We start from the raw sequence: 278190 nt of genomic DNA on the forward strand, positions 1-278190 counted from the left end.
ATAAATGTTTGTCATTTTAACATAACAAAATTTCCACTTAACTTTATATTTTGGTCCATTTGATTGTGTAATTTTTAAATATGAAATGATTGATAATTTGATCAGTTGCTCAGTTTTTAAGTACGCTTTTTACCAAATACTTTTTTTTACTCTTCAATAATTTCTTGGATGGCTTCTTATGGTTGACTATTCTGACATTACAGCTTACGATTAAAATTAACGTGTCAATATAATGTAATTAATAAATTAAAATTAACACGTTAACGTTCCCGGCCTTGTTTGCACTTATACGGTGTCCAGACAATCGTGGTTATACATACACACGAGACAAACAGAATTTGTGGGAAGAAATAGTTTTGTAAGTTAATAAAGACAGTATTTTATGTGGCAAAACTAATTATTTTTATCACTGACTTTATTGTTTTTTTATTGTTTCATAAACGTGCTTCTCTGAGCCACAAATCGTAATTCAGGGTGATCACGAATTGTGGCGAAGTGCAAACCGAGCCACATACAGTGTAACTTTTGAATCGTACCACCTGTTGTCTTGTTCTCTAATATTTTAAGAGGTATTTGTAAAATACCTCTTAAAATTATATTTGTGGAATAGGTAACATTTAACAGCTTTAAATGTTTAGCTAGTTACAAGGATGAAACATTTCGTGGTCACAAAACATGCTCTTTAGTTCTCTTTAATTTATGTACTTATTTATTCTTTGGTCTTACTTGGTTTTTCTCCAACTTTGCCCAAAATATTTATCTTTAGATTTACTAAAACAAGGAATATTCGAAAAAAACATTTTGTGTGTTGAAACATAACATTTTGTTGTGACACTACTTATGTATATACATTTTGTTTTCTTTTTATACACGCCTTTGTCGTCGCCTTTATGTTTGTTGTCTTTGCTTCACTAATTGAGTAATTTATAGATCAATACTTGCCAGTCTGCAATATTAATTTTGTTGCACTAATTGGTGAATACACAATAAAAACCAAAATAAGAAACATCTCACCAGTCAGATATTTTTTCTTTGTGGTTTATTACAGGAGTACACATAGCAGTCTTGGTAACAAAAAAAGAAAATGGAAAAACTATTACGACACATTCATAATTAAACTAAATGAACATTTCTTCCTGTAAAAAGAATTGCAAATTATGTACAGAAGGACATAAGACAGACTCAGAAACCAACAGGTTGAAAGGAAGATTGAACTGTAGTCACATGGCACTTAAAAAATAAACATATCTGGCAAGTGCTTTCTGTTTCCATAATTAATGTAAAATAAAATGCAGTGATAATAAGTCTGGATAACAAAAATAATAATTATTACAGTAATCAAATCAACAATATCAACATTTTAAACACTGTTTACAATATAAACTGAAATTCATAACATTCTAAATACATCCAATATTTACCAAAGACATTCATGTAGGCTAAAAACTAAATCTGCAATAGAATAAAAAATAACATTTCAAATATCTTATACCAACAATATTATTCATACAATAACATTAATAATAGGTTATTAGTTGACGTAAATAGCTATTTCCCCATAGTCTGATAAAGAATAATGTACAAATTAATACACACCTATTAATAACCCTATTAATGCTCCTTATGCTTTAAATTTTTAATTTTTTTAAAAAGAATTGACATAACACAAATCTCACTCAGTACAAACTATTGCAATCTATAACTTTCAACTTGAAAACGTATACAAGAAAAAGCAGCAAAACAAACCTTTTCAGTTTTTATATTTCTCTGTTGTGAAAAATAAAAAATAAAAAAAATCAGTGGTGTGGTTGGGAGAAATGAAAAGGGCGTGGCATTGGCAGAGTCCATCACGACCGTCCAACAGGTGAAAGCCTTGTAGGCATAAGCCCCGCCCCCTGCCTGATATCTCATTGGTCCTTTTCTCTTTAGAACTCTCCGGAATGTCTGAAAGTTCCGCTAGCGAGATCCAGAATTCCATGGAGGAAGCCCCGCCCCCTGTCCGATACCCCATTGGTCCATTTCTCAGGCGCTTTAGAATGTCAAAATTCCGGAATTGTAGCAAGTTCCGGATCTCCGCTGCAGAAGCTCCGCCCCCCCAAAATCTATGGGGTAACCGAACACGCAAATTCCCAAAGTTCTGATTGTGCAATCACCTCAAGCCTTCTGGGACTGAATTTGCTTTGCAGTCTTATTGTTGAACGGAGGAGCAACGAGAGAGTAAACGCCGTTGGCCTCCATGATGGTGGAACAATAAAAGAAGTGCACAAAAAAAAAGACAAAGATAAGGCAGCACTTAAGCAGCATGTATGTAGGTCTCTTCCTATATATTTTCACCACATCCCCTGATCGTTTAACCCGGTTCCAGCCTAAGAAGGTGCACTGCTTTATGAGAACAAGCATACTATCAAATACGTTCATTATCCATGACGTTTTAATCTCATAATGTAAGTTGGTAGCTTTGTTAATTTAATAACTAGAAAAACTGAAAGTTGTGCCTTCTGAACTGTAAAAGATAAGATAGGAATACATTAGCTAAAAAATAAAATCTTAATTTGCCAGGTAGTTGTTTCACCTAAAAAATTAAAGCTATTAGTAAGAGATTTTATTTTGCAGTCAGAAAAATATCAACAAGCAGATAATCTAAGTTTTACATTGTCTTCTTTACACCTGAGTTTAACGTCAGCATCACTAGGTTAAGCAAAATTTAGGAAGCGTTCAAGTCTGTATTTTTTATTGTTAGGAATACTCAACCTGTGTTTTGTTGTTTTGTTTTGTTTTTCAAAAAGAGTTTTGTTTGTTTTTTGTTTTTTACTGGTTTTTAATACCATAACAGCCGTAGATTTTGTGGTGTTAGTTGTGTCATTGATGGTAAGCAGAACCTTTTTGGGAATAATTTCAGGTAAATTTGGTTCAAACCTTTTTTGACCAAAAAGGTTTGGAAACTTACTGAGTAAATTGGATATGAAAATAAAGTAAGTTTGGTCAACATTTAAGCTCAACTTCTAAAGCTAATTCTAATTTGTTCGGCTAAACATGACCAAGTCAGTTTGGTCCCGAAAGCTAACCAAGTAGGTTTTTCAACGCGACCAAGTGGGACTGACAACAAAGAAGGATTTCTTTCCAAAAATCCTATTGAGTATAATTGTTTCCTAAACCCAATGACGTATAATTTCTTCCTAAATTCAATCAAGTAGGGTTGGTTTCTAAACCTGGCCAAGAAAGACTGGTTCCTAAACCCAATGAAGTAGGACTACTCTCTAAACACAACCAAACAGAATTGGGAACCAAGTAGGACTGGTACATAAACCAATCCAACCAAGAAGGTCTGGTTCCTAAATCCAATCAAGTAGGGTTGGTTTCTAAAAACAACCAAGTAGGATTGACAACAAAGAAGGATTTCTTTCCAAAATCCGATCAAGTAGAATTGGTTCCTAAACACAATCAAGTAAGGTGGGTTCTTAAACCTGACCAAGTGGGAATGGTTTCTAAACCTAATCAAGTCAGTGTAGTCCCTAAACCAGTCAAGTAGGATTGGTCCTTAACCAAGTTTCTGTTTCAACATAAGTAAGTTGGTTTGTTTCCCGAATCTTATCATGTAGATCTGGTTCCTGAACCTAATCAAGTATGAAAAACTGGGTTTCCTAACCAAGCAGAATTAGTTCTTAAGCCAAACTAAGTAGGTTTGGTTCATTAACCCTATCCAGGTTCCTAAAGCTTAACAATTGTATTTCCAATAAAGAAGATTTTGTTATTAAGATTAATGAAGAAAGCTTTTCATAAACCTAACAATAGATTTGATGATCAAATAAAAGGCAAACCAAACAGGATATAAATAAAACAAACCAGTTTTTAAATCAAGCTGTTATTAGAATATCTGGTTATTCTTTAGACCTTCCTGTTTGCTTTTAAAGAACAAGTTACTTTTTTGTTTTTTTTAGGTAATTTTAAAAAAACTAAGTTGTTTCTATTTTAAAATGTATTGTATGCTTAACATATCCATTCAATAAAAGCAATTTTGTCCTTGATATTTTTTTTATTATTAACTTTTTAAATATTCATCCCTGTATCAGATATTACACATTTTAGCACATGGGTGCAAGGTTAAATATTTGCCAATAAGAAAAACTCTGTTTCCATATAATCCATCTCTTTTACCCTGCAAGTCAACTGAAAATGATTTATTGAATTTAAGCACAAGCAAAATGGTTGAAAATTATATTCCTTCTCTCTATACCCTGTTTTATCTCTCGCCTCTCTCTAAAACACCCTTACTGTTCTCATCTCAACTCTTCATTTCACCAAAAGTCTGTTGTGCACCACTCCCATTCAAATTATATTAGATAGCTTTTTGTACATATTTTCTAAGTATACTTCTTCAGAAAATACACAGAATAGAGCATATTTAAAAAGTTTTTGGCAGTTTCCTCCTTTCTTAAAGAAGAGTCCTGATAACCACTTGTTAGAAGAGTCTGAAAGAACGCTCCAATCTGGCAGAACAAAGGTGAAGAAGGAAAAATCTTTCTGAAATTATTGTTTCTTTCCATCAATCTTCTCCCTAAAGACTTAAATCTCTGAACTTCTCCACCCACCCCTCATGAGCAGCCGCCCTTACTACACCGTCGCTCCCAGCAGCTCGTCTGACTTCGCCAAGATCTCGTTCTGATTGGAGTCCAGGCCGTAGAACTTGACCTTTAGCCCGTCGACGGGGTGAACCACGGGGACCGTGACGACACGTGGGAACTGGCGAGTGGCCAGTTCAAAGCGGCTGGTGCTGGCCAACTCGATGGCTAGGATGCGGAGGAAAAGCGTGGCGAGTTGCTTTCCCAGACAGGAGCGAACGCCGCCGCCGAACGGCAGGTAGTGGAAGCGGCCCTCCTTGTCTTCGCTCCGCTCCTGACTGAAGCGGTCGGGGTCGAAGGCTTCTACGTCTTTGAAGACGGCAGCTGTGTCGTGAGTGTCCCGAATGCTGTACATCACGCTCCAGCCTTTGGGAATCTGAACTCCCTGTAGAGAAAAATACCAGAGAATAAGACGATTTGTAAGATTTATCTGATGCAATTGGTCCTAAAAATTAAAGCAGACTCTTCTACAATTTTTGGAAATAATTTCTAAGCTAACTATGAAAAGTATTCATGATTAGTTGTGACTATAAATTTGTGGCAGCGTGTCGTCAGATCCTGGCTCCAAGCTTCCTGTTGGAGGGGAAAAAACTTCTCGCCAACAATGACTGCCACTGGTTTTAGCTGTCTAGTTATCAACATAACTCGCTAAATATTAAATGTACACCATGATATATAAAAGAAAAATGTATGCAGTGCTTTTCTACTAATCGTCAACACTATGACAACTAGATAACAAGGTCAGGAAAAAGCTTTAATAGAAATATCCAACAACAATTTAATAGAAATTTAAAAGCAATAGCAAGGAAGAGGGAACTTGGTAAGTTATGCTAGCTTGACTTTGACAATTTAACAAGTAGATGTGCTGCAGAATTTGATGTGTTTTGGTCCAGTTAAAAATAAAAAAAGACGACCCACACATCAACTCAGTAGAAGATCTTTAAATTAGCTGATTATCCGCCGCCGTGTTCAAATGATCACTTATTAAACAAACATCAAGCCTGAAAACATGCAACTGAGACGGACTGAATGATCTGTTCTTTATGCGCAAAACGTCTGCGTGTTTCTTGGTGTTGAATCCTGATACACTAGTGGAGCTTTTGTCAGTCAGTCGCTATAGCAACGAGTCTGTGTGTAGCACAGCCGACACAGAGCTTGAGAAAAACAGAATGTGAGCGGTTATGAGCTGTTGCCAATGGTTTTTCTGCTGGCGCACAGCACTAAATTAATGGTGCCTACATCTCCAGGTTTCATTTTGATAATGGAGTTGTTCTAAAAGAATTGTCTTTTCCCCTCCAGCTTTGTGCCCATGCACAAAATTAAGACTTGATTTGAGAAACATTTATTTAAGATGTAGAAACGAGACATAAGATTACTGTCGGCTGTTTAATTTATAAATTCTGATAAGATGTCACCATATTATTTATGCACCAATGCCTCTTGTGTAGATGACGTATCCTGGGTGCTACGTACAGCCAGATTATTCATTTTTGGTAATTGTTTAGTAATTTCCGGTCGACTGTTCCGTAACAAAGCCTGATAGGAGCAGGATGAACCCACAACACAACTATCTTCTTGTTTATTGTTACAGTAAGACACTGATTTACTGCTAGGTTATCTTGGTGAGCTGGGAAAGACATATCTAAAAGTCACCAGGAAAACATTTAAAGGTAATACGATTTATTTTTTAATTGACCCCTAAGAACCTGAAGGGAATACGGCCTAACGCAGTGCCTTGAGGTACTCCACTAATAATAAAATGAACAGAATTGCACATAAAGACTTACATCTAGTTCGAAGGTCTGCATTGCTGTTCGGTAGGCCCCGGAGACCGGCGTGTACAGCCTCAGCACCTCCTTGATGACACAGTCCAGGTACTTGAGGCTGATGATGGTGTCCAGCCTCAGCTCTTGTTCAGGACAGAGGCAGCCGTTGTGGAGGAGGCCTCTGCCTCTCAGCTCCTCCCTGAGGCGCTCCAGAACCTGAGGGTGGCGGAGGAGCGCCATGATCAGGGAGGTGCTAGCACTGGCGGTGGTGGCGAAGGCGGCGAAGATCAGCTCAATGGTTGACTCCTATGGAAGTGTGAGAGAAGTTGATGCAGCTTTTATTTCAGCTTGCAGTCATCTTAACGATAAGAGAACTGTGATTGTTTAAAACAGCATTTTTAAAGAGTTTAAATATTGAATGTAAAAAATCTCTGGTGAACTCTTAAGGCGTTTTCACACCTGACAGTCCACAAGACTCGGTTTGATTGTGGACCAAAATTGTTACATTTTCAGCTGCTGCGGTTCTCTTTCACACGGCACTGAGTCAAATGAACCAAATCCTTTATAAAACAGGTTCCCCTCCTCGCCTGTGGTGGCGCTGCACTAAAAACTACTGACAGGAACGACACAAAAACCTGTGAAGGGTTAGCGTTAGACGCTGAACGCAACTTCCTTCTTCAGGAAATAGTGGAGAGGAGTCAAATGTTACCGGTTGTAGGATTTTCTTTTTGTCTTTGGTATAAAATAAAAAACACACTATTTCTCCCACTAGCATGTTTGTTTGGTTTTATTTACCCAGAATGCCCAGCGCTATAGTTGGACTCCTGCTTCTGGAACGCTCTCCGGTTCGCTTGGTGTTCACATATGAATTCGAACTGCACCAGAATTCACTTCAACCAAACATAGACCTTGGTTTGTAGGTGAACCAAAGTTTGATTAGGTATTTAAACAAACCGGACTTTCTCGACAAAACCTAGATTAAAGCGGACTAAACATGGCTGGTGTGAAAGCTCCCCTTACTCTTCCATAAGGCTCCACATGTTGGACACTAACTACCTTGCTCTAGCAACAAAATCTTTTAGCTTTGCTGGACAATTTATGATTAAAGAAAAGAAGTTTTCTCTCCTTGGATTCTTAGTTTTGCTTTGATTTATTATTTTGAAAATGCAGTTGGTAAAAATCTAAACCAAGTAAGGAAACTTGCTTTGGCGACAAATCCTCTGTTTACCTTCACTTTCTTATTGTTGGCAAAGTTGCCCCCCTCTCCAGAAAAAAACCCTGATGGAAATGTTTTTGATTCCTGAAAAGTGGCACATTTGAAAGAAAGTAAGAAGATGTTTTCCAATAATAAAGAATGTGCCACACTGGTTCTGGAATAAATAACAGAGACCGGGCCGTGTGCCTCAGATTGTAAACCTCTCTCCTCTGCCATCACCTGTGTCTGCGCTTTGCGCAGCACGTGTGTTTTAAATGCGTCACAGCAGCGAAGGGGAGCGCCGGGGCCTCCCCAGCTCACTTCTTGAGCACAGTTGAGTGTGTACGTACAGGAGGCCTCATTCAGACCCCTAGCGGGGGCAGTGTTGACTTATTTTTGGTTCTGGACTTCACCCAGAAACCACAAACAGTGAAGCAGAGAGAGAAAAAAGCCTCCACAGAATTCCTCAAATAGGTACATAGAGGCTGTGCCGATCCTTCACCATGTTTCTGTTGACATCAGCTCCGCATTTCAAGAGTTAATGCAGCTCATTCTTGCAATTCCTAATTTTATTCATTCCTTTCTATGGTTTTTAGTGACTTCCTGTATGTCTGGCTTTAGCGCAATTTGAGGGTGGAGTCAAACATTTGAGTCGGTGATGACTTGATGCTTATAGCAGGATATTTAGCCAAACTACATTTTCAAAATGAGGAATGAAAGTGAAAGTGATATCCAAAGAGACAAAATCTGTTAATAATGCTGTAATTTCTAGGTGTAGCAAGCTGCTGTATTTTAGGAATATTAGGGCCAGGCTAAGATATATAGATATTTTTTTAAATTATGAGAATACTCATTATAATACCAGATAAAAAAGTCTAAGTAATACAAGAAATCATTTTATTACCAGAGTAATAGCAATATTATGAGAACAGTCATAATAATATGAGAAAAAAGTGACAATAATACCAGGATAAAGTTGTAATATTAACAAAATAGTTGTAATATCAGAATAAAGTAGGAAGAAGTCATAATAATACAAGAAAAAAGTCTGAATAATACAGAATGTTATTTTATCAGAGTAGTTGTAATATTATGAGAACAGCAATAATAAAAGAATAAAGTCATTATATTACCAGAATAAAGTCGTAGCATTGCGAAAATAGTCGTGATATCTGAAAAATGTTGTGATAATAGCAGAGTAAAGTTGTATGGCAATAAAGTCAAAATAATACAGAAATAATATATTACCTGGATAAAACTGTAGAAATACAAAAATAGTTGTAATATGACAGATAAGTTGTAAAAATACCAGAATAGACGTAACAATAAGAGAAATAAGCCTAGACTAATGGTTGTATCAGAACGTTGCAAATATCGAACCTCTGCTCTCAATAAAACAGCTTTTCTTCTGGTAATTCTGACTTTTTTTCTGCTAATGTTATGACTTTTTCTCATTTTATTTTATTCATGTAACTAAAAAACAAAGTTTTATCATAAAAACTTGGCAAAAAAATCGTCATAATCATAAACGAATGGAGAAATATGTGCAAAATGTGCTTCTTTTTTGAAATTACACAATTAAAAAATGTCTTATTATTGTTCCATATTGTTAAAATACTATATCTTTTTTTCAATACGTGGTTTAAATGTGTTAGCCAAATTCTGCTAGCAGGACGAACGTTTCCCTGGTTCTGGGCCGAGTCCGGGGCGTTTCGTACCTTGAGCTCCTGCATGCTGAGCTCTGCGCCGTTCTCCTTGGCGCTCTCCATCAGGACGTCCAGCGCGTCGCTGTAATCCTTCCCCTGGGAACACAGAGGCTTTTCTCTGATGGCTTTCTCTATGCTTTTCTGAAGCGTGTCTCGTGCTCGGATTCCCTGCAGAAGAAACACATGAAATACATTCAGAAGCTGTTTCCATTACAAATGTAGGTAAATCTTTGTCTATGTTCTGCTAATGTCAACAAACTGAACTTCACAGTAACTGTGTTTCCATTGGGAAAGAAATGAAAATAAAATCACGCAATAAGATATTAAGACTTCTGGCAGCGATGGATGTAAACAGTTACATGAGATTTATTCATAATTTAGTAATCTGCTAGCTGTAGCTAGCGGCAACGTAGGCAGCATTTTGGGGAAATTGTTGGCGATTTTACAGAAAAGCGATTCTGGATTCAACACGTTTGAATGACACACAACTTTTTATGAACTGTGTGATGGAACAAAAACAAATCATTATCCTCCTACCACTTTCTGTCATTTTCACCAACACAACGTCAACTTGCTGTTGATCAAGTGTTTAACACAATACATCTATTTTGATATGGCTGAAAAAATCAGAAACGTGAGTTTTTTTTAAAATTGCCATGTTTCCATTAAGTGAATTTATTTTCGGAATTTCAATTTGTCCAATTTTATGGTCAATGGAAACACAGATAGAGCAGGTATGGCTAATTATCATATTGTTTATCATGATACATTTCTCATCATAAGATTTTTTGATTTATCACGATAAATTCCAGCTAATGTTGAAATCTGTAGGAACCGTCTTACCTTCCTGTAGCCGCTGAACGGCAGGTCGATTGGGAGGCTGAAGAGGTTGTTGACGAAGTCCTGAAAGGTGGAGAACTGGTGCCTCATTTCCTCCTCCGACACCCTGAATCCCAGCAGCACCCTGACCGCCATGGTGAACGACAGCCTCTGGCTCTCCCTGAGGAACCACACGGTTACGTCCAAACACGTGAAACACAGCCTGAGACATCTTCAGTTACAAATCAGAAAAGCTAAAGGAGAAAAATAGCATATTCTTCCACATATAATTCTCTCTTCATTAGCGCAACTTTCTATTTTTACAAAATGTAAACAAAAATAGAGGCGTCAGATATTAGCAGTTGCAGGATTTCTGTTTTGTAAAAGACAACAAACCATTTCTTTAGCATTTGTTTTGGTTTGCATTTACCCAGAATGCCCTGCTCTATAATCCACTTCCTGTTTTTAGAGCGCTTTGCGTTCACATATGCATTCAAACCGCACCAGACTTCGCTTTTTTGGTTTGCATCAGAGTTTGTTCACAGCTCCCCAAACGAACCAAACTCTCTAAACAAACTAGTTGGAACTGGAACTAAACAGAACGGCTGTGAATGAACTCGGTGTGACCGTCCTGGACTGCCGGCGCACCTGTAGACGTTGATGGGCTCGGGGTTGGAGCTCCACACTCGGAGGCTCTCTTGGATGACCTGCTGGATTTTTGGGAGGTAGGACTCCAACGCATCATGGCTGAACACTTTGGCGAACACCTGCAGACAGAAAATCAAAGGACCACTTCAATTAAATTGGACTTAAAACTACACAAAGCAGCTGCCTCCAGTCGCCAGTCAGGGAATAACACGCGCAATTAATGTGAAATTTAGTAGAAAGTTCAGCTGTGGATGAAGGGAGAGAGAGTTACTACTTTTCTTTAGAGAAACTTTTAGAGGTTTTTCCTCTGCAGTCAGCAAAGCGTTTAGTGACAGGCTGAAGAGGAAAAAGCGAGGAGGGGGGCCCACGTAAAGCCCGCTTCAAGCGTTTTTCTGGACGAATCAATCACCAGTCGTCAGCGCTGTTTGAACAAATAACATTCCATCAGATCTGACCTACAAAACTGCCCCTTAAAACTGTCCTGGCTGTGATTTAGAAGTAGAAGAATAAGAAAGAGGCCTTTATAACTATTTTTAAACCGTCTCTAAAACGTATCTTTATCTAAATAAATAATATTTTCATGCATCTGACAGTCAGAGCTGTTGGAGAACAGAACATAAAGGAGCTGCTTGTTGGGAAATCCTTTTCCACGACAAGGTTGGAGTGAATCGGGAATCGCGACGCGGCACATCCCTGAGCAAAACGCACATGGTTTGCATTTTCTGCTCGATGAAACGAGGCTGGAACATCTGAACAAGCTTCTGTGTAATGACTGGTGGCCCGTCATCGGGTTCACTCAAAAGTCACACACGGGTTTCTTTTCCTCGTGAATTAAAGGTTTTCTTTATATGTTGGAGATTACATCATAAGTAGTGATCGTCTCCATACCTCTGTGGTTAGCAGTTTTATTATTTTACAAGGGAAACATATTATGATAGTCACGCAACTCACTCACTCTTTGGTTACCTAGCAAGAACTTGCAGAGTAACTGGCACAGCAGCAGTTTAAGGTTTTGCCTCATAACTGCTAAAAAATAAAAAACAAGGGTGTGGAGAGAAATCTATGGATAAAAGAGGTCAGGCCACCATTTTGGCAATATATCATATAATTAAAACAATAACAGCAAAAAAAAACAAATCAATTATCTATCTAAATGATATGAAACGTTTACATCATAATAAGTTTTTCAGCCATATTGTCCAATCCTAAGATCTGGTAAAGAAGAAACATCGTCACAAAGAATTTGGTCTGTCAAAACAGCAAAGTTTGCTAACTCCAGACGTTATGGCTTTAAACAATAATGTTGTTGTTTTAAGACCATTTTTATGTAATATAATGGCAATGGCAAAACACACGTTTTAGAAATACGGACGCTGACAGGAGTGTTGGGGACGTCTGCGCTGCTGCAACATGTTTAGCAATAAAATGCTGGTTTAGCTTCGGCTAAATCCGTTTAGCATAATTTGAACATAATACTCTTTTCCAGCATCTAATCAGATCATTTTTAAGCAAAAATTAACCTGAAGTGAGTCAAAAGAAGCAACTTTGTCATCCATTGCTGCTGTTGGCTCTGAATGTGATGGACCCCTAGACTCGGTTTGATTGGGGACCAAAACTGAAATATTTGTTTCATTTTCAGCTGGTGTGGTTCACCTCAACAAACAAACCAAATCCTTAGAAAAACCTGTTCCCCTCCTCGCCTGTGGTGGCGCTACACCAAGACCCACTGAAGGAAACAACACAAAACCTCTGAAGCTCAACTTCCTTCTTCATGAAACACAAACAAAAATGGATCAGCATCAGATTTTAACGTTTTTTTTCTTTTGTCTTCGGTAAAAGACCATGAGCCATTTCTCCTGCCAGCGTTAGACTCACACGTTTATTTTTGTTGTATTTACCCAGAGTTCCCTGCTCATTTCCTGCTTTTGGAGCGATCTCCAGTCCACATAAGCATTCAAAACGCAGCAGAGTTCATTCCAACCGAACCAAGACGTAGCTTTTAGGTGGACCAGAGTTCAATTTTTGGTTCGCAACAGTTCATTCACACCTCCCCAATTAATTAATGGATTAAACAGTGTTAAAAAAAAATCAACCAAAGAAAATCTTCTAAACAGCAGCAAAAACCCTGAAGAACCTTTTCATATCGCACGTCCCGGTTATGTAAGGCTGTGAATTAACCTATTTAACCCGTCTGCGCTGAATTGTTTATAATTGCTCCATCTGACTGAACCCTTTGGCTGTTCACACACACTCTGACATAAATAGACCCGGAGCAGCAGGGCTGAGCTACCGTAGGACCGAGTCAGTCCGTCAGTGTGTTGCTCCCTGAAAGGTAACTACAGGTCACCCAAACACACACACACACACACACACCCACGCACACACACACACACACACAGCATCTCTCTGTGGATCCTGGCTGCCAATCAAACTCTGTTTTTATGCAGCGTCATTCTGGTTCCAGTCGGGACGAGGCGGTGTGTGTGTGTGTGTGTGTATGCGTGTGTGTGTGTGTGTGTGGGGGTGTGTATGTGTGTGTGGAAGCTGAAGGGGAATTGTTCTCTACAACAGTCATTCTCCTGCACCACAAAAACGTGACTGTCCTCTGTAGCCTGCAGTGCAAAGACAAAAACACACACTCACACACACAGTTGTCCTAATAACGTCCATATGTCTTAAATTATGTGAAAGTGCTGCGAGCTGCTGGTTCCACAGACATGTAAAGACTCCTTTATTCTTTTCTCTGCCCTCGCTGCTCCCTCCTCTTCCCGTCACTGCCTGCCCCTTCCATCCATCCTCTTTTTCAAAAATACTCCTTCGCTCTCTTTCCTCTCTTGCTCCACGTCAGAGGAGGGCAAGTTCCTGAAAACTTCAGGTACCGGCTCCCAACGTGGTTAAATCGGTTTGGTACGACAAAATATTAAGAAAAAATTAAATTACGAGAATAAAATCGTAATATTACGAGAATAAAGTTGTAATATTGCAAAAATAAAGTCTCAACATAAGAATAAAGTCATAATATTTCGAGAATAAATTATTACGAGAATAAAAACTATGACTTTATTCACATACAACTTTAGTCTTGTACTATTAGGACTTTATTGTCACAAGTTTATATTTTTTATTTTCTTGTTTGGTGAGTATGTGCTTTAAAGAAAAAAGTTGTAGAACTGGTAACTCTTGAGAAAACATCATGTTCTGCTTGAGGCCTCATGTTACTTTGGACCGGCCCTGGTCTGAACGTCCAACCAAAGTTACAATGAAATGGTTTGGATCAAGGTCCAGTTTATGTGTTAAAATGGCCCAGTCAAAGTCCAGACAGTAGCTCTGATATAATTTAAACATTTATCCTCACAGACTTATCCTTACAATGACATCAGAGTAAATAAAAAACAAAAATCATCTTCTTCACGTCACCGTTTTGTGCCACTGCTGGTGTTTGATCATAAAATACTAATAAGGTCATTTAAAGTATCTGACAGTAACATGACAACATGCTGCAAAATGTTGAGTTTAACTTTATATCCCAGTAAATTGACATTTCTACCAACTCCAGGATTTAAAACTGCAGTAATGCTGATTAATCTTTAAAATTGTCCTATTTATATATAATTTATTACTGTATAAATGTCTTAAATGTATGTACATTTTTTGCTTTACTTCTTATTTTACTCTAATTTCGTACAACAATTCAACAATGTGTTGTGTTGTAAATACTTTTGTTCTAATTTCTAATTTATTTCAGAGGCTATGACACCTAATATTTCAGAGATGTTCTCATTTTAAAGCGTAAATTTGTGCAAATACCCCTGATGTGTTATATTTAGGCGTAAAAAGAGGGCAGGCACAGTTAGAAATGGCAGTGCCCTCTACTGGTGATGAAGAAAACCTGAAAAAGATGCAACACCCCTCTGCTGTTTGTAGTATCTAATCACCATCTTTCTGCTTCACAGCTTCAACATTAAACAGACGAGGCTGAAGTTGTTTTAGATAAAAATAAGGCTGTTTGTCGTTTTTGTTGCCTGTCTTGGTGGAAAATGAGGGGAAAATTTGAAATGATAGACGCTCATTCTTTCTGACCTGTTCAGGTTTTTAGCAACAAAACTTCCAGTCAGTTCAGCTCTGATAATCAGGCTTCATATTGATTAGTGCAAACTCATTTGCATTGCTGTGTGTAACAGAAATATTCATGTTTCAGATTTGCTTCAGTTTATTCCTCCTGAATGCTCGGCCCAGGCCGGTCAGTGCTGGAAACCATCTGTGGTTCTCTGGGAGACATTTGGTTTCCCAGCTCAATACTGGGTTATATAGAAACTGGCTGGATCCACTAAAGGCTAATGTGCTGTGTGAAGATTGTTTTTCCGCGTGAAAACCGGAGGGAGGGCAGACGTACACGCTTTGGTCCAGAAGGTCAAGCACCGAGCCGGTTGCTCACTCTTTCTCTGGGTCGCTGTTGTCCGGTTTCAGTCGGCTGATTTGGTTTTATTATCCAGAAAACTGAACCCAACCCTGCCAACACACTGACACACAGAAGACATGGAAACCACCACACTGCACTCACACACTCCTTCTACAACCATTTTTCTGCTTGGTCAATGATGGGACATTGATTTTTAAATAATGCTGTTGTTGGGGACAGGGGGAGTAGTTCTGAGTAGTCAGTGTGTTATCTGAAATATACAGTAATGAAAGAATCAGTGAGAAATTTTCATCTAGAAATCTACTGCAAGTCAAGTTAACAATTCCTCAAACTAGAGCTAAGAGCTTTTCAAATAAGATGTTCTGTTTGTACACAGACGTTTGATTTTCAGAGTTCCTGGTCAGAAGAACAATCCAATATGGCTGCCACACATATTAACTGTTTTTCACCACTTCTCACTATTTGTGTTCAGTTAAAATAAAAACATGAACGATTATGAGCATGTTCCTTTAAAGTTTAACTGATTAAAGTCAGATAAATACATTGTTATTAGCTTATGTTGCTATCAGTAGTTAACATTAGGATATTGGCAAATCCCTTTGGTTTGGTTTTATGACTTGCTACTACAAACCACGTTCAGTGCAAAAAGTTCAGCAAACAGATACATAGAGTTAAGCTAGCAAGCTGACAGTTGCTCAAAGTCAAACTAAAAAGCTAACGGACACCAAAAGCCAAGCTAACTGCTACTCAAATCGAAGCCCACATTTACTCATACTTAGTTTTATTTTTGCAGACCCAAAGTTTATGTTTCAGTTTATGAAATTCAAGTTAATAAATACTAAAATCTACAGCTAACAGCTACTTAGTTGAAACCTAGAAACTAGACTCAAAGTCAAACGAGCATTTCCTGAAAGTTAAAGCTGAAAATCACTCAAAGCCAAGTTAACAAATACAGATATGTAAGTTAACACAACTACTAAAAGTACTAAAAGTAACTAAGAGTACAAACATACAAAAGAAAATCGCAAATAAAAAACAATATAAGTTAGCAAGAGAGTTAGCCAATGGCTAAGATAAACATCGTCCATCTTGGCCAAATAAGATGGACGATGTTTAAAGTGCGATAAAGTTAAAATGCAATAAATTTGCACTTTACCCATAATGGACATAAATAAGCTAGCTAGCTTTACTCTTGCAGGGCATATTAGCAGCTAAATACCGACTCAAAGTTTTGTGTAACAGTAAAGTCTCATGAGAAAAAAGGAAACTACATAGAATACATTAGATGAAACATGTGATTTACATATTTAAGGCCAACTTCTAATTTTTTAATGAATTCAAGACTTTTTATGGATATGGACAGTCTGGATTACAATTTCTCTCATATTCCCCAAAATAAAAAGACTTTGCTGCCTACTGCAGGTAAGAAAGTGAGTTTAAAAATATCCAAACAGAACAAAAATCCCAGCCTACAAACAGATGAGCTAAAAACACAAAGACCCACAAAGTTTGTAGTTTGTGTTCATATTATATCACTGTAGAGAAAGTATAACTTTGTTGTAAACAAAAGGTTATTTCCTGACAGGGATTTTATCTCTTCATCTGTGGATTTGTTTATCTTGTTATCCAGGTGTTACAGACATAGTAGAAGAAGCAGGTGTGGAAAACTGGCTGTCATATCGTTTTGCTTAACAAGACAAGACACGAACTTATCTCTAAAATCAACTTTCCTGACCTCACATCCTTTTTCTCTGCGTGTTTCATTGTGTTAAGAGCCGGGCGATGTTCAGGTGTGTGCGCACACATTGCGGCATGTGTTTGTGTGTCGGGCCCCCACACAGAAAGCCCCTCTTTGTGCCATGTCGGAGGCAGCCTTCCTAATCAGGGGTCATTACATGAGGTTAGTCCCGGGGTCTCCGGGGAGAGGAGAAGGGATCAGAGCTCAGATTAGACCCAGCCGACCCCTCGCCGTCCCCAGGCACCGAAACTGAAGCCTCTCCCTCCCTCCCCCGCAAAATGAGAGAAAATGCGAGACTGATTTACAGGAAAACGCACTTCTTCGAGCTTCTTTGTTGTGAGTTTGTGCGTCAGGTGAGCAGGAGAGGAAAGGCGATTACCGGTAATGATCTGCGTACAGACAGCAGAGAGGAAGGGACGGCAGCGACGGAAAACAGATAATCGAAGACGGTCTCCTGATGGAGGCGTCGTTCTCACGCTTCAGCGGCCAGAACGCCTCAGATAACGCCCAGACAGAGGGATTGATTTACAACAAGAATCGTTCTGAGGCGTCTGAATCCGACGACGTAGGACAAGGGCCAGGCTAAGAAAGAACCGTTCAGTTTAAAAATGCAATAATATAAAAATAACGTCAAAAATCTGAAAAATAAAGTCAATATTTGGAGAATAATGTGGTAATAATCAGAGAATAAAGTCGTACAAGAATAAAGTCTAAATAATATGAATAAAGTCAATATTTCAACAATAAAATCCTAATATTATGAAAATAAAACCGCAGTATTACCAGAATCCAGTCATAATATAACGAGAAACGTGATTTTATACTTCTATCATTTTCAAAATAAAGAGAGCAAAAAAAGAATAAACTAGTATGAGAATGAAATCAAAATAAAATTAATCAATTTATAATACTGTGAGAATAAATTCACAATATTACCAGAATAAAGTAGAACGAATACAAAGTCAAAATTTCAAATTAATATTATGATATTATGATACCATAATGAAATCATAAAACTATGAATAAAATCAATATTTCAACAATAAATTGAGAAATAATGCAAGAATAAAGTCATAAAAATATGAGAATAAAGTTGCAATATTTTGATAATACAGTCATAATACTGCCAGAATAACGTCGCATTATTTCGACTTTATTTTCGTACGACTATTCTCACATTATTGCTTTTTTTTTTTTACAAGGAAGCTGCAGTAAAATGACAATAAAGTCGTAAAATTTCAATAATCATCACTAGAATACAGTCGACCTGTTGAGTAACTTTCACCATCGCCTCATAACTGTTTAAAAATAAAAATATGACTTTCCTGAAAACTATGGATAAAACTGAAAAGGTCACAGTTTGGCAGTATTTCAAATATTTAAAACAAAAACAAACGAGTGGATAATTATCGATATTGACTGATATAATATGCTCACATTGTAATACGTTTTCCAGCCATATTGTCCAGTAATAGTAGAAAACTTGTGATAATGTGATTCGACCCGGATCTGAAAATGTGTCTTTCTTAACAGCCACATTCTGCGTCAATGTCGACATATTTTCCCACCTTTTTGTAAAAATTATTTATAAGACATCTAATATTGTAAGTTTCGCCTCCTTCAATTCACAAGTAAACCACATCTTCGTACTATTTCATTCATTCACGTGAATTGTCATCTGTGAACGAAGAGCTTTGAGCAACGTTTACTGCCAACGTCGTTGAGTTAAATTTCCGTGAAGGTGTTTCTTTCCGTGTCCTGACCTTCCTCCTCTTGCGGTGGATGTCTCCGATGCTGTTGGCCAGAGAGTTGGGTCCCAGCAGCGTTGACGTGCTCTGCGGCCAGTCCACCGTCACCAGCGTGTGCTCGCCCATCAGAACCTTCCGGACGTTTTCGGCCCCCGTCACTCGGATCAGAGGTCGGCCGAGCAGGTGGGTCTTGAACACGTTGCCGTATTTCTGCCTTCTCGATGCGTGGAAGCCTGAACCCTGGGAGAGCAGAAGAACAGACGCCAAAAATGTTTATATTTTATTAGGAGAACATAAGAAACTAAAAGAAATTTAACAATCCAACGTTTAATTGGATTGAAAAATTTTTTTTAACAAAATCTCTGGTGTTACTTTCTATCATATTTAATAGTAAAGGTTTTCAGCTTAAAACCCCCTGAAATAACTTTTAGATAATAATCCGTAAATTTTCTGAGCCACTCTTCAAAATGGGAAAGATGAGCACACTTCAGGAAAGCAGCTGGACATCAGACGTTTTGCTGGATGATAAATTGCCCCAGAAGTTATCGCGATAAACAATAATATTGTTGATTTGAGACTATTTTCATAAAATATGCTGCTGATTGGTATAATAATAATAATAATAAGGCAAGAACACATTTTCAAAGATCAATAAACTTTAAATCTAATGAACATTCAACACTGGAGCTGGAGGACATTTTAATTATCCAAGATAAATAAAACAACAAAAACAGCAAATAAAATGAATTAGTGCCTCTGTTCATTCGTGTAATTTATTTTAAGAAGTGGTTCTATAGAAATGATGACGCTGACATTAGCGTTAGTGTTGTCTGTGCTGCTGCAACATGTTTAGCATTGAGATGCTAGTTTAGCTTTGTTGAGATGCTAACTACTTTTAGCACAACTTGAACACAGTAACAGGCTTCCCCACCATCCAATCAGATCCCATTTTGAAGCAGAAATTAACCCAGTTTGGACCAAGAAAAGTGAATTTGTTGTTGTTTGAGGATGTCGCTTGTGCATCAGATTTACTGCCGTACGGGAAACAAGTTAATACAAACGTTCCACTAAGAAGTTTTGTACGTAAAACTAATTTTATAAATGTAACGTGGTGCCATTAATTAATCAAAAATAAATATAATACCTTTGCCCCCTTTTCTTATTTTATTTTGTTTTACCCTCATTGCGTTTCATCGGAGCGTCTTGGTTAATGGTAAAACCCGCTCAGTCAGTTTTGGGGCTGACCCGACTGCATGTTGACCTCCAAATGGTTGGGGTCGTGGCAGAGCGAGTGGGCGCCGACCCCAGAGCTGTAAACGGACTGTTTGAGCGAGAAGGACATACATCCGCCTGAGAGCAGCCCAACGTGGTGCGCAGGACGCTCGCAGCGTAGCTAACATTCACGTGCAAGTATTCACACGTACCGTAAACGCACACGCTTCCAGCGCTCGCGTGTTCGGTTCCACGAACACACTCTGAATTCATGAATTAACAAAAAAGAAAAACATGCAGAGAAAACAAACATACACAAGCTGTGCTGCAAATCGCAGTGACAACACTAACTAGTTTTTAACCTACTGCTTTCTCAAGGGGATAAAGATAAATGCAACCATAAGAGAGTCAGACTATTCATGTTTAGGTAAGCTTAAAGTTTACCTAAAAATGAATGTTATTTTCTGTAGATTTTTAATGTATCTTCAAACCTAGCAGAAGCTCTGTGTTTAATCTACATTTATATTCTCTGCAACATGAAAATGAACGCAGAAATCAGAGTCTAACTTTAGCTGAGAGTTTATTTGCCTCTGGCAGCAGCAGCAGCAGCGCCTTCAGTTTGTTTTTAAACGCGTGCGCCCGTGCAGCTTCGCCTCAAAGCGATGACTCAGCTTTCTGAACTGGAGCTCAGTTTTGCAGTAGAAGCTACGTGGATCATGATTTTCTGTTTTAAAAATGTAACATGTCAAAAATCAGAAACATTTCATCCTGTACCTGCAGTTTAAACTGGTTGTAGAGCCAAATTAAGACTTTCATAAGGTTTATGGAACATAGTATGTGTATTATCTTAATGTTTCAAGAGATTTCTTTGATATAAATGCTAGTTTGTGTCGTGTGTGAAAGTAATGAGGGTCAGAAAATGTACATGTGTTTGTTACTTAAAGCTTAATAAAGGACTAAGAACTGATCCCTGAGGTTCACCACATACAATTAGCCAATCTGTCACAATTAACTACAGAACCAAACGTGAATATTTTGGATAGAATAAAACTGCTAAATTATTCATGTTAATGCTCTTTAATGTTGAAACAGCCAAGGAGGACGGTATCCAAATATTTATTCATATTTGTGACGTTTTGTTGATATTTCAAGAGCAAAATATTATAGTTTTTATTGGATTACAGCTACAACTTTAGAGAGTTAGTTCAACAACACGTTGTAAAATCAACAAATAAAGACGAACGGTTGTTGCTGTCCCCACTGGGAAATGAACGCTCTTTGGTTTTTGTTTGTTGTTCTTTGTGAAGCTGAGGTTAATGACGGGATAACGATGAATGGGCTTTGATTACACCCAGATAAACATCACCTTTTACACCTTTAGGCCTTTTCAGCTGGGAGAACATAAAACTGATGCCACTGGCTGTCGCCTGAGGACGATTGAGCAACTCCTTCTGGAGACGACACCGGATTTATGGCTTGACGTTTGAAGTTGTTGCGTAGAGTTCGTGTTACGACAAGTGAACGGTTGTGGTTTTACAAAAACCCTGTAAAGCACTGATATGTCTAGGAAATGCTCAGAAATCATAATATTAAATGTTTTGGTGGTAGTATATACATTTTTAAATACATGTAGTATTGATATTCTTTAACACAAAAAAAAATCCAATCTCTTTCTTTACATTTTTTAGTCTAAGTCATCTGAAGAAATTTCTACATGATATCATGAGACATAATTTTCCTCACCTGATGTAAGAGCTGACAACTACAGTCCAATATTTACAATAATCTAATATTTATTTCCTCTGACCAGATTTATTGCCATCTTATCTTTAAGTATTTCCAGTATTTCAATTACCTTTCATCAAAGCTTTTATGCCCATTTTCAAGAAAGGGCTGGACAATAAATCAATAACAATATACATTGCGATAAACATGTGATCAATATCAATAGATTATACATCTGATGGGATAATCAATATGTAGAGTATTCACTGAACTCCAATCCGGAACCACACGGCATTTTCTCATGGCTAGCTAAGCAAGATTGGTGGCATCAACCCATTCATTCTTTGGTTACCTAGCAACTCATTCATTCTTTGGTTACCTAGCAACAACCTGTTGAGTAACTGGCGCAGCAGCAGTTTCAGGTTCCACCACTTTCCTTCATAACTGCTAAAGAATGAAAAACAACGGCGTGGAGTGAAAACTGTGGATAAAACAAGCTGGCAATATAACTGATATTTAAAACAAAAAAACTAATCAATAATATTGATATCGACTGATATGAAACGTTTATATTGTGATGTTTTTCAGCCATGTCGTCAATGGCCAACAAGTAGCGGAAACAGAGAGTTGTAGACTAGAAATTTGAGTTTTCTGGCCTCATTTTTGTCAGTTAAATACTAAACACTTTATGAAACTTTGTTCCCAATATGCCATCCGTCCATTTTCTTACACCCTTGTCCCTTAGAGGGGTCGGGAGGTGCTAGTTAGCATCTCCAGCTAACGTCCCGGGCGAGAGGCGGGTTCACGCTGGACGGGTCGCCAGTCCGTCGCAGGGCTTCCCAATATACAGTTATTCCTGTAAGATATCTTTAATTCCTGTTTTTTGGTAAAAATTAAGATTATTAGATGACAGTATGTAAGTTCATGGTTTGAACGTGGTTTTATGCATCTGATTGGGTTTTTGAGGTTTTACCGTATTTACAGTAAAACGTTTGGTGGCTCAGTTTTGCTTTAAGTGTCAGTGAAAACGCAGAAGCACTGATCAGCCTTCCTGCCCTCCAGCTCTTTCTCACCTTCCTGCGACGCACCTCACATCTTTCTCCACGTTGAGCTAAATTGAGCACAGATGCCTCTCCGTTTCATGTTGCTTAAAAAAAAAAAACTCTGAACACCAGACCTGCTTTTATAGAAGAAAAATGCTGCTAATTAGCTTACCCCCCAGCCCAGCATAATGTCTGCGGGTGCGTTTGTTGTAATTGCGCTTAAGCTTCTTCAGATGTTAAGACCTCATTGTGAGGTGATGACAAAATGTTATTTACGCTGCGTGTTTACGCCAGGGTTTTTCTATAAAACTGTCTTGGATCTGACTTTTACGTCAAACGGCAAATTTGTAAATTTTACGGCCCTTCATTTGTCGTAGATTTATGCTTTGAGTTTGATTTCCCTCCATCTTTCAGGGTACAAACTGTTGACCTGAGCTGTTTTCCCAGCTCCTGTACACTTCCTCCTTCTGTGGCAAACACACACACACACACACACACACATTTTGAGTAACGCAGACACACACCAGGTTGCCGGCTGGCCTCTGGAGCCCTCGGGGGGTGTGTGTGTGTTGGAGTGGGGTTGTTTTCCAAGCTACATTTTGCTGCCACATGGATGTAGAGTGGTTTAGTATGTCTGCCTGGCAGACCGGCCGACACACACACACACACACACACACACACACACACACACACACACACACACACACACACACACACACACACGGTTTAATTCAAAGGGAGTTCCTCAGGCAGCCAGACAAGGCTCCCTTTCACACTCTCAGATACAACGTTAGATTGGAGCGATTGTGGGTGTGCGTATTATGTGCGTTTCTCCGCTCGGTTTGTCTTTCCACCGCCCTCTACCCACATATTTTTGAAACCGAAGGTTTTCATCTGTCATATTCTGCGCTGGGAAGTGGAAAAAAAGCACCAAAAAGTTGCCCTGAAATAATCCGTGCCAGGGGTGTGGTCTGGATGACATTTAGCTCGAAGGTGAGACGTGTCACTTTGCCAAATTTTGGTAAAAAAAATCCCCAAAAAAACACACAACGCTTACATGTTCACACAAATAGAGAAACTCATGGAAAGTCATGACATAACGACTCACAAAACGCGGAAACGTCCAGCGTTTTTTTTTTAAATTTTTTACGCTGATTGCGAAGGCAGCGACACGGTTTCCCTCCAAACGTCAGTGAAGCGAGGGAAGCTCTCCACTGTAAACACTCGATCCGTTTTCATAAAATAAACCTCCAAGAAACCAAAATTGCCGCCGCAACATTACGGCTGATTTTAACCGGCGAGGTCAGAGGCAGAAAACTCTGATGTGAGCTGAAAACCATAAAGAGGTTTTTCCTAATGATGGCAGGCAAAGAAGTGTCAAAGCTTTTTTTTTTTTTTTTGTGGCTTTCTTTGTCGACATGTTGCTTAGCAACGAAGAGAAGTACAGGCCGACGGTGGAGACACAAAACAGGATTTATACAACCTTATGGGGTTTTTTAGCTCCGTAATTTTAAAATATTTCTCCAACTTTTTTGTTCTCTTTTCTTTGCTGTTCTGCCTTTTCAACAATATAAAACAATAAAAGTAGTTTCTCCGTTACGATCGTCTACCAGAGCGAAAACCAGCTGCAATCTCAACAGAACGCCAGCAAATATTATTTAAAACACATTGTTGTATTTCAATTATGTTTATGTAAACATTGCTTTTTTTGTCTTTTTTAAAACATAAATTTAAAGGAGTAGGCTGCATTTTTCTTAGACAAAAGCAAAAACTGAGATTTTAGTTATTTATTGCAATTTTAAAAACATATAATAGATTACAAATAAATAAACATCTATGTAATAACAATACAACGTTGTATGGTTTTAATTATTTAAGTTGGAGTGTATATATGCATATGGTAAAAAGTAGATATGAATTGTCTTTGTATAATTCACTTAAAATTCTTTGGTCAAACATTTTTAATTGTTGCATTTCTTCCCTCCTATTTTATTATCGCCAAAATATTATTAAAAAAAAATAAAACTATATTATTGGGACTGGCAGCCTTTTTGTGTTTTTTATCTATAAAAGTTTTTTATTTTACTATTAAAATAAATTATGTAACTTTAAATAACATTTATTTCACTTCCATTAACAGAAAATGCGGCGAATAAGTTTGATGAATTCACCGTAAAGATTCACAGTTTTAGAAAAAACGCTGCTAAAATAAATTAACTTCAGATTAAAATCAGCATTGTGAACATGTTTCATAAAAAAATTAATGTATTAATTATTGTAGCTTTATGGATACAATGTTTAATGGATATTCCAAAGTTTACCATACGACTAACTTGAAATATTTTGGTAAACGACAATAATTTCCCAACTACATTTACCTTTGATGTAACAATAAACTGAAAAAAACAAAATATTTCCGGAGAAAATGTTTCACGCTTTTCCTCAGGTTCTGATCTCTTCTTTGAATATTCGAACGTCTGCTACCTGAAGTATTTTGACAGAAAAACTCCAATATAATTGATAAATGAATTAAAAGAAAGCGCATATGGTGTTGCACTTCTGTATGAAAAAAAATCAAATATGGGCGCCACTAATTGTGTTTTTAAAGACTGCAAAATACATGCATGTCCTCCTTTGACATATTTTCCTCACAGCAGTGTGCAATAAAAAGAAAGGAATTCCAAATCCAGTTTTTCTTTGTAAAATGAAACACTTTCCCTCCATTTCCCTTGAGCTCCCAGCTAACTTTAAAGTGAGAATAAATCCGGCGCCGGTGGAGTGAAACTGCACCCCAAGGCGTGGTTAAAGCCTGGTTACATCAGGTTTCTGTCCAGGTTAAAGCTTTCGTACTCTCACTAAAAGCCTTTTTTGTTTTTTATCTCTAAAGGCTGTTCTTGCAACCTGTGGCGTCCACCTTCACTGACTTCCTTTGATTTTTTAAAATCTGATTTATTAGGGTGTTTTATAAAACCCTCAACAAACACGAGACAAAGAAATGTCTCTCTGATGAGTCTTTCCGGAGAAATAAAACCGCTTTGTTCCATGTTGGGGTTCTGAAATCAACAGAAACTTCCTGACCAGCTCCATCCCAGATATTCCCATCAAATATCCGAGTTTTCCTTGTTGCACACCAACAGACTCGCTCACGCCGTCCCGGCTCGCTAACCCGCCGGCTGAGCTAAAAATACCCCCGTCTGTACTGTTGGGCTTGGCCTGGGGGCGAACCTGGGCCGGGGCTTATAAATGTGCTCTTTGTAGCGCAGTGGAAATGTCCAACAAATGACTCTTTTATTAGGCCAAGACAAAAAAACACAGCTAATTATGTTTACTCAGATCACACACACACTCGTGTGCGAGGAGAGAGGGAGGAAAAGTTCAAATTTAAGGTACTAGAGAGACTCAGGCTGATAAGAAAACAGCAAAACAGAGTTAAAAACCTTCTGCTGTTTTTATTATATATGCGACTTACATTCGCTGAAATCATAGAGTTAAAAAATTACAACAATGTTAAATCCTAATCTTAAAGTTTCACAGAATCAACTGGTTCTTGCTTACTGTTTAGGATAATGAACTTCCTGGGATCCATCATCCATAAAAATCAACGGATGACAGATTTAACACACATAGCAATAAAAATTAATTATGTTTCATACAAAAAGCTGATAAATCCATAAAATATACAATAATGAAATGTTTCTGGGACTTTTGTTCTGCTTTAATTAGAGTTAACTTTCATGTTCCATGTTTTTATAGTGATATTATTTAAAATAAATGAATCAAATTGTTTTTTTGCAACCTCATCCTCTGTCGTCCTTCTGATTGGTCGTCCTTCATCGCCTGTTAAATCTGCGGTTAGCTGGTTGGCTAGCCAGTTGACGTTGGATTAAAAACGTCCAATCTAAGCCAATCAAAGGGGATGAAGGGCGAACGCCTGCGAGTTACGGTCTCTTCTCAAAATAATCCCACCGCAGGGTCGCTCCGCTCACCTTTTGCTGAAAATATTTGATTTTGACCACAAAAGAAATCGACATTTCTTTAAGTTTAAGGTTTTGAATTTCTTGGTCTCCTTCAAAGAACAAAAAAAAAGTTTATTTATCGAGACGCCTTGCCAGGAACATGTTCACCAGGGTGAAGACCTGCCAAGGAGGCTCTTAAAAAATAAAATAAATAACATCTAAACAACTTCATGACTCAATACCTGGGACACGCATCAACAAAAAACATCTGAAAATGTTCAAATATTCAGCATATATTCTGTCAAATTCAGCAAATAAAATATCAATGTTAACTTGCTTTCTGTTCCAATTTACTGTTTACTGATATTTGCTGAAATACAACTCTACATGTTCTCTTGCCTCACATTCAGATCAACCATATTTTCACTAAACAGTAACGACAATTAAATGCTATTTCACAAATCAAACTGATGGAAACTGATGTTATGAGTTTCAGCTGAACGACGGGTCACCAAACATCACATTTCCCCCAAACCTTGGCAAACAAAATTGACAATAATTGGGTTTTAAAAAAAGCACAACTTATAACGGGAAAAACGTCGTGTTCTGAGTAAAAGAATCTCATTTTTATTTACGTAAAACAAGCTTATATATCTCAATAAAAAGCTACTTTCGCGTTAGTTTTGTCAAATTTCAAGTGTACTAAGATAGAAATTAGACAAAGATACTTGATAAAATTTGGTGTTTTCTAACCGTTTCTAATAATTACTGTGTTGGTGTGAAATTCTACCTGAAAAAATAAAATAAGATCTAACTTTATTTTATGTTTTGTTTGAGAGAACTATTGGAAGAAAACTACCCTTAAATTTAATTTTAATTAATTTGCTGTATAGCTTTTGAAGCTGTCATGTTTGCAATAATTGTAAACGCAAAAAGCCAAAACCAACTTAATACAGGAAATAGTAGCAGCTTCTTAATCTACATTTAAGAATTTACTTAAGATAAGTTGCAATATCTTGCTGAAAATATAATTTTAAGTTCATTTCGCCTAATTTCAAGTGTAGTAAAATAGAAACTAAACAAATATACTTGGTAAAATTTTGTGTTTCTACAATATGTTACTAATCTAGTGTGAAACTCCATCTGAAAGTGAACAAAACCAAGACGGGACTAAACCAGATTTGATTTGATTTTTGTTTGATTTTATGTTTTTGCAGTTTATTTCTCTTTTGGTATGAAAATCCACCTGAAAGTCACAAAAAACACTCATTTAGAAGTCAGACTGCGGCACATTTATTTATTCTTTTGCTATAAAAATCAGATTGTTCTCAAAGATTTGGCGTCAGGTGAACTATTGAGATCGAGATGTTTGTCGGCGACCGAACAGGTGAGTGAAAGTCGAAAAACGTTTTCACAGAAATCGCAGGAACCAAACTCCTCCGAAAGCCACGAGGCTTAACTGGCAGGTAGATCCAAAGCCGGCGATCTCCACGGTAACATCTAAAATAAAGGTTAAAAATGAAAAAGTGAAACGGCAGCGAGAGCGGAGGAGAACAAGAGGGAGGAAACGAGGTCAAAGGCACCGAGGGAATTCCTCGTCTCCTTTCAGCCGTCAATCATTCAGCCGGTGCCAGAGATACCGAGGATCCAGTGTGAGGGCTTTTATGTGTGAGTGATTGTGTGTTTGAATGGTGCGATAGGTCCTCGACTTGACAATGAACCCCGTCCCTTTGCGGTCACGCCACCGCATCAGGGAGACCGGAGGGAGGAAGAGGAGGAGGAACAAGATGAGAGAAAGCGAAGAGGGAAGGAAACCGAAGAGAGGTAGAGGAGGGGGGGAGCGAAGAGCCAAAAACGGAGGCAGAGAAAGCAGGCGCAGAGCGTGGCACTGCAGGCAGAGGAGGGATGGGTTCTCGTTTTTTTCAACAGGACGGATTAAACGGGGGGAGCGGGAGGTTTTAGATGGTTCAGCCAGAAAACACGAAGAATGGCGAAGGAGCGGGAGAGACACGGAGGGGGAGGCAGGGTGGCCCCTGACCCGGGGACATTATAGAAAGGGAGATTATGGTTGTTCAAAACTCTCTAAGCGCTAACCCCAGGACCCCAGCTAATACCCCGACACACACACACACACACACACACACACACACACACAGAGGTATCCCTGCCTCAATACAAACAGAGCGGATCTCAGATATATACACACTGAAAAAACACAACATCTTGTCCCTTTTTGATCCGATTTTTTTTAATATCTTAGTAAGTTTGAAATAAGACAAAACTACTAGATGACCTTTAATCAGTGTTCTAACAAAATGTTTTAAATCGGAAAAATGTCTTGTTATAAGTGAACATAATCTGCCAATGGAACTGGAACTTTTTCACCAATATTAAGGAATAATTATTGATCTACAATAAGCTCCTATTTATTGGAGGAAAGTTACTTGTAAGTTAGTTTTGTCTCATTTCAATTGTACCCAAATATTTGCACTAGAAACTAGACCAGAATACTTGGTAATATTTTGTTTTTTTTACAGTGCAGTAGCTTTATGGTTTTGTTGCACATCCAACTAAAACCAGCTGTCATTAATCTTGTTTTGTTCCTCTCTATCTTTTTCTCACAAGGGCCAATTAAAAAAATAACAATTTTAGGAATTAAAATGTTATTTGTTATGTGTTTTCCAGACATATAGCGCTATTTTATAGCACAAAAACTTGGGCCGCCTTCAGGAAGTCGTCACAAAATCGCTCATCTATTAACACTTTATCAACGTTTTTACCAATGTTTCACTGAGAAGTAGCTGCTACAACGAGCTCAGCAGATGCGTAGTTCAACCAGGTGTTTGCTAATTGCTGCTGGCTAGTCTGAAGGAGCAGCTCTGTGAGGGAGAAGCTTAGAAACTGCAGCTCTGAGGAGGAGCTGTGCCTTGAAGGAGGGGCTACGTCCACCTGCGTTTTGCACAGCTGAATGGTTGCCATGGAGATTAAAAATTTCACAAAGGTGCATGGAAGAACCAAGGGAACAGTCCAGGTACATTATTGATGTAACATTATAACGTGACGTAAAACCAATTTTATCAATTAATTGTATTGAATCAATTATTGAAATATTCTTCAACTAATTTAGTTGTCGATTAATCGTTAACTGGCACATACAGACTCAAAAAGGCCATTTATTTAAAAAAAACATATTGAGAGCAGTAATGAATGGCTGAAGACACAAAACGCCGGGAAGACACTTTGACTTTTGTCTTTCATCTACATTTGTCCACTCATAAAGACACCATCAGATATAGAACCGGTCCTGTTTGGGCCACTTTAATCCAACTCTAGTTTGAGATGCGAACCAAACATGTGAACTCTGGTCCGCCTACAAACCTCGGTCTTGGTTCAGTTGAAATTAACTCTGGTGCGGTTCATATGTATATGTGAACACCAACCGGACTGTAGAATGCTCCAAAACCAGATATTGGACTACAGTGCAATGCATTCTGGGTAAATACAACCAACACAAACGTGAGAATCTTGTGCTAGTGGGATAAATAGTTTGTAGACTTTCTGTTTTTTAACAAAATCAGCTAAAATCTGACGTTTTTGTTCACATTTTGTGAAGAAGAAAATTGCGCTCATGTCTTCTTCAGAGGTTTTTGTGTTGTTTCCTAGAGTGGTTCTTATTGCAGCGCCACCACAGGCGAGGAGGGGAACTGTTTTTTTCACCACATCAGCTAAAAATGTAACAAGCGTTGCAATTTCAGTCCCCAATCGAACCAAGTCTATTGGACTATCGGGCGTGAGAAAACCTTTAGACCAATTATCTACATTTCAGAAACAACTAAATATCTAATTTAATAGCATAAACCCCAGGTAGCTAAAGTCAAAGTGATGGGAAAATTTCAGCATGAGTCTTTTTTTAGGCGTATTTGTGGTCGTTTTGTTGACCGAAGGACCGAAAGACACCCGCTTTATCCTTTAAGCTTTTCACACGCAAAGTTTGTAAGCGATAAAAGTGCAGCCACCTCTCTTTCACACACCTACACACTCACTCGATGAGGGGAGGGGGATTAACACTGGCCTCTATAGCCGGCCAGGACAAGAGTGTTGAAGGAGGGAGCAGTGTGTTCTCGGGGTGAAAGAAGGGGCAGAGGAGACCGCTGCCAGAACCTCACGCTAATCTACTAGAGGAGGACAGCGAGGTCGCATGGACCTAGAGACGGACAGAAGTGGCTTAAACGTATAGATTTAACACTTTCTGTCACAAACCAGCGATCCAGTGGACAAGTTTGGCATTAGGATAACTGATAACGTGGGAAAATGAGGATAAAAACATAGACGGCCGGGGTAAAAAGTCACATTTAGAGAATCGGATTGTGAGGCAACAGGAAAATCTTTTAAAAACACTCACATGTTGGAGAGACTGACAAATTCGTAACGAAAGATCGGAAACAACGCAAAACCAATCGAGCGACGGAAGTAACGGTAAAGCATTGAGAATACGACAGAATTTCAACGTTTACACACGAATGTTGTCTTTTGGATGTGTGTTTTGACAAAAACTACAAAAAAAGTTGGATAGGACGCTTGGGAAGTTTACGTGACGGCTGAAGAAGAGTCCCTGGAGGTTTGGGGATCCTGCCCTGAATGTTAACGCGCGAAGGGACGGCCCTCGATGCCCGTTTCATGAGCTACGTACCTCTACACTAGAAAAACACAAACTAACCAGTTCCCTGATCCGCTCAGATTTAAAACTGTCGTATATTTCCAGACCCAAATGTTTTTAAAATCTTTTAATTAGTCGATTTTTGGTCCAGTTTTGAATAAATATGTAAAAAAATTTACAGCAGATATTTGTGAAATGTCAGACTTTTAATTATTCAGTTCCAAAAAGAACCCAAAGCTAAAGGAAAATGTATAAAATGTGCTGTTCCACCGAGTCAGTGGTTTACAAATTACCTGATTACTCTAAGAAACACTGGAAGTTTAGGCTTCAGATGATGAACTCTGAACCCAAAGCAGTCTTCGTTTTACATAAAAACTGCATAAAACGTAAACTTTTGGGAGCTAATTCAGATGTTTAGCACATCAGCAACAGGACAAGAAATAACGTCTGGGAGTAACTTTTTTTTTAACATTATTATCAAAATGATAAAAACCTTGAATAAAAAAAACCCAGTTTCACTGTATTTACTTTAAAATTTCTAACAGAAATATACATTAATCTTTCTTTGAAACAGAAATGTAGCTGTAAAATAATAAATGTTGATTACTAGTTGTTTTTACTGTACTTATACTTTATTTTTATACATAAAATATAGAACAAATCTCCACTAAAGTAAGCTTCTTCAGGTATTTATTAGGCGTAATATTTTATCTTTTTGTTCTTTGTTTCATAGAGTAACATAATTATAATATTTATATTGGCTGGTTACTTAGTCAGGCTACCTGCTCTGGTAGCTTTACTAACGTTATGTTTTGAATTGTAATAAATAGTTTGTTGTTTTTTTCAGGTGAAATATTTCCAAACAGCCAAGGAATAAGTTTATTTTAGTCAGTTTGGTCTCTAATTAAAATGATTCTAAAGGTTTTATGTACATTTTTTTTTTACTTTTTTGTTTGTTTTGAACAGCAGCTCTGCTAAACATCGGTGCCCTTTAACACCAGTAGATGCTTCAGATTACAAACATATTTCCAAGCTCCATTTTCTCTGTAAATAACGTTCCAGGCCTGGAAGACAAAAACAAATTCTAACTTTTCCAGCCTGTAGAAGTAAATGTGGATTCTGCATCATCATGCATTATGTTTTGTGGATGTTTTATGACTTCATGTGATTCCTGCCTTGGGTTTTTGTGTGCATAACCGCAGTCATACAGCACACAGCGAGCTGCACCGCAGTAATGGAAAATACTATAGATGAAGCCACCGGGCCTCACAATGCTCGCTCTGTCTGAGCCGCTTAAAGGCACAACCCTCTGAAAACCTCTGAACAAGTCAACGCTGGATGGATTTTTGGGGGTTTTGTCATGACTGTCGGTACAGTAGAGACTTTGTGGTTTTTCTGAAGAACAGAAAATATGTTTTAACAGTTTGTTATTTCATGTATTCACTGTCGAACCAAGCTGATTTTCATTTCCACCAGATGAGAGTCAGTATTTGGGTTCAAATATCTAAAAATCCTATAAAAATGCTTTAATGTTAATCTGGTGTTACGTTTTTAATACAATGAGACCTTATAGTGCTATATTACTTCAAATAGGTTCAACAATAATAATTTGAACTGAAATTAAACTTCATTTTGGGACTGAAAAACTCTTTTAATCCTTTTCTGTTTATGTGTTTACATGACTGTAACTCCTGAATGTAGGATAAATATTAATCTGTTCATCAGGAGTTTTAAAATACAATCTAGAGATCAGGAAAACCTTCATGATTTATCTCAGAAAATAAATAAAACGTCTGACATCCACTACTGGTGGAACATTTACTAATAAGTCAAATATGAAGAACTCTAGTTGTCAATATTTTGTCATTTCTTTTAATATTCATGGCATATTTTAATTTGTTGGCCATTTCTGTTTCTTCATAAACTTTTAAATCCCCTGTTAGTTTAGTCCTGGCGTCAGCCAGAGCTGTTTATCCGACCTGTTTATGCAAAAAATCAACAACAACAGATAAAAAAATGGTCTGGGCCGCCCCCGGACTTTAAGCCACCCTGGGCAGTGATCCATATCAGCCATAACTAAAACCACAAAGGGTTATTTAATACATTTTAGCATATGACGTATTTAAAATTTGAATTAAACTTTCAGCTTAGTGACATTTTTTCAATGTTTTTATAATTTATCCTAGAACCAAAATAGTTTCTGATTCTTTATCACTGATCAGCTCAATAATTTAACTTGAAGTGAAATAAAAATTTGACTCCAAACGTATGATTAGGATCATGATTACAATCTTATTTTTACAAGCATTTAGAAAAAGCTTTAAAAAATAACCATGTAAACACAAAAGATGTTTAGATATGACTTTGAACTGTAGCTTGGACTCAATTGATCTTTAAGAAGATTTAAATAGCAAGAAAACATAAAAAAATAAATAAATCAAAAGTGTCTAAAAATAATCCAAGATGCTTGATTTTTAAAAATGATTCCCTGACGTTTGGTGTAGAAATGATGGAGCAGGTGCAGGATACGTTTGGTTTATCCTGCACACTATAATTTACTCTTCATCGCCGTAAATCAGACGGGATTAGAGGCTGGCAGAAAGATGGATGATGGATTAAAAGCTGTCGCTGTTGCAGTTTATGCATAAACATGAGCTATGCGAAAATATTGTGTCTAATGTTGTTCAAAAACATAAACCTGGAATAAACACGTAGTTAATCACGTGTTTCAAAATATATAAATATGTGAGATTTTGTAAAACAAACAAAAGACTAAACAAGAAGTGTTCTTGATTCGCCAAGAACTTTTTTTTAAACTTAGTATAGCGTTTTGTTTTTTTTTAAATGGTAAAAAATACATATCTTTAAAAAATATGGAGCGTTTTTGCACATTAGTGACACCTTGTGGAAGCAGAAAGTATTTACTGTAAAGTTACTTTGAACTGATTAATCAGAAACTGTTTCAGGAAATGATTATACCCTTTAAATGTTTTTATATTGCCATTAGATTCCTAAGTGCGCCCCCTGTTGGTGGGAAAAATTAATTAATGATCAAAATCAGGCATTTTCAAAATCAAAAACAGTTTTTGATTAACGAAACATGAATTTTGAACTTTAATAAATAGGTTTTAATGGGAGCGTGTTTGATATTTATTTATTGAAATACCAGAACAACTAAAAGACATTTTGTCCAAATTAAAGATGGCGATATTAAAGTTTTATCATGATATTTTGCACTATTATTGTGATAACGATAAAAGTGACAATAAGAACGTTTTACTACTTCTCTTCAGAAACATGGCCACTGTAATACTTTTTTCTGACACCAGTCACTAAATAGTCAGATTTGTATCATTAAACTGCAAACACTAACTACATTTAATCATATTTTCAAATCAATCAATATTTGTTGATACTTTCATTAAACAAACAGTAGAAAAATACAGTAAAACTAACAATACGGATATTTGGGGGGTGAGGGTTAAACATTATTAATTGAAATTTACAATAAATCAGAAATTTACAATAAATCAGAAATTTACAATAAATCAATTCTTTTCATGATAAGAAATGTATCACAATACGATAAAAACCCGCCTCTAGTCCTAATGCACTTGTATTATTTTCTTTTTATCTATAATTACAAAAACTGTTGTATTGTTATCTGCTTTATAATCTAAACACACATTATTTTATTTTTCCAGGTTTATTAAATGCCAACAATGCCTGTTAGTAAAATCCGCCGGATGCTTTGGGTCCCTGTTATAAATAAAATAAATTCAATTAAAAGAAAAATCTAGATGAATAGTTTGTGTTGCACCTTACATTTTCCATTTTTGAAAGGAAAAGTAGAAATTTCCGCCTAACATTGTTTGTAAATCTCGATCTGCATGCTAGCCAAACTTAGGCTAGTCTTGGCCGCCCAGAATCATTCCGAGGGCCGAAAATGGCCCCCGGACCGCACTTTGTATTTGATGTAATCACATCTGGAGTGGTCTAAACAGTTATTTCTTCTTGCTGTTTTGTGTGCATAAATCTGCCGGTGTAGGTAAGTGATTCCCTGCTCTGTGTGTGTCCTCCCTCAGTAGCTCTCCTAGCTTGGCACCGTCCATTCAGAAAGCTCCGGCTCCTAATGAGAGCAGACAGATCCTTGGCAGAGCGGCCGCGCCGCTATTTCTAACTGCAGATCGCTTTAAAATGGATCAGCCACAGAAATATGTAGCTGTGTGTGTGTCGGGGCAAAAATATATACACTGTACACACACGTTTAGACACTTAAGTGTTTATGTTGGAGTCCTGAATGAGGTGCCAGGGGACGCCAGGCGAGAGCGCGGCAGAACAAAAGAGGATGTGAGTTGAGAAAAGAAAATAATCTCGAACCGGTCGATTTGTATCGAGAGAAATTTAAAGCCCCCGCTGTTACCTCGGGACGCGCGGCTACAGAGCCGCCACTTGTTCATTGATGTAAACAAACACCCCGCTGTAATTCTTCATAGCGAGTTTCAGCTCAATGTTTTGCCGCCCGGTGCACAAATGGGCTATTTTGGTTCTCCGTTAACCCGCTAGCAGAGCTGGTTTTGGCTGAAAAGCTCAGCAGAAACCAAACAAATGCGGATAGAAAATAACTGCTGGGACATAAGAGTTCGCAAAGAGCAAGAACGGGACCAAAACATGGGAAATCCGGGGCTAAAATGACCCGGTTGGGTCAAAGAATATCACTAAACTCTAACGCAAAAATATGTAATTACTACTTTAAAAACTTGTATCTGCTGCCCCCGTGTGGCCGAAATTAATAGTAGTAACAAAAAAACTCTGTCATTGCTAAAATCAGACATTTATACGTTTTATTCTTAAAAATACATTTGTAATCTTGAGAGAATCACTTATTGTGAACTTAATGGGAGTCTAGCGCCCCCTGCAGGGAGAAACATAGCGAACAACTTAACTGTAGAAAGTATAAAAGCCTTTGTTTTAACAGCACAACCTTGGGACGAACTAGAATCACTGCACTTCCTGTTTTAAACAGTAGGTGTCAGTACTGAGTTACTACCACTTTTAGATACCTTTTCAAATCTTTAAAGATTCTTCAGTTTTGTTCTCATTTTTTGGCTAATCTTGTTCATACTAATGTTTGTAAGCTGCTGCAGTCGAGTTCTACAATCTTACAAACAAAAAATCCACATTTTATACATTATAAATAGATTAAAAGCTGCTGAGTTATATTCACTTTTGAGTATTTCTTACTCTGATTGTATTTCTGCTCTGACTTGGTTAATTGTTTCTACAGCAACACCTGCTGCCCAAGAAGGAAACTGCAGCAACTGTTGCATCTAAATTTTACGATTTACACCAGGATCCAATGTAGCAAAACTACCTCCTGGGACCAAATTTTAGTATTTTCCCAAAGCAAAATCGAAACTTTCAACAATAATTCAAAAACAACCATGTCCAGCAGTTGGACTCCCACAAATGAGCAAACAGACTCTGGTCCATCCACAGTCACAGTCTTTGTTTGTTTTGTCTAACGTTAACGACTAGAGCAGGTTTCTAACAACTCCAAACTCAAAGGACAGCACAGCTGTTTAATAAAACTTTATTTCAAGAACCTTTAACAAAGCTAATTGTTAAATTAGCTTTGGTCGGTTGTTTATATAAAAGTTGCTGATTATTCACACAGGAAATGAAGGTTGGAGGCGGTGCGACACCATTTGTGTTCTTGTGTGAAACAAGTAGTTATATTTTGCATTTTTACACAATTTAACTTTTTTTTTTTTTTAAATAATCTGTTCTCAGTTGCCGTTTCAAACCAGAGACATCGTCTCCTACCTGAATGAGTTGTTATCAGTTTCTGTGTAAATAACGACTGAAAGGTTCCCACAAACCACTTTTACATTTTTGATCTTAGAGTTTTAATACGTTTGGTTTCAGCCTCCAGCTCCATCTAATCTGGATTTATACTAAATAAAGACCCAAAGAAATTAATCGGCTGCAGGTGCTAATAATCTCACTTTACAAAATCCTGACCTTCCGCTGTTGGAGGAAAGCCTCTGAGCTTCACAACAACAACGCGCCACGGAACCGCTCTAAAAAAAAACCCATTTTGAAACAGAATACACTCTTCCAACCATCTTTAGTTGAAAACAAAAATCGGTATTTTGCAGGAACTCAAGGCTGATCGGTGCATCTCTTATTTCACCTCAAGAAAAAAAAAGAAAGAAAAGTCTCCTGCAGAACCAGCGCCGCAGCCAACAATCTGGACTTTTCCACACTTTTCCAGCGCGTTTCGGAGACATTTGGACCTCATAAGCGCAGACACTCTCAGCCTCCTCCATCAGACTGACATACAAGCCCCCCTCTCCCTCCCGTCGCCGCTCCATAAACTTGGCCGTGGTCCTCGGCTGCATTCCGGGAACGCGTCTCCCCTCTCTCTCCCTCTCTCTCTCTTCACTCTCTTTCGGTGTCAGATGTTGCACCGACGGGAGCACCGCGAGTTCAAACCCCGCACGCTGCCGACGTGCCTCCGCGCGTCCCGGCGAACTTCGCTCATCATTATGTCTCCGACTGCTATTATTATAAATGCCCCCCTCCTCCTCCATCTCTCTTTCTGTTCGCTCTGATCGGCTTTGCGGCTGGAGGCAAAGGATGCTCCAGCTCTGTAAAGTTGGGATTTTGGAGGATGGAGCTGCAGAAACTCACCACCTCCATTTAAACACATTCCTGCCCTTTGAATCTGATGCATCTTTTAACATGACTCCAGCTACAAACTTGACAAATTGGAGAAAACTCCAACAACAACAAAAATCCACTTTTTAAGTCAAACTTCGCAACTGATGTGATTATTGCGTTTATCAGCATGAATCCAGCTACAAACTTCAAAACTGGCGGAATCTCCAACAAATATCAACCTTTTAAACCAAACTCGGGATAATTTCAAACTTTAAGAGTAGTTTGAACTTTTCTGACTCGGAAAAACTTAGGGGGGGAAATCAGACTAACTCATCAGTAACTGGATAACTTCACTAATTCTGACCAAATGGAAAAGTGTAAAACGCAAAGTTCCCTCTGACCGGGTCGGATAGTGAATGAAATGATCCCATCCGGGTCCAGGCTTACCTGCAGCAGCCAGTGGCAGGTCTCTCCGATGAAGGGGAAGCCCATGGAGCCTTTGGGCATCGGCAGCTTGCAGTTCTTGTCCCGGGTGGCCGTCCACCGGAGCTGCCAGAGCTGCTGGGAGACGGCGACCAGCAGCGCCATGGACACCAGGCAGGCGGCCAGCGTGGCCAGAGCCGAGATCAAGTCGAAGCTGTCGAACAGCATGATGAGGAGGATGACGAAGATGTTCAAAAAAAAAAAAGTCTGGGTCACAAGTTTTTGTTGATTATTTCCTTGTGCGTAAAAAGCGCAGCGCCGATTTACGCACTCCAAACGCTCCTGGCGCGGGTTGGTTTTCTTTTTTTTTTTTTTTTGCTTTGGGAATGAATGAACTGCGGAGGTGTGATATGGATTATGTTCTCTTTTTCTGTTTGTTTTCTGGCGTCTCCAGAGCGCAAATCGCGGTTGGCTGAGTGGAGGAGACGCAGCAACAGGTGACGCTTTAATCTCAAACCTTCAGAGGAAAAAAAAATGAAATCACCGAAAGTCAGTTTGCTTTAATGATTTAAACATGTGGGGCTGGACGCGCACCTGGCTGGGGACGCTGCTGGTGTTTGAAAGTTCATTTTTGTGAGTTTCTGGGTTAAAAAATTGGAGGTACCAAAAAAATTTTTTTTTTTATGTCTGGAAATTTGAGACAAATATTAATAATGATATTAAAAAACAAGTGGAAAAAGTGAAGCCAAGCCTGGAGCCAAGAAAAATGTAAACTTTTTTCTTTTTAAAACTGCTGGACTGGGATGGAAAAAGTTGCTTTAAATGCGGGGAAACTCTTCCAGGAACCGCGTGATTCAGATCCAAAACTCTCTTTTTGAAAAAAGAAAAATCTGTATATTTTAAAAAGTTTACGCGCCTCAGTGAGTTGCAGTTGGAGATGTTTAAGATCCTTGAAGCTGCAGTGACGCGCAGGAGATGCTCCGTCCTGCTGCTGCTCTCTGTCTGCCGTCCTCTCTCCTTTCTGCGCACCTTTCCGTCTCTCCGAGCGCGTCTCTCTCTCTCTGCTGGCTGCACACACAAGTCACCCTCAGTGCGTGAGTGTGTGTGCGCAAAGAGTGTGTGTGCGTCCAGCCAGAGGCACCAATGAGTGTTTATATAGTGTGGAGGCAACTGGAAGGCGAATAGGCGGCCAAGGGCTCCCGTCGCCCCCCTCCAGCCCCAGACTCCCCTCCCATCTTCCCTCCTCCACCTCTGCTCCACCTCTCTCAGCTCCCGGAGAACCCCCACCCCTCCCCTCAGAAACAGGAGGAGGAGGGGGGCGCTGTAAAGTGAGCAGCAAGCGGCGTAAGAGGAGAGGAGGAGAGGCTCGTGCTGGAGCTGGCGCAGCGCCAGCGGCTGAGGCGGGAGGAGAAGCTGGGCTCCGTGCGGGACGTGCGCTCTCCTCATCCTTCTTGTGCTCCACAGACGGTCACCTGCGGCCGAAAACACGCAGCGCAGACTGGCGCAGAAAGTGGGTTTGCGCTGCTAGAGGGGGCGCCACAAGTTGGTGTGCTAAATCAATTAATCACATGATCAATTAAAATGAACTCAATAATTTATTGTTTTCTTTTTCCTGCTGAAAACTGGATGACAAACGTCTTCAGTCTGGTGTTTTGTCTCTGATCTGTTTTTGAAGCACAATTTGGTTTAAAAAACTTTATTTCTGTTGTTTTGTTTATTTATTTTATATATTTAAAATGTCTTCCAGTTCTGGTGCTAAATGTTCAGTAGACATTAAAGCTTCTTAATATGAGAATGTGTTCATAAATTATTATGCCACTGTTACTAATATATTACTTTAAAATGGTGTAAAACCAATATTATCGTTTATTTAAATCATTTCTGGGACAATTTATCATCCAGCAAAATTCATTATCATGACAGGCTACAGGGGGCGCCAAAACGATGGTGGAGTAACTATTTCTAGTCGTCATTTTCTGTATTTGACAGATGTTTGTGCATCGAAAACCCCCGTTTATGATCTGATTGCATAAACCTAAGAAAGTATTTAGCTGCATGGAGGCGCTACTTATTTTTCTTTTTGCCATGGAGTCGGTCTGAGTGAAACTTTCCTCCTTCAGTAAGTCGCATCCAGTGAACATATTAGGCTACATGGTTTAATAAACAGCTCAATACAGAATAAAGTGGAGCCGTTTATCACTCAGTAATCAGAGATAATTAAAAATAGAGTTTAATTTAGTTCATTTAAAATAGATACAGTCTTATTATTCAGGTGGAACAGCAGCATCGGGTATAAAAAAGTTCTTAGTGTTAGAAATAATACATTAAAAAAGAAAATTAACAATAACAAAAAGGCTTAATTTAGTTTATTTAAAACATATTCACTAGTCAAACAGCATGATATATATCTATAAAACTATTTGAAAAGAAGGTGGGTAAAACTATACATTTATTTATAAACTTTTGTCTTAGTTTGGAGTTAGCATAACTTAAACTCAATGTTTTGACCACTTTTTGCATAAATTTCCATGGGGGAACTGTGACAAACGGAGGGATTGACTGATGTAATTTGGCATCTGGAGTCTAGAGGGCCGCATAAAAAGCTTTGGTGTGCCGGATTTGGCCCCCGGGCCTCCAGTTTGACATGCGCGGCTTTAAAAAATACCTAATAATTACATTTTGTTATTTCCTTAAGGAAATGATTAAATAACTTGGGCTCAAAGCGCCACTCTAGCAAGAACCGCCAACGTCGACCCACACGGCTTTCCAGTGTCAAACTTGAGGTCCACGGGCCAAATTCAGCCCGTCATAGCAAGTTATGTGGTCACAGAAATAGAACTTCAAGATAACAGTTGTATACTTAATTATTATTTTATCAGAATATTGAACATAAGTAAGAACTGCCTGATAGCTACACATTAAGTTTAAGGAGTTAAAAGATGCCTCAGAGAAACTAATTAACCGAACTGTCAGGTTTGTGGACTGTTTGTAGGAGGAAGCTGGAGAACCCAGAGAGAACCCACATATGCACAGGAGACCATGCAGGGAAAAAACAGGCTGGGATTCAAACCCAAAACCTTCTTAGTGCAAAGAAATGGTGCTAAAACTGCTCCAATGTGCAAAATCAAACAATTAAATCCAATGTTTTGCATCGTTACCAATATATATTTGGTGTTTATCTGCTATATTTCCACAACCAAATGGTTTGGATGCCTTAGAAAAAAAAACTCCACCAATAATAAACTGAATCTTAATCCATGACTCCTAATTGATACATTTTCACCTCAAATCTTTCTAGAGAACATTACAATTTAAGGTGAGTGTTTTGGTAAGCTGTCTATGATTGTAACTTTATTAAAGGAATATGTTGGGACTTTGCTAAAATAAATAAATAAAAGTCTGTCCCAGTTGGGTCACTGGGAGCCTTGGGATGGCACACCAAAACCAAAACCAATAAAATAACTTCTACTTTTCTTTGAATATACTGCAAAGGTTAAATATAAAATTTAGATCAAAATTAAAGAAAAAAATATGATTTTTAACAGTAAATTCACATTTCCAAATGTCAAGAATCAGTCGATATATATTAAAATAAAAACCGTGGCTGTTAATTTTTGACCTATAATACTTGAGCTACGTATCTTTTGAGGATAGCAACATAAATAAATAACTAAATAGATAAATAACTAATTAACTTTTCTTGAATTTATGCAGAAAATATTTTGTGGTTATTATAAAAGTTCCAGAAAATGTATAGGATTTATAGGGGTGGGTGATGGGCCCCAGGTTCCCCCCACTTGGAGACAGCACTGAACTTTGGTCAAATTGTTATTAATAAATTCTTATAATTAACAGTTAAACACTGACAGTAGTTAGTTTTAAACACTTCGAACATCTCAGGTTGCTCTTTTCTTTCTCTTCTTCACTTCATCACATCTCAAATCTGTCTGAATGATTTATACCTGCATTATTTCTGCTAAATAAAACGATTTTTACTCTTTTTAATTTTTTTTCCACAAAAAGCTTAATATATCACCAGAAACTTGAACCTGGGTGTTTTGTCTTCCTTTCTGTGAATCTGCTGATGAAGCAGATCTCTGCATCTCTTTTTCCAACAGCCGCTCAGATGATTCGTTTTAAGATTATTTCTTATAAATTAACTTATAACTTGTGTAGAATTGTTTTTTCCCTGCTTTATTCTTCCTGCTTCATTTTTTCCTCCCCAGAAGAAAGGAAGAACCTCACCGGGGTTTCCTCCTTTTCCTCCTTTGCCTCAAGTCTTTTCTTCATTTCGGCGCTCAGTCAGCAGCTCAGCGCTGCCGCCTAGCGGACATTAAGCTCACTGCAGTCACTCTGAAGAGTCATTTTTATCTTATGGAGAGATTATTTAAAGTTTTCCATCAGCTTTATAGTTTATTCTCATTCGTCTCTCTGAGCCTTCAAACAGCTTCTTCTGCATTTTGGTCCCTTAATGAGATCAAATTCTCTTATTTCTGACGTCTGGTTTAAATAAATGAATGAAAGTAGGTCATAGACTCTGCTTTTATTGTGACAAGACACAACAAAGAGGAAGTACAACTTATGTCAGGGGTCACAGAAATGTCTGGTATTGTGCAAAAGTCCAGGGTCTTCCCTTATTTACGTTTAATTTCCACCCAGACGCCATTATGTTTTAAATATATCGTTATCAGTAATTCTCTTTCCGTGGTTTTCTATTATATTTTATATAACACACATGTTATGATACGTGATATAAAAGTATATATGATATATTTGTATAACTGTGTCTATTAAAAGTATTCACCTCCTTGAATGTTTATCGCTTTTAAAAAGCCATAATGATCAACAAAATGTGGCTTTTTTGACAAGAAAATAATAAAAAGAAACATTTTAAAGTCAAAGTGAAAACTGATTTCTACAAAATAATGACAAATAAAACTCTGCCACCTAAATAATTACATAAATATTCATCCCTTTGATCATGTTTCTGACTAAACTGTTATATTTCTGTCAGGTTCAGGTGTGAACAGCCATTTTCTAGTCCTGCCAAGAGTTCACCATCAGATTGAGGTTTGGGCTTTGACTGGGCCACTCCAGAACTGTCTACAAATGCTGCAAAAAACACAAAATCTTAACTTTTCCTCAAGATATGGAACTTGTTTAAGCCAATAATGCCTTAATATTGATTATAGCGAATCGATATTAAGGACTTATTGACTTATAACAAGCTCCTATTGTTCACAGTGTCAGATTTTCTCAAAGTTTCCACAGCAGGGGTCCAAACTTTTTGCCCTTGAGGCCAAACTGGCAAATTTAAACTACTAATGGGCTACAAAATTAATTAAATTAGAAATGCAAAAATTAATTTATTGTAATTTTCTTGTACATTTTCATGAAATCCGTCTGTTATTAAAAATCTAAAACACAAAAATGGCTTTGTATTGTTGCATTAATTCAAGAAAAACAAACAATTCCCAATTTTTTGGGCTCATGAATTGTTTTCTATTTTGGGCAAATTATTTTTCTCTCTCTTGAACCAGGGGCCAAACAAAATCATTTCAAGGTCCACAAATGACCCGCGGGCCACACTTTCACCACCCCAGGTCTACTGTATTTGTAAAAATCAATGCACTAAATACGTTGTTTGCTTGTTTTAGTTTTATGAGTCTTTAAAACTCCATATTTGCCTTTTTTGAGTTAAATTTTATCTAAAGACACAAAGGACGTTCAGAGAAAGTTTAGGAAAAGAACCAAATCTTTTTAGCCATTTCTGTAAAAGAGGTCAGACTTTCTTCTGGATTCTTGAGATTTTCCAAATGCATTTAAAAAATAATTTTCTGCTTTCCTGCTCATTTTCCACCCATTTAACTATTAAAAGTAACGTGTTTATGTTTGTCAGACTTAAACTAGTAATGATTCACATAAACAAAAGAATCTTAAAAACTCAAACATTAAACCAGAAGTTTGTAAACACATACTGGACAAGACGGCAAAGATCCAGTTTTAGATCTTTAGATATGGCTTGTCCTAATTTATTTTATTGACTCTAGAAAAATACGAAACACATCGGATGGACTGGAAATATGATTCCAACTCTTCTTTCGTCGACTTTACTTCTTTTTTAGTTTAATGTATAAAGAAATAAAGTGAAAAAGGAGGCAAAGTCCAAAGAAAACTGCAAACGACCATGAAAGCTTTTCACCAAGATCACAAAAAGATTAGGTTTAATGAGACAGTTAGCATTTTAAATGTGTTGACCTGATGAGTCGAACAGGTCAGCTGTTTTTAAATCCAGTTTACTTCATACAGATTTTATAAATCTGTATGATTCATAAATACTTATATTATGTCAACTGGAATCAATGCTATGACCAACGACACGCCTAGAAATCTGAGTTTCATCTGTTTTAACATCTGACTCAACATCTGTCATCTTTCTACAGAAGTTTAGCTCAAGTTTAAGTTTCAGTATTTAGTCACACCCGACATATTTAGTACGTTTTAAACCGACCAGGGTTTGTTTTTTGGACTTCATGAGCCACCGTTGCTATGCTATTGCTAATACTGCATTTATTGATTGTAAAAAATCATCAGTTTTCTCTTTTCTTTTCTCTCTACTAATGAATAAAATCAACTTTAGCAAAAATAAATAAATACTGGATTTCAATAATTTAGCTTTCCTAGTTACTAAATAAATATATTTAAGGGATTCAACCCAAGAAAAAATACATGCAAACTTTGTGTTTTCAGTAAGTTTACATATGATGTACTGGGGCTGGACAATAACTCAACAAGATTATATGTCCTGATAGACACGTGATCAATATCTATAGATAATGTGTCTCATAGAATTTTCAATATTCAGTATGAAGAATATTTACTGAACCCAGACCCAGAACCGCACAGCATTCTGGGATATGTAGGCAGAGGAATGACTTTAGCCGCTCAACCTCTCACAGATAGCTAAGCTGGGTTGGTGGAATCAACTCACTCACTAATTCTGCGGTTACCTAGCAACTCACTAATTCTGCGGTTACCTAGCAACAACCTGTTGAGTAACTGGCACAGCAGCAGTTTCAGGTTTTGCCTCATAACTGCTAATGAATAAAAAACAACAGCGGATTGAAAACTGTGGATAAAACAGGAAAGGCCACGCCACCAGTTTGATAATATTTCAGATATTTAAATAAAAAAAATAATCAATAATTATTGATACCAACTGATATGAAATGTTTTTATTGTGACATGTTTTTCAGCCATCTTGTCCAGTAATATGCTGCACCATCAAAAGTCACTCATTACAACACTGACGTAATTTAAAACCTAAAAATGCTTCAATAGGCTTCAATAAAAAGAAACTCCATCGCTCACTTTTTCCAGAATGTGTAAATATTTTAAGGTCTACAGTACTGTGTCAGTGTTTAAAAGAAATGAATATTAAAATATATTTGACCTCCAGTTTGGTAGATCTGTCTTGAAAACAGAGTATAAGCAGGTTTATTTTTTTGATCCACAATGTGGGGTTCCTCAAGGCGATGTTTTTGGGACGCTTCTTTTGTTGCAGTATAAAAGTATACGCCAATGGAAAGATCATTAATAAACTTCACTTTTATGCAGATGACATTCACCTGTACTGGTGCGTTGTTATTTTTTTAAACAACGTGGCGGGGACATTTCTTTTCATACAACGCCTGAGTCTAAGGGAATAAACTGAAGAATTATGACGAGTCAAACGCAGCTCTGATTCAAAGCTGATTCACGGCCTGCTGCCGGTTTGAGGATGAGATAATGGCAGCTGGTGCCAAACATCTGATTTAAACAGTTCCTGTAAAATCACACGACCAAACAATCCCTGCTCCTGCTCAGAGGTCGTGACCTGTAGCAGCCTGTTAACACGGTTATGTGTGTAACTTAGATAATTACTGCTTTGTGTCGCCATGTAAGCTACAGGCTTATCTTTACATTCCACATCTATGTCCATCTAAGCTTTTAACACCTGCAGCGCATTCGCTCCACTTGGTGGACTGACTGGAGGAGGTGTGCATGTGAAAGATGATGTGGCGCTGCTGCTGCTGCTGAACACATTTTCAATTTCCTCTGACCCGGGAGCAACCTTTCACAGCCAGGGTGTTTAGTTTGGGCTTTAGAGGGCTTAGGGGGACACAGGAAGTGAACAGGGGGCACATCAACAGCGAGGAGGAAGTTGAATGAGGTACAACCCGGTTCGTTTCATCGCTTCAACATGATTCATTTAAATTTTTAGCATTTTTCATAAATATTTTTACATAAAGGGACAGTGAATGTATCTTTAATTATTTAATTTATTGTTTATTTAATATAATTTACATTTATTAACATTTTATTTAGCTTAATTCATTTTAATTTATTGAAGCCTTCGTGTTAAAATACCTTAGAGAAGGACTAACTACTAGTTCAAATTCAATTAAAAAATACTTTACTGATCCCAGAGGGAAATTAAATGTTGTAACTCATTAATTTAAAGTTTTAAAAGATTAATAAAGTGACATCTGAGGGCAAATAATTTATTCTGATACTTTTCAGATTTTTGCTCGTAGTAAAAAAAAAGTGAAGTTTATGCAGGTTTTGGTTAGGGCTGGATGATATAAGCGTTTCACATCAGTATTATTATTATTATTATTATATTATTGGTTAGATTTTTGTTTTAAATATCTGAAATATTGCCAAACCGGTGGCGTGGCCTCTTCTGTTTCATCCACAGTTTTCAGTCCACTGCATTGTTTTTTATTCATTAGCCGTTTTGAGCCAAAACCTGAAACTGCTGCTGCGCCAGTTACTCCACAGGTTGTTCCCAGGTGACCAAAGAGTGAGAGAGTCAGTTGACCTAGGGCAGGGGTGTCAAACTCCAGTCCTCAAGGGCCGGTGTCCTCCAACTTTTAGATGTGCCTCTGCTGCACCACACCTGAATAGAATAATTAGGTCATTAGCAAGGCTGGGAGAACTGATCTACACAAGGAGGAGGTAATTAAGCCATTTCATTCCAGTGTTTTGTACCTGTGGCACATCTAAAAGCTGTAGGACAGCGGCCCTCGAGGACTGGAGTTTGACACCTGTGACCTAGGGTTTTGTTTTTTTGGTTGTTTTTGTTTTTAAGCTTTTCAAACTTCAGTTTTTACCATGACAACACCGGCTTTGTTTTGTTTTGAAAATAAATAAAGTGTTAAACAAACAACAACAAAAACATAAAGGATATAATTCAGTCTGATCTCCAAGATCTACATATTTTCTGAAGGTCGAGAAGATATACCACACATGCAGTTTTACATAAAAATTTTACTCAAATGTTGCAGCAATATTTACTCTCCTGTTATGCTATGCAGACACTCTGTTTGCACTGATGAAAATTTACTCACCTTTGAAAGCTCTAACATATGGCAGCCTAACGTACTTTCAAATTTAAATTCAAATTTAATTTGAATTTTAAATTCAAACTTTAACCAAAAATACTTGATTGATCCCAAAGGAAAAATTAAACACTCCTTTCCAACTCCTCTGGGATTTGGCTTCAGTTGTGGTATTATTTCAGCTTTCCCAATGTTAATCAGCTGTTCCCTGTTGTAAACTACCCCGTTGCTATGGTTACGCACTATAACAAAGTATGAAAAATATTGCCAAAAAATCACAGTATCCAAAACAAGAAGGAACGGTTGTCCAAAAAGAAAAACATATCCATGAAAAATAGAGATAAATAAACATTCTTTAGTTGTGCAAAAACTTAAAACAAGATTGTGATGTCATAGAAAACAATTCACTTTCCCCAAATAAAGAAAATTTGCTTTCGTTCCTCACATTTAGACTTTTACAACACATTTCTGAGCTGCCAAAATACATGGGGGAGATAAGAAAAACCACAAAGTTGGTGTTTTAAACAGTCAGATTTAATAGCTAAACTATTCCAAACAGGTTCTGACTGAGTAAAATATAGATAATAAAAATGTAATGTAACCTCTATTAACAAAATTGTAGCTGCACGGCCCAGCAGGGCGGCTGGGTAAACTGTCAGGATGGAGAAGAGCAGCAAGAAAACAACAGGAAAGCCACCGTGACGAGGAAACAGCTGTTACAGATGTGGCTGATGGCTCATTTTTAACTGCAAGACGAAGGTTTTCAAAGTTGTTTTGGATCTTTTATGATTTCATCTGGTTACGATCTGCGTCCTGCGTTGTTCTCAACAACAGAAAAGGTTTAAAAAGCAGAATATCGAGCGCTGGTGGGTTCAGCTAACCAAAACGTTCACACGAGGTCAAGCAGCAGTCTGGTTTTGATTATCACCATTAATTAAATTGATCTCTAAATTGATGTAATTTATGAAGTCCTTTTCATCTGTGGAAGGTGGAGGCCGAACTCGGGACACATTTCGGGGTTAAATTTGGTGAGAAGAGGAAAACAGTGTGTGGTGTGTGTCGTGTCCTCAGGGCTGCGGGTCAGTGACTAAATGTGGTTAAACAGCTCAAGATTTCATGCAGATTCCTTGAACTAATTAAGAACAAAGCTGCCCAGCTCTCTGCCAAATTTTCTGGATAGGGACTTGTGGGAAGACTTCCGAATGAAACAAGGATGTGGGTTTTTTATCCAATTCCTCAAGGTTACTGTGTGACAATTTAGCTGGTCCTCATCAGACTTTGTATGGTTTTATTTATGGAAGAGTCAGCATTACTTACATCTAAAACAGTTTGCTAGTGTAACTCTTTATTTTTACTACGAGCTGTATAATCTTCAACAGCTGCTCTGCTTCCTCGGTGTTTGTGGTTCAAACTGTAATCCTCATAACTTTGAGGTAAAATGATACTTTCACAGGATATTTGGCTAAACAACAGAAAAATGTAGAAACTGATCAAACTGCTTTTATTTCAAAACAAAATCAACAATCATCTATTCTGTCTAAAGACTCTGACTGTATGTTTCATAGTGCCATCTAAACAACATTGAAATTTATCTACAGAGTAATGCTAACGTTTAGCCTAGCCATCACCTCCCTACACAATCCTGCTTGATTCTCATCGGCCTCTCTTCTCCGGCTGGGATTTCTCCCATTGAGCTTGATTTCTAAAGAACGATGGCTTCGATTTTCTGCTGTTTTAGGTGGTGGAGGAAGTGAACCAAGATATTGCTGTTCAGTTTTAAGAAATAAAATGTTTATTTTCTTATTTTAAAAATTTTTATTAAATTATTAGTTTATTTGCATTTTTTCTGTATTTTTAATATTGTGTAAAATTTAACCATTTAAATGGTTAAATAAAAATCTGACAATTTTTCAAATCTGATTAATCGTCAGAATAATTGATTACTAAAATAAATGTTCGTTTCAGCTACAACAGAGTTTTAGGGCCAGGCTAAAAAATTTATAAAAAAATACAATCCTGAGAATAAAGACTTTCAAGAATAAAATGGAAATTATATGTGAAAAATGTAGAATTTATGAGAATAAAGTCATAATATTACAACCTAATCTGGTGAAATTACAACTTTATTCTTGTGAAATTGACTTTGTTCTTGTAATAATATGACTTTCGTTTCATACTATTTTGACTTTAATCTCATACAACTTTATTCTTGTAATCTTATTTATTTATTTGTTCATATTAATCATATTAATAATTGTTCTCATTGTGTAATCTAAGGGTTTTTAAATATCTGGGTAAGAAAGTGATTTAATTGCATTCAAACAATTAATCCTGTTCTATTCACTAATCAGAATAAATAAAGGGAAATGTGTATTTTTGAGAAGGTTGTGAAACCTTAAACCTTAACAGCTTATATAAACTGTTTTAATATTACAGCTTAAAAACACCTGTCACTTAAATTTGAAATAATTTTCCCATTAATCATTAAACAACACAGCCAATGAAACCAGAACTTGAATCAAACTGAGAGACCAATAAAGAAAACTTTATTTTCAAATTAATTTGTTTTTGCAGAGTTTTGAGCCAACTCATTCATATCAGTGCAGCAAATGTTTTCGGGAAACTTTTATTTTTTTGATTTAAAATAGGGACAACTCGATGCAGCCCAAAGCTAAATACTCATTATTTGTGAGCAACCACTGGCTCCATCTGATTTCTGACTCATTTAACTATTTTCCCCTCGTTTTGGACGGCGTGTGTCACTAAAAACTTCACAGCGAAGCATCATGCTACTGCTGGAACGAAGGATGGTTCAGATTAGGAAAACATCTTTTTGGTAGACGGACTTAATCCCGACTGTCACACGTCTGATGACGCAGCAAAACGGAGGGATTAAAGCAGCGCCTGACAAATAAGGCCTCACACGGAAAAGGAGCCGAGGGAGAAGGGAAGTAAAGGAGACAAAGAGCGCAAAATAAATGATGAGCGACAAAAACGAATGTGGAGGAAACTGTGACGCCATGGACAAGACAGAAACACACCAGGCGTCTCTAACGTTAACTATATGAAAAACAAGACAAAAATGAGGCTAAATAAGTAAAAGTTTTGTCTGTTTTCCTTTAAAAGCATAAATTGTTCCACTTAAACGTTATATTCTCTGTATTTTTTCACTTTTGTGCCACTTTTATTTAAAAAACCAAAAATGTTATTCAAGTCTAATCAGGTACTGAGAAACTGATCAAATTAATCATTTAATATTTAAAAATGACATCACAAGATGAACCAAAATATTAAGTTAGGTGGAAATTTTTGATAAAGATCAAAATGATAATAATTCATATGAGAAACAAAACATAACAAAATAGGGCAAAAGAAAAATTTTCCAAATCAGTTTATTTCAATAAAAAACTTAAACTTTAAACAAAACCTGCAGGTGTGTTTCTGTGTCTGGTGAGTTTTTGGTTAAAACATGTTTGTTTTTAATTCAGTGGGTAGAAAATCTAGAAATTTTACTCAAGTAAAAGTAGAAATACTTTATAATAAAATTATTCAAGTAAAAGTAAAAAGTACAGTATAGTAAAAATACTTCTAAAAGTCAATTTTCCCAAAATATTTACTCAAGTAAATGTAATTGAGTAAATGTAACTAGTTACTTTCCAACTCTGCTTCCATGGTGTTTTATTTTATTCATTAATTATACCTAAGTATTTATAATATTTCATATCTAATAATTTGTCATTATCAATTCAAACAAAAATCCCCAAAGTTTAACACTTTGAATGAAAGACAATATTTTTAAGAGTAAAAAACAAAACATCATATAAAACATCTGGATAACATTTTAAAATGTATACATTTAAAATGTTTTGCTTTAAACTCAACACCGTTTTGCTGACAGCCACAATAATTAAAACTAACAACAGAGTAAGGCATTGAAATATTTTTTTTTCTTTTTCTTACTGAAATAAAAACTATATTTTTGTTTTAAAAACATTACTTTATTAGGTTATATGTCTGGGAACATTTTTTGCATCCCAGCTGACAGAAACTGACTCAATAAAAATTATTTACAGCCACAGAGAGAAGACTCCGACTAGCTAACAGTTAGCTGCTAACATTAGCAACATCTACAGCTTCCTATTCTCAGTAAACAAAACAGAAAATATACTTTTTGGCGTTTTTCAAAATTCTGAACTAAATTTCTAGCTAAAATATTATAAATATAAATTATGTTTGGAGGCATTTTTTGCTTCCTAGATGTCAGAGACTGAAGAAATTGAGCCACTGAGCGAACAGTGCAATTAGCTAACAGTTAGCCGCTAACAGTTAGCCGCTAACAATGCTAACGTTCGCATCCAGTTGGAGCTTCCTGTCTTCACAAAAATAAATGACCTTGTGTATTTAAGAATGCTGGACTGCGTTTGATCCTCTCTAGTTCAAATATGATCATATATATTCTACCTATATGCTGAACAAATAACCAAACAAAACAACTTTGGATGCATTAAACATTTTTTGTAATATTATTAAACATACAGTGCTGTCCCAGTGTCAAAAATTCTTAAAGAAACATCTGTTGTACAAGAGGTGTAGAAAAGACAGTTTTTAGTTCAGCATGTTCCTTTTTGTCTATATTTACTTTTGGTCTTATTTTGTGACTTTGCGGATTTTGGGGGCTTGTTTTGAATTACAAACAACTGCTGGAGCTCTGCTTGATCACCGTCCCAATCAGGTGGCAAACCTGCTGCTAATCAGTGACATATCGTTTAAAAAATCCCAGTTTTCGAGGCGTCCGCTCTCCCGCTGACGTTCACACAGCCCGGTGCCGACGAGACGAAACGCACATCACAAAGCTATTAGTCTGCGCTGCAGGAGAGAGACGGGAGGGGGGCTGCAGCGTAAGTGTGTCTGTTTGTCAAACAACGCGTTTCTCACAACCATCATGAGTTACACATGTACTGCGCTCCTCTGCACAGAGACACACTGTTGTTAATCAGGGCTTTATAGCTAACACATGTAGCACCAGTTGGCCATGATGACATACAGCCTCTGGCTTGAAAACATGGTTCATTAGGTCAGGGTGTGTGTGTGTGTGTGTGTGTGTGTGTTCACACCGTTCATGCTAAAGTGTTTGTGTTTATCTGAATGAATCATTTGTGAGCACCGAGGATATAATAGAGAGTTTGTATGTAACTTTACCATGATTACCTTTGTGAGTAGAGAAACGAACCGGGTTACTAATCTGCGTGAGCGTTTGTTTTTCCCCGCATGTTGTAAGTCATCACCGCGTCCGTCTCTTTTTTTATCGTTTGTTTCCTGAGTCTCGTCATCAGTGGTGGGAAAAGTTCAAGTTCAGAGCTTTAGAGCTGTTGTTCTGACTAAGACAAGATGCTATTCTAGTATAAACTGGGATTAATCTGACTTTTTTTTTTTTTTTTTTAAAGCGATGTTTACAGCAAAAATTCAAATCAGTTTTATTGTGAAAATCCAACCTCCACGGAGCCGTAGATCAGAAATTGTCTGAGTGGTTTTGGTTTGCAGCCAGATGAGACGTTTGAGGTGGAGAATGGGAATAAATCTGTCTGGGGTTTTACTCTAGCATAGATCTGAAGCTACCATGACAACAAGCAGTTGTTATGCTGTCCAAAGTGCGGCGCGGGGGCCGTTTGTGGCACCAGAACTGATTTTCCTTTTGTGGCCCCTAAAACAGAAATCAAATAGGGTTCATATCATTGTTTTAATGGAAAATGTTACAAAGTGTTTATCCTTTAATAACAGTATATATTTTTTCTTTTTAAAAATTTTAATAACTAAATATAAACTATATTTGTTTCTTTTAATAAAACGAGTAAACAACTGTTTTTAAATGTTGGTTCTACATTAATTTACAGATTATTTTGCCACAGAATAATTATTTAATTTACCTAAAATGTTACATGTGTTTATTGTTTATCAGGTAAAAAAAAATGCACACAGTATTTCAGGCTTTTTTATTTTATAAAAATACTAGTGACTCATATTTTTATAATTTTATTGTATTTTGACATTATTCTCATATTATTTGGACCTTTTCTTTTTATTTTCTAACTTTATTTTGTACAATTTCAAATATATTCCAGTATTATTTCTACTTCATTCTGATGTTATTTTGAATTCATTCTCATAATTAAATGTTTTGATTTTCTTAGCGCGGCCCTGGTTGTAATTTTTAACTTTATGAAAACAAAAAGCAAGAGAAAATAATTAAAATCACCTTTAAAACAACTGGAAAATAAAAATACCTGCAAGTTTTATCCTTTACATTCTGCACAAGTCAAAGACTTTGAACTTTTAAAATGTCCCATTAAATCCTAATGCCGGGAACTTTTAAAGTTACAAGACAATAACTGCAGAGGAATTCACCCACTGAGACATAATGGGTTTTACATTCGACGCTCCGCTGAGATATTTCTAAACACAGCTGCTCTACGAACAGAAACGAGCATCGGCGCCGGTTCGCCGCTAAAACAACCAGCAAAATAACGACAGAAAAAAAAAAGAAATTCATTGTGTACACCATCGCTGCTCATTTCCCAGAAGTCATAGCAGTGATCTGTTAGTCAGTTTCCCTGCTGGACGTCTCGTACGTACACACACATTCACAAAAAGAAATTCCCAGAGGTCTGCGTTGAATCAGATCAGAAAACGGGAATTACAGCAACGCCAGCCGACACTTTAATGTTTTTTCTGCTCACCGTGGAGAACTGTGACATAACGCATTCCTCAGCCTTTATCCTAAACCAAATCCCGACCGCACAGTCCAGCCAAAACGGTCCAAAAAAATGTCCTCAAAGACGGACTAACGAGCAAAACGTCGCTAAAACCCGGAGAGATCGGACTCAAACGTGGTCCAAATAAAGAAAAAAAGGAACGAACAGCTGGCAGAGCTTCACACAGAAATAAACGCACAGTAGTCGTCTTTGCTTTACGAATAAAAAAAGCAACAAATTTCTGGTCAGGCCGCAGATCTTTTGGGGGGAGTATTAGTAAAACACATTTTGGATGAAAAGTGAAAGAGATGAACAGAAAAGTCCAGATGATTGGAACCACAGGCATCCAGAGGGAAACAGATGGATAAATTATCCAGTCAAACATGATACGCATGGGACGGGTCCAGCTTTAAATCAACTTACTTTAATAAATATTTTCTGGTGGGTTTGTTTACTGGTTAGCCACAATCCAAGTTGGAGAGAAAAGCGTCTCTCAGTAGCTCAGGATGTAATCTTAATTTACTGTAAACTGCTGGAATAAGTGCTGACCCAGATCATGTCCATTAGGTCAACATGTCCAGAATGGTGATTTTGAAGACATGTTTTTATTTTGTTTATTTTGGAGACATGTTCTTAAGAAAAGTTGTGCTAATATGTTTGAGTTTTAAGTGAAGTTCTTCTTTGTGTTGGTTTATAACAAAAAGGCTTCAGAAAAATTACAGGGAAGGAAACTCAAGCAAAGAGGTGAGTTTGTGTTTATTTAACCTTTGACCCCCTGAGGTTCATCAGTAACCAGGAGACTGGGGAAAGTGTGTGTGCTGTCTCATCTGTCTTCATTAGACTACTGTGTGTGTTATAAAGCGTTTTGTTCTGGAACCCACCTTTCTACCAAAGGTCCACCAAGTCGGGTCTCCTCCTCTGGTGCTGCTGGTCGCACCGAAAGAACATGGCCGCCCTTAAAGAAACAAACACAAAACATTTATTTACTTTAATTAATCTGCGCAACAATCTCAGGCAAAATAATCTGCCTGAGATTATTTTGCCGGGATTTGAACTGGCCCGGTTCAAATCCAGCTGCATTTGCTTCAGTCCCAGTCAGGCTCATGTCCCGTCCCAGGAGATCACTGGGATCCAAACTTCAGAAACTATTAGACTTTAGAAACAGTTTAGAAATCAACCAGAATCCAAACGGAGATCAACTGGAAACAAACTGGTAACCAGTCAGACACCAACTGGTAACCCACTGGTAACCAGTCAGACACCAACTGGAAACCCACTGGTAACCAGTCAGACACCAACTGGAAACCCACTGGTAACCCACTGGTAACCAATAAAACACCAACTGGTAACCAGTCAGAAACCATCCAGTTTGACTGCTGATCCAAATATATTCAGTTTGTTGCTGATTTCATCTGAAACATCAGCAACATCCTTAGTAACCTTAGAAACAAGACAATTTTCATCCATCCATCAGTTTTTGCCTCAAACCTCCTGAGATGAACCTGATCTAGTTGTTGTACATCTATCCACCTGCTCCTCTCTGTTTGAATGAAGCAAAGATAACAGCCTGATATCTGATTGTTTCAGCCTCTCAGCCTGACGGTATGCAAAGGAGAATCAAACCAGGAAGTGATGGAGATGCTTTGAGTTTTGTTGACATGAACAGGTGCAGGATGAGCTGGATGCAGAACAAAGCTTATCTTCTGTTTTGGTACAAAGCTCTGATGTGAAACACCTGAAGTAAAACAGCAGCAAACACCAGGCAACAAACGCTCAGGTCACAGGAGACCAAGATTAAACTTTATCAACAACTTTCAAAACACAATATGGAGCCAAACACCTCTACAAATCACCTGTTCAGAAACCAACCAGAAACCAACTGAACTCTAATCAGGAAACTACCGGAATCCAACCAGAATCCAACCGGAATCCAACCAGAATCCAACCGGAAACCAACCAGAATCCAACCGGAAACCAATACAGAATCCAACCGGAATCCAACCAGAATCCAACCGGAAACCAACCAGAATCCAACCGGAAACCAACCAGAATCCAACCGGAATCCAACCTGAATCCAACCGGAATCCAACCGGAATCCAACCGGAAACCAACCAGAATCCAACCGAAAACCAACCAGAATCCAACCGGAAACCAACCAGAATCCAACCGGAAACCAACCAGAATCCAACCGAAAACCAACCAGAATCCAACCGGAAACCAACCGAAAACCAACCAGAAACCAACCGGAAACCAACCAGAATCCAACCGGAAACCAACCAGAATCCAACCGGAAACCAACCAGAATCCAACCGGAAACCAACCAGAATCCAATCCTGAAACCTACTAAACCACATGATTTAGTTGATGGAACATGGCGGTGGCAGCATCATCCACAGGATGACAGGTAAACAGAACCAGGGACAATTAGCTCAAAGCATTGTGTATTAAAATGGCCTAGTCAAAATCCAAACCCAAATCCAATAGAAAGTCTTGAGAACAGACTGAGCTTGAGGTAGAAAGTTGTGCAAAACATTCAGTCTAGACTCAGATGGTATATTTAATGTACTTCATGATTTTATTCCACTTCACCATCATAGACGACTTCATGTTGGTCTGGCACATAAAATCCCAATAAAACCAGTTAAATTTGTGGTTTAAATGTATAAACTGGATAAGCAGGTCAATGGGTGCAAATACTTCTGCAGGACACAAGAGTTTTTTGGGTTTTTTTGTGGTTGCGTACCAACTTCTTCCCCTTTTGGCCGCAGGATCCAGGTTCACTGGTTCGTGCAGGAAGTCGTCGTCGTTTATCGCGCATCTCTTCCCGTTTCTATATTTAGCTTTCATATCTTCCTGTTTGAATGGCCAATCGAATCGGAGTGCCACATGAAAACAAAGAGATCCGATTAGACAAATCCATAAAGATGAACAGATATGAGTGAGAGAAACACAAGAAGGGTCTGAACTGACTGACCTGGAAGATCAGCATGCATCGGTAAAAGATAACAAAATGGTTCAGCAAGTAAAAATAGACAGAAGATAAAATGTTTTCATCTTTATTCTTAATCTTATCTAGGTTTATTATATATGTTGAAGTGAAACTATCCCTTTAAAAGCTACCAATCCTTCACAGCCTGGTCTTGGTTCTGCTCAGTTCTGAAGGCTCTAACTGAGCAGCAGATGAAACATGAAGATGGCTTTGACATTTGATGGATCTGCTTCAGCCCACATTACTGAGACCCCCGGGTTGTCAGCGCATAAATAACGAGATAACTCACACATGCTGCGGCGCCGTCGTTCTGTTGGACACCTTGGAAAATATGCAGAGGGAAGGTTCACATCAGAGGAGAGCAGGAAAACGCTGTAGGATTGGAGTTGGACACGCTGGATTTACCTGCTTTTATTTCTCTAGACGCCGTCCTTCCTTGGTTTTAGCAAGTGAAACTTACGGAAGCACTTAACTGCCAAATCTTTTAAAAACAAGAAAACTCGTTTTATTGAGATTTAAAAACCTTGCAAAACGAGACACTTGTCCTATTTTCATAACATAAACATTTTCTTAAAACAAGAAAACTTTGTTTTAACAAAATTTATATTTCCTAAAAATCAAAATATCTTTCAAATAATAATGTCATAACGCTAAAACTAGGATTTTTAAATGTGGTTTAGAAAAAATGGGGTGAGAAGAAGGAAACTCAGGATAGTGTATTTTTAAATCTCGTTATAATGTGAAAGTTTCTAATTCTAACAAGATACTGTTCCTGAATTTATTTTGAATTTTGGCAGCTATATGCTTCCATAGAAACTAACCTGCAATGTGAACGTAACGAACATATATATATATATATATTCCTGTCAATCTCTACAAAGTAATTTTGATCCAGTTTCTACTGCAAATATCTTAGTACACTTGGAATAAGACAAAACTAACTTACAAGCATGTTTTCAAATTTTAGCTAGTTTTCAATCAATAATTATTGTGTATTGATTTTTTTTTCACCTATATTTTTCATGTTATAAGTGAAATAATCTGGCTGTGGAACAAGTCCTTCAAAACTGTGAACTGTTGATGCTAACATGTTTAGCAACGAAATGCTAGTTAGCAAATATGCTAACTCCTTTTAGCACAACAATAGTCTTTTCCAACGTCCAATCAGGTCGTTTTTTGAAGCAACAATTGACCTAAAAGCCAAGAGAAGAGGCTTTGATGTTTGTCGATGTTTGCGGATGTCACTTGTGCATCAGATTTATGGTTGTACCAGAAATGTGCGAATACAAAGGTTCCAGTCCCTGAAAAGTCAGGAGCACCTAAAAGTTTGACCTTTTGGTGCCTCTTGTGATTTTTTATTTTATTTTTTAGAGCACGTCAACAAAGCTTTGGAGAAGGAACTAAAAGAAGGAACTAAAATCTGAAGAGTCAGCAGGTTTTCAGAGTGATCATAATGTGACAACGGGCCGACTCACCCTTCTAGAAATCTTTAGCACATGAATGTTTTAAGAAAATTGAACAAAGGTGGTTCAACAAAAGGCCAGTTTACTGGAAACGTCTTGGAGCTTTTGTTTGTTTTGGATTCAGATAAATTCCTAGAAGAAATTCACTTTGTCTCATCACTACTGTCATTTCCTTCAGGTGGTGAATCGTAAAACTGTTCCTAGGAGCCAAAAACAAAGATATTTATGTCTTCAACGCGTTTCCATGTAGGTTTCTTCAGTGAAATTAAGCGCCTCATTTTAAGGGATCTGTATTGAAAATTAAATGCCTGAAATCATTTTTGTAATTTATCACTTTTTCAGTTAGAAAATTCAAAATTTTTCCCAGTAAATGTTATTTTACGAAACATTTTGGTTGTGAAGTTAAGCGGTCTGCCACTGGACATTTTGCATCAAAGTTTTTCCGACAATAAAACTTTGACCATTTGCTTTTACGTAATTTACTTCAATTTTGTTTGAAATTGAGCCAGAAATTAGATTAAATTTCAAAAATATCTTCATATAAACAAAACTCGAAGAAAATATTCAACAGTTTGCACTTTTCTTCCATTTTTAATCTGTTGGCATATCTCATTTATTTGTATTTTCATTAATTAGTGGTTCACTACATCAGAGTGTACAGTGTTTTTAATGTCAACAGTTTTTGCTCCGCACAAACAAACAAAGTAACAACATCTGCAGACAGAAGACTGGAAAAACCAATAGAAAAAGGACCAAATATTATTTTTTAACGCAAAAAATATCCAAAAACCCTCCAAGATGCACTAATGCTGTTAGTCAGAAACAAGTGAAACCAGTTATAAGCTTTACATGTGGGAAAATGTTTTTTTAAATGTAAAACATCAGTAAACTGTCCAAACATGCAGTATTGCTGCTTCATTGACTGAACAACAACGTACAGCAAAGGCACATTCAACACCCCGTTCCCTTTTGGAAAAGTAAAAAAACAAACCCCAAAAAGAAGACAAAATATAACTAAACCTCTCGTAGAAATCCACAAAATGAGCCGCCGCTCAGCAAAATCAGACAGAAAGCAGAACAAAATGTTCTTCATGAAACAGAAAAACTTACATTTAGGTCTGAATCCCTTTAAAAAGCACACACTGTTCGTTAATTCATTAAACGCGCTGCTGCATTTTCCAATAATATTGCACCCAAGTTCAACAACAACAACAAAATTGAAACAAAGAAAAAAAAGATTCTTATTAGTTTGAGAAACAATCTAGTGTGAAACTAAGTAGATGTTGTGCTTTAATTAGTGATTTTGGCGTTATGGAAGACAGGACTGAGTGTGCTTGGCATTAGTTTAATGGTTCTACACAAACAATGTAAAGCGGTTGCCAGATTGGAGCATTAATAAGACCCAGTCATTTATAATCATTTATAAACAAACCCCCTTCTGTTCTGATCAAGTTTCACTGAAAGGATTGGGAGGAAAAAAGTTGCCATGTTTGGACAACATCCCCCATTTTCTTTAGTTTTACATCTCTCACTCTCTGTGTGGAGGTGTAAAGTTCTGGCACCGGTTCAAGTATTTGCAGGTTGTATGTTAGACGGTTTTCTGTTAAGTGGGGTTGTTTGAGAGCCTTTTTTTTAAATAAATATCATCAGTCAAAGCAACCAAACTCTACAAAATCCACCAAATTTAGCAGCAATAAACAGAAACATCTGTGTTTACAGAGAAAGTATTCCTTCATAGAGAGCAAAACATTTATATTTTGTTGTTTCACTGCTGTTCTGTAAAAGGTAAGTTATCTAAAAGTAGTTTTGAACATTTTTTCAGCTTGAGATAAAATTTTTTCAGTCCTCCCCGCAAAAAAAAGGAAGAAGAAATTTTTTGGCTCTAATTGTGTTCCGTAGTTTTGCAGATGGTTTCCCAAATCTATGCTTCCTTCCTGTTGTTCTAAAAAAAAAATCAAAAAACTTTTGCAATTGACATTTTTTAAAACTGAATCTGAATAATAGTTTTGAACTTTTTTCAGCTTTATGTCATTTTTAGTTACAAAGATTTTTATAACTAAAATTATTTTTTTAGCTCCATAAATTTGGTTTCCCATATCCATAAACCAACTCCAGTATTTATACTGAAAACCTAACAAGATAATGAGCCAATCTTCAATTTTAGCTTTTTTTATTTTATTTTTACCTTTAGTTGATATGTAATTGACCTGTTAATGCTAAAGTGACAACAGTGTAAAGATTTTTAATTTTTATTTTAAAATGGTCGAATTCTACTTTGGTATGATACTGACAGCTCGTGACTGCTCCACAGAACCCCGCTTTTGAATAAATCGCCAATATCTCCAAAATAGGATTGTTCTTCAGTCAAGATGAGATGTTGACTGCTTATAACTGCTCCACAGGATCCACACATTTGCTAATATTCCATAAGCTAGAAACTGTTTTCCAAACAACGATAACTGAGACTGAAGCCTGGTAAGATAGTGACTGCTCATACTTAGTCCACAGTACCCAAATATTCCTTAAATTTAGATTTTTTTTCTCTAAACTAATGTTTCTAGGCTTTTCATTCAACCCCACTTTGCAGAATCCAAACTACAGTCATGTTAAAAAGAAAACACACCCAAAGGTGTACTTAGTTTCACAAAACGTTTCCATTTTGGTTCCATTTGTGTGTTTTTTAAACTGATGTTTGTATTTGAATGTTAGACTATTTGTACATTTTGATCCAACAACCAGTGGGTGTCTATCTTTTTAATATGACTGTATCCCTTTAAGAAAATATTGCAGTAACATTCTGTATTTACTTAGTTTTTTTTAGACTTTATTTCAGTGCTTTTCTAAGTTTTCAGCAACCTAACATGACATCACAAACTGCAGAATAATCTCTCAGACATACATTCAGCGTGCTTCATCGTTGTGCTACAAGAAACGAAGACGAGCGAAGTGGAAGACGATAAAAGTCGCTTCTTAAACCAACCTGTTTGGTTGGGAAAAATGGAAGAGTCTCAGGCTAAATTTGGCGTTCATGGATTCCTTATAAACTGTTTCCATGGAAACGTTTTACATCTCAGCGAGCTCATATGGAAGTCCTGAAAGGCCAAATGAGAATTGTTTTTTAAAAAGTTTGACCAAATCTTTGTTTTTTATTGACCTTAAAAGTTGTGAAAGTGCAACCAACCATCTAGAATGAAATTTTGTCAATTAAAAAAACAACAACTTATACTCCAATTTCACAAAAAAAAAAATCCATGATGAAAAAAAAAATCTTTGTTTTACTTTTCTCTTGACTTCCGAAGTTGAGAGAAGTCAAAAATTTGGTCAGACTTTGAAAATGTTTTACTTTCTCATTTGGCCTTTCAGGACTTCCGTACTTCTGGCACCATATAGAGGAATAAGTCAAACCTGACAGCATGGATGAAGTTCAGGAGCAGCACCTTTAGACTCGGCTCATAAATCTGCTGCTTCTCGACCAAAATAAAGGCTCTGTAGCTTCTATGAGGATTTGCTAACTGACGGAAGCTTGGTTAGCAACTAAAGAGCAGGAGATTGGATGGAAACGAAAACCAAAACACGGTGCTAGTTCTGATTTTTGGCTGAAGGAAGGCGCTCCTGACCAATCAGAAGGCTCCGTTTAGGCGTGATGCTGCGCGATGAGGTTGCGTAGCTGCTTGATGACGGCGTCGATGAGCTTCTGTCGGTCTCTGTCTGCCTTCTTGAACTGGGCGAGGACGACATTCTTCCTGCTCGTCTCCTTCATCCTGGAGGCAGAAAAACGAGGACAGGAGATGGTTTGGGGGTGAAAGGTCAAAACGGGGTTAGAGGAGTGTTAGAAATTGCAACTGTAACAACTGTTCAACAGTCTGTAAAAAACTATTTACCTTTTGGGTTCCTAAACACTTTTTTTGTTCAAATTATGGGAACATGATCACGGACAAATTAATATCTTCTTGCAATAGAACCAGGTTTTATGGTTTCTCCTGCAAGGTTTGCATCTTTCCTGTGACTTTACCTCAAAAGCAGCAGCATCCAAATCTGCTTGTGATTAATTTACTAAAATAAAATAAATACAAAAATTAAAAAAAGGAGTGACTTAAACTGTGTTTTTATTGCTGAGAATAGATTAAATCGAGCCTAAATTAAATTTGTAAAGTGTTTAAATAAAGGAGCAATTTAGACATTTTGGAACTTCAATTTAAATCAAAATTTAAATTTTGATTTACAAACAAAATTTAAATGGCTATTTTATTTGTTTAATTGAAATATTTAATGCTTAGTTCATTGCAGAGGTGGTAAAAAAATCTTAATAAAATGTTGTGATTTTAGTCTAAAAAAAAAAAAAAAGAAGCATTTTACCAGTGTGTACTCTGGAGTCCTATTATGCAAAATTCACTTTTTGCATAAATGTTATTCTTCCATTTGGGTTTCTGCTGCTTCTAGAAGCAGCCCAACCGTTTAAAAAACACCCAGAAACATTTTTGGCAATAAGTTAATATTTTAGGTGTCTAGAAACTGAGCTTTTTCAAAGATCTATCAAATGTAATGTTACATTTGAAAGGGATTCCACCATTACCTAGCAACCTCAGCCATGCCCAGCCCTGTTACCTAGCAACCCTGGCTGAGTTCCAGCACGTTTGGTCAGCTGTTTTTTCCGTTGCATGTGCTGTACTTTGGCTGCTGAAAAAAACAAGTGTTTTGTTGTTGACTTACCATCCAGAAACCACTTGCTGCATTCTTATTATGTTTTGCAGGAGGCTCCACTTCTGCTTTTCAATGATGTATGATTGTATAATTGCAAATTTAAGAATAAGTTTGTGCAAAAGAATGTAATTAACATGTTTTGTATCGCCTATACAGGTGCCCTAATCTGTTCAAGGAAGCATAATGGGTCACCTTTAAATTGATACAAAAGGTTTTGACACCCCTGGCGAAGGGGAAATACTTTCTGACAGTACTGTAAACAAATTAAAAACATACACAGATATGCAGTTGCATACTGGATCTCCAGGAGGTTTAGTCATTCCTCGTCTCTTTTTGGGGCTTGTTCATTACGTATTCGTGTTCTTGAGCACATTATTGGTGTAAAAACTTTCACAAACCATTAATCCACAAACTGATTAAAACGGTTTGTTTTCATGCAGGCTGAGTGTGAGAGAGGATGTGATTCAGATCGGTGTTACCACACAAGCTCAGATCTCTGCATCGCCAGCGATGGTTCAGATACAGACCGATGTGGGCGGCGTTTTTGGAGAGATAAACCTCAGTATCATCAACATATCGGCTGATTTTCCATTAACACAGAGAGTCCCTCAGGTGAGATTTCACACTCACGCTATTAAAACTGGTTAGGAGAGGTTCAAAGCCACATGCCTGCACTCAACATGACACACACAACCGTACAGATGATACTCACGGCTTAAACAACCTGTCCGAACAGGAGGAGAAGGAACGACAGGAAACAGGAGTTCAGATGAAGATGATAAGCTGGGAATCATTTCCACATCATTTTTTTTTTTTTTTTTACATATACGTGGGACAGATCTCACATTCCACCCTAAAACCACATTTTCTGGTTCTGGCCTGATTTCTGAATCTGAATCCACAGCATTTAATACATTTGTTTTCTTTGGATTTCAGCCAATTGATTATTGGGATCAGAGGTGATGTCACACTGTGTGTGAAAGACAAACTGCTGTAAAGCAGGGTTGAATGTGGAGTTAAATTATTTTTAAGGTTTTATAGATTAATATGGTTATAGACGTCATAGATAACATCTACAAATGTTTTAGATGTTATCTATGACGTCTAACGTTTTAGGGTCCGGGTGGGCTAATTCTAAAAAGCTAATCATAAACATCAGCTCTGGTATTGCTAAAGCGCTAAATTCAATCACAGTACATTGCCTTCAACAGGCTCACGTCTGTCATTACACTTCTACCTGTATGGTTTGCGCTTCAGGAAGTGATTCTTTGGACCCGACCTTTCACTTGTGATTTCAGTTTTGAAGTTGTTGAGAATTGCCGCAACAGCTATGCTAATCCTCTGCAGTAAACACAAACAGTCTGTGAAACCCAAAGTGACACTAAAACCATTACTCACTTCTCCAGCAGGGCCAGCGCAGTGTGTGGGTTGACTCTCAGGTATTTGCAGGTGGATTTCCCATAGTCGGCCAGGTAAGTGGACCAGTCCCACTGGGTGAAAAGGTCCAGTAACTGAACCAAAACATTGAGAAGAGGAAGAGAGATTTAGAGAGAATGACTCACAAATTCAAAGATCAGCTGAAGCCTGAGAACGTTAACACCAACATCAACAACGTCCGCATGCGAAGGGCGATATGCTAACCAGCTTCAGGAGCAGGGAGTTATCTCACTGCAGCTTTGACTAAGTTCAAAGCTGCAAAAATATAACCAGAAATATGGAAAGATTTATGGAGATTATTGAAATTAAGAGTTGTTGTTTTTTTTTTTTTTATGAGAAGCTTTTTAGGCTCAAAGGAAATTCAGATTTTTAAAAATAATTCCTTAAACTTTTAATATATTTTTTAATCTTTGCTAGTTTTTCACTCCAAGTAAGCAATAAAAAAGATAATTTATTAGTACATTTCCATGAAGGCATGACAGAAAACTAATTCTGTGTATTCTTAATAGCATCATTTAGAAACAAAAGCTTGGATCCAAACCTAATCCAACTGCTTGTTTAAAACGTCTGAGTGAGGAAGAGACGGCGTGGTCTCTGACTGACCTTCCTGTTATGAGTTAACTGTGCTGCGTTTTCTCAGTGCTAAATGAGCAAAGCGCAAACAAAGCAGTCATAATCTCCCTAAGAACTTAGAGGGGACTACACAAACTGAATTAGCATTGGATTTACAAACACTGGAGCTGGATGGTTTCTTTTTCTCCAACATGACAAATACCTGACCTCCATTAAAAGCTCTGTTTTTATGACATCTCAGAGCTAAATGTCACTTTAAAAAAACTAAAGAAAGAGAAAATAAAGAGGCTATGAGTAACAGTGTCATCTTCGTCTAACTGACCCACTATTCAAAGTGTTGCATAACCAGCTGCTGCCCTGCTGAACCCGGCGTAAAACACACATGCAGAAACAGGCAGGCTAACCCGTAAGCCACCTCCGTCTGTGTGTGAGCAGGGAGCCCCAGTGAACTCCACGTAACACCAAACACACACAGATCCAGAGAGAGAAACCATATGTGAGCGAGGGATGAGAGAGGAGGAGGTGGAGCAGAGAGATGGAGAGCAAAACCACATGTGGGGAAGATGGAGGGCACAAACGAAAGAGCAGAGATGGAAACAGACACCGAACAGCGAACGCGACAAATGGGAGGAGAGGCAGGGTGAGGAGAAAAGAGTGGAATGACAGGCTGCCATGGAAAGGAAGTGCTCATATTCAGCCTTTTTGAATGACACCAATTTCTTTTGAACTATTTTAAAAAGGGGATCATGTGGGAAAACTATAAGCATTCAGTATCCTATCTGCAATAGACAGATTTCTGTGTGATTTCAGTTTGAGAAATCAAAGAAATGTTCAAATTAACGGCTTCTCAGACTTAAGATAACAGCTTTTCAAAGTTGAACTAACAGGAACTCAATCTCAAGCTAAAGCTTCACAGAGTCCAGCTAACGACTTCTCAGAATTAAGATATTAAAGTCAAGCTAACAGGCACTCAAACTCAAGCTAATGTCTTCTAAGAGAAGAGCTGAAAGCTTTTCATTTGCTAAAAGGCACTCAGCTTCAAGAAAACTTCAGGCTAACAGCTTCTCAGTGTTGAGAAAATGGCTTTTCACAGTGGAACTAGCAGGCACACACTCAAGATAACAGCTTCTTGGATTCAAGCTAAGAGCTTTTCAGAGTCAATCTAATGGCTTGACATAGTTGCGCTAACAGGCAATCAAATTCAAGCTAGCGGCTTCTAAGAGTCCAGAATAATGGCTGTTGACAGTCTAACAGAGCTAACAGGCACTCAAACTCAAGTTAAAGGTTTCTCTGAGTCAAGCTAACAGGTACTCAAACTCAAGATAATGGCTTCCAAAGGTCAAGCTAACAGGTACTTATAACTGAGCTAGCAGCTTCTAAAAGAAGAGTCAACTGCTTTTGAGAGCTGAGCTAACACTGTAGTTCAAGCTAATGGCTTTTCAGAGTCAAGCTAACAGCTACTAGCCAAACACGGTGGTGGTAGGGGGATGATCAGGATCAGAATGACATTAGTGATGGAACCATGAATTCTGCTCCCTAACACAACATTCTGAAAGAAAATGTTGATTCAAAACATGCTAGCAAATTAGAGTCTGAAACAAAGCAAAACTAAAACACTAAACATATTGCTGAAATAAATCAATGTTGCAAAGAAAAGTGGGTGAATGTCTCATGAGTGATGTAAGAGTTAGTAGCACTGATCACCAGTTGATGATGATGCAGGGTGCAATAAGTTTTTCACATTGGCCCATAGGTTAGTTTTGACAGCTTTTCTTAGCTAATAAATGACATTACAATTTGTTTACTCGGGTTATTGTCCGGTATCACTTGAGTTAAGAGTTTTCTTAAACGTAAACTTGAATCATTTCCTCCATTTTTATGACCGCTGTAAATCTAAGTGAGGAGGTCAAGGCTGCTACCCGAGTTATTCCCTAAAACAGGAAGTTTCCTGAATATTTGCTCTGTTCGGTTCAATCAGCCATCACAGGGAAGACGAATGCCTCTTTGTACTTCCTCCCCTTTCTCCTCGTTTTCCTCCCACCTTCGTCCAACTCCCACTATCTGCTATCTGTTTTCTTCTCCTTCCCCGGTCCTCCCACTGCCGTGTTCCCCTCTCCTTGTCCTCAAGTTCACCCCGTTGTGGCCGAGGTTTGACCCGCTAATCCTCTCGTATAAACAAGTACAAACAGGCGTGCTGCGTGTGCACTCAGGAACAGGTACATGGCAGAAGACAAAAAAAGAAAAAAGATCGGTGTTAATCAGATACAGGAAGCTGAGCAGGACTTTTATGGCTGTGTGGATGCAGCTTCACAACAAAAAAAGGATACATTTGTATTTATTTATTTCTAATTCATATCAATCATCCCACTGCTGCTAAATATAAAGAACAAACTGTCAGTTCATCTTATTTTAATGGCGTTTCAGACATCTTTTACTGAGAAATGTCTCCTCAACAATATTTCACGACTGGCAACCTTCCCGACTGAGGCTGTTTGTCCAACCAGATTTTGGAGGACATTGGCCGGTTCCCAACAGTCCAACTTTTCCCTCTTCACTCCAATGCTTGGTTTTTACTGTTGCCAATGTTGTCACTGTAAACCTTTTTAAATGTTTCCATTCTGTTAATTTGACTTTAGTCTGTGCAATACAGTAAAATTTTATGGCATTAAATTAACACAGAAAGAAATTATTTATTCTGCCGGATGAACTTGTGGATCATTTGGTAAATTTGATTGGATTCGGGACCAAATTTGCAATATTTGTTACATTTTGTGGTCCTCTTTCACACTGCACTGAGACCAACAAACCAAACTCTTTTAAAAACCTGTTCCCCTCCTCGCCTGCGGTGGCGCTGCACCAAGAACCATTGAAGGAAACGACACAAAAACCTCTGAAGGAAACAGTGAGCGCAACTTCCTTATCCACAGAATGCCACTGATCCAGTTTACTCCCATATTAATACAAAACTTTCTTTGTGATGAAAACCAAATCATTAAACACTTTAGATAAATAGTTTGAGATTTTGCTTGTGGTGTCATCCAGTGATTCCCAGTTTGTCTCAAAAACTACTAGTAACCATTGAAGCTTTTTTTTTTATACCAGTGTGACACTACTGATGATTTAATTTAGTAATAAATTTTTGCTGCAGTTTACAGTGTGGTAAATCAACTCTCTTCAGATTCGTTGTATTTTAAACTAACAGTGCCATTTAATACGTAGCTAACTGAATAAGTCAGCTTATCCTGACAATTACAGATGGTTTTTGGGATTTACACAAGGTGAAGGGAGGACAGATAAAAGGCATCCTGCAGTTGTTGCTTTACGGGAAGCAACCCTGAAATGTCGTGTTAACACTCACCAGGAAAGAAGACCAACACCAAACCGCAGACTGATAAGCTGGCAGCACAGTTATAATATTTACATTTTATCTTAACATGGACTGCTGCCTAAACTCTGGGACACCAAATCGGTTCATCTCTTTTTTTAAAACATGTGGCGTGTTTGAGCTATTAGCGTGCTGAGCTCAAGCTAACAGGTTACAAATGGCTCATAAAACATGCAAAAGAAACAGGAAACTTAATACGTGTCTGCAGGAGAAAGAAAACACACAGCAAAGACAGAGAAAATTAATAATTTACAGGCAGTTAAAAGTGTAACATGGTGTAGCATTCATCACTATTAAACTATACTAGTTCACAGTAAAATGCTAGCACTTTGCAACCATTTCCAAGGAAAGTTTTCAAACTTTTCCAGCACCATACTTTGGAGATAGAAACACAAATTAAGACAATTACAGTTCACTATTAAATGTGGGGCTGGAAAATAAATCAATAACAACACATATTTCAACAGACACATGATTAATATCAATAGAATATTCAACATTCAACATAGACAATATTCACTGAGCTCCGATCCACAGGAAAGACTTTAGCCGCTCAAACTTTCATGGAAGGTTGGAGGAATTTACTAACTCACTCTTTGGTTACCTAGCAACTCGCTCATTCTGTGGTTACCTAGCAACGGCCTGCTGAGTAACTGGCACAGCAGCAGTTTAAGGTTTTAACATTCTATACCAGGAACAAGGTAAATTAAAATATAACAAAATGATATGTTTTGAATAGACTCTGTTCCAAAAAAAAAAAAAGTGAGGCACACACAATCCAGCAGGTCCAAATTAATCATGTAAAATAAGACTAAAACTAACTTAGAAGTAACTTTTTAGCAACATATAGGAGCTTGTTTTAAATTAATACTTTCTTAATATAAAAAAGTAAAAGTTCCACTGGCAGATTATTTCACGTAAACTATAGGAAAAATTGTCTTGTAAGTAAAATATTTTGCCAGTGGAACAAGAAATTATTTTTTTATTTTAATCACAGTAAAAAATATTGTATTGAAATAAGAAAACTAACTTAGAAGTAAATTTTCAGCAAGAAATAGGAACTTGTTTTCAGTTAATACTTCTCCAATATTGATTAAAAAAGTACTAGTCATTACTTCACTTATAATGACATTTTTCCCTTGTTATAAATGAACTCATACTTTCTTTAAAGTCAATATTAAGGAGTTATTGACTTAAAACAAATTCCTATCTCTTGTCAAAAATTTGCTTGTAAGTTAGTTTTAGGTATAAAACTGGTACAAATGTTTACTTCATTTGAAATAAGACAAAACTAACTTTTCAGCAAGAAATAGCAGCTGGTTTTACATCAGTAAATTCTTAATATTAATAAAAAAAGATGTATTGTTTCCACTGGCAGATTATTTCACTTATGGAAAAAATATATTGTTAAAAGTGAAATAATCTGCTAGTGGAAACAATAAGTTTGTTTAATCAATATTAAAGAAGCACTGACTTGAAGAAAGCTCCTATATCTTGCTGAAAAGTTATTTTAAAGTAATTTTTTGGGTAAAAAATGAATGAAGGGAAAAATGTAGGATGAGACGACGCAGACAGGACTCCTGAAAATGAAAAACAGAGAAGAAGAAAAAACACAAAAAACTGCGTGGGCTTTTCCGAAGATAAAAAAAAAAAACGAGGCACACGCGATCCAGCAGGTCCTGCTGGCGAACCCGCTCCCACACACACACACACACACACACCTGACCCTGGATTCACCCGCAGCACACACACTCGGAGAAACCGGCAGGTCCCTTTCTTCACCTCTAGCTGAACTTTTCTCTCCGTCTCGCTCCCCCTCTCTCACCTCGCCGTGACCTCCCCCCTGCACTATCGCTCCACACACACACACACACACACACACATTATTGCTTCCTCTTATTCTTCCAGGAGGGACGAGCACAAAAACAAAGTGATGTGTTACCCTCACTTTTCTTGTTTTCTCCCCCTCCATCTCTCGTTTCACTCCTATTATTACTCTCCATCACCATATTCTCCTCCTCAGCCTCATCTATCGTCCTCCTTCCACCTTTATTTACCTTCCTCTCTCTCTCCAGAAGCTTTTTCCTTCCTCTCCTTTCACTTTTCAGAGATGTTGATGCTAACTCCGGCTGTTTATTTTCCTTGTTTACACTCTGCAAATCCAAACTCTTCCGCCTATATGAAAACTCAATAAATGCTGGGAACTTCTCCATTTTTCCCCTCTCCAAGCTGTCAGTCTCCCTGAACGTTTGACATGCAGAGAGGTCAGAGGTCACTAAAAGCAGTGAAAGTGGATGGGACTTTTATCAAACACAGCAGCCATTTTGGCAGCCGTCCATCTCAGCCGTCTGGCTCCAGACTGCAGCTGTCCTCCATCAATCATCCATCAAGTCTCACGGCTCTCTTCATCCATAAAACTCCTCAAAAAACGGCAAAAGGAAATTATGACAGCCAGACTGAGAGGTTGCTTTTTTTAAATTACGGGAATAAAGTCATAAAGACGTAGTGTTACCAGAAGAAAGCTGTAAAACTACCAGAAAAAAGTTGTTTTATTGAGCAAAGTGACTCGTCAAGTTTGTGATTCTTGTTTGTTTAAATCGTTTCAAAGTCATGAAACGGATAATAATGTGAAGCTGATGTGTTAACAGATGAGTCCTTATTTATGCAACGAATACCAAACTATAACTTCACAAGACGCTCAAATCTACTCATTTATTTTTTTGTTATTTTTAGTGAAGGAGTGATTCTAAAATTATTGCCTCGTTCTCCAAAAATTATGACTCTATTCTGGTAATGAGTTTATTCTGGGATGATTTTGACTTTATTGTCACGTGACTTTTGGTCAAACAATTTTATTCTCGTTACACAACTTGTTTTTATTATTACAACTATTCTTGTAATATTATGAGTTTATTCTCATTATTACGACATGAACTTTTTTCTCATAACTCCATTTTCAAAATATGACTGTCATACAACTATTCTTGTATTTTTATTGCAATATTCCACGTTAGTCGTAATATGACGTAATTCTGGTACAACCTTTTCTCACGTTACAATTTTCCTTGCATTGTTAAAACTTTATTCTCATCAGAAATTAATTCTCGTACGACTTTATTCTCATATTGTTTCGATGTAATGTACGACAAAATTGGCAACATAGAGATTATGCAATATGCTAAATATTGCATCCAAAATTAACAATTTTACCAACTTATTTGATTTAAGGCGTGATATAAAAGATAAATATATTTGATTTTCAATAGTATTATTTTAATGATTACCATTTTCTATTTCCTATCTTATTTTATTAATTAATTTACATTTTTTCCAGGTTTTTTCTCTCATTTTTCTTATGTGTTTATTTAATACATTGTTTTTATTTAACTCTACATTTTGACAGGAAAGGCCCTCCATATTTATGGAGCAACTACTTTTAAAGGCAAAATTAAGCTGCTGCCAACATCAACTACAGGTAAGGAAATGTATTTATTATTTACAGACTGGGTTCCTTCTTATTTAGGGGTGTCAGAGTAGAGGGGGGAGGTATCCCAAAAACAAAAATCCGTTTAGGATAAGCTGAAGTCGTTGGACATAACGCCTCACGTTGAGCAGAGTTCAAAGTTCACCAAAAGCAGTGAAAGTGGTTCCAACCGTCTCCAGCCCTGAACGCCCGTCTGTCATCAGCCGTCTCCTCAACCTTTCCTCAACTTTATCTTTCAAACTTTGGAGGGCAGAGGTCACCATCAGCACACACGCCGACACCCGTCATCTGAGATTAAAAAGCCGAGGAGACGTCCAGGCTGGACGTGGAGATTTTTGGCGCTTGTCCATCACACGGATGGTTTGCGTCCTGCCGGTCCTTCATCCAGGAATTCAACTCAACTCAAAGGAAAAGTGCTTTTCAACTTTATCAGGAAGACAACAGCCGCCATCGTCCATCTTTAAGCTCATCTATAAGACGTGGAGAAGCAGATTTTTTGGTTCTCTTTGGTCTTTTTCCCCTTTACTATGTTTAAGATAAAGTCCTAGCGCTAAACAGAGGCTTGATTGCTGTGTCAACTCACTGTTTACTACCATTTTCTAAACTGATTATTGATTTATTGGTCTGTCGTGGTGAACGGAGAGCTGAGCCAAAAAGCGAAGCTCTCGATTTACTGGTCGATCTACGTTCCCACCCTCATCTATGGTCATGAACTTTGGGTCATGACCGAAAGAACGAGATCGCGGATACAAGCGGCCGAAATGGGTTTTCTCCGTAGGGTGTCTGGGCTCTCCCTTAGAGATAGGGTGAGAAGCTCAGTCATCCGGGAGGGACTCAGAGTAGAGCCGCTGCTCCTTCACATCGAGAGGAGCCAGTTGAGGCTCGGGCATCAGGTCAGGATGCCTCCTGGACGCCTCCCTGGTGAGGTGTTCTGGGCACGTCCCACCGGGAGGAGGCCCCGGGGAAGACCCAGGACACGCTGGAGGGACTATGTCTCTCGGCTGGGAACGCCTCGGGATTCCCCCAGAAGAGCTGCAAAAAGTGGCTGGGGAGAGGGAAGTCTGGGCCTCCCTTCTGAAGCTGCTACCCTGCGACCGGACCCCGGATAAGCGGAAGAAAATGGATGTACTGAAATTTGTGTATTTCACAAAGCCGCTATGGAAACCCTTTAGTCTCATCACACGAGTCACATGAACAACAACAGGATGTTACTACTGGCGGAGACAACGAAGAAGACAACAGGAAGTGGTTGGAGGATGATGGTGCTGCATGGTTTTTTAATGACTTACTGCTCGAACAAACTTATTCATGTGGGATTTTAATTGCATTTCTAATTTAAACACCAAAATTGTGCTTTTCTTACATTGGCGGAATATTGACAAATTTGTAATAGAAACAACTGATGTTGGGTAAAATAAAAATTGTCTGATGAATATAAATTGAGTCCAAACTAAAATTCCTTGTGATTTCTAAAAACGTAGCATCCAAACTTTCATCATTTTTTTCCTTTTCAATCACATCAACTTGAGTTTATTTTCGGGTAAAATCTCAGAGGTTTGATCATTTTGGAGCCACTAATCCTAGACGTTCCCTCCACTGTGACGCATCCCAGCATTGACTGACACGCCGCAGGAAGAGACTTCACACTTAACCCCAGAGCTGGGAGGTCAACGGTCACACTGGGAGGTTATCAGGGGACACTGGGGCAGCTACTGGTTCTCTGTCTCTGAGAGGATCCTTCTCCAGTTTAAACAAACACGCCCAGCTGTCCTAGTTTCCCCAACCAGGCTGAATTTCAGGAAGACGGCTTTTGAAATTTCCCCTGTTGCAGATGAAAGAGTCTTTACAAGCCTGCAGCTCGGGCCGTATCGCTCCATCATGAGCTATGACTGGAATGAGGTAAGCTTGGATGTTTATCGCTCTGCAGCAGGGAACTAATTTTACATTCTCACAGCAAGGCCAAGAGCTAAATTAAAACCAAAAGCGTGTATCTTTGTACATCTGCCACCACTGCAGAGCAGCGCGCCGCTGCCAGCGACCACAACACAGCGACCACAACACAGCGAAGCTTCAGCGCTCAAGTTGAACTCGACAGCTCGTCATGTACGAGCCGAACGCGGGGAAGCTAACCTCTGTTCTCGTTCACAGAGAAGCCAGAGGTCAGCTGCGGATCACAAACGTTTCAGAGGCTCAGACCTCATGAATGCATCGTAGAGAAGGTAAATCACTCCAAGTAGTCGAGTTTTTGGATTGGAGACCATTTTCTCATTGACTGAACGAAGAAAGAGAAGCAATGTCTAAACATGGAAACGTATTTCTACCCTGACAGACGCACGTTTCATCGTTAAATATTTTCAGTTTCAGCTCCTTAAAAGCAACTGAAAGACGTCAAACTCATCAGATTTAAAGGGGGAGTACTATATAAAATCAACTTTTTTTAGCTTTACATCACATAATGGTATTCCCTGGAGTGTTGACTTCACTCTTTTATGCATGTTTGATAAATCCTTTAATCGTCATGGCAACCATTCAGCTGTGCAAAAAGCCTGGTTGGACCAAGTCCTACCCACAAAACGCAGCTCCTCCTCTGACTTGCCAAACTCCTGCATCACAGAACAGCCCTGCATCACGATTCCCCAATCAGCTCCTTCAGACTAGCCAGCAGCAATAAGCAAACACCTGTTTAAAGTTTTAATATATTAAAGGGTCATTTTGTTTACAAAGATGTCAACCCATTTTATTTTAGATCTTGGTTGTGTTTGGTTTTTATCAAACACAACCAAGTTGTTTTATTTTGGATAATATGTTCCAGTTCCAGTGTTCTTTACAAAATTAAGTTTATTATTCTTTATTAAAGAGTGAACATGCTTTATTATGTCATTATCAACATATTATTTGAAAATGGTTTCAAAACAACAAATTTATCGCAATAATTGAGTAGTAGTAATAGTTTTGGGTTTTCCAATATAGTTGGGTTTTATTTTGTTGTGACTTTTTGTCTAATTCAGTTAGTTTGAATTAGTTTTTGAGTGTGTTTACTAACTTTTATTAGTTAAGCATTTAGTTTAAATTTTTTATAACAGTTACTCTTAGATATAGTTTTACCCCATTAATTAGCATTTTTGTTTATTTCAGCCAATCAGAGCCAGGAGTGTTGTCAATCAACTGCCCCCCATCTTGCTGTCTGCTACGCTGCAGCTAGCATAGCCTATCATGAATGCCTATGCTAGTTAGCATAGCTACCAATGATGGCAGATAAATGGTTTTCCTGTTACGCTATGTCGTTTCTCCACCATTAGCACATTTAGAAGCGAGTACATGAGGTTGACTGACAGCACTACGACCCTCCTCTTGGCTCTGATTGGTTGTTTTTGGTTACATTTCTTCAGACGGCAATAATAGCTAAGGGAAGAGGTTGAGGAGATTTATCTTTTTACAGATTATGAGTCTCATAACTATTTAAAAAAAAAACATTTTTATAAAAGTTACATACTGCTTCTTTAAGCAAACTTTTAAAATGTTGCTAAAAGAAAAATCTGCCATATATTTCCATCTACTGGTTGGGAGCAAATCAAAGTAGAATAAAATTCATGTTTTATTCAACTTTTCATTTCGAGTTTCCCCAAAGTGGAAAATTTAGAAAACTACGAGTTGATGAAATTAAGAGTCCGGCTGACTCGTTTCCAGTGAAGTGAGTGAAAGTTAAACCGGAGCTGAACTCCTGGACGGGATCTAACCTCCGCTAAAGGAGCCGGGCTGACGTTCAGAGTCTAAATGGAGCTAAAAGCTGCTGTTTTCCAGCCTGTTTGTTTTGGACTATTCCGTCTTTATTTGCTTTATCAGCGCACCGTGCAGCTCCCAGCGGGCCGCCCTCGTTTATCGTCTCGCTCCCTTCTTCCTCCTCCGTAACGTCGAGTTACCCTCCGCCTGACCTCCTTTTCTCCTGCACTTTCTCCAATATTTCCACAATCACTCTTTTTTTGAGGCTTCGCTCGTCCTTCTCTTCTCTCCGTCTCTGTCCGTCTCCGCCTGCGCAGTGTCTAACTGACAAGGGAGACCCCTGGTTGAACCACCGGAGCTCTGGGACTTTTTCCCCCTCATGCACTCCATCGTTTTTTTTTTTTTAGTTCGTCACTTTGTAAGCAGGTACCAGAATTCATCCGTCGCTGCTGATAACGAACGTACAGGACAGGAGATGTTTAATATTTAGTATTTAATATAAAGACAATAACATTTGAAGCAAGAATAACAAATCTTGCTGGATGAGAAATTGTCCTGGTAATTGTCAACGCTATTATAGTTAACTAAAACTAACAAAATAACAAAAACTAAAACCGAGAAAACATTTTCATTCGCGAAAATAAATAGAAACGGTAATTAACAGGGAAAAAAAACTAACCTTTTTTAAACAAAAAAATAATGAAAGTATGAAAAAACAAACCAGTACTATAATAAAAACAAACCCAAACAATATTTCACAAAAATAATCTATAAAAACTAGCAAACACAATAAATACTAATTGAAACTAACTCAATTAGACAAAAACAATCACAATGCAAAAAACTGAAACTAAATATTTAAGTAATATTGGATTAGTTAATTATATTTAATATTAAGTATAATATTTAATACTTAAGAACTAAAAACTAGCAAACACAAACTAAACAAAAAGCCAAACAAATAAAATAAATTGAAACTAAATAAATTTTAACAATTAAGAAAAACTAATCTAAAACTAAACAATATTTAACTAGTAGTGAAAAAATAGCAAAAACACACTAAAATAAATTAAAACTGACTGAATTAGACAAAAACTTAAGATTAATAACAAAACTAAACTGAAATTAAACAATATTTAATTAAATATAACTAATAAAAACAAGCAAACACCCTAAATAGTTTCTTTTGAACCATAATAAATGGAACATTGACTAAAATATTTGATGAGTATTGATTATTTTAAAGGCAGCACTTGATAAACTGTCTTATTGGTTTCACAATTGTTGATTGTTTGATGTCTTTATGTTTTTATGTTGCCTTGCTGCTGAAATTGTGCTACAAATAAACTTGATCGATTATTATTTGCTAAAGTTCCTTTAGACGACATTAGTTGTAAATTGGCGCTTTATGACTAAAGAAGACGCCAAGATAAATTCCCACGTGTAAAACATTAGTGACACTTCAAACGCCCGTGTTGCTCCAGGCAAACGCTGTGAAGGATCTAATTTGCTCATCAGCACCCGGGCAGCCCCGACACCCTCATCCCAAACAGGAAGCAGATTAAAAGGTGAGAGGGCTTTGAAGGCTTTGACCATGAGATGACCGCTGACAGGAAGGGGCGTGGACGCAGGGAGACTGACGGTGGGGTCGGCGCTGATAAGGCGGAACAATGACCCGGCCCGGTCACTCAGGTACTCTGGTGTTTGTTTATCCTCCATGACCCAAACGCTTTCTTATTCATCTTGTTTATTTATATCCTATTGTGAAAGCGGCTCGTTCCTGAAACAGCTGACCTAATTCCTGACCGCTGCTTGACCAGCGGTCGGAAGCGGAGACCCGGATCAGGTCGCAGCGCCGTGACCACGGCCTGACCCGCTGTCACACCGATAAGGCCGGCCACAGACGGGACAGGAAGTTGAGAGCGAGGACACAAAAACACGCTCAGCTCTCCCACACTGGCCTGCAGCCATAAATCCAGATACTGATGAACATTTCTGAACACCGGCTGTTATCTGTTCGTCCCATTGTGTCAGTTTGAGACCAAAGAAGAAGAAAAACGTTAGTATTTAAAGAGACGACAACATGGACAAATATCAGATAAAAGCAGTTTGAAGATCTACAGGGAGAGTGCTTCACAAAATAACTGCTTTAATGTTTATTTTTCTGTATTTTATAGCAATTCTAGGTGACGAATAATTGCTCTTAAAAATCTTTGGATAAAAATAATAAAGAATGAACAAAAATTATAATTCTTTCCATTTTTATTGCATTTCCAAACCACTATGAGACTAAAAATATACCAGTTGTGATTTTAGATCCACTATTCTTATAAGATTGGAAAGTTGGAAAGTATTGATTAGTTTAATCAATTATCCTGACGCTTAATCAGATTTTTTTAAAAGTAATTGAACCACTTAAGTCTGTTTTGTACAATATTAGAAATACATGCAAGACGAAACTGATTCGTTGTTCAATTACTAAATTAGTTGACAATTATTTGAATAATGGATTAATAACAACTAACCGTTTAATTGTTTCAACTCTAAAAGGAAGGAAGGATTGATGGACGGATAAAAGGAAAGATGGATGAAAGGATGGATGGACGGATAAAAGGAAAGATGGACAGGTGAACTTTGTGATCAGACGTTTAGGCGGTCTGAATATTTTGTGTTTAAAGTTTTCCAGCGTTGCTGCGTTTCCCATCCTTCCTCCCCAATAGATCGGCAGGCGAGCATTTAGATGTCCGTCTGCTGCTCACCGTCCCTCCGCCGCCTTTCTTCTGGCTCTTTTCACCTCCTCTCCACTCCTCCATTCATCCCCCCCTCCTGTGACCGGTCACATGGATGAAGGGAAGTGTCAGACTCCCGAGGAGACGGCGGGGGAGCGGGACGGACCACCCTGTACGTCCGCTTTTTTCCCCCTCTTCGGCTCTCCGTATCACTTTCACCTGACTGCACTCTTTCACGCGCCATCCCTCACTTTTCTTGCTCCGCTACGTCAACGCTTTCACACATTTTGGTCTCGTTTGGGTTCTGGCTGCGGTTTTCTTTCAGTCTCCTACTGTCATCTTCTGTTGGATTCATTCATCCGTCGCCTTTTTCTGTTTCCATCATGTCAGCCTCCCTCTGTTTATCTGGCTTCCTGAACTTTGCTGCTGATGCGCCTCTCGTTCGGTAACGTCTCTGCTCCCAGCGTGAAAACGCCACTCAGATATGCGACAGGAGCAGAGTTTTCCTTCCTGTCCTCTGCATCACCTCTAATCCTTCTCGGTTGCTCCACTTTAGGTCGGAAAGGTCTGCATCTTTTAGAAGGACTTCTGCTATTTTAAAATTATTTTAGGAGTTTTTAAATGAGGTCTCTGTTGATCTGACAAGCATCAGTAGAAGTCCTGATCTTCCTTTTATCTGAGTTTCCTCAACCTGATTAAAATTTCCAGATTTCTATTTTAATTATAAATTCAGAAGTTCAGTATGAATTTATGGCAATTATTTCTACAATGGATGGATAAACTGAAACTGATGGATAAATGGATGGATGGATGGATGGATGGATGGATGGATAAACTGATGGATGGATGGATGGATGATAGATGGATGATGGATGGATAAACTGATGGATAGAAGGACTTTTACACAAGAAATGGATAGATGAACAAACCAAAGGATGGATGTATGAACCAATGTATGTTAAAATGGTAAAAACTCTGGGTGGTGAAGTGATGCACCTGTCATAATAATAATAATAATAATAATAATAATAATAATAATAATATTCAGATCTTTGTCCGGTCTGTCTGTTATCCGTTTCTGTAGAACCTAAAGACTTGGTGGTCTGTGGTCCGAATAAGTCTGGATTTCACACACCGACAGCGTCAAACCTTCCTTAAATCAGATCAACAGCTTCATCTGACCGGGCCGCATGCTGGCCTAATTAAAACCTGTTAAAACATGAGGTAGGGTACGACCACTCCTGCCTGGCCAGCTGAAACCAAAGCTGATTTCCAGTCTAGACAAAGTGAAACGGGTTGAAGCAAACAGCAGTAAGGTTTTAATGAACATGTCATGCATACGGTGCTCCATCACTCATCAGTCCAGCCTTGAAACCCCTTATTTTGTTTTACTCTGGACTAATTATGACTACCTCGCAAGTGTTTCAGGTCGTCTCGGCCAAAAAACAAACGCTGAACAGGAATTTCAGGAAATAAATCTTCTCCGCTGTTATTTCAGGGCTGAAACGAAAACTTTGGCAGGTATTTAATACTCAAGAGAAGCTGCTCAAGAATGAGACGCAGGCGTAAAACAAAGCTGTTGAGACAAGCTGATTTTGAGGGATTATTTCCTGCAGGAGAGGATGGCGTTTTTTTTCCAACGGCAGCCGAAAGGAAGAGAGGAACGTTTAGCACTCAAGTGGGGAACAAGGAAAGGACAAAAAAGCAATGTTGGAACCAGGTGGGATCTTCCTCTTACAGTAAAGTTTGACCTCCTTCTGCTCAAGTTGTTTGTCTCTGAAATGTCAAGGACCTTGTTTTGTTTTCCAGTTTATCCTGGAAAACAAAACAAGTCAAATCTGTTGAAGAAATATCTTCATTTCCTTAAGAAGTCAAAGGATTTGGAAACCAGCTGACAGTTGCTGGTTTTGATGCTAAAAGATATGCTCTGTGTGAATAAAGCTAACTATGCTACTTGTGCACTAAAATAGCAAGTAGCCATGAAAATAATCACAGATGCATTACCGATATTTAAAAAAACAAATATTACTTTAATTTTAAATGGCAAAAAGAATCTAAATGAAGTAAAAAATAATCAAATGAGAAAAAAGTACAAAAAATTAGAAAATATAAAACGCAAACTAAACTATAAAACAAATCACAAAAAATTATTATTATTATCTCTAATTTACATTGTGAGTTAAGTGCATATTTATATGAATATCTTAAAGGACATATTTGTGTAAAGAGTGAATAAAACGAAGAAAAAGGCTGCAGACTGAGGCCAAAGTCAACAGATCAGAATTTAAACAAAACCTCTGATGAGGAGTCCAGATGAGTCAATCTCCAAGAATCAGGATTTTTAGGAAAACTCAGTCAGTTGAATGGCTTTGAAGCCTAAATATGTGTAAACATTAAAGAGTAAAGTTATTACTGACATTCTTTGAGGCCAACAGAGACACAAAGAGCCGCTGACTGGAGGGGCCCCTGGAGCTTCTCGTATACAAGTCAATCAAACATCTACAGCGTGCCCCAAAGACCGCAACTATATATATGCAAATTAGAGATAAAGAACTGCAAATAGGAGGCAAAAAGTGACCAAAGAGACAAAGACAGCAAAAATACCTCAAAGATGCAAAAAAAGAGAAGCGCTGAATGCCAGAAGACTGCAAAGAGACACAAACTACGACTTAAAAACTCGAATCAAACCAATAAAGACTCACAATTACAACAAACATTTCCATCATGGGAGAAACAAAATGAAAGAAGCCAAAAGAGATTCCACTATTGTCGAAAAGAAACAAAATTTTTTTTTTGCAATTGCAGCGTTGCCATTAAGAAAGAAATGCAATTAAAATCATACATAATCCCATCACCGATTCCGGTCATCATCTCCAACTTTTTTTGCACTCGAACGATGCAAAAAAAAGTATTTCCATTGCAGTTTTATGCAACTCACAAATTTTAATATTTGTGAAAAACCACCTCATCCTATCGCACAAACTTTATTGAAAATCATGTTTTCTCCCCTATACTTTAGGGAGTATAGGGGAATTCATTTTCATAATTACAATTTGCGTAAATATGTGGTCAATGGAAACACGGCTACTTACTCTTTGGTTACCTAGCAACAATGTGTTGCGTAATGTGGTTGCCTAGCAACTGGTAGCAGTTTAAGGTTTCTACATCATGCTTAAACCATATTAATACAAACGGTTCGTACACTCACAGTAAAATCCCAGCACTCTGCAAGAATTTCTAAGGTAAGTTTTCAAACTTTTCAGATAAAAATACATAAAACAAACAATTGTAAGCCTGGACAGTAAATCAACAACAATATATAATCGCGACAGACACGTGATCAATATCATTAAATAACGTCTGATACATCTAGAATATTTACTAATTTCACTGAACTCCAGTCCAGAACCACATAGCATTCTGGGGGATGTAGGCAGAGGAAAGGCTCTAGCCGCTAAACCTCTCACTGCTAGCAATGCAGGTTGGTGGAATCAACTAACTCACAATCTCCTTGGTTACCTAGCAACAACCTGCTGAGTAACTGGTGCAGCAACTGTTTAATGTTTCGCCTCATACCTGCTTAAAAATAAAAAATAGTGTGAAGAGAAAACTTTGGAAAAAACAGGAAACATCATGCCACCAGTTAGGCTGTGTTTTATATACTTAGAACAAAAACCTAATCAATAATTATCCATTTTTACTGACATAAAACTCTTGTATTGTGGTATGTTTTTCAGTCATATTGTCCAACACCAGGCATAAGTTCAAGTTTTCTTAACCCCCCCTCAAAAAAAAAAAACTGCATAAAGTTTTGATGTGATTAGCTGCAGTTTTCCATATATTTCCCTTCCTTCTCATCTTTCATCCCTCTCTTCTCTCCCTCTTTCTGCCCCTGGTTAGTCTGGGTTACGAGGAGGTGAGGTTTATTCTCCCACTGGGCCTCGTCTCATCCCTTAGCCTGTCTATTACCTCTGTACACACACACAGACAGGCAGAGCGATGTGTGTGAGATGCTGTCGCGGGATAATCGCTACTGGCTATGCTGTTCACGCACACAGGCGCACACAGAGCCGGGATCAGCAGTTGTCATGCTGTGACATGTTGCTTTTGGAGCTGTGGAGGGAAGCCTCGTGAGGTAATGGCTGGGATGCGCTCTGAAAAACCGAGAGCTCGCATTACACCCTCAGTGAGAGCGGCTGGAAGGAAAAAAATAAATAAAAAAACTGACCGTTGACCGCTGAAGCCCCAAAGGTGAATAGAAAGGGCACAAAGAAAGGTAACGGTAATGAAAAGATAGTAATACAAAAACAGGAGAAAACTAATGTAAAGTATGCAGAGAAGAAAAGGGGAGAAATGGAGAGAAACAGTAAAAGTGAAAAGAGAAAGTAAGTAACAAACTCTCTAAAATGCTGCGTGTATTAGAGGACAGAAAGTATACCCAGTTCGATGCTTTTGTGTTTAGCAGTGTCTCTTTCATGAATGAAGCCATTGAGGAAGCAATGCCACCAATGACTATACATTCATACTTTGTTTATTATTTTAGTGCTTGAAAGTTCCCCCGGCTCAGTGCTTCTACCTTTAGTTGTGTCTGTTTTGGCCATTTATTGAAATATTTCCATCATTAATTAGATTTACTCATTTTCTTTCCCATAGAAAGTACACCTGGTCCACTGCTTCCAAGTTTAGCTATTTTTTTGAGAGAACTACTACTGCCATTACTTTTATATAGATATATATTACTCTCTTATAGAAAGTACACCTAGTCAACACAGCTTCATCCATCTGTTTTCATAACCCAGATGGATGTGGAAGTTGCACAAAAGTCTTTAGTTTTCAAGTAGTTTACCTTTAGATGAAGTTAAACCAAGTATTTCTAAAACTGAACGGAAACAGTTACATTCAGTTTAGTCAAAACTGAGTGTGATCTATTTAAAATGCATAAAACTGAGTGTAGAAAGGGAAAAGAACAGCAGCAGAGACAGAATGGAGGTCAGGAGAAAATGTAGCCTTTCTAAGGAGTCCATTTGATCCACATCAGTTCTTGGAGAAGAAAAGAGATGAACAGATGGAATCGAACCGTCTGTGGTCAACCAGAGGAACGAAAACAGGATCGATCATCACAACAATGGTTGAAGGTGGAACAATGCCTGCTTGGCAGATGAAGGGTTGGAGGAAAGGATGAGTGAAAGTCTACTGTAGCGAGCGTTTGCTTGGAGCGACGCCACGCCACGCGAGGGCCAGCCAAAGGTCTGGAATAACCACAGACTTCTGGATGTTCTAAATTTAGGAAGATTGATAAGATCTGTGGAAAAAAAGGCGGCAGCCAGAGGCCTGAAGCAAACACAAACGGCCTCTTATGCTCAGCTAAATATTTAGAGAATTCAGAGAACAGGAGAGCGCTGCCTTGTTCTGGAGGCAGAGGAGCGAGTCTGCTTTGAGAGTTAAAGTTCTGGCTTGAGTGAAGCAGCCAGAAACATTTTTATTGATTATGAATCAAGACTTTTTAAAGGTCAGAAAAAAAAAATAGATAGAGGATTTGACTAGACTTATCCAGAAAGAAAATGTGACTGAAAAGTTTTAGAGTGTTAAACATTTTTAAGACCAAACAGCAGATAGTAAAAATGTTAATTCACACCAAGAGTGCATTCACACCAGCCATGTTTAGTCCGCTTGAATCCAAATCTAATTTGTTTGACTAGGAAGTCCAGTTCATGTTGTGAGGTGTGAACGTGCTATCGAACTCTAAAGTGGACCAGAAAAGCAAACTTTGGTCTGGCTAAAACCTCGGACTCGGTTCGGATGAAGTGAACTCTGGTGTGGTTTGAATGCACATGTGAATGCCAAACAGAATGGCCAAAAGCAGGAAGTGGACTAAAGCGCAGGGCATTCTGGGTAAATACAACCAAAGCAAATGAAAGAGTCTAGAACTAGTGGAAAAATGGTTTGTAGTCTTTTTATGAGAAACCCTGCAACCGCTAAAATTTGACGCTACACCATTATGTTTACATTTAGTGAAGTTGCACTGGTCCTCTTTGAAAGCGTGTCATTTCCTTCAGTAGTTCTTGGTGCAGCGCCCCCACAGGCGATGGGGGGGACAGGTTTTTCTGATTAGTTTGGATTGTTTGACACAGAGCAGCGTGAATGCAAACTGCAGCAGCTGAAAATTTTACAAATGTTTACACTTTGGTAAAAATCGAACCGAGTCTGTTGGACTATCAGGTTTTATTCTGATTCTTGTCCCAATTTCCCCTTCCCAACAATCTCGCGGGACTCAGATTAATTTGATGGATGCTGTGACAGCTTCAAACTCAAATTAGGACTATTCAGGGATATTCTGTTAAGTGTGACGTGTAGCCAATCAGAAAGCGGGGTGACGCAAACATGGAGAGTAATTCAAAATACAGAACATAAACTTGCTGCCAGGACACACCAGAAAGTCCAGTAGATGTCAGAGACGTCTTTTAATTGTGTTTTTATCAGCTAAAAATAGTCCACAAATTATAGCCATTGCTTCTTCTTTGTCAGCCATGTTTGTTTACTCTGAACTCATGTTTGATTTTGCAAGATTTCGTCTCTGATATCCGTATGCCTGCGGCGTACACTGTAAATTTGACTTTTAAAAAGTAATAATTAGGGATTAAACTCAGGTCCATCTCTTTATAAGAGCATCTAGATTTGGGATCATATTATTTTTGATACATAAATGAGCTGTTCAAACTGCTAATTGAGCCACGGGTCTTCCTTGTTTGTAAGAGCTGCTCCATTAATCTTGTTGTGCTGCTACAAATGCTGTGCAATGACATTAAATCCAATCTAATTTCTTATGATAATACAGATTTATCGTTGTCATGATAAATTCCTATTAATGATGTTTAAAAGTCCCTACCCTGTCCGTATTGTTGCGATTGTTAGTTTTACCTTTTTCTCCACTGTTTCGTCAATGACAGCATCAATCAGTTTTAAATTATGATTAAATGTAGTTCCTGTGTGCAGTTTAGTGACATAAATCACACTTCTTTACAAATGGGAATGTTTCTGAAGAGCAGTATTTGTGTTTCTGTGCCACGGAGTCACGGTCATACATTTTTTTAACAATGGTATCACAAAAAATTGTGATAAAGCATTAAGTCCATATCGTCAGCCCCTAATCTAGAGTAGTGTGACAAATTTACCTGGCTGATAAATTGTCCCAGAAGTCATTGCGATAAATGATGTTTTTTTGAGACTATTTTCAGTTAAGATAATAATAACCGCATAATAATATAAGAACGCAATAAAAAATGAACTAACTTTAAATTCTGATGAACATTTAACACTTGAACTGTAAGACACTTTAAATATCCAAAATAAACAAAACAACAGAAACAAGGTATAAAATAAACAAAACCGTCCTTCAAAAAAAGGAGATGGCTGAGACCAAAGCACCAGACTTTAGTTAAGACTTTTATCATGCAGTTTTTGGTAGAAAGAGAGAAAAGAGAAAAACGATAAATGATACAAATGGAAATTATTGAGCTTATTTTAATTTATCGTGATTAACTGAGAGAGGCCTAACCTAGAGGTTAAATTATTTCTAAATCAACTGAAAACATTTTAAAACCTCCACAATAAGACTTTAGACTTGAATTTCTGGGTTGTCTCTAAAGTTAACCTGTATGGTGTCTGAGTGCTGTAGGGAAACCTTTTAGCCTCGGCCCGGTCCCAGGACCCCAGAACCTCCCAAAACACCGGGAACCGGGCGACCAACAAAACGGGCCCGTCAGCTTGATTTATCGACCATTCACCAACATCAACACATCGTCACAGAGACTCCTGGCCGCGCAAACGTGAAAAACCTCCTCGGAACAAAGCGGCTCGTATCGCAAAGATGCGCTCCGGCAGATGTGCGTGCGCCGCGGTTAGGTGTGAAAGCACAAATTGGGGGGTCGCAGGAATGTGCATCTTTTGATATGACAAGAATAGGCATGGAAAAAAACAATGGAGGAGAAAGAAATAAAAGAGCCAAGGAGCTGAATAACTCCGATCAGCAAAAGGAAGATGCTGGAGGAAAGAGCGGCAGGCGGGGGTTTGAAGTAAACATCGATGCCAGATGAATGCAATTTTTCCTTTTCTTCTTCTCCCCATCTTTGCCCCTTCCTTCTCCTCCTCCAAGCAAGAGAACAAGAGGCACTGCATCATCCCGACAGGCGGAGAAAGAGAAGAGAAGGAGAGAGAAAGAGGGATTGTGACGGAGGGATAAAGGGCTATCCGTCTCTGTCTGTCACCTCATTCATCGTCCCCTGCTCCGTCCTGCCGGCCCATCCGTCATTCGCTGTCACAAAAAAAAAAAAAAAAAAAAAAGACACTCTCCTCCGACTTTCACACACTCGGCAACAACAAACACACACATCAAAGCCGAGCACACACACACACACACGCTGACAGCTCCCGGTTTTTAAAAACGGAGTAAACATTTCGGAAGCTCCGAGTCGAGATTCTCCGCCCCGGTTCACACATTCAGCGGCGACGGCGCAAAAAACCTCTTCATGCACGTATGCACTTCCTTCACAAAATTGAAATTTAACATGAAAATGAGACGCAAACAAAAACCTCCGCCCAACAGCGGAGGGCTGTCCAGTTCTGGCCTGGCGCTGGCTGGTTTCGGACGAGTTCTTTCCCAGGAAACAAACAAAACCGACGGGACACAAGCCGAGCCGCTTCCTGCATTGGGAAGTTTCTGCAAATCTGGCCTTAAGGTCGTCAAGACCCCAAAGAAAAACTGGAAACAACGGAGGTAGAACACAGGAAGTCATCTGATTCACTGGAGTTAAAGTTCATGGTGTTATAAAATGTCCTCACCACATTACAGAGGACAGATTTTCATCTTTTTGTCTTTGTCTAAAACCAGGAAGACAGCAAACATCTCCCCAGTTCTACAGTCCTTACACTTGCTCGAAAATTAAAGTTTGTTGCTTCTTTTACAACTGGTGACTGTATGAAGTTAATGGTGTAAATGACTTTTAACTGCCTTGTTGCTGAAATGTTCAAAACAAACTCGACTTCCTTATCATAAAACAAACCTTAATTTTATGGAAAGTAGAAACTAAATTGGTTCTCAAACAATAATTTAATCTACTTTTTATTTTGTTTTTATACTGTTTCTGTCTTTTGGCAAGTCATTTTTTGTGTAAATGTTTTGTTTTGCTTCTTTTAATTGAACTGTGTGTGCTGTGTTATGTGTTTTTGTGCTTATTTGTCTTAGGACAAAGGGTGAAATTTAGCTTTTGGGCTATTTACACCGATAGGAATTGTAGTAATGCTGATTGATGTGCACTAACCTAATCAAATAAATTAAATTTGATTACATAAAAATTTTTTTTACCAAAACCATCCTAAAGATTAAACACTCTTACTTGTTACATCATGAATCAACTGTATTTTTTGTGAACAAAATAATTCTTAGATAATGAAAATTAAATCTGCTCAGTTCTGCCTTCCTTTTTAAAAAAAAGCAAAATAAACATTTTACTCCTAAAATGCAACTACTTTTTACAGCTTGATAATTTTTTATCAAAGGATGCATCTGCAGCTAAAAAATATTTATTACAACAACATGAAAAACAGAACTTTCTGCTCGACTTTTCAATACAGTTTAGAGGTGATATGTTGATTATTTTTTCAATTAACATTTGGATAAAAAAAAATGTGCTAATTAAGGAATTATGTATACATCATTTGAAGCAGGTGAAGCTAAAACTATTCCAGTTGAAGAGTCTGTAAATCAAACAGATAATCAACTTCTAAATTAGTTGAAGATTATTTCAATCACAATTAATTGTTTTAGTAATAAACTGAATAACGAGGTACTGTACCTCTAAAAATTGTGTGCAATTTTCTTACCTTTTTATCCGTTTCTTATTAAACAGCCATTTTTACAGTAAAACAAATGATATCAGGAAAATGGCAGAAAGGAACAACACAGAATTATATAATCAGGAAATATTAAGGCAGATTTATGCATTAAGGGATGAATGAAACATGAAGACAACATGATGAAGAAAGAAGATGAAGACTGGGAGAGAGGGAGGGAACAATGAGGAAGAGGAGGCAGAAGAAAGACAGTGAGGAGAAGAAGAAGGAGAACAAAAAGAAGAAGAAACGAAGGAGTGAGGACCACGCAGGAGACAAAGACCTACTTGTCTCAAGTCACTGAAGGCCAGAAGCAACGTGTCACCCTGGAAGCCTGCGACCGGGCCGGCTCTGGCAAAACCTGTGGGAAAATACAAACCCACCCCCCCACCAGTCCATCCCCGGAGAGAGGGAAGAGAGGAGGAGGAAGAGGAAGAAAAAAAAAAACAGGGTGAAAAAACGGGAATAATAAAAGACCTGGTCGGATTCGCTATGCATCGGGACAGATTGGCAGACGAATGACAGCGTTGGGGGGGTAGAGGGGGAAACGGGTGGGGGTGGGGGTGCTAGAGTCATGTCGCTGGCTGAAAGACAGAACGAGTGTGTGAGAAAGTGTGTGGATGTAAACAAAACGGTGGTAGTAACACTGGCAGATTTCACCTGAGTGTGTTTGCTCTGTTTACGCAGCACTTTGTTAGCATGTCTGCGATCAGCTGGGGAAAGTTTGGGTCTGTAATGGCCGCCGGGGCCACGGTAACGCCGAAGAGTAGGGCTGGACAATATGGCTAAAAAATGTATCAGGATATTTACATGATACAAAAACTAATTCAAGTCTTTATTTTGATATTTATCAAATATAGTTAAAATTAATGTTGGTTTTTTTAACAGATTAATGTTACAGCCATGTTATGACCGATATGGCTGAAAAATGCATCACGACATAAGCATTTCATATCAGTTGATATCCATTATTATGATTAGTTTTGTTTTATTTATCAGAAATACGTCCAAACTGGTGGTGTGACCTTTCCTGTTTTATCCAGTTATCACACCACTCCGTTTCTTTTTTTTTTTTAAAAGCATTTATGAGGGAAAGTGCCGGAACTTTAAACTGCTAATGCGCCAGTTATTAAACAGGTCGTTGCTAGGTAACCACAGAATATGGGAGTTGCTAGGCAACCAAAGAGAGAGAGTTAGTTGATTCCACCAACCTTATTTAGCTAGAAGCCCGGAGAGGTTGAGCAGTTAAAGCCTTCCCTCTGCCTACAACTCCCAGAATGCTGTGCAGTTCCAGGTCCGAGTTCAGTGAATATTCCAAATATTGAATTTTGAACATTCTATGTTTTGATTTTAATTACATTTCTATTGTCATATATGTTACTGGTTTATTGTCCAGCCCTAATAATGCAAGAATATTTTCTCAAAGATCAATGGAACATTTAACACTGAAAGACAATTTGAATATCTAAAACAAATAAATAAAACAACAGAAACAGCAAATAAAATGGATGCACAAGTTTCTGTAAATAAAATTGTTCTTCAAAAAAGGGGAAAATTGAGACCAATGCCATCATGAAAATGGAAATTATTGAGCTTGATTTATGCAATTAACTGATTTATTGGCTTAAGCTTAATATCTTGATTATTCTCATAATTCATTTTCTTTGAAAGACAATTTTGTTTACAGAGACTTCATTATCCATTGTATGTATGGTTTCTGTAGTGTAGTTTTTATTTTTGTTTTATTTATTGTTTTTGGTATGGTAAAATATTAAAGAGGTTGAATAATTTTATTGGTGTTCAACATAACGGCTGTTAAACAGAAAAGCTTACCCACATTTTTTTCTGTATTTTTTTCCCTTTTTTTGTCATATTTTCTCTCAAATTCAGTTAAATTTATTTTATTTTTTCCCGTTCTTCTTCTTCCAGCCATGCCTCCATTTCTTCCCGCCCGCCACAATCCGGAGATTCTCTCATTAATTTAATCTTTAATCCCTTTTCTGAACTTCTCATTTCCTTCCCTTTGTGAACATACATTTAATTTCCATTCTCAGTCATCTATTTAGCTTTTTCTCCAACCCCTCTTTCTTTATGTTTCATTAAAGTCACACCTCCCTCATTTAATCCCATTTTCCTTTGTCCAAAACTCTTTCATCCAAATCTACACCAGACATTCTTTTAAGCCCTTAAAGCTTTTAGGTCTTTAATTTTCTTCTTTTTCTTTTTTAAATAACGGAGGTAATATCTTAACTTTTCGCTCCATATTTTCGCTTTTTAGCTCTTTTTTTAATTTTTGCTTCTCGTTTTGACCCTCTACTGTACCGTCAGCCCAACTTCCTCCAGTTTGCTTCAGAAAACCAAATCTGCAGCTCTGCACGCATGTCACTTCACATCAGGTCACAAACGCGCAGTGTGACCCGCTCTGTGACTCTAAGAACCTTGATCATGTACAAACCGAGCCAACGACGCCTCACGTTCTTTCAACTCTCCAAATCCTTTATTTGCAAAAAACCCGTCTGGGTCCTAAAAGTCTCACAAATCAGAGAGACGGGAGGAGGAGGAAGATGATGAACTCTTCTAAACCTTTAATTTGTTGTTCCACAGCGCTCCCTGGGCTCTCAAACGTAAACAAACAATATTTAATAACATTTCTTTTAACTTTAGGAATAGATGTGGGTAATTAGTTGGTGTAGTTTGCGAAGAAAGAAGAGGAAAGAAAAGGAAAATGGAGGCAAAGGGGAGATAAAATATATGCACAATACATCTGGAAACAGCAACATTTCAACAGATTAAGATTCATTTTAATGTTGGTTTTGTCCATTTTCCAAATTACAAAAATAAATTTTGACTAAAAATACAACAAATATCTATAGAAAAAATATTTAGAAAAAAATATTTATGTTGAAATAAAACCTTAATAAATTCAGTAAACAGACCCCTACTTTGAGAACCCCTGGTTTAAGAAAACCAAGGCAACAGCTTTAATTGGATGTGTGTTGACTTAAACTTAAATTCTTGCCTGATGCTTTACTAATTGTGTATTTATTTTGTCCAAGTGGTGCATTTGGTCTTAGATAGTAGAATTATTTCCAAAAATTAATTTTTATATGCTCAAATGACTCAAGAATAATAATAAAACAAAATCTCCTGGTATTGTCGGGTTACAGCAACAACATTAAATATCCAGAAATTTGAGGAAAAACACTGCTTGTGCAACAACAAAGCTGGAAAAAAAAAGATGAACTCACTCTCACACTCCTTGAGGTCGACGTTGAGCTGGTGCAGAGCACCGATGGAGATCTGCCGGACCTCTGGGTCGAGCAGCAGCTGCATCAGGGAGGTGGAGATGTGCTTGCAGGCCGACATGCAGGCCGTCTGGGCGACTTTACCCTGGAACACACAGAGAGGCAAAGGGAGGAGGAACGTTACTGGCTGTTAAAGCTGATCTTTTGTTCGTCTCTTGGCTGCAAACACAAACCTGCGATAAGAAAGTTGGTCATTTTCTGTCTGAAATGGACAAAATCTCACCTACAACTGAATGTTAATGCACCTAAATAATCAAAAATGGTGCTTATTAAAACAAATAAATGGCTTTTCTAAATGTAAAGAGTCTCCACCAGTGTCCCCTAATGAACCAGGGGCTCAGGTGCAGTCAGGATGACAAAGCAGCATAACAAGAACCACAGCAGCGGATGAGGAAGAACGTGACAACACATTAATTCAAAATAACCAAAACATGTGTTGGTGTCTGAGCAGACAGACGCTTGTGTAATCTCAGCGATTAGCTGTGGCCTCCGTCCCGACCTCCAGGTCTGCATTCCAGCCCGATGAAGCAAGCGGATCAAAGATGGACGGACGGACGGACGGGGGTTGGATCTAAAACCGCCAGTGAAGGTCAAGAGTCAAGCGGAGGAAATCTGCAATGAAACGTGTTTTACTTTCTCTTAATCATTAAAAGACGATTTTCATTAGACTTCATTTCCTCTTCCTTTAATCCATTAACACAGATTTGATGAGATGTTGCGTCGTGAGCAAAAAATTAACCTTCCCGCCATCATGAATTGCAGAGGGGAAGTGCGTGTTTGTACAGAACAGGCTCATTACACAAATGAGTCCTGACGAGACTTTGATGTGTCTGGATTACACAAACGGACACAAAGCAACATGCATCCAGGTGATTAATAACAAACGTCAGGCCTCTCATTCATGGCCTGTGTTTAATTACCTTCATTAATCATGCTAGACACAGCCAATCAGACGAACGCATCAGCTGTTTTAACCGTGCATCAACCTGAAGAGACACTGGGTCACTTTGTCATTTTTTTCAGCTGGACTGGATCATCACCAGACAAATGTTTTAGCATTCATTTGCTCTTACGAAAAATCTTTATGTAACACATAGGAGACTTCAGCTCTTCTTGATTTTGTGAATGTGAGGTTTGTTTTTGGACAAAATAAATCTCTGATCCTTTAATAAAAGGAAAGTAAGAAAATTGCTTTTAAGCAAAAAAATCTGTTTTTGATGAGGGAATAACATTGTAATGAAAAAGTCCATTTTACAAAATAATGCCTCTTTAAATAGCCCTACTCAGTTGCACATTTCTTTGGACCTGAATGTACCATTTTTAAAAACTGTACAGTATTCCAGCTTGTAGATTCTTTAAATCCATTTCGTCTTGTATAACTCTGATTGTGTTGTTCATGAACTGAGACACTGGGAAAGTGTCTGGACTCGGTTCAGTCCAGAAGCAGCTTCCACCTCAGACCCAACACACGGCGAACACGTGCGCCGCACATATGTTTGGGAAGCACAGACGTACGACCGGCCGGATATCCTCCAATCCGACGGTGGCCTCTGAACTCCCAACACACACTCCACACACACTCCGCTCGGTCCCAGAGGTCAGTTATCGCAGGGGGAGATGGAGCGTGAAATGAGCTAATTCTGTTTACACGGCCTGGACCTGGACTTGGACGGGCCGAGGCGCAGAAACACAAAAACACAGAAACACGTCTGTCTGACACAAACAGTGTCGCCTCAGAAACAATGACTGGCAACTATTAGAGAGCAGAGGAAGAGAGGAGAGTGGAAAATAAGGTTAGAAAAGGAAGAAAGAAAGGAAAGGAGAAATAAGAAAGGAGGGAAGAGAAAAGAAATAAATGGAGAAGAGAGAAAGGAGAGAAAAGAAAAGCAATCTGAGGCCATCACTGGAAACTAGGCATGATAAGAGTGTTTTCACATCTGGTAGTCCAGTAGACCCGGTTCGATTTGGGACCAAAACTGCAACATTTGTTACATTTTCAGTTGGTGCTGTTCCCCAGTTTCCTGTGGTGGCACAGCACCAATTACCACTGAAGGAAACTTTCAAACAGACTGAGCACAAATTGTAAACAAAAAATGGAAAGGTGTCAGATGTTAACGGTTTGTCTTTGGTAAAAGATAACCAGCCATTTTTGCTGCCAGAGCTAGATTAGCGAGTTTTGTTTTGGTGGTACTTACCCAGAATTCCTCCTGTTCACTTAGCGTTCAAATATGCTTTGGAGTTCACTTCAACCAAGCCGAGACCGAGGTTTAATCTAAAATTGCTGACTAATATATAAAAACTGGCAATTGTTACTCTTCCTGAACATAGTGATGAAAAGCAACATTTTACTGGTGGAGTATCTCAGGTTACTGCTGGTCACTAAGCATGAGTCGGTGTGAGATTCTCGTGGTATGACCACTTCTATCAAAACTAGCAGTTTCACTACTTCACTCTGTCTAGGTAGACTTTCAAAACAAAGGCTCAGCATATAAATAGTCCTACAGCAGAAAAAAGCCGAATATAGAACAATAACTCAATTAAGAGTGAACAACCAAAATGACTTACAGTTTTTCTTTTTATAAAGCAACTCAAGTCTTTCAAGATGTAGACTTTCAAGTTGGAGTCTCAAAATTAAATTAGTCACAAAAATAATTGCCTTCATACTTGACTTTTGATTGTGCCCAAAAACCTTGACTTGAGTCTTTGTAGCATTTTAATCTCATGCAATGAAGAATGACAGAAGGTCGGTATTTGAGCTACAGACCGCTCGTTCTGCACGTTTTACTGCGACAAGATGCGATTGAGTATTAACCAACACATTATGTTAATGACTGATCAATTTCAAATATCATAAATCATAATGCACTTGATTTGAAATGTTGCCAGAATTTTAGTGTTTTAATTAACATGTTTTATAAATATAAATAATTAAAATGTTTATAAACACATGATTACGGTGAATTACAGGAAGACTGAGAGCTTAAAAGTTCTTCCATAGGGTGCCGGTTTCCTAAGTCTTAAAGCTTCAGGTCTCAGGCAGTATTTCCTCCAACTATCTCCTCAAAACATCATATAAATTTTCACTTTATGAACTCAAGTTTGTTTTGGATGATTTACTGTCACTGCATTAACTCTGGGTGGCCGTTGTCTTATGCACTGATGTCTGAGTTTATCATGCTTAATATAAAACTTACACTCTTCTGTAAACATTCGGGCCGTGCTCTTGGCTGTTTTGTGCTTTTTTGTCAAGCAGTTCCACATTATTCTACATGTAGGATATCAAAATAAATATAAATATCATGCAGATAAAACGGAAAGTTGTAAAAATTATAAATTCCCCTAAAGACTTTATGCCTGATGAAACTAAACATGTAACATATGCAGAATCATGCTTGATTTGAATTCAACCTAATGTTGCTTTTGTTTAGTTATATGCTTTAAAATATTAGATTTTTTTTTTTAAAAGATGTTTTTATCCTTTTATAATTGGTTATTTTGGGTGTTGCTGCTAAATGTGGCACATTCAGAAGTACTTTAAGTGGGCAGCTGTTACAGTTTCCAAGATATTTCAGTAAAACCCACGAAAAATAAGTTGTACTTTTTTTAGTTTTCTAGAAATTTCCCCCATTAAGGCGGAGACAAGCAGGAAACACTCACAGCCCACTTTAGCTCTGTATGCAGTTTAACGTTGATGGGAGTATTTTCTTTCCTTAACGCCTAAATCTACACCGAGTTTCAGAATCGCCTTTGAAAAGATAAACCAACTAAATGCAGAAAGCAAATTAACGCTGAAAATACTGAGAAATCAGGGCTTACTAGGGAAGCAAACAATTAATACAAAAACATCTGTTAATGTAGTATTGTCTCACATTTTATTCTTTTCATCTTTTATTTTGTATTCAGCAACCTAAGAGGTTCCTATTTTTAAGTTTGCAAGTTTAATAGTGTGAGAAAACCATATTGTTTTGTTTATTTTGTCTGTATTTAATACAATCGACACAAAAATTGTTAAAATATGATAGTATGCTTCTTTTTTAAATTCAGAATATGAAAAATGTTTCATGTTATGGAAAGACAGTCCTTTTAATACAAGAGAAAACTCAGGTTTGAAAGAAAATGGACGCCTAATCATTTGTAGTCAATTTTAGATCAACTCATTAATCGATAATTTTATGCAACAGTGTCAAAAGATTTACAAGAACAAGTAGAAATCAGGCCAGTAAAAATATGTAGTCTGATGAAACAATCTGGTTTAATCTGAAAGACTAAAAGCAAATAAAAGGAGACTTTACTCTCCTTTAATCTTTTCTGTACGTTTGATTTGCACCAGATTAAATCAATAACCTTGAAGTAAAAAGATCCCAATGATAAATCAGAAAGAACAACCTGAACCTCGTGTGTAATTTATTATAATATAATCCAATGTCACTCAGCTTTAAGTGAATTTCCCATCTTAGAGAAGCAGACTTGCATTCCAGCCTTTTTAATAACAGAAACAGGTCGGGGTAGAGGACCAGCTTCCAAGATGGGATTCGACATGGTGCGTAACTCAAGGCCAGGCAGGACAGCCAGAAGTCAAGAGACAGCATGATACTGGAGTTTTAGACCCGATCTGGATGAAAACTAACAGCTACAGGAGCTTAACGTGTTTTATGACTCCAATACCGACTGACCGATGAGTATGACAGTAAAAGGATTAAATGTTGCAAAGCCATAGATGATTTTTGCATTAAAGTCACGCAATATCCAGTAAAATATTTGCTCTAGACACACAGACAAAATGTGAGCAAGCATTTTCACTTCACCACCAGGAGTGGGAATGTCTTCACATGAATAGTTTTATTTCAGTTTTTCTGACTTAATTTAATCCAGAAATTAGAATTAAAATATTACTAAAAAGCTTATTTTTCAGTCACTCAATTGAAAAGGTTGAAATTATTACAAAAAGTCAATAATTCCACAAAGTATGCTAAATTTTAAGAGTTTATTTTGATGTTTACGTCTTAAAGCCAAATAAAACCCAAAAGTAAAAATAAAAAAAACTGCTAAAAATGAATGCTTTTCTTAAATTAAATTGCCATGTTATGATCAGGATGACTGAAAACCTATTGTGATAAACGCATTTCATATCATATAATTGTTCGATAGATAATTGTTGACTAGTTTTTTGTTTTGAATATCTGAAATATTGACCACTGGTGGTGTGAACTTTCCTGTTTTATATCCAGTTTTTACTCCAGACCACTGTTTTTTATTTTTAAAATCAGAAATAAACGCTCAGATATCATCAATCTGCGTTAGAAGTCTGTTGAATTATGGAATTCAATTAATTTTTCAATTATTTCTAATAAACTGATACATGTGTACATGGAATTGAAGCAAATGCGTTAAGCAGTTAATTAAACTGACTTAAACACACAACATGAGCAAGTGAGCAGTTATTTTTTTTTCTTTCTGCAGCAGAGAAAAACATTTAACCACATCAAATTCAAACATGCATTGCTGCGTTCTTCTCTCTCATGCCTGGTATTGAACTGGACTGCAGGGTTAAGCAGGTCAGTAAGGTAAACGCCACTGCACTTCTCACGCCAATACTCACCGGTAAGGTGGCGTGCTCTACAGGCATTCCCTACAGTCAGAAACATATACAGACATTACCTGCACTGGAAAACATCCAAATCCCATTGCTTCATTGGAAAAATGAAAAGTTAGAGCAGTTAAAGTATCGCACAATTCAACTCAGTCACTCTGACGTGATGAATAATCGCCACAAAAAATAAAAACAGCAATCAGATCACAATAGAAAACAGATCAAGTAGCTTTTGGATCCTGAAACTTGGAAGCTTGCGAGTCCAAAATTCCCTCCTGACTCTTACATGATCACTTTCACCCCCTGAGGCCTTTTCCCGTCATCCTCATTCCATCCCGATAATTTGAGCCTGGCTAAATTATGAGCGCTATCCTGCGGAGTCCAACTCTGAGTGAAGCCATTAGCTCCTGGATAACGTCTGCAGAGACACGGAGGCGGCGAAGACGCGCGTGTTTACAGCGTCCAAAGCTGATGAAGACACCTGATGCTGCTGAGGTTTATCACAGTACAGAGCCGCTTCCAGCAGGATGTCCACAGACATGCAAACACCAAACAGAAACTGGCCCAAGAACTTCTGTCCTCCAAACCGATTGTAGCGTATCTACGGTGTTTTATTAGTTAGTCATTTTGGTGAGGTAGGAATAGAAATATTTTAAAATAAATCACTAATTTGTACGTTTTAACATATAGTCATGTCCGTCAACAAGGTGGGTAATAAACTGACGCCAGTGAAAAACGCCCGGCATCAAGCAGCTTTGTTTTGTAGGAAATGCAGAAGGGATTCAAATAATGTTAGAGTGGATTCACAGCAGCCATGTTTAATGCACTTTAATTGAACTCTTTGTTTGTATAGAAAGTTCGGTTCATTAGCGAAGGTGTGAATGTTCAATCAATCTCTAATGCGCACCAAGAAATGCAAACTCTGGACCATCTGAAAACCTCAGTCTTGGTTTGGTTGAACTGAACTCTGGTGCTGTTTGAAAGCATATGAGAACAACAAGCACTCCAAAAACAGGAAGTGGACTACAGTACAAGGCATTCTGGGTAACTACAACCAAAAGTGTTTATTGCTTGTTTCGTAATTAGTTATTGCATTACGTTTTTAAAGGTGTAAAGCTCTACATCCTCTGATCCAAACATGGAGAACCAGCATTCAGCTTCTATGCACCACAAATTTGAAACAACCTACTAGAAAACTGTAAAACAGCTGAAACACTGAGTTCTTTAAATCAAGGCTAAAAACCCAGTTGATTCACCCAGCTGGAACCCAGACAGATATCGTATTAATCCCTTTCAGATTTTCCCTCAGCAAAATTGTAATTTTATCAAAAATCAATAAAATTATGAACCAAAAATTTGGAACAAACTTTTTTTTTTTTTAAAAACAAACAACAGAAAAACAGCTGAAACGTTGAGTTTTTTAAATGAAGATGAAAAACCTGCCTGTTTGGAGCTTCTTTTGAACTTTGTTGCTGAAATGTACTAAAGAAATAAAATGTAATGTTTGTTTCTGGTTTCTCAATAGTCGACTGTATTTTGTTTTTATTAATTTTGTTGATGCAAGTCACTCTGAAGTGCCTTGTTGCTGAAATGTTCTATAGAAATAAAATTGACTAAAATGCACCATGTGAGTGGTTGGTTTGTAACTCGTGAGCTAGCAATAGCTCACAAATTACTGACATTTATTGATGACACTTTATTGTATCTAATAAAGTGTCAGGTGAGTGGGAAATGGCCTCAAAACAAGCTGTAAATATTAAAATAATTTATTTCTGTAGCTCTTATGATGAGAGCTGTATCTGGTTCAATCCCTCATAACTCGCCTGCTTCACACCACCAGCCTTTATCTGAGCGGGGTCATACCACCCAGCGTTTAGATCCATAGCGTCTGATCTACTTAAGAGGCCTCACGCCGCGTTTGAGTTCGCGTTGAAGCATGTGTGATGGGGTCGTGTCCGGGTCTGTGGGAGGGTGTGAAGGAAAAGCTGATTAGATGTGCTGCGAAACACTTAGCAGTGTGTGTGGCCTGTGTGTGGCCTTGTGACCCGGCTGGTCCAAATCTGGGCGCCTAATCACCTTAAAGCTGATCTTGCTGTGTGTTTGCATCATATGAATCTGTTCATGACCTTTGATCAAAACAGACTGTGTGGAGAAATGGTCTGTGGGTGTCTGACTCTGTTCTTCAAAGGAATTAATTCTCTAACTTTTATATGATCAACCTACAGGAATGCAGAAAAAAGAAAATTTGTAGGCTTTTGAAACCATATAATTTGGAATGCACTAATATGAAAGTTTGGGTTGATATTGATTTCTGATATTAATATTGGTGTTTGACTGGCAACCTGTCCATACAACGGATGGATGTTGCTGCAGGTTTCAGCAGGTCAAACTGGTAAAACTTTATTGGAACATGAAGGAATCTTCATGAATGTCTATGACCGCCTGTTAGCTTATAAATCGTGGAGTACTTAGCAACCCAGAACAAGAATCAAACATGGAGAACCAATATTTAGCTATTTTGTTGTTACCCTTATATTTTTGTCTTTCTTTTGGTTTTGTTGTTTTGTTTGTATTTTCTTCTAATTCACGTAAAGCACTTTGAACCGTCTTGCTGCTGAAAATGTGCTATATAAATAAAACGACCTACCTACCTTTTAATGGACTTTTAATGCAAGTTTTAATGTAACTTTGCAATAAAAGTGTCTTTATTACCAAATGAAGCAAAGTTGACATTTTTAAGGCAACTTCTGGTGCAACTTGGCATTAAAAGTGTCATTATTTACCAAATGAAACTTCATGTCAAAGTCAAACATTCATGAAGACTCCTTCATGTTCATGACAGGTGTTGTCCTGTTTATGACAGTGTCATGTCAGTCTTATGGACACTCCTTCAAATTCTTTTTTGATTCCACTTTGAATGAAATGTAAAACTAAAAAAACCATAAATATGCAAGATGCTTGGAAGGTTCTGCTATATTACAATAGCAAGAAAATAGCAAAAAAATTTATACTTTCTTTCTAGTGGCAAGCTTAAGTTTTTTGCACCTCGCCTCTTATGGATTAGAAACAGAAGTGAGCCTGTGGAAAAAACTGGTGGTTAACCACCCATCATTATGAGTGGTTAAGTAATTTTCACTTAACCACCCATGAGGGACACGGGTGGTTACATATTTTATATATATATATATATATATATATATATATATATATATATAGTAGTAATGGCATAATAATGAAAGAACACATTTTCAAAGATCAATAAACTTTAAATTCTAATGACTTTAAAGATTAACAAAAAGATTGGAAGACACTTTAACTGTCCAACATAAATAAATACGACAAATACAATGAACTATGTAAGCAAAAATGTTCTTCAAAAAAAAGGGTTAGTTGAGACCAAAGCACCGGACTGAAGACTTTTGTCATCCAATTCTTGTCAGAAAGAGAAAGGGAAAAGAGAAAAACGATAATAGTAATAATAATATTGCCCCATCACAAACATACCCACTCAGCTCCTTCAGACTAGCCAGAAGCAATTAGCAAACACCTGGTGGAACTGAGCTCATTGTAGCAGCTACATCTCAGCTCAGCGCTGGTAAAAACATTGTAAAAGGGTGAATGGAGAAACTGTGATGAAGTACTGAAGGCAGCTGGTTGGATAGAGCAGACATTTCTTAAAGAGACAGAGGCCCAATTTCAAGGTGTTAAATTTCTTTTAAGTCGTGTCATTTATGTAGCTTTTTATTACATCTGAAAGTACCTTCATTGTGCTACAAAGTAGCACTTTTTGACTGGAAAATACATAAAAAATAAAACATCAGCCAATACTGATGTTAATGCAGATACATCATGAATCCCTACATTTAATTAAAAGTGTAAATAACTGTAAAAACTAATCAACTGTGTTGGAGTCACAAGCAGCTCATAAAGATCTTTAAAATAACACATTTACAGAAATGTTTTTTTATTTAAAGGCATTGTTGCATTTGGATACCTTAATAAGCTTTTAGGCATACTGAATTAATAGGATTTAGCGATTTTCTGGCTGCCCTGTGAAACACGCTCTGCAAGCTGTAAATGTTGCACTGTGGCATCCTGACTGAGCATAAGGCAATTCCCGCTGGGGCTTTAGTGTCAATGGCCTGAGCCTGTGGATAATCCTGGACTGCTGACCCGACCCGCTCACCCTTTAACGATCTTAGCAAAGCCCACGTTAACGATCTAATCTGCAACAAGCCCACACTAACGAACTAAAGCAGATTGTGCAGCCCTCTGACACGATGAGGCGCTTTCAAACCAAACAGCAGAAATCCTCAACGGATACAGGAAATCCTTCAAAAATGTTAAATTGCTGGAGAAATGTATCTTTTTTTCAATATTATATTACTGAAATTTAGATGAACTCCAACTGCCTGTAAAGCTCAAACCAGATGTATATCTCTAGCGGTACACTGCAAAAACACAAAATCTTATCAAATATTTTGGTCTAGTTTCAAGTTTATCTTCATGCACTTAAAATAAGACGAAACTGACTTACAACTAACTTTTTAGTAAGTTATAGGAGCTTGTTTTAAGTAAGTAATCCCTTAAAATTGCAGAAATAGTACTAGTTCCATTGGCAGGTTATTTCACCTAGAGTGGAAATAATCTGCCAATGGAACCAGTACTTTTTCATCAATATTAATGAGTTATTGACTTAAAACAAGCTCCTATATTTTGCTGAAACATTATTTGTCAATTAGTTCTGTCTTATTTCAAGTGTACTAAAATATTTGCACTAGAAACTGGACCGAAATTACTTGGTAAGAGTTTGTGTTTTTGCAGAGATGCCAAACCTCAGTGGTCAGGACATTTTGGAAAGATTAAGAAAGAAAAAATATGAGTTACTGGAATCAATATTGTCATCACAGTTTTCAGCATCACAATTAGATTAGGGCTGTTGTAAAAGAATATTTCAGAATATTCTCTCTCTCTAACCGTGACGATGCGGTTCCGACGGCAGAAAAGCTGTCGCACTCCAAACGTCGTGCCGCAAACTTCAACAATACATATTTGTCCCCAAGCCCTGACAAAGCGCCGCACAATTCAACACCATGCTGCTAGCACTTCACAACAACTCATAGGCGGAAGTAAGAGCGCCGTCCACCACAGATAATGATCCGACCGGAACACAGCGCTACATAATAAAACATAATTTATCGTAACTTAAAGGCAGATAAATATTCCTTGAGGAATTTTAATAATCAAGATACTTGAATCATTCGAGGAATTGTTTCAGCCTTAAATTAAATACTTCCATAATTTTGCGCAGTGTGACACTGAAGGCTCCAAACTGTAACATTTTAAATGATTTTTTAAATAAATATTCTGTTTATTTCAGAAACATGGATACTGCAGCTCAGAGGAGGAACTTTGTCCTTGTGGGCGGGGCTATGGCCACCCAGGCGTTTTGCACAGCTGAATGGTTGCCATGGAGATGAAAGGATTTCTCAAACACACATGAAAGAATCAAAGCAACACTCCAGTTGATGAGAATAACATTATTAAAGATTTTTTTTTAAATGTGTTTATGTAAAACTGATTCTTTAAATGTCCTACAACAAAAGTAATATGATACAAATAGAAAATAAAGCAAAGAAAATGTTTATATTTTATATTTGTATCTTATTATGGTGCTCGTAGGACTAAAATTGTATTGTAACAGTTTTGTCTATTCCCCCTCGCCCTCAATTCTGTCTATTAATGTTGAAAAATTTAAAACAATACGTAGAATTCAATCAAAAAAATTGAATTTAAAATACTGTAAATGTACTGCAAGGGTGTGTGTGCGTGTGTGTGCGTGTGTGTGCGTGTGCTAACCGGCAGGTTGGTGAAGACGCTGAACGTGCTCCTCAGAAACGTGATGAGGTCGACCAGGTAGTCGCTGGTCGTCAGACCGCCGCTGCTCTGCGCCGCAGACATCCAGTCGTAATCCGCCAGCTGCAGAAACTGGTCGATCTTGGCATTCAGGCTGGTGTAGATTTCCGCCTCAGCTGCATGGCGGGCGTCCTGTTCCAGCACAGCCGTGATTGTTTTAAGTCACAAATAAGCCATATTAAAGACCATTTAGAATGCAAACAGGAAAATAGTAAGAGGAAGATTATATCTAATACATATGCACATTTAGAGATACATTTCTCTGACAATTTTGTAGAACCCCTGCATGTTTTCGTTTATATTCAGAAATTTTGTGCCTGCATGTATTATATGAGTAAGTCAGTATATACTGTACGTATGTGTATCTACAGCTCTGGAAAAAATAAGAGCACACTGCACTGAACCCCATTGAAAACCTCCTGGTTTTTCCACCAAATATTGATTTCTGAACTCTTCCTGAGTTAAAACGTCAGTATTGTTGTTTCTAAATGAATATGAACTTGTTTTCTTTGCATTATTTGAGGTCTGAATGCACTGCATCATTTTCGTTATTTTGACCATTTCTCATTTTCTGCTAATAAATACAAAATATTTGCTTGGAATTTTAGAGACATGTTGTCAGTAGTTCATAGAATAAAAGAACAATGTTCATCTTACTCAAACATATAAATAGTAAAATTAGAGAAACTGATCATTTTAAGTGGCATCTTCAATTTTTCCAGAGCTGTATCAAAATAAGTGTATTATGTTGGGTTTATGAATATGAATATTTTTAAATTAAACAACAAAGATACACACACAAAAAAAACAATGCAACAAAAACAAAACTAAAACCATGTCAGCCTACTGGAGGCAAACAAGCAGCCGATTTGTTTGTAGAAATGAAGGCAGGAAGACAAACGGACCTTAAACGTTGCGGTCCCGTACAGCTTGGTGGCGTTCGCCGTTTCAGGCGGGACGTTTGTTATGTTGGTTATGAACTCCTCCAGGAAGTGGCAACTCTGCTCCAGGTGGGTGGTGTTGATGATCACCTGCACCAACTACATAAACAAACAACACCATCAGGCACTTTAAATGATCCATCTGTAATCGCATACATCCGACTTTGAGGAAAATGATAGCAAAGCACCACACTTGGGCTAAAGGTGGCTCAATCTTAAGGCGGAATCAGGAACATTTTCTTAACTTACAGGAAGAAACTTTAAATTTTAAGCCATTTTAACACTGAAACATTGAGTTTATTTAAATCAAGGCTAGAAACCCACCTGTTGAATAGTTGCTTTTGAACCATAATAAATGGAACATTGCCCAACATATTTGAGGGTATTTATGATTTTGATGATGGCACTCTTCAAAATGTAATGTCTGTTTCTGGTTTCTCAACTGTTGCCTGTATGGTGTTTTTTATAACTTTGTATTTTTAAGATGTAAAGCACTTTGAACTGACCGATGATTGATTGTTTGACTGATCTAAGGATTAAAATTAAATAAAATAAAATGCACCAGCCTTCTTTTCATGAAATTTAAGTATTTATATTGGATTCAAAAGAGGCGTGACGCTAGATATTGAAAATTTGGTATACAGATAGAACTAAAAAGTCTTTTGGATGTAAAACCGACAGAAAGTCGGCCATTTTGGGTCATTTTTCAGGGATTTTTCCATTTTAAAAAGTCAAACTTTGACGAACTCCTCCTCTCCAGTTATCTGCTTCAGTTTTGGTCAATAATAATAATCATCATGATAACTACTATGATCCTCTTTACCTCTGCCAGGCCCACATTCTTCTTCTTGATGGCGTATTGAAGGCAGTTACTGAGGGTTCTGGTCAACAGCAGATTCGTCGACTTGCGGATCATGTCGTCAATCTCGGTGGAACTGAAGATAAAGAAACACATGAGCTCACAGAGTCTCACACCCCTTTCACTGTTTCCAAATCTATCACAAACTTCACTGGATTCTGTTCAGATTTTAATGCCATATACCAAAAACAGAGTAATGTTGTGAAGTGGAAAGAAAATGATTCATAGTTTCTGAATATGTTAAAAAGTAAAACCTAATAAGTGTGGCTGCCAGGTAACGGCGCAGTGTCCATTGAATATGACTCAATATTCGGGAAGTTTTTGAAACGGCCCGTTTACCATTCACCAAAACACATCAATTTGTTGCCAAATAATGTCAGGGTGGGTTTTTTTTAAAGTGCTTGCACTGTTTTCAGAAGCAGCAGAAACCCAAATGGAAGAATAAAAATGAGCAAAAGATCAATTCTGCATAATACGTCTCCTTTAAGCATTTAGAGACTAACATTTTTTGCACTCTTAGCAAAACTGTTTTGCGACATTTTAAAAGTTTGCTCAACAACTGGATGGAAACATAACTACACAAGCAGATTGCTCTGTTTAGGGGACTTTATTTCAGAGTGTCAGAGTAAAGGGGGCTGAATAGAACTGTATACTTGTCACACAAATCTTAAAAATGTTTTTGTGGAATTTCGTTCCAATTACAAAACAGTTATATACCGTTTTGTGGTGGTCTATGAGGTAAAACCTAATAAATCAAATTAAAACCTGTGGTGGTTCTGGGACAAAAAAGTGAAAAACTTTAACATGAGCAGAGAGACGAGCAACACACTTAACTCTGTGTCTTAACGCCAGCAAAAACAGTTAAGAGTGAATTTCTCCATTTGGAAAAAAAAAAGTCTAAATGTCAGCCAACCTTAACAACGTCTTTACCATGTTTTAATCTGTCAGACTCGTTAAAAAGTTCTTCTTAAATCTCCTGATAAGACCATAAAGTCTAAATAAGCTGATCTCTGTTAAAAGTAAAATGATAAAAAGCCAGTCATCCTTTTTGAAAAAGTTTTCTTACATGATTTTAATGGTCGGTAAATTACCAACTCTGCACCGCCAACCAGGCAAAACCCTGAGAGGAGCTCAAGTTACCTAATAAAGAAAGTTCATGTCAGCCACACAGAGCAGCTTAGCAGAATGACTGACATGCTATCCATTTTGTTTTGCTTGAAATGAGGCTGATGTTTGGTGAGGAAACTCAGACAAATTTCTGCACAGTGTTACCAGCGAGTCCGGTAACGTTTTGCATGGCAGCAAATTCCCCTGGAAGGGAGTTTAATATCAGGTTCCTGGAAGAATCAAACTGCGCGACAAAATGCAGAGTCAGAGGGATCCATGTAAAGGTCTGAAGAGGTGAAACACACACAGATAATCAGCAGAAAAGAGCAGGATCAGTTTCTCCCACTGAGAAATGATGAATAATCAGTGTTATTTTATTTTATTTTTTCTGTCCTCCGTCTCTGACTCCAGAACCCTGCGGATAACACACACAGACTCATTCCAACCAAATCAGTAAATTGCGCTTGGAATTCAACCTAAACACACACAGACGCATGCAGCTCCGCCTGAGGGAGAGCAAACGCTGGAACCCTAAACCCGGTCCGCTTCCAGAGAAGCTCAAGAATCCAAAAAACGTTCCGACGACTCAGGGGGGCCTGAAAATAAAATCTAAAAGAAAAAAAAAAATTCCTGGAGCAGCAGAAGTGCAGAGTGGACAGAAATTATGTGTGCAGAGAGTAGCAAAAAGTCAATGCATTGTAGTGAACTCTGTGGGTGTACAAATATAGCCGCGCCGCAGGGCTCAGATTGAATTTCATTGTATTTATGCTGCCATCAGTCACAATAAACAGCCGGCAGTCGGCTCTGTCAAAGAGAGGCCAGACGACTTCAACGCAGACATGTTAACAACACGCTGAGGGATGGATGGAGGGATACCGGCTGAGGGCCATCCAACACATACAACAAGGCTGATGCTGCTATCAGCATCGCTAACTGACTGATGGAAATATCTCACACACATTTAAACAAGTGGTGGGACTTGATTAAAGTCATTAGTTGAGTTAATTGCAGGGCCTGTAATTCATTAATAGCGGCTTTATCAAAAACAAATAGACAAAATAAGCAACATTATCAATTCAAAAACTGCTAAATTACTGAATAAATACACAAACGAGCTCAACAGCAAATATTTATTGTTTTTAATCTGTTTTTAATCCATCAGATTAGTGCAAAGTGCCAAGTTCCAGTGAAGCTTATTTGTCAGATTAAAAGTTTTAATCTGGGGGCGTGCTGCGGTGGCGTAGGGGATAGCGCAACCCACGTTTGGAGGCCTTGAGTCCTCGACGCGGCCGTCGCGGGTTTGATTCCCGGACCCGGTGACATTATCCACATGTCTACCCCCCTCTCCTTTCCACTTTCCTGTCAGCCTACTTTCATATAAGGGACACTAGAGCCCACAAAAGCCCCCCTGGAGGGAAAAAAAAAAAGGTTTTAATCTGACAACCTTTAAGCAGGTATTTATTAACCCCTTAACTGTCACCTTCAAAATGCTTACATGTAAGTCAATAGTTAAGGGTTTTATTCTGTATTAAAATGTTTTTTTATTGGACTGATGTAATATCCATGACAGAAAATGGATGGATGGATGGATGGTACAGACATCCTCTTATTTTTGAAGTAGGTGCTTCAATTGTGTGACTTCCTGTTATTTGCTGGTTAAACTGGAGTTGCAGAGCTATTCTAAATAACTAGAGTGCGTCTATATTTAGAAATATCAATAGATGCATCTAAAGAGTTGACATGTCTTGAATCCATCTTTTCCCTTTTAATTTTATTATATGAATATTAATTTCTAGATTAAATGTTTTTTCAGTCGTCTGCCACCGGGCATCTGAGCAGCACCTTTCATTTTCACTTTCTTCAATCTTTCCACAATTTATTCAGGGGATTACACAAGAAAACCCCTGTCAAAATGTTCCTCTTATTTCCGACTAAGTTACGAGTCGCTTTCTTTCCCACGGATGTTCATGTCTTCACCACCTCATCACCGTTTTTCTTCCAGGAACAATCACAGAGCTCTATCTGCAAAGCGCCAGCCAAGCTAGCATCCAGGTCTCTGTCAAGTCGCAAAGTGATGTTTTTACCAACCAGCTGTGGTTAAAAGCAGGAGGAGGGAGAGAAGTCCTCAAAATCAGAGATTTCAGTCAAATATATAAACCACGGATGCATTAAACAAAGCAAACTCAGGGATGTAAGAATAAAATTAAGTAAGAACATGTTTACATTTTGTAAGTCAAAGTACATTGGCGATAATTGGCGAATATTTTGAGGAAAACCCGCCCTAAAAAGAGCAAAATATACGACAAACTACATGTGCTTTACTGAGCATAAGTTTTCTCTCTTCAAAGAATTTGGTGGTAAATGACTTGATTTGTGATAATCGGATTGATTTGTCTGACAGAAACCAGAAAATCGAGAGCTCTTAAAGATCTAGTTCTAAGATCTAGATCTTTTGTTTGTTTTCCATAAATACATTACAGTATTTACTCTCTTAAATACTGATAATGTCATAATAGTGATGAATTCTAACATTCATATTGAGTCTTTGAAATGGATAGCCTAAATGAAGCATTTTTTGCACTTAACTTTTTAAAGGTAATCAGACTTTTGAGGAAATTTTGACTCAAATTCATGTTTCCCTGGGGTATAAATACCAATGTGACACGGGAGTCCATTTCTCTCAGGCTTTCTAAAATTAGGAAAGACAAGAGAACATGCTATTCAAGCAAAGCAGAAGGGTTTCATCTACAAGGCAACAAACATCTCTTCATTTTCCAAAATCGACAGTCAGGCAAACAATTAAACAACTTAAAACAACCAAATCTGCGAAAAGGCTGGATGAGAACCCAGGTTTTACAGCTAAGAAGTTAAAAGCGAGGTGTGGCATCACAAGTTTCCTTTAAGGTCATTGTCCTCGTCTCTACGGAGGGCGCTGCGGTTGCCGAAGTGCGTTGGTCGCTTCTTTCCGCCTAATTACAAACGTGAGCAGAGGTTGAGCCCAGAGGTCAGGGATATCGATGACTATAATCCGGCTCCATCATCCCGTCTGCTTCCGTCTCTGCGAGCCAGCGCATGTTTGAAGTCGACAGGAAGGCGTGTCACCGTGGCAACCGGATAGCAGGGCATGCGTGACGATAGAAATCAAGGGAGCTCAAAGAGTTGGGAGTCATTACTCTGATTGAGGGCAGCAATTTGTCCTGTCTGGTCAGAGAGAGACTAGAAGGAGGTTTTCACTTGGAGATCCACTTCGTTCTGTTCAGGTTGGTTTGTGGGCTTTATATGAGGACAGAACTGGTTTATATTCACAATATGTCAAACATTGCAAAGCAAAACGCCAAGGGCCCTGAGATATTCATCTTCTAACAAGCAGCAGTTCCTTCCTTTCAGTCTTAAGCCAAAGAGTAATCACTCATTCTCCTGTTTCTGCTCCAATCACAAATCAGTGCTTCCACCCTCTCCAATTTATTTTCTATCCATTGATTTGATTGCTTTCTTCAAGCATCGTGATTCAGGGCGAGTTGGTTTCTGTCTGCTTTCCTGCATGTGTGTGCATGTTGTTCAACGTGTGACTGGCTGAGTCCCAGCTTTGTTCAATTCTTCCGGACAGGAAGGAAGCCGCTTCTGGATCGCTTGTCTACTTAAAAGAAAAGTAGCTGCATAGTTTAATTGAACACTTTAATCCACCATAAACAGAAACATTTGGAGGTAACATTGATGTGTATTGGTGATTTTGATGATCATCAAAAATCTATCGTTTGTTACTCGTTTTTGTAACTGTTGACTGTATGTCGTTTTTTATCATTTTGTAGTTATGCGTTTTTATAATGTAAAACACTTTGAACTGCCTTGCTGCTGAAATGTGCTATGTAAAAAAACCTGATTGATTGGTTGATTGATTGGCAACTGTTTTAGTTTTACGGAAGCTAAACTTGGGTATAAACAGGTTAATAGCGTTCAATTTCACAGAAGGCCTCAAGGATTTTCCCATAAAACTCATATTATTAAAAAACAGAATATTTATGTATATTTTTTAAAACATTATCATTGTCAAGATAAAATAATATTCTGCAAAGTAATTAGTCAACTGTCTGCAAGCCATGACCTGTGTTACACATGAAAATGTGTGAACTTAGGCTCATACTGTACAATTATTACCCACTAAATTGAATAAAAGTGTCCCAAAAACGCAGCCCTGAGGAGTCCCACGTGACAATTGTTGGTATGTAATATAACATACCAACAAATGTTTACAATTTGGTGGTATTTTAATTTTTACCCATTACATTGAATAAAAGTGGACCAACAAAGCCCTGAGGAACCCCACACGTGACGTACCAACAAACCATTATATACCAACCAATTTTTATAATTTGTTATAAAATTATGTAATTTTTGCCCATTAAAATTATATAATTTTATAACAAACAAAAATTTGTTTTATATAATTTCTACCACTGTATGATACAATTTTTACCTACTAACCTGAGTAAAAGTGGCCCAAAAACACAAGATAATAAACTAATTTTTACAATTTATTGGTATTTTATACAATTTTTACACATTAAATTAAAAAAAGTAGACCGAGACCGCAGCCTTGAGGAACCCCACCTGTCACGTTTGTTGGTATGTGATAACAACCAATGTTGCATACCAAAAACAACAGTTATGTACCAACAAAGTTTTACAATTTGTTGGTGTATTATGTAATTTCTATCCATATGATAAAATTTTTGCCCATTAATTTGAACAAAAGTGGCTCGAGCACACAGCCCTGAGGAACCCCACATGTGACGTCTGCTGGGGTTTATTTCTATCAAAAAGTAGTGATATGTTTTCTGTTTTCACCCGTTTTATTTATATGCTGCAGGATATTTTCTTATGATGTTGGTTGAGTGGACTCAAGCACTTAAGTTCCCTAAAATATTGTAATTTTTCACGAGGAATTGGACGAACACCAAGAAGCTCACCTGAGATGAAGATCCTCAGAGTATTTCAGGCAAGCATAGATGAACTCTTTCAGCTGGCAGTAGGCTTTTGGCACAAACTCAGAGAAAGGAAGCTTCTTGGGGAAGGAAAGCTAAAAGACAAATTGAGTTTAATTTAGCTTTAGGTTCATCTGCTGTGTGTTTTCGGCCTAGCTCAAGGCCGCAGCTCTCTACCTTTTCCAGTTCCGGATCTTGGAGGGGAAATTGAGAAGTGTATTGTCTGTATTCTTGCTCTGTAGAAACCGGGATTGGACTGAAGTTGTCCTGGTCCAGAATCTGCCTGCAGAAAACAAACAGAAATGTCAGGTAAATATTTTCCAATCTCCTGCTTAGATGCTATAAAACAAGAGAGAAAGACACCATGAGTCTCTGTTTTTCCTTCTCAGAAACAACCAACACGTCCCGCTGGGGGTCATTCTGATGCTTGAGGTTTTCTTACCACCCTCCCTTCAGTCAACACCCCCACTTCTTCTTGGCGCTCTGGAGTTCGGACGTTCCAGCGTTCCATGGAGAGTCCGTGAACCGGAGAGGGCTCTCTCCCCAACAATGCAACACAACATTCCTGTGGCTTCCCAAGTGCTTGTGTGTGAACAAGAAAGAGAGAGGAAGGAGAGAGGGAATGTGTGTGTTTGTTTGTCCGTTCTCACTGCTCCGAGTCCCAGTGGTGTCACGGGACAAAAGGGATGCTGGAACAATGGCATGTTGGGCCCGAACACACACTGGCCGAACCCGACTCCTCAATGGTACTACCCATTCTCTTCCGGACGCAATTTAAAGCACTTCCTTTCTCTGGCTGCTTGTAAAACTTCAAACCCCGCCTGGGCCGGTTTGAGAAAGGCCTCAGCTTCCTCATGACCTTCTGATAACCGCAGCACACAACCTGATCCCTACCTGAAGGTGATGTTCCATCTCTTCAGCAGGATTTCTCCATACTGCTCCCTCATTTCCAGTAGCATGTCAAACAGCTGGGACACGGGGAAACCATAACCCTGCACATGAGGACGGGAAAAAACAACGTCAAAAACATGCAAGCATGGCACTGATGACTAACAATAACAGGAGAGTTTCAGCCACATTTGAGTTCATATTCACTGGAAATGTGTTTGTTTTGGTTTTCCAGGCATTTAATTGAAGGGCACATTCAACACCTACTACCTACTACTAGGTTTGATATTAACATTAGTTTTTACTTTGGAGCAGGACCTTCCAAAAAGACTCTTAATAACTTTCAATAAAATGATAAAGAAACAACTAATGTTTAGAATAAAATAGAAAATAAGTCTATCAAGATAGCAAATTTTGTACCAGAAGTTAAACAATAAGCTTGTCTGAAAGAACAGGAAGGATGTTTGATTGTTGAAATGCCAATAAATATTTCCATACTCGTTATTAAAAAGGGAAAATAAAAATTCTGGTTAAAGAGTAAATAAAAATTTTTGTTTTTCAACTGACACAATTTTTACATAATTTTATTATAAAGGGAATGAATACCTCGAGACTTAAAGAGGCAGTATTAGGTATTTTCCAGGTACATAGTGCCATTTTATAACACAATTAAGTATGGATGTTATTTTCAGCTGTTATATATATAACATAAATATGGCAAAAGAAATTTGACTTCATAATTTAGCGTCTTGAAATTGGGTCTTTGTCTCTTTAAAATCTCCTGCTCTTTCTCAAACTCCACCTCCAGGAAGTTGTCATTACATGGCTCCTTTATTAACCCTTTAACAACATTTTTACCACAGTTGCACTGGAAACTGTGAGGTTCCTATAATGAGCTCAGCTGATGCACGCCAGGTGTTTGCTAATTGCTGCTGGCTAGTCTGAAGGAACTGCTCTATGAGATGGAAGCTCAGAAGCTTGGAAACTACAGCTCAGAGGAGGAGCTGCATTTTTAAGGTGAAGTTAGGTCCAACCAGGCATTTAGCGCACCTGAATGGTTGCCATGGAGATTAAAACATTTCTCAAACATGAATGAAAGAATCAAAGCAACACTCCAGGTATGTTTTTGATGAGGGAATAACATTATAACATGAAATCAAGCTGGAAAAACAGAATACTGTAAAATTTTCTCCTTAACTGTTCCACTTTAGCAGAAGTAGTAAATTTCTCAGGAGAAGAGTGTTTATTTGTAGATTAGCAGACTTGACAACCCATATTTTTTTGTGTATTTGATTCAATACTTCGCATTTCCGACTAATAAGATACTCCAGATTGAACTTAAAGACTGGGTGAATGTCTTAAATATTGAACTTTGTTCAGTATTAGAGTAAAAAGTCAGGCCTGAAATTGAGAGAAGCAATCATGAAAAGGAGCCTGGTGTACTGGAACATAAAAGCCAATAAAAATATGAGCGCATCGATTCAGCTGCTCCTCATCACTTCACATAAACGACTGGTGGGCATCAGACCACCCATTCATCAGACTCCATGCTTTCATCTCATCCAGCTTTCACCCACACCCCTCACCATCTCTCCATCCACTCATCCATCACACTCAATCCATCGAGGGCCGCTCATAAACAGAGACGCATAAACAGTAAAAACTCACATCGGATGATGAACTATTATTTCTAACATGGTTTGGTTATTAAAGGAGTCTCTGGAAACTGGCAGCTGTCCACTTGGACACGGACTGAATGCTGATAAAACAAGTTTTAGAAAAGATTCATGGTCCTCTGGGTTAACGCAAAGAGGCGAGGATGTTTGAGGACTTCACAGATCCAAACACAAACCTGCAGAGTGTCAGCAAACAGGACGATGAGGTTCTTCAGGTCCAGAACCAGGTCTGGGTCGTCACAGTACGACTGCAGAGACAGACCAGGATGTTATTTAGAAGACCGCCAGAAACAAACGTTTTGGGCCAAAATTATTTACAAATGTTAAAATTAAAATATGTTCATCAGAAAGTTGGTTTGCTTTATTTTTGTTTGATTTATTTGCGAATACACTGCAAAATCTTACCAAGTATTTTTGGTCTAGTTTGTAGAGGAAATATCTTAGTAAACTTGAAATGAGACAAAATTAACTAACAAGTAACTTTTCAGCTAGATATAGAGGTTTGTTTTAAGTAAATAATTCCTTTATATTAATGAACAAGTACTAGTTCTATTAGGAAATAAATTAATTTATCATCAAGTGGGAAAAATGTCATGTTATGAGTGAAATAATCTGCCAATGGAACTAGAACTTTCTCATCAATATTAAGGAATTATTTACTTAACACAACCCTCTGTATCTGGCTAAAAGTTACTTGTAAGTTAGTAAACTGGAAATAAGACCAAAACCAAGATATTTGCTCTACAAAGTAGACCAAAAATACTTGGTAAGCTTTTGTGTTTTTGCAGTGTAGATGTTGGAAACTAGCGTGGACTCAGAGAAATGGAGAACATTCTTCCTCTGGCCTGGAGGTTTGAAAACGTCTCTGAGATTTGTGCCTCTCGTAAGGCACAGAAAGTTTGCTGCATCAGAGCTTATTCTGCAAACATGTTTTCATCTCTCCTTCAGCACATTAGCTCTCTGTCAGAAAACCCAAAAACCAAATCAAGTGAGCGTACAAAACATTTTAGTGATATTGGAAGTTATTTCTAAACTTGTTGTTTCCTTCAACCATTTCTAATGCAACAAAAAAAATGTATTAATGGGAACATAACACCAGTTATTAACTTCCTGCAGCTAACAGGACTTATGCTTTGTGATTTGCAGCAGTTTTTACTGAATATTTTAGGAAAATCAGACAATATTGAACTATTATTAGGAAGAGCTTTACAGTAGTAAAAGCTGAAAACTCAATCAATTGTGTCTGAGTGATCAGGGTAATCAATCAGATTTTGGATAATTAGTTTAGGAAACATCTTACAGAGTGCGTCCTCAAGGCAGCGACAATTTTAGACAAAGCCAACTCCCAAAGCTCCTCCACGTAGGCTCTGTTGACCAACCCCTGGGTGGTGTGAAGGATGTGGTCCTCCACGACAAAGAAGCTGGACGGAGAGAGAAACGGCAACACCTCATGAACACGATGCAAGAAACAAATTTAAGTTAAATTAAATGAAAAGAAAAACTTTTTAATCTATTAATCAAATTTTTGGTTTTTGGAGATTAAATCTTGGCAAATCCAGATTTTTATTTTTCCACCATAGTTAATAGAAATGCTCAAGAATTTGATACATGAGCATCAAATTATCTGTAATACGACTTATAAACGACTGTGCAAACAAATGTTTCTATTTTTTAAAAATCTACACAAACTGTTCAAGTCAGATAATAACTTTTTCAAAGATTTTCTTATTAAAACAACTTTTCTCATAATTTTTTCTGATAAAATTGTGACTTTAACTTAACAAAAAACTCATAATCTGCCCCTATACTCTGCAGTACAACTCAGAGAATGAATGATTGAAATAATAGTCACTTTTTGAAAATAGTTTCTCTAATTTCTTCTTTTAAAAAAAAAATTTAATCAGATCTGGTATAAAAAATCTGAAATTTTATTCTTAAGTCATATCCTCCATTCTGATGAAAAGATTATGAAAATGTATTCTACAGATACAAAATGACTATTTTAGAAATGAATGAAGTTTCTAACAAAAGCTTCAACACAAACTCCTAATGACTCCTTAAGTTAGAAAAACCTCATCCATAATGATCAGGATCGATACTTTTGCAGCTTTTCTGTAATGGCAGAGCAGCAGAGATAAATCCTGGCCGTACAATCAGGCACTGAGTGCAAACTGTGCGTCCATCCAGGCAGGCGTTTCATGATGCCGATGTCTTGGTGTTGCGGCTCGGTCCCGACACAATGCCCGACTGAACGGATCAAAGCGTCTGCAGTGATTTTGGTTTATGTGCGCTGATAGAACGTCTCAATCAAATCGTCGGCCGCTCAGACTTCGCCAGACCACAATGAGCTGCAGTGAGTTTTCTCTGCCTTCAGACGACTGCAAGAAAAGGCCAACTTTTTTGACCGATTTCAAAGATTTTCTCCCGTATTTTTTTGGGTGGGGGGTTTTGTGAAAAAACTTGGAAAACATAACAGCAATAAACCTCAGATGTTTCCAGCAATGTCTTGATCGCTAGCTTGCAGATTATAAATTAGCTCTGGTACATTACCTCCCACTCAACTTAGAAGAAGTGGGTAAACCTCAAATCACCCGACACTTCTGGTCTGTCCAACAGGACATCGATTTATCGCTCTTGCGGTTTATTTACATGAATCTTATCAACGAGAGACGAGACTCTGTCCTGTGATGAACTTCATTGTTTAACATGCCAACTTAGCTCTTAGCTTTATGAAATTTCCAAATAATTATAAATAGCTGGATAGAAAAGGCATAAAGATGACAGAAGGAAGGATAAATAAAGATAAACCAATCAGAAACATTGCTTTGTTCAAGACATTTTGAAAACCAAATATTTCAACTATCATGTGGCCACTGGTACATGTTGTTCTACTTTTATTTCAGTTAATCTAAATTTTAAAAAGTAAGCTAATAAAGGATGGGCTTACCCAACAATCTGATTGAAGTACCTCCTGTATCCCTCCAGGGTTTCATGCTAGAGACAAGTAGAAGGAAAAGAAACAGAAGAGGGTTCGACAGCACAGGAGAAATACATAAAAGTTACAAATTATCACTAAAAACCAAGCTTTAATGAAGTATAACCAACTTTCAGCAATAAGAGGCTAATTTACAAGATAAAAATATCTGTAGGATAAATGTCTAATTCTGACTTGGAGTGTAAAGGAAAAAAAGATAATTGAAAATAGCTTTGCAATTGCTACCTAGAATTTGTTTTGAGTAGAGATAGTTTGACTGAGTAGCTGTATTAACTAGTTATCACTTATGGTTAAACCAATTAGCTTTTAGCTAACAGATGAACTAAATAGCCTTCAGCTTATCTGATGTTAGCCGTTATGTTTAATTGAACTTTTAGCTTCACCCTAAATACCCTTCAACTTATCTGCAGTTAATTTATGTTTATTACAGTTAGCCTTCAGCTTCATCCTAGTTAACCTTCAGTTTATCTGTAGCTACCTGTTAATTCAGTTAGCGTTTAGCTTTATCTGAGTTAGCCTTTAGTTTATCTGAAGTTATTTGTCATGTTCAATCCAAGTAGCTTTTATCTATATCCTAGTTTGCCTGTACTTAATCTAATTAGCTTTTAGCTTCACTCTAGTTAGCCTTCAGTTTATTTGGAGTTAGCTGTTATGTTTATTCATGTTTGTTTTTAGCATCATCCTAGCTTATTGGTTTAACTTGATTACCAACTAATTGTGCTTGTCTTTCTTTTCATCCGCTTAGTAATATGCTTAAATTCAGCGGGTCGTCTCGTGACAATGTACCTTATTTGATCAATTCAAGTCAGCTGTTAGCTTAACCCCAGCTAGCTGTTTTCTTAATCCTAGAAAGCCATAAATTTGCTTCCAGTTACTTGAACAAAAATTTTATTTCTCTGTGCGATATTACAAATGGTTCTCCAAAATGAGATCACACAAACTGCTGTGTATTTAAGGTAATGCTAACTAGCATTAATCCACTATGGTAAAAAGTTTAAATTTAATACAGCACATCAAAGATTTTCAAAATAAAGCACGTTTTTGCTTTTGTTAAGGTGTTTTTTAGGTGCATCAGTGAGTCAGGTTGGGGGTTGTGTGTGGAGTTAGAAGTGTGTGGCCCTCCATGACCGTGACAGTGCGGGGTCGTACCATGTTAGAGTGCGGCTGCAGTACGAGGCGAGCCTGTTTCCTCCTCTGCTTTCTGTAGTAGTTCTCAAACACATCACGCAAACCCTAAAACATAAATGGGGGTTGAAAACCAAAGTGAACAAACAGAGCACAGCAAGTGTATGAGTTTGAAAGCTTTTACCAAACCTGAAATAGATAAAGGAAATTATTAGTATTTCACAGTTAAGATTGCAAGTTGTACCCTGAAAGGTTTGATTTCTTCATCACCAAGTTATCATGGTAAGTTAAATTGACCCAATTACCTCAGTGTAGTTATTTTAAATAAGTGAATAACAGGTTGTGACCTCATCGGTCAGCTGTCGGTGAAGTCAACCACCGCCTTAACACACAGAAAGAAGCTGCATCACTTCATATCTAATTCTTCCATTACACAGAAGCTGTTTATCTCTTATCTCCCTGTGGGTTGTGCAAAGGTCTGTTTGAGGTCTGAAACCAGGACCTACAGTCACTGCTGAGGTCAGAGATAAAAGCCTAAAGCCAGAACCCCTCAGGTCCTGACCAGACCACCGTGGATAAACTCCCACATATCTGCTGTGATGGACCACCAGCTGTTACCACTGTGATAACAAATAGATCAGGTTATTCACTGACGTCTACATGGGCCCTACTGCACCAATTCCTCACACTTACACAATAAAGTACACAAACTTTTATTTTTCTTTGGACAATCTGATCACTTTTCAACTGATTTATGGAGCCGAAGTTGCATTTGCACAGATTTTTGCCTTAATTGAGCTAACATTAAAGTGCTACTCCTACACAATATTTAGCAGAAGCTAATGCTAAGGCGCTAACTTCACTAACTTGTTCCCTACTGTCAGTTTTATTTCGTTATGATGTGTTTTTTGTTTTAAATAAAGTTATTAGGAAAACAGAAAGAGAACGTGAGGAGATTATTTAATTTATAAGAAACTGGTCTGTCTAGAATACGTCTTACCAAAAGTACTCATATAATGTGAGTATCTTCAAAGAGTTGCTGGGGGCAGGAAGGATTTCTATTAATCTCAAGAAGCCTTTGTATGACCTGAAGGGACCAACGAGTCAACATGATCGTTTTGCACTTAAAGTAAACAATATTCTTTTTTTTATAGCAACTCTTGGCTGCAAGATGTCCATTGAAAGCAAGAAGTTACAAAGAAAACAAAGTATTTGGTAGAAAAATATGAATCTCATTGGTGGAGATCTAGATAACATCTTTGAACTCTGTTTGGTTTGATGCTGTGAGATGAAAACACGGCGTGCTTTAATTCTTTAATTCCCAGTTTGACCCTAAGCTGAACAATGACCATTCAAACAAGCGAGCGGCATCAAACGGCCATGAACTCTTCGTTTTACGGCGCCGAGATCCCAAAGAGGGGAGCTGAGGGGTGAAACCTGGGCTGGGATGTGGACGTGTGACCTTTGTAAACAAAGGAGGTGAGACGATACGCAGAGACTGAAACGAACTGAGGATAAAAACCAATAAAATGAGAGGTTAATGTAGTTAAACAGACTGAGATGTGTGGATACAACTCACTGTTTTAAGGTTACATTACAGCAAATGTTCACTTATTTATCGTAGAAAGTTTAAGGAAGGTTAAAAATGTTAATTTATAGATAAGAAAAAAACGTTTCCCTTGCATTGTCATACTTACATATTTAATGTGTTACTCTACTGTTTTTTTTTAAATATACACGTCACATCCAAAGACGTTTTAAATGGGGATTTCATATGTAAGCCTGTCATAATTAGCAATAAATCAATTGATCTTGTGATAAATTAAAATGACCCCACCTCTCGCCCGAAACGTTAGCCGGAGATAGTGACCAGCACCCCTCCGACCCCTTGTCTAGGGACAAGGGTGTAGAGAGAATGGATGGATGGATAAATTGAAATGAGATCAATCATTTCCACTTGAACAACAGCTGGCAAAGAGTTGCTTTTCGTTAATAGTTTTGAAAAACCGGCATTTTGAGAGACGATGCAAACATTTGACTCATAGTACCAAGTAGATAGTTTGCACTTCCTGCCTCTTTTGCCTGTTTTCCTTGTCTAAGCTGAATAATTATTATTTCTTGAAATACAATTTTGTTTATCCATTGTTGCTTTATTTGTTTATTTTGGATGTTAACATTTTTTTGATCTTTGAGAGGCTGTACTTGCATTAATGTGTCATTAAAATTATTATCATCATTATTATTATTATATTAATTGAAAATAGTCTCAAGATGAAAATATTGTCGTTTATCACAATTTCTGGGACAATTTATCGTCCAGCAAAATTTATTTTTGCGATAGGCTTATTCATGTAAGAAGGGATTTAAAATATGTGCAGTTTAAATCAAACTTTTAAAGTTTTTTAAGTGCATAAGTCCATTTCAAATGGGAATGTTTTCAAGAACAGAATTTGTTTGTGGCACTACAGTAACCTAAAAAAGTAGCAGTACATAGTTTATTGTCGTGTTTGTCATCATCGAGATAGAACCACAAAATATTGGGATAAAATTTTATCTCGATATCGTCCACCATCACAGGTGAAACCAAAACAAATATGGCAAATCAGTTTTTATTCAACAAACCAGCAATATTATTTTCCAGGCTGGTTTGGATGCTTTTTCCCAGAATAACTGACAAAAATAATGGGTTTTAGTATTTACTCAGGTTGTCTTTATATTTCAAAAAGGTGCAAACACTTTTCAACAGCTCTGTGTGGCTGTTAACTTTCAGGTAACTCTCATCACATCAGAAGAAGCTTAATGGGCGACTTGGAAAACTAGATTTTATTTTGACCAAGCTCCTTCTCTGTGTTCATGGATTTTCCTTTTTGCTGAACATTTCCACACTGGAGGATCGTAAAAAAGCAACCTGCACCATTTCCCCGTCTCTTTAAAGACCGTAAAGTCTCGTGTGTGCTCGATTTTCCTTCTCTTTAGTCCAACCAAACGATGTCTCCTCCAGAAGAAAAACCTCAGCAGGCCGGCTCCGATTCTGAAGAAAGCGCCTCGCTGTCAACCTCCCCTCCCTCTCTGCTCGCCGTGTTTACATCAATCATAACTCGGCCCACGTTGCCCAACATGAACTACAACAAAGGCGCATTGTTCGGCCTCCACGCTGCTCAACAACTGCTGGAAAAACGTGGACTCTGGGCACGGAAAACAGCAAGGGGAGAGAGAGGAAAGAAGATTCCTCTTCCAGACTCCCCAGAAAAGTAAATGAAAGCGTTCCGTCACTTTTTACAGCCAAAATGTGAGCAGGAACATCAGAGAGGCAAAATGAGTGGTGACCTCAGAGGTCAGCAGGTCAATCCTTTCAACACCTTCCTCCTCTTCTTCTCCCACAGTAGCTGCCTCCCTCTCTCTAATCTCAATCCCTCTGTGTTGTGTTTTCTTCCTCGCTTTCCTGTTTCTGCCCTTTCAGCCTTCCCTCGACCTTCCTCCATTCCTCCCCTTCTGACCCGTCCTTATCGCTCTTTAGCTGATTTACTCTCTGCTGCTACGCCTCCAATGGCCTTCATCCTCTATAACCACTGCTTATTTATCGCTTAAAAGCTTTTCTTCTACTGATTTTATATCCTCCATCAATTTTTTTTTCCATCTTGGTTCTTTTGATAAGTACATCAAATGAGTATTTATCAGCTTCCGGTAATCTTTCCATTCGGTGTTCTGCAGCCATTCCTCCAAAATTCCTAAAAAGACAGACAAGTATGATTTCAGCCTCTCCCTGGGTCTGTACTCTGTGAAACCACCAAGTCTTTGTGGGTTTTTCGCCACCAGTGCCGTTTCTTTTTGAAACATCTCGAATCTGACATTTTACAAGAAAGATATTGAGACTAGAGATGAAGAGGCCTTTGGGGACCAAGGGCAATCCTTCCAAGACCAAAACCAGACCTTCCAAAACCAATACCCAACCTTCCAAGACCAAGGTCAAACCTTCCAAAACCAAAGGCCAATCCTTCCAAGACCAAAACCAAACCTTCCAAAACCAAGGCCAAACCCTCCAGGACTGCGACGAAACCTTCCAGGACCGCGACCAAGACCTTCCAAGATCAAGACTAGAAAAATTAGTAACTACTCAACTTCAACCACTCGGTGTTAAACTAATTATCACATACTGATATTTAAACTATCGAAATACAATCTGCAAACTGAATTCATCAGCTTACATTGCACAATAGTTGTATGATAAATTTAGATTGGTCATATCAGGCATGGATTCAAGATTGGTTCTACCAAGACGGGGAAAACACATTTCAAGACTGGTTTCAAGCCCTTCCTGCTGAATACCATAAAATGCTAAAATTTGTATATGTAAAACATTGCAAAAACTATGGATTTGTGTTGATCCACGGCCATAAATCGTGAAAATTCAATGTGTACAAATACTTTTTCAAGGTGCACCACAAAAAAAAAGTACACATTGGTAACAAGTTGTTAAAACCAGTCAAAAACACCATGAAAATATAAATAGACAAAGAAAAAGTTCAGCTTTAATAAATTCTTCTCTTTCTTCACTTTAGAAATGTTCACACCATCACCTGTCTAAACCTGGTCAAACGTCTCTTAATTGGCCGGTTTTCCCAGGAGCTTCTACTCCTGCGCTCCCTCCATCATCTCTTCCTTCGTACCCTTTCTCTCACCCTGATTCTGCTTTCCTTTACTCCCTCCATCGTTCTCCTTCCTGTCAAAGTTCATGCACTTCCTGTTAGCCCTCCTCCAAAGCCCCCACCACACCACACAAAAAACTCTCAGTGCACAGAAACACCGACCCCATGGCCGAGCTGGCCCGGTCACAACCCCAACGCACAAACACGCTCAGTCAGACCCAGAAATGTGCAGCTGACCCCGCCATGGCCCAGTCAACACCTCCATCCGTGTTGCTTTCGCTCAGACTGAGAAGAGACACTCAGCTAGGTTGGAGCGAAGCCAGGCCTGAACTTGGAGGCCTCGGAGGACACCACAGAAACCTCCTGCTGGTTGCAAATACATCGTCAAACTCAATCTGATGCACTGGAGTAACACCTGGTCATACCGACAAATCAGACTCAACCAACAATTTTTCAGCTTGTACTTAATCAGGAAAACTAACATGCAACACTTGAAGAAATAAAATGAGACTAAACCTACGGTGCGGGGTGTGCTGTGGTGGCGCAGGGGTTAAAGCACAACCCACATATACAGTAGAGGCCTTAGTCCTCGATTCAGCTGTCGCAGGTTCGATTCCTGGCCTGGCGACCTTTGTTGCATGTCTGCCCCCTTCTCTCATTACCCTCTTTCCTGTCAATTCACTGTCAAATAAAGGCCACTAGATTCAATAAAACCCTTAAAAAAACCAAAATAAAACCCTACAGTGCTACGAAATGAAAAGCTTTTATAAAATATACCACAGACTCTAGCAATAAAAATAGTCCGGTGAACTCAGGTGATACCAGCTCAAAGATTTCTGATGAATAACAGAAGTAAGTAGGGAGGAAGTCTTAGTAATGCTTTATAAATAATAAAAAGATTTTAGTGAATCCAACATTGAATGAAAAGAGAAAACCAACAAATCCTGGAGTACATTAAAGAATAATGAATAAAAAATGTTTTAATTTGTACTGAATCTCAATTTAAACTTCTTTACCAAATTTTGAATATGCAAAGTAAAAGACCAATAAACTGACCAATGATTATATTCAAGTATTTTGTAATGTGACACTACATCAGTTTATGTAAGTGTAAGATTATGAAGAGCTGGAATTTTATTTTAATCAGAGAAAAAGTCATCAGTTTAGCTTTCTTAGCTTTCTTTTTAAAGTGGTCAAGATATGTTCAAAAATATTAAATGTAGACTGTAGATTGGTGATTGCTTGACCTAATGTGGAACCAGAACAATATCATCAGCATAAAGTCATTTGACTTCATTTATTCTGGAGATTTAAAGACCAGAACAGGTGATTTAACGCAGCAGGTGAGAACGAGATCACAAGTGGATTAAGAGCAGAGGTGGAAATGTGTTCACTGTTATTTAGTTTGTAGGAAAGAAAGAAAACATAAAGAGGAAGGACTCACCAGCACAGTGTAGATATGGAGGCAGCGGTACACTGGGGAGAAATCCACCAGGTCCTGAGCTCCTGGGACCTGCACAGGTTATACAAACATTTATCATCTTCACTCCTCTAAAACCAGCAACAAAAATACTTTTGATTTTATAAATGACAACAAATTGTTACAGTTGTAGCTAAATAAGCAGCAAAATATAGAAAAATGATCCATTTTTAGCTAAATTTTACCAGCTGTTACATTTTTGAAGAATGAATTTTCACAGGGGAGAATTTTAAGAATGAAACAATTAGAAATTCTTAAAGTTAAGTTATTTTAATATCCCTTTTTGATATTTTAATAGGTTTTTCCAGTCAATTTACTGATTTTTAAGAATGCAAACAACAAATACCATCCATCAACATCCAAATTGTGATCCAAAAGTAATGATTAAAGTGTCCCCCTTAAATAAAAGTTAAATAAAATATAATAAAAACTAAAACTATAGCCAGTTTCGCTGTATTATTTTCTGTTTCTGGACATTTACAGAATGTTTAAAATAAAATGTTCTTGGGGATTTAGCAGTTGTGTTTTTTGTAAAATACAAAGAACTGAAACCAAATTGGATAAATAACGAATTCAGGAAGGTGTTGGAAGATAAAAGGGAGACAAAAGTTAAAGGTGTTTTGATGTCGAATAATAAAAGCAGCTAAAAAAAAAAAAGAAGAGTGAAACAGAAATAAGAGTCATTAAATGAAGGGAAGGGGAAGACGGGCTGGTGGTTGGCATTTTTGAAGGCCGCTGGCGCCAAAACGGTCGTAACCCTGACGACTGCGGGGTCAGGCCTTTGTTCCAAACAAGGTCTTCACACGAAGAAGGTTGAGTCAAGTTTACAGGACGTCAATAAGCCACAGAGACCTGAACACGAGTGCCAGCGCAGGGCGGGCAGGGGGTGACAAGTTCAGCTGCATTGTACTCGGTTTTCCTCGAATGGGAACAACAGAGGAACTCCGATCTGACGAGGGACGACTAACAGCAGGTCAGAACGCCGCCGTGACAAGATGGCATTCGTGGAGCCACAAATGCCATCTTTTATTGTTTAAACTTAAAACATTTCTGCTCTGGCAACAACATAACACACACACAAAATAAATACATAACAATCAAAGAATGGGAAAACCTCACTCAAACGTAAATAGTAAATTTCCTCAGTTTTTGTCACACCTGTTTGTGCATGAAATGTATGTTATATCCGGGTAATTTGGGATTGGATTATCAGATTGACTCCCAATCTGAGGTCAAGTTTGATGATTCTTAAGGTGGACATGGTGTGCAGACAATCAAACGTATATAAGCAGCTGCACAAAGGTGGGACGCTTCGGCTCTGATGGACAACATCGCCAATGGAAGAATTTGGAGGGAACGTTTGATCAGAGATCATACTTAAATCAATTTTATCTTTTAAAGCTTTCAAACTGCTTCAAACTTTAAAAACATCAAATGAATTTTGAAAGTATGTTCTTTTTTTTTAAATATATGAGAAGCCTGCAAAATATTTAACTTAAAACTGTATCTAACAGTTTAAACTGTAGTTTCATGAGAAAAATTATATTTTTAAAATAGCCTTTGAATAAAATTAAGTATGTTGCAAAAACAAAGTCATAAGAAATGTTTTTTATCTGTCTAAAAGTATTTTTCCATACATTAGTTTAACTTCAAATATTTGCACAATGATTTTTAATTCTAAAATTAATTCAAACTAAATTTAATTAATGGATGAATTAATTAACCAGAAATAATTTAATTAAACCAATAAACAAATAAATTGTCTAACTAAAAATTATGTAATTGATTATTTAAAATACATTTACTAATTAAAATTTAAGTTAATTAATTGATTAAAAAACAAATTAAATAAATAGTGATGTTAAAGGAAAAGCAACAGAAGAGAGAAGTGCAGAGTGAAGGAGGGAAATCCTTATTAATATGTTGATATTTGTGAATAAGGATTTTAAAAAGCTGCTTAATTATTTCACTTGTGATGCCGTTAGTTTTAAACATGAACCTCTATCAGATCAGATCACAGCTGTAACTTGGATGTGTTCGTGGTGCCGCCATGCTCACATCTTCCTCCTCTTCATCCTCCACGTCCAGAATGCCAGAGTCCTGTTCAGACAGGGGACTGCCTCCCTCTCCGCTGCTCTCCGTTACCGCCGCCGCCTCCTTCCTGCCGCGCCGGCCAATCAGAGCTCTGGGCTGGAGGGTGACGGAGCTGTCCAGCGAGCGCTGCAGCTGAGCCTGAACAGAAACACGCAGCAGAAGGTCACCAGGGTCAAACTTCACTCACAGAACCCGGCTCCCTCTTTCTTGTACCCTGGGACCGGCCGACCTGCATTGTTTCTGTCTGTTCCAGTTATTTCCTACATTTCCCAGAAAGCTTTTCAAGTCGCGCAGAGGAGAAGCGGGAGGCTCTTTGGCTCGACTTCAGAGCGAAGCGATGGAGGTTCTTTGATTCTCAAAGTCTGACACCAAAACCAGATGTTAGTTGATAACAATGACACACCGTCTCCGCAGAAGCTGCACCGCATCTGTTCAGCAAAACTGCACAAAAAATTTAAATACGGAAACAAAACAAACGAGGATTCAGATGCTAGGAATCGTACATAAAAAGAACGAGTTTGCAGATGGAGACCAAGTGTTTTGTACTAGAGGCCTTTTTGTTCCAAACGTGAGAAAACACCAGGGAGATTTAAAAAACCAAAAAAAGACAGGAAGGAGAGAGCAGGAAGGACGATGAGTCAGTGAATAAAATTAGACTTAAAAGCAGAAACGGATCACGTTAAGCCTGCGCTAATCGCTACCTTTCACATGTTACCCTGAAAACCCAGAGTCAGGTTATAATATTACAATCAGAAAAATCGCAATGTTTTAATCTGACTGTTCTGGATCCATTCAAATCGAAATAATAGATGCTGGTTGTGGAGAAAAATGTGCAGAAAACTATTTGAGAAAAATAAAATCGGTCAAGTCAAGTTTATTTGTATTGAATATTTGAGCAACAAGGCGGTTCAAAGTGCTTTACATCATTAAAAAAAATCAGTCACCATTTATGAAGCAAACATTACATTTTGTTAGTTGCATATTAAGAAATGATTATTTACATTTTCCCAAGGAAATGGTCCAGCTTGAGGGTCATTGAAGTTTGTGATTGTAAAGATAGAAGTGTAAAGTAGTTTTGCAAGGCTGATAAGAAAATATTTAATAACATTGACTGTAAACCAGTCACCAGTGAAGTAATTGCTGAAGTTTTGCTACAGTTTTTAATGGTAATTTCACAGATTTGATCCAAAAATGGCAGCTGGTTGGAGATTTCTCAGTGAATCCACCCTTCTGCTTTTACCTTAATACTTGTTTGGAGAATTTGGAGTGTACACATCTGACCACTTCTTGCACCCTCTCTTCGTTTTTTGACCATTTTCATTTCTATTCTTTCTCCCCATTTCCCCCTCTGTCCCAAATGTTTCTCGTGACGCACAGTCCTGCACTTGTGCTTCAAGTACCACATCAAAAGGCTTCCCCCGAAGAAAAGCTGGGTTTAAGAGGGTTCCCCTCGCAGAACAGCCCGCCTTTGTGCGGCCGGTTTGAACAGGCGCTCGGCGAGTGCGTCAACAGTGTGCCGAACACACCTGCCGAGGAATGCAAGAGGCGAGCCGAAGCGCCGAGTGGATCTTCTTGACGTCGATGCTGACGTCTTCAGAGATGTTCTCCCTCTCTGCCTCTTTTCACATCTGATTATGTTCATTTGCATTTGAAGGCAAAACCCGATTCAAGTCGACGTTGTACTGTTTCCTCTAATTTCCCAGTTTAAGTTTGTGGAGAACCTGAGTTTGTTTGGTGCTTGGAGATGTTGCCCCTCCTGTTCGGAGCCTTTTCCACTGATTTTCTTAGCACTTATTGTCTTTTATGACTCATTTACCTTGTGATTGTGCGACCGCCCGCATGTGGGCATCAGATCAAAGATGGCATTGTTATTCTTCCAGCATGCCGCGTTCTTCCGGGTCTTGCGTACACACCAGTTTTTCTCATCATGGCTGTCATTAGCGCCCCGAACCGAGCCGCTCCAGGTCCCTGGCGTGTTCATCGACGTCCCCTTCGGCAGAATGAAGGGTAGCCTACGTGCCGGCGCCGGCGAGCAAAGGAAGCGATGTTCAAAAGGAGCAGAAGCCCAACTGGGCGTGGATGGAAAGATGCCCTCACATCTCCAAGGGTTTTCCCACAGAAACAAAAATAAAAATAAACGTTTTGGCCACAATGAGGGAGGTCGGAAGCTCAGCGTGGGAATATGATTAATGCTGGTTCAAGACGAAAAACAAAAAGCGAGAAAAATATCAAACTAATAAGTTTAGTAAACAGATTATTCTGAAGATTAATTAGATTAAAAAAACGGCCAATTCTACAGATTTTTCCATTAAGCATTTTTATATCAGATTAGAAATACATAAAAATTGTATTACTTAAAATGCAATAGCATAAAAATGTGCTTAACAGATATTTTTTATTTCTTACAGAATTTGAACCGGGTGAATCTAAAACTATGCCACTTGGAGTTTTCTGAGAAGAACATGTTTACAGACAAAGGTGTTTATTTTATCTTAAATGGAAAATGTAGATATTTTACGAACAGTTTTGGCTTAATTGCCGCTCTGAGTGTGTTGCTCTGTCAGAAAATGTAATGTTTTAGAGTCTGTATTCTCCACGGGAAATTGATCACCGATTGATGATTATTTCAATAATTGATTCATCGTGATTAAACATTTTAGGCATGTTATAACAAGAATAGAAAGAGATTCAATTATATCCACTCTTAAAAATGTCCAAGGTTTGTAAATTAGCCAATTGCTTTGTTTTTAACGTGTAATATTGTTTAATGTGCTGCCCTTGATTAAATATACTTTCTTTTTTTAAGTTTTGAAATGTGGATGCAACTGTGATTTCAATGACTTGGAAATTTCAAGCCTGAATGACTCAGTTCTATATTAAGACTGAAAACATCCTGACTGGGACATACCTACAGTACTGTAAACATTGTGTTATGAAGAATTAGACATTAATCTCAATCTGAAAACATTACAAATAACGCAAATATTGAAAATCAGTTACTTTGTCAGTTATGTTGTCTTTTCTTATGTGTAAAGAAAATCTTGTTTTTCTTCTGCAGGTGATTTAATTTCTTTCTCAAACTGTCAGGAAGCTCCATCTGTTGGAAACAGAAATCTGAGACGGATGAAAAATGGTTTGCTGAGGTCGTTTATGTTGCTGTTATGCCCTCGCTTAATTGGCTAATTAGCAATGTTTGTGTAGCTTAGCCAGTAATAGTCGAGGTCAAAGGTCTGTGCTGCTACTATTTAGCAGATGAGGATCTGAAATGTTTGGTTCGTCCGTCAGAAATAATGCAGCGTGATGCCACTGGTGAGCAGAGTGACACAGCAACCCACAACGGTACATTTTGTCTTTCCTTGTGATGGTTCGATACACCGACGCGCCACGCGCACACACACACGTGTGTGTTCGGTAACTAGATACAGGTAATCCATCTTCCTCCACTTCACAGGCCCTGCAATCTGTTTCCCGTTAGGACGAAGGAGCAAAAGCTCCGGACCAGTCTGTCGCTAAAGAGCAGGAAAAACTGGAGGAGACGGGAAAATAAAGGAGGCAGAAAGGAGGTGGAGGAGAGACGACAGGTTCTAAGACTCGTGGAAATGTGATGAGATGAAAGACAGAAATGTTAAATGACGAGGAAAAGCTTCAGGTTTCTCTATTTCCTCTGAATATTTTTCCATTTTTACTGCATTTCGTCATGATTTCATTCCCGTCCTAGTCTCACCTCTCAGTCCCGCCTTGGGTTCTTTGATGAAAGATGATTCAGGAAAATTTGATATACTAATCACACCCAAAATTACCAGTAGATTCAAATCCAGTGTTGGAGAGATTGGACAGAACTCAATGTTCTGTCCAATCTCTCCAAAAAGTTGATTTGCTTTTTACTCAAAAGCAAATCAACCAAAAGAGGTTGAAACTGTGGGCCTGTTTGAAAGAAGTTTTTTCATGTTTTATTTTGCACCTACAATCTTCTGATCCATTTTATACAAGATGGATTCAATTATCCACTTTTTTCACTTTCAATACCAGTTCTGATATCTGACATTTAGTATCTGCCAACATCAATCCGATACAGAAAAACTGAAGTGCTGAATTGATTTAAAACATTTCTGTTTTTAAGCACAGACATAAATGTACTGGCCTATATAACAGAACGGTGTGGATAAAACTGCTTCAGATGATATTACTTTTCCCTTCAACTTTGCTCCATTTTTCTTGGTTTCTATTACCTGAACATTCAGAGTCACATAAAGACGGTTACAAAGTCGGCCTTCTATCACTTGAGGAACATTTCTAGGATTAGAGGACTGATGTTTCAGCAAGATCTAGAGAAACTCATCCATGCGTTTATCTTTAGTTGACTTGATTACTGCGACAGTGTTCTCACAGATCTGCCTACAAAAAAAAAAAGAAAATCCGTTCTCCAGCTGCAGCAGATCCAGAACGCTGCTGCTGGCCTGACTAAAACCAGGAAGACAGAACACATCACCCAAGTTCTAAAATAGACTCTAATGTATCAACCTTCCAGAACTCTGTTCTGCTCTGCATCCCCAGAACCAGAACCAAACATGGAGAAGCAGCATTCAGCTTCTATGCACCACAAATCTGGAACTGAAAAACAGCAGAAACACCGAGTTCCTTTATGTCAAGATTAGAAACCCACCTGATTTTGATTAATAGTAAGCGGAACATTGATCCGCATTGATTAAATGTATTTAATGTACATTTGCTTGATTTGGCAAAATGTTTATAGATTTTTCATAATTACTGTAGTATAATTTTATGATGTAAAGCACTTTGAACTGCCTTGTTGCTACACAACTAAACTTCATTTTACCTTTGAGTAATTTCTACTCTCCTCCAGGTGTACTCTCCTCCTCATCCCATACACCTACCTGACATTTCAGCCTCTTTTTTTCCACATTTATTCATCCCCATTTACTTTTTCCTTTCTCATCCCACTCATTAGCTCCCAGACCGTTATTTCCTCAGCATCCACTTCTTCCTTCCCTCTCTCTTCCATGGCCCCGTGGCAGCAGACAATAGCCCCATTGTAACCCGTTCACTCTCCTCTTTTTCCCCCTTCTCTCCAGATCCATTTATTTTCACATCCTCGGTTGAGGGAGTCGTAACGACGGCTGGATTCAGAGAGTCGGGGCTAATTTGGAACAGAGCACACCACAGAGACATGCTGTCTGAGAGAACGAGAGGAAGAGTTTGGAGAAGAAGGGCGAAACAAATGAGACGGGGAGGAGGGAGAACGTCCCCAGCACTGATTACGTGACGAGATAATCCCAGAATCAGCATCAGCTCTGTTGCTTCATAATTAGCGGTTAGCTTCCTCGGTGGCTGAGGTGGATTGTGTAAAGGTCAACCTGGGGTTGGTGGTTAGCGACCAGCGCAGCATCCGAGGCTTTTTAACAGAACTATTCTGAACTGAAGACATCATCAGGTGGGAAATAAACACACCTTTTCATCCATAATAGGATAAACTCTGACATGCAGTCCCAAAAATATATGGAGGACTGATCCTGCCAAAATTGAGACACAAAGAATTTGGAGGACTGATCTTGCCAAAATTGGTAGTGACAATAGAAATAAATACATAGTTTGAAAAAGAAATTAATGTGCATCCAAAACTTCCCAAGATTATTTCATAGTGTGATGTAAATTTATATATTTTTTAATCATTTTCAACACTATGGCAGTTGTTTGTGTTAAAAAAAAAATTTAAGCTGACTGGAAATTTTGGAAATAAAAACAAAGAAAATACAACAAATAGTCTGTATGTAGGTTGTGTATATGTAATAAAATTCTAAAGATTAATGATGTTTTATTATAAATAAACCTAGCTTCACCCATCTTTCCTATCACTGTATATGGTGTATAAAATAAATTATTTAAAATAATTATATTAGGCCTGGTCAGGGGGCATGTAAAGCATGGTAGCCCGCCAGGCTTATAATCCACTGGGAGAAACCCCGCAGTATTAATTAAACAATTCCTCCAATTTCTAATCTTTGTGTTTTAATAATTAGTTTTTATTTTATTATAATTTCTCATTTTTTATAGTCTGTATCTATTTAAAACAATCTTTACATTTTATCTAATTTATCTTTTTTTTTCTATTCTGAATTTAGCTGATTCCTGTGCAGCAAAGTCAGCTTTTCTACTTATTGTAAAAGCTTGGTTATGAAAAGCTGAACTCAACTTTTTCCATTGCAAGAAAATTATGTCTGTAATAATTTTACCCTCATTAAAAATATAAAAATCTATCTACAACAGCTGGCTGAATTTAAGTCAAACTTGAACTTCAGTTGGGGGCCCGTACAAAATCAATAAAAGGGCAACAAATGGCCCCCGGGCCACACTTTGGACATCCCTGAGCTAAACTGTAACTCGGGCTTATAAAAATTACTAGAACTGCTGATGGGTGCACAACCAAGAAGATTAAATGTTGAGATTGGATCTAAAGGAGACTAAGAAGTAGCTTTCATTTCTGTAAACAGGATGCAGCACATTTTTGTGTATATTTTTCATCCTGGCATCTTTAAGTTTTGAAGTTTAATAAGTTTTGAAATTATTTACAATCTAATTTTTGACATTACAGAAGCAGAACACTTTACCAGGGATGTGAACATTTTACAGTGCTACCGGATTCATTAAAACCAGCTTTTTAATGAATCCTCCTGTGTAGAGACACAGGAGATGAAGACAGTTGCATGACAAAACTGGACCTTTAGTGACATCTAGAGGCCGTTTGAATCACACCACCAAAGACTGGTTGATGAGTCTGGGTGGATCAGCCTCCTGCTGCTGCAATGTCATTGGCCCCCAAAATAATCTCCAAATCAACAGCAAACACAGCCAGAAGGAGGTGACCTTTAACCTCCAAGAAACTCACCATAATCAGATTTCTAGCATTAAATTAATCTGTGAGAGATGAACACTTAAATTCAGACATGATGTTTGAAGTGAATCAATCAGGAATTTGATGCAGATCAATGATTTTAAAAACAAATCTTTCACAGACTTTAAGATTGTAAAACCAAAACTATCATTTTCCTCAACTTTCAATAACAGGAATATTGTTTTCAATTTGTGGTGCAGAATTTCATTTCACTTGTTAAAATCAGGCCTTTTTTGTTATTGATTATGACTGACTGTTGCTGGTCGCATAAAAAAAGGATTTGGTAGACTGACCTGAATCAGAACAATGTGAAACAATGTGAAGATTAAAAGACTTCACTTAAGATCTAAGAACAATTGTAGATCTACGCACATCATGAACATCTTTAGGAACCATTTCTAATCAAGATCATCTGTTCAAAAATGTCATTTCTTAAGATACGCCAATAAATCAATATTAACATATATTGCAATAAACATGTGATTAATATCAATAGATAATACGTTTGATAGAATACTCAATATATAGTATATTCACTGAACTACGATCCAGAACCGCACAGCATTCTGGGAAATGTAGGCAAAGGAAAGATTTAACTGATCAACCTCTCAACGCTACTAGCTAAGCAAGGTTTGTGGAATCAAGTAACTCACTTATTCTTTGGTTACCTAGCAACTCATTCTTTGGTTACCTAGCAACAGGCTGCGGGGTAACTGCCACAGCAGCAGTTTAAGGTTTTGCCTCATAACTGTTTAAAATTACAAAATAATGGTGTGGATTAAAAACTGGATAAAACAGAGAAGGTCACGCCACCAGTTTGACAGAATTTCAAATATCTAAAACAAAAAACCTAATCAATAATTATCAATATCAACTGATATGAAATGTTTATATCATGATATGTTTTTCAGCCATATCATCACAATTGCTTATTCCATTTCCCTTTGTTTTATGCTACTCTATTCTCTAAACAATTAAATATGAAAATATAAAACTGAACAGTTTCTGTTTCTTGAAATTCCCATCAGATTCTATGGAATAAGACACAAGTAAACAAACGGCCCTAATTTGAGCTCTGGATACCAGAGACAAAAATAAACAAGCAGTCGCTCATATATGACTTCCCTGGCGTTGAGAGACACTCAAACAATGAGGTAAGTGGTGAAAAGCTAAAGCGCGTTATCGTCTACGCGCCTCAGAGACTCCAGCAGCGGCGACATGTTTGTTTACTGGCAGCGGAAAACACAAACACTCTCAGAGACGGGGAGACTGATTCTGATTTACACACAGAGTGAGGCTGAAACACTGAGGAGTCAATATTAACCCGCAGCAGAACCGGTACTGGAGCGGACAGGAGAGTCCAGTTAGCACCAGAAACCAGCCAGGAAACTAACAGGAACACATTTAGGAAGTCAGAGCTCCACAAGCAGAGACAGTTCAACTTAACGCTAAATAATAATAACAGAGATGGAAATCTGAGAAGTTAACCTTAAAGAAACAAGATGTCATTTTTTTGTTTGTTTTTATCTGTAAACCAGTGGTGTCCAAACTTATTGTTAAGTTGAAAGCCAAAAAAATAAATTTTGTTTTAGTGACTTTGTGACAACTGTGTCACTAAGTCCTTTCAAATTAATGACTTTGGGCAAAAAGTTTGAACTCCAGTGGTTTAAAATATTGGTATCAGTCCAATATTAACAAATGCCTTCTTCCTTAAATGCCTTATATTTGTCCGGTCATGTGACAGTGATGAAGCAGAGCATTGTGGGAGGTTTTAAGCAGAAAAGCAATATAATGGCTTGTTTTATCAAAAGGTTGAAATGGTGAGGAAATTAATAAAATATTGGTAAATATCTGACAGGTATCGATATTGGCCGAAATTTTCAAATCAGCGCATCTTAAAGTTGGACATAATATGTTGGATTTAAACGTGGAAAACTGTGGAACAGTGACAGAAAGTGAAACAAAAGTGTTGCTGCTGTAAATTTAAAGCAGCGATGAGTTTGCGTTCCTTCTACCTGTTTGATGGCCGTCTCTCCGATCTTGTCCGAGTGTTTGCGGATGCTCTCCAGGAAGTCTCGCAGCTGCGTCATGGCCGTGTCCTGGATGAGCGTCCTCAGCTTGGGGATGTTCTCAGCCATGATGGAGCAGAACCGGTACTGGCCGGCTCTGGGAAGACACGTGTGTTCCAGCTGCTCTAAAGTCCGTAACGCAGGATAGTACCTGCAGCAACAGGAAGGAAAAGACAGCAGCTTTTATCTTCCAGGTAAGACTTAACTAACTCAGCCTGCTCGTTCTTAGAACAGCAGCCACAAGACGAGGAGAAAAACCCCCAAAACAAACGGCCAGTTTATGACCAACATGTCTGTTTTACAGCTCACTGGCACCGTCTAGTGTCTGGAAGTGGAAAGATCAATGACAAAGCAGCACAAAACGTTGGACAAAAATAACTAAGAACAATAAAATCAGACATAAAACCCAGCAAAAACAATAGACAGAATAAATGCCAAAGTAAAACAGAGCAATAATCAGAATAAGAACAATTAAATAATGAGTAATCGTTAACCTACTGCTGAAACTGATTTATGGGGGATTTTGAGTATCAAGAGATTCCCACGACAATCTCTGCAGGTCATTTCATTAAAAAATTCTAAAAATACATAAATAAAATAAAGTTGAATCTATATGGTTTCATATTTTTGGTGGTATCAAATCCTTCAACATTACTTCTGCTCTGCATTTTAAGATATTCTGACTTGCATTATGATGAGTCAAGACTAAAATTATTTGGAAAAAGTGAGCATGAATTCAATGTATAAATATGCATCATTATGAAACAATACATTCATAGTTCCTTCCACTTTAACAAGACCGAAACGAGAATTAAAACAATTTGAACTGGGCTAAATCTCAACATTGTGATTTGTTTGATTATAAACCTTCTAATGCTAAACGTCAGCTGATGTTGTAAATCAAAATTAAAAGCCGGTGAAGAAGTTTTGATTACCAGTCACACTTTTACTGCATTTCCAATGTGTTCTATTCATTATACTTATTTTACTATAATTTTTTTTATTATTTTGTGATTATTCTGATCATTTTTATCTTTCATCCTGATCTTTTATTGATTTAATCCTCCTATTTTTGGAATATTATATTTTTTTAAGTGACAACACGACAATTCAGCATCCCCTTCTGAATCTTGCCAGGTCTATTTCAGTTTGCACTGGTGTCCATTTGAAAAAAAGATAAATGTTTTACCTTTTGGCTCTCATTTGCTCCTGCAGTCGGCTGTACATCTCCAGAACTGATGAAACCAAAACAAAACAAAACAAAACAGAGAGTCAGCAGGTTGTTTAGAAACGAGCTGAAAGAATCACCTAAGGCTGCCGGGCCAAAGTGTAACAGAAAGAAAAACATGTCAATATGTAAATAGATTTTTGATTGGTTTTGTAAATGTGAACTGGCTGGTTGACCTTTGATGACCTCTGGAAACATTTATTAATATCTTTAAAATGATAGCAGCACATACTAGAGTCTTTACTGCACAAACCAGCACCAATGTCTGACACTGATTTTGTTTGATTTGGTTGATGTTTAACTTTCATTAATAGTTGCAAAACAGAAGCAGCACAAACAAAAAATTGCAGCACAAACAGAAATTATGGCACCAATTTTGTTTGATTTGGGTGATGTTGACCTTTAAACTTTTATTTATACAGGCAAAACAAAAGCAGCACAAACTAACATTTTTGCAGCACAAACGAACACTGCAGCATCACAAACAAAAATTTTAGGATTACAAAAGTTCAACACCAATTTTGTTTGATTTGGGTGATGAGAAGGAGCCGGTTTAACTGTTGAGCTTTCATTAATATCTGCAAAACAAAAGCAGATATTGCAGCACAAATGGAAATTTTAGCAGCACAAACATTTGACACCAATTTGGATGGTTTTGTTTGATTTAGAGAAGGTTCGGGGAAACTTCACTCTGGTGCTTCATACACGGTTTGGTGTCGGCTCATTACAAAGCCAAGTAGTTTGGTTCTGACTGAATTCAGCTGCTTGATCTTGGTTCTAAAGCTGGATGTGATTCAGAACCGGACAACCGGTCCGGTACAGTGTGACAACGTTGATCCAATGGTGTTCTACGTTACCTGGCAGGCAGAGAGCCAGCTTGTCTATGGTGGTGGCGATGTTCCTCTGCTGCACTCGGCACTGTTTCAGCTCCTCCATCGAACCGATGAGCTGAGAAGAAGGAAAACCGTCAGAGATTTTCACTGGAGAAGAAAAACTGATCTGAAGAGCAGAGATGATCACAAACCGCACTCACCACTTTCCCATCTTCCTGAAGTCGTACGTTGGTTTCAATCACCTGACTCTGAAAGACAAAAACAAGTTCAAACTGTTCTGTCCATCTGAAGTTCCTCCTCCTTTTCCTCTCACCTTCAGCTTCTGGGCCTCTCCTCGGACTTTGAGCAGCTCAGTAATGGAGTCGACGAAACCCTGGAAGTGATGGTTGCACATCTTCTCAATCTCTCTGTCGTGGTTCCTGATCCGAGCGTCGAGCTTCTCCATGAAGAGGCCATGTTCCTGACCGTCGTACACCGACCTGCATCAGAGGAAGGCAGAGAGAACACGAGAGAAAGAAAAATGTGATTTTAACATATTTATTTTTTAATAAGAATACATTATGACAGAGTTTACACTAACATTCACATAAATACTGAGTTAGAAAATAACTGTCCATCAATCAAATGTGTTTAAGGAGGAAATAGAGAAAAAAGAAAAAAATAAAGACAAAAAAGAAAAGAAAGAAAAAGGGGGAAAAATAAAGAAAGCATAAAATAATAAGTAAATAGGAGTTAACACAAATTAGGTCCCAGCTCAAGCAGTTCAAGTCAAACTGCAGAGAAATCCCAACAATTAACAGAAAAAGTGAACAATGAACAAATTCAGGAATATAAACATTCAAAACTTAAGAAAACAATATGGTAAAAATATAAAGAAAATGCATATTTAAAAAAAAACAGTTAATGAGCTCATGTTGGTTTGTTTCTCATCAATCTACCGTAAATACACAAAACTAACCAAAAATGTTCATTATTCTACATCTGCATTTCTTACTTTGTTCAGGACAAAATGAAAACAAAGAAACGGTTGCCCTGTTAAATGTCCACTAGGGGGCAGTATGTGTATTATTTATACTGAAACCCATTGCTGAGAGAGGAGGTTTGATTTTACAGAACCTGCAGCTGCTTCCCTGCTAAATAAAAAACATAAACAGACACGTCTTTATTTCTCAAGCTCTTATTCTGAAAGGCTTCCATGGGTATTATTTATTAAGGTTCATGTCTTTTAGGCTCATTAGGAGTTTGAAGCCTACTTATTGTAGCAATCTTAACTGTGACAGACTTATTTTGAAGGTTTCTGTGAGCTTTATTTTGAAACTAAATATTCCCATTTTAATGAAATATTTTATTTTTCTCTTTTGGATTTAAAACTTGAGGTTTATCTATATTTATATATTATTAAAAATCGAGATATTTCTGCTACTGAACAACAAAATAAGGCGATGTCTTTGGCTTTTTGGCCTTTGTCTATCCCTCAGATTTACATCTTTGAACTTTGACCATTTTCATTTTCCCTGATAAGACACAGACACAACCTGAAAAGCCAGATGGTTCACTATCTCTTAAAATTAGCTTCTAAATTATGGATTTACTTGTAGCGCACAAAGCCAATGGGGGTTTAAAATGACTAAAAATATAATTATTAGATATGAAACAATCTAGCTATTACTTTATGGGACCTAATATGTCTTTTATTGCCAAAAAATGTAAATTTTACCATCAAGAAACCCCAAAATACTTAGTTTTCTACTATCTTTGCTGTTTATTCTCTAGTGTTGGTTTCTTTCTTTGCATCTTCCAATATTTTCACTGGAAAAGATTTTTGGAGCCACAGAATAACATAAAATCTGATTTATAGGTTTAAATAAAATGTTTTTATATTGGATAAAGTGTTCCCAGTTGAGTATGATGATGGAAAATCCCAAAAGTGACCAGAGTGAGTGGAAAATCCTTTTTTAGGGAGCATGGTTCTTCCTGTGGTCTTTCCTTTTCTGAAACAACACACACACACACACACACACACACACCTGTGTGCCACTACAAGCCCCTCACCCTTCCTCCTGTTGACCAGGAAGTGCTCGGCTCGTACAATAGAGAGCAGGTCTGACGCCACCGCGGGGCTTTCTTTAGACACAAACAAACACGAGAGCCACCAGTGGGATGACCTCATGCACTTTCACAAAAGTTCAACAGAAAAATGAGTTTTGAACTTGTAAACACAACGTAAAACAGAAGTTCACCAACAAAAACATCCTGAAACGGACAAAATCCCATTAAAGAAATCATATTTTATGGATGAAAGTTGACTAAAATGTCTGAGATTCAGTCAGATGTTTACTAGGAGATCTGAAACACGCTCATCAAGAGTTTTGCGTTTTGTACCCTGTTTGCTTTTCACAGAACAGAAACACGTTGGAGGCAGAAAAAGACTCGACACTGAGGGAAGTTGAGATACCTTATATTTTGCTGCATTAAATACAACTTTTATTAATAGTACTCTGTAATTTTCAGTGACATTGTGGGTTTATAAGAATGTTTGTCACTGTGGTATCTCAATTCTCTTTTTTTCTCTCTTTCTGCAGGTGTAGAAGCAGACTTTTACGGTATTTTCTTATCTTCTCTCTGTTCTTCTGCTCTATTCCTCTATTTTACTTCCATTTTACCCTTTTAACTTCTCCAGTGGAGCGTTGAAGCGAAAGCTACAACTGCAGACAAGACACTTTAAAAAAAGTGAGAAGAACAGATTTGGGCACACCCATTCGTTAGATTTGGCTAAACACAGCAACAGTTTTCAAAGAATGTCCTTGTTGCTGTAGCTGAATTAAAAACATTTGAATGGTTGGAATAAACAGAAACATTGTAAAAATGTTACTGTAAATGTTGTGTCTTAATAGTGTGATACTTAATTTACATCAACAACCACCAGAAAGAGTAAAAGTGTGGCAATCACTTATTGTTATTAAAGCTTAAACATGGGAAAAATCACCAAAAACTCCTTGTTTTAGTAAACTTTGATCAAATCAGCAAACTGATGCTCATGTTCGTGTTAAATATTTTCGCTGACCTGCTCCACACCTGACTAAATAGGATCTTAACCCAGTTGGGAGATCACCAGCAGCTGGGTGAGTTAAAGTCATGACTCAGCAAGGCGTGTTGGACCCAACAAGCTTGTGTCAAGTTGTCTCTTCTCCTTTTAGAGATTTCCTCCAGCTGGGTTTGATGTGCAAAACAGAACAGTCTGCGCACTTTCAGGCTGAAGAAAAACTGGACTTGAAACCCTAAATAAAAACATCTTGGTTACCAAACACTGGAGTTAGCTGCTGGCTACAACATCAGCGCCGTTTCTATGGTGACCCAGAGTTTTACCACCAAGAGGACAAGTTTGATTCTGAGGGATTACAGTAACAAGCTAGAAATAAACCTCGGGCATGTCCAAACAGAGAAAAACCACAAAACGAGCCTCAACCAGCTGGCTGCTGCTAATAACGGGGTGGAGCGCCACAAAAACACACAGCTGAGCTCCAACCGAGTCCAACTGAGTCCAGTTCACACACAGACGACGAGAGGCTCTGATGCAACTTATTTTAGTTAATCCATTATTCAGATGATGCAGATTTTGCATTTAAACACTTCAGTCTTTTTTTTTTTTTTACACAATATTAGAGATTATTCTGTCATGGTAACAAATCTTGCTTGATGATAAATTGTCCCAGAAGTTATTTCAATAAACGATAATATTGTTGGTTTGAGACCATTTTCAAGTAATATAATGTCAATAAAGTTATAATAATGCAAGAACACATTCTCAAAGATTAGTAAACTTTAAATTCTAATGAATATGTAACACTGGAACTGGAGGCATTTTAATATACTTAATATACTTTAATATACTTTTAAAACATATATTTTTAAACAAAACAAAACAACATTAATTATGATTATGATTCATTATGAAGTCTATGTAATCAAAATTGTCCATTAAAAAATGTTTATTTGAGACTAAAACACCAAACTGAAGAGTTTATCATCCAGTTTTTGATAGAAAGAGAGAGAAAAAGAAAAACAATAAATCAAGCAAATGGAAGTTATTGACATTGTTTTAATTTATCATGTGATTAATTGATTTATTGCTTTTTGTGACTGGCCTAATTAAAAATACACTAAAATATGCAAATAAACAAATGATGAAATCCTTTTTTTAACAATTTATTACCTAATATGCAATAACAGAATTCATTTAGTGACCGTTTGATCAATTGTAGCAAAGGATGTGAATGCAGCTAAAAAAAACACTTACAATACCAACGTAGGTAGAAAATATTTATAGTCTAAGATTTTCTTTTAATTTGACTACAAAATGTTTATATTTTTAGTACAGTTTTGGCTTAATTACTGCTTTGAGTTCCTTGTTTCTTCAGAAAATGAAATTTTTTGAGTCCGTCCTAAAGTTAACAATCAATTATTAAAATATTTCAATAATCAATTAATCACATTTAATCCGATTAATTGTTTCAGCCCAAGATGCAACATCAGCAACTAGAAATTATCCAGAAATAGCACCCATGCAGAGTAAGGTTACTTCAAAATAACATTACTGAAGCAGAAGCAAAAAGTAGTCAAGTAAAAAACATTATTCAGCAGAATAACAAGGTAATGTAAGTAAATAAGAGATAATGTCTGTTTTTATGATAACACAATAGACAACAGCATAAAATTATGAGCAATTTTAGGTATTTTTATCAAGAGTAGAATATGCAACAGTAGAATCAATAAGATATTTACAAAACACAAAGTTAAATGATAAAAACTCATGACATAGCATAAAACTTTTGCAACATACAGTATGTTGCAAAAGTTTTACACAGCAGATAAATAAACCAGATTTTTTTGCCCATATCCGACGTTTTCATGGCAGTCTGAAAAGTTCAATTCCAATCTTTTCCCCCAACATAAAACTGAGGGAAATTAAATATAACAAATATAGGTTTATAGCAATTATCAGACGTAATCTGATGTTAATATTGGCTCACTTTCATTGTTAGTATATAAAATATTTATATATCATGATTCACAGCAGTGTAACATTAATATCTTTCCATACTGTCTAAAATTTGTTGCCTCATACACTCTTTGCAATTCTAAAATATGGTTCATTAAAATCAAAAGGACTTAAACCTAAACTTTAGCAACAAAATCTCAGACTTTCAAAATAAAACACCAAAGTATCCTACAAGGTGAAGCTGATATTTTTCATATCACTTAATCCAGAAATGAACACCACAACCTAATGAATTGTTTCTGCCCGTGGTTCATCTGATGAACTTCAGTGGCAAGCAGATGGTAACCATGGTGATTAATTATGACATATAAAGACAGAACGAGCTGCGGTCGAACCTAGAAAACCTCAACGTTTGCAACCTGAGGGAGTTCGCTTTCTCAGTCAGGGAGGAATTTAGCAGCCAGTCTTGACCTGCTTGCTGTTGCTGCTTCAGGAAACCAAAACCCAGAGACACAACAGTCCTACAGTACAGAAATGAATCCTGATTAACAATATTCACTGTAGAAATGTTACAGAACATCACTGCTAGATTCAGTCTGAATTTATTTGGACAACATTTGCTGCTAGAACAGCTGCAGGTTGGTAAAGGCCACAAACAATCAGAATACATCAATAATAAATGATGTTTTCTGCTTACAGTGGACAGACTGCTGCTGCTGCTTCTAAAAGTAAGACTGCTGAGCAACAAAACACCACGGCTTGGTTTAATACAAAACAAGAAGTGATAATTAGCTGTGTGGGTTTCAAATCCGCATTTTTATGCATCAAAGCATGCAACTCTATTTAACTTTTTTTTTTTTAATTATCAAAATACACACTGAAAAAGCATCCATACCTGTACAACCTTTCCATATGGTAGGTTAGTAGGTATGTAGGTTGGTACATAGGTAGCATGGTGGTAGGTAGGTTAGTTGGTATGTACCACCAACCCATGTACGTAGGCTGGTGGTAGGTTACTAGGTATCTTGGTATGTAGGAAGGTTGGTTGGTAGGTAGACATTTCCTCAGAGAAATTGTAATTTCAGTCTTCCACACAGCACTCTTACATATACATCAAACACTAAAAACATTACATTAAAAACATTAAGACTATGTAACTTTTACAAAATTTTTTTTTTTTACATATTTGTTAAAATTATCATAATGTTATGACAATATAAGAAAATACAGATAATCTGAGTAAAAATCTGATCTCCTCTGCCTTCTCCCAGTGCTCCCAGTATCAACTGAACTGCAGAAATACACCACTCAGTCCAAAACACCCAATCAGAGACAGGAGGTGGGTCTTAGAAGCGCTATTAAATCACATGACAACTTCACACTGATTATGTTGATCAGTTTTAAATATTAACAGACCTTTTTTGTTTTTTTTTTATTCTCTAAAGAGACTCAACAAGGAAGAAAAGTTGAAACCATCTCCAGAAGCTAACTTAGTCACAATATAAACAGACCCAGAACATTTGTGGATCTACGCAGAGCAAGAAGTGAAAAAAGGGAAACGATTGGGACAGAAAGAGGCTGGAAAAGATGAAACATCAGGGAGGGAATCATCCAGCAGCCGACAGCGTGACTGAGTCACCCAGCGTGGCACCGAGCAGCTTATGCTCAGAGGAATGTGTCAGCCAGAGGTGATGAACCAAGTTGTCAAGTTGCATTAGAGCCTAGATGTATTTTCAGACTGCTGCCAACGCTGGATGCAAACTCTGATCTCACAAAACAGGCTTTAAAATACTGCTGTTAGTTTATAAATCACTGTACGGCTTAGCACCACAATACATTAAAGATCTTCTGCTGTTGCATCAACCTTCCAGACCTCTGGTTCTGCTCTGCATCCCCAGAACCAGAACCAAACATGGAGAAGTAGCATTCAGCTTCTATGTGTCACACATCACAAATCTGCAACAAACTTCGAGAAAACTGTAAAGCAGCCAAAACACTGAGCTCATTTCTTCACCAAAGCGCCTTTGTGCCGACCATATTTTTGGACACATTGCCTCAATAGGGGAAAAAAACATCTAATTAATTACGTTGGAAAAGAGAAATGACCGTCGCATTAGAATAACAGGAAAAAATCCATCTCTGAGAAGAACACAGACACCTTTGATAAGGCTTCAATAGGCCAGTTCCTCAGCTGCATTTCCTCCTTCATTCACAACTTGTTTCCTCTCTGGACAATCAAAGCAAACACTGCTGGCCAAGGGCGCCGTCCTCCTGGGTAGAGCGTTTCCATTTCCAAAGAAGAGCCTGAAATAAAACCAACCTGCATTTCTAATGTTCACAGATTTCGTTCCAAAAAACTCAGTTCTGAGTCAGTTACATAGTGTGAAAAAATATTCATACCACTTGCAATTTTCAACATTTTGTCATGTTAACTTCGATGTATCCCAGTGGGATTTCATGTAAAAACCCAACACAAACTAATGCAAAATGGTGGAGTTGAAATAAAAGGCTGCGAGGTTTTGAAAACATTTTTACAAATAAAAATCTGTAAAGTGTGCATTTGTGTTCAGCAGTAAACAGTCTGGTCAAAGCCTGAACTTAAATACAATTCATAATATGAGGCAACAATAAACAGATTCTGTTCACAAAGTAGCTGCAAAACACTAAAGCAGGGCTGCCCAAAATCAGTCCTCGAGGGCCAGCATCCTGCGTGTTTTAGTTCTCTCCCTGGTTTAACGCACCTGGATCAAATGACGGCTTATTAGAGGCCCAAGACGAACATTGACATGCTGAGAAGGTTGTTACTACCAGCAGGGAGAGAACTAAAACATGCAGGATGCCGACCCTCGAGGACCGACTTTGGGCACCCCTGCTAATGAATATAAAATTAAGCTTAAAAGATACTTTATTGATCCTGGAGGAAAATTCTAACTCTACCTATCCAGTTTTCTTCAAATAGTTGTCATACATGCTAATTGATATGGGCAGGAAAGATTTTCTGTAGCAGTCAGTACTACAGCAGCTATGGAAAAGCCTCTGACTGAAGATAATATAAGACACTGAGGGTTATGCATAACGTCCTTTATTTTATGAAATACCCTTCTTAGCGCTCTCATCTCCAGATATTCCCCAGTCGTCACCAGAACAGAACAAACCTTATTTAGTACCTTTTTAGCATTTTTAAGTCGCTGGTTCTGATGCTGCAAACCCAATAAATGATGGCAGTAGAACCAAATAAGCAGTGCTTCAAATGATCAACTAAGAAAGGATGAATGCAAATAAATGTCACACTTTTGAGACATTTAGAAAACACGTCAAAATGTGGGAAAGTAGTTTTGGTAGGCTTTGTTTAGCAAAACAACAACAGCATTTTGACCCAAATCAGGTCAAAACTACTAACTGATTAAGAGTTTCTACTAAATAACAGACCTACAGCATAAGAAATTGTGCCAATCATTAACAAATACTATATTTCATTACTTCAGTAACAAATATTTAGCATTTTCAATGAGTGACGGTGACAAAAAAGGCAACTGCACTTGACACTCCCTGATAAACTGTACAGACTACCTGCTGCTAAGTCTAAAATTAATATATAAAGCCTTCAAAACTTTTTCCCAAAAGGCTGACAGACAAAGACAGAAGCCCGTGATGAAGCTTACACCAAACGGAGAGCATTAATATAGCTATAAAAGCAGTGTTTCCAGTAAGTGTGAACAGAATGACAACTAGTTAGCTCAGGAAGCTAACGTTAGCCTAACGGTTGGTTTACCTCCTGATAAAAGTTACCAAAGTTAAAGGACAAAAACTAGAGAACCGGGTTGTGACAGAAACTTTAAGTAAGACAAGAAGTTCTGTTTAAGTTTTAACTCCAGAATGTATTACATAAATTAGCCATATTTCATGCTTGCTAAAGTTAGCCGGTTAGCTGTCCGATAAAGGAAGCATATGTGTTTAAAGTTTTGAAGGCGCTCTCAGGAGCCGAGTGACGCCGAGCGTTGGACCATCTTCCAGCGGGGCTGACAGGCGCGCAGCCGCCGCAGGCTGACTCACCGGAGTGTCGGCCCGATGCAGTTGGTGTCCGTGCTCTCGATTTCCCGCAGGATGCGTTCGTGTTCGGCTGCTGTCTCCACGCTCGCCATCCTGCATGTTGCTGTGGACGGTTCCAAGCTGCGCTGAACGAACGGACCGTACTGCGGACAGGTTTGGAGGAGGAGCCACACAGTGGGGTTAGGAAAATAGAAGGGGCAGCCCGGGTGGGCGGGGACTCCATGCGTTTCCAACCTGTGGTTCGGGTAGGAAGGACCGTGCTTGTTTGGTGAAAAGTAAAACAAACAAACAAAAAAAAAAGTGTTGAGTTTCCTATTGAAATATTTATCATATTTAAATAATTGTTGTTTTTTATTATTATTTTTATTATTTTTTTATTTATTATTTATTATTATTTTTTTATTTTATTATTATTTTGTGTATATATAAAAATCAAACAGAAATTAAAATTTGGCTTGATTTTTTTTTTTACATGTTTCAAATCATTTTAAACAGTTACTAGTGAAAGAGTACCTTATATTTTGACATCTTGATGTCAAAATAGTCTCCATAGTCTTCGTAGACTATGGAGAAATTTTAACAAATCCAAATGTTTAGCATTTCCACTTTCTATAATTAAAATATTTCCAAAATAATCTTTACTAAATTTACTTCTTTTAGATTACATACAGATGTTTTACACACCAAAGCGATTTTATTTTGAAGGGAAACTAACATCCGGGTTTTGCCTCTAAATTTCTTAGCTTTGACGCTGCTACGTCATCCTGCTGCTGCCTGTCGGGAGAAGCAACAACACAAGCCAAACATGGAGGTAAGTGAGTGAATCGGCTGTTTTGTCACCAGGACAGTCATGCACTGAGAGTTGGTGAAGCTTTATTACTATTTAGTGGAGTCTGGTTGGATGAATGGAGCGTCTTGGTAACGTGGTTGAGCTAACTGTGCTCTGCAGAACCAGAAGGATCAGAGTCCATTCAGTGATAAGCAACTGCTGCAAAGGCTCTCATTTCTGAGTTACAATAGTCGAACATTTTTACTTTTCATACTCAGACAGTTTCCAAAAGTAAAAGATTATCGACTTTTGAAACTCGGAAATGTAAGGGGTTTTTTTTTTTCTAGAAAATTTCAAAAATTAATCTCAAGTTTAATGTATGAAGTTTTTTTTTCTAGAAAATATTCCACTTTTCAAACTCAGAAATGTCCACGTTTTTTTCTAGAAAATTTCTGAGATTGATCTTCTAATAGTTTTCCCGCATCTTCTCAAATCTTTCATATCTTTTTAGTGTTTTAGTTTTGCAGAAATCCTCTGCTCAGCTCCATTTGCGTCAGTCAATCATAATATTTAGTTTGATAACAGGATATTTATTCCCATGCCCAGAAGAAGTTGATCAACTCGGTGGATTGCTGTGTTGATGAGGCTCTGTGCGGCCTGGTCAGGGCCTCTGGGGGCCTCGCTCTGCTGAAGGGCCACAGAGTCATGCTTCGCTCTGACCTGGACAGTCTGAAGGGCAAAGTGGGCCTGCTGTCTGGAGGAGGTTCAGGACATGAGCCGGCACACGGGGGTACGACCTTTTATTATCGATGACCTTTAAATGTTGGAGAAAAGAAAGTACACCCTAATCATTTTTGGAACGTGAAACTAGAAGTGCGTGATTATCGCATCATTTATCATGTATCGTGATAAATTTCTTACCATGATAAAAATTTTGATTTATCGTTTTTACTATGACTTTATTGCCACCGATTTCCTTCATTTTGGGAGATTGTTGATCAGCTGATAGTTAAATAAGAAGCCGATCTTATCCACCGATAATAAACAATAAATCAATTAATCACAAGATAAATTAAAATGAACTCAATTATTTCCATTTGAACGATTTATTGTTTTTCTCTCTCTTTCTACCAAAAATTGGTTTTCAGTTTGGTGCTTTGGTCTCAACTAGCCCCTTTTTTTGAAGGTCAGTTTTGTTTTAATTCATTTTATTTGTTGCTTGTGTTGTTTTGTTTATATAGTTGAAATGTTTTCCAGTGTTAAATGTTTATTAGAATTTAAAGTTTATTGAGAAGGGTTCTTGCATTATTTAGCAAAATTTCAGACAATAAAAAAGCATCGACAGATCAGGCTTTTTAAAGATTAGTAATCCATGATCGGCCAGAAAACTGCAATCGGTGCACCGCTTTTTATAGAGATGGCCACTTTCTGTTGACTCAGGGGTATACTTAGTGTTTTTTGGCTTCATATTTTTTTAAGTCTGCTTGGTGTTTTTAGTTCACTTAAAGTTAAATTTAAATTGTTTTAGATCCTAATTTGTGGTAATATGTAAAACCAGAGAAACAGAAGAGGGTGTACTTTTTTTCCCCACCATACTATAGGTTTGCAGTTTGCTGGCATTTAAACAGGGGCGTGGAGTCCCAGTTTAATGTTGCTGGTCCCAGTTTAATGTTGCTGGTCCCAGTTTAATGTTGCTGGTGTGTCTTCAGGTTATATTGGTGCTGGCATGCTGTCTGCAGCCGTGGCAGGAGGAGTGTTTGCCTCTCCGCCTCCTGCCAGCATCCTGGCTGCCATTCTCACCTTACACCAAGCAGGTAAATCTGCTCTTCAAATATTAACAAATTAAATTTAGTTTTCAGATATAAATATACATTTGGAGTCTGGTGGCTCTTTCTGGCTCTCCAGGAGCTTCTGGGGTTCTTCTCATAGTGAAGAACTACACCGGGGACCGGCTGAACTTTGGCCTTGCGGCGGAGCAGGCCCGTAACCAGGGGGTGGCCGTTGACATGGTGATTGTTGCCGAGGACTGCGCCTTCGACCAGCCCAGTAAAGCGGGCAGGAGAGGCTTGTGTGGCACCGTCTTCATACACAAGGTGGGTCACAAAAACAGCTGAAACCACAAACAGAAAGGGATCATATAAAGCATCAGTTAGGAAAGTGTTTTATTTTGCACAGTTGGTAGCGCTGTTGCCTTGCAGCAAGAAGGTCCTGGGTTCGACTCCTGGCCCGGGGTCTTTCTGCATGGACTTTGCATGTTCTCCCTGTGCATGGTGGGTTCTCTCTGGGTACTCCGGCTTCCTCCCACAGTCCAAAAACATAAATATCAGGTTAATTGGTCTCTAAATTCTCCCTAGGTGTGAGTGCATGGTTGTTTGTCCTGTCTGTCTCTGTGTTGCCCTGCGACAAACTGGCGACCTGTCCAGGGTGACCCCGCCTCGCGCCCGGAACATCAGCTGGAGATAGGCACCAGCAGCCCTCCTGACCCCATTAGGGACAAGGGTGTTAGAAAATGGATGGATAAAATGAATAAATGTGTTGCTGTTTAACTGTGTTCAGCTGGCGGGGGCGTTGGCAGAAGAAGGCTGTTCGTTGGACCAGATTGTTTCCAAGATGAAAGAAGTTTTGAAAGGGATTGGTGAGTGTCTTTCTCTATAGTGTCCGGGGCCGCAAACGGCCCAGTGGCCATTGCGACCCTTGGATTAATTCTGTTCTGTTAAAATCTTCTTTCAAATGAAAATATTCAAGGGAATCTATTTTGCAAAATTCACATTTTTACGTTTTTGTTCTTCTATTTGGGTCTCTACTGCTTCTAAAAACCACCAAGCGTTTTTGGCAATAAGTTAAATGTTTTCTGGTGTCTTGAAAACATCTTGATTGTTATGTTACATTCAATGGGCACTGCACCGTTACCTAGCAACCATAGTAGAACTCCGGTACATTTGGCCAGCTGGTTTTATGCGCTGTACAATGGCTGCTGGAAAAGACAGTGTTTTGTTGTTGAAACAGAAACCATTTGCTGCATTCTTGCTGGTTGTGCAGGAGGCTCTCCAGAGTTGCTTGAGTTCATCTTATCACTGTTAATTTCACTGTTTGTGATGGATTCTTGCATCACAGGCACGTTGGGAGTGAGTCTTTCTCCATGCAGCGTCCCAGGATGCCGTCCCTCTTTCGACCTGCCGCCAGGAGCCATGGAGCTGGGACTGGGTAAGAGCCGATGACAGGAGGGTTGAGAGTTTGGTAAAAAGGTTTGAGGTTGTAGACCTGATGGACGGAGGTTTAACTTTTCATTCTATCTATAAAAATCAAACTATGAATGTAAATATTTTAGGGATTGTTATGAAACTGCTCCACCTAGTGGTTTAAAATGCTTTAAAAACTGATAAAACTTCACTTAAACCGTTTTGTTTCTAGCGCTTTAATTTGACCCTAGACTTGTCACAATAACACATTTTGCTTGCGATAAATTGCCCAAGTAATTATTGCCGTAAACGACAATATTGTTGTTTTGAGACCATTTCCAAGTAATTGACAATGACATAATAATGCAAGTTTGATCTCAAATTCAGAAATACTTGGTTGATCCTAAAAGGACATTAAATAAAAAGAGACCAATAAACTTTAATTTTATAAAGAATGCTTAGCCCTGGAACTGGAAGATATTTCAAATATCCAAACTGAAACGCAACAAACAAAAGCAATAAATAAAACAGAAATAAAAAACACACACAACAGAAACCATAAATAAAATGGATCATGATGTTTCTATGAACAAATTTGCCCTTCAAAAACTATTAATCATCAGAATAGAAATGGTTGAAGTCATTTTAATTCATCATGCGATTAATTAAATAATGGGTTATTGCTACAGGATAAAATGGCCCTACTAATAACATTTGTATATGTAGCTGTTAGCACGACTCAGAAAATGTGTTACTGTCACTGTAAATAATATTTTGCTTGACTTATTCTCAAAAAATTCAGTTTTAACTTGTACTATATATGAATCTGTTGTCCATCAGGAATCCATGGAGAGCCTGGAATTAAGAGGTCAAAGGTGAGTCAGAAATACTAACAATAACCACCTGCAGTTGTTTTTATTGTAATGTACTAACAAGCTTTGTTTCTTTGGGTTCTTGTCCATCAGGTGGCGTCCGCAGATGAGGTGGTGAAGACGATGATAGATCACATGACCAACCCAGACAGCCAATCACATCTGCCTTTGAAATCAGGTCAGGTTATGACATTCTTATTAGTTTGGTGTTTTAGTTAGCATGTACCATATTGTTGCTGTTTTTTATTTATCTATACATCTGTATATCTTTACATTCTCCTGTGAGTGGAGCCCCCTAGTGTCCCACCACAATACCCCATGTGTATTTTAGAACAAAACATCCTAAAATATAGTGATCAACCTCACAGCCTCTACAGGATCAGGTGTTTTATGCCTTCGTGACTCTAGTCAAGGCATGAGCTGCTTAATAAAACTTGGTTTCTAATGTTATTACAGGTGACAGTGTTGTTCTGTGTGTGAACAACCTTGGCGCTTTGTCCTGCCTGGAGATGGCTGTTGTTACCCGAGCGGCCATCACCTGCCTCGGTGAGCAGAGACCCGCTTCCATCCGTAGCTATTTAATGAATCTTAATAGCAATGTTTTAGTAGTAGTATACTATGTTAGAACAGTAACAACATGATTTAACATCACCTTAGCTAGGGCTGCATAATAAATCACAAATTTATCGTTATCGCTTTGTACACAACATTGCAAAGATTAGCTTGGACTGATATAAACTGGTTAATTATTTAAGTAATTTGTGTTTAGATTCTATGTTTGTACTCTATTTGGGGACATTTGTTTTTAAGTGCAGCTTAAAAATTAGGGATGCCAGATATTTCAGGATTAAAGGATTTAAGACAAAATGTCGTAGATTTTTACTCCTTAAACTGACGTTTAAAGTTGTTAAACATTCTGTAAATTTAAATGTATTCTTTCGGATTTGGTGAGGGCTAATGTTCATGAAAAAGATTTGGAAACACATGTCAACATTAGATTTCCAATGCAGTTTTTAAGAATGCATTTTTTGGATACAAGGGACACAAGTGAAGCATAGTATGGACCTCAGATGAATAAAATCCTAAACTGAGGTAGATTATTTTGGTTAAAAATCTGAAAAGTGCTCAACTGGTGATGAGTCGATATATCCTTACTTTGTGTTTCATTTACTTAAAATAGTTGAGTCGTTTTGGAAATGTTAAATATAAAAGCGACACTATTTTGTCCTCTTTATTTGAATGTTTTTGTTGAGGTTTAGGGGAACAAAATCAAGACTTTTGTTCTAATGGTTGTACGGAACTTTATCGGTGGTTTCCATGGTTACAGAGAGCCGTGGGGTGGTGGTTGCCAGGGTGATGTCAGGGCCGTTCATGACATCACTGGAGATGGCGGGAGTGTCTCTGACCCTGATGAAAGTCAACCCGGAAACACTGAGGCTATTTGGTAAACAGTTTGACGCACAGAAACCTTTTTTTTTTACATCAGTATTTAAAAAATAATAATATGGAAGGAAGAGTTTTAGGTTTAGGTGCAAATTTAAATTTTGTTTGATTTCATGTGCTTTGCTTCAGACTTCTCAAAGCTATTTAGAAATATTTTAATATTTTTTTACTAATTTAATTTGTGAGATATTTTACATTTATGTAACTATAACATTTAGTTAACTTATTAAGTTTAATCTGTTCTTGCAGTGTTGGTTAACTGCTAACCAGTAAAGATCCTCCATATCTCAACTCAGATACTAAGACCAGCGCCCCCGCCTGGCCAAACCTCAGCACTGCTGCTGTGAGCGGACGCAACTACATCACAGAAGCTCCTGTTATGATCACACGGACACAGGATGACAAACACTCCAAAGGTCACTAAATTTAGTAACAATCTGTGTTTATTTCATGTAGAAATATTGTAAATAACTTTGCTGCATCTAAACGCTCCAAGAGCCTGGAAATGAAATTTAGACAAAGCTAAGAGCAACAGGACAAAAAACAGACAAAGTGCGTGCGGACATTTAGCCAACTTCACCCCACCTATCCAGCCACTGTGGCGCTGTTGTAAAAGTGCTGGCTGTACATTGCTGGAGTGGAGCTGTCTGCCCTTTATATCCCGAAATTTGATAAAAACTTGACATGGAGTTAACAATTTTGTTGAGAGTTACTAATTTTACTGCTTGGATCTGTTTTCCTGTTCCATTTTGTCTATTTTACCTCTTCCAGAAAAGAACTCCAAAGTGAAGTTTGGTTATTTTTGATAATTTTGTGTATAAAACTATTGCAGATCCTGAAATAGGACAACTGATTAACGTTTTAATGGTCCTTTACAATTACCATTTATTTATTTGTTATGGTGTTTTTCACATCTTTTGAAACGCCTTTGCTTGCGTCATTGGTATAAATTTGTTTGTATGTAATTATATGATGTCTATTTATTTATTCAGTACTTATTTAAATCAAGCTAGCTAACTTATGTTCCTATATTAATGTATTATTTATATGTAAATTGAATCTTTTGCTGTTTTATATTTTTCCCAGGGCCTCTGAGTCCTGTTATGCACAAAGTTTTAAACAAGATTTGTTCCACCTTGCTGGAAAAGCAGGAGGAACTAAACTCTCTGGACCGGGCTTCCGGGGACGGAGATTGTGGCAACACTCACACTCAGGCTGCTAGAGGTGAGAAACGACAAAGTTTTTACAGGAGGAAAACAAAAACTGATAACAGACCATTAAAATGTTGCTCCTGCAGCCGTTGAGGAGTGGCTCCAGGATCATGTGGTTCCTGGTTGCCCGGGGCAACTGCTTTCCGTCCTCGCTGGATTGGTGGAGGAGAAAATGGGCGGATCCTCAGGAGCGGTACGGCAAGCTGATTTATTACTGTCGAAGTACCAAAAATGTTCATTATAGAAAGAAACAATGAAGCTGAAAACTTGACAAACATGAACAGTAAAACTGATGTTAAAGACACTTAAAATTTTAATTAATAAAAATAAATGCTCTTTTTCAAAAGAATTGAGTAAATGCAATTCCTACAGTTCTTTAAATTGTCATTTATTTATTTTTTTTCAAATGAAATAATAAAAAAACAGCACACCTAGGACAAGAATCGCTTCCTTGACAAACCTAACAGATATAACCTGAGATTGATGATAATAAAATAATTCACAGCAGTTTGATTATGTGCTAAAATGGCCTGCCATTGAGTGCTTTATGTATTTAATTTAATTGTGTTCATATTTTGCCAAACAATCTCAGATCAGTTCTTATTTTCTGTGTTTTTCAGCTGTACAGTCTGTTTCTCACCGCCGCAGCTGGTCATGTGACCGAGGGGAAGACCAACGGCGCCGCCTGGGCTGCTGCAGTGCATGCTGGGACACAAGCCATGAGAAGGTACCCAGATAACCTACATCACGTAAACACATCAGTCTAAACAGATTAAAGTAAAAAATAATGTCTTCCTTCAGATACGGAGGTGCTGACCCTGGAGACAGAACGATGGTGAGAAACGAGGATTTATGTTTATATTGATCATGATATAATGTAATTTACTGTTAAACCTGAACCTGTTTAAACTTGGACCTCTGCTGCTGTCCTCATTCTGTAGCTGGATGCTTTGTGTCCGGCTGCAGATGAGCTCATGAGGCTAACTACAGCACCACCTGCTGGACAGATGGCTGTGCTACATGCAGCTGTGGAGGTACAGTAACTACAGACACGTTTCATATTATAATAGAATAGAATAGAATTACTTTATTCATCCTAGCAGGGAAATTATTTCGCAGTTACAGCAGCATAGAGACAAGACACACAACAACCACCACTGAGTAGCAATTGTAGACAAAATAAAAATAAAATATAATATGCTGTCAATATAAAAAGCAACTTAGAGCAGTCCTTGCAAAGATTCAAAAAATGCAGATACAGTATGCATATGTAAATATATGTACAGCAAGTGTGTCACAGTGCAGTTGTGCAAAATTGGACTGATTAGTGCAGAACAGTGATTTAGCTTTTATTGTACAGTGAGATGGCATGTGGCAGGAAGGATTTCCTGTATCTGTCTTATTGTTTACATCCTGAAATTTCACGCATGTGCACAACAATGGAGGGTAAAAAGACTATTACATGCCATCCAATTGTGCTGAACCTGTAGAACAACAGTGTTAACAAAATGAAACCTGGAGATGTAGGTATTATTAATTTAGTGAAGTGCGCCACAGCAAAAGGGGAAAATAACACAGAAAAACCGTTGCACAACTCAAAACCACTCTTTCTTTTTTTCTACCCTCTCCGTCAGTTATGCTACAAACAGATCTGTTGCCATGGCAACTGACAACAGCTCTACTAATGTATCAGGATTTAACACCAAAACACAAACATTTTCCACACAAAGAACAGAACATTACAGTGTTTTTTTTAACTGAACCAAATTCCACAGCACATCTACATGCTAGCTTGTCAAAGTCAAGCTAGCATAACTGACCCACTTCCCTCTACCTCGATATTTCTTTTTAATTAAAATTTTGCCTGACCTTGTTATCTCGTGGTCGTAGTGTTGACAATTAGTAGCGAAGCACTGCGACCCTTTTTCTTTTACATATCAAGCGTACATTTAAGATTTTGTGCATTATGTTGACAACTTGACGGCTAAAAACAGTCATCTCCCCTTTATCTCCTCTGACTCTGCAGAAAGCAGCTGCGGGTGCTGAGGCGACACGTGACCTCACAGCGCGGGCCGGGCGGGCCAGCTATATCGCCGCCGAGCGGGTCACCCTGCCTGACCCCGGCGCCGTGGCCGTAGCCGCCATGTTGAGAGCAGTCGTAGAAACGCTGGCGGAGCAGAAGTGAGGCAAAACCCACAATGTTAGTAGAGATTTGTCACAAACATTGATGATTTAATCACAAAAATCAGTTTTATTACTGTGAAATGTTTTGATTTTTGCTTGTTTAGAGTGGTAGTTAGGCCCTCTAAACTGTATCCTAATCATTCCTATTTTTGTAAGAAAATGTGAAAAAATGGCTAAATTGTGCCTTACAATTTAGACATCAACATCATCGTGCAGTGGTAGTTTTACATAAACAAAAAATAGTTTTTGCATTTCTGTTGGGCTAATTTTCAAAATAAGTAAGAAATAAAAACAAATATTTTTTTATAGAAAGCCTTGAAAATGACCACCTGCTGTTAAATGTTGCTTTGAACAAATGCGAAGTACGAAGTGGTGTCACTTCTGAGAAACGTAGTGCTTGCCTCAACCTTTACTGTTTTTGTTTTGTTAAAATTCAAATCAGCTAAAAATTGGGATGTTCAACTGTTGCTTTGAGTTATTTTGTTTAAGATAAAGTGTTTGGATTTGTTTATCCTGCACAAACATCAACATTCGAGCCTACATGTTGGTACAAAATAAATTTATGGGACACAATTGTTTTAATTGCTGTGGTGTTTCCTTCACTTTTCAATTGTTTACATTTGAAATCTGGATTTTCATTTTCCATTTGCTTTTAGATATGAAAAAGATTAACTTCCATCTTCTTACCGTGTCTTCATGGAAAATGTGGGATGCAAGTAAACAAATAAGCTTGATATTATTTGAGTTTACAAATCTACACTGTAAAAAATGATTCTAGTTTTATTTTAGAGTTTAGTAACAGACTGACTCTAATTGTCACGCCGAGTTAAACTTTCTACTGACTTGAACAACACAAGTTGTTAGGCTGTGGCTCCATCTTACCTAGAAATTCACTGAAATTATATGTTTTTGTCAAATTCTGATGATGTTCCCAATTACACTAATAAAATAGAAATATTTGCTATTAAAGTGTCATTTTTGTCTGTTTTCACACCAGAAAAGCTTCTGTAAAGCACCTTGTCTGTAAACAGATATTTCAAGTCTTTGTAGATTTTTCAACAAGATTTATGTCTGGTCTTTGACTAGGACATTTTAACACATTTATATGCTTTGCTCTAATCCAATCCAACTCGGATTGTGTGTTTTGGACAAGGACATCTTTCCTTGACAAGATGTCCTTGTTTCCTTGACAGTGTCAAAGGAAAGCAGTCCCACAGCATGACGCCGTCACCACCATGTTTCACACTATGGATTAAATATTTGACCTGAAGTGCAGAATTTGTTTTCTGCTAAATGTCAAATGTTAAAAAGCTTTTGTTTTGTTGCTTTTTTAAGTAAAAGTATAAAACTTTTACTTAAGAACTATCTCTGTCTTTATCTTGTAAAATGGCAACAAAACACACTGAGGTTTATAGTTGCAACCTGTAAAAATGTGAAAAGTTCACGGCTGTTTGAACCACGCTGAGATGCAGTGAGGTTGTTTTTTTTATAGGAAATCAATCAACAGCTGAGAAAACAGCAGAAACTGATAGATTAAAATGAACTTGTTCTCTTTTCAGTAGATAAAACTCATCTTCTTCTGTATTTGCTCTCCTCTTCCTTTTAACTTTCATTTCTTGGTGTTTCTCTCAACCTCCACCCCTTCACCGACTTCCTGCTCCCCACACTGATCACTCCCACACTCATGCACTCCACCAGCCTGCTGCATGAAAGAAAAGCTTTCAGTTGAACAAACTGCGCTCGCTGCACACAGACCACGACAAAGGTGAGTCGCTCCTCGCTCTATTGTCGCTGTGGGATGGTAAACCACCATAAACCAACATCTCCGCTTCATCTTCAGGCTCATGTGAAACTTTTAAGCAATTTCAGAGCCATAATGTTAATCTAGGTCTTTCAAACTAACTGAAATGTTCATAATATTTGATTGAATGTAACCGACATAAAGAGGCTCCTCTGACTGATCAAAATCTTTTTTTAATTGAACATTTACATAAAAAGTGAAAAAAATCCTCAAAATTTGTATTTCCTCTTATTAAACTTCATAAGAATGGCTTGAGTAAGTTTTTTAAATCTAAGAGAGGATGATGATGTGTGTGATTTAAAAGGAAGGCCGGAAAACTGAGTCGGGCATTAAAAATCACCAGAAGTTTCTGACTTTAAATCACCAACAATGAGCCAAAAGAGTGGTTTCAAATATTTATGTTAATTAACTGTTTTTCAAAAATTCTCTTTAATATGGACATGAATTAAGATTATTCCAGCAAATTAGAATAGAGCTGCCAATCAGGCAAAAGAAAATAGAGATATATTACGTTCAATGATGTTTTTTAGACTTTTGCAAAATAAATGACAAAATTCATACAGCATGAAATGTTTTTTGTTATAACCAGAAGAATATGTGTAACGGTGATAACATTTTGTTCAAATGTGAAAATTATATCGTTATAACATGAAAAATATAATGTGAGGACAAAGTTTTCATGTTAAACCGTGTCACCTGGACGGCAGCGCAACACTTCCGCGTGAAATCAAGGAGTCGAACTGGAAATATTTTGGCTCAATAGAAGCTTAAATTCAATGAACTAGAGCCAGATAACCCATTTTTACAGAGAAAACCACCAGAATAGAGCCAAATCAAAGTGCTGCCACAACATTAATCAAACAATCCAAAGCTTACGATAAGATGAAGGACCGGAAACCTGAGTCATGATCGTCGAGTCATGATTTTTCCTTAGGTCTATCATCCCTAGCAAATTGTTTGCATCTCTTTGCGTTGTATTTTTTATCATTATTACGTCCTCCCATTACTGTTAAAGAAAAAAAAAATCAGTTTTGAAGAGCGACCATGTTTTGGTAGGGCTGTAATTGTGTCTTGCTCCAATTTCATTTCCTCTAAAAAAATCGTCAGAGGCCTTCACAAAACAGATGGTTTATTTACTGCCAGATGGGCTCTCATTACTGATTAGTAACATTTGAAGCCATTTATATCAAGGTAAAGAGGAGCCAATTAAAAATTTGCAGCACTATTTCAGACTTGCATTCACAAAAATGTAAAAAAAATATACATAATTTTTCTTCTACTTCACAAATGTTTAATTCTTTGTGTTGGTCCATCACATAAAATCTCAATAAAATACATTGAGGTTTATTATGTGAAAAAAAGAAAAACTTAAAGGGAGCGTAAATAGTTCTAAAAAGAAAACAGTTATAAAATAAAACAGCTCTAAAAATATATTATGCTTATATACATTATATAAAACATTATTTTATTTGATAAAAGTTTTTAGAAACATTTTCAGTGAATGTCTTTTTGAGAGAACATTAACTCATAATAAAATAGGAGTAATTTTGAAGCTAATGCTAGGTTAGCTGCATTTTGCCTAAATTTGGGTCAGCTAGCTTTCATGCTACAAGTTTTAAAGTAATGAGGTTAAGAGTCCAAATTATTGGTCACCTCCAAACTCGGAGAAAAACAACCAAACTAAAAGTGGTTACAATTTCTGGTAAACAACATTATATGAGTCATGCTAACGCATGCTAACCCATGTTAGCTTAGCTGGTGCACCAAGAACAAAATGTACAAAACATTTTCACTTTAAGAATGAACAGTTTGATGATTATGAATTATTCTTTATCTACATGCTATCAGACATTCTCAGTAAAAAACAAAAAAGGGCCAGACAGTTTTCAGTTTTCATGCTAACGTGCAGCTGCTAGCGGTTGATGACAGCGTTTCCAATGTCTAAAAATGAAACTTAACTCTCTGATTTTCTCCACAACACTAAATACGTACAGCCTGAGTAATGTTTTATTTATCATAACATGGTGCTTGGGAGCCTATTTTAAGCTATTTAATGTTATCATGATATTTTGTGCTAAAATAGGTAAATTTTAATTATTTGATGACTTTAGGCCAGCTTCCAGACTCAGGAAGTGAATTGTTAAGTGCAACACTTCTCTATTAAACCTTGACAAACGTAGGTGATGTGAAGATGCTTCTTTATGATAAATACTACAGTAGGTACGTTGTGGTTTTCAGTCTCTTATTTTCCCCTCAGAAGAATTAGCATAACAGTTGCCACAGTAACATAAAGAGGAAATAACAGTGGACATCGTACTAAACAGATCTCACTTATTGCACATTTTCATTTGAATACCAAGCAAACAACACATATTTACAGTTGGATATCCAAAAAACATGCATGGCTTCCTGTACCTCGTCACTTTCTACTGAAATAGGCACCAGGCGTCACAAATGAGCATAAAATAAAAATGGATTGTTAATGAAAAGCAATGTTTATATTATATAGAGGCTTCCAGAAGTATTCCATCTACTTAATAATAAAGAAGATACATGGAAATGTTTTGTGCATTGTAAAATTATCTCTACACATGACCCTGAACACTTTATTGTTGGTAACACATGGTGGGGGCAGCATCATGCCATGAAAAGAGGCAGGTCTGGGTTTAAGAGACTATGTGACGGAAACAAATACTCAACCTACATGGAACATGGCGGTGGCAGCGTCATCCTGTGGGGATGCAAAGCAAACCTGAAGAAAAGTCGTTAGAGGCTGAAAGAAACCTGAGACTGAGGCAGCCCAAAAACACAGACACAATTTGTTAAATTTGCCAAAATTTGTAAATTGAACTTGCTGGCAGGCCACAAAATTCATTAAATTAAAAATGCTAAAATTAGTTTGGTGTCATTTTTTTTACCTCCTCAAAAAATAGCATTTTTATCAAAGTCTGTACATCATTACATATTTTTGATTTGCGGTTGTCAGGGACCAAAACAAAATCATGGGGCAGAAATATAGAAAAAAATACAATGAAAATGTTGGTGATATGGCAAGTTCATCATTTAATGTGTATTTAATTTTTTGTGAATTAAATTCTGAAATTAAATGTGGGTCGACCTTCTGCCTCCCTAAAATAAAGCAGTGAGTCAGTAACAACAAATAAATGGATTGAGGTGGATATTTTTGAATTTCATATCTTTTCATCTGCTTGAGTATCAATGTGGCTGTTGGCAGAGTAACCAACAAATTTTACTCAAGTAAGAGTAAAGAAGTATTTGGTAAAAAGTTTACTCGAATACTGAATAACTGATCAAATTAGCAATGATTTAATATTTAAAAATTACATCATCAGACAGAGCAAAATGTAAAATTAAGTGGAAATTTTGGTATTTTAAGGACTAAAATGACAATACTTCATAAAAGTAACAAAAAAATAAAATCAGGTAATATTTTTTCCCCCAAATAAGTTTATTTCAAACTGCAGGTCTGTGTCTGGTGAGTTTTTTGTAAAAACATGTTTGTTTTTCATTCAGTGGGTAAAAAAATCCAGAATTTTTACTGAAGAGTAGAAATACTTTATAATAAAATTACTCAAGTACAAGTAAAAATTCTCTGAAAAGTACACATTTTTCAAAAGAGTTACTAAAGTAACTGTAACTGAGTAACTGTAACTAGTAACTACCTAACTCTGGCTGCTGGTCACTGTGTTTATGTTGTGGTTAGAGACGCTGGTTAAATCCCGTCTGTTTCTGTGTCATGTTCTTGTTTTCGGCAGAGCAACTCGCCTCGTCAATGATGATTTAAAGCCTCGTAGAGCAGCGCCTTGTTCTCTTCACCCTCACCGTTGTTCACACAGGAAGTGAGGAAATGTTTGCTTTCATGGTTTTACTCAGCCACCTGTTAGCTTGAAAAATAACAGGATCGGCTACCCAGATGCTGTGGTGGTGGTGGGAGGGCAGCTCCAGGAAGCTGAGCTGTCTTTTTCAGATTGCTGTTCTGGCTTATTGTTGTCTCCCACAGACATGCGAACTTCTCTTCCTCTAGTTGTAATTTAGATTTTAAAGATTTCTGTTCATCTTTGTGGTTCCCAGATGGAGTTTGCTTGCAGCCATATTGTATGTAACTGGGGCCCAGATGGAACGGGTGAGTAGCAATGGGCAACATGGACTTAGAAATATATCACAATATTTTATAGGACTATTGTGATAAACAGAATGATGATAAACTATGTATTACTTCATTTTTATCTGACAGACAAATTCTAGCCATCTTGAAAAAAGTGATTTATATCACTAAGCTGCACATAGATTCTTTATTTAACTGTATTTTCCAAATTCACTGATATTTATTGATGCCTTTGTGCAAAAAAACCCCAGAATAAAAACGATTGATCTAAATTCTTACAAGAAATTGTATCACAATAAATGATAAACGATCTGATAAATGCCCATCCCATCCCAGACCAGTCCATTCCCTCAAACATGAGGAATGTTTTATCAGAACCAAGACTCAAACAAAAGTTTATGTCTTCAAACCTTTAGCAAGTTTTAAATAACTTAGACCAAAACGTGACCAAACACTTTAAAGTTGACACAACTGTTTGTTCTGTTGAATTTATCAAAGCTCTAGATATTTTGTTTTTTTAATTTACACAATAATTTTCTCTCTAACAGCAGGTAATTCTCAGTTTGGACCCGACTATGAAAACAGTACGATTCTACAAACAGGTAACTTTCTCACACACTTGAGCAAAAACTCAACATTTTCCAAGTCCAGTGCTTCTTAACAGTTGTTTTTCTTTCTCAAGTGAACGTTTTATTCTCCTGAGTATTGCAGTGAGATAACAGGAAAGCATATTAAAGAGGAAACCTCCATGCCTATGTGTGTGTATGTGTGTGTGTGTGTGTGGGCATGCCTGCAAAAGCAAGAGAAGAGAGACTGTAAAGCTATGCAGGTTGCAACTCAACAAGTGGAAAGTCCGTGATGTCAGAGTAATTTTGATGCATGTGGAAAAAGTCAGACAAAATGTGTTTAAACAAGAAAGAAATTAAGACGGAAACCAGAAAATACCAAAAATAAACAAGAAATAATTGAACAATGTAACAAAAATGCAATAGAAAATACACTGTAAAAAGCAAAGACGTAGTTACAGTGTTAAAAAACCTGAGAAGGAAACAGAAAGAGTTCAAAGTTCAAAGTGACATTGTAAGAAACAAGTTAAAAATACATTGTAAAAAACCTAAGAAAAAGAAAAGCTGATATTATAATAAACAGGACACACCTGACTTGTGCACCTACTTGTGCGTAAGGATGAATCCTCCATCTTCTCCACACTGGACACTGGAATCCACTTCAACCAAAGTTTTGAAATTGTGAAAAATTTCTCCAATTGAAGTGATCAGAAGTTGTCAAGACTTTCTAATCGAGTGGATTTCTGATCCTGTAAGCTCTCACTGCAGTGGGAAAACAATCTCACACCAGTAATTCATGCACTCCAAAGCCTCCGTACCTCTTCAACACGCTGTCAAAAAGACAGATGGCCTCCAGATTTCTCACCATTTTAAAAATATATGAAAATAATATGACATGACCACTTGATATATAATGTTAGAACCAGAAGAAATCTTACAATGTACCAAGTTGTACACACTGGAAATGCTGACTGCACTTAACTGTCATGCAAACTGCTGCTTTTTTTCATATTTGCACAACATGAGATCAAATTTACGATCCTCAAGAGAAGAATCTGCAAAATTTACACATGAAATCTGCCGTATCATGGTGTCTCTGTAGTGACAAGATTGTTTTTCTACATAAATTGAAAAAATAAGCCGTTTAATCTATTTTTGATGCATATCTAACACTTGATGCTTCTTGTTTCATCAGGTCCACTTCCTCCGCCGCTGCCTCCACGCCGCCTGAGAAAACCTCGACCCACTTCCCTTCCCAATATGCCTTTTATCCCCTCCCAACTTCCTGTCACTCCTTTCTCTCTCCCTCCTCCGGTTCCTCCCAGACGTAAGTGACCCTCAATCAAACTCTTAAAGATTAAATCTGTATGAAATGTAATTACTTTTCCTACTGATTTCTTCTGCTTCTTCCAGTTGATTTGCTGGAAGAAGAAAATCATTTTAAGGTCAACATCAACGTCATCTCACTTGGTCTTGGAAAACTGACTGACATGAGCCAAGGTCAGGACACACACACACACACACACACACACACACTTCAAATTTCATAATTTTCCCATTAGTTTATTGTATTTTTGTTTTGCAGATGCAGGTCTGGAGACCTTCCAGAGACCAGTGATTTGTGATAAATGTAGTGCTGCATTGTCATGTCTCAGCTCAGTATGGAAGAAGGTAAATATTTCATGCCAATGTAACCAGGTTTTAGTTTTATTTCTCCAGTTAAAGACCATCCGTCCCGTAAGAACACAAAATGGCATTTTAAGTTGCTGCTCTGTTTTGCAGTTGTGGGTATGCGAGTTCTGTGGACATGAAAACGGTGTAGACGAAAGTTTGGCCCAAGTGTGCATCGGTCAGCGTGCGGGTGTGCGCACCGACGACCTTTACCTGCCGAGCATGAGCGAAGACGACTACCAGAACCTGGAGGACACGATGGTTGTTTTCTGTGTGGACATTTCTGGCAGCATGACGGTCACAACAAAGGTGTGTGTAAAACAAAAAAACTTAAACGAGATGTTTTATGCAAAATTCAAATTATGCATGTTTGTATGCTTCCATTTGATTATCTACTGCCTCTAAAAACAGCACAAGAGCCAAGTGCTTAAAAAAAACCCATGCAGATGGTTTCTGGCAATAAGTTTTTTGGTGTCTGGAAAATGAGTAGTTTCAAAAACCTCCGGAATGTAATGTCACAAATCAGCAGGCACTGCACCGTTCCCTAGCAACCCCAGTGAAACCCAGCCTGTTACCTAGCAACCCCAGTGAAGCCTGGCATGTTTGGTCAGCTGGTTTTACCGCTGTATGTGCTGTACAACGTACAAGTGTTTTGTTGTTGACTAAACATCCATAAACCACTTGCTTTAAAGAGACTAAAATCTTATTATCTAAGAAAAAACTGCAAAAACTGTAATGAACATGTTTTTTATCGCCTGTGGACTATGTTCATGGAAGTGCAAATTGTTTTTTGCTGGTAAACTAAATGTCAACCTCTGTGCAAATTTTGACATTTTCATGAAAATTTATTTAGCTCTGCAATATTTTTGCCTAATTAGCTGGAATTTTGTATGGATTACAGTTTGGTACAATTTCATCACAGCCCCACGTTTGGGTGTAAAGCCATCTCACTTAGACACACGGCCAAGCCGGTGGCAAGTCAGGAGCTAGAACAGAGGAGCGTTGTCACCATAAAAATTTCCAAAAACACAGATAAAAAGTTACTAGATTTATCACTAGTTAGTTTTTTTTAAATAAAATAAAAAGTCACTGGAGGAGTCAGAAAAGTTTATAAAAATAACAACAACGTGGATAAGTTGAGCTCACCCCGCTTGACCCCCTCTGCTAACCGCCACACTGGCCACGCCCCTCAGTGTCAATTTTTTCAAAATTTGTCAAAGTTACACTTTCACAGAAATGTTAGATATACTTTAAAATACAATCCACCTTTCTGCTATGTCTTTATTTACTAGCTGAACCTCAGCCAACTGAATTTAGGAACGACTTGAAAGCAAACATTTAAGATTTGCATGTTCAGCATCTCCAATAAAAAATTTTTTAAACGATCTGTAGAAATACCAAGAACACAAACCACAACTGATAAAAATCTGGTGTTTTAGCTCTGATAGCAACAGACTAAACGGCAGTACGTGTCACTGATGAGAAGCACTTGAAGCACAGATGTCATTCTCACAACAAAGATTCAGCTTTCACAACAGATACGATCTCTCTGCTTTCGGTTTCACAAACACGTCTCCATTAGATTCAATCAGAACGCCCTATTTGGCTTTTTGTTGCTCTCTTTTGAAGTCTTCTTGTGTTGTTAAATTAATAACTTCTGAAAGGGCATTGTAAGCATGTTTCATGCATTTGCAAGATGGACGTTTTGTTGTTTTAAGTAAAAAAAGAAAGAGCCGCAAGTAGAAACATCTACATAAGTTTGACTCCATTAAACCACAAAAAGCTCACAGTCTCACGTACAATTACTTCTTTATGATTTCTCTTTAGGTGACTTCAGACAGCGGCTCAACGCTTCACATATCCAGATTAGAGGTGAAACATTAATTTGTTGTTGATGATTGAATTAAACCTTGAATGAAATCTATTCATTGTGGATTACTTGGTGAATTGTTGTTATCCAACAGGGAATCCAGGATGCTCTTCAGAGGACGCTAACGTTCACGCTGCAGCGGACGCCGCGCCGTAGGGTGGCCCTCGTCACCTTTAATGATGAGGTAGAACTGATGTGCCGGTCATGTTTGAGCCAGATCGTTCATATGAGTTTTAGGCTGCATCCACACCAATCCTGTTTAGTCTGTTATTTAAACTGTAGTTTGTTTGTCTAAAAAGTCCAGTTCGTTTGAGGAGGTCTGATTTCGTAATCAAACTCTGGTCTGCCCTCAAACCTCGGTCTCGGGTCAGTTGAAGTGAACTCTGGTCTGGTGCGGTTTGAATAATATGTGAACACAAGCAGGCTGGAGACTGCTCCAAACACAGGGCATTCTGGGTAAATAAAGCCAAAAAAAACATGTGAGTCTAGCGCTACAGCAAAAAATGGCTTGTGGGTTTTTTTTTAACCAGAGATGAAAGAAAAATCCTATAACTGCTAAAATCTGACGCTACTCAATTTTTGTTTATATTTTGTGAAAAAGAAAGTTGCACTGGTTTTCTTCTGAGGTTTTTGTGTCGTTTCCTTCAGTGGTTCAGTGGAACTGTTTTTTATATTACTTGACATTTAATTTCTGTATTTCAGATATTTTTTCTGCTTTTTCTTTAATAATTGGATTTCTTGGATGCCTCTGTCATATAACTAGGTCCTTTTGCAATAAGCCATCGTTGACTCAGAATGTGCGGTCAATAAAGTTCAAAGTCGAATAAAACCTTTGAAAATGAAGCATTTAAAGATAAAATGTGATTTTGTTAGGTTAAGTTTTCTGCTGCCTGTCCTTCAGGTTGTTATCTACGGGGATGGTACTCGGGCTCCGCTCACCATCAAGGACTGGGCGTTGGTTGACGACGAACACATCTGGAAACAGACTTTGGGCTACAGTGTCCCTCACTGCATCGCTGAGACATACCAACATCTCACCCAGAGAGTCAAAGAGTAAGAAATTCAGTCAAAAAAGTAAACAGATACAACTTATTGTCCACTATAAATTTAAACGGTGTATAAACACAGAAACACTACTGGTGTTTTACATTTCCATATCTTCCAGGTTAAGGGAAAATGGAGCAACAGCTCTTGGTCCGGCAGCATTAGCTTCAGTAGCTTTAGCATCAAAATACCCCGGCTCCAAGGTGAGTGAGGAGTAACTCCTACCAATGTTGACATTTCTAAAAACTGAGAATTCCCTGAAAATCAGCCAAAAACATAAAATAATAAATCCCCCAGCAGGGGGCAGTCATAAACTCTTTTTACTGCCCCCTTTTAAAGGGGCAGTATCATTTAAAATTTACTTTTTTTAAAAGTTTCCATTATGTTATAACGTTATTCCCACATCAAAACATACCTTGATTTTTTTATATACGTTTGAGAAGTCCATGGAAACCATTTAGGTGTGCTAAACGCCTGGATGGACCTAGCTCCTGTTACACGAGCTACTTCTCAGTGAAACACTGGTAAAAAACGTCATTAAAGGCTTAATAATGGAGCAATGTTGTAATAACTTCCTGAAGGCAGAGTTTTAGAAAGAGGAGTTTCTTAAAGAGACAAAGGCCCAATTTCAAGTGAAATTTTATATTTGATATACATAGAATTTTAATAATGACTGAAGATAACATAGCTACCTCATTATTGGTATAAAACGGCACTATGAGCCTGGAAAATACATAATACTGCCCCTTTAAAACAAAACATACATAAGCCAGATCCTATGCTAAAAATAAAAGTACTCTTATATGTAATTTTATCTGAGAAGTTGTGTGTTTTATTCAGTTGTTTGCAGCCCTGAGCAGTTGTGTCACGACTTTATTTCAATGTGTGTTGCAGGTCATTTTGTGCACTGACGGCAGAGCCAACATCGGACTCGGTGACATGGAGCAAGCTCAGTCCTCTTACTCAGAGGCTTCATATTTCTACAGAAAACTGGCTCTGCAGGCGGTAGAGAAAGGGTCAGGAGACAAACACACACACTAACCTCCCCCATGAACTCCGCGCTAAAATGTTTTTGTTGAATTCTTAAGGATAAATAAATAAACAATTTCTTGTTTTTTCAGAGTCATAATCTCAGTAATGTCCTTTAAAGGGACAGACTGCTGCTTGGCTGACATTGGGAGACTGGCTGATGTGACTGGAGGAAGGGTGAGACACAAAATTAAGCGCATTTAACTGGTTAACTGGTTATTTTGGCACAAAGACACATATGAATTTATTAAAATGTCTAAAAACGAACAAAGTACCGCTGGTTTACATTTAAACTACAGGACGCTGGTCAGGCAGTGGTTAGGCCTATTTACTTAGCGTGATGGCAATTTTGCAAATGTCTACCAAAAGTTAATAGAAACTATTGTTGTATAGGTGTGTTCTAATTTTTGTTTGTGAATGTGTTGGTGTTTTTTGGTGTGAGCTGTAAGCACTTTTACTCTAAATATATTATATGGCAGTCACAAACGCAGAAAATATGGTGTAAATATTTTTTGTATTCTAGTTTTGAACAATGCTTGAAAGCATGGAGGTCAGGCATCACAGCAGCAACATAAAAGCATGCTGAAAGAGAAAATGTTATCCTTATTGTCACTCAATTACAAGAAAAGGTAAAAAGTATATAAAATGTGATCATAAGTTGATGACAAAGAAGCTTTATACTTTAAATATTGAAATACTACCCGACTGGTGGCATGACCTTTTTTGTTTTATCCACAGTTTTCACCCGTTGTTTTTTATTTTTAAGCATTTATGAGGCACGGTGGCAAAACATTAAACTGCTGCTGCCTCAGTTACTCAGCAGGTTGTTGCTAGGTAACCAAAGACTGAGTGAGTTGCTAGGTAACCAAAGATTGAGTGAGTTAGTCCATGTTTCTGGAAACTGGTTCCTCAGTTGCAGAGGAGCTCTGATTTATACAGTGTAATTTAGCAGCAAAAATTCACTTTTAAATCAAAAATGTTGCTTATTTTCTCAATATATGATTTTTGATTAACTGCAATTAATAAATTACAATTAACTCGATTAAAAATTTTCCCACCATTGATCACAACACATCCAGAGACCATAAACCCTAGACTGCCATTGTGAAGACTTCATAAAAAATACATTTTAAAGTCTTAAATGTTTTGTACCCCTCAGGTGAACATTGTTAGCATCGGCACCATGGCGACAGAGATCCAGTCCATTTCTGAAGACAACGTGTTAGCAACAGGTGTAACTGCAACCCTGCTGGCTCCTGATGGAGTGTGAGTGTCGAAAATAAAATTTCAAGAGGGAATCTGAAACTAAATTATCAATCTCAGCTTGGTATTGATATAATCAATAGTTTGGACCAATCCGTTCACCTCTATTTCTTGATAGGTGGTCAAAATGTTATGGCTGATTGGTGTATTGATATATGAAATAGTTCTAACAACTAAAACATTTCTTCTCCCTGTAGATATTTCCCATATGAGGACGAGAACAATCACAAACTGGTGAGAGAGATCGGAAACGTAACAAAGGGACTGGAGATCACCTTCCAGTTTGCTGTGAAACCAGATTATATGGAATGTGAGTTAGTCAGAAATAAAACATTCTAGCACAGAAACAAAAAGAATATCTCCAAGTTGTGTTTTGCTAAGAGATGTTGTTTGGTTACAAGATTGTCTCCAGAGGAACACGCTTCCATTCCAGCTGCAGCTCAGCTTCAAGACCAGAGACCAGCAAAAAGTCACTCGCATCATTACCGAGCAACGGCCAGTTACCACCAGCAGGTTAAAAACAAAACCACAGCTTATTCCCAGTATCACCCAATACACCAAACTGGTTTGTGTTTTAGATTCTTTGGTATTGACTTCAATTGGTCGGTTTTGTCTAAAGTCAGATTCTCCTGGGAAGACTCAACATGGCGGTGCTGGCCGTCCACTGCGCTCAGCTCTGCGCCGGTTTAACCATGGAGGGCCGCGTGACCGAAGCACAGAGGCAGCTAGCAGCTCAACAAGACCTGCTTCATCACATCAGGTACTACCAACACTGCCAGACAGGAAGTAGTGAGGAAACTACTTCCTCTCTGACATCTGACCATGGTCCCTTTCCATCAAAACCATTGAATCTCGCTAAATGTTTTCACATCAATCCATCAAATTTTGAATTTTACCAAGTGCTGTTATTACAAATCTCACTACATGTTTACCAGACATCTGATAGTCTGCTAGACTTGGTTCAATTAGGGACCAAAGTTGCAACATTTGTTACGTTTCCAGCGGCTATTACTATGATTGCAACTTATTATTATTTTTATCAGTTCCAACCATGTTCAGAACTGAAGAAGCCTTTTGAATTTGAGGTGAAACGTCTTCAAGAAAAAAGAGAAGAAGAAGAGAACTTAGAATCCCATCAGAATGCTTAGAGACTTGTGTGGGAATAAATCCATTCATTTTAAAATTCTAAAGTTAGGTTATTAGATTTGGTTAATTTTAATTGTTTGGTTTAAGTGTGTATTGATTATTTTCTCTCTCTCTCTCTGTCTGCACTGTAGTAGGTTGCGGCCAATCCAAAAAGAAGAGAGTATCTATGGTAACTGGATGGAAACCATGACGACAATTTGTGACAACATGAAAGCAGATTCTAAGGTGCCTTTGCATTTACCATAACACCAGCCAACACTTTTAGTTTTAGCCATAATAAAAAAATAAAGTTAAACTGTGAAGAGAAAACATGCCAAACATGTTAAGTTTGACTGATTGAGACATTAAGTGCTGTGGGATTTAAGGCAGCATTACTGCAGTGGCTAGTAGCACCTGATAGCATGTTGATTAAAAGATTCTTTGCAACAAAAAGCAAGTGTTTTACAATCTTGCAGTGTAAACATCCCATAAATGTACATTTGTTCCCTTATTTTGGAGCAGTCTCTGTCGGACGAAGCAGCGGAGGTGGTGTACCAGATGAAGAGAGCCAGAAGCATCAAGAGCAACTACACGGCTCCTGTCCAGAAAAAGACTTTAGTACGGAAAAAGGTCAAGGAAGCAGTTTAAAAGAAGCTGATTCTACAGAAAGAGAAACATACAATTTAAATTCATGAACGGCTTAGTATTATTTGTCTATGTTCTACCTGTGCAAAAGCTGCCATTTTAACATAAAGCCAAAACTATTTTTATATTTTATTTTCATAGTTTTATACTGATGTTCGAGAATGTGATATTTAGATAACAAATTTGGGTTGAATTCAATCCGAAATGGATCATGTTCTCTGGATAAATCAGAGCAGAGCCATTAAGCCAAGTGTTATATTTCTGTTTTATAGAAAGTTCATATATAATGTCTCTATGTTTCATGTCAAATAAAGACTTTTATGTTTTATTGCAAAATAAAATCATGTCTCTATCTATTTCTTCTCATTTTTTGTACTTAGATCAAATTACCTTACTTGATTTAAGGCCCTATCTCAACTATTCTGGATATTTTACAAAATAGAGATTTTCTGCTAAGTTAAGCTTCTCTAGAATCAGTGGAAATATTTTTTAATGGCGTTGAAAGTGGAGATGAATAAAAACTGAGTTTGTGGTGTCGTATATGTGGGTTGTACGAAGAATAATGAAAATATTGCACTCTCTGCACACGCCCACTCAGGCTTTTGCTGCTAGAAACCACAAAAACAAAGCAGGTTTTAATCAGCTTTGTTTTTTGTCCACATCTGCCCACATTGTCCTCTTCTCTGTCTCTGGTAAGCTTCAAATGTAAGCTGAAGAGTAAACGGCGTCAAAAATATCCCAACTAGAATTATTTAGAAAGAAAATATTGATCAAGACTAGCAAAGCAACGCCCTATGGTAAAGATCTGGTTTCTCTCTCATTACTTTGGGAGAGAAACATTCATCTTGACTCTGAGTAGCCGTTAGCTCCAGTCTCACTGAACGTTAACTTGACTGAGTAACTGTCAACATCTTTGAGTGGGTGTTAGCTTGAATCTTAGTAGTTGTGACCTTAAATTTCTAGATTCAAGCTACTTATAAGTAATTGTTAGCTTGAATTAAGTAGCTGTTAGCTTGGATGTAAGTTCAAGCTAACTCAGATTTAACTTATCTGTTAGCTTGAATCAAGCAGCTTTTATACATGTATTTACTTATAGTCAGTGTAATGTTTTACAATGGCCTTAAACCAATACTCTAAATATCAATGTTAGACCTTAAAAATGCTTAATTATGTCCAATTTTTTCAGACTAGGTCTAAAATCATATTTAGTAATATCTTAATTGTCTAGTTTTCCAAATGTATTGCTTTTTCACACTTTCTTATTTTAGCAACAAGCATGTTTATCCTTCAGTAACTGACTTATTCCACACATAAGATATAAAAACAGATAAATCAATGAAATAAAAGCAATTTAAAATCCACCAGTTTTTAACATTATGGTAATGTGTCAATTCAACAAGGTTTGGCTTGAATTTGGGATTTTCTTTATTGTCTAAAACCCACAGTCAGTAACTCTAATAAAGCTTATTGTAGACTAAAGGAAGGCTATGAAGTATGATTAGTATAAAGGCAATGTCTATTATATTCATAAACATTGAGCTTTATTAGATAGAACAATCCACAAAAAATGTACAAAGCTAAAATCAGGTAATTTTTAATAATTATGATCTAATGCTTTCAAACAGATTATTTTGAAAACATTAACCAACACTGCTTAAAAAAATGTACAGCTCAGTTCAACTCAGTTAAATTTTTTAAAACTGTTTTGCAGTTAAAATCTCTTCTACTTTATTCCCTCTGAACTCACTTTGGTCTGATAATATAGGTATATTAAAGAGTTACGTGAAATAAATCAGATATGCCATAGATACGGTAGAAAAATCTTCAGCTTGTTTTTGCTGCCAACAAGTGGCGGAAAAAATGAACTGCAGTTTGCTGATTCATTGAACTCATTACATGATGCAGCGTTAGCAGATGGAGTGATCAGACCGGTTCTGGTTGAAAACAGCCGGTCTCCCAGAACACAGACTCACTTATCAGCAACCTGAACGGCTGATCTGAAGATAATTACATATTTTTACATTTACCCACAGTCCACTTATTCTGAATGAGTCACTGTCAAACAATGAACTTGTTACTCTCAAGTTCATTGAGTGTAACAACAGAGCCCAGGCACGTAGCCTGGGCTCTGTTGTTTTAGCTCACTCTGTTTCCAAGTCCGCTTCTCTTCATGGTAGAAATTAAAACTCTTCATTTGGGTCCAACAAAACACCAACCATGACACATGTTTTTTGTTTGTTAAATTAAAAATACATGACCTATTTTATTGCAAACCATTTCTTCTAATTACGCATCATTACACTAAACCTGGGATTTTAAAGTAACAATAAAGTCTGTAAAAATGGGCTCATAACTCATTTTCAGTCCTGCAGGTTTATCTTGTTTAGAAAAAACAATCAGAAACAAAAACATCATACAGTGCCCTAGATTTTTCAGCTGATGTTTTCTCTGTCCTAGATTTTATGTTTATAGTCAGAAAAGAAAGTGGATATGGGTCAACTTCAAAAAAGTCCTGCATTATTTAGTCATGTTTACTAAATATGTGTACTCAAGTCTGCTTTGAGTGAAACTCACTGGATGTTTGTAGTCCTATTTGGCACTAAATTAAACAGATAAAATATTCATAAAAGAGGAATATCTTGTGTTTTAGATTAAAAATTTTTTTTTTAGTTTTGAACCTTTAAAAATTGAACTAAAAGTTTTCATCTGCCCCTTGAGTGTTTTTGCATTTTGGCACTATTCAACCACAAACTTCATTATCACATCACTCCAAACACACCAATCAGCAGCAAAACATGGCGGTGGCAGTGTTATGCTCTGGGGGTGCTATTCTTCATCGGGAAAGGGGATCTGATCAGAGGTTTTTGTACGACAGAAGAAGCTAACGAACAATCCTGGAAGAGGATAAACCTTCCAGCAGAACCACAGTAAACATACAGCCAGAACTCAAATGAAAAAAAAATCTAACAATATTAGAATGGTCAAGTCAAAGCCTGGATATACATTCAACTGAGAATCTGTGACAAGAGTTGAGAAGTAAAGTTCAAATATGTCATTCATACAGTCTGACAGGACTAAAGCTACAAAAAAGGAAGGGCAACTCTGAAGAGTGGGAAACTGTTACATGGAAAGCGTGAGCAGCAACTAATCAGAAACAGAATCAGGAAAACATTGGTACAGCTTGTCTGAGAGACGTTCCATGATGCGTGAAGATGTCACGTCCTGACCTAAAAGCAGTGTCAGCTGTGGGAAACATTACAAATCCACATGCTCTTAGACAAACAGCTAAAAAAAACAACGAGACAAAGAGAAGTGGTGAGCACATGATGATGTCTGTAGGAGAGGTTTTGTAACGATGGTGATCTCTCAGAGTCTGGCACAAACAGGTCAAAACATGAAAATCCTGGTTTTTATTGAAAGGCTGAGCTTTAGTCAGTAACTTTGGTTTAATTAAACATCAGTCAACTCCAGAGCTCCAGATTTGAAACTAAACACAGTCCAGTGTAAAGATGAAGTTGAATAAAAACTGACTGCTGAACGGCCCCACAGTTGGACCATATGGAGGTCGCCATTTTGTCAGCTGCACCATTAAAACTAAAACACAAGATGTCAAAGCTGCGGAGGACGAGGGCTCCCACAAAACATCTGGATTTAGGCAAGCTCCCTCAGTTTTCATACAGCATTATACACAAGACATGACAAACAAACAAACAAACAAAAGTTACCGGTTTGTGATCTACTGTTTACTATATTAACAGGAGCTAACACTATTAGCACGAGCTAAGCGATATTAAATCAACTAATGTGACAACGCAGCATCTATAAATCTTTGCAACACACTTTTCCAATGTATTTGAGAAAATATTTTTGATCGTGAAGCTTACCGTTAACAGCTTGATTTGGAAACCGAAGCTCTTTTCAATCTTACGAACTCCTGTCCGGTTGGCATTTCCAAGCAGCAGCCGCGCAAACAGTAGCATTTCCGGCCGACCTTTTTCTTCATTAGTTCAGTCCACCTCATTTTCATCTCTTCTTGATATTTCTCTATTGCTCTCTGGTTCAAATTGAAGAAGCTGAACGTTACTTACTGCGCAAAAATTACGGTTCTGTTCAACCTGGACGGAACTAGCGCTGATGCACCTAGCATACATCATCTACCCAGGATGCATTGCACCGTAAACAACACGGCTACGTCCGTGTGAAAATATTTTATTTAAATTTATTAAGAAAAGTAAACAGCCTGCAACTTTTTTATTGTGTTATTTTTACATATGAAATAAATATTTTGTAAATAAAGTATATTGTTGCATTCCTTTTAAAGTTTTTCCTATGAAAACAATATAAGATGGTGTTAATGCACTCTCACTGCGAAATATTATACTTCTCAAACAAAACAAAAAATTAAAAATAAAATAAATACAATTTGGACAATCCAAAGAAATACTGGGAAACTATATTATGGTCAGATCTCAGATCGGAACATCAAAGATTGAGCTTTCCCACATCACAAGGTGCTGGTAAGCTTCACAGAAATGAAGAGAGGATAAACGGAAAAACCACCAGAACATTCTTGATAAGAATCTAAGAATGAAGCCGGTGTGAGTTTCTAAGTAAGACAAGTAAAAGAAACTCTTAATTGCTTTCAGAGAAATCAAACTGCTAGAATAGTTGTCTGAATTGTTTACCCGGAACCTTCAACATTTGAAGACAGTTAGCATGAAAGAATGGGTCACAATCACACGTCGCCAAAACATGTACTTCATTCAAGAGGCGTCTTGATGTTGTCAAGGGCAAAAAAAAAAAAAAGATTTTTCACCAAGAATTTAATACATTTTTGTAATTGTGGCCAGTATTTAGTCTCTGGGTTATTCCATGTTTATAACTTAATTTCTGGACTAAATTGACTTCTTTTTTTAGTAGTTTTATTTGAATCATTACTTAGTCTGCTGTGTTTTTAGATTATACCTGTAACAGCCTATAATCTCTTAGGGTTAGAAACAGGACCAGTTTTACAAGGATGTGGACCCCAGGGCTGTTTTAAAGAGAAAATATTTTGCTAATGCAAATGACGGTACATTAATAGGTAGTTTCATACATAATTTGGTATGAACTGATTACAACAACTAACGATGGTAACAATGGTAATGGGGGCCCTGAGCTACTGCCCACGTAAGCGCCCAGGTTAAAAATAATGGCAGAGCTCATGTTCAAGAGTGACAAAATGTTAATCTTCATCTTTTTTTTTTAACAAAATATATATTCAGTTTTTGCATATATAAAACATACATTCAAACACCCACAACAAACCCTCTGGGTATAACATAAAACAAATCAAGATTGAACTAAAAAGGGGAAACAAAAAAATAACAGCATTGGTAATAAGGAAACCCCCCGTTCAAATAAAAGAATAAAAAGTACATTTGCCTATAAGTAAATACATGTATAAGTATACAGATAAATAAAATAAAGTTTCAATCTTCCGGCTCTAGTGCCTAGATCACTCTCTTGATATTCTTAGGTGCTGTTCTTCTAGCTAATCTCCATCTTAATGAGCGACTCCATCTATCTATCATAGTGCGGATGTTATGATGTTTGTTAAGTCTTTGTTTATCCTCGGTTCCAGGAAATACTTTACCCGTGAGAAATGCAGCTGAACATCTCATCAAACACAGCTGCAGGATTGGATCTGTTGACTTTTGACCTACTCTGCAGCATATCTGAGTGTGAGTGTGTTCCTTTTAACTTAACCAGTCCTGCCACTTTTACCTAGTAAAGGGAGAGACAGGTGAGTGGGAGGGACTTTGGAACAAAACATCACAGCCATCAATCAGGTACACCCACAATCAAGATTTTAGCAAGTTTAAATCCGGGACATGCTAAACTGCTGCGCGCAGAAGGTACTGGCCTCAAGCATCTCTGGAGGGTTTGAACTTACAGCTTAAGGTATTTGCTTGTTATTCTGAAGTAGGTCAAATTAATATGTGTAATGTGTCACATTGTGTTATTTAGTGGGGATTATAAATGTATTTTTAAAAGGAAAAGTTTTGTATTTTTAATACAAAACTAACATATAAGTAAATTCTCAACAAAATTTAGGAGCTTAGAGTCAATAATTTCTTAATATTGATGAAAAAGTACTTGCTCCACTGGAAGATTATTTCACCTATAACATGGAAAAAATGTCTTTATCTGTCAAACGAACTAGAACATTTTCATCAATATTATGGAATTATTGACTTAAGCCTGAAAAGTTACTTGTAAGTTAGTGTTATTTCAAGTGTGCTAAAATATTTGCATTAGAAACTAGACCAAAATTCCTTGGTAAGATTTTGTGTTTTTTACAGTGTAAAAGTTAATTATCTGTACGCCCAGTTTGTGTTTATCTCTGTTTGTCTGTATTATGGTTAATGAAAGGTTAATCTTCTCTGATGTGACTACATGACTCTGTTTAGGGAAATTTGTGATATTTATTGAGTTTCATTTTGAAACATGCTTTAGCGTAATAATTTTCTGACCTTTTTCAAAGTAGTTTTAGCTGCACAATGACTGAGATTGAACGTTAATATTTGATTTAGAGAAAACTTGGAAAAACTTGTGGTTTGTTATTTTTGAACTTGGTTCATTTTTGGTTTTTTAAACTCACTGAAAAAAAGAGAATGGCGTTCCAATTTTTAAAAATAGTTCATTTGTAGATAGTTAAGGGTAGAGTGCCTTCTCCAGGGGATGGGAAGTGTCCTGCCCCAAGTGGAGGAGTTCAAGTATCTTGGGATCTTGTTCACGAATGAGCGAAGAAGGGAGTGGGAGGTCGACAGGCGGATTGGTGCAGCGTCTGCCGTTAAGCGGGCGTTGTACCGGTCTGTCGTGGTGAAGAGAGGGCTGAGCCAAAAAGCGAAGCTCTCAATTTACCAGTCGATCTACGTTCCCACCCTCATCTATGGTCATGAGCTTTGGGTCGTGACCGAAAGAACGAGATCGCGGATACAAGCGGCCGAAATGGGTTTTCTCCGTAGGGTGTCTGGGCGTTCCCTTAGAGACAGGGTGAGAAGCTCAGTCATCCGGGAGGGACTCAGAGTAGAGCCGCTGCTCCTTCACATCAAGAGGAGCCAGTTGAGGCTCGGACATCTGGTCAGGATGCCTGCTGGACGCCTCCCTGGTGAGGTGTTCTGGGCACGTCCCACCGGGAGGAGGCCCCGGGGAAGACCCAGGACACGCTGGAGGGACTATGTCTCTCGGTTGGCCTGGGAACGCCTCGGGATTCCCCCGAGGAGCTGGAACAAGTGGCTGGGGAGAGGGAAGTCTGGGCCTCCCTTCTGAAGCTGCTACCCCCGCGACCCGACCCCGGATAAGCGGAAGAAAATGAATGGATGGATAGTTAATTTGTTACATGTAGTCAAATTAAGTTTGTCAAACTTAAATAATTATTATTTATTTAACATGACAATTTAATAAACTTTATATACTTACCTGAATAAACATCATTGAATTACTTTGAACAAATCAACTAATTTTTTAAAGTTGTGCTGAACTGAAAAACTAAATTTTTCAGTTAAGGAGATTTGCATTAAACATAGTAACTACATTTATACTTAACCAGGCAGCTTATTTTAAAGTTCCTTATATTGTCTATCCGCTGTTTTTCTATCTGCAAAAACAATCTGCTTTAATTAAAATCTATATTTGTGTCACACTAATGCTTCTCTATCAAAAGAACTGAAATCCTTTAGGAGTAATTTTTTTTATAAAATAAAACTACTTTCTAAAATGTAACCAAGTCCAAACTGAGAAGTATTTAAAAACAGCAGTGCAACATCAAAACTGCAGGGGTTTGGACGTGTTTGCAGACTGCAACCATTGTTGCAGAAAATATATACTCCGCCAAGACTGTCCACCAACAATGGGTACAGAAATTAGTCTCCCTTACATCATGGGGGTGGTGTCACTTACATTGGAAGCACATTTTCCCAACACTTAATGTCAGATTGGACAATATAAAGAAGCCAAGCTGGTGGAGGAAGTGTAATGATTTGGGTAAACATTTGGGTCTTGGGCGTGCCGTGGTGGCGTAGGGCGTAGCGCGACCCATATTTGGAGGCCTTGAGTCCTCGACGCGGCCGTTGCGGGTTCGACTCCCGGACCCGACGACATTTGCCGCATGTCTACCCCCTCTCCTTCCCTGTTTCCTGTCAGCCTACTATCATATAAGGAACACTAAAGCCCACAAAAAAAAAAAAACATTTGGGTCTTGCCATCCAGTATACTCTACCTTCACATGTACCACCTAGCTAATCATTGTTGTGGAGAATGTACACTCCACCAAGACTAGCTTTCACAGCAAAATTTGTTCACCAACGACTTAAGGGGATAAATGCTGACTCTAAAGTGATGTTGCCTCCAAATAAAACAGATTTTAATCCAGTGAAACATGTCAAGTCCGATCCATGGAGGCTCGTCTTCTACCTGAGTGAAGTTGGCCCCCCCACCTTCTTCAAATTAGACAAAATTGGTGTCAATCAACTCGGCTACGTTTGTGCTGGTTTGTGCAGCAAAAATTTTCGTTTGTGCAGCTATCATTTTAAAGATATTAAGAGGGCTGGTTGACCTTTGATGACCTCTAAAACATTTCTTAATATCTTTAAAATGATAGCAGCACAAATGAAAATTTTTGCTGCACAAACCAGCACAAACGTAGCCGAGTTGATTGACACCCATTTCATCTGATTTGAAGAAGGTGGGGGGCTGGTTGACCTTTGATGACCTCTAAAAACATTTCTTTATATCTTTAAAATGATAGCGGCACAAACGAAAATTTTTGCTGCACAAACCAGCACAAACATAGCCGAGTTGATTGACACCAATTTTGTCTAATTTGAAGAAGGTGGGGGGGCCAACTTCACTCAGGTTCTACACCTCTATTTACTAGAATTGAAGGATTTGCTGCAAAACCTTTTGAGCCAAATACCGTCCTACACCTTCAGTAGGATGGTATTGGAGTGGAGTCCATGTCTTGAGAAGGCTGGTGGTCATAATGTTATGCCTGATCTGTCTTCTTGCCTTGAAAATACCTTTGTGTCCCTTCAGTCAGGTGAAGCAGTTCATTCAGGTCTTTCCCTGTTTGAACTACCTTTATCAGCTGTGGTATTTGAGGCCGGGTTAACACTCAATCTCCTGAACACTATCAGAGCCAAACAAATGTATCTGTCTCTCAAAGAATGTACTTCCATCAGATCCTCAGATCTCAAAGTTTAAGAATGGCCAAAGAACATGTCCTCTCTTTTTTTGATGTCCTCCATTGAAGTTAACGTTTTGTACCGTCCTTTATGGTCTGAGCGGAGACAGGAAGTCAGATTTCTTCTGATAGAGACTCTGCCAAATCTGATGAGCTTGTCCAATTGTTTCCTAAACTGTACACAACATGGAAGGGTGCTGTCTTTATTATTACTGATGTTATTACTAAGGTCTGAGGTACAACGAAGCACCATAAGAACTGTCCTTCTTATGTTTTCAGGTAGCTCATTGAGCTTGACAAGCTTTTAACCAATTTCTTAATCTCTACTGGTGATACACGGGATTACTCTAGCAGGTAATTTTCAAATAATTAGAAATGTATGTATTCTTTTCACATTAATACTACTTGTTTATCACCTTCTTTAGCAAAGAAAGAACATACTTTACAAGTAAAGAGAAGTTTTATTGGACATAATCAAATATCGAACACTGGAAGGAGGGTTGCTTTTGAAAGTCAGTAAAGATTTGCCATTTAAATATGAGATCTTTAGTAAGGAAGGAACATCGTCTGTCCAAAACGGAAACCTGGACTCATTAACCAGTAACTGTCAAGAGATCTCTGTCAATGAGTATGTAGGGGAAAGGTCAAACAAGACTTTAGGGTTAACGTCAAGATTTTTCTTACAGAATTGCTTCAATTCAGGATATGAAAAATATTTAGTAAGAATTTGTTTTATATTGTTTTGCCCTTCAGTTATGTTCAAGACCCTATGTGTGCTTCCTCCCTTTCTTTCTCCATATAGCAGTTATACGTTTTACCCCAAAACACCAAACCTGAAAAGCAGTTGAATCTAGCTTACATATTAAAAAACCCTGTGATATTGTATATAATAAAAAAATATTGGCAGATTGCAGTATTCATACCTTATATATCTGGTACCTGTATATGTATTTGAACCTAATGTAAGTGAAAATGAAGGAGAGAATCTAGCCTCACTTCATTCCTGAAGGTTTTTTGAACATCCTAATCTGATCTGAGATAAATGTTTGGTACAAAACTCCAGTATGCCATGCTTTACTATATTTAGATGTTTTCTACTAACCCTTAATTTTCCCTAATCAGATTTTTAGGGATTAGGAATTTTCATAGTTGAATGGCAGCTACAATGGCCTGTTTCATGCATGTGTGTCAATGTAGGGGAAAGGTCATTCAAGACTTTAGGGTTAATATTAAGATGTTTCTTGCAGAATTGTTTCATGTTGACTTCAAAACTCCAATGTGGTTCACAATACATTTAGTCATTCATTCAAACATTCACATGGTGATGGTGGCAAGCTACATTATAGCCACTGCTGGGTTTTGGAAGTTCGACTTTCTGACCACCACCAGCAGACAAGGTGGTTGGAGCGTCCCAAGGTCACAACGACTGACCTTCTGCTTTCTGGGGAGAAACTGTCTAATTCATGCCTGTCCTTTAGTTTTGTTTCAGGATGTCTTTATATGGCAGTTTTTTGACTGAAGACCAGGTCACATGCTCTATATGCCTGGATGTGTTCACCAATCCTTCATCCACACCATGTGGCCACAGTTTCTGCATGGCCTGCATCACCAGATACTGGGAGGGATCTCAGGTGAGTGATTGTTGAAGCTTCCTTCAATCGACTTTTATTTCTTCATTTTTGTTCTTTAAATGTTCTTGTCAAAGATAGAGCTATGTAGCATTTTTCTTTCTAGTGTGTCATTCTGACTTAAATAAAGCACTAAAAGAACCAGTTATCAAACCACTTAAAACCAGTAAAAAAAATAAATGTTGGTCAGCACTTAAAAGAAACTCATTTTAATGTTAGGATCAAAACAGAGAAATAGATGAAAACCAAAGTTCAAACTTCTTAGAATTATAAGTCTTAGGGGCATAAGCCCTTTTGTGGACGGCCATCTGTGGGAACCTGTAATTACAACATTCCTTCTGCAGAATTCTGAATGAAACAAGGGTCAAGGTTTAACTTTAAGGTTTAACTGTAAAGATGTTTAGATCCAGCGCTCCTGAGCAAGGAGCAGGCTTTCTCTCTGCCAGTGAGAGAAGAAGGGTCACACACTTTGTCCACCCCAATGTTGCAGACACTGACAACGGAGAGAAAGAGGTTGTCCTAGTCTTAGGGTCATAAGTTCCCCATGACATCACAGAGTTTCACTCCTGAAACTCCTCTTCCTGTAGCTGGAACCAAAGTAGACCGAGGCAGTGCCTTTGTTGAATCACACAGCTTCTTGCTGTCAGTCCTTCGTGACTGGAGGTACAACAGTCACAAGGGCTATATTTCAACTGTATGATCATTCTTCCATCTTCATTACCTTTTCATTTGTCTACTGCCGTTTCTGATATGGTCTTTCTCCTGGACATCCTTTCACCTATTCCATCATCCTCTTCCAGGTTTGCCAGTGTCCTTTATGTAAGAAAACCTTCCAGAATCGACCAGACCTCCAGATCAACAGGACTCTGCGAGAGATAACTGATCAGTTCAAATCTGTGAAAGGTGGAGTATCAGTGAAGGACAAGATAGGAAAAAAGATGGGACACAAAAATCACAACTTTATGGCAGAACTAAAAATGAAGTTGCCAAAACCTCTGCCCAAGAACATGGTAGCTCTGACCGGCACAGCTCAATCCCAGGGTAAGTAATCGAAAGGGTTTGGACCGAATCAACCAGGCTATGCAAAACGTAATCACATGTTGATGATACGCACGGCTATAATAAACAAGTTGAAGAGGTTGCAAATTAGCATAGACCACACAACTTATAAAAATGAAGAGGGTTCCCCCCTCTGACCTGGAGGTTTGGACTAGTACATTTTTCAAAGTTTCATGCCTTTGGTAAGGCACAGATTAAACAGTGGATGGGAGCATTCGTTATGTCAGAACTTATTTGGCAAATGCATTTCCATTTCCTTTGAGCACATTAGTTACGTTTCAGAAAAAAAACTAAGAAAGTGTAAAACCTTTGTTGTGAAACTGATCAAATTATTTTGAATCTTAACATCTAATTCAATCTTTTCTTATGCGATATTTCAAAAAACGCATTGAAAAGTTTGACAGAAACATGGCAAGTGATTGAGAAGCTGGTTTGTTATGTATTTACTAGAAATGCGACTCTCATGGTGGCAGCATGTTGTTGTAGCTCTGTTACGTCAGTTCTGAGTTGTTCTTCTTATTAACTTTTGCTCATCTTTTTTTTGGTTGGTTTTTTTCGGTCAATTTTTCCCATGGTTTCGACACTGTGCAGGTGCAAGAATTTTTCCTCTTATTTTGTTACATTTAGACAGTTGCCATGGTGCGTAACCATGGCCACAAGCCTTTTTCCCCCTCTCTAACAACTGGGAGCAACTGCCTACAATCTCAAAAGCTCACATACTGTAATACATTTATATGAGTTTGACTCCAAGATGATATTAGTAACAACATTTATTTTTCCTTTGGAATGAATGAACTAAAAACACTGAAAGGAGATAATGATCACATTGAATAAAAAATCCTGGGGTGAAAAAATGTTTAGGGTCAGAAATATGAGGAGAAGCAAGAAAACAGCAACATGAAAATTTCTCCTTTATACAATAACCTTGTTGTTCTGGTTGGTTTCGTAACAAGCACACCTGTGAGGGCTGCCAAGTTCAGGTCATTTCACATTATGCAGGAGATTAATGACTGTCCTGTCAGGGAATGATGGAGCGATAATGGAGCAATGTAGGAATGTTGAAATGCCGTCCAAAAGATGAAATGTTGATTGTCAGATTCTGTTTTCTTAAATAATAAAAATATATTACATATTAAAAAGGACCTAACAAAGTTTTTCTGGGGTTTTTTTTGGCAGCGTATTCTTTCCCATCTCTGTCCACGTCAACTTTGCACCAGAATGGCACAAGCACAATGGCTTTATCTGTACCGAACCGCTGCGGGTCTTCCAGTCTGGAGCACAGCCCCGATCATAATCTTAACCATCTGCATCCTCATTTCCCTCATATGATGTCCCACGCCAAAGGTCGCAGAAGGTTCACTCTGAGTGGAGCGGCCAGTAGCAATAATGTCCCTCTGTGCGAAGTCCATAACAGAGGAATATTGGTAAAAGAATCAGTTAACTTTGTATTTCATTCACATATTATTTTATATATTAATATAGAAACTACAGAAGAAACATGTATTGTGTTTTAAATACTAGTTGTTTCCTTACAGACATCTTCTGTTTTTGCTTATTGTTGCATTTAAATGTTTAAAATCATCAAACACGTTTAAATATCCCATTCTTTAGAAGCGTTTTAATTCAGCGACATCCAGGGGGTTTTAACACAGGGAGTCTCTTCAGAGCATCTCATTCTAGAATTTGACTAGGCCACTTTGTGTTTTTTTATTTTTAACCGGTAAGAAGCTGGACTTGCTGGTGTGTCATGCATCATTTTCCTTACAGACTATTCCATGTTTTTTCTGTTTGCAGTTCACTAGGGTCCCAAAGCCTTAGAAATAACTTTTTAGAAACCATTTCCAGGTTTTCTAGTTCCAGAAAAACGTGACACATATCCAACGACCCAATTCTGATCTTTTCACCCCTTCAACCCCCCCCCAAAATCTGATTTGTTCCACTTCCATATATGGTACTAAGAGAAATCTGATTTATATCTGAACAGCCTCAAATAATGACTGAAAATAATAATAATTATGAAATTATGAATGAAAAACGACAAAAGAAAAAAACTGAAGAAGTCTGTAATGCAGTGAATACATTTTAGCAGCACTGTAACCCTTCCTCTTTCTGCTTTCAGCTTTACTGTAAATCCGACCAAATGTGCATCTGTCCTGAATGTGAGATCGAAGACCACAATGATCATGACACCGTCACTGTTGAGGCCGAGTGGATGGAAACCAAGGTAAGAAATAACTGCTTCTGCTGTTGTTGGGACTGATTAAACTGACTGGAAAAGATGAACAGCGGTTGCTCAAGAAAGTGCAAGTGACGACAGACACCAGCGATTTGCTTATGCAAAGTCTGAGGTTAGAAATTTCCATTTTAAAACTTATCTTTTCACTGCTGATCATACCAGGGTGAAGGACACGACACCCTTGTGCACTGCAAAAACACAAAATTACACCATTTGAAATAAGACAAAACTAACTTAGAAGTAACTTTTCGGTAAAATATAAGAGCTTGTTTTAGTGGACAATTCCTTAATTTTGATGAAAAAGTTCTAGTTCCATTTGCAGATTAGTTCACTTACAACAAGACATTTTCCCATATTAGTGAAACAATATGAGCAGAACTAGTATTTTTATATCAATATTAAGGAATAACTGACTTAAACCAGTTCCTATATCTTGCTGAAAAGTTACATGTCAGTTAGTTTTGTTTTATTTCAAATGTGCTAATATATTTGCACTAGAAAATAGATAAAAAAATTTGTATTTTTGCAGTAATTTAGGCTTTAAATCAGCTTCTTGACATCATGGAAACTGCTAGCTTGAATTTACAACCATAAAACTTTCAGAAAAACTGGTGCCTACCAAAAGTAGGCACAAAATAGCCAATGGAGTGAGTAAAGGTGATTTAAAAGTTTATAAAGTCACTTTGAGGTTTGAGTTTTTAGAATCTTATTTTGGATTCAGCCTTCAGGAACAATTACTTTTCATTTACACCGAGAGCTAGTGACTATAAGACATGGACTTATTATAACCTCTAAACAGAACTGTCCCTTTAACACTTCTGTCTTGTGATTTATAATCCAATCATCTGTTTTATGGTTTAAGAACTTGTGCTTTAATGGGGAAAAAGATTTAAGCCATGTTTCTTTCAGTGTTTCAGCTGTTTTACAGTTTTCTGGAAATTTATCTGAAAGGAAGGTTGTTATGACAACAGCAGATTTTTAATGTATTGTGGTGCTGAGCCGTTCAGTGATTTATAAATGTTCTTCAGGTGACAGAAGGCCGACTTTGTAACCGTCTTTATGTGGCTGTGAAGGTTCATGTCAGAGTTCATCTCTAGTTTCCAGCTGAAATAACTGAAGCTGTTCATTGACTCAAGATCGTTCCTCCTATGGCCCAAAGATAATAACTAATAAATCGGTGCTTAGTTCTGTCACCTGGAGGCATCATAATGTAGAGCTGTGTGTCATCTGTGTAGTTTTGATAGCTAATATTATACTTGTTATATGTAATCTGAGCAAGTGGGAGCATTTAGGAATGTAGTTCATCAAACACATCACTATTATACACTTTTATTAATAATGAAAAACCTTGGGTAGTAGGATGAGATGCAAAGTCTGTAATCCCAGAAATTAACTTTAAAAATAACTAATATAGGAGAAATCAGTGCCATAATGACAGTAGATGCTCTAGTGAGTGTAATTCCTGTCTGGGTGTGTTTGCAGATGCTGCTGAGAGACTCTGAGCAGGACATCCAGGACATGATCAGCGACAGGAGGAGGAAGATCGAGGAGATCAGGGAGTCTGTGACAGAACTGGAGGTAAAACAAGCTTACACAAACACAACCTGCACAATTTAAGGTTAAAATTACATCTTCTTAAACAAATTTAGCTTTTTTTAAATTATACAAAAAGTTATATTACCTCTTATAATAAAACATGTTCTCATATGTTTTTTAAAAATATTTTTATATCTTTTGAACTTCTCCCCACATAAAACACCAAAATTACCAACTGCATTTATCTTTTGTACAGTTTCTCAAATTTTGCCTTTCTTTTGATTTGCTCTTAAATTTTATGAACTAGTTTAAACAATTATAATTTTGCTTTTTTTCTTCTTACCTGTTTAGGACATATTTTGGCACATTTGTGATCTGTATCTATAATAGCGATACATTTAATTTAGTAGTATTAATTCTTACTAATTTTCTTCTTTTGGGACTGTCCTTTTTTAAAAAAGACTAAAGTCTGTTTGTAAATTTTAAATATATAATTCTGCTATTTTAAAGTCAAATTAAATCCTGGTTCCAGTTCCTTTACCATAATCTTCAGTTTCTAACTCTTTTTCTAAATCACTTTCAACCTTCAGATGGCGGTGGAGCGGGAGACGTCGGGCACTGTGTGCCTCTTCTCGGCGCTGGCCTCCGCCATCGAGCGGTCCCAGGCGGAGCTGATCGAGGTGATGGATAACAGCCGCAGGTCGGCGGAGAATCAGGCCAACGCCATGATCCATCAGCTGGAGAGGGAGATAGAAGAACTCGAGAGCAGAGAAGCTGCTCTCACTGAACTCGCCATGTCAGAGGATCACATTCACTGCGTCAAGGTTAGTCAGAACATAAGGTTGGTTTAATTAGAAAACTCTGGATGTTTCTTTATTAATTTGTAAATATTCCTCAGACTTTTCCCAGCCTGTCCACACCTCCAGTCACCAAAGACTGGTCCGGAGTGTCGCTGAATACCGACCTGGGAACGGCAGCCATCTACAGACCTTTGGCAGCTACGGTGGAAAAGTTCCAGCGAGATCTAAAGAATATTCTAGAAAATGGTTAGTAAACGCAAAACATGAAGAGCCCAGACATTTGTTAGTTTTACAACTGTATTTATTTTTTATTTTATTTATTTCAAACATGATAGTTGTATAAAATCATGCACAAGAACAAGGAATGCAAAAGACACACATTTTTGCACCACAGTACACAAAAATATGAGCACAACCCTTTCAGATCCAAAAGAGATTAACTTCTTTGATGGTAACAAAGAGCAGGTTTACAAATATGATTAAATTGTGAAACTGTTGTAAAATAATTTTAATGAATTAAAGTTCAGCTTCACTCATAAAACAGATGTGTTAAAAACAACACATGACGTGTTAAATTTTAACACATGCCGAATCTGCTCAGGGACAACACGTGTGTTGTTATTGACACAACTATTGTGTCATTGAAATCAACACAAACATGTGTTAAAATGTGTCATTTTGACAAACATGTGTAAAATTTGTTCTCATAGCTGGAGATGATGACTTCTTCATGAAGCAGAGCAATGCTAATCTCGTACCAGGCTTAGAGACAAAAGACCAGAGAAATAACAAAACTAATTTGTTAGTGAAATGATAAGACACTCTGTATAATATACAATGCAGTACAAACATATTTTTGTACTGCATTGTATCATTTATAAAGTTATTAAATTCTGCCACAATACAGCAATAATAATTGCATTTTTAGATGAAGTAAAAATTGTTACAAATACTAAACAAAAAAAATTGAAAACAATTTTAGAAAAAAAAAATCATTGAGAGGAATTACACAATCTGCTGTCAGCAGGGAGTAAATTCTGCCTGACAAACACAGATTAACACAAAAATGTGTTGAAATATTCAACACAATCAGTGTATTATAATGTTGTCCATATTTTAACACATTGTGTGTTAAAATAAACACAAAATGTGCATTAAAGGTGGTGACACATTTTTTGAGTTATTTTTCAACACGTCTGTTTTTAGAGTTTATTGTTTCCAGCTCCTGAAGCACTTTGTTGTTTTTATTCAGGTTTTCCTTCTCCAGTATTGGAAGCCAGTGGACAGACAAAACCCAGTGAGTTCTTACTCTTGGTTTAAACAAACAGGATTGCAACACTTCATTTAATCAGATGAATAATGTTTTCCTCACAAGAGCCTTCACCATGTATGGCGATTTGTAACATGTAAATGTTTGTTTGTTTCTCCTGCAGGAGAAAAGAAGATGAAGGAATTTGCAAGTATGTAAAATTCAATTCATAGCATCTACATTTCCTTGTTTGCTATATATTTTACTTAAATAAAAGCAAATAACTGGAATAAAAGCAAAATCTCTTTCTTTATGCAGGCACGTATAGCTTCAGCTAAATGTTGCCCAGGTTGTGCTGGCACGTTAAAAATATAACTCCAAAAACATGTTTCTAACTATTTTTTCCCTACCTTATTTTCTTCCCATTCCAGATTATATTGGGCTAAGTTTTCATATAATTTCTTGAAAAAACAAAAAGTTAGTATAGCTTAACCTGAGAAATAGCAGTTTGCTACCAGTTAGTCAGCTGGAAAACAAATGTAAAATTGATTCATTCAAATTTTTAATGAAAATTGTTACGACCAAGCAGAAGCTAGTCTAATGACAAGTAGAATCATAAAATTGTACAATTAAATGCATTCCTTCCTAAGAGCCAAAATTGAAATGCAAACTTTACCAAAGAAATTTCAATAACTTTTCATATTAACTAGCATAACAGTGGCATAAATTAGCATGATTAAGTGAGTTTAGGCCAAGATTGTTAGTAATTAATTTTCATTTAATGTTTTTTTTCAACACAGTGAACGTCACCCTGGATTCCAGCACGGCCCATCCCAGATTGATCCTGTCAGGAGATTTGAAAAGTGTGAGCTTGCTGATCAGTGATTTCAACATTTAATAACTAACGCATGTTTTATTTTTACATTTTAGAAAATATGTCTAATAATCCTTTTTTATGCAGGTTTGGTGTGGGGACCGATACCACCACGTTCCAGAAACTCCAGAGAGGTTCGACAAAGTGGTCTGTGTCCTGGGAAGAGAAGCAATCTCCCATGGGAAACATTACTGGGAGGTAATAGGCTGTTACAACAAAACAAAAATCACAATTTTTAATGAAATTGAGAAGCTTGTACTCTCTAAAAAGTTACACGTTGCTTTTCAGAACTTATCTGAAAAATAAAGATCACTTCCAGGAACTTACAGGATACTTCCCATAACATTTTCTACAAGCCTCATGATTTATGTTACTTTCATTGAATTTACACGGTTACTCTCACAGTTTAATGGTTCTTACAGCTTACTGACTCTTAGTGGTTACTCTCTAGAAACTATATGAGAAAACCATCTTACTGACTGTAAGCTAAAATAAAAATGTTAAAAAGTATGTTCTGAGTAAGAACCAACCTACACGCGTTGAGAAAGTAGCACCTCACATTTTGTAAATTTAATCTTTAACTTTCTTGAAAGAAACTGTCAAGTATAAGCATTTCATTTCAGTCAATATCAATAATTATTGATTTGTTTTTTTGTTTAAAATATCTGAAATACTGCCAAACTGGGGGACGTTACCTTTCTTGTTTTATCCAGATTTTACTCTATGCTGTTTTTTATTTTTAAGCAGTTATGAGGCAAAACCTTAACCTGCTGCTGCGGCAGTTACTCAACAGGTCGTTGCTAGGTAACCAAAGAATGAGTGAGTTGCTAGGTAACCAAAGAATGAGAGAGTTACCAACCATAAGAGGTTGAGCAGCTAAAGCCTTTCCTCTACCTATCTCCCAGAATGCTGTGCGGTTCTGGCTCAGAGTGTATTATCCACTGATATTGATCATGTGTCTGTCACTTTATATATTGTTACTGATTTATTGTCCATCTGTATTTGTAACAGTGCAACATTTGTGACTAGAAATAGATGTAAACTGTCAACATTACTGGTTGGATGGTTTTGTTCCAAGCTGCAGTCTTTCAGGATTTGCTGTGTTTGATGACGCAACATGTTGTGCTTCCTGTGAACAGGTGGAGGTGAACGGGAAAACGGACTGGGATCTGGGCGTGGTCAGACAGTCCGTCAACAGGAAGGGGAAGATCGATTACACCCCAGACAACGGCTTCTGGTTCCTCAGCTTAAGAGACAAGTGAGTTTAATTCGATAAGATCTTCTAAGAAATAGATAAAATACATGCTTAAAGGTTTATATTTTCAAAAGGTACTTTTAATCTAATGAAAGAACCAAACTGGAGTGTGTAGGTTCACTTTAGTGAATATCACTAATGTCAATAAATATTGCAACAATAAAGAAGTTTCCTATAATTCTTTTTTTTAAATTACGAGAAAAAGTCATATTAGCAGAAGAAAATTGTAAAAATACTAAAAAAAATAGAAAGCTTTGATAGAGTTATGAAGTTCTGAGAAGACCATCTTGTCAAGTACATGATTATTTCTTTGAAATAGACCCAATCATTTGCTCAATCGTTTCAAAGTTCTGCTACTAATAATAATAATTTGATGCTAACGTGTTAAAAAATTAATTATTTCCTTATTTGGAAAACTGATACCAAAAGTATAACTTCACAATAGTGCTCATTTTCATTTTATTTGTTATTTTTTAATTTTTTGTGAAGGACTTAAAATTACTACTTCATTTTACTAATATTACAACTTTATTTTAATAATATTATGACTTTATTCTCATCACATTACAACTTTATTGTCTTAAGGCATTTTTCCTATATTATTCCAACTTTATTCTGGTAATGTTATGACTTTATTCTCATTATTATGACTTTATTCTCGTATTATAACGGGAACTTTTTCACGTTAAAACCCTGAATCTGACTGTGTGTCCACTCTTTCCATCATGGCTCTATAGGCAGGCAGTCATAAGAAAATATAATTGTTTTCTTCTTTGCCCTCAGACACAAATACGCCTTTCGCTCTGAGCCTTGCACAGAGGTGGAGATGAAACTTCGACTTCATAAGATTGGAATATTTGTGGACTATGAGAAAGGAGAGGTGAAAACGATACAAAACCTTTTTTTACTTTAAGAAACTCATCAATCCAACGACTAACGGTTGGATACTTTACTGCTAAGTTAGATAACTGTCCTTTTTCTTTTCTTTTTCCCACAGGTATCCTTTTACAACGTTGATGCCAAAGTCCACATCTACACTTTCTATGACATCTTCACCGAAAACCTCTTCCCCTTCTTCAGCCCCTGCACCAACAAATCAGGAAAAAACGAAATGCCCCTGATCATCACTCCTGTACACATGGAGTAAAAGCTAACGTGTTTTTAAAGTTCCTCAGATACTTCAGAATGAGTTTTGTTCATTTTTTTACAGCTTTTTCCACATTACTAGAAATCTAATGTGATAATTTAATACTGAAGAACGGATTGACTTCCTGGAATCCCAGGACTGAACCCGAATGACAATTATTGTTTTTCTTTGTTGTTGTTTCTTCAAAAAACAAGCTAGCCTCACGTGAGAGGTTCAGAATGTGGAAAAGGACAATTATTTCTGACTTCATTTGGTTTTCAGTTCTTGTACCATATTTTATCCCTTCTGTTTACTTAACACAAATTTACTTTATTTGTAATATACCTTTAAATATTTACAGCAGAGGAAAAACAGTATGGCTGCTGCTGAAGAAACTGTTGTGTAAAGAACATTGTTCATAATATTTAGTATCGTAATTTTTGTTTAAACGCCACATTCTGTTACATTAAATGGAGAATTTAGATGTTTTTTAAGTGGGGTTCTGTTGAGAGGTTATTAGCTGATAACAACTTACCTTCAGTCTCTAGTCATACAGAATGACAAGAGATTAGATGCTAAAGCTAACTGCTATTCTCCCTTGAGCAAGAGTAAGAGGATATCTGCCATCTTGAAATTACCTATGACTAATAAAAAAATTTATTAGTTTGCACATTTAAACTAATATGCTAATAGCAGGGCTAATTGTTTTGTTTATCAACTTTTGCTAACTTTGGAAATGTTTAGTGCATTTAGCTTCCCTTAAGTAAATTTTTCCAGAAAAATTTTAAAGCACTAATTTACTTTGCTGTTTTGTAAACGTTCAGTTAAATAAAATTTGACATCTGTGTTGAAGTTTTAGTTTTTTGACTGTTAAGTATTCTTGAAATAGTTAAATGCTTATGTTCATGCTCTTATTTTGAAGTGGATGAAGGCCATTTACGCAGCAGTTCTGTTAACTCTCCTCATTCTTTTTCCACCCCAGAAACGTTATTGAGCAAGTGGGAAGTATAAACAAATTAACAAATGAGGAATACATAAAAATACAACACTCACATGGGTAAACAACTAGGGGTGTTACACAAAAATATGCAAAAAATCCAAAAATATGAATTATTTTAGAGCTTCCTCATGTTCTCATTACACATGGTAATTATCAACATGGTTGAAATATATGTTTCAAATAGTCAATATTTTATTGCTGATATCTTGAATTGGAGTCTCCATACAAGAGATACCTTAATAATTAACTAATAATGTCATAAACTAATTTTCAGATATCTGGAATGTAAGTATGGTGAAGCTGATTTTATGTTAACGCGGCCTGCCATAAAATGCACAGTCAGAGCAAAGTCAGATTATCAATTCTTCAACATATATTTGTTTAACTAAATGTAAAAACTAAACCCTGGCGGCTGCTGGGGTTATAACACAACTGGGGGAAACACTGACACTTTAGTCAAAACTCGTTTTAAATATTTAGAATGCAATAGTAAAGAGTCAGACGAAAGTGATCGTATGCTAAACTCAAATTAATTTTCACCTTCGTAGCAGAGAGACAACACCAATATGCAGGTAGCCACTGATGAGATGACTTAGATCAGTGGTTCGTAACCTTTTTGAGGTACCAAACCCTCCAGTTTTATATGCACATTCACTGAACCCTTCCTTAGTGATAAATAAAATATGATTTTTTTTCCAAATTCAAGACATATTTATACGTTTTTTTACTGGTGCACAAAATGAGCCATGCATGAACATCGCCTTGCTCAAAGAACAAAACCAACACAGTGCATGAACTCACAACAAATTACGGTATTACTTTATTCAGACCCCCAAAATATATTTTTTTACTATTTACTAATTAAAAATAAATTTAGATTTTTTTTGAAGAATTAAATTTTTTTTTAATAACTTAATTTTTTTTATTTTAAATTTAATTAGTTTTTTGTCAATCCACAAAATACTTTTTTGGAGCCAGAATAAAGCCTGTTCCTATTTTTTTGTAAGTTTTCTATTTGCTTTATGAAATTTTCATCAGACTCTGCAACTCCAACCTGCATTTTGGTTCTACCTCAAAACCTTAAATAATGACATAGACAAAACACTGCAGAAAATAGAAGCAAAAGAAAAAATGCTGCAAATAGTAAAAACAGCAACTATCAAACGCTGCAAACTTGCACCACACAATGAAAATGTTCCAGATGTTGAACAAATCCAACAACATAAGGGACCAGACCCTGAGTATAGTCGGGATTTCAGGATTTTAATAAGATTTGCTGAAGAAATTTGAAGGAAGAAAGAAAAGTTGCTCTATATTTAATGCCAGTTTTCTGCAATAGTACATCAGCATATTTGTGTAATACTAGCCACTCCAGCCCTACGACAGACTGTCGACTTGTCCAGGGTGACCTGGCCCCTTGCCTGAAACGTTTGCTGAGGCACCGGCACCTCTCCCGACCCCACTAGCAGTTAACTAGCATCCCCAGAACCAGAACCAAACATGGAGAAGCAGCATTCAGCTTCTATGCACCACAAATCTGGAACACACTTCCAGAAAACTGCAAAACAGCCAAAAACACTGAGTTCTTTTAAATCTAGACTAAAAACCCACCCAATTAGAGCTTATTTTGAAATATAATCAATAAAACATTGATCAAAATTTTTCTATGACCGCATTTTCTGACATATGACACACAGGCTCAACAACTTAATTCCAGGGAATGGAAAATTAACATTTTTGAAGAACTGCAGTTCTTCAGAAACTGCTGGGATACTTGGGGCTCTTCACCATCCTCCGTTTCACCGATCGTCATTCCCTCCATCGTCATTACAGCACGGCGAGCTTGTTCATTGAATCCTTCGAATGCCATTTCACTGCACTTTAGATAGTGGAACACCTTAATGAGACCTGACTTCCCCAAGGTCCATAATGTTCTGATGATCTCATCCAGTACTTGCTCCATGTCCACTTTCTTTTCCGTCTAGATAGGTTGTCTCTAGATGCTTATTTTATCTCCTGGCTGGCTCGCCAAGATTTTATATTATCTGTTTTTCTTTTACAGTCTAACCATAAAGCTTTGATAATTAGAAATGACTCCCAAATTGTGTCCAAATGCTGTGAATTGATTTTATAAAAAGTTTCAGGGAGCAAAAGCAGATTTAATAATTATTGTTTTTCAGATATTTGTGATTCAACTCTTAAATGTAAAAATAGTCAGAGATAAGAAACAACTTTTAGGTTTTATTCTTAACATGTGAAACTGAAAAATACATATTGAACTAGCAACATTGAGTATATAGGAACCTTTCAGTAATTTCTCAAAGAAACAATGCTTGAACAGTTTAAAAACAGAAAAAAGCTCAGAAGAAAAACACTGAAATACAAATCAGTCAAGACTCTGAAACTTTGCAATTTAAATCAAGGCATTTGAACAGATTGTTTGTTCTCAGGTGCTCAGGTGTGACTTTATGATGTTTGTTTTTGAGTTCTCAGAGAAGGATTTTGCCTAAATAATGGCTGTCTAAAATGCAGCGTGGGGTTCATTTGTGGCTCTGAACAGATTATATGTGGTCCCCACTTCTGAAAAGTGTTAGTTCACATTACAAAAAGTTTGTTCACCACTGACCTGAATGTGTTGCACATCATGTTCTTAGTGCTTGATTAGTCAAACATGTTTCACATATCAGGATTAATAAGTTAATTATTTATTCAAGAAAATGAAATCAGCAACAATTTAGAGCTGACTGCCACCAATGTTAGCAGAATGATAATGACACTGAAACTGGACTAAACCCAACATTGTCACCATGTAAGATGTAACTCAGTATGAGCTAAAGGCTACCAATATGCTAATTAGTTATTTGCAAGGCAAACAATGAGAGCTACCACAATGCTCAACATTTGCATCAATAATTTAAATAAACGCAAAGTTAGTGTTCGGAAAAATATTATCTAAGTTCATTTACTTATGAGTTTATTTGAAAGGCTATGTTTTCATAGTATTACTCTCTGTGTTGTTTACTTGACTCCTTTCTTTTATGGTACATTATTAACTGTTTTTGGATGTTTGCTTGAGGGTTAGAAATGTTTACATATGCTTGTGTTATCAGCTGCTTTTGTCTTTAAGTGTCTGTGTTATCAGCTGCCTGTGAAACTGACTTGTAACGGTCAGCCTTATGCCCTTGTAAGGGCATGTCCACAGAAGGTCCCAGAACATCTTGTGGTAAAGGTTATTGATGAATTGTTTGTGTGACTGTGTGAAAAAGCCCAACCTCTTTCCTTGTAATCATAATAAAAGGCAGTTGGGGACTGAGAGCTGGCAGAGTTGACCCCAGACAGTGTGTGATGGCGGTTCTCCGTGTCTGGCTCTGCTCCCCTCTTCTGCAGTAAAGCAATTTATGTCTCTGGTTGATTCTTTGCAGGTTGGGAACCAAAATAGACCCAAAAGTTAGTTTGCACAAAGTTAGTTCACATCAGGTAATTAATCCTCAAACCACATTGTAATTTACTGTTACATGTAGACATTAACATGCAAGCAGATAAGAGACAAGGTTTTAGTGCTTTTATCTCCTTTCTAAGGTAATTCTGACCTTCATCAATAAAAAAAAGATTTCTGTCACTTGATCAAAATCTCTGCAGCAAGACTCTAAAGAGAAACAAACAGAAGAGCTCTCAATTTTCCTGTTTTCATTTCTTTCAACTGGTTCATTTTTAAATCCTGACTAACTTTCAAATTTGCACATGTGAGGATATAATATGATGAAAGAAATTATACCAAAAGAGGTAAAAAATAATTGTTAATGGAAAGTAAAAATAAACATTAACAAAGAGAAAGTATTTTGTAAGTTGACCTCTTTGAGCTTTACATCACGTTATGATGTTTTCCCCTTGTCTAAAACACAACTGGAGTGTTGCTTTGATTCTTTCATGCACATTTAAATCCTTTAATCTCCATGGCAACCGTTCAGCTGTGCAAAACGCCTAGAGGGACCCAACTGCAATTTCCAAGCTTCAAAGCTTAGACCCCATGGAGCAACCCTCCCCCACTCAGCTCCTTCAGACTAGCCAGCAGCAATTAGCAAACATCTGGTGTAACAGATCAGCTGACTTCAATATATGATGAAAATGGGAACAAGTCGGCAGAGCACAAATGGAGAATAAGAAAAAAACATCAATTTCTGAAAAAATATTGATTTTCATTTTATTTTTATTTTTTGTTTTGTTTTTTGTAAAATATACACCAAATACTTTACATGGCAGTTTTAGAGATTTAGTAAACTTTGTGTTTGTATTCGGAGGGAATGCTCAGCTTATATCAGTGGCACTAAAAATCCACTGAGACACAAAAACTGTCCAGAAGAGATGAATAATTAACCCTGTAGGAAACTAAAAATAGATTTATTGTTTCTCACAGTTTGCAAAGAAAATGTTATCTTCTTAAAATAAATGTTTGTCTGATCAAATGTAAATGCAGTCCATAAAACCAGTGAACAGAATAAGGAGGTTATAAAGTGTTATGACCTGCCAAGGTGTGGCCATCCTGGCTCTAAACATCTTATGATGTTTTTTATTTAAAATGTATTTGACATGAGATGTTGCAACAATAGGAGAGTGAGCTTTAATACAGAAAATAACAAACAAAAGAAAACTATGTTAAAATGAACTAAGACTTACTATTTGAACGTATATAAACCAAATGATGAAGGTTTACCTTCCTAAATAAAATGAAGAGAAAACTATGTGCAAAAATAAATGGCAGCTCACTCCTACAAACTCTTTTAAATATTTGTAAAGCATCACGTTGTCGTCTCCGGTCTTTAGATGTTTGCATAATCAAAGCAGTCGCAACAAAGGTTACCTGATGATCCGATCTTTTTTTTAGCAGAACTGATTTGTTCATCATGTTGCTCTCTGTGCTGCTGGTGATGATGGTGATCAGCTGGACAGAAGCTGTTTATACTGGTGTTGTGATGGCACACACCGCTAAAGATGTACAAGGAAACAGTTTTACAGTAAGTTGAGATTTGCTAAAGTTTCTTTTATCTTACCTTTAGAAAAAATATTGTCTTGTATCTAATGCCTCTTCACTTTAAATCTACAGCTTGTGCGTCGCTATAGGTTTGGCCACAGCTCATGTGGAGAGACTGATTCATTTCTTTCTTGTTCTGGCTGTACTCAGAAGATTGATGAAAGCAGCGGTGAATGGTGTCTGAGAGAGTATACCTCGTGGGGCAGTAGGAGTTTCATCACTTACTACTATGGGTGACTGAATCTCAACATCATGCAAAAATATATCTAATAATTTTCTGTTTTTTCCAAAAAGTCTAAAATTCCTCCTGTCAGTTTTCTGGTCTCCTGTTCTGTAAAGTTTTCTGTGTTTTAGAAACTTAGTAACATCAGAAATCTTCCCAATATGTTCTATTAAAGGTTGAATCCTGGAACCTGGATAAACAACAAAAACGGCATTTCAACTGGTCTCTCTAAGATGCTTGTTGAAGGGAGAAAACGATCTGACATTAACAGACCAAACTCATCACCAAAGACCGGCATCCTTCCTGTTATGAGGTAATTCAGTTTTTATATCAACTTTATAATAAATACCTGAAACCTTTGGTGCTTTTGCTGGAGCATAAGCTGTATTTTGATTCTGAAGTTTTTGGTTCCTTTTTCTTTTAAAGAAAAATGAAATCCAAACACTGTGAATCAATTTTATTTGTAACAAAGAGTGACATGGAAACAAAGCAGATTTAGTAATTAATTTAAAATTACTTACAAGTAAGATTTATCTTTAAGACAAATTTGAATTTGTGAAATACAGATTAAATTAGACATATTATATATAGGAACCATTTGGTAATTTCTCAAAGAAACAATACTCAGACAAGAGTTTAAGAACCTAAAAAATGATGGAAGAAAAACACTGAAGCACAAATCAGTCAAGATACTGAAGCTCCTCTGTGTAAATCAAATAATTTAAACTGATTATTTGTTCTCCAGAGTTCACTTGTAATTATGTGATGTTTGTTTTCTGGTTCTCTCAGAGTTCCCTCAAACTGTCAGAGAAATATCAGCTTGTTGACCTTTGACCCTGATGGAGACCATGTTCAATGCAGACATGGATCAGGTTCTAGTGAGTGCTCCACCTGCACACCTCCGTCTGTCCTCAGTCTCTCATCAGTAAGTAATAAATGTTGATGTTAAGTTACAGGAAAGGAAAATGTGAGATTCACAGGTAGAAGAGAGGAAGTAAATATCCTTCAGTCAAACTCTGAGTGACAGGTGGGAGAAAAAGCAGAGGGTCTGGACAACCCACAAGGAGAAATGCTGTTTATGGGTTAGAGCACAGGAGTCAAACTCCAGTCCTCGAGGGCCGCTGTCCTGCAGTTTTTAGATGTTCCACAGGTACAAAACACAGGAATGAAATGGCTTAATTACCCAGATAGCACAGAATGATTGAAACAACATTGAATCAATGTCAGCCAGAAACATTGAATCAACGTTGAACGCTGACATTGAAACAACATTGAAAGTGGTCGGTGACTTGTATGTTGAATCAACGTTAGGGTTCCAACCATAACTGACATTATATCAATGTTGATTCAACCATCATCTGTATGTCAACTTGTATGCATATTTGTGTTGATAGTACATTGAATCAGTTATGTACCAATGTTGATTCTACATTATATCAATGTTGAGACAACCATCATCTGACTGTGGTCCTGCATCCGGATTTCTGTTGATCCTACATTGAATCAATGTTGATTAAATACTCATTTGACTGTGGTTCTGCACACATATTTCCGTTGATTCTACATTGAATCAATGTTGATTCAACACTCATCTGAACGTGGATCTGCATCCGGAATTGTCTTGATTCTACATTGAATCAATGTTGCTTCGACAGTCATCTGACTGTGGTTCTGCACACATATGTCGGTTGATTCTACATTGAATAGGTTAGGAATCAACGTTGATTCAACCTTCATCTGAACGTGGTTCTGCACGCACATTTGTGTTGATTCTGCATTCAATCAATGTTTATTCAACCATCATAACCATCATCCTGAAATAAACCACATAAAAACACCATGGCATTGCTTAAATATTTTATTTAATTTCAGTCTTCTGGCCGTCCCTTTGGTTGCCTTTCAATGCCTCCCTCCCGGTCTGGTGCATAGCGAAACCATTTCTTTACTGTTTCGCTGTAATTTTGATCAGTTAGGCCTGGTTCGAATTGACGAGCAGCAACTGAAAGACACAAAAGAACATCATTACGATGGAGGGTATCTCACATAAAATTTCTTATTATCCCCTACCCTCACTTTGTTTAGATTCTGATTCACCAACAGTCTCATTTCCTACAATTAAAAGTCAAAGCCCTTTTCCAGTAGAGGAAGCTCACCTAATATGCACTCTTGCAGGATTGTGTCCTTGAATGGCTTTTTACTCTGGGAATGCCTATGTTTCTTCCCAGCCCAGTTGAACTGACTTGCCAGGGCATTTCTCATACAAGTTGTCAACATTCTTCTTATCATGTTGGCTGAATTGGTGCCTCCTACTAGAGCCAGTCGAGCAATCTACATCAGAGACAAGTACATGAAGGCATAGCATTACACAGCAGCATTATATCATGTAAATTAAAAACACAGCAGAGACATAACCTTGTTTTGATACTGTATTTATGCTTATGCACTGATATTCCACTCCATAGTGTTCATTCATGGTCATGGATATTAGCGTTATTAACCATCCTGGTCCCAATTTGGGTTAGGTCAAAATTTAAATCATCTATGTGAATAATTGCAAAATGTTTCATAAATAGCACATCTACAAGCTCTGTGACATGTTCAGAACTTGTAGATTACAATTTGTGTTCAAGTAGCTAAAGAGCTAACATTTTGCCCTTAGAAAAAGACTCACACTGACATAATCTACATTGATGCTGATCAGTCTTTCAAATGAATTACCATCTTTTGACGCACTGTCTCTTCAATCAGTAATGACTCTGCTTTACTGAAATCTTCTTCACTTTCAATTGGCAGCTGGAAGGGGAGTACAAGGTTTGCTGGTCCTTGTGTGCTACCTGGTGTAATGTTACTCTGAGCCAAATTGTTCTTAATGAATTGGACATCTCTGGATAGATCCTTCACAATCACAAGAGCTTCAGCAAGCATCGATGTCATCTTATGGATAGCGAGGTCTTCAGGAGAACATTAAAAATCTTTAAGTGCAACATCAAAATAACCTGAAAATGACACATTACAAATACATTATGTCCAATAGACTTGCCTCTCAAAAGCTGCCCATTATTGCTGGCCCTTTGTGTGGTTGCATCTGCAAAACACAAATAGTCATGCACAGAAGTTTAAAGGTTAGGTGCCAAAATGACACCGACTTTCTTTAGGTGTGAAATGTTTCCTACAGATCTTTTATAGATAAGGACATTTCTGCATCTAATCAGGAGAGAACTCTGATGAGTGGAATACACAAGATCACAATGGCAAAACGAAAATACTGTCAGGGCTTTGTGTTATGTTTGCCTTTAAAAAATAATGCATAAGTGTCAAAGCATTTAAAGAGTTGGTGTCATTGCTCACACAGATGTGAGCAATGACCACAGTTCAAATATAGACACAACCTCACACATTCAGATCACAAAATGTCTACAAATGTTGGATGACTGTCTTGATACCTTCGAAACCTTGATTAGGCGCTGAATCCAATACATCATTCTGGTCGGAGTTTGCTTTTAAGTGAATAAGAAATGCAAAAACTTAGCTAAAGTGAATTCATTAGTCAACACAGATCACTGTATATGTATGTAGTAAAGTGGGTTACTCTGTGATATATCCAATGGCAGCCTATTTTGTGCACATTGTGAGAGACCAGGGCGATGGTTATACTGCCTTGAGCTGCATCCAGACAACCCTGTAGATATAGTTACATTTCGCAATAGTTTACAAGTGTAAGCACAAGATACATAATCTAAATGTTTGATCAAACTAACTAATTAGCCAGAATCACTAAGATACCCATCACTATTACTGAAAGAGTACAGTATCATACCAATACTTGTACTTTGTCGCTGTGGATTCTGCAACTTGTGGTACTGGACACAGTGGGCTGTAGCAAAACCTGGCATCTCAGCTTGAACACAAAGTAGGAAATACACAAAGCAGTGAGGTTATTACTGTAACCTTCCATATGAGAAAATGTGAGACTTACATTCAGCTGACTGCTCTATATTTAAAGCATTGCTTTGACATCACAGTCTTATGAGACTGCTTGACGACTCACCATTAAGAACTTCATCAGCTAGTGATTGTTGGTAGTTGCTAGCAACAAGATCTACTAAGAAAAATAGGAAATAATTAAGAGCTAAAACTATACACAATTAGTTTTAGCTCTAAGTGCTAAAACTATACACAATTTCAGCAAGAAACACAATTTCAATCAAATTAAAATGTCCTTTTATTGGTACACTGTTATATGTAATTCCTTTTTTGACTGTGTAGAAGTGAGCATAGTGTCAATATAAAGGAAACAATACCTGGACATCCAACATCAGGTGGTTTGGCAAAACGCTTTCTTTTTGCACTGCTACTCTGATGGTCTTCAGAATCAGAATGCATAAACTGCTGATTTGGCCTACAAAACATTATGATAATACACTATATGAATATTACAACTGTAGTTAAGATACTACACTTATTAGTCAAGGCTACCGTCTGAATACATGGACACTCTGGCCACTTTGAGCCATCCCTTTAGCAGTGGTTGTTATTTTCTAGTTGCAACGCCCTAGGGAAAGTTATCACTGTGATAAAGTTAGTAATGTACCTGGATATTCTTTTTTGGCGGATAGCTCCTTCATCATGAGATTCAATTTCAGATGTTGGACACATTGTGGTGTTATATTTTGTCTCTCGTTTTTTCGCCTCATCAAGGGTCTCTGTAAAGAGCAGAGGGTAAATGCCAATTTGCATGTCTGCAGTCCAGTGCAGAACTACCCTAACAGCTCCTTCCCAACTCCCAAAATACAGAACAATCACACCTGTGTGAAGCGCTACTATCATACATCATCTCATTCTGGCCAATCACTATTTGCCTCCTCACATTTGTCTTCTCTGATTTTACATACACAAAACATCTCAGCTGGACCTCTGAGGTACCAGCGCATTGTTATAATTATATATATTGTTTACTTGGTTTAATGTAGCCTCCTAAACAAACTTTTGCATCTGTAATGTCATGTCCCAATAGATAAACATACTTGAAAAGAAGGAAATATTGAGCTGATTTATCTATAACATGACAGCACGACTGTGTAGAACAGCTGTGCATGTGTTGCACCAGTTACTCACCACACGTAATGAGGACTCGTACATCCGTATAGGTGATCCATTTGTCGTCTGGTTGCATTCCGTCTCGAAGGGCTTTCTTGAGTGTTATGTGTTTTGGGGGCCATAACAGCGTCTGTTCCTCAGCTTTAAACCAGCTCTCTAGAACTACTGCTGTCCCACCATTTGGGAACTGTACAACTGATCACAGTGCCTCTCTACTCATCTTCGAAGGGCTAGGGATGAAATGAGAACTACTCATGATATCTCCTTACAGGTCATCCCCATTTCACTCTTCAAAGCCAAAGTGCACTACAGACATTGTAGTTTTTGGCCAGTCAAACATGTTATTTGCACAGGTAAGAATTAGATAAATGTTATTTTTAGGTAATTTATGCCATGATATACATCTCAGTTACAGATACTGCACTTTGGCAGGGCAGCATGACTATGCTAAATGAAGTAGTGGTATTACAATGGCACCATCCATGTCTGGACAGAGAAGGCATTTGCGCTTGATAGAGGCCAGTCCAACTACCCCTATATTTTCTTTCAAGCCACTGACTTTGTATGTGCCAATGTATGATGATTCACAGGGATACATGTAATATGGCTGTTTGTGTCCGTACATTCTGACGATTGTATATGTATCCTCTTCTGATTTAATAATATTCTCTATTAATGCAAATCCATCTCCAACTTCAACACAATTGTCTCCTTTCTTTGTGGACAAAGTAAACCGATGAGTGGAGACCTTCCTGTACTGTTGTGACGAAATAAACTGTGTGGGGACTGGACCATCAATGTGGATGTTAAGCAACTTTGGATAATCTCTAGAACATGTGGGTCCAACATGTGAGGTTTCAGACAACCTTTTAACTACCTGTTGTAGTGTCTGATGTGGCTTGCGTAGAAGATGCTTAATTTGACCAAGACAATTCTCAAACGGAAATCCTGATATATTATCTAGATTGCCGAACCTCCTGTATTCTTCAGCCAAATGAGTAAGCTGGTGTATATTGTACACAATTTCATCTTTTCCATATAATTCCCCAAAGTGTTCAACAAAAGCAACCATCAACTTTTGTGCAAAGGCTAACATTTCCTCAGATATACTAGGGGACAGCAACATGTACATTCCAACGGAAAACAACATAAAATTGTCATACAGCTCACTGGGGAGTGAATCCTTCAAAACAACAGGACCCCAATATAACATGAAGGATCGGAACTCAGTAGCTTTCCACCGATCTATCTCCGACAGTCCCCTTGGTTTACGGTTAAACTCAGAAGGCGTGTAGAAACGTAGCTTTAGGAGTTTATCTGAAATGCCTGCTGCAGTTTGGGAAGGAAACTTTGTTGCTAAATGTTTCCCCTTTAACCATATATGAAGCATTTTCCTTGTAACTCCGAGACAACAGACATGCATGTAATCTGGTGGAAACATAGAAACCATCTTAACTAAACCAGATAAAGGGCTCTTTCCAATGTGATGTTCCTCATCAACCATGTCAGAGAAACTGGAGTCTGTCCTAAGTTTATGCTTTGTTTCAGGAAATGTCATTTTATTCATCCATACACCCTCCTGAAAGCATTTGTCACAACCTGAATAGCCATTGAATCCTTTGACCTGCTTAATATAAGCTCTTGCCGGCGCATCACAAATAAAGGCAGAAATTTCTACATTAAATTGCTTACCATTATAAATAATGCCATTACACAATACATTCTGAAGATCTTTGACAAACTGAGCCAGGTACTCAAAAACACTCACTGGCTTGCTTAGACCACAAAAAATGCCTACAACAAATGGGGACTTTGTGTAGTCACATGTCAGACATCCAAGTATGGGCCAAAACTGAAGTTTGGAACTTTTAAATAAAGGTAAGCCATCTATATTAAACTGGATATTAATAGTAGTCATAGTTGATGGTACACACAAACATGCCAACCGTGAAAGCACCCCTTTGACTATTCCAAAATGATAATAATCTCCCCCTTGAATTGTAGTGATGGGCACATTTCTGGGTGTTCCAAGCAATGTTCTCCCATCTTTTGGTAGGGTAGGGTGAAACATTGTCAAAATAGACAGCAAAGATGACAGTGCAACCAGAGAGATTGAATAGGATGTTGCCCAATACTTTAAACTTATCCTGAGCAAATCATTATTGTCATCACTGTCAAGCTCATCCTCCACTATACTTTCAAAATGTGCTTCTGACTCACCTGGCAAGTCAGTATTTTCATTCACAGCACTGATAGTTAGTCGTCTGTTTAGTGGCAAGTCTGAAATATCTTGACAAGGTAGTACATCCAACCTGCACTGACAAGAGGCTGCAACATGATATTTCTTCTGTTTCTTCCTTGGATTAGCATTAACTATTAACTTATACTCGGTGAGGATTTGCTGCTCTGTCTCTTTCAATAATTTGTTAACTCTACGTCTTTTAGCCCGAGAAGAAGCCGACATCTTAAAGAGTGTGGTGGTGCTTTACTCTAATGTAGACAAACTGCACCTGTTTACCTACAATTGTCTTCTTTCTTTAAAGCTGTTATATTTAAATATAGCTGGAAAAATAAAAAAAGGAGATGAAGCGATTCAGAATAAGATGCTGCATTTTAATATGCAAGATGAAACAAGCCGAAACATATTTGTACAATTAGATCCATATCAAGAAAGGCAATTATTATAATGCGAAAGTTACTGTTCATTTTAAAATACCAGCATAAGCAAATGCCTCACTATAGCAGGACCAAGCATCCTGAGACCTCACAAAGTGTACAACCCAACTTTAGTGTTATCAAAATCTGATTTAAAGTTAGTTTTTCAACATAATTATGCCATCACTGCTTATTTCCCTACCAAGCTGCAACTTAAGCGCAACACAATGCAGTTGGTTTATAATAAATAGGTTAAGATCAAGGTAGATTGGCCACACTTACCACAAAAGTGCTGGGGGTTGAATAATTAAATTCAGAAACAGGTTGCACCAATCCTGCTGCAAAGGGGCTATGTGGTTGGGACATACCAGTCATGAAATGGGGGAGGTGGACCACCTAACTCCTTTTAGTGACTTCTATGTGTTTTTGTGTCAACATATCACACATACATAGTCAGTCATAACATTTACAGACAAGTAAGAAGATGTACAGGACAGAATTACAACCCAATGTTACCAACACATACTACTTAAATTATAATGTGAGTAACCCTCACAAAAAATACAAGTAGTTTCACCCGGAGTCAAAGGAGGAGAGGAGGAGAGTAGAAAGGGGGAGGGAGGTTGAGGGGTAGACAAGCCAGGTGAGAGGTGAAGGGTGGAGGGAGAGGGGTTGGGGGTTAGAATGTGAGAGTGAAGTGGAGGGGTGTAAGAAACACCCCTCCACTTTTAGAACATTTAGATTACTAGTTCTTCCCCAAATCTTGTCCTCAATCAAACTGACCTGCGTGTTTTCAGTTCAGCAAAACCCTGTTAATCAGATGTCAATTAATATCATGTGTGCTGAATTAGGGAAATGCCTAAAACTTGTAGTGCCTGGAGGACCAGTGCTGAAACACACTGGACTCGACGTTGGCGGCATTTCATTTATTTGATGTTAACCACAAAACATCATTGATTTAATGACACAGTTTCAACATTAGTTAATTGGCTAGAATTGAATGGTTGTTTTATAGTTGATCCACCATCAATTGTCGACCTCAAACATACATGAAACCTTTGTGATAATAATTCAACATTGAATTAACATCGTGTGCTATCTGGGTAGTTCTTTCCCAAACCTTGTCCTCAATCAAACTGACCTGCGTGTTTTCAGTTCAGCAAAACCCTGTTAATTAGATGTCAATTAAAATCATGTGTGCTGAATTAGGGAAATGCCTAAAACTTGCAGGGCAGTGTGCCTGGTGCCGGTGCTGAAAAACACTGGATTCAATTTTGGCATTTCAATCAATGGATGTTAATTGGCTAGAATTGAATGGTTGTTTTATAGTTGATCCACCATCAGTTGTCGACCTCAACCAAACATGCAACCTTTGTGATGGTAATTCAACATTGAATTAACATATATTCCAACAAGCCAACAGCGAAGCAGCTGTGTGGTTGGGCTATCCCACTCATGTAAACGGTGGGGGTGGACCGCTCCACTCCTTTTAGTAAGTTGTAGATGTTTTTGTGTCAATATATCACACACACACAGTCAGTGAGAATTGTTATGAACAAGTAAGAAAATGTACAGAAAGGAATCAGCACCCACTATCCTCTACAGTGCTTAATTTAAATGTGATAACCCCCGCTCAGTAATAAAATGCTCTGACCCAGAGCTCTGATGAGGAGGAGAGGAGGGGAAGGGGTGAGGCAAAACAGCTGACATTGATTCAATATTGATCAGATGTTGATCAGACATCGGCATTTCAGTCATTAGATTTCAACCACAAAACAACATTGATTCAATGACACAGTATCAACACTGGTTACTTGGCTAGAGGTGGATGGTTGTTTGATGGTTGATCCACCGTCATTTGTCGTCTTCAACCAGATATCAACCATTAATCAGACTTCGGCATTTCAGTGATCAGATTTCAACCACAAAACAACGTTGATTCAATGTCACAGTTTCAACGGTTTGATTGGATGGTTGTTTGATGGTTGATCCACCGTCATTTGTCGACTTCAACCAAAAATCAACGATTCTAACTATTTTTCAACGTTGATTTAACATCATGTGCTATCTGGGTACCTCCTCCTTGTGCAAATCAGTTCCCCCAGCCTTGCTAATGACCTAATTATTTAGGTGTGGCGCAGCAGAGGCAGATCTAAAAGTTGCAGGACAGCGTTCTTTGAGGACTGGAGTTTGACACCCCTGGGTTAGAGGTTAAGTTTAAGACTGATGTGTGAGTTGAGTTTTGGTTAAGTTTAGGGTTAGATACAGAAAAGATAGAGGAATAAATGTGTGCCGGTGTATGCACACAGGAGGCTTAGGGAGATTTATTGTAAAGGGTTTCTAATTTCTGCTTTAGAAATAGCAGAAATATTTAGCGTGCAGTAAAATAAAACATTGATACAGTTTTGTTTGTTTGGGTTTGGACGTCCCTTAGTAAAATACATGAAGAGAGAGACAGAAAACAAAAAGCCAGTGATGGTTTTTAGTTATTGTACCGCCAAGAATTCAAAACTACTTTCCGTCCTGCATGAAACACATTATGAGGTACACTGTAGCTGCAGCCTAACAAAAGGTTGATTGAAACTCAGCTGTGTGAACACTGCCCCCTGGTGGACAAAATGGTAAAACAAACCCTGGAGGCTTCATGGCTGACAGGTGGAAACCATCCTGTCTGAAGGTGGAGTGGCACAAATACAGAAATATGTAGTTTTTTGAATCTCTGATTTTGTAAATAGTTTGTGAAAAATAGACCAGTATTTTAATGTAAATGCTGTTTTATTGGTGACATAATTTATTTAACAAAATTACTCTTTTGATCTTATGACCCAGGATTTTTTGGAAGAAGATTTAAATAGTTTCAAAAATGAATCTGAAATTAGTTCACTGCATTTCACTGTAGATACATTCATACAACAGTATTTCACTTTTATGCTATAAAAGGATTCAGCAACCTGCTTCTCACTGCCAAAAATCTATAAAAATAATTGTTTTCATACTCAGATTTTATTTTATTTTTACCTTTGACCCCAGGGGTTTGAAAAGAGTCCAACTCTTTGGAAGAATATTTGTGGTTCCACAAAATATTTTATTTTGCAAATTAACTGCACTGTTTTCTCAGCATGAACTCTCAATTGATGTGCTTAAAGCCATAAATCTGCAAATTAAATAGAAATGAATATTTCTATAAAACTTAATAGAAATATTAAGTTTAACTAGAAAATTTCGGAAGAAATTTAGCCGGGGCCTGCCAAGGCGTGCCCGTCGGTTTGGGCCCGGCGTTGTCACGCTACAAATTGGCATCGATGCTAAAGAACGCCGCAACGTAATCAATAGCATCCTGAGAATCACAAGAACGTTAAGTAAGGTGGACGTGCACCATTCAGTATGATTTAAAATGTTGTCAAGGCTTTTATTTTGGAAGTTTTGTTAAACTTCATTTCAAAGGGCCAAACTAATCCCATGCGTAACAGTCCTTGGGTTAAAATAGTTATATAATGCTGAAAACAGAAGTAGTTGATGTAAAAATATTAAAGGCTTTTATTTTGAAATGTTTGTTAAGCTTCATTTCAAAGCGCCAAACTAATCCTATGTTTATCAGTGCTTTGGATGAAAAAGCCAAAAAGAGCAATTACATGATGTAAAAATATTCAAGGCTTTTATTTTGGAATTTTTGTTAAACTTCATTTCAAAGGGCCAGATAAATCCCATGAATAACAGTCATTGGATAAAATCAGTTATATAATGCTCAAAACACAAGTAGTTGATGTAAAAATATTAAAGGCTTTTATTTTGGAATTTTTGTTGAACTTCATTTCAAAGGGCCAAACTAATCCCATGTATAACAGTCATTGGGTTAAATCAGTTATATATTGCCCAACAGAGCAAATATCTGATTTAAAAATATTCAAGGCTTTTATTTTGAAATTATTATTATGCTTAATTTTAAAGTTCCAAACTAATCCCATGTGTAACAGTTACTGAGTTAAATCAGTTATATACAGCCCATAGCAGCAGTAGTTCTAAAGGCCAGTTCTCAGTCCTGATCTGTTTCAACTGAGGATAGATAGAACTACAGTGATGCGTATTTGTAGTCCAAATCAGCAGCCAATAGCCTCTTGAGTTCCGTTGCTATGGTAAATAAGTTTCTCACCAAGGTGTGAACTGTTAGTGAAAGAGCCTGAGAGCCTCAGAAAATCCTGTCGCATGACTTTGCTCTGAAGCACCGTGACAGAAAACCGTACGGTCTAGATAAATTTCGAAAACATTTTACCGGAGCAGACAGGCGTATCAATGTCAGGACCGATTTTGATACCAATCGTGCGATATTTGTGGGCGTGATGGCGATTTGAAAATTATTTTGGGCTCAAAAAATCTCTTCATTTCTCACTCTAGCCGAGATCTAAAGGCCCTGGCTCTCACTCTAATTTTCGGAAAAATGAGAAACTTTGGGTCGCTTAGAGACAAATTGTGGACAAACCGTACCTGGTATCGACGAGCCGTCTTCACTTTCGAAGAGATCACAGACGTATCTACAAAATGAAATTTGAATGTCATTTCTACGTGAATTCGTGACGACACAGAAAATCCTCAAAAATAGGGTATTTCTAGGATTTTTCCCATTGACTTATAATGGGGTTTTTTTCGTAGTTTTTTGCGAATTATGTCGCCACGTTAAGCCCAAATCCCACCAAAAGTAATAGCTCCAATGGCGTGAATTTTCTGCACGTTTTGATACCTCATTTGTAGGTATGAGCCGCATTAACGGTTACGGATGAAAAATAAAGAATTGGGAGAATAGCAATAGGTTCCTGCCATTGCTTTGCATGGCAGGCCCCAATAACTTAATATTTTAATTTATTAAAATATTAATAATTTAATTAATATTACTATTTGTGTTTGTTTTATTTGTGAACAAACAAATAAACCTATAATGAAATTCAGTAATTGTATCGTTATTAAACTTGATTTATAATCTTTGATGTCTCTCTCTGTCCTCTTCCAGTCTTGTTCTCTTTCATTCAGTCCAACCAGCAGCAGTGATGAAGGTTCATATGCAGTTCAGCTGATAATACAGGATTTTCCCAGACAGACCATCACTATGACTGATGACACTGGTTCAACAGCGTTGATAAGCTCCAAGATTTCTATAAGCAGAATCCCTGTCCAGTTTGTTTTCAAAGGTTTGATTTCATGTTTCAATTGTGTTGCTTCACTGCAAAGAGAAACACTGGTCTGAATAAATTTAGTATTCAATAATTATCTGTTGAAGGTTGATCATTAAGAATTTAATGCAAGAAAATCCCATATTATTGGATCAACTCAGATTGACAACTGTAACTTTACTGAATTAATCTTTAAACTGATAGAAGAGTTGTTAAACTCTGCTGTTTTGTGACTTAAGCTGAATTATTTTTCCCTGCATTGCTCCAGTGGATCCTGCAGCTCCGTCCTGCACAGCAGGTGAATATCTGCCCAGGTTTCTGCCTCCGACTCCTGAACATGGAGCTCAGTTCTTCATAAACGTTAATGAGATGATAGAAATCAACATCACAGCAGAGGCGACTCAGTCTGTGTGAGTAGAAATAAATATTGTTTTTAATCAGAGATAAGCTTCTAAATAATTCAAGGTGAAAATCTGAAATTTGATCTTTATTGTGTTAAAATAACACAATGACTCCAAACTGGTACAAAACACATAAAACCTGGACATTAATTATTTTTAGCTGTCAGATCATTTTGATACAGAAATCATAACAGATGTTTTCAGGACATTTTGCACATATAACCAAACAGACTGTATAAAAGGCTCTGATATTTTTGTTTTTTATTTTGTAATATTGTTTTCGAAAGTACCCTAGGAAGTAACGTAAGTCTTGAGTTAGTGCTGCCCTACCGCTCATGAGAGCAATTTAATATACTTCCGGGTCAGTTTTGCTACACTCTTGGCAGGTGAGACCGCATTCCTGGTGTAGTCCTGAGAAGTGATGCACCGAGTGTTAAGTTGATGACAGAAAGTAAGTACCACATTTAACGTGCTGTTTGTTTATTCTATATTCAGTTTGTTATATGTGTTAACTACGGGAGAACGAGTATGCGATGTTGTGGGGCTCACTGAGCGCTGGGAACTCAGTTGAACCTGCTCGGCCTTCGTAGGCTTACCTTAAATCCCGTTGTTTGTAACTGCATTTCGGCTGCATATGTTATTACTTTCCATTGAGTTATTGCGGCAGATATAGTCATTAAGGGCATGCGCTGCCAGCTGCCGTCATTGTGTAGTGATTTTATCTGGCCACATGATGGCGCCAAAGTGCCTCTTTTGCTAAACTGAGCCAAAGGGCTGTCTGTGTTTTCACCGAGGCTGCGCCTAATGATGTAACCTTTACGTAAATTGAGTTATTTGTGTATGTTGTGGATTTACATGCAAATGTGGATGGTTCAGTTTATTTCTCATTAGATATTTTGTTTGAGTTTGTATTAGTTGAACCTCTATTCGTGTAATATATTAGCCTAATGGGAATTTATTTGTTATTACAGACTGTTGGCAACACTGAGCATCAAGACAAATAAACCAGCTCACATCTGAAGTTAAAGTTTTGATCTCATGTCCTCCTTCCTGTATCCTGACCGATACACCATCCTGTTTGCTGCAAATAACTGAGAACCTAACCTAATTAACACAGACTGATGTGTTTCCTGTGTGTTAAAGGATCACTGAGCTCCTGTTCAGCGGACCGTTCAGCATGACCAAGAGTTCATCTGGTTCAGGAAATTTCACCCTGAGATGGACGCCGTCTGACAGTCAAAATGATGATAAAGAAAGCCATCCCATCTGTTTTGTTGTCCAGGCAAAGTCAGTATCTGATCAGAAGTTTCAAAAGTTCTCATATTCTCTTCTTAAGTAGAAGTAGAAATACTTATCTTAAAAAGACTGATAAACATAAACATCTTTTCAAAAAGAGTTTAATATTAAAGTTTTGGTGCTAAATTATCTCCCCAGTGCCTCCAGTTCTATCTACCAGTCTGAGCTTCGATGTGTCATTGTGACGGTTGGAAACAGTGAGTCATTTCTTTCTTTTTGACCATTAATCTTACTTTTTATTTCCTGAACTCATGATGTTTCTGCTGTTGTTATCCCAGTATCCTCCATAGCAACTCCAAGTCCTCCTCTCAACACAAGTAAGTAAGATGATGAGTCAATTCTTTATTTTTCATCTTTGATTTATTTTTACTCTTTATGTTCTGAACTCATGTTTCTGTTATCTTAGCTGTGACTTCAACCACCGTTGCTCTCCCTTTGACAACTACAAGTCCTCCTCTCTTTATACCATGTTGATCTCTTGTTCTTCCAGCTCGTCTTACGGTTCTGAAGTTGAAGATCTCGACTACGCTGTCACTGAAAGACAACAAGGATGAAATAGAGAAAGCGGTCAGTGATGTTCTGGACTTTGAGTTTAATCCAAACCCATTTCACTCAAATGTCAAATCAAAAGCCAAAGTGATCACCTGCAGTGATGCAGTTAAATTCTGCTGTTTTTGTTTTTAATGTTGATCAGATTCTGTTCAGTATATTTTATAATTCACCACTGACTGTATCTCACATTCATCTCATGTTTTCTTCTGCAGATTAAAGATGAACTGATCAGACGAGGGCTGCATCCAGACATAAAGGTCCGCCTGCTGAGCGACGGTTCAGTGAAGGTTAAAGAAACAGCTGCCCCCTAGTGGCTAAAAATGAGAATGAATCTGATCCATGCTGTAAAATGTTTATCTGGGTTTATCTGTTTTTACTTCCTGTACCTTCTATGTAGGGATTATGGTTGCTTTAGGTAGTCGGACTAAACTTAGTTATGACATTAAGCAAAAATAGAGAGAATTTCTATTTCTGTGTGAATTTTTAGAAAATCATGATACTTTCATAAAGAAGTTAATGAAACAGCTGCCCCCTAGTGGCTAAATATGATAATGAATCTGTTTCATTAAGAGAAATGTATCTGTTTTAATTTTAGGGACTTGTGTTTGTTTTAGGTAGTGGACTAAACGTAGTTAAGAAAATAATAATTTTTTTTCTGTGTGACGATCTTTACAAAATGCAGATAATTCCTCTTCCATGTGTAACATTTATGGCTGTGGGTCTTTTATTGACTTTAATATCATATCATGTTCTGTGGTGGTATTTCTGTGTAGCTCATGATTTTTATGTGATCATTTTATTTGCATATTTTGTATGTGGAGATTTTATAAATGCATATAGGCTGGAAAACAGTGCAGTATAAAATAAAATCAATCAATATTGAGAGTCTTCAAAAAAAGCGTTTTAAATTAATAAATAATTAAAAATGAACCACTAAGCCTCTGTGTGAAACTAAACTTTCATACTTGGGTGTAGTAGTTCCTAATACTCGGTCTTCTCTGATCTTTTGGCCAGAGAAGATCGGCTAAAATCCCGTTTTGGGTTTTTGAATTGCTGAATGGTTTTATTTCCATCAAGCTGCTGGGATTGTTGCATCATCAGCTGAAATTTTATTAATGGTTGGTATTTGTAATCTGAAAATGACATTTGTTATGAATCTACCTTTCCATCCACACATGGATGAGGATTTGTGTTGTGTTGTAATGTCTAGGAGGAAAAATGTAGCAAATATTGAACTGGCTTTATTTGTATGGATGCGCCATAAGTTTCTTCACTGAACAGAAACAAAACTGAAGTTATTACCTTTGGACCTAAAGAGGAACGATCTAGGGTCAACGTACAGCTTCAGGTTTTACAGCTGGAAACTAGAAATCAGGCCTGAAATCTGGGAGTAGTGATGAACTCTGACCTGAACCTTCAGAGACACATAAAGACAGTTACAAAGTCGGCCTTCTATCACCTGAACAACATTTCCAGGATTAGAGGACTAGATCTAGAGAAACTCATCCATGTGTTTATCTTTAGTCACATCGATTACTGCAACAGTCTCTTCTCAGGTCTGAATAAGACATCAATCAGATCCAGAACGCTGCTGCTGCTGTTCTGACTAAAACCAGGAAGTTAGAGATCATCACCCAGTTCTACAGTCCATACACTAGCTCCCTGTAGCTCAGAGAATAGACTTTAAAATACTGTTAGTTTATAAATCACTGAACGGCTCAGCACCACAATACAGTAAAGATTTGCTGTTGTCATAGCAACCTCCCAGACCCCTCAGGGTTCACAGGTAAATAAGCTGAATTTACTGATTCTTTAACTAACTATAAATGAGTAATGATGAAATGTTACTCTTCAGCTGATTAGGAGTAACATTTAGCTGCTTTATGTTAAATTATTTGTTAGAGTTTTGGTTTGCCTAAGTTCTGGATGTCGATTTCCTTAATTTTGGGGGATTGTGATTGGCCGATACTTGCATGTGAAGCTGATCTTATCCTCTAATCTTATCTTCGTCATCACTTGTGTCTCTGTGTCTTTGTCGGGTCCTCGTCTCATTTGGTGTCGTACCAGTCTGGTGTTTCTGTCGTTCAATTAAACATGTTGCTACCAGCTCTGAGCTTTAAGTGTCTGCTTATCTGTGCTGCCTGGATTTTGGATTTTTGGCATTGCAGTTCACCATTAAATCATTTTAATTCACTTCAACCTGGGGCCTCTGCGTCAACCTCACCACCTCTCACTGCATTTAATGACAGAGAAAAGCACTGAAGTTCCTAGTGCTCATGTTTATTTGTAATGTAAGAAGTTTAGAACCAGCAGGACCCTCTGCAATGTAAAACTGAGTATTTGTACTGAGGGGTGAGATGAGGACGAGAGCAGTCAGACCCAGAGCGAAGTGAGAAAAATGTTTTAATGAGGTCAAAATGCAAAGATGCTCTGGAACACTGCCAAGCACAACAAATGCCACCATGCAGCAATCACAGCAAAGGAACACAGAGGATCCAGGGATAATCAGATGACAGGTGAACTTAAATATATGTGGGGGATATCAGGACATGAGGGACAGTTGGAACCAATAATGGGGAATGACACACGGAAACAAAATATGGTACTCTGGTCAAATAAACATATATGTTGGTTTGGACTTTGCAAGTTGTTCAAATCAAAAGATGGAAAATAATCTAGATAAAATATAATTTTTTGGTAGATATTTGAAGCAGGCTTCCAGTATGTTGAGTTTGTGTTTTCCTCATGGCCCAAACTGCTGAGCTCTTTATATGCAGAGGAATTTTTGCCAATTTTCTCCAGAACACTCGGCATCATTGGAACCAGCCTTAATTCTGCAGACAACTGTTTGGACAGCTCAGTGGCAGAACTAGGGGAGCTTACACACAATTCTTAATTTAGAAATTTAAAAAAATGTATTTTGACATTTGACATAAGATAAATCCGATGATGCCAATTGAGATTTCTTGAAAGGCCTGGCTCAGATACTTCAAAATGTAACTGAAGATATTTTGATTTGTTATTTTTTACTGAACGTAAATGCAGATATGCTATATTACTATCCACAACAATTGCCATCATTGCCATCATGTGTGGAAAATGCAAAGCAAATATAGTTTATATTTTTAGTGTATAAAGTTTCTGTTTCTGCTGCTGACAGTCCTGGAGGGCTGAGCTGATCTGAGACTGTAGCTGTTAAACAGACCAGAGGAGAGAAGGTCAAAGGTTATGAAGTTATGAAATAAGCTAATTTGCTGCTGTATTAAATAATATCTATTTAATCTCTAGAAATCCAGTTAGCACCTCTGAGATCTAGAATTATAAGACTGAGATATCAAGGCAAATAAAACTCAGTAGCTGCTGGTAGGGCCCATTCAGGGTCCTCCAGACATTCAGGGGCCCCTAGAAATGGTTTAATTGTAACACAGACCTTCGATTTAAACCTGTAGCATCATTTAGATTTCACCTTATCTATATTTAAACAAGTTAGTGATGCTGAGGTTCTTAGTAGGAAGAGTTTTGGTGGGGGGTTCTGTCTAAGGCCCCATATTACCTTGGGCCGGCCCTGCATGAAGAGCCGCTGCGGCTCTTCATGCAGCATGCAGACGAAGAGCAGCATGCAGACGAAGAAAGGGAGAGAAGAAAAAAAGGAGCTGTAGAGTTTACCATTTGCAGTTTGTGAACTTTAACTTGCTGTTTGCAATTTATTGTCACCTTCCTTTGATGTGTGTGCGTGGATATCCGAGTAAGTAATGTTGGAAGTTAATCACATTGTTTATTCAGCAGAATATTTCAGTTTTGCCCTTAATTGACAGCATGCTTTGTACACGTGTGCACTTAAAATCTACACAACGTGGGTTTTTCGTGTCGTGTATTTGTTTAGAACTTGATGTTTGTGACTATTAATATTGCAGTTATTTAGTATGTATGATGTTATTTCAGTCATTTGTTTGGGGATTATGCACAAAATGAGCCATGCATGAACATCGCCTTGCTCAAAGAACAAAACCAACACAGTGCATGAACTCACAACAAATTACGGTATTACTTTATTCAGACCCCCAAAATATTTTTTACTACTTTACTAATTAAATATAAATTTGGATTATTTGAAGAATTAAAATTTTTTTAATAACTTCTTTTTTTAAATTTTAAATTTAATTAGTTTTTTGTCAATCCACAAAATACTTTTTTGGAGCCAGAATAAAGCCTGTTCCTATTTTTTTGGTAAGTTTTCTATTTGCTTCATGAAATTTTCATCAGACTCTGCAACTCCAACCTGCATTTTGGTTCTACCTCAAAACCTTAAATAATGACATAGACAAAATGCTGCAGGAAATAGAAGCAAAAGAAAAAATGCTGCAAATAGTAAAAACAGCAACTATCAAACGCTGCAAACTTGAACCACACAATGAAAATGTTCCAGATGTTGAACAAATCCAACAACATAAGGGACCAGACCCTGAGTATAGTCGGGATTTCAGGATTTTAATAAGATTTGCTGAAGGAAGAAAGAAAAGTTGCTCTATATTTAATGTCTTTTTCAAATGGCCTGTTTTCTGCAATAGTACATCAGCATATTTGTGTAATACTAGCCACTCCAGCCCTACGACAGACTGTCGATTGTCCAGGGTGACCCGGCCCCTTGCCTGAAACGTTTGCTGAGGCACCGGCACCTCTCCCGACCCCACTAGCAGTTAACTAGCATCCCCAGAACCAAACATGGAGAAGCAGCATTCAGATTCTATGCAACACAAATGTGGAACACACTTCCAGAAAACTGCAAAACAGCCAAAAACACTGAGTTCTTTTAAATCTAGACTAAAAACCCACACGATTAGAGCTTATTTTGAAACATAATCAATAAAACATTGATCAAAATTTTTCTATGACTGCATTTTCTGACATATGACACACAGGCTCAACAACTTTATTCCAGGGAATGGAAAATTAACATTTTTGAAGAACTGCAGTTCTTCAGAAACTGCTGGGATACTTGGGGCTCTTCACCATCCTCCGTTTCACCGATCGTCATTCCCTCCATTGTCATTACAGCACGGCGAGCTTGTTCATTGAATCCTTCGAATGCCATTTCACTGCACTTTAGATAGTGGAACACCTTAATGAGACCTGGCTTCCCCAAGGTCCATAATGTTGTGATGATCTCATCCAGTACTTGCTCCATGTCCACTTTCTTTTCCGTCTAGATAGGTTGTCTCTAGATGCTTATTTTATCTCCTGGCTGGCTCGCCAAGAGTTTATATTATCTGTTTTTCTTTTACAGTCTAACCATAAAGCTTTGATAATTAGAAATGATTCCCAAATTGTGTCCAAATGCTGTGAATTGATTTTATAAAAAGTTTCAGGGAGCAAAAGCAGATTTAATAATTATTGTCTTTCAGATATTTGTAATTCAGCTCTTAAATGTAAAAATAGTCAGAGATAAGAAACAACTTTTAGGTTTTATTCTTAACATGTGAAACTGAAAAATACATATTGAACTAGCCACATTGAATTTAGGAACCTTTCAGTAAGTTCTCAAAGAAACAATGCTTGAACAGTTTAAAAACAGAAAAAAGCTCAGAAGAAAAACACTGAAATACAAATCAGTCAAGACTCTGAAACTTTGCAATTTAAATCAAGGCATTTGAACAGATTGTTTGTTCTCAGGTGCTCAGGTGTGACTTTATGATGTTTGTTTTTGAGTTCTCAGAGAAGGATTTTGCCTAAAAAATGGCTGTCTAAAGTGCAGCGTGGGGTTCATTTGTGGCCTCTGAACAGATTATATGTGGTCCCCACTTCTGAAAAGTTTTATTTCACATTACAAAAAGTTTGTTCACCACTGACCTGGATGTGTTGCACATCATGTTCTTAGTGCTTGATTAGTCAAACATGTTTCACATATCAGGATTAATAAGTTAATTATTTATTCAAGAAAATGAAATCAGCAACAATTTAGAGCTGACTGCCACCAATGTTAGCAGAATGATAATGACACTGAAACTGGACCAAACCCAACATTGTCACCATGTAAGATGTAACTCAGTATGAGCTAAAGGCTACCAATATGCTAATTAGTTATTTGCAAGGCAAACAATGAGAGCTACCACAATGCTCAACATTTGCATCAATAATTTAAATAAACGCAAAGTTAGTGTTCGGAAAAATATTATCTAAGTTCATTTACTTATGAGTTTATTTGAAAGGCTATGTTTTCATAGTATTACTCTGTGTGTTGTTTACTTGACTCCTTTCTTTTATGGTACATTATTAACTGTTTTTGGATGTTTGCTTGAGGGTTAGAAATGTTTACATATGCTTGTGTTATCAGCTGCTTTTGTCTTTAAGTGTCTGTGTTATCAGCTGCCTGTGAAACTGACTTGTAACGGTCAGCCTTATGCCCTTGTAAGGGCATGTCCACAGAAGGTCCCAGAACATCTTGTGGTAAAGGTTATTGATGAATTGTTTGTGTGACTGTGTGAAAAAGCCCAACCTCTTTCCTTGTAATCATAATAAAAGGCAGTTGGGGACTGAGAGCTGGCAGAGTTGACCCCAGACAGTGTGTGATGGCGGTTCTCCGTGTCTGGCTCTGCTCCCCTCTTCTGCAGTAAAGCAATTTATGTCTCTGGTTGATTCTTTGCAGGTTGGGAACCAAAATAGACCCAAAACTTAGTTTGCACAAAGTTAGTTCACATCAGGTAATTAATCCCCAAACCACATTTTAATTTACTGTTACATGTAGACATTAACATCCAAGCAGATAAGAGACGAGTTTTTAGTGCTTTTATCTCCTTTCTAAGGTAATTCTGACCTTCATCAATAAAAAAAAGATTTCTGTCACTTGATCAAAATCTCTGCAGCAAGACTCTAAAGAGAAACAAACAGAAGAGCTCTCAATTTTCCTGTTTTCATTTCTTTCAACTGATTCAGTTTTAAATCCTGACTAACTTTCAAATTTGTACATGTGAGGATATAATATGATGAAAGAAATTATACCAAGAGAGGTAAAAAAAAATTTTTTTAAAGGAAAGTAAAAATAAACATTAACAAAGAGAAAGTATTTTGTAAGTTGACCTCTTTGAGCTTTACATCACGTTATGATGTTTTCCCCTTGTCTAAAACACAACTGGAGTGTTGCTTTGATTCTTTCATGCACATTTAAATCCTTTAATCTCCATGGCAACCGTTCAGCTGTGCAAAACGCCTAGAGGGACCCAACTGCAATTTCCAAGCTTCAAAGCTTAGACCCCATGGAGCAACCCTCCCCCACTAGGCTCCTTCAGACTAGCCAGCAGCAATTAGCAAACATCTGGTGTAAGAGATCAGCTGACTTCAATATATGATGAAGTCGGCAGAGCACAAACGGAGAATGAGAAAAAAAACCCATCAATTTCAGAAAAAATATTGATTTTCATTTTATTTTTATTTTTTGTTTTGTTTTTTGTAAAATATACACCAAATACTTTACATGGCAGTTTTAGAGATTTAGTAAACTTTATGTTTGTATTCGGAGGGAATGCTCAGCTTATATCAGTGGCACTAAAAATCCACTGAGACACAAAAACTGTCCAGAAGAGATGAATAATTAACCCTGTAGGAAACTAAAAATTTATTTATTGTTTCTCACAGTTTGCAAAGAAAATGTTATCTTCTTAAAATAAATGTTTGTCTGATCAAATGTAAATGCAGTCCATAAAAACAGTAAACAGAATAAGGAGGGTATAAAGTGTTACGAACTGCCAAGGTGTGGCCATCCTGGTTCTAAACATCTTATAATGTTTATTATTTAAAATGTATTTGACATGAGATGTTGCAACAATAGGAGAGTGAGCTTTAATACAGAAAATAACAAACAAAAGAAAACTATGTTAAAATTAACTAAGACTTACTATTTGAACGTAAATAAACCAAATGATGAAGGTTTACCTTCCTAAATAAAATGAAGAGAAAACTATGTGCAAAAATAAATGGCAGCTCACTCCTACAAACTCCTTTAAATATTTGTAAAGCATCACATTGTCGTCTCCGGTCTTTAGATGTTTGCATAATCAAAGCAGTCGCAACAAAGGTGACCTGATGATCTGATCTTTTTTTTAGCAGAACTGATTTGTTCATCATGTTGCTCTCTGTGCTGCTGGTGATGATGGTGATCAGCTGGACAGAAGCTGTTTATACTGGTGTTGTGATGGCACACACCGCTAAAGATGTACAAGGAAACAGTTTTACAGTAAGTTGAGATTTGCTAAAGTTTCTTTTATCTTACCTTTAGAAAAAATATTGTCTTGTATCTAATGCCTCTTCACTTTAAATCTACAGCTTGTGCGTCGCTATAAGTTTGGCCACAGCTCATGTGGAGAGACTGATTCATTTCTTTCTTGTTCTGGCTGTACTCAGAAGATTGATGAAAGCAGCGGTGAATGGTGTCTGAGAGAGTATACCTCGTGGGGCAGTAGGAGTTTCATCAGTTACTACTATGGGTGACTGAATCTCAACATCATGCAAAAATATATCTAATAATTTTCTGTTTTTTCCAAAAAGTCTAAAATTCCTCCTGTCAGTATTCTGGTCTGCTGTTCTGTAAAGTTTTCTGTGTTTTAGAAACTTAGTAACATCAGAAATCTTCCCAATATGTTCTATTAAAGGTTGAATCCTGGAACCTGGATAAACAACAAAAACGGCATTTCAACTGGTCTCTCTAAGATGCTTGTTGAAGGGAGAAAACGATCTGACATTAACAGACCAAACTCATCACCAAAGACCGGCATCCTTCCTGTTATGAGGTAATTCAGTTTTTATATCAACTTTATAATAAATACCTGAAACCTTTGGTGCTTTTGCTGGAGCATAAGCTGTATTTTGATTCTGAAGTTTTTGGTTCCTTTTTCTTTTAAAGAAAAATGAAATCCAAACACTGTGAATACATTTTATTTGTAACAAAGAGTGACATGGAAACAAAGCAGATTTAGTAATTAATTTAAAATTACTTACAAGTACGATTTATCTTTAAGACAAACTTTAATCTGTGAAATACAGATTAAATTAGACATATTATATATAGGAACCATTTGGTAATTTCTCAAAGAAATAATACTCAAACAAGAGTTTAAGAACCTAAAAAATGATGGAAGAAAAACACTGAAGCACAAATCAGTCAATATACTGAAGCTCCTCTGTGTAAATGAAAACATTTAAACTGATTATTTGTTCTCCAGAGTTCACTTGTAATTATGTTTGTTTTCTGGTTCTCTCAGAGTTCCCTCAAACTGTCAGAGAAATATCAACTTGTTGACCTTTGACCCTGATGGAGACCATGTTCAATGCAGAAATGGATCAGGTTCGGATGAGTGTTACACCTGCACACCTCCGTCTGTCCTCAGTCTCTCATCAGTAAGTAATAAATGTTGATGTCAAGTTACAGGAAAGGAAAATGTGAGATTCACAGGTAGAAGAGAGGAAGTAAATATCCTTCAGTCAAACTCTGAGTGACAGGTGGGAGAAAAAGCAGAGGGTCTGGACAACCCACAAGGAGAAATGCTGTTTATGGGTTAGAGCACAGGAGTCAAACTCCAGTCCTCGAGGGCCGCTGTCCTGCAGTTTTTAGATGTTCCACAGGTACAAAACGCTGGAATGAAATGGCTTAATTACCTCCTCCTTGTGCAAATCAGTTCCCCCAGCCTTGCTAATGACCTAATTATTCTATTTAGGTGTGGCGCAGCAGAGGCACATCTAAAAGTTGCAGGACAGCGTTCTTTGAGGACTGGAGTTTGACACCCCTGGGTTAGAGGTTAAGTTTAAGACTGATGTGTGAGTTGAGTTTTGGTTAAGTTTAGGGTTAGATACAGAAGAGAGAGAGGAATAAATGTGTGCCGGTGTATGCACACAGGAGGCTTAGGGAGGTTTATTGTAAAAGGTTTCTAATTAATGATTTCATCACTGAGCATAATATCGATGTTATGTTTCTGACAGAAACATGGTTGAATGATAATAATGAATCGATCGTACTAATTGAATCTGCGCCTCCTAACTACAATTTCTTCAGTGAGAATAGAAAACATAAAAAAGGAGGAGGCGTGGCTTCAATATTTAAGAAAACCATAAACTGTAGTAAAATCTCTTTGGGTCATTTCACCTCTTTTGAGTATCTTGGAATTGAGGTTAAAGGCCACAAACGAACTTTGACTGTAACTCTATACAAAACTCCAACTTTTGTGGAAAATTTCTTTACTGACCTGAATGAGCTTCTATCTCTCATATGTATTGATTATGATTGTTTAATAATTGTTGGTGATTTCAACATTCATGTTGACAACCCCCAAGACAGAGGGGCAAAAAAGCTCGCTAATATTTTAGAGACTTTTGGTCTAACACAACATGTCAAACAAGCAACACACACTCAAGGACACACACTGGACCTGGTTATCAGTAAGGGTGTGAATATTTCCAATGTCTCTGTAAATGATGTCACATTGTCGGATCACTTCCTGTTATCTTTGAAAGTTCTTTATCTTTTAACCCACTTGGACAAACAGCAACCATCACAAAACGTTCTCTCACTGAAAACACAGCAGAAACTTTTAATCAAATCTACTCTTCTTCTTCACCCTTAAGTTGTAATGATGTAGATAAGTTGGTAAATGATTTTCAGTCTAAAGTTTCAGATATTATTGATTCCATTGCCCCAATTAAAACGAAGGTTGTGTCTGATAAAAAGAAATCTCCATGGAGAAATGCACAAACAGTTAGATCTGCAAGACAACTCTGCCGTAGGGCAGAATGAAAATGGCGTAAAACTCAACTCCACGTTCATTGTGACATCTATAAAGAAAGACTACGTAACTATCATTTAACACTAAAACATGCAAGAGAGGCTTTCTTTGCAGATGTCATAAACAAAAACATTAATAATGCTCGAGCTTTATTTACAACAATTGACAGAATCACAAACCCTCCTGTGACGTTACAGCCTGAATTCCAATGTAATGCCGCCTGCAACCAGTTTTCTAGGTTCTTTTCAGAGAAAATTAAAAAAATCAGAGGATTAATCTGTACATCCACTATAAAGTCAGTACCAATGCTGTGCCCAAACAAAACAAATACAGGAAAAATGACCCAATTTCAACTACTTAATTATAAAACCCTACAGGAAATTATACGTCAACTAAGCTCCAGTTCCTGCTGTCTGGATGTTTTACCCTCACATTTCTTTAAGAAAGTCCTGCCTGTTATTGCTGCTGATCTGATCCAAATAGTAAACTCATCGCTCTCATCAGGCGTTTTCCCCCAGGCTCTGAAAACAGCAGTAATCAAACCACTTATAAAAAAGAACAATCTGGACAAATCACTAATGCAGAATTACAGGCCGACCTTTGACCTCCCATTCATCAGCAAAGTTATTGAAAAAGCTGTGTAAACAATTAACTAGCTTCCTAATGATAACCAACCGCTTTGACTCCTTCCAGTCTGGTTTTCGTGCTCACCACAGCACAGAGACCGCCCTCGTAAAAATGTTCAATGACATCCATATAAATACGGACTGTGGCAGAACCACAGTGCTGGTTCTGTTGGATCTCAGTGCAGCTTTTGACACTGTTGACCATGACATATTACTGAATCGACTGGAGAGTTGGGTCGGACTCTCCGGTCCAGTGCTTAACTGGTTTGAATCCTACATAAAGAACAGGGATTTCTTTGTTTCAATTGAAGACTTTTCATCAAAGAGGTCAAAGGTCACATGTGGGGTACCCCAAGGTTCAATCCTAGGATCCCTTTTATTCAATATTTATATGCTCCCACTAGCTCAGGTTATAACAGGAAATAATATTAGCTACCATAACTATGCAGATGACACACAGCTCTACATTACGATGTCACCAGGTGACTCAGAGCCCATCCAATCACTGAACAGATGCTTAGAACAGATAAATGTGTGGATGTGCCAAAACTTTCTCCAGCTGAACAGAAACAAAACTGAAGTTATTATTTTTGGACCTAAAGAGGAACGATCTAGAGTTAATGCACAGCTTCAGTTATTACAACTGAAAACTAGCGATCAGGCCCGAAACCTGGGAGTAGTGATGGACTCTGACCTGAACCTCCAGAGCCACATAAAGACAGTTACAAAGTCGGCCTCCTATCACCTGAAGAACATTTCCAGGATTAAAGGACTAATGTCTCAGCCAGATCTAGAGAAACTCATCCATGCGTTCATCTTCAGTCGTATTGATTATTGCAACAGCGTCTTCACAGGTCTGTCCAACAAATCAATCAAACAGCTGCAGCTGATCCAGAACGCTGCTGCTCGCGTTCTCACTAAAACCAGGAAGATAGAGCACATAACACCAGTTCTAAAGTCCCTCCACTGGCTCCCTGTAGCTCAAAGAATAGACTTTAAAATACTGTTGTTAGTTTATAAATCACTGAACGGCTTAGCACCACAATACATTAAAGATATGCTTTTATTGTATCAACCTTCCAGACCTCTCAGGTCTTCCGGTTCTGGTCTGCTCTGCATCCCCAGAACCAGAACCAAATGAGGAGAAGCAGCATTCAGCATCTATGCACCACAAATTTGGAACAAACTTCCAGAAAACTGTAAAACAGCTGAAACACTGACTTCTTTTAAATCTCAACTGAAAACCCACCTGTTTAGAATTGTATTTGAAATGTAATCAATTACAAATTTATTGATGTAACTTGACTTAATGATTGATTCTATATTGCATTGTGATTCTGTGTTTGTTATGATGTAAAGCACTTTGAAATGCCTTGCTGCTGAAATGTGCTATACAAATAAAATTTGATTTGATTTTGATTTTGATTTAATTTCTGCTTTAGAAATAGCAGAAATATTTAGCGTGCAGTAAAATAAAACATTGATACAGTTTTGTTTGTTTGGGTTTGGACGTCCCTTAGTAAAATACATGAAGAGAGAGACAGAAAACAAAAAGCCAGTGATGGTTTTTAGTTATTGTACCGCCAAGAATTCAAAACTACTTTCCGTCCTGCATGAAACACATTATGAGGTACACTGTAGCTGCAGCCTAACAAAAGGTTGATTGAAACTCAGCTGTGTGAATACTGCCCCCTGGTGGACAAAATGGTAAAGCAAACCCTGGAGGCTTCATGGCTGACAGGTGGAAACCATCCTATCTGAAGGTGGAGTGGCACAAATACAGAAATATGTAGTTTTTTGAATCTCTGATTTTGTAAATAGTTTGTGAAAAATAGACCAGTATTTTAATGTAAATGCTGTTTTATTGGTGACATAATTTATTTGACAAAATTACTCTTTAGCATCTTATGACCCAGGATTTTTTGGAAGAAGATTTAAATAGTTTCAAAAATGAATCTGAAATTAGTTCACTGCATTTCACTGTAGATACATTCATACAACAGTATTTCACTTTTATGCTATAAAAGGATTCAGCAACCTGCTTCTCACTGCCAAAAATCTATAAAAATAATTGTTTTCATACTCAGATTTTATTTTATTTTTACCTTTGACCCCAGGGGTTTGAAAAGACTCCAACTCTTTGGAAGAATATTTGTGGTTCCACAAAATATTTTATTTTACAAATTAACTGCACTGTTTTCTCAGCATGAACTCTCAATTGATGTGCTTAGAGCCATAAATCTGCAAATTAAATAGAAATGAATATTTCTATAAAACTTAATAATAAAATATTAAGTTTCTAAACTTAATATTTTAAGTTATTAAAATATTAATAATTTAATATTACTATTTGTGTTTGTTTTATTTGTGAACAAACAAATAAACCTATAATGAAATTCAGTAATTGTATCGTTATTAAACTTGATTTATAATCTTTGATGTCTCTTTCTGTCCTCTTCCAGTCTTGTTCTCTTTCATTCAGTCCAACCAGCAGCAAAGTTGTAGGTTCATATGCAGTTCAGGTGATGATGGATGATTTTCCCAGACAGACCATCACTCTGACTCATAACAATGGTTCAACAGCGTCGATAAGCTCCAAGATTTCTATGAGCAGAATCCCTGTCCAGTTTGTTTTCAAAGGTTTGATTTCATGTTTCAATTGTGTTGCTTCACTGCAAAGAGAAACACTGGTGTGAATAAATTTAGTATTCAATAATTATCTGTTGAAAGTTGATCATTAAAAATTTAACGCGAGAAAATCCCATATTATTGGAACAACTCAGATTGACAACTGTAACTTTACTGAATTAATCTTTAAACTGATAGAAGAGTTGTTAAACTCTGCTGTTTTGTGATTTAATCTGAATTATTTTTCCCTGCATTGCTCCAGTGGATCCTGCAGCTCCGTCCTGCACAGCAGGTGAATATCTGCCCAGGTTTCTGCCTCCGACTCCTGAACATGGAGCTCAGTTCTTCATAAACATCAGTGAGACGATAGAAATCAACATCAGAGCAGAGGCGACTCAGTCTGTGTGAGTAGAAATAAATATTGTTTTTAATCAGAGATAAGCTTCTAAATAATTCAAGGTGAAAATCTGAAATTTGATCTTTATTGTGTTAAAATAACACAATGACCCCAAACTGGTACAAAACACATAAAACCTGGACATTAATTATTTTTAGCTGTCAGATCATTTTGATACAGAAATCATAACAGATGTTTTCAGGACATTTTGCACATATAACCAAATAGACTGTATAAAAGGCTCTGATATTTTTGTATTTTATTTTGTAATATTGGTTTCGAAAGTACCCTAGGAAGTGACGTAAGTCTCAGTTAGTGCTGCCCTACCGCTCATGAGAGCAATTTAATATACTTCCGGGTCAGTTTTGCTACACTCTTGGCATGTGAGACCGCATTCCTGGTGTAGTCCTGAGAAGTGATGCTCCGAGTGTTAAGTTGATGACAGAAAGTAAGCACCGCATTTAACGTGCTGTTTGTTCATTCTAGATTCAGTTTGTTATATGTGTTAACTACGGGAGAACGAGTATGCGATGTTGTGGGGCTCTCTGAGCGCTGGGAACTCAGTTGAACCTGCTCGGCCTTCGTAGGTTTACCTTAAATCCCATTGTTTGTAACTGCATTTCGGCTGCATCTGTTATTACTTTCCATTGAGTTATTGCGGCAGATATAGTCATTAAGGGCATCCACTGCCAGCTGCCGCCATTGTGTAGTGATTTTATCTGGCCACATGATGGCGCCAAAGTGCCTCTTATGCTAAACTGAGCCGAAGGGCTGTCTGTGTTTTCACCGAGGCTGCGCCTAATGATGTAACATTTACGTAAATTGAGTTATTTGTGCATGTTGTGGATTTACATGCAAATTTGGATGGTTGAGTTTATTTCTCATTAGATATTTTGTTTGAGTTTGTATTAGTTGAACCTCTATTCCTGTAATATGTTGGACTAAAACTTTTCACGCTATATGTCTAGTTATTGTACATCTATTTATAATTGTTTAGGATAATTTTAGTTAGACTGTGTCTTTTATTGTTACTCAAGGTTAGTAACGCCCTGTCTTGTATCACTGTGGGATAGTGAGAAACGTCATTTCGATTCCCTTGTATGTCTGGACATGTAGGAGGAATTGACAATAAAGCTGATTGATTGATTTATTGACAATGGCAATTTATTTGTTATTACAGACTGCTGGCAACACTGAGCATCAAGACAAATAAACCAGCTCACATCTGAAGTTAAAGTTTTGATCTCATGTCCTCCTTCCTGTATCCTGACAGATACACCATCCTGTTTGCTGCAAATAACTGAGAACCTAACCTAATTAACACAGACTGATGTGTTTCCTGTGTGTTAAAGGATCACTGAGCTCCTCTTCAGCGGACCGTTCAACATGACCAAGAGTTCGTCTGGTTCAGGAAATTTCACCCTGACATGGACGCCGTCTAACACTCAAAATGATGATAAAGAAAGCCATCCCATCTGTTTTGCTGTCCAGGCAAAGTCAGTATCTGATCAGAAGTTTCAAAAGTTCTCATATTCAAAATAATGGTCACCTTCAGTAATACAAAATGACTTTAGGAAAATCCCTCCTGATCCTGACAGAAGTTGCGGAAGCAGTGATCCATAAGAACTAAACAAATGGACTTTCCCCACTGATGTGGGTACAATTATGAGAAAAGTCAAATTTAACCAGAGACTTTAAAGTCTACTCACAGAACACAAAAAACACATATTTAAGGACTAAAAAAATAGATTTAGCATCACATGGTTATTTTAAGAAAGAGTTTAATATTAAAGTTTTGGTGCTAAATTATCTCCCCAGTGCCTCCAGTTCTATCTACCAGTCTGAGCTTCGATGTGTCATTGTGACAGTTGGAAACAGTGAGTCATTTCTTTCTTTTTGACCATTAATCTTACTTTATATTTTCTGAACTCATGATGTTTCTGCTGTTGTTTTCCCAGTACCTTTCATAGCAACTCCAAGTCCTCCTACAACATGTAAGTAGGACGATGAGTCAATTCTTTATTTTTCATCTTTGATTTATTTTTACTCTTTATGTTCTGAACTCATGTTTCTGTTATCTTAGCTGTGACTTCAACCACCGTTGCTCTCCCTTTGACAACTACAAGTCCTCCTCTCTTTATACCATGTTGATCTCTTGTTCTTCCAGCTCGTCTTACGGTTCTGAAGCTGAAGATCTCAACTACGCTGTCACTGAAAGACAACAAGGATGAAATAGAGAAAGCGGTCAGTGATGTTCTGGACTTTAACACGAACCATCACAACCTGAGTTTAATCCAAACCCATTTCACTCAAATGTCAAATCAAACCCAAAGTGATCACCTGCAGTGATGCAGTTAAATTCTGCTGTTTTTGTTTTTAATGTTAATCAGATTCTGTTCAGTATATTTTATAATTCACCACTGACTGTATCTCACATTCATCTCATGTTTTCTTCTGCAGATTAAAGATGAACTGATCAGACGAGGGCTGCCTCCAGACATAAAGGTCCGCCTGCTGAGCGACGGTTCAGTGAAGGTTAAAGAAACAGCTGCCCCCTAGTGGCTAACAATGAGAATGAATCTGATCCATGCAGTAAAATGTTTATCTGGGTTTATCTGTTTTTACTTCCTGTACCTTCTATGTAGGGATTATGGTTGCTTTAGGTAGTCGGACTAAACTTAGTTATGAAATTAAGCAAAAATAGAGAGAATTTCTATTTCTGTGTGAATTTTTAGAAAATTATGATACTTTCATAAAGAAGTTAATGAAATAGCTGCCCCCTAGTGGCTAAATATGATAATGAATCTGTTTCATTAAGAGAAATGTATCTGTTTTAATTTTAGGGACTTGTGTTTGTTTTAGGTAGTGGACTAAACGTAGTTAAGAAAATAATAATTTTTTCCTGTGTGACAATCTTTACAAAATGCAGATAATTCCTCTTCCATGTGTAACATTTATGGCTGTGGGTCTTTTATTGACTTTAATATCATATCATGTTCTGTGGTGGTATTTCTGTGTAGCTCATGATTTTTATGTGATCATTTTATTTGCATATTTTGTATGTGGAGATTTTATAAATGCATATAGGCTGGAAAACAGTGGAGTATAAAATAAAATCAATCAATATTGAGAGTCTTCAAAAAAAGCGTTTTAAATTAATAAATAATGAAAAATGAACCACTAAGCCTCTGTGTGAAACTAAACTTTCATACTTGGGTGTAGTAGTTCGTAATACTTGGTCTTCTCCGATCTTTTGGCCAGAGAAGATCGGCTAAAATCCCGTTTTGGGTTTTTGAATTGCTGAATGGTTTTATTTCCATCAAGCTGCTGGGATTGTTGCATCATCAACTGACATTGTATTAATAGTTGGTGTTTGTAATCTGAAAATGACATTTGTTATGAATCTACCTTTCCATCCACACATGGATGAGGATTTGTGTTGTGTTGTAATGTCTAGGAGGAAAAATGTAGCAAATATTGAACTGGCTTTATTTGTATGGATATGCCATAAGTTTCTTCACTGAACAGAAACGAAACTGAAGTTATTACCTTTGGACCTAAAGAGGAACGATCTAGGGTCAACGAACAGCTTCAGGTTTTACAGCTGGAAACTAGAAATCAGGCCTGAAATCTGGGAGCAGTGATGAACTCTGACCTGAACCTTCAGAGACGCATAAAGACGGTTACAAAGTCGGCCTTCTATCACCTGAAGAACATTTCCAGGATTAGAGGACTAATGTCTCGGTAAGATCTAGAGAAACTCATCCATGTGTTTATCTTTAGTCACATTGATTACTGCAACAGTCTCTTCTCAGGTCTGAATAAGACATCAATCAGATCCAGAATGCTGCTGCTGCTGTTCTGACTAAAACCAGGAAGTTAGAGATCATCACCCAGTTCTACAGTCCATACACTGGCTCCCTGTAGCTCAGAGAATAGACTTTAAAATACTGTTAGTTTATAAATCACTGAACGGCTCAGCACCACAATACAGTAAAGATTTGCTGTTGTCATAGCAACCTTCCAGACCCCTAAGGGTTCACAGGTAAATAAGCTGAATTTACTGATTCTTTAACTATAAATGAGTAATGATGAAATGTTACTCTTCAGCTGATTAGGAGTAACATTTAGCTGTTTTATGTCAAATTATTTGTTAGAGTTTTGGTTTTTTAACAGAAGGGGTTTGCCTAAGTTCTGGGCGTCGATTTCCTTAATTTTGGGGGATTGTGATTGGCCGATACTTACATGTGAAGCTGATCTTATCCTCTAATCTTATCTTCGTCAGCACTTGTGTCTCTGTGTCTTTGTCGGGTCCTCGTCTCATTTGGTGTCGTACCAGTCTGGTGTTTCTGTCGTTCAATTATACATGTTGCTACCAGCTCTGAGCTGTAAGTGTCTGCTTATCTGTGCTGCCTGGATTTTGGATTTTTGGCATTGCAGTTCACCATTAAATCATTTTAATTCACTTCAACCTGGGGCCTCTGCGTCAACCTCACCACCTCTCACTGCATTTCATGACAGAGAAAAACACTGAAGTTCCTAGTGCTCATGTTTATTTGTAATGTAAGAAGTTTAGAACCAGCAGGACCCTCTGCAATGTAAAACTGAGTATTTGTACTGAGGGTGGAAATGAGGACGAGAGCAGTCAGACCCAGAGCGAAGTGAGAAAAATGTTTTAATGAGGTCAAAATGCAAAGATGCTCTGGAACACTGCCAAGCACAACAAATGCCACCATGCAGCAATCACAGCAAAGGAACACAGAGGATCCAGGGATAATCAGATGACAGGTGAACTTAAATACATGTGGGGGATATCAGGACATGAGGGACAGTTGGAACCAATAATGGGGAATGACACACGGAAACAAAATATGGTACTCTGGTCAAATAAACATATACGTTGGTTTGGACTTTGCAAGTTGTTCAAATCAAAAGATGGAAAATAATCTAGATAAAATATAATTTTTTGGTAGATATTTGAAGCAGGCTTCCAGTATGTTGAGTTTGTGTTTTCCTCATGGCCCAAACTGCTGAGCTCTTTATATGCAGTGGAATATTTGCCAATTTTCTCCAGAACACTCGGCATCATTGGAACCAGCCTTAATTCTGCAGGCAACTGTTTGGACAGCTCAGTGGCAGAACTAGGGGAGCTTACACACAATTCTTAATTTAGAAATTTAAAAAAATGTATTTTGACATTTGACATAAGATAAATCCGATGATGCCAATTGAGATTTCTTGAAAGGCCTGGCTCAGATACTTCAAAATGTAACTGAAGATATTTTGATTTGTTATTTTTTACTGAACGTAAATGCAGATATGCTATATTACTATCCACAACAATTGCCATCATTGCCATCATGTGTGGAAAATGCAAAGCAAATATAGTTTATATTTTTAGTGTATAAAGTTTCTGTTTCTGCTGCTGACAGTCCTAGAGGTCTGAGCTGATCTGAGACTGTAGCTGTTAAACAGACCAGAGGAGAGAAGGTCAAAGGTTATGAAGTTATGAAATAAGCTAATTTGCTGCTGTATTAAATATTATCTATTTAATCTCTAGAACAACTTGGCTGCAGACTGCTGATCTATAAAGCAGCTTTTTTGATCTGCTTTATAGATCAGAAAAGCTCAAAGGGGTTAAATCTATATATTTTTTTGATGTTAGCACCTCTGAGATCTAGAATTATAAGACTGAGATATCAAGGCAAATAAAACTCAGTAGCTGCTGGTAGGGGCCATTCAGGGGCCTCCAGACATTCAGGGGCCCCTGGAAATGGTTTAATTGTAACACAGACCATAGATTTAGATTTAGACTTAGACTTACTTTATTATCATTTTGCATGCACAGGGTGTATACAGAACAAAATTTCCTTGAATACGGCTCAGAACTATATTTTGAGGTCCTAATGTTATGAGGTTACTCTGGAATATAAATCTAAATATAAAATATAACATATATTTTATATATGTTATACAATATACAATGTATTTAAACCTGTAGCATCATTTAGATTTCACCTTATCTATATTTAAACAAGTTAGTGATGCTGAGGTTCTTAGTAGGAAGAGTTTTGGTGGGGGGTTGTGTCTAAGGCCCCATATTACCTTGGGCCGGCCCTGCATGAAGAGCCGCTGCGGCGATGCACGATGTTCTTCGATGCACATCTCTGAAATCTACCTGGAATCCCTCGGTGGCCCCTATGCCAGTCCTCCGATGCTTTGGGGACATTTTGATTCATTTAATTGTGGCATGTTTGGCTTTATGCTGCGTGTGAAAAAGGCTGCCTGGCAGCCTGCTATGTTGAGCAGTTTAAGGGGCGGAGCTTAGAGCACAGGTGACCGGTGAGCAGCATGCAGACGAAGAAAGGGAGAGAAGAAGAAGGAGGAGCTGTAGAGTTTACCGTTTGTGAACTTTAACTTGCTGTTTGCAATTTATTGTCACCTTCCGTTGATGTGTGTGCGTGGATATCCGAGTAAGTAATGTTGGAAGTTAATCACATTGTTTATTCAGCAGAATATTTCAGTTTTACCCTTAATTGACAGCATGCTTTGTACACGTGTGCACTTAAAATCTACACAACGTGGGTTTTTCGTGTCGTGTATTTGTTTAGAACTTGATGTTTGTGACTATTAATATTGCAGTTATTTAGTATGTGTGATGTTATTTCAGTCATTTGTTTGGGGATTATTCGGACACTGACGTTATATTGTTGTTTATCTTTTCTAGAACCACACAGTTACTTCAAGTTAGGGAATAAACCGCAAGTTAAACCCGTTGGAGTGCGACTCTGTTTTCTAACCGGACTCACCAGTGATCTGGACTTTTCCACCAGCAATTATAATCCCTATTCTTTAATGCGGTTCTAATTATTGCTACAATATTTTCTCTGATGTTTATTTTGTGAACTCCAGTTGCTCTGGGCCTTATCTTCCATTAACACTTGAGGTTCTGCAATAAATATTCAGAAAGAAACTTCAAGAGGCACAACTACGACAGTCGCTGATTACTGCAAGACTAAATATCCCGCTGCACTGATTGGCCAACCAATGTCACGTGATCCTCTGCAGCACGTGATGGCTAAGCGGGACGCGTCATCATGATTACACAGGTGTGTTTTTACCTCCGTGGCATTTAGAGGAACTAGATGTGAATCAGGGAATAGAAACAAAGAATCTGTTTTCTCACCTGGAGGAAAAACCTACAAATATTTTTCACTTATTTTTCCTGTTGCAGATCAAATTAAAACTGAAGGTAAGAACGAAACAACGGAAACACTGTAGGAAATCTAGAGATTCGCTCTTTATGTTTTATTTCTCATTATGCGGTAAAACAGCAGCTGTTTAGTCACGATGAATGATCCGAACTGGTCTCGTTTATTTTCGCTATTTAATTTATTTCTAACAAAACTCCGGTTAGGGCTGCGTGTTGGTTTGTTGGTGGTCAGCAGTTTAACGCTGAAACATCATTATTGTTGAACATCATTTACTTATAACTATATGGAAAACTAATTATATCTTAAAACTAATTATGTCTTAAAACTAATTATATCTTAAAACTAATTATATCTTAAGGATCTCCGTCAAAATTTGCAGGTAACTTTTTTCTGTCTGACATAATTTAACAAATGTTATGATCAGTTACTCAGTACTTCAGTAGTCTTCATAATCTTTTTTACTCTTAGCTACTTTTTACTTTTTACTTGAGTTAAAAAGTCAAATTGTACTATTTTTATGTTTTAGGTATCTACCTACTTTATCCACCTCTGACTATAATTATTAATGTAATATAAAAAAAACACAGAAAACTATGAAAGAAAAATCTAACAAGCTTGTAAATCCTCTATAGATGGACTTCTTTTTGTTATTAATTTAATATATAGCCTTCATACTTAGGACTCGATGAAGCTGTTTTTAGAGCAGGTGTGTCGATGTTAACTAAGGATCTGGTAATAATATCTAAAATATCTTTAACTGTGAAAACAGTTAAAGTGAAATAATGTTTTCTGTCCTACAGAACTGTTCATACCTTTGGAACATCTCCACGTTTCATCATGTTAAAATGACAAATTTCATAATAATTTCTTTGTATTATTTGTGACCCATCGTTAAAGTAGATTTGCAGAGTGTCAACAGATGAGATGCTGTGGGGAATAAAAGTTAAATATTCAGTCATTATATTGGTTTATTGTGTTGTTGAACTGCATAACCCACAGGTTCTTTGAAATATTCCTAAGAACACTGTTTGATCCTACTTGTTGTTTAAATGGTTGGATTAAAGGCAGAGCTCTGAGTTCAGTTTTCACAGCAGGTCAAATTACTAAAAGTGTTGAGACCTGAACTCTGGGTACTTTCCTCTCTCCTTTTTCCTACATGCTCAGTCCGGTTTTTCTGTACATTGAGGAACAGCTGAAGCTCATTTGATCCATTGTTTATCTTATAATCCAAGTTTTAGCCATTATTCTATCTTTTCTTTCTAGTTTGGCACCATCTTGTTTTAATGTAACCTAAACATGTACCTCACCCCAATCCTTTGTCAGTTTCTCATGCTTGGGCTTATTCTCAAACAACGTTCTTATTTGAGGTTTGCTGAAAGTTTTGGAGCTTCATGTATTTGATTTTGTATTTCTAATTTAACTTTGACACATACAGCAGACTGTACATGTCCTCACGTATTGTGGACGAAGCTAAAGTGAAACTAAAATTGTTCACATATATTTTCTGCACAGTTTGCACTGTAAACACTGTATGTTTACACTGGGAACAGTCAATGTTCCCAGTGTAAACATACAGTGTTTACCCACCATCATCCCTGTTCAATGTCACTCCACTAATTGTTCCATAACATAGGTTCGCATTTACAGAGCAACATCTGACATTTGCTAGTTTGACTAAAATAACTTTCAACTTTTTTAACTATTGTAGTCATATTAAATGATTAATCATATTTACTAACAGTTCAAAGTGCATACACACACAAATATGAAGGTTGAAGGTTTCCTTTATGCTTTAATAACACGGAAGTTAACATTTTGTTTAAATATTCAGTAGGAAGTACCAAATTAGTTCCTGTGTTTTTGCCAGATCCCTTTGTGTTTCTTTGTTGGCTTGTATTGCTGCATAATAATGTCAGCTGATAGTTTTATGCTGCGTTCACAACAAACGCGTTTTGAACGTCAGGCGTGTCTGGTTTACATTCAAAGTCTATGTGGTGGCGTGTTGAGGCAGTGAATCGTCCTCGATGCGCGTCTAGAGTAAAATGTAAAGCGTCTGACTTCAAAGTCGAACTTGAAACGTCGGTTTTTGATGCGATTACACCAAAATTATGTTTGGTAATCGCAGCAGTATTGAATGCGGTGGAATGATGTGAGGAAAAAAACCAATATATGTAGAGCTGCAGTACAGGTGAGTGATCGTCTCTGTAGATTAATATAAAAACTGTTTGCAGATCGATGTGTCCCTGAACGCAGCATCATGGATCAGAGTGAGGAGCTGAAAGAAGGAGAAACTCTGCCTGAGACTGAGAACCAGAGCAAAGCTAAGAGGTGAAGTGACCTTCTACTGTTTTTGTGTCTTCACTCTGTTAGAGCAAAGCATAACTTAAGCAACTTTATTTACAGCAAACAATCTGACGATGAAGTGGAACCAGAATTCTGGGAGACTAGGTCCAGACAGGATTTTATTGATTTTAAATCAAACCAGCCTTCATCTAGAAAGAGGTGAGCTTCATCTAAACAATCTAAATATCTAAAATGTGATCCCAACATAAACTGTAGTATAGAAAAGTATTTACTCATGGAAGAAAAAACGTTAATTTTTTTAATTGTACTTTTGTTTTAATGATTTAGTAATTTATCAGGTCAGTAGGTAATCAGACCTGGGTGGGGCTGTAAAACAGAATCCATTAATGTTGTTAATCACAGTTGAGTTATGATGCAGTAATTAGTGGATTATATTCCTTAGGTTGGTTGCTTATATGGTGACTGACAAGTGCAAACACATAGCAAATAATGAAATATGTTGCAAACACATGAAAGATTCAAACTGCAAAACACACAAAGACAAAAACAAATACAATCACAAGAAAATAGAAGCAAAAACCTGTACAAAACAAATGCAAAAATAAATAAATAAATGTTGGAACTGCAGACTGATTTTTTGGATTGTTTTAATTATTTCCTCTTTTGATAATTTCTTTATGTTTGTTTTTCTTATACTTTGTCATTTTAGTTTATTCCTTGTATCACCACAGTTAGTCTTATTCTTTATTTCCCTGATTTGTTTATTTAATGTTTCTTTCTAATTATGGTTTCATTTGGTTTAAGTTTCTTTCTCCCATCCACCTACTACTTCCTGTCATCTTCTTCTTCGTGGTTTATACCAGTGGCAACATCTGGCTGTTGATCATGTGCAGAAAATGTGCTTCTATTGCACTTTTGTGAAATAAGCCAATTTTGATGCAGGCAAAAACAAACAAACACCTCATCATACTGTAGTGCTAAAACTTGTCATAGAAAAATCTGAGTTTTTTCAAAAATGCTGCATTTCCATTAAGCGAATCAAATTACACAATTATAAGGTCAATGGAAACACAAATACTGACTCGTTTTGTTACAACCCATACAAAGGATCTCTTTAGTTCTCCCTTTAGCTCTGCTGCTCCCAGCCTGTTCCTGTTATTTTGTAAGTTTTCTGTTTGCTTTTTTTTTTTTTGCCCCTCAAGGGGGTCTTTTTTGTGGGCTCTAGTGTCCTTTATATGACAGTAGGCTGACAGGAAACGGGAAAGGAGAGGGGGGAAGACATGCGGCAAATGTCGTCGGGTTTGGGAGTCGAACCCGCGACGGCCGCGTCGAGGACTCAAGGCCTCCAAATATGGGTCGCACTAACCACTACGCCACCACGGCACACCCCTGTTTGCTTAATAAACTCTCATCAGACTCTCCACAACTCCAATCTGCATTTTACATATTGACACGGACAAAATGCTGTAGCGATAGGAGCAAAAGGAAAAACGCTGCAAACTTGCACCACACAATGAAAATGCTAAAGATGCTGGACAAATCCATCCATCCATCCATTTTCTAACTCCTTTGTCCCTGGTGGGGTCAGGAGGTGCTGGTGCCTACATCTAGCTAACATTTCGAGCGAGAGGCGGGGTCACCCTGGACACATCGCCAGTCTGTCGCAGTGGACAAAGGAGATCCAAACAACATAAGGGACCAGACCTTCAGTAAAGACGGGATTTCAGGATTTTAATCAGATTTGCAGAAGAAAGTTGGAGGAAGAAAGAAAAGTTGCTCTATTTTTAATGTCTTTTTCAAACGGCCAGTTTTCTGCAATAGTACATCAGCATATTTGCGTAAAACTAGCCACTCCAAACTCCCCCTAGTGGTCTGGAGTACTTCCATTTTGTGGAGCAAAGATGTAGCTTTTCATACTTGGTTGTTTTTCTTATTTGTGTTATTTTACTGTTTACTTCTAAAAAACAGGCATGAAAGTTTGAAAAAGGGAAAAAAAATCTCTTTTTCAAACTTTTAAATATATATTTTTTATTTACAGTCTGGTTTTTGTGTTTATGTGTTTTGCTGTTTGTTCATGTGTTTGGAGAGCATTTCACCATTTGTTGCACAGACGGTGAAATGGTTTAGTGTAGCTCCAAAGTGACAACTCTGGCACGGCTTTCTTAAGACGGGCTCTTTAATTCTTGCCGTGAAAACTACAGAAATAAAAGACAAAGCTTTAGACAGATACATTTACAGACAGACAGACAGGTGACGCGTGCTTTGACAAAAAAGTTACCTCGTGGCCGCCTGCCACTTCGGAGGTCTTTAACAGAATGATTCGTCGTTGTTCACTCTAAACCAAAATATTAAGTAATTAAAACACCATAAAACACCATAACCAATAAATTCACAAAACATTACAAACATAACTACAAAATACCTTGACAACGACAGGACATGAGGCTGCTACACATAGCTCTAGCACCAGCTTCTGCTTCTTCTATGCTTACTTAAGTCTCGCAGCCTCACACATGTACACAAATCTCGCGATACCTTTCGACAAAAAATTATTTGACACGAAATAAAATACAATCATTTAACACAAATCTTAAAACGTGAACCAAACAACTTAAAATACATTATTCTATCTTTCAGAAATAAACATACATTTTTTCAAGAAATAAACTATTTTATTGACACTTACAGTTTAGGGTCAGGCCAATGCACCTGTCAGCCACTGTACTCTTACTGTATATGATTGTTTTACATGACAGAGCTCAGCCCTCACTGTCCAGCTGTTCATCTGGACAACTGTCAGAAAAAGACCAACCTCCATCTTGTTAAGGAGGAAAGTTATTAGGTTAGCTTAAATTTTGGAACAAGCATGGCTCTCCTTCCCTCCTGTTAGCCGGGTCCCGAGCGGATGTCGTCACGGCTGGCAAGGAGACGGCGAGGCACAATGACGTCACAGATCAGACAAAAGCAATCGACAACAAAGCTGCAGAGATACAGAGATATACATTTTATCACAAAATAAGACACACAAGGGGAACAGACAACACGAAACACAAAGACAGACAGAAGGGCGCCCACGTGGAGAAAAGATGGAAAAAACTCTCTGTTGGCTTGCTGACCTGTACTTTTAAATGAAAGAGGTGTTTCCCTATTTAATATATGCAAAGAAGGCAGTCTGTTGTTCGACCACTCAGAGACCTGTTTCGGCCCCCCAGAGAACCCCGGAAACTCCCCTCCTTAGCTCAGCTTCGAAGGTGCTCTGTTCTTTGTCCAAGCAAAAGGGCGGACCATTCCGTGCTCATCTCCGTCTGATACGGGCAGATCCCTGACGCCAAACGTCCTAAGATGAGATTTCACAGACACCTCCGTAGTCCCCACTCCCATTGGAATGCAAATTTTATTGCTCTGGTGTGGGGGAGGCAAAGGGCCCTGCTTCGGCCTGCTTCTTCAGCTGAATTCCCAAATGCTCAACAGAAAACTGTTCCAAATAAGAGTGTTGGCTATAACTGTTACACACGTCGTAGATTAACTGTATTAAACACCAGAAAATAATCATTTTCCTTTACAATCTCCAGAGAGGTGAGCTGTTTGTAAATGTTGTAACTTGGTATATCTGGGCATTTGTTTCTGTTTTATTACCATCTTGACCTTTTCACCTGTACCTACTAGCTGAATACAGGAAGTGCAGCTGACATTATGTGTTCAACAGCATTCAGCTCGCCTTACTTTTTTTTTGTAGCTGACATCCGGGTTAGATTTTAAAATGAATTTCCATTATTCCTGTATTTGCATCTGACGATGACAGTTGCTATGGTGAGAGCACTATTTGTTTTTTGCTTTGCATATCGTTTGTTTGCAGACACACCCAACTGTGGGCCTGTTTTTTTTGTATCCAGGTACAAGTGAGTTCAGATGGTGTTTTACTTGTGTGTCTCATTTTGAGATTTGCCTTACATTTGGACATTTCAGCAGGTTTGGTTAATCTTCACCATAGGATGATCTGTAGGATGAAACTTAGAAAATAATTCATTATAGTTAGACTGATTTGCAAGAACATTAAAATACAAATAAACACAATTAACAATCATTGCAAACCTGAACTGGGAGCAGATGTTGCGTTTAAGGTCCAGTTACCTGCTCTCTGGAAACACCAGGGTTTATCACAGAGTGTTAACGGGTTCATTCCCCTCATGCCGGGCACGATGATGCCTCAGCATTGTGGAACTTCTCCGGTTACAGTAAGACAAAACCTGGGAGTAAATCCTACATTCACCTACAATATAAATGAAAGTTGATCCATGTAAACTAATTAAAATATTCTATAGAAAGGAAGTGGAATAATCAGAAAGAAAAATGATCAAAAGTGGAAATGAGAATGGAATAATTTACCTTATTCTCTGTGATAAGATCAAAATGATCCCACACCAGGAAAACTTCCTCTGTTGATTCATGCCGGTATTCAAATATGAGCCAAAATCTAAAGCAAGGCAAAGAACACAAAGTATCTCTATCCGACAAAACCCACAAAGATGTTTACACAGTTTCTCTCTCATAAATACAATTTGGCGCATTCACATCCAAATGACACAGAAACTGTATCGGTCACATGGTTTTCCTTAAAGTGACACGGGGTGTCGTCTTGTTTGCTCGGCGCATGTGTTGAGGTTTCTGTGTCGTCTGGCCCATCACTACTCCTGCCTGCTGCTATTGGTCCACCTTCTAAACTTCATTATGACATTAATTTTGTTACCTGGCTGGAACTACAGAAACTTCCTTTTTTTTCTTGTGTGTGAGGAGAGCTGTAATTTGAGCAAAGTCTTTATGATTCATCCACAGAGTGAAGCAGATCTCAGAGGTTCCTAGTGGTCAGTCTCCCCAACAGCATCAAACAGAGCTGGACTCCATATTTAAGGTCAGTAAATGTACATCTACTGCTTTCTGTCTATTGTGTTCATAGTCATCTCTTTGCTGCAAATTATAAACCAGTGTATTTTCCACCAGCACCTATATTGTTCTAACAATGACTCAGAATTGGTTATTTTGCTCCACTATTGGAGCACAATGAACAATGGCCCCAGAAAAGAACTGACAAGAGTCTGTTGAGGAAAATTCCCTATTGAGTTAAAGTTGATGGAAATATTGTGCAAATAACTCAATTACATTTACAATCAAATTTCCCTTTTAAAAAAAATTTAATAGGTCATCCCCCAACTCACAAACCTCTAAATTTAATGGTAGTTAACAGCATTGGCTAAACCACTGAGGTCTTAGTTTTCTATTATTCCATTTTAGGAGCTGAAAAAGAAGATTTTCACCTTTGCGGAAAGTGAGCTGAAAAAGATCCAAATGGTTCTGGGTTCAGATTACCCAGAAGGTTTAGATGAGAATAAGGAGGAGGATGAAGTTTTGGCAGGTGAAAATAAGCAGCAGATGAAGAAGAGCAGAGAAGCATTTGAGAAGATCACAGAGCAGTTCCTGAGGATGATGAACCAGGAGAAGCTTGCTGACCATCTTCAAAGCAGTAAGACAATTTCTGTAAAAAAGTGTAAATGCTGTGGAATTGATTAATGAATCTTTCTTTCAGTGGTGGTAAGAGTTCATCCCACAATCAATAGGTTGAAGATTTGATACCTGCTCCGTCCAGGCTGGTGCATGGCAGCCATACCTCTGTTAGATATATATTTAGAGGCTCCAAAATTAGATTCAAGTACATTTGTAGCACAGTGGAGTTTTTCTTTTGGTTGCATTTTGCATGTTTATATTCTGTGTAGGTTTTTCCCCTTTAACACCTCAGACACTTTGAATTGGGTCTGGTCCTCTGATAAGTAGGAGGACCACAGTAATTAGCTGCTCATAGAGCAGTGTTTCTCAATTACGGTCCTAAGGCCTCCCTGCCCTGCCTGTTTTAGGTGTTTCCCTTCTGCCACACACCTGGATTGAATCTTTGGGTGATTAACAGGCTTCTGCATTATTTGGTGGCTGGAGAAGACGTCATGCAATCATTTAATCAGCTGTTGTGGTATAAAGGCACATCTTAAACATACAGAGCAGGGGGCCTGAGAAGCACTGTCATAGAGGTATTTGCAAAGACTAATAAATGCAAGATAAAGGGAGCTACGGTAAAGTACAGATTTGGTGGAATACAGATGTATTCCAGGTGAGAAGCAGTGCGGTTCAAGAGCGTCGGAGAATCAGCTGTGTGAGGGCCTGAGGAGTACGCTGCAGGCAGATTGCTGCAGTTTGAAGCAACACAGCAAGTGGGGCTCAACCAGTGGCTCTTGGTACCAGATGTGGCCTCTCACCTGGTAACTCTTAAAGACAGCTGTTGGACCATGACAAATATTTAGAAGATAAACTGTTTTATTGAGTTTACTGCTGAGGGGAATTGAAGTAAATCATTTTCAACTTGATATTTGTTGTTTGGGGTTTTGAGTTGTTTGCTCCCCCTTGTACCTACGACAGGGTTTGGGTCCATACTGATCACACATTTACATTATGATGTTTACACATTTTTAGTCTCCTTCCTTAAGTCTCTGGGTGCTGGACTGTGCATTTTGAGGAGTTTCCTTGTTTTAAAATCTGACTGACGGACCCCAGTAGTGGAGTTAAATAGCCAATTGTGAGCCAGATTAGAGTAGATTTTTGGATTGTGCCACTGTGGGTTGCAGCCCGTCGGAGTAGATCTGAGGGTTTTTTCTCTTTTTCAACCTTTCATTCCTGTCCTTTTGGAGTAAATGTTTTTTTTGACAACTGTTCCTCATTTGGATATTGTGTAGTTGGACTTGTTTTGGCAAATATTTTTTGTATTTTGTTATAATGCGTAACAGAAAAACAAGGTGGTTTACAACAAGAAGCAGCTGATATTGGAAAGGCTGAAATAATACAACAGCTGAAGCCAAAAATTCAAGAGGAGTGGAAAAGGAGGCATTGTGGATGCAGAGTAGTAGCACTGCACTGACGGAGGGCTCAGGGATGAGTACCCATGGAGGAGGAACGTTGATGTGGAGTGGTGCTCCTGCTACCTGCGTTGGCCCATGATGATGGACTAGGTCCTCCTCCATGTTTAGCAAAAGCACAATTCCTAATCCGAATCCTGGGTCAGACGGGCTACAAAGAGGAAGTGAGCAGTATCTGTAGGTGTGGGTCGAGATCCAGATAGACAGCCAGAAACAATCTGACAAGGGCATGGCGAGGGGGCAAATCCAGCAAACAAAAGCGAGGTCACAACAATGAGGGCGAGATGAACAGTGCTGGAAAACTACTTGATAATGTGTTCAATAATCTGGTAGTGGGAGTGTGACTGAGTGAGGTTTAAGAAAGGAAACAATCAGATACCAAGTCATGACTAAGTTGTAACACTGTCAGATCTGTGGATCCATTTTCTTTGGTTGGGTGAACAAACCCAGTAGGCTGTTGGCAATGAGTAGCACACTGCTAGTGGATATTTAGTGTAACACAGAAGAAAAAGCTAAGATTGTTGTTTTTCGATACATCCAGTGGTTGGTGCAGGTTGCTATAATCGATAGTAGCTACACAGGGACACCTGCTAGAAGAAGACAAACGCACCCAGTACAACACTTTAATTCCATTGGCTGAGAGGTTGCCAAGCGACTGTACTTTTTTTGTTCCAAAGACGAGCAGAAAATGACAATGAACATCAGGAAAGACTTTGTTCCTTGTGGACTATAGAAATATTTTTTTAACCTTCCATCTTACCTGCATATAGCCTCTTTCACTGAGGTTGCGTGTACGTTAGAATCCCAGTAGTTCAGTATTTTCTTGTCTGTGTGTTTTGTTTCAGTAGCAAAATTTGAAAATATTATATGTTGATATTATTAGGATTAAATAATAACTCAGTTAATAGCATATAAAAACTGAGAAGTCCATACTCCTTTAATGTTTTATCTAAATAATTCAGTTGCGTTTTATATATAAATCTGGCTAGAAGATTTAAATGGTTGGTTCTTAGATGTTTTGATTTAGAAGCTATACAAATGTAACCAACAGAAAAGATTTGTAATAATTTTACAGTGAAATACACTGCTCAAAAAATAAAGGGAACACTCAAATAACACATCCTAGATCTGAATGAAAGAAATATTCTCATTGAATACTTTGTTCTGTACAAAGTTGAATGTGCTGACAACAAAATCACACAAAAATCATCAATGGAAATCAAATTTATTAACCAATGGAGGCCTGGATTTGGAGCCACACACAAAATTAAAGTGAAATAACACTGCACGCTGATCCAACTTTAATGTAATGTCCCTAAAACAAGTCAAAATGAGGCTCAGTATTGTGTGTGGCCTCCACGTGCCTGTATGACCTCCCTACAACGCCTGGGCATGCTCCTGATGAGGTGGCGGATGGTCTCCTGAGGGATCTCCTCCCAGACCTGGACTAAAGCATCCACCAACTCCTGGACAGTCTGTGGTGCAACTGTCCAGGAGTTGCACCACAGACTGGTGGATGGAGCGAGACATGATGTCCCAGATGTGGTCAATCGGATTCAGGTCTGGGGAATGGGCTGGCCAGTCCATAGCTTCAATGCCTTCATCTTGCAGGAACTGCTGACACACTCCAGCCACATGAGGTCTAGCATTGTCCTGCATTAGGAGGAACCCAGGGCCAACCGCACCAGCATATGGTCTCACAAGGGGTCTGAGGATCTCATCTCGGTATCTAATGGCAGTCAGGCTACCTCTGGCGAGCACATGGAGGGCTGTGCGGCCCTCCAAAGAAATGCCACCCCACACCATTACTGACCCACTGCCAAACCGGTCATGCTGAAGGATGTTGCAGGCAGCAGACCGCTCTCCACGGCGTCTCCAGACTCTGTCACGTCTGTCACATGTGCTCAGTGTGAACCTGCTTTCATCTGTGAAGAGCACAAGGTGCCAGTGGCGAATTTGCCAATCCTGGTGTTCTCTGGCAAATGCCAAGCGTCCTGCACGGTGTTGGGCTGTCAGCACAACCCCCATCTGTGGACGTCGGGCCCTCATACCATCCTCATGGAGTCGGTTTCTAACCGTTTGTGCAGACACATGCACATTTGTGGCCTGCTGGAGGTCATTTTGCAGGGCTCTGGCAGTGCTCCTCCTGTTCCTTCTTGCACAAAGGCGGAGGTAGCGGTCCTGCTGCTGGGTTGTTGCCCTCCTACGGCCTCCTCCACGTCTCCTTGTGGCGCCTCCAGCCTCTGGACACTACGCTGACAGACACAGCAAACCTTGCCACAGCTCGCATTGATGTGCCATCCTGGATGAGCTGCACTACCTGAGCCACTTGTGTGGGTTGTGGAGTCCGTCTCATGCTACCACGAGTGTGAAAGCACCACCAACATTCAAAACTGACCAAAACATCAGCCAGACAGCATAGGTACTGAGAAGTGGTCTGTGGTCCCAACTGCAGAACCACTCCTTTATTGAGTGTGTCTTGCTAATTGCCAATAATTTCCAACAGTTGTCTATTCCATTTGCACAACAGCAGGTGAAATTGATTGTCAATCAGTGTTGCTTCCTAAGTGGACAGTTTGATTTCACAGAAGTTTGATTTACTTGGAGTTATATTGTGTTGTTTAAGTGTTCCCTTTATTTTTTTGAGCAGTGTATATAACAAGTGAAGAAATTATTTTAATTAGTTTTTTTTGCATTCACTTAGAATCATTCACCACCTGTCAACAAACACTAAAGTCTAACATGAAGAAAAAGTTCCAGTCTGTGTTTGAAGGAATCACAAAATCAGGAAATCAAAGCTTTCTAAATGAGATCTACACAGAGCTCTACATCACAGAGGGAGGATCTGAAGAGGTCAATGATGAACATGAGGTCAGGCAGATTGAAACAATGTCCTGGAAACCAGAAAGGGCAGAAACAGCAATTAGACATGGAGACATATTTATACCCTCACCTGAAAGAGAAGAACCAATAAAAACAGTAATGACAACAGGAATGGCTGGTATTGGGAAAACAGTCCTGACACAGAAGTTCACTCTGGACTGGGCAGAAGACCAAACCAACCAGGACATCCAGTTCACATTTCCATTCACATTCAGAGAGTTGAATCTGTTAAAAGATGAACAATTCAGCTTGGTGGAGCTTGTTCACCACTTTTTTAGTGAAACCAAAGGAATATTAAAATTTGAAGAGTTAAAGGTTGTGTTCATTTTTGATGGTTTGGATGAGAGTCGATTTCCACTGGACTTTTACAACAATGAGATCCTGATGGATGTAACAAAGTCTACGTCAGTAGATGTTCTCCTGACAAACCTCATCAGCGGAAAACTGCTTCCCAAAGCTCACCTCTGGATAACCACACGACCTGCAGCAGCTAATAAGATCCCTGCTGAGTTTATTGGCATGATGACAGAGATCAGAGGATTCACTGACCCACAGAAAGACATGTACTTCACAAAAAGATTTAAATCTAAGAAGCAGGCAAGCTTGGTAATCTCCCATGTAAAGAAATCCAGAAGCCTCCACATCATGTGCCACATCCCAATCTTCTGCTGGATCACTGCTAAAGTTGTGGAAGACATGTTGAACAAGAAAGATGGAGAAGAACTGCCAAAGACCCTGACTGAGATGTACATTCATTTTCTGGTGGTGCAGGCCAAACTGAAGGTCATCAAGTATGATGGAGGAGCTGAGACAGATTCAAACTGGAGTCCAGAGAACCAGAAGATGATCAAGTCTCTGGGAAAACTGGCTTTTGATCAGCTGCAGAAAAGAAACCTGATCTTCTATGAATCAGACCTGGCAGAGTGTGGCATTGATATCAGAGCAGCTTCCACATACTCAGGAGTGTTCACACAGATCTTCAGAGAAGAGAGAGGACTGTACCAGATCAAGTTGTTCTGCTTTGTCCACCTGAGTGTTCAGGAGTTTCTGGCTGCTCTTCATGTTCACCTGACCTTCATCAAATCTGGAGTCAATCTCCTGGTAAAAGGCAAAATGAAATCCAAGGAAATAGAAAAAAGAAACCATGAATCTTCAGAGACAGAAATGTACAAGAGTGCTGTGGACATGGCCCTAGAGAGCCCAGATGGACACCTGGACTTGTTCCTCCGCTTTCTACTTGGTCTTTCACTGGAGACCAATAAGCGTCGCTTAAGAGGCTTTGTGGCACAGACAGAAGAAAGTTTAGCAATTAATAAAGACACAGCCCAGTACATCAAGGAGAAGTTGAATCATCATGGTATTGAGAAAAGCATCAATCTGTTCCACTGTCTAAGTGAACTAAATGATCAGTCTCTGGTGGAGGAAATCCAACAGTCTTTATGTACAGGAAGTCTTTCAGCACATCAGCTGTCTCCTGCTCAGTGGTCAGCTCTGCACTACATCCTACTTTCATCAGACAAAGGTCTGGAGATATTTGACCTGAAGAAATACTGTGCTTCAGAGGAAGCTCTTCAGAGACTGCTGCCAATAGTCAACGCCTCCAGCAAAGCTATGTAAGTACAGATGGAGTCAGTTTTAAAAAAGTGCCTAATAACAATAATACTATTACTTTGAATTGTCTTTGTCTTTTCAGACTGAGCGGGTGTAACCTCTCAGAGAAAAGTTGTGAAGCTCTGTCCTCATTTATCAGCTTAACGACCTCTAGTCTGAAAGATCTGGACCTGAGTAACAATGACCTGACAGATTCAGGAGTGAAGCTGCTCTGTGAGGGACTGATGAGTCCCAACTGTGAACTCGAGATTCTCAGGTAAGATGCATTTAAATTAAATTCTATATTTTACATTCTATGTAAAATAGAATGAAAAAAGGCCTTTGATAGAGTTGAATGGCCCTATTTATTTGAGATATTGAAAACATTTGGCTGTGGGGACAACTTCTGTCGATGGGTTAAACTTTTATACAATGAACCTTATGCTGAAATAGTAACAAATGCAGTTGTATCTAAATCATTTAAAATTAAACGGGGTCATAGGCAAGTGTGCCCCTTGCCCCCTTTATTATTTATTCTAGCAAAAGAACTGTTTGCCATTGCTGTGCGGTCTCATAAAAACATAACTGGTTTGACAATAGGCCAACAGGAATATAGAATTGCTTTATTCGCTGATGATGTCATTCTTTTTTTGGAAAAACTGAAAGACTCTATTCCAGCCTTGTTGGATTTAATAATCATGTTTGGAAGAATATCAGGATATAAAGTAAATAAAGATAAGTCTTTGTTAATGTTAATTCAGAAGAAAGAAACAGTGTCGGGAATACTTTCCATTTCAAAAAGGTAGATTGTTTTACATATTTGGAGATTAGGATAGTAACATATGTAAATGACATTTTTGCAGTTAACTATAACCCCATGATAGACTCAATTGCTACCTCTGTGGACAGATGGAACTACCTGCCCTTGTCACTTATAGCATGAATCAATGTCCTGAAATCCAATATAATGCCCAAACTTCTGTATTTGTTTCAGAACATCCCATTGCCACCTCTTGCCAATTTATTTTCGGCCCTAAAAAACATTTTCATACGTTTTCTGTCGAATAATAGACGGCCAAGGCTTCGTTAACACTTTTGTATTAAGGAGGCCTCAGGTGCCCCAATCCACTTTGGTACTATTGGGCAGCTCAATTGAGGAGTATGATGTATTATTTTACAGATAAATGTCTCTTTCCTTGGGTGAATATTGAAAATTGTTCTGTACCTCTCTCTCTACCCCAGTACATTTACTCAGCAAACATCAGAATGCTGAAAAAAAGACAAAAAACCTTATAGTCAGAAATATGATCTTAGTTTGGTATCAGGTTAAGAAGTATTTAGGTGACTCCTCCTCCCTATCACACTTCAGTCCGATATGGGGTAACCAGTCTTTCCCTCCAGGCAGGGCAGATCCTGGTTTTAGGAAATGGGCTGAAAATTTTTTAAAGACAATAGGAGATCTTGTGGAATTAGAGGACGGGGTTTTGATGTCATTGGAGAGTTGAAGGCCAGGTATGATATCCCAAGTAAACATTATTTTAAATATATACAGGTGAGAAATTTTATTAGATCATCTCAAAATCAATGTGAGTCCATCCTTCTGATGTCCACCTTGGAAATCGAAATGAAGAATGATTGCTTTAGAAAAGGAATTATCTCCAAACTATACAGCATGTTAATGGAGGGATCCTCTGAGTCGTCTTTATGGAAGGTCAATGCGTGTGCTGAAGCACAAACACAAACTATCAATACACACCAAAAATTACTGAAATATAATTGGCTAATGAGAACATATGTGACGCCAGAAAAGCTTACTAAGTACAATGGTGCCATCCCAGACCTGTGTATTAGATGTGGAGAAGAGAAGGGAATGTTCTTTCATTGTATCTGGAAATGCAAGAAAGTTACACAATTTTGGAGGGAGATTAAACAAGCTCTAGAGACTATACTAGGTATAAAACTAGTTCTTGACCCCAAATTGTTCATTCTAGGTTTACAACCTGACAGACATCATATGTCCAGAAAGATTATTACTGCCATGGATTTATGTTTACTACTTGCAAAAAGAGTCATAGCACTCTCTTGGAAGAGTACCAGTAAACCAAAATTCATTAACTGGATTAATGAAATGTCCATAACCTTACCAGTGGAAAAGATTACTTTCATTATAAAAGGGAAACTATCGCTATTTTAAAATATTTGGGGTCCTTTTATGGATTATATAGAAAACATGGATATGAGGGGGTGAGTTGTAGTTGCGGTTGGTCCCCTGCAGTGTCCTAAAATAATCTTCTTTATTTGTATACTTGACTACTTTACTTTGAATTATACTTTCAAGTTTGTATTTTCTGAAACATGTACAATACTAAAATAATTTGGGCCAATTCCTGGAAAATAGAGAAACAGTTATTGTTGTAATTATTGTTTCTTCTCAGGGGGTTGGGGTTGGGGGCATTGTTTTTCTTTTCTCATTTATTCTGTATGTAATAAGTGCTGCTCCAAAATATCCCACAACGACCTGGCATGCAAGGAAAGACAAGTTGAATGTTGGACAATAATTTAACTACCCTGGACTTTCCTTTGATGTGAGAGCACACTTACTGTATGTCCTGAATATTATTGGAAACATTGTTGAAAAACCAATAAAGATAATGTTGGGGATATATATATATATATATATATATATATATATATATATATATATATATATATATAGAGAGAGAGAGAGGGAGAATGTAAAATTCTTTGTTTTACATATTTAGAAACATGTCTAAAGCATATTTTTGTTTGTGTACATTTTAAAAGAAAACTTTACCAAGTATTGAGTTTTCTCTGACTTGGCAGTTGCAGCAAAAACAGCCTCACTGCTGATATGAAGTGGGCGAGTCAGTCAAGCAAACCATTACTGTCTAGGGAAAAATATATAAAATATAATAGTTTTGAGCTTAACAATGAACATAGAATTTTCCTTACTTGTCTAATGGAAATAAGATGAAAGTTGTAATTTGGCCTGTATAATACCATGCTACTGTAAAAATATGTTACTTGATTCAGATTAATCAAGGTAACTCGAGTATAAATGAAAAAATGGTCTCAAGGTGAAAATCTTAACTTGTTGTAGGGATGTACAATATATTGTCAACAATATCAGATGTTAATCAATGTTAGTTATGTTTTTAAATATCAATATTGGTCCCAATAACGATCAACAGCCAGTGTCAAAATTATATATTTTTAATATAATTTTTTAATTACATATTTATATTTATATAATATATTTTCTTTATTTTTTAATTATATATTTTCCTCCCCGAAACATGGTTCTCATTCTTGCTGACACGCTCCAACCAGCAACAGCAGTTTGCAAATTGATCATATTTTGTAGACGTGGATTTAAACCTTATCTGTAAAGTATTCCCAGTTCTTAATTTTTTTCAGTTTTTGTTGCGTTACTGATTTGAGGGTCTTTCTCTTTTCTTAATCTACACAACGTAGTCACTAACAGGTTTTCACTTTGTTAGTGGGACAAAGGGAAATTTTTTTGGACATTTTTGGACATTTCCTAAAAATGTAAAATGTAATTTTGAAAAGTTATTTAGATATTTGAGATATTTATTATGGCATTGAAGACTCAGCAGAGGAGCACCCTGTTTTCATTGATTGGCTAAATGTGTCTAACATTTAACTGATCTATTAAGCTTAATTTGCTATAGGTATATTAAGTCAGTCAACTTAATTTACCGATAGTAAATTAAGTTGACTGAACATTATTTGTAAAGGAATAAATTTGTCTATAAAATGTCTTACAGGTGACTTATGAGAGCAGAAACTAAAGAATGACATCAAAGGAATTGTCTAAACCTTTGAGATTAAAGTGTCTAAAATCACAAATTTGCTGAATGTTATAAAAAATAAAGCATTTTTGGCAGCACTGAATGTAATGAAATACACTAAAGTTCCTAGTGCTCATGTTTATTTGTAATCTAAGAGGTTTAGAACCACCAAGAACATCTGCAATGTAAAACTGAGTATTTGTACTGAGGGTTGAGATGAGGATGAGCGCAGTCAGACCCAGAGTGAAGTGAGAAAAATGTTTTAATGAGGTTAAAATGCAAAGATGCTCAGGAACATTGCCAAGCACAACAAACTCCACCATGCAGCAATCACTACAAAGGAACACAGAGGATCCAGGGATAATCAGATGACAGGTGAACTTAAATACATGTGAGAGATATCAGGACATGAGGGACAAGTGGAACCAATAATGGGGAATGACACATGGAAACAAAATACGGTACTCTGGTCAAATAAACATATACGTTGGTTTGGACTTTGCAAGTTGTTAGATCAAGTCAAGAGATGGAAAATAGTCTAGATTGATAAAATCTAGATGACATTCTAGTGTGTTATAGAAAGTAGTCTAGAGTGTGTGTTATAATGTGTTGTTAATAGGGGAGATTTGCCAAAAGGCGGTCTGTGCTAATGAGTCTGAGGTGTTTAATTCTATGATTGGTCTGGTTGGATCAGGTTGGGTGAAAATGGGAGCTTTGGGTTTTTGTTGTTGTTCAAGTCAGAAGATTTTTCTGCTTCTGGGGATCAAATGAAGATTTTTTTGGTGGATTTGAGACTGTTGAGGGTAACAGCAGTTTGACTGTATCATAATGAAGCAACAGTTGGCAAAACATAGGAAGCATTGCAACTGTTTACAAGAAGATGAAGTTGGCCAGTTGAGGATCGTTTAAACCTTTTCCAGGTCTGTCTTCATCTGCCTGCTCCCCAGAATGAATCCCAAGAAGATCCATTCAATTGGAGAGAATCTGGTGAGATTAATGGGAAATATACCAAGATGTAGTTTTGAATTAGCAGAATTTTTTGACCAACACAACCCCACTTTGTCATTCTAATTTTTACATAGTAACATTGGGAGACAGAAAATATAATATTTACTATTTGTCAGGCCAACAGGCCAGCATGTAGACTGCTGCTCAACAGACACGGTTCTCTAACCTTCTTAGCAGGTCAACTAATTATTCTAACAGTTCTAACCAGTGTGTCACTTTGAGAATATAGATGATTTTTTTCAACATTATGTGTTTGTGTCTGCAGGCTTTCAGGCTGCCTGATCACAGAGGAAGGCTGTGCTGCTCTGGCTTCAGCTCTGACTGTGAGCTCCTCTCACCTGAAGGAGCTGGACCTCAGCTACAATAATCCAGGAGAGGCAGGAATGAAGAGTCTAGAAGCTATATTGAAGAATCCAAGCTTCAAACGGGACTCTCTGAGGTAAGGAAATATTTTCTGCAGCCACATAGAGCTACACCATTGCTTAATGCTAGATTCAGAATTGACACAGTGCAAAATATAACAGCAAACCAGAAGGTGATGTTCAGGATGTTTGACAAATAAAGATTTCTGGAGAGAAAAGGCAAGAAGGATTAATGATGGATTGGTTCATCTTTCTAGACCAATCTGAAGTGTAGGATAAACCCAAAAGCCCCAACCAGCCTCAGACAATGAATGCTAGTTTATGTCTGAGACGACTTGTAGTGCAGAAAGGGAAATCATTCAATGTTGGAGAGATAATTAGTTGTCCATACCAGTAAAAAATGATGTTGAGCAGTTCATACATAGCTGTGCAAAACTATTTAAACAGCTTCAACTTTAACAAACACAAAGCAATGCATAATTGCAAAGTGGAAGCATGATTGTTGGTTGTATCAATCAAAATTAGTATCCATCCATTATCTAGCAAGCTTGTCCTTGCAGGGCGGCGAGAGGTCAGGTACACTCTGGACAGGCTGTCAGTCCATCACAACATAACTAATAAGTTTTTTTTGTTTAATCTAAATCTGTAAACGGGGCTGTGACTAAAAATTGGATCTAATTCATAAACATGAATTGATCTATACCTTCTTAATATCTTGCTGCATGTTTAGGATCATTAATGCTGGGATTTGAACCTTATTAAATAATATACAGCTTAATGCAACAGAATGAGGAAAAGGCATTTCTTATAACTGAACTGGTATTACCAGTAAAATATTAGACTTTGGTAACAGAAAAGTGGTAATACCATCAAAACACCTCCTTTCTTACAGCATGGAGCCTGCAGGAGACAAATGGATGACAGCAGGTCTGAGGAAGTGTAAGGGCATTTTTGATTCATAGCAGATTGTCTCATCTTTGCATGAATGAATTCAGAAAATTATACATCAGTAACTGCATTGTGTTTGTTCTGTCCTTCAGATTCCTGTCCACTAACAGTCGACCTAAACACTGTAAACAGATTCCTCAAACTTTCTGATGAAAACAGGAAAGTGACACGTGTGGAAGAGGAGCAGCCGTATCCTGATCATCCAGACAGATTTGATCTCTATCAGCTGCTGTGTACTGATGGTCTGACTGGTCGCTGTTACTGGGAGGTTGAGTGGGGTGGGAAAGTCTATGTATCACTGAGTTACAGGGGAATAAAAAGAAAGGGAGAGAGTGATGACAGCTGGTTTGGATTTAATAATAACTCCTGGTGTCTAGTCTGCTCTAATGATGGTTATACTGTCTGGCACAATAGTAAAAAGGTTTTAATCCCCTCCTCCTCCTCTATCTCTGGCAGAGTAGCTGTGTATGTGGACTGTCCTGCTGGGACTCTGTCCTTCTACAGAGTCTCTTCAGAGACACTGATCCACATCTACACCTTCAACACCAAATTCACTGAACCACTTTATCCTGGATTTGGTGTCGGGATTGTTCGGGGGAGTCTTGGTGCTCATTTTAGTCATTTTTTCAAGTTGGAAGCAACCTAACTTTTTTAAAATCCAAGATATGTTCTTAGATTAACATCTATGTAAGTAAGACTTTATTTTAATCCTACGTTGATATTTTTTAAGATCGATTTATTTAACTTGCAATTAATCACAAAGGTTTCTGTAGTTTTTGTATGCAATTTACTAGGGACTGTGAAGATTGGGCTTTAGAGTAATGGAAGAAGATCATGTGGTCTGAGTTCAGATTTACCCAGTCACACACAGTCATTATAGAGTTAATTCATAATGTCTATATTCCTAAGATTTCATGAGATGAAACTCACTCACAATCAAAAGGGAAAAAAACCCAGCAAAACATTAAATTAGACTGACACACTTCGCAGACTACTAAGAAAAGTTTGGAAATGCATCTTTACATTTACAGATCTATAGATCTGTCTATGGAAATGTATCTACCAAGATAAGTTAGATAATAAGGATACATAAAATTAGGCTCAATAATACTCTTCTGGAAAATTTAATAATTCTCTCCTCTGATTCTGGTTCTGGCTTTGTTGTTGCCTCTATTCCCCATTAGTGTCAGTTGCTGCCTCTGCTGTGAAATGGTGGTACTGCAGTGGATTTCAGCCTGATTTAGTAATTTCTTCTGGATCCCATTTAATACTAATTCGGGTCGCTTTCATTGTAAGCCTGCTATTCGCAGTGTGTGCACTGCAGATTGCTGTATTCGTTGACTTACTGTTGGTGGTGAAATCTTGCCTTCCCAGCTGAATGAATCTCACCTAAGGATAAAATAATTTTTCCCTCCCCTTTTCCAGACCAATAGGAGCCTGAACAGCCACATAAACACATTTTAATGAAAAAAACAAACAAACTCCTTGAGCTTAGCAATCAGACCGCAGCTGTTGGGCTCCGTTCTCCTTCAGTAATGTCATGCAAACTGTGTGTTTTTCCAAGAAGGAGGGCTTTTTGGTTGATTTAACACTTTAAATCTTTTGCTAGCTAATTAGAGACCAAATACAGCAACCAGATGTACAGTTTGACCTCAGAAAATATTGTTCTACCATTTAAGAACCTTAAATAGGTACTTTGAGTTGCACTGTGAAATAAACTGGAAACCAATGTTGTGCATCAAGATTATAATTATGTGAAAACTTGAAAAAAAGATTAAACAAAAGCATTAATTATTTCCGGTTCAGGGTGTGAGACGATTGAGATTAGTTTAGTAGGTGATTAAGAAAAGGAGTATATTAGAGACCAAAGTAAAACCTGAATCTAACATTTTGCCATTTTTAACAGACTTCTTGGTTCTTTGTCAAAATCTTAATTCTTGACCCGCATTTTTATGTACATCTTTGTTCTCTATTTGTTAGAAAACTGGTTAACATGTACTTTTTTTTCTCAACTGCTGTTGGTTCATTGAAGTCTATAATGTACATTGTTGATGCATTTGTTTGAATTGCACTAGTATGTATGTTACAGTAATAACACAATGAAGTCTTTATATTGCTGAAATATTTGGAAGCATGTTTCAGTAATAAGTGGCACACATGAATGTTACAAATATTTGTGTAAAATTAAGGTCTTGAAATCATTTTATCTGCACTACATTATCTATTTATAATGTATTTTGTCAAAATCATGAAGTTTGCAAATGGTTTTATTTATTGGTTTATGTCCTTTTACCAGTTACCTTTTCAGAACTGGATGGTCAGGATGGTGTTTGCTTTTTCCTCTCAATAAATAAACTAATCTTGGCTCTTTCGATTTATTTTCGTGATCTTTGTTAATGTTAATTAGCTGCTGTTCGCTCAAACATGACGGGCATACTTGCCCTTCATCTTTGGGTCGGGGATGAACAGTTAATCTGTGATTTCCTCTCTGTCTTTAGTGATTATGTTTTGTGCTACATTAGGTGATATACAACTAGGAAATTTAAGAAAATGAAGTGTTTGCCAGCCAGGTACATTTCTGTGGATTTTTAAAATCAGGAATCAGCCATGAAGAGGAGGACATGCAGAAGAAGGACTTGGCCTAAGCGGTCTGTTGCTAATTGCTAACAGCTTGTTTAGCTTTGGATCTGGCTGAGATCTAAATGAGAGAGACACTAAGGGTGTGATGGTACACAAAAGTCACAGTTCAGCAAGTTTTTGTTGTTCTGAGGTAAAAAAAAAAAAAAAAAAGTGCCTAGGAGAAACCAGACCCTTGTACTACACTTTACTTTGTACAGAGGGTCTGGGCTCTCAGCTGTGGAGGAACAATTGCTTCCTGGAGATGTGACCTGTGTTAAGGTTTTAAATTTTATGTGACATGTGTAATAATGCACCAGTTAGATGCTGAGAAACTTACCAGAAATCGCCTGCGCTGTGAACAACCATCCTCCACTTCAAAGAGAGAAGAACGAGGCAGACTGTTGTTAATTCAATATTTGGAAGAGTGACCAACTCTGACTGAACGGCTTCCTTGGTCCAACAGTGACACCTAGTTGTCAATTTAATACTTTTATTTTGAAGAACGGTATATTTCTTCTTCGTGCGTTTTGTGACATGTTGCGTTTCCTGCTCCTGTTACTAAAAATGAGAAGACAGCGTTAGATCTTGAAGGAACCAGAAAGAAAGCTTTAAAATTGTGTTCTTGGAAAACAGAATGATGTTTAGATATTCGCAATTGTGATTTGTGATAAGAAATGTTATTTATTTAAGTAGCAGTAGAACTTTGGTTTATTTGTTGAAAAGCAAAAACTATGTTAAAAGGTTATGGACATGATGTATTTTTTTTTGTCAACAATAAGATTTTATTTTATACAAGAGAAACATGGGATACAGTGTTTTGTTGTATACTTGATTTAAAAGGCTCTCGATGACGATTTCATTTATATTTCATAATGATTAAGCCTTGGAAATTATTTTTATTGGATTAAACATGCTACAACGGGGCTTTGACTAGGCCATTCAATGCATAGATATGGTTTGATCTAAACAAGTTCACTGAGGAACTGGCTGCATGTTTCTGTTTTTCTGCTGGAAGTGGAACCTCCACCTCATCTCAAATCTTATCTAACCTCTGACATCTTTTCTTCCAGGATTGTCCTAGATTTAGTTCCATATTTCTGTTCCTGCTGCAGCCTCCTCACAGCATGATGCTAACACCGCTATCTGCTAGCACTGTGATTGTTTTCCCCTAAGGACAGTATTTTACAGCAATTTTCTGTTTCGGTTTCATCTGACCAACGCACCTTCCTCCACATGTCTTCTGAATTAATTTATGTATCCCTATGCAAGGCACTGAATCACAGGATGCTATTATGTGTCTCTAATACACATAATTTAAAATGGTAAATTATTAAAAATAGCTGAAAGAAGGCAGTTCTTCACCCATGTAGGCCACATTCTTCCAGCTGATCTTCCTCTGCTCCATGACCGCCTGCACGTCCTTCAGCGGTTCGTCCCCAACATCTACAACCTCACAGCTCAACATTGTTTTCAGTTTGCCAGACAGTGACTGAGTCACAGGGTCGTCCCTGGAGGTCAGCAGCACCACCTAAAGAACAGAGTCAAAGGGCCTTTAACATGGTGTTCACCAAATGTTCACCCATAATGTTTCACAGATGGGAAATTCAACCTCAACTCCATCGTTCTGCAGCATTCAGAGCCCCGTTGTGTCTCTACTGTGGACACATATCATGTCCTCTCCAGATACGGACAGAAACACCCGTCCATCGGTCAAACATCCCGACACTCTGCAGAATATTAAGGAAACTCCCTGACCAAAGTAGCCGTACCTGTTGGTAGAAGCACAAACAAATCAAAAAACATGAAACCAATAAAGAGATTTATGGTTTTTCCATTATATATGACCAGTTCAGGGTGAACTAGTCAGTCCTAGTGAAGTGTTTGTTATGGCGGACCAGGTGGATGACGTTGTACCTGATGTGACAAGCAAACGTCAGTCCCAAAGGTCTAAGATTTCAAGTTCACCAGTTTATTCAACTCCAACAACAAAACCCAATAACTCCAAAGTATTTACACAGATGGTCAAAAACACGTCTGCCCCTCCAGGTTCAACTCCTGCCTACTGCGTCTTCTTCTTCTTGGTTTTTTTTTGGGTAACGTTTGATGGCATGTGGGCCAGATGATTTTTCTTATCTACTTAAACTAAAGTCTGATATGTAATCCCGTTTCCTTTAAAAATTTGATAGGTCCTTTATTTGTCTTATGTTTAACTAATTGTGGGAAAAATAGGATTAAACCAAGATTTAATAAAATTTGGTGTGGAGAATAATGAATTAATTATTAAATACTCTAATGTCTCCATGTCGATACCACTCACATCTTCCTGATGGATGTTTACCTACCAAATTTAAAGTATTACATTTATTTCGCCTTCCTCCATTTATTCCCATTCTTCCTACATTATTTTATTTATTGCGACCTTTGTTCTCCTCCAGAGTTGTTGCCATCCAGATTTAACTTTGTTGTTAATAACAGACTTTATCTCAAATTTACAAAATGTTATTTCCATAATTCTAACCTGTTTTAAAGACAAACTGACTAAGTGATTTCCGCCCTGAAGAACATCAGAAAGTCTTCACACAAAGAACCTAATGGACCTCACTAACAGGGCCGGACCAAGGCATGTGCTAGCTAAGCGGCTGCTTAGGGCCTCCATGCCACCAGGGGGCCTCCTAGAGAAATGAAAGCATGATAGAAAAATAAAGACAGCTCTGGAAAACATGAAGAGCCCACCTCATTGAGCCCAATCAAAACCTTCCTGGTTTTTCCATCAAATATTGATTTCTGAATTCTTCCTGAGTTAAAACATTAGTTTTGTTGTTTCTAAATAAATATAAACTTGTTTTCTTTGCATTTTTGAGGTCTGAAAGCACTGCATCATTTTGGTTATTTTGACCTTTTCTCATTTAAATAAATACTAAATCTCTGCTTGGAATTTCAGAGACATTTTGTCAGTAGTTCATAGAATAAAAGAAAAATTTTCATTTTACTCAAACATAAACCTATAAAGAGTAAAATCAGAGAACTGATCATTTTAAAGTGGTCTCTTATTTTTTTCCAGAGTTGTATTTTAGATAACATTGAATAATACAAACTAAATACTATTACATGTGGGAAAAAAATCTATTTTGTTTTCATAGATAATAATGATTAATCTCTTCCTGTTGATGGCTGCTGTCACTACAGGGGAAATATAAGATATTAAATTTAGTGTTTATCAGCTGATGTTACTTTCAAATAGTTAAAATAAAATGAGACGCGTTGCATTTTAAAATCCAAATTATTTTTATTTGTTACTCCTCTAAGGTAAAAATCAATAGCCATAATAGCACTGCTATGCTAATGACAAATTATGCTAATGATAGCAGGTACGTTACACATCGAGTAGATTAGGAATGATAAATCATCTGGTGTTGACATGTTGGTATGGAGGCCCCCCAGAAAACACTGCATAGGGCCCCAAAAAGGCTTGGACCGGCCCTGCCCACTGACGAGGTGGGAAGCTGCTGTTGAACTACCTGTAATTAATTTTCTTTAAAGATGAATGTAGAAAGAGCCGTTCTCATACAGCTCTCCGTCCCAGTCCTGATGGTGGGGACGCAAAGCAGGAACCAGATTTATTGGCTCCGTCAATCACCACCTGAGAGAAAGACGAGATCCTTTAGTTTGATAAGAAATGCATCATCTGGTCCTTAGCAACCTCCGGTAAAACATATTTAATCCATATTTTGTCATATTACAACCGCTAACATTAATATATTTAATTGGAATTTTATGTCTCTCTTCCCTGAATCTGCGCTCATGTTCTGTTGCTGGACTGTCTGTCCCACCAGATAGACACAGAACTTGTGACACCAGTTGATCTGTTGAGTTAAGAGGAATGGAAGATTAATCTTTCATCTTGCAGGTGCAGCCCAGATAGAAACGAAGAACAGTACTAAAGTAAAACTCCGCCTTCACAGGTGAGGATTGACTGCTGACAGCAACCCCGGCGCTGCAGCATTCCTTAACCAACCAAGTGTTTAAGTTTCATATTTCATTGTGACGCAGTTAAGACAAGGTAAGACAATGGCCTCTTTGGTGTTTAACTTGTCTTTTACAGGTTTATTTTTGTAATTACATTTATTTGTATTGTGTACGTCAAGTTTAAGCCAAGCAGGGAATTAAAGTCAGTCCTGATTTTGCTCTACATAGAACAAAAACAATCACATAGATGGCGAGTCGCTGAAAGTGAGAAAAAAACAGTTGGTTCACCTAGAGAGCAAATACCTGCATCAACCTGAATTATAGTTTCCATTTCTTCCAGGTTTGTTCAATTCTCTGTAGTCTTATTTGTAAAATAATTGTATTACTTTTTTCTTCATTATAAAAGTGTTAGAAATAATTTTATTCCAGCCTTCTGTAATAGGATAATGAGGCTTGGTAGTGAAAGCACACTGAAAAACTCAAATCCTCACAGAATTGAGTATTTCGAGGCTTAAAAATGTACGAAAACCATAGGTGGAACAGGGAATTTGACCCACCTTTCATAAAGGTCTGCCTCCCAAAAATCAGTGTAAACAGAAACTAGACTAAGCTTCAGGTTTCTCCCAGATAAATGGTTCCCAAATTTAAAACTAAGCAGTAAAAAACAGTTTTGTTCCCGTTGACATAAGTTGCCAAAATTGGATTTAGCAGAGTTTAAACATTATTTTTCATATTGTATTTATCTATTTTTGGCTTCATATTAAAACAGTAAGCTGTGTTAGTGAATTCATATGCTTTGGAGAGAAGTTGTTTGATTTATTTTGTGTTTGTTTACACCACTGTGGAAGTGACTCCATCTGTTTTAACCCCACATTAGACTTGCATTCTCAGAACAGTACTTGGCAGACTGAATGTTGTTTGACCAGTAATTCCTGATAATCAAGTGGTGTCTGGACTTCTTATTTTCACTCAAACAACTTGCAAATGTTTTTAATAATAAGTTATTATTCATAATTATTGATAGTTTGAAGAAAATTTCTTTCATGTTTCAAAATCAGGCAAGGGCATAACGTTTCTTTTAAATATTTGGTACGAAAAATCAGATTAGTTCCTTTCTTTTCTCTTTCTGCTTCTTTGTTTGCTGGTATTGCAAATAATATCAGCGGAGCTTAAGTGCAGGTGAGTAATTTGTTTTGCCTTTAATATAAACATTGTGTGCAGATTGATGTGAATTGGAGCGCGGCATCATGGATCAGCGTGAGGAGCAGAAAGAAGGAGAAACTCTGTGTGAAACCGAGAATCACAGCAAAGCCAAGAGGTGAGGTGACCTTTTACTGTTTTGTGTTTTCACTCTGTTCGCTCAAGGCGTCCATGTAATTTAAAACAACTTTATACATAGGAAACAATCTGAAGATGAACTGGATCCAGAGCTCTGTGATAACAGGTCCATGGGCGATCCTTTGGATTTTAAATCAAACCAGAGTTCAAAGAGGTGAGCTATATCTAATTAATCTGTCTAAAAATCCCAACATATACAGCGCTATGACAAAATGTTTGCTATTGGAAAATACTTTTATTTTATAGTATTTTTGTCAGACTGGATCTTGTTCTGCTCTAGTGATTTAATAATTCAACAGGTCAGTCAGTGAGATTAGTAAAACAGAACCAGAAAATGTTGTTAATCACAGTTAATTCATAATTTATTTATTTGTGGACTATATTCATACACACGTTAAAGTTGGTTTGACTGGCAGTTTTTACCCTAATAAACAAAATCATGATTCATGTTTGTCTGATATTGAAACATTTGATGAGTTTTGAAGTTGGACAAAAAAACACACATTTCTATTTGCACATGTGAAGTAGCATTTACTGTGACTTTTTCAGAAAAACTCATAGTCTTTATCAAATTTAATTTTGTCAAAACAAATTTGATAAAAAAACAACAAAAAAACATATATATATTTTGTAGGAGGTGTTTAAACAATAAGCTGTTATACATACAGTATATAACAGGCACACGTTGGCAGGCCCCATGTAAATTTCTTCAGAAATCTTCTAGTTTTATTTCTTGTCCAGATCTACACATAACATTCGTTGATTTTTTAATTTTTTGCATGGAGAGCTGTAATGTGAGAAAAATTTATTTGATTCCCAGAGTGAAGATCTCAGAACTCCCTAGTGGTCAGTCTGCCCAACAGCATCCAGCAGAGCTGCACTCCATATTTATGGTCTGTACATATCTAATGCTTTCTGTCTGTTGTATTCACAGTGATCCTCTTTGCTCCAAATAGTAAAGTAGTGAATTGTCGGTTTGTGACTGCATTGCTAGGTGCTGTTGTTTTTCCAGTAGCACCTATCAACGCAGTCTGAATCACCTCAACTATGGTCTAAATGGTAGAACAATATTTTCTGAGGTCACACTTTACATCTGGTTGCTGTATTTGGTCTCTAATTAGTTAGCAAATGTTTTAAAGTGTTAAATCAACCAAAAAGCCCTCCTCCTTGAAAAAAACGCAAAGTTTGCGTAACGTGACTGGAGGAGAACGGAGCCCAACAGCTGCGGTCTGATTGCTAAGCTCAAGGAGTTTTTATTTTCGCTCAGGTGTTGTTAAAGCATGTTTATGTTGTTAAAGCATGTTTATGTGTGGCTGTTCAGCCTGCAAGTGGTCTGGACATAGAGACGGGAACAATTATTTTATCCTGAGGTGAGATTCATTCAGCAAGATTTCACCAGCAACAGTAAGTCAACTAATACGGCGATCTGCAGTGCACACACTGCGAATAGCAGGCTTACAATGAAAGTGACCCGAATTAATACCAAATGGGATCCAGAAGAAATTACTAAATCAGGCTGAAATCCACTGCAGTACCACCATAACACAGCAGAGGCAGCAACTGACACTAACGGGGAATAGAGGCAACAACAAAGCCAAGACCAGAGTCAGAGGAGAGAATTATTAAATTTTCCAGAAGAGTATTATTGAGCCTAATTTTATGTATTCTTATTATTTATCTTATCTTGATAGATACATTTCCATAGACAGATCTATAGATCTGTAAATGTAAAGATACATTTCCAAACTTCTCTTAGTAGTCTTAAACATGTAGCCAATTTAATGTTCATGATTGGTCACCTCTGCCAGATGTTATTCAGTGTTACTGCAACCCAGATGTGCTAAAGAAAGCTACAGCAAGTCCTTTCTGCTTGAGACTATCAAACTTTATAATACATACATAGTCTCTAGAGCCGTGTGTTTTAGATGTTGAATCTATATTTAGTAATATACTGAGTGATATGTGTATGTCTTTAAGACTATCACTACTCATTGTTATTTATTATTGTTGTGTGTTTATTCTTATTACTTTATTTATTTTAATTTTTATTGCGTGCTATGCTGGGACAAACAAAATGCCCTTCCCCTAGGGCAGTGGTTCTCAAACTTTTTTCAGTGATGTACCCCTTAAAAATATATTTTTAGTCAAGTACCCCCTGACACGGGCAAAACATTTTTGGAATAAAAAAGAGGTACAGTGCTGTAAAATCACTGTCTGATTTATTAAAGACAAACAACTTATATCAGTGATCCTGACAAATACATCCATATTGCAAACATTGCATGGTTAAACAAAAAAGAAAAACAGAAGACGGTGACCACCAGGAAGGTATAAAACCAGTCAAAACTGAAATATGCAAAACGCTGCTAATTTATATTGGTCTCTGTAATGGTACAAAATTAAATATATACATAAATAACTAAAATGTGTTCACAGAAATAAATCTATAACTTAATTATAAATAAATTATATTTTGTTTGTAAGATAAATTAACTTAATAAATAAAGATTTGCTCACAAAAAAAAATAAACGTTACCTCTTTTAGGATCAAAAAAAAGAAGATTGCACTTTAATCACTTTGCATTGAACATTTGATTTGATTTGAACAGTATGTAACAGGCAGTGATTTATGAACAGGGAAAAAATTACTTAGTACATTTTAGTGAGAAATATGGGCTTGCACCTCACTGAGGATCTTTGTCATTCTTGGTGGCAGGGAGGCAACTGCAGTGATCAAGCTCTTCTCCAGGCACAGTCTGTTTCTTTGCTTTGTTTTGATCAGCATCATTGCTGAGAAGGAGGCCTCACATAAATATGTGGATGCAAAGGGTAGCAGCTGCTCCAAGACTGATTATGAGGAGCCTACTGATTTTTTAAAGATATTTTGAAAAGCTTCACGTACCCCCAGCAGTACCTCCACGTACCCCCAGGGGTACGCGTACCCCCATTTGAGAACCACTGCTCTAGGGGATCAATAAAGTATTATCTTATCTCATCAAACTCATCCGACAGCATTTCACATAAAGACTTCAGAATCACTCAGAACAGCCTTTAAGAACTGAAGATCAAAAGTTATCAAAAGCTTTTTGTTGCATCAAAGCATGTGTGCGTGACTGAGACTCAAAATCTGATCGTTTACCATAAAACATCAGGGTGGAATAACTTACAAATACACAACAATTGCATAAGACTTTATGTGGGTCATAACAGATCACTGATCTCTATCACATGATGAATTGGTGACGTCACATTAGCTTCACCCCCTTTGAGCAGAAAGTTATTTGTTTCCCTGCTGGTTGTCGTCCTTTTACTCTACGATTCAAACAGAATTAAACTTGTGACTGATGACACACATTTCCTGGCAAATATATTATATCCCCCCTTATAATGATCTCAGTCTAAGTTGGTTTTTTTCTATTGTAGGAGCTTAAAAAGAACATTTTCACTTTCGTGGAGAATGAGCTAAAAAAGATCGAAGTGGTTCTGGGTTCAAATTACCCAGAAGGTCTAGAGGGGAATGAGGATGATGACGTTTTAGAGGATGAAGATAAAGAGCAAATGAGGAGGAACAGAGAAGATTTTGAGAAGATGGTACAGCGCTTCCTAAGAAGGATGAACCAGGAGGTGCTGGCTAACTGTCTTCGACTCAGTAAGATTTCTCTAATTAATATGCTAGAAGATTGATAAATCAATTTATATTTACATTTATTACCTCACCTTAAGGGGCGTCATATAGGGGGGAAGTTATGACAATTCCAAGGGGCCCTGACCGACGGGACCCTCTGCAATTTATTTAACGTTGGGGCCCTGTCTTACAAAATTAAATAATTGTAAAATAGTTTATAGCAGTAAAAATCAAATGTTGCTGCAGTATGTAACGGTTATAAAAAAATACTTTTTTTTACATATTTGTTAAAAGTGTCATTATGTTGTGACAGTATGGTATAGAAATAATCTGTGAAAAAATTATTTCATCTGTTTTCTCCCAGTACTATCTAGAAACAACCAATCAGAGGCAGGAGAGTTTTAGTGCTGTCAATCACAATCTCATGTGGCTGCTCCTTCCCTCCCTTTGCTCTAGCAATAACGATAAGTTGTTTCTCCACCATTAGCACATTTAGTAGTGAGTGAATGAGGTTGATTGACAGCACTAAGACCCTCCTCCTGGTTCTGATTGGTTGTTTTTGACCAGAATGTTGCATTACTTTAACCAGTAATAGTTCAGGAAGGTGGTGGAGGAGATCGATCTTTTCAGAGATTATCTGTCTCATAATAAAGTGGCACGACATGGTGACAGCTTTAACAAATATGGAAAAAACATATTTTTTATTAAAGTTATATATTGCAGCTTGAATAAAATGCAACAACAAAGCATTTTTTGAGAAGTCTGGATTGCTTCATGTACATTTTGCATGTTGTCTATGACTGTTACTAGTGGGGAGAGACATTTCAGTAATCTAAAACTAGTAGAAAAAATTTAAGCAACCTACTTGCAAACTGTATGCAGACTGTTGCATGTAAAATTCATGAGCAGTAAATATTGTGCTAATATCAGTATTGAACCAAAGAAACCAAGGCAGATGCAAACCTTTAAAATGGTGACACTTTTGATAAGTCAGATAAACTCAAGAAATTGTAACAGCAGCTGTGCAGGGGGGGCAATCTAATTTTTTGTCATGGGGCCCAAGATTCCTGGCGGCGCTCCCGCCCACCTTAGACTTAGTTTGGTTCTCATGGAGGGATCTTTAGCATGTAGGTATAAATCATATCTAGGCCAATTAACATCCAATTCTTAAGACTTATGCAAATTGGAGTCTCTGTCCTTTATGTATGCCATTGTTATATATGCTGGTTGGCTGCTGTGTGACCTTCTAGTTCATTGAGGCATATGGCGTGGATGTTGTGTGATGCCTCCTTATCCCATATGCCTCTTCAGCTTTGTTGAGTTTTAGCAAACAAGTCAAACAAACATTACACAATGAAAAAGATTTTATCTCCCTTGTAGGAACCCCTCGATAAGCTTCTACAACATTACAAGTTTAATTTCCATCCATTGCTGCGTTACTTTTTAACAAAGATCTTGTATTGATGATGAGAGCGTCCAACCACTGAGCAAAACCTTCTCCAAAATATCACAAAGATTGTCAATGGAGTACAGGTCTGATATCCGTGGTAAAATTGAAGTCTCATCTTCCCTGAACCACTTAGTCACAATCTGAGCTCTGGTATCTTGGAATATCATCAGAACAAAAACAAATTCATTGATGGAATAACCTGGTCATTCAATATATTCGGTGGATATCATGATGCTGATGACGTTTGACCTGATCAGTTGCAGATCATAGCACTGTTTTTACAGGCAGTGCTGTAATAGTAGGCATGATGGTTGTATCACTTCATCTGCTTCCCTTATTACCCAGATCTACCCATCATACTGGAAGAGAGTAATTTGGATTTATCATGACCTTATGTCTCGCTAGAATCCTATCTGTATGCTGCCTTACAAATTAAAGCTGTTTTCTCCAGTTAGGCTCATTGATTAAAGGTTTTCTTATGGATACTCTACTGTTCAGTACCAAACCTTTGCGTTCCCTTCACATTGAGGCAATGTTCTTACTTACACTATTAAAAACAGACCTGAGTTCTACTGTTGTTTTCCTTTAGTTTGATTTAACTGAACGCTGGTTTTTTCCTTCCAGTTTTTAATAATGTATTAAGAAGCTACTCCTGGCATCATTTGGGGTTAAATAAATTGTTGCCAGCTTAGGACAGTTGTCTATGCAGTAACTATCCAATGGGAAGCACTTACCCATTTTCTCAGTTAAATTCAGGTGGTGGCTTTTTCCTTTTAGTCAGGCAGTCTAACTCTGGCAGGAAGACTTAACTGGTTAGTTCAGAAATTTCAGGGCTTGTAAACTTTAACAATTAAACAGAAAAGATTTATTGTAATTTTTACATATACAGGTATGTTTTCAAAATGAGATGTGAAATGAGTGAAAAAAAGGATTTTAATTGTTTTGTTTGCATTCTTTAAGAATCACTCATCACATGCCAAGAAACACTAAAGGCTAACATGAAGACGAAGTTCCAGCATGTGTTTGAAGGAATTGCTAAGTCAGGGAATCCAACAGTTCTGAATGAAATCTACACAGAGCTCTACATCACAAAGGGAGACTCTGGAGACGTCAATAATGAACATGAGGTCAGACAGATTGAAGCAGTGACCTGGAAAACAGACCAACCAGAAACAGCAATTAGACATGAAGACATATTTAAACCTGTATCTGGAAGAGATGAACCAGTCAGAACAGTGATGACAAAGGGAGTGGCTGGAATTGGGAAAACAGTCCTAACACAGAAATTCACTCTGGACTGGGCAGAAGACCAAACCAACCAGGACATCCAGTTCATCTTTCCATTCACATTCAGAGAGCTGAATCTGTTAAAAGAACAGCAGTTCAGCTTGGTGGAACTTGTTCACCATTTTTTTAGTGAAACCAAAGGAATCTTCAAGTTTGAAGAGTTAAAGGTTGTGTTCATCTTCGATGGTTTGGATGAGAGTCGATTTCCACTGGACTTCCACAACAATGAGATCCTGACAGATGTAAGAAAGTCCACCTCAGTAGATGTTCTTCTGACAAACCTCATCAGAGGGAACCTGCTTCCCAAAGCTCACCTCTGGATAACCACACGACCTGCAGCAGCTAGTAAGATCCCTGCTCAGTTTGTTGGCAAGATGACGGAGATTAGAGGATTCACTGACCCACAGAAAGATGAATACTTCACAAAAAAATTTGAATCTATGAAGCAGGCAAGAAGAGTAATCTCTCATGTAAAGAAATCCAGAAGCCTTCACATCATGTGCCACATCCCAATTTTCTGCTGGATCACTGCTAATGTTGTGGAAGACATGTTGAACAAGAAAGATGAAGAAGAGCTGCCAAAGACCCTGACTGAGATGTACATTCACTTCCTGGTGGTGCAGGCCAAACTAAAGGTCATCAAGTATGATGGAGGAGCTGAGACAGATTCACACTGGAGTCCTGAGAGCCGGAAGATGATCGAGTCTCTGGGAAAACTGGCTTATGATCATCTGCAGAAAAGAAACCTGATCTTCTATGAACCAGACCTGGCAGAGTGTGGCATTGATATCAGAGCAGCTTCAGTGTGCTCAGGAGTGTTCACACAGATCTTCAGAGAAGAGAGAAGTTTGTATCAGATCAAGTTGTTCTGCTTTGTCCACTTGAGTGTTCAGGAGTTTCTGGCTGCTCTTCATGTTCACCTGACCTTCATCAAATCTGGAATCAATCTGCTGGCAAAGGAAGAAATGAAATCAAAGGACTTTGAAACAAGAAGCCATGAATCCTCAGAGACAGAAATGTACAAGAGTGCTGTGGACATGGCCCTAGAGAGTCCAGATGGACACCTGGACTTGTTCCTCCGCTTTCTACTTGGTCTTTCTCTTGATACCAATAAACGTCACTTAGGAGGCTTTGTGGCACAGACAGAAGAAAGTTTAGCAATTAATAAAGACACAGCCCAGTACATCAAGGAGAAGATGAATAATGATCTATGTGTTGAGAAAAGCATCAATCTATTCCACTGTCTTAATGAACTAAATGATCAGTCTCTGATGGAGGAAATCCAACAATCTCTATGTACAGGAAGTCTTTCAGCACACCAGCTGTCTCCTGCTCAGTGGTCAGCTCTGCACTACATCCTACTTTCATCAGAGAAAGTTCTGGAGATATTTGACCTGAAGAAATACTGTGCTTCAGAGGAAGCTCTTCATAGATTGCTGCCAATAGTCAACGCCTCCAGCAAAGCTATGTAAGTACAGATGTAGTCAGTTTTATAAAAGTGCCTAATAACAATAATACAATTACTTTGTATTGTCTTTGCCTTTTCAGACTGAGTGGGTGTAACCTCTCAGAGAAAAGTTGTGAAGCTCTGTCCTCATTTATCAGCTCAACTACCTCTAGTCTGACAGATCTGGACCTGAGTAACAATGACCTGACAGATTCAGGAGTGAAGCTGCTCTGTGAGGGACTGATGAGTCCCAACTGTGAACTCGAGATTCTCAGGTAAAATACATTTAAATTCTATGTGTTACATTCTATTTAAAATATAGAATGTAAATATTTTTGTTTTACATAATTAGAAACATGTCTAAAACATATTTTTTGTGTACATTTTAAAAGAAAACTGTATAGTGTGTTATAGAAAGTGGTCTAGAGTGTGTGTCATAATGTGTTGTTAACAGGGGAGATTTGCCAAAAGGCGGTCTGTGCTCCTGAGTCTGAGGTGTTTAATTCTATGATTGGTCTGGTTGGATCAGGTTGGGTAAAAATGGTAGCTTTGTTTATTTTTTTATTGTTGTTCAAGTCAGAAGATTTTTTTGCTTCTGGGGATCAAATGAAGATTTTTTGGGTGGATTTGAGACTGTTGAGGGTAACAACAGTTTGACTGTATTATAATGAAGCGACAGTAGAAGTTGGCAAAACATAGGAAGCATTGCAACTGTTTACAAGAAGATGAAGTTGGCCAGTTGAGGACCGTTTAAACCTTTTCCAGGTCTGTCTTTATCTGCCTGCTCCCCAGAATGAATCCCAAGAAGATCCATTCAATTGGAGAGGATCTGTTGAGATTAATGGGAAATATACCAAGATGTAGCTTTGAATCAGAATTTTGTGACCAATACAACGCCACTTTGTCATTCAAATTTTTACATAGCAACACTGGGAGATAGAAAATATAATATTTACTATTTGTCAGGCCAACAGGCCAGCATGTAGACTGCTGCTCAACAGACATGGTTCTCTAACCTTCATAGCAGGCCAACTAATTATTCTAACAGTTCCAACCAGTGTGTCACTTTGAGAATATAGATGATTTTTTTCAACATTATGTGTTTGTGTCTGCAGGCTTTCAGGCTGCCTGATCACAGAGGAAGGCTGTGCTGCTCTGGCTTCAGCTCTGACTGTGAACTCCTCTCACCTGAAGGAGCTGGACCTCAGCTACAATAATCCAGGAGAGGCAGGAATGAAAAGTCTAGAAGCTATATTGAAGAATCCAAGCTTCAAACGGGACTCTCTGAGGTAAGGAAATATTTTCTGCAGCCACATAGAGCTACACCATTGCTTAATGCTAGATTCAGAATTGACACAGCGAAATATGGCAGCAAACCAGAAGGTGATGTTCAGGATCTTTGACAAATGAAGAGTTCTGGAGAGAAAAGGCAAGAAGGATTAATGATGGGTTGGTTCATCTTTCTAGACCAATCTGAAGTGTATGATAAACCCAAAAGCCCCAATGATAGGTTTATTTTAGTTCCTAACCTGCAAAGAATCAACCAGAGACACAAATTACTTTTCCACAGAAGAGGAGAGGCTGAGCCCAGACGCGGAAATCCGCCGTCAAACACTGTCTGGGATCAACTCTGCCAGCTCTTTCTCTGCATTGCTCTTTATTATGTATAGAAAAAGGAGGTTGGGCTTTTTCACACAGTCACACAAAGAATTTGACCTTTACTACAGGATGTTCTGGAACCTTCTGTGGACATGCCCTTACAAGGGCACGAGGCTGACCGCAACCAATCAGCCCCACAGAAAGCTGACAACACAGGAATGTGCAAACATCTCTAGCCTCCAGGCAAACATCCTAAAAATGGTTAATAGTGTATCACAGAAGAAAAGGAGTCAAGTAAACAACACACAAAATAATAATATGAAAACATAACCTTTCAAATAAACTCACAAGTAAATGAACTTAGATAATTTTTCTAACATCCAACCAGCCTCAGACAATGAATGCTAGTTTATATCAGAGACGTCTTGTAGTGCAGAAAGGGAAATCATGTTGGAGAGATAATTAGTTGTCCATACCAGTAAAAAATGATGTTGAGCAGTTCATACAGAGCTGTTCAAAACTATTTAAACAGCTTCAACTTTAACAAACACAAAGCAATGCATAATTGCAAAGTGGAAACATGATTGTTGTTTGTATCAATCAAAATTAGTATCCATCCATTATCTAGCATGCTTGTCCTTGCAGGGCGGCGAGAGATCAGGTACACTCTGGACAGGCTGTCAGTCCATCACAACATAACTAATAAGTTGTTGTTTTTTTAATCTAAATTTGAAAACGGGGCTGTGACTTAAAATTAGATCTAATTCATAAACATGAATTGATCTATACCTTCTTAATTTCTTGCTGTATGTTTAGGATCTTTTGAACCTTATTAAATAATATACAGCTTAATGCAACAGAATGAGGAAAAGGCATCTGTTATAACTGAACTGATAGTATCAGTAAAATATTAGGCTTTGGTAACAGAAAAGAGGTAATACCATCAAAACGCCTCCTTTCTTACAGCATGGAGCCTGCAGGAGACAAATGGATGACAGCAGGTCTGAGGAAGTGTAAGGGCATTTTTGATTCATAGCAGATTGTCTCATCTTTGCATGAATGAATTCAGAAAATTATACATCAGTAACTGCATTGTGTTTGTTCTGTCCTTCAGATTCCTGTCCACTAACAGTCGACCTAAACACTGTAAACAGATTCCTCAAACTTTCTGATGAAAACAGGAAGGTGACACATGTGGAAGAGGAGCAGCCGTATCCTGATCATCCAGACAGATTTGATCTCTATCAGCTGCTGTGTACTGATGGTTTGACTGGTCGCTGTTACTGGGAGGTTGAGTGGAATGGGAAAGTCTATGTATCACTGAGTTACAGGGGGATCAATAGAAAAAGAGTCAATGATGATTCCTGGTTTGGATTGAATGATAAGTCCTGGAGTCTAATCTGCTCTGATGATGGTTACACTGTTTGGCATGATAGTGTGAAAAAAGCTTTCATCCCCATTCCCTCTTTCTCCTCCTCCTCCTCTGTCTCTGGCAGAGTAGCTGTGTATGTGGACTGTCCTGCTGGGACTCTGTCCTTTTACAGAGTCTCTTCAGGTACACTGATTCACATCTACACCTTCCACACCAAATTCACTGAATCTCTTCATCCTGCATTTGGGGTCAGGGATCTTTCAGGAGTGTGTTGGTTCTCATTTTAGAATAGTCCTAAGTGCTTTTCAAAACTAATACAACATCTCAAGAGCTATCAATGCATTAATAACAGGAGAAAATAATAGAAAGTCACATTAAATAAAACTGTTTTTTAAAAGAAACAACACAGTCCATCAATCTTAAGTCCAAACAAAGGAAAATTCTGGAGTCTAGGAACCACTGAACTAAAGGCTTTGTCTTCCTTTGTTTTCATTTTACCATAAAGAGTCATCATCAGGTCCTGATCACAGGAACATGTGGCTGAAGTGGCCTTCTTATATTCAATGGTGCCTGTCTGTGAAAACCACTTAAGTCAATAAAAGGATTTTAAATTACACTGTGGAAAACACTGAAGTCATTGTTACTGCATTGATTTTGGAGTCGCGTATAAAAACCTGTAGGATTTGTCTGAAGCCTGGCAGCATCATCACACCTTGCAACCATTCTAGGGAAGGTATGCTAAAATACACAGAGTGCACTGGGGATCAAACCAAAGCATCAATAATTAGTTCAGAGAATGTGAGAATAAAGATTTAATTACCAGATGATTAAAAGGAATGAATCAAAGACTGGATGTGAAGCCAAAGTAAAGTCAGAATGTAAGATTTTTCCCAAAACCTCTCGGTTCTTTGTCAATAAGCTCTGTGATATGCATTTTTCTCATGTACATCTTTGTTCTCTAAGTTTGTGAAAACTGGTTAAGAAGTAGATTTTCTTAGTTGCTATTGGTAACTGATGACAGTGTAATATAATCTACTTGCACTTTTGAGCCATTTGAACTGCACTATATTCTAATGTTACGGTAATGACGCTATGCATCGTTTCTTTTCTTGTGATTAGATTTATTGCCAATAAGAAGAATAAATACTTGGAAATATACTTCTTCACTAATATGTTATAAGTGGTACACATAAATGATATAAAAATGAGTGATATCTTATATTTGCACAACATTATTTATGTACATTATTTTATATCCTGCCCCATTAAGGTTGGTGTCAGGATCTGGGGGTGTTTGAATTAGGTTGTAGATTTTTGTCATTTTTTATGTTCCTTTGATTTTTCTACTTTAGTTTGCCCTGTTTTCCATTTCTGTTCTCCCTAGTGATTGTAGTCATGTTTTTCTTGCTTCTGAGTTATTTTCTGATGCTCTAGTTTATCATATTTCTTTAATCTAAGTTGTTCCTTAGTGTTAGGATTATTTCCTGTTCCCCTGTATTCTCTCTCCACTTTCCTGTGTCACTTTCTCTTCCCTCCTCCTCAGCCTGGTTCCAGCTCCAACTACTCACACCTGCAGTCAGTTAGCTTTTTAGCCCTGGTCCATTGTTCCCACTATCAACCTCCCAATAGTGAAGCACCTTATTCTCCAGTTACAACTCGCTGGTTCATCATGTCATCTCACCTCGTCCCCTCCTCCATGGATCCCTTCTGTTCTCTTTTTGTTTCTGTTTTGGATTTATTTTTTGTTTCTTGGACTTTGCATTTTTATTTTTTCATTAACTTTTGAACCTCACCTTCATATCCTGCCTGCTTCATTTGGCTCGATACATCAATACATCCTAACAGCTGGAAATGTCAAGTTTTTATTTTGGCTTCAAGTCTGTATGGTATTTACCTTTTCAGGTCAGGTTGGTGTTTACTTTTTCCCTGAATAAATGAAATCATGTTAAAAATTGTTTCTTGGATTTAATGTAGTGATCTTTGTCTGCTGTAGTAATTGTTGATGTGGGCACTTGATCAGGGCAGCATGAGAAGGAGGGGAAATAACCCATAGAAGACACCTGTTTATCTCTTAAATAAATAACAGTAGTCAGTGAGGAGTTGTAACTCCATTAGGTTGTCTAGGGACATCACTAAAAGATGTGCTTCAACAGGGCAGTATTCATATTCAATGCAGGTTGTATCGCTGTTAAAACTTGGGGGATACTATATATCCACCAGAGGGCAGCATTTCAATGCTAGCAACTTGAACACATTTCAGATTCAAACTCACTGTAACAGACTGCTACACAAGATCTTTTCTGCCCACAATCATCAACATATACAATACATTTTTGAAGAATCTTGAATTAATGACATTTAATTTCCCTTTGGGATCTGTTAGAATATATTCTCATATTAACATGTCTTTGAGTTTTTGTGTCGTGTTTGTGCCGTCTAATTTGCTTTGAAGTGCACACCTGCAGGTTCTGTTCACTTTCTGTTTAGTTTTATTTTTGTGCATGTTGTTCTGCGGTGGTGGGCGGGACGGGGGTCAGAATGAATTGTTGGCAGCACTTTTCTGAAAAAGTTGGACCTGTGAGATAGCAATAAAGAGAATACAGTTATCTGACAATAGGATGTGTGGTTAATTGTGAATATGAGTACTGAAGAACAAAACACAACAGGGCCAATCAGGTATTTTTGAATTGTATCAAATTGAATCAGGTTTACTATTAAGTTGTTTGGCGGCTCCAACTCTGGATATATGCCATAAATTACTGGCCTTCTGAATATTTCAAATATAATTGAATTATAACTATTCATGAACTAAATTTGATATTTTGCATTTTTGCTGACTAGTCACAACTGTAATTAAATATATCTTAAATTACATAATTAGTCAAGATGTATTAGATGTATTTTTAGATATGAAGTAGCCTTTATATGATTTGACTTGTGGAAATCCAACTACAGACATCGTAAAAGCAAATAATACCAGGCAAAACTAACGTAAGAGATAAATATAACTAGTTTCTGACTAGATAAAATTCTTTCTATGTTATGAACTGACAGCTTTTCTTTTCAGGTATCTTGAATAATTATTCTGTCTAGTCAAAATATCTATTAACATATTATTGTGAAATTTCATTGAAAAAAAAATCAATAAATGTTTTTGAAAAGGCACAATTTTCACTTTAACAGGTTGACAGGAGCACTTTTCATTATTCCAAGCTGTTTTTAAGTGCTTTGTGTGAATTTAAAAACACAGTTTTTAAGAGAGTAAATATAATTTTTTGGTAGATATTTGAAGCAGGCTTCCAGTATGTTGAGTTTGTGTTTTCCTCATGGCCCAAACTGCTGAGCTCTTTATATGCAGTGGGATTTTTGCCAATTTTCTCCAGAACACTCGGCATCATTGGAACCAGCCTTAATTCTGCAGGCAACTGTTTGGACAGCTCAGTGGCAGAACTAGTGGAGCTTACACACAATTCTTAATTCAGAAATTAAAAAAATGTATTTTGACATTTTTACATAAGATAAATCCGATGATGCCAATTGAGATTTCTTGAAAGGCCTGGCTCAGATACTTCAAAATGTAACTGAAGATATTTTGATTTATTTTTTACTGAACTTAAATGCAGATGTGCTATATTACTATCCACAACAAACAAAATGTAATTAGACATATAGAATGTACAGTTTGACGGACGAAACCGATTATATGTGAAAACGGCCTGCCATAATTCATTTCCTGGAGCCATTGTTATTTGAAAAAAAAAAAAAAAAGCAGACACTAAGGTTTCACTTTCACTTGCCTTTTTCTGTTGCAGATTATTTTTTATCAATCTCCTAGGAAAGGTAATTCATTCGTTACGGACAGAACAATATAGATAATAATTAATCTATCAGCAGTGATGTCAGTAACGCGTTACTAAGTAACACTGACGTCGGACCACTTTTTTCAGTAACGAGTAATCTAACGCGTTGCTATTTCAAATCCAGTAGTCAGACTACAGCTACTTATCGAAATCACTTTGCGATACTATTTTCTTTTGTTATTTAATCGTATTTCCTCTACGCGTCTTGTCGAGTGACGACGTCTCTGTGCGACATAAATGTAAGCAATGGAGGGAGACGCGCATTTTGTTGGTGGAAAATCTGGAACTATTTTGAGTTTCTGTCGCCAAGACCAATTATTATAAGCGGCTTTGGGATTTTTTTTGGTTTGTTTTTTAAGTCGCTTGCAAATTTAATGA

General features: G+C 37.6%; 8 protein-coding genes across 13 annotated transcripts; 5 read left to right on the forward strand and 3 right to left on the reverse strand.

Annotated features, from left to right (window-relative positions):
- Nucleotides 1–1022: 1022 nt before the first annotated feature.
- Nucleotides 1023–39523, reverse strand: LOC102220969 (cytochrome P450 26B1). Its single transcript, XM_005809419.3, has 7 exons — nucleotides 38366–39523; nucleotides 18675–18899; nucleotides 10754–10872; nucleotides 10130–10286; nucleotides 9299–9454; nucleotides 6407–6691; nucleotides 1023–5004 (listed from the first exon to the last, which is right to left on the reverse strand). The coding sequence occupies exons 1-7, from the start codon at nucleotides 38567–38569 to the stop codon at nucleotides 4612–4614; spliced, it is 1539 nt and encodes a 512-aa protein (XP_005809476.1). The 5' UTR covers nucleotides 38570–39523; the 3' UTR covers nucleotides 1023–4611.
- A 20053-nt stretch (nucleotides 39524–59576) lies between these two features.
- On the reverse strand, nucleotides 59577–146701 carry exoc6b (exocyst complex component 6B). Its single transcript, XM_005809418.2, has 22 exons — nucleotides 146539–146701; nucleotides 137800–137965; nucleotides 137687–137734; nucleotides 137511–137601; nucleotides 136615–136660; nucleotides 135372–135576; nucleotides 126411–126584; nucleotides 124317–124385; nucleotides 118251–118334; nucleotides 117054–117100; nucleotides 115407–115527; nucleotides 114283–114354; nucleotides 112437–112534; nucleotides 111720–111825; nucleotides 111528–111637; nucleotides 105418–105529; nucleotides 104559–104693; nucleotides 103597–103785; nucleotides 92091–92232; nucleotides 89130–89203; nucleotides 65025–65137; nucleotides 59577–62686 (listed from the first exon to the last, which is right to left on the reverse strand). Exons 1-22 carry the CDS (start codon nucleotides 146625–146627, stop codon nucleotides 62560–62562), a joined length of 2418 nt encoding a protein of 805 aa, XP_005809475.1. The 5' UTR covers nucleotides 146628–146701; the 3' UTR covers nucleotides 59577–62559.
- A 574-nt stretch (nucleotides 146702–147275) lies between these two features.
- Nucleotides 147276–156775, forward strand: tkfc (triokinase and FMN cyclase). 3 transcript variants are annotated; one of them, XM_005809424.2, is made up of 17 exons: nucleotides 147276–147346; nucleotides 147911–148094; nucleotides 149014–149118; nucleotides 149210–149397; nucleotides 149861–149939; nucleotides 150419–150508; nucleotides 151324–151358; nucleotides 151449–151533; nucleotides 151812–151901; nucleotides 152683–152799; nucleotides 153095–153214; nucleotides 153885–154022; nucleotides 154096–154202; nucleotides 154630–154736; nucleotides 154811–154844; nucleotides 154951–155043; nucleotides 156036–156775. In XM_005809424.2, exons 1-17 carry the CDS (start codon nucleotides 147341–147343, stop codon nucleotides 156192–156194), a joined length of 1737 nt encoding a protein of 578 aa, XP_005809481.1. In that variant the 5' UTR covers nucleotides 147276–147340; the 3' UTR covers nucleotides 156195–156775. The 3 variants fall into 3 exon arrangements, with proteins under 3 accessions (XP_005809481.1, XP_023201460.1, XP_023201461.1); XM_023345692.1 differs by having other exon boundaries at nucleotides 147295–147346; nucleotides 147914–148094; XM_023345693.1 differs by lacking the exon at nucleotides 147276–147346 and adding an exon at nucleotides 148453–148490 and having other exon boundaries at nucleotides 148005–148094.
- Nucleotides 156776–157887: 1112 nt separating this feature from the next.
- Nucleotides 157888–171664, forward strand: LOC111610780 (circularly permutated Ras protein 1-like). 3 transcript variants are annotated; one of them, XM_023345687.1, is made up of 20 exons: nucleotides 157892–157958; nucleotides 161771–161854; nucleotides 162087–162138; nucleotides 162669–162722; nucleotides 163882–164013; nucleotides 164100–164186; nucleotides 164272–164357; nucleotides 164469–164666; nucleotides 166185–166229; nucleotides 166322–166411; nucleotides 167129–167280; nucleotides 167393–167474; nucleotides 168166–168287; nucleotides 168393–168477; nucleotides 169460–169566; nucleotides 169761–169873; nucleotides 169965–170076; nucleotides 170183–170323; nucleotides 170841–170934; nucleotides 171211–171664. In XM_023345687.1, exons 3-20 carry the CDS (start codon nucleotides 162087–162089, stop codon nucleotides 171334–171336), a joined length of 1878 nt encoding a protein of 625 aa, XP_023201455.1. In that variant the 5' UTR covers nucleotides 157892–157958; nucleotides 161771–161854; the 3' UTR covers nucleotides 171337–171664. The 3 variants fall into 3 exon arrangements, 2 of the variants coding, with proteins under 2 accessions (XP_023201456.1, XP_023201455.1); XM_023345688.1 differs by lacking the exon at nucleotides 161771–161854 and having other exon boundaries at nucleotides 157888–157958; XR_002753776.1 differs by lacking the exon at nucleotides 171211–171664 and having other exon boundaries at nucleotides 170187–170323; nucleotides 170841–170927.
- A 5523-nt stretch (nucleotides 171665–177187) lies between these two features.
- Nucleotides 177188–193161, forward strand: LOC106699945 (E3 ubiquitin-protein ligase TRIM39-like). 2 transcript variants are annotated; one of them, XM_023345690.1, is made up of 16 exons: nucleotides 177224–177276; nucleotides 180839–180913; nucleotides 182038–182190; nucleotides 182988–183228; nucleotides 184423–184670; nucleotides 185366–185470; nucleotides 186965–187060; nucleotides 187609–187842; nucleotides 187917–188064; nucleotides 189071–189115; nucleotides 189252–189278; nucleotides 189868–189932; nucleotides 190029–190139; nucleotides 191081–191199; nucleotides 191980–192076; nucleotides 192194–193161. In XM_023345690.1, exons 3-16 carry the CDS (start codon nucleotides 182050–182052, stop codon nucleotides 192341–192343), a joined length of 1827 nt encoding a protein of 608 aa, XP_023201458.1. In that variant the 5' UTR covers nucleotides 177224–177276; nucleotides 180839–180913; nucleotides 182038–182049; the 3' UTR covers nucleotides 192344–193161. The 2 variants fall into 2 exon arrangements, with proteins under 2 accessions (XP_014328147.1, XP_023201458.1); XM_014472661.2 differs by lacking the exon at nucleotides 180839–180913 and having other exon boundaries at nucleotides 177188–177276.
- Nucleotides 193162–200442: 7281 nt separating this feature from the next.
- LOC111610909 lies at nucleotides 200443–203307 on the reverse strand. The gene is made up of 10 exons (XM_023345981.1): nucleotides 203166–203307; nucleotides 202876–202973; nucleotides 202623–202676; nucleotides 202392–202472; nucleotides 202164–202253; nucleotides 202018–202071; nucleotides 201595–201659; nucleotides 201293–201508; nucleotides 200728–200902; nucleotides 200443–200573 (listed from the first exon to the last, which is right to left on the reverse strand). Exons 1-10 carry the CDS (start codon nucleotides 203228–203230, stop codon nucleotides 200443–200445), a joined length of 1029 nt encoding a protein of 342 aa, XP_023201749.1. The 5' UTR covers nucleotides 203231–203307.
- A 31204-nt stretch (nucleotides 203308–234511) lies between these two features.
- On the forward strand, nucleotides 234512–257621 carry LOC106699944 (NLR family CARD domain-containing protein 3-like). The gene is given in 11 exon segments (XM_023345672.1): nucleotides 234512–234627; nucleotides 237600–237696; nucleotides 237772–237870; nucleotides 242506–242581; nucleotides 242962–243190; nucleotides 247330–249121; nucleotides 249202–249375; nucleotides 254205–254378; nucleotides 255194–255240; nucleotides 255342–255827; nucleotides 255830–257621. Coding segments are annotated over 11 exon segments (3234 nt in total). The 5' UTR covers nucleotides 234512–234605; the 3' UTR covers nucleotides 255868–257621.
- A 4234-nt stretch (nucleotides 257622–261855) lies between these two features.
- LOC102222203 (NLR family CARD domain-containing protein 3-like) lies at nucleotides 261856–275906 on the forward strand. The gene is made up of 10 exons (XM_023345678.1): nucleotides 261856–261928; nucleotides 263056–263152; nucleotides 263234–263326; nucleotides 263993–264065; nucleotides 266596–266821; nucleotides 269208–271002; nucleotides 271083–271256; nucleotides 272097–272270; nucleotides 273547–273593; nucleotides 273695–275906. The coding sequence occupies exons 2-10, from the start codon at nucleotides 263082–263084 to the stop codon at nucleotides 274237–274239; spliced, it is 3198 nt and encodes a 1065-aa protein (XP_023201446.1). The 5' UTR covers nucleotides 261856–261928; nucleotides 263056–263081; the 3' UTR covers nucleotides 274240–275906.
- Nucleotides 275907–278190: the final 2284 nt, after the last annotated feature.

This window comes from Xiphophorus maculatus, chromosome 14, assembly GCF_002775205.1.
Source record: "Xiphophorus maculatus strain JP 163 A chromosome 14, X_maculatus-5.0-male, whole genome shotgun sequence".
In the NCBI taxonomy this organism is placed as follows: Eukaryota; Metazoa; Chordata; class Actinopteri; order Cyprinodontiformes; family Poeciliidae; genus Xiphophorus; species Xiphophorus maculatus.

Coding starts and splice junctions, on each gene's coding strand:
- exoc6b (XM_005809418.2), bottom strand. CDS start 146,627: ATGGCGAGCGTGGAGACAGCAGCCGAACACGAACGCATCCTGCGGGAA. Junction 118,335..124,316: donor TCCATATCTACACTGTGCTG/GTGAGTCCTTCC, acceptor TTTATGTTTTAG/GGTTTGCGTGATGTGTTTGA. Junction 112,535..114,282: donor TGTTTGCTGACACTCTGCAG/GTTTGTGTTTGG, acceptor CCTCATGTGCAG/GGTTATGGTTTCCCCGTGTC.
- LOC111610780 (XM_023345688.1), top strand. CDS start 162,087: ATGGAGTTTGCTTGCAGCCATATTGTATGTAACTGGGGCCCAGATGGA. Junction 164,187..164,271: donor ACTGACTGACATGAGCCAAG/GTCAGGACACAC, acceptor TTTGTTTTGCAG/ATGCAGGTCTGGAGACCTTC. Junction 164,358..164,468: donor TCAGCTCAGTATGGAAGAAG/GTAAATATTTCA, acceptor TCTGTTTTGCAG/TTGTGGGTATGCGAGTTCTG.
- LOC102220969 (XM_005809419.3), bottom strand. CDS start 38,569: ATGCTGTTCGACAGCTTCGACTTGATCTCGGCTCTGGCCACGCTGGCC. Junction 10,287..10,753: donor GAGCCCATCAACGTCTACAG/GTGCGCCGGCAG, acceptor GTGGTTCCTCAG/GGAGAGCCAGAGGCTGTCGT. Junction 9,455..10,129: donor CGTTCAGCGGCTACAGGAAG/GTAAGACGGTTC, acceptor TTTCTTCTGCAG/GGAATCCGAGCACGAGACAC.
- LOC106699945 (XM_014472661.2), top strand. CDS start 182,050: ATGTCTTTATATGGCAGTTTTTTGACTGAAGACCAGGTCACATGCTCT. Junction 187,061..187,608: donor AGTCTGTGACAGAACTGGAG/GTAAAACAAGCT, acceptor TTCAACCTTCAG/ATGGCGGTGGAGCGGGAGAC. Junction 189,933..190,028: donor TGTCAGGAGATTTGAAAAGT/GTGAGCTTGCTG, acceptor TTTTTTATGCAG/GTTTGGTGTGGGGACCGATA.
- tkfc (XM_005809424.2), top strand. Junction 148,095..149,013: donor ACATGAGCCGGCACACGGGG/GTACGACCTTTT, acceptor GTGTGTCTTCAG/GTTATATTGGTGCTGGCATG. Junction 153,215..153,884: donor GGATGACAAACACTCCAAAG/GTCACTAAATTT, acceptor TATTTTTCCCAG/GGCCTCTGAGTCCTGTTATG.
- LOC102222203 (XM_023345678.1), top strand. CDS start 263,082: ATGGATCAGCGTGAGGAGCAGAAAGAAGGAGAAACTCTGTGTGAAACC. Junction 264,066..266,595: donor AGCTGCACTCCATATTTATG/GTCTGTACATAT, acceptor TTTCTATTGTAG/GAGCTTAAAAAGAACATTTT. Junction 271,257..272,096: donor TGTGAACTCGAGATTCTCAG/GTAAAATACATT, acceptor TTGTGTCTGCAG/GCTTTCAGGCTGCCTGATCA.
- LOC111610909 (XM_023345981.1), bottom strand. CDS start 203,230: ATGTGTCCAACATCTGAAATTGAATCTCATGATGAAGGAGCTATCCGC. Junction 202,473..202,622: donor AGCTGATGAAGTTCTTAATG/GTGAGTCGTCAA, acceptor TTTGTGTTCAAG/CTGAGATGCCAGGTTTTGCT. Junction 201,660..202,017: donor GCCTAATCAAGGTTTCGAAG/GTATCAAGACAG, acceptor TGTGTTTTGCAG/ATGCAACCACACAAAGGGCC.